Source organism: Dendropsophus ebraccatus, chromosome 11, assembly GCF_027789765.1.
Source record: "Dendropsophus ebraccatus isolate aDenEbr1 chromosome 11, aDenEbr1.pat, whole genome shotgun sequence".
Taxonomy (NCBI): domain Eukaryota; kingdom Metazoa; phylum Chordata; class Amphibia; order Anura; family Hylidae; genus Dendropsophus; species Dendropsophus ebraccatus.
The window spans coordinates 67,412,778-67,701,135 of NC_091464.1; the positions used below are offsets into that span (position 1 = coordinate 67,412,778).

The 288,358-nt window shown below is 41.9% G+C and overlaps 1 protein-coding gene, 1 non-coding gene and 1 pseudogene across 2 annotated transcripts; 1 reads left to right on the top strand and 2 right to left on the bottom strand.

Moving 5' to 3' along the window:
• Positions 1-23,716: 23,716 nt before the first annotated feature.
• Positions 23,717-163,730, top strand: GBE1 (1,4-alpha-glucan branching enzyme 1). The gene is made up of 17 exons (XM_069944615.1): positions 23,717-23,793; positions 26,577-26,699; positions 59,895-60,064; positions 65,811-65,926; positions 86,033-86,158; positions 86,845-86,980; positions 102,659-102,749; positions 104,686-104,895; positions 120,980-121,095; positions 127,261-127,388; positions 132,892-132,990; positions 133,119-133,229; positions 137,913-138,084; positions 147,623-147,807; positions 150,130-150,258; positions 156,959-157,078; positions 162,765-163,730. The coding sequence occupies exons 1-17, from the start codon at positions 23,783-23,785 to the stop codon at positions 162,816-162,818; spliced, it is 2,097 nt and encodes a 698-aa protein (XP_069800716.1). The 5' UTR covers positions 23,717-23,782; the 3' UTR covers positions 162,819-163,730.
• A 67,107-nt stretch (positions 163,731-230,837) lies between these two features.
• On the bottom strand, positions 230,838-231,028 carry LOC138768224 (U2 spliceosomal RNA). The gene has a single exon (XR_011358955.1). It is a non-coding gene; the product is annotated as a U2 spliceosomal RNA (small nuclear RNA).
• Positions 231,029-255,276: 24,248 nt separating this feature from the next.
• Positions 255,277-257,097, bottom strand: LOC138767663 (protein FAM168A pseudogene; annotated as a pseudogene).
• Between the last annotated feature and the right edge of the window lie 31,261 nt (positions 257,098-288,358).

The window sequence follows — 288,358 nt, forward strand, 5'->3', positions numbered from 1 at the left end:
ATTTTTTATTTTAATTTTTTGCAGAAATCAATAGTCCAGGAAATTTTAAGTAACTTTGTAATTTTGTTTATTAGCTAAAAATGCATTTTTATCATGAAAGAGCAGTTTGAAGCTCTCCCCCATCTTCATGATTTTCTATGGAGAGGGAAGGGGTGGAGGGAGATGAGGCACCCAAACAGGACAACAAAGAGTTAATTTACAGCTACATTACCTCCTCTGACACTCAGCACTGACCTCTCTGACCTCTGAATACAGCTGTCACACAGGTCCCACTGTGTAATCCTTTGTTCTCTGCTGGCGACAAATCTCCCTCCTCCCCCTCCCCTTCCCATAGGTTACACAGGGCTCGACTGATGTAAAAGAGTCGAATTTCCTGATAATAAGCAGTGGATGAAAGAGAGGAGGGGGAGGGGGGGGGACCTGGGGAAAGGAATGCAGATAATGGCATATTTGCCTAAGGCATGATGGGAACTGTAGTTTTGCAACAGCTGGAGAGCCAAACATTCCCTGATTTACACAAACTGGACATGTTGTAGTGACATGTCAGAAGTGTGTATCAGTGGGGGATCTGTAGAACTAAGGGGCAGACGCGCTCTGCTCCTGCTTAAAACTGTAGTAGTGAACAGAATTATAATGGAAGCCTATGGAACTTCTGGCAATTCTGTCTACCGGAGATTTCATTGGCTTCTGCTCGCATTAACAGTTTAAAAACAGAAAATGTCAGGACAGAGGATCACAGTGGATTTCGCTGCGGAACTTGCAGCGTGAAATCTGTTGTGAATCCTGTACATGTGAACACAACCTAAATGATAGGTAGACTTTAAAAAAGAATAGACAATAGTTCTGAGTTATTTTAAGATGTCGATAGAGAATAGGACTGAAGACAGCACTAGAAAAGTGTTTTAGAATTCTGGGTCAAATTGTCCCAAAAATCATGTTTTCTACCAGGAACTGTAGCATTGCACCATTAACTTCAATAGAAAAACCCTGCAATACTGTACCACTTCTACTTACAGCACGGTGATGCAGGCTTAAAGGGGTTGTCCAGCAAAAAACTTTTTTTTACAAACCAACTGGTGTGAGAAAGTTATATAGATTTGTAATTTACTTCTATTAAAAAATCTCCAGTTTTCCCATACTTATCACCTGCTGTATGTCCTGCAGGAAATGTTTTATTTTCAGTCTAACATAGTGCTCTCTGCTGACATCTCTGGCCGAGACAGGAACTGACCAGAGCAGGAGAGGTTTTCTTATGGGGATTCATAGAAAACTGAGACAGAGTTCCTGTCTCGGCCAGAGATGTCAGCAAGAAGATTTTCCCTGGACAACTCCTTTAAGCACTGGTCTACATGGCATCCCCTTTAAATGGCTGATCAGCAGGGGTGCTAGGAGCAATGGGTCCTGATCCCAGTCCAGCTGCCCTTGGATTCTTGTCTTACGTCCCCGTCTTGTTTAGGATTTGGCACCGCCCAAAGGTCCCAAGAACATTCGTTTTATTAGGACTTTGGAAAATGTAAAAATTATTTTTCCATTGTATTAGAGCAGGGGTGTCAAACTCAGGCCCTCCAGCTGTTGCAAAGCTATAATTCCCATCTTGCCTGGGCAGCCAAAGCTTTAGCTGTGATGTGTATAAAAAAAAAAAAATCTGCATTCAAGATGTGTTCTTACATCCAAACAATAATTCAGAATCTACAGTAATTGGCTTATATGACACTTACCATAGACAGCCATAAAGGAATATTAATTACTATATGGGAATTACCAACTCGGAGAGTCAATGATCTAGATTGAATAGGATTACTGGCAGGATCACATAGACTATAAGCAATAGCGTTCATTCATATTTACAGACGATCTGGACAATTCAGCAAACATGCAATTGTCTGTGACTGAAAGGGCCGGTAGATTGACTGAATGACAAGTGATGTATAGTAAGAGAGATAAACGCTCCTTTCTATTATATTCCATTATATTAAGGCCCATTGAATGCACTCCAGAGAAATTCACTCTCATCAAATATTTTTGAGAGCCACTTTGTCGAAGTATAACTCATCTTTGATATTAGTTTAGTAAATAAACTTACCACAGCGATCAGTCATAATATTATACGTACATGTCCAATACTGCCCCCCTGCTTACTCTGGTCACCCACGTGCTGCCACAATAGCTCTGTCCACCATTGTATGGATTCCATAAGACCTCTAAAGGTGTCCAGTATTAACTTTTTCAGCAGTGCAGTTTATGCTACATTAGCTAATCTGTGGGCAGAGTCAACTTAACAGCATTATGGGCCCCGGGGCAAAGCCCCCTCCCCCAGCTGACCAGGTGCCACCGTCACAAGACAATGGATCTTTTTGACTTTCAGCAGTTGTACTGTTAAAGGTGACTAAACCATGCATAGTTTTCAAACATATTTTCCCAACCTTAACCCCTTAACAACATGGGGCGTACATTTACGCTCCCGCAGCCTGGGCCTTGGTGCAAACGGTGCGTAAATGTACGCCCCGCCGGGCTATAGAGCGGGCTCAGAAGCTGAGCTTGCCCCATAGCGGGTGAGGACCGGCCACTATCTGTAGCCAGGCCCTCGCCCTCAATGGCGGGCTGCCGCAATTGCGCGGCCGCCCATCATTTCCCCTTAAACGTTGCGACCACAGCGTTTAAGTGTAAGTGACCGAAGCATCTCCAGTCACTTAGCCATCGGGATCTCCGCAGCGTGTCTGCGGGGGTCCGGATCGCATGGCCTGACTGCCGGAGGTCTCTTTCCTTTCTCCGTGCAGTCAGGTCTTCAATCTTCTGATAGAGTCTGCCACAGGCCACAGGCAGGCTCTATCAGAAGATCACAGATTACAGTGATCCCTACTATTCTATAGTATAGCGGTGATCAGTATATAGAATTCAATGTATGTATGTATGTATGTATGTAAAAGTCCCCTAAGGGGACAATAAAAATGTAAAAAAAACAACAATAAAAGTTTTAAAAAATTTCCCAAAGCCCCTCCCCCAATAAAAGTGAACCCCCCCCATTCCAATTTTATACATAAAACACCTAAAAATAATGTAAAGTAATACATCTGATCTAATAAAAACTAGAGATCATGGCGCAAAAAACAATGCCCCATACAACCCCGTAAGTGAAAAAATAAAAGCGCTATAAGTCACAATAGGGCCATTTTAAATATACCTATTTGCAAAAAAAAGTTTTACTGCTAATAAAAATAGTAAAACGTTAGAAAACCTAGAAAACATGCATATTGCTGTGTTTAGACTGACCGTAAAGTGCATTACATAAACATGGAATGCCCCCTAAATTCACCCATAAATGATATTTTGGGGGTTCCGTCATTCATTTTATGGAAGATAAAAAAATGCCATTACAAAGCACACCTGTTCCTAAAAAAAAAAACAAGCCCTCACATGGCCCTGTAGGTGGAAGGTGACAATTGGCCCGGTCCTTAAGGTTATTTCAGGCCCAGTCCTTAAGGGGTTAAAGGGAAACCTTCAGCAAGTTAGGTGAATCTTAGTCTCTTACCTTCATCTTTTGTGCCGCTTCCATGCAGTTTGAAGTTTAATTCTGCATCTAGTAAGGCTGGGGGTGGGGCTAGGGCCCACAGAGCACTGATCTAGATCCCGGCCAGCCCGCTCCACTGATGATTATTAGAAGGGTCAGACCGGAACCAGTGATCTGGGGGCCCTAGCCCCACCACCAGTGCTCCAGATGGCCTTACTAGACTCAGGGCTAAACAACAAACTGCACTGAAACTGCTCTGAGGATGAGGGTAAAGATGTGCCAATTCTTTGACCAATTACTAAAAAAAAAGAGATTACAGAAATAGTTGAGGAGGCAGCACCTGTTTCCCCAATAAGTGAGGGTCCCAGAATTGGTTCTACCATTTTTCATGCAATTATGAATGGATTATGAGTGGATTTCCCATAAATGAGTAAAATGGTAATAGCCCTTTAAGATTTGAGTACAGTTAGGGGAACTTAACATGTGTGGGAAACCGACGACTACATCAGGACACCAGGGGAGCTCAGAGAGGTAAGCATAACATGTTTGTTATGTTTTCTGATATGGCAACAACATGGTAAAAATGTGTGAGGGCCGGATAACTCCTTTTAGTACATGCGAACATGCCAATAAACTATACCTTTCCTACTGCCATATGTTCAAAACTATATGCAAAGGGGCCCACACACCAAAGATGTGAGTTTCCATATGCAGATAACTGAGTCCCCTGAGTAAATAGTGTTGGTGCACCTGCATGACCTTAGCTCTATTCATCGTCTATGGGAACTTTAATAGCAACAATAAATTAAAAAAAAAATAAAAAAAATACTGATAATAAAAGAAAAGTTCAACTGAAAAGGGGTATTAGTTTAGGTGCTGTTTCACGGATCCATACAACATGGCTGTGTGCTTAAAGATAATGTACCATCAGGTACACTCGCTTTAAAGGAGAAGTCTGGCAAAAAAATTTCTTAAAGTATTGTATTGCCCCCAAAAGTTATAAAAATCACCAATATAGACTTATTACGGGAAATGCTTATAAAGTGCTTTTTTCCCTGCACTTACTACTGCATCAAGGCTTCACTTCCTGGATAAGATGGTAATGTCACTTCCTGGATAACATGGTGATGTCACTTCCTGGATAACATGGTGATGTCACTTCCTGGATAACATGGTGATGTCACGCCCCAACTCCCAGAGCTGTGCAGGCTGTGGCTGCTGAAGAGGATGATGGCAGAGAGATGCTCAGTGTCCCTCCAGTGCCCTGTGTCCCTCAGTGTCCCTCTGCCATCATCCTATCCAGCAGCCACAGCCCGCACAGCTCTGGGAGTCGGAGCGTGACATCACCATTTTATCCAGGAAATGACATCACCATGTTATCCAGGAAGTGACATCACCATGTTATCCAGGAAGTGACATCACCATGTTATCCAGGAAGTGAAAGCTTGATACAGTAGTAAGTGCAGGGAAAAAAGCACTTTATAAGCATTTTACCGTAATAAGTGTATATTGTGATTTGTATAACTTTTTGTGGGCAATACAATACTTTAAAAAAAAAATTCCACGGACTTCTCCTTTAAGTGTAGCATATCAAGGCATGAAGGTGGAAGAAAATAATAAACAAGTAAACTCACCTGTAGCCGTATCTCCGTTGTGCCTATTTAGCTGGAAACTGGATACGTCACGTACCCGGCTCTTCCCGCTGCAGCGTCATGGCTTGGCTGAGCGATTGCCTGCCCCAGTCAATGATTTGCTGAGCGGGCAGTCACTCAGCTGGATAGTTGACATTGCTGCTAGGAGATCTGCAGGTCACTGGCAGCTATGAACGGGACCCCGGAGCGGCGCTACGGGGCTCAAGGATAGGGGAGTTAACATTGTTTATTATTTTCCCGCACCCACATTCCTTTAAGGGGGGGTCATCCCAAGAGTAAAAGTTATCTCCTATATACAAGATAGAGAATAATTTGCGTGTTGGTGGGGGGGTCCTACTGCTGGGATCCCCAAAGTGAATACAGCCCCCATGCATGTTCGACAAATGCTTCATTCACTCTTCATGGTTCTTCTGAACATCATCTAGCACTATGAAGTTCTATAGACGGCAAATGGAGCAGTGGCCAAGCATGCATGCAGCTGCTTCCTTCACTTGGGGGACTTACAGATCCTTCTCATGATTGAATTAGCTAGTTATTCCCTATCCTGTTATGTACAACTGACCTTATAAAATAGTCTATACTTCGGGGGAGATTTATCAAAGATGGTGTTAAGTGAAACTGGCCCAGTTGCCCCTAGTAACCAATCAGATTCCACCTTTCATTTTCAAAAGAGTCTGTGAGGAATCTGATTGGTTGCTAGGGGCAACTGGGTAACTTTACACCATGTTCGATAAATCTCCCCCATTGTATGGAATATATACATATATATATATATATATATATATATATATATATATATATATATATATACTCTCATTGGTCTCTAACTTGTGGCTGCCTAGCTGTGACAGATCTCCAGCTCTGAGCATGTGCCTGCACCATTGGCATGCTGAGACTTGTATTTCCACAACAGCTGGAGAGCCATAGGATGGATTCTTATATACCGTTTCACGTGCGCTTATGCGATGAATTCTTTTATTTCAGTAAATGTTTTGGCTCTGCTCTCCTGTCAATCTCACGGAAACAGCTTTGAGTCTTGTGTTGTTTTTTTTTTCCCCCTACGAGCATACGACCTGCTTCGACAACATATTATCTTAGTAACCAACCGCAGGATATGTTTGTCAGCAAGACATACCACACCATCTGTTATCAACTAAAATATTTCAAAGTGAATAGATAGTGGATGGGCACATACAGCTGTGTAATCTGCACAATGGTCTGCGGAGAAGTGGAATATAAATGAGACGCTCTGCAGGCTTTTTTCTCTCTATTTTTTTTTTTTATATCAATGTGTAGTAAATATCATCAATTGATACATATGGTAATAGGGAAAATGTGTGACAAGATGGTATTGTAAGAAAACATCCTACTTGTAATTTTGTATTTACTAAGCTTATCGCCGGTCTAGTGCAGGTAGCAGAGGGAAGATTGGATATTCGTGGATATGGAGATTTCACAGCAAATACGATGTTGCAAGCACTGCAAGATTTTTCACCATGCCAATCCCCTTTACGTGCGAGCAGTGCTAGTGGTGTGTAGACTCAGCGAGGGGGCACAGCGCTCAGCTGCGCTATTCTGTTCCTTCCATTTAGCAAATGTTGGTGGTCTAAGCACGTTACCCCCTTTATCAGAAGTTTTGATATGTCAGAGGTTTGTAAAAAAAATATATTTTTCTTTCAGATCAACTGGTTTTTGAGAGTTCTATAGATTTGTAATTTATTTCTATTTAAAAATGTCATGTCTTCCAGTACTTAGCAGCTGCTGTATGTCCTGCAGGAAGTGGTGTTCTCTTTTCACTCTGAAAATCATTACAAGCAGGGGGTGGGTGGATGTAGCCGACAGGGAGCTCAGAAGACAGCCGGTGTGGTTCAGGAGCGTGACGCGGCTCTGCACAGACACCAGGACAGGTGACTATATCTTGTTTATTCCCCCCCACCCTCTGCTTATAATTTTTTACTTTCCAGCCGGACCTCTCCTTTAACCTCTTAACGACCAAGGGTGTACATGTGCGCCCTGGCGTGGTTAACCCCTAGATAACCCAGGATGTAAATGTACATCCTGGCGTCACCAGGGGAGTTCAGAGCGGGACACCGCTCTGAACCGCCGCAATCCCAGGGGCTATATGCAGCCTGGGACCACAGTGTGGCATTTAGGTGCAGCTGTCAAAGTTGAGTTGAGAGTTGAGAGAAATAGAACGCCTATCTCATTGATCTATGCAATATATCTATACTGCATAGATCTCAATGAGAGGTCAGAGCAGTGATACTAGAAGTCCCCCAGGGGAAATCACCCTAACCCCAGGGGGAATAACCCTAACCCCAAGGGGACTTCTAGTATGTGTGTAAAAAAAGAAGAAAAAAATTATCAATAAAAAAACCCCTCCCCTAATAAAAGTTTGAATCACCTCTCTTTTCCCATTTTATAAATAAAAAAGAAATAAAAAATTTACATATTTGGTATCGTCACATTCGCCTGAACTATTAAATTATCGTGTTCCTGATCTCGCACGGTAAACGGCGTAAGCGGGAAAAAAATTTGCAAAATTGTGCATTTTTGGTCACATCAAATCTAGAAAAATTGTAATAAAAAGCGATCAAAAAGTCACATATATGCAAACAAGGTACCAATAGAAAGTACACATCATGGCGCAAAAAAATGACCCAGCCTGACCCAGCCCCATGGACCAAAGAATAAAAGCGTTATAAGCATGGTAATAGAGCAATTTTAAGGAATATATATATATATATTTTTTAAGGTTTTAATTTTTTAAAAGCCAACAAATAAAATAAAAGTTATGCAAGTTACATATCGTCGTAATCGTACTGACTTGAGGAACATCTATAACAAGTCAGTTTTACCCTAGGTTGAACGGAGTAAAAACAAAACCCCTTAAATAAAAAAAAATGTGTTTTCACCGTACGTATAATTTTTTTCTGGTTTCATGTCATTTTTAAGGCCAAAATTACATCTGCCATTGCAATGTAAAATTAGTGGCGCAAAAAATAAGGGTTCATCTGGCTCTCTAGGTGGAAAAATGCACGTGATATGGCCTTATATACACACGGAGGAAAGAACAAAAGTGCAAAAATGAAAATTGGCCCGGTCTTCTAAGGGTAAGGGCGTTCAGAGTGGGGCCGTGCGGTGACCCTGCTCTGAACCGCCGCGATCCCGGGTGCTATCTGCACCCTGGGACCGCGGCAATTAGCGGGCATGGTCCAATCGCTGTGCCCGCTAACTAGCCATTTAAATGCAGCTGTCAAAGTTGGTGGTGTAGTGGGGGGATAGCCACCCCCGCGACACGATTGCAGAGGAGCAATTTACACATCTGTACTGGCGCTGATCCCAGCTCAGCAATCTATTGCTCTCTGCTGCAGCAGCCGAAAGCAAGAGAGCACAGATCTCATTGATCTATGCAGTATATCTATGCTGCATAGATCTCAATGAGAGATCAGAGCAAAAATACTAGAAGTCCCCCAGGGCTCATCTGGGTCTCTAGGTGAAAAAATGCAAGCGCTATGGCCTTTTAAGTACAAGGAGAAAAAAAACAAAAGTGCAAAAATGGAAATTAGCCCGGTCCTTAAGGGGTTAAGCATTGTCAAGCATTCTTCTTCAGTACAAGACATGTCACTGTCATTGTGCACTCATGTTATGAAATACATCAGGGGTTGAATACATAATGTACAACTCTCTAGAATTTGAAGAAGTTGTCAAGGGTTTAGAAAACATGGTTGGCTTCCTCCAAAAATAGTGCTACATCTGTCCCTGGTTTGTGTCTGCACTGAAGAGAAAAGAGCTGTTATATCATCACACGTAACATTTTATTACTGAGAGTTTTTTTTAAATAGTTGTCACTTGCTTACCCTTCAATAGAGTATAAATAAAGTTTTACTATAAAAAGTCTATTTGGAAACCTCTAGTCTCAGGATCATCAACATATTCTATAAATAGTGTCTCATAAGTCAGCACTCTCGTCTTGCAGCGCTGGGGTCCAATCTAAGTTTGCTCTGTCTGTATTTGCATGTATTGAACTATCTTCCCAGATCACCAGAGGGCGCTGTTGCTGGAGATTTGGAAAGCAATTTCAGTTATGTACTTTTTTCATGTATACTATATGCATTGTACTTGATGGTTTTATGTTCTCTTATATAATACTACACAGAAATTGCATCAGTCCAATGGAGAAATTTAATGTCTTTATTAGAGATGAGCGAACCTCTAGCATGCTCAAGTCGATCCAAACCCGATTGTTTGGCATTTGGTTAGCGGTGGCTGCTGACGTTGGCTAAAGCCCTAAGGCTATGTGGAAATCATGGATATAGTCATTGGCTGTATCCATGTTTTCCAGACAACCGTAGAACTTTATCCACGTTCTGCAGCCCCAGCTATTCAAATGCCGAATGATCGGGTTCGGATCGACTCGAACCCGATTCACTCATCTCTAGTCTTTAATATATGGTGATTGAATGTATAGGCTGAAAGGTTCATTATTTACCTGGAGGCGGATGACGGGTGTCCTTTCTGGTGTCCAGCACTAAACCCTAGTGACTACTCTTTTGAAGAAATCCTTATACAGCGTTAAAATCCTCATTTTGCTTTTACCGCATCTAAAACTGACGCGTTTTCCATTTTGGACAAAAAGGATTCAGCTTCCAGGTGAAAGCATTGCGTTGTACTTTGCTGAACAGTGCAGATTTTTTTTTTTTAGAAAACTGCAATTTTAGCAAGCGCTTGGAGTCCCTAGTATAAGACAGACGTGCGTGGTGTCAGAGATGAAGTACTTAAGAAGTTATTAGCCAAGCAAAACTTAACCTTTGCTACTGCTCAAGAGGAAGCGCTGGCATGCGAGGGCGCATCTTTTCATTCAAGGGAAATACAGACATCTTGTGGTAACGTACAGTACATATTCCAAATGTTAATGTGCTGCAGAATAAAGAGCACAATGTTACACTAAGGGATTAAAGCACAGGGACATTGCTATAGCAGTGATCGACATCACAGGCAAGATCAGTGCCGCTTTAATAATGTAATGCATCAACTGCCTGTCTACAAGGCTTGTCTCCTGTGGGGTAATAGAGTCATAATAACTGGAGATGGTCAGAAGTCAGTGGGGTTTTCCACTTCATGTTACTATTGTACAGGCCTCCTGGTGTGTGAAAAAGACCTCCTCATCCTCTTAGTTAGAGGTGAAGCCCGACAAAAATTTTTAATAAAGTATAGTTATGCCCCCCAAAAGTTATACGAATCACCAATATACACTTATAATGGGAAATGCTTATAAAGTGCTTTTTTTACCCTGCACTTACTACTGCATCAAGGCTTCACTTCCTGGATAACATGGTGATGTCACTTCCTGGATAACATGGTGATGTCACGACCCGACTCCCAGAGCTGTGCGGGCTGTGGCTGCTGGAGAGGATGATAGCAGAGGGATGCTCAGGGTCCCTTCAGTGTCCTGTGTCCCTCAGTGTCCTCCTGCCATCATCCTCTCCATCAGTCACAGCCCGCACAGCTCTGGGAGTCGGGTCGTGACATCCCCATGTTATCCAGGAAGTGACATCACCATGTTATCCAGGAAGTGACATCACCATGTTATCCAGGAAGTGACATCACCATGTTATCCAGGAAGTGACATCACCATGTTATCCAGGAAGTGACATCACCATGTTATCCAGGAAGTGAAGCCTTGATGCAGTAGTAAGTGCAGGGAAAAAAAGCTCTTTATAAGCATTTTCCATAAAACGTGTATATTGGGAATTTGTATAACTTTTAGGGGGCAGTAAAATACTTTAATAAAAATTTCCGACGGACTTCTCCTTTAAATCTTCTGATACTACAAACTTCTTCTAATGATGTTTCATGTGACAGGAACTACTCACTGAGCCGATCTCTGGGCTAGGCATGTCGTTCCTGTCCATAAAAAGTCATTGAAAGAAGATGACAGGATCTGGAAGATGTGACCGTCACACCAGCAGGGGAGAGAGGCAGATGAGTATGCTGTCTTGTAGAGAGATATATACAAAGGTAACATGTTTGCCTAAAAAAACAAACAAAAAAAAACTGTAATTGCCTGAATAAAGCATAATTGATACGGCAAAAAACGTTTGCTATGCCACATAGACATATTAAAAGTTTTTATCGATGATGGTGTGGGACCTAACCAATCATCAGAACCTGCAGGGAGGAGTATATGGCTGATAGCTGTTTTTCACTAGCTTCACATGTTCACTGAAGAAAAAGTGACCCTGGCTTAACAATAGTTCAGAGTAATGGCTAACTTCCCAAGGATCCTCCTGCCAGAGAACTATTTTCTCCACTCTCAAATGTCCCTTAGGAAAACACATGTATAGGACACTTCAGATGAGAGTAAATCTTCACTTCCACCAGAACATGCAAAGCAGGTGACTCAAAGCCTATAAGCAAATATGAATGTAATGACTGTTCAATACTGAATGATTGCCCAGTGTCGCTAGAGGGCGCTGTTGCTGGAGATATGAAGGAATGTCAGGTCCTGGCCTGCTCTCTCCTCATATAGATATACTTGTTGATTTTATGCCCATTCCTCTATTTTGGAAAACAATATAAAGAACAATACACTGCTGTTGCATCTGTGAAGGCTTCAGTTTGGTAACATAGGACGATAATTCAATACATTAACCCTTAGTGGACCAATCCAATTTAAATTTTTGCGTTTTCGTTTTTTCCTCCTTGTGCTTAAAAGGCCATAGCACTTGCATTTTTTTCACCTAGAAACCCACATGAGCCCTTATTTTTTGCGCCACTAATTGTACTTTGCAATAACAGCCTGAATTTTTTCATAAAGTACACTGTGAAACCAGAAAAAAAATTCAATGTGTGGTGAAATTGAAAAACAAAAAAAACAAAAAAAAAAACATTTCTTTTATATATTTTTTTTTTTTCGTTTTTACGCCGTTCACCCTGGGGTTAAACTGACTTGTTACATATGTTCCTCAAGTCGTTACGATTACAACGATATGTAACATGTATAACTTTCATTGTATCTGATCACTCTATTCCCAGGCTTATAACGCTTTTATCCTTTGGTCTATGGGACTATGTGAGGTGTTATTTTTTGCTCCATGATGTGTTCTTTCTATCGGTACCTTGCGCATTGCGCATATGCGACTTTTTGATAGTTTTTGTCACAATTTTTCTGGATTTGATGCGACCAAAAATGCACAATTTTGCACTTTTTTGCACATAGTTTGGGCGATTACGCACGCGGCGATACCAAACATGTTTATTTATTTATAACATGGGAAAAGGGGGGTGATTCTGACCTTTATTAGGGGAGGGGGCTTTTTATTAATAACAACACTTTTCTTTTCTTTTACACTTATACTAGGAGCCCCCCTGGGGGACTTCTAGTACAAGTACAATCATCTCTCTGCATAGATATGCAGCATAGATCGATGAGATAGGCACATTGATTGCTTCCCGCTGCTGCAGCTGGAAGCAACAGAGTGCCGAGCCGGGATCAGCACCATAACGGTGCTGACCCCGGAAGGAGTAAGATGTGTGGATTGCTCCTCCGAGACAATGTCCCGGAGGAGCGATCCGCCCCACTAGACACCAGGGATGGCTGCATCAAGTAATCGGATGCAGCTGTCAACTTTGACAGCTGCATCCGATTACTTTATTAGCAGGAACGGTGATCGAACCGTGCCCGCTAATAGCCGCAGTCCCGGGCTACGAGCGGCACCTGGGACCGCACTCGGGGCCGCGCGGCCCTGTTCTGAACACATGGAGGCGGCCCTGGACGTACGGGTACGTCCAGGGTCGCCTAAGGGCTAAAGGGGAAGTGTGGGCAAAATAAATTTAAGATATGTTATTGCCCAACAAAAGTTAGGAAAATTACTAATAGACACTTATTATGGGAAATGCACCTATAGTGCATTTTCCCTGCACTTACTACAGCATGGCCTGTTCAGGTCTCTGTAAAGTTGGTGATGTCACGTCTCATAAACTGCCGACTCCTGCTGCTCCAGTCTGCCCCAACTCTACAGCAGGTGTCAGCAATTTATGTGACGTGCCATCACCAACTTTACAGAGACCTGAACACGCCATGCTGTAGTAAGTGCAGGGAAAATGTACTATAGGTGCGTTTCCCATAATAAGTGTCTATTAGTAATTTTCAAAATTTTTGTTAGGATGTAACATATTTTAAAATTATTTTGCCCGGACTTCCCTTTTAAGAGGAAATCCATGCAAACATGGACAGAACAAACTCAAATTTATATATATATTCATATATAGTTGGGTGTGCGTTCACATATTCAGGTCTTTAATTTTAGTTTAACTATTGAATACAATGTCAGGCATGGATCTGAATAGAGGAGTAGTCTCAAGTCTTTCTTTATACATCCTCCATTTATGATCTGTTCCTAGATTTTATTCAATAACAATTAAAAATAAAAACTCTAAAACACGTGAACATCCCCTTTGGGTTTCATGGTTTCCTCTCGCACTCCAAAAACAGCTTAAATGCATTTACACCATTCTCTTTAAGTAGTTCAAAGGCCCCAGATTGGAGAGATGCTTGTAGTCATATGATAGGGTTAGGGTAAAAGCATCAAGCACAGTAGAATTTTTTTTTTTGTAAAAACATGCTAGTTAGATCGGTGTACTTGTATGCTAGTCTTGATAAAATCCAAAACAATTCTCAAATAAATTCCCCTTGCCCCACACCCCTCAGTCTTGTGGGTGCTGCTCCGAGTCTGCACACTCCGACAGATACCACCTCGAACTTCTGCCAGTCCAAGTGATGTCACTGTCATAAGGACACGTTTCGAAAACTTATACTGTTTCCTTCATCAGGGAAATCACCTACCGGACGGAAAGACAGGGTTATTATCTGTAAGTTGTGCTGGGATTCTAAATGAGAGCGTCTATTCCCTTTTACGATGATCAATTTTATATGCATTTTGTTTTAACCTTCATTTATGACCGCACTGTTGTGTTTCATGCTTTCTGTTTTACATTTTTACCTGCATTCCTCTTGGTTCTTATCTGTGTGACCACTGTGGAGTTGTGCTCGAGTTTATGTTTACGTATAGTATCCACTATTTGTAATTATATTGGGGGAGATTTATCAAACTTGTGTAAAGCAGAATTGTCTCAGTTGCCCCTAGCAACCAATCAGATTCCACTTTTTATTTTTTCACAAATTCTTTGAAAAATTAAAGGCGGAATCTGATTGGTTGCTAGGGGCAACTGAGACAATTCTACTTTACACCTGTTTGATAAATCTCCCCCAATGTGTTTCCCCTATGTCTCTAGAGTAGACAATGAACAGTGATTAATGCTGCGTTTACACAAAACGATTATCGTGCAAATTTGCACGATAATCGCATTCGAACAATAATCGTACGTGTAAACGCAGCGAACGATCGAACGACGAGTGAGAAATCTTTCATTTTGATCTTTTAACTTCCGGCTTTCCGGCGAAAGTCCGGCTGCCGGCGGGCCGGCCCCCCGCTCATCCGCAGCTCATCCCCCCGCTCATCCGCAGCCCCCTGCGCCGACTCGATCGCCACCCCCGCCGCAAGCATACCTTACCTGCTCCGCGTAGCAAGTGTTTGAAATCCCCGGCTCCCCTCTTCAGTGCATTGATTGGCTGAAGAGGGGAGCCGGGAATTTCAAACGGCTCCTCTTCAGCCAATCAGTGCTGCCGTGCATTGATTGGCTGAAGAGGGGAGCAGGGGATTTCAAACAGCTCCTCTTCAGCCAATCAATGCTGAAGAGGAGCCGTTTGAAATTCCCGACTCCCCTCTTCAGTCAATCAATGCACTGAAGAGGGGAGCCGGGGATTTCGAACAACTGCTACGCGGAGCAGGTAAGGTATGCTCGTGGCCGGGGCGACGGGGGCAATCTGAGCGGCGGCGATTGGAGCGGCGGGGGTGGCGATCGGGGCGGCGCAGGAGGCTGCGGTTGACCGTGGGGCCGGGCTGCGGATGAGCAGGGGGCCGGGCTGGGAGCGGGGCGGTCTGCGGGCGCGCAATCTTAAAATGTAGGCAGCGTTAGGAAATAATTTCAGTGAGAAAATAGGAATCAAGTGGCCGAAAAGCCAAGTCTGTAGTGTCATCTAAAACAGGTAAATAACAAGGCATATAGAAGCTGTACATTATTCTCTAATTAGAGCATGTTTGTGTGGTTTGTGGGGGGTTTGCAAGGACGGTACAAAGTGGTGCGGTGAGCTGAATGAGCTTGGTTCTGCTGTGTCTCCCTCTGGCATTACATATGCATTCAGTGACAATCCAAGCCCTGGAGACCTGTGGGATGTCAGAGGGGGACATAAAAGAAGTAAAACAATACTTACCAGCTCCTGACCACCAGTCCCGTCACTGCCTGGCCACTGACATCATGGCTGATAGTGGTGGTCTGGATCCTACAAAGTTGCTTTCTTTTGCACATCCCACCACCTAAAAAAAAGTTGAGGTGATGGGAATATCCCTGTTGGAGTCTATTTTTCTATGGTACACCCCTTCTAGTGTCCTATGTAAGTCTGCAGGTGTCAGATATCCATATATCTGTGTAGTGGCCATTCCTCTCCATTCATGGCATTAGGGGTTTGACAGGATATCAATACTTTGATCATATGAACATTTCTCGCATCCTCTGATGTATAGTTTTACTTTGCACTCGTAATATCTTAAAATGTCAGTCACCCTGGCTTTTCTTATTACCACATATTGACATTTTAGGTATTTGTTCATTTTTTCCCTCTCCTAAAATTTGTCACCACCGTTGAAGTGAATATATTGAATTTCTGTCATTTAAACAAGAGGAGCGCAAAAGCGACTGTAAACTATTAATGACAGCAAAACTATAGGAAAAAAAAGTTTTCAGTATATATAAAATAAAGAAAAGGAAAAAGTGATAAAAGTTTATTGGTGACATTTATCCTACCGTCACCTGATAATATGGCAAATCTGATAATCCAGCATTTCTTTCCAGCACAGAACGGCATTAGGCTATGTTCACACTACGTAAAAAGTACGGCCGGCCGTACTTTGTGCGGTGTGTAACATAGCCTATGTTCTGTGGGATCCCGGCCGTAGTGTATACACATCGTATACACTCCGGCCGGGATCCTGTACAGGGCCGCAAATAACTGACATGTCAGTTATCTGCGGCTGCAATTCAGTGAATTACGTCTGCAGAAAGACCTGTCAGTTGACGAAGTGGGCGGCTCCGGCCGCTTGCTTCATTGTGTGCTGTGGGAGGTTCTGCGGCCAAAAGATCATCCGACCGGTACTGCAGTCACGGAACGGCCGGTCTCTCACATTGTGTGAACATAGCCTTATAGTGTATGTGAGATTTTACAAAACCAGAAAACAGAGGTGATTGCTTTTATTATATGACAAAGTTCATTTAACCCCTTAAGGACGGGGCCAATTTTCGTTTTTGCTTTTTCTCCTCCTTGTGTTTAAAAGGCCATAGCACTTGTATTTTTCCACCTAGAAACCCACATGAGCCCTTATTTTTTGCGTCACTAATTGTACTTTGCAATGACAGGCTGAATTTTTGCATAAAGTACACTGCGAAACCAGGAAAAAATTCAATGTGTGGTGAAATTGAACAAAAAAAACGCATTTCTTTTATTTGGGGGGTATTTGTTATTACGCCATTCGCCCTGGGGTAAAACTGACTTGTTATGCATGTTCCTCAAGTCGTTACAATTAAAACGATATATAATATGTATAATTTGTTTTATCTGATGGCCTGTAAAAAAATCAAACCATTGTTAAAAAATATATGTTCCTTAGGGTACAAACACACACACCGTATATGCAGCAGATACGCAGCAAATATGCAGCAGATACGCAGCAGATCTGTAGCAGATTTGATGCTGTGTTCAGTTATTTAGATCTAATCTGCTGCGTATCTGCTGCGTATCGCAGCAGCAAATAAGCTGCGTATACGGTGTGTGTGTTTATACCCTAAGGGTATAAACCCACACACCGTATACGCAGCAAAAACGCAGCAAATACGCAGCAGATGTGATGGTGAAGATTTGATGCTGTGTTCAGTTATTTAGATCTAATCTGCTGCGTATTTGCTACGTATTTGCTGCGTATCGCAGTAGTAAATACGCTGTATATACGGTGTGTGGGTTTGTACCCTAAGGGTATAAACCCACACACCGTATATGTAGCGTATTTACTGCGGCAATACGCAGCAAATACGCAGCAGATTAGATCTAAATAACTGAACACAGCATCAAATCTTCACCAACAAATCTGCTGCGTATTTGCTGTGTATACGGTGTGTGGGTTTGTACCCTAATGGTGCGTTCACACCTACAGGATCTGCAGCTGATTTTCTGCAGCAGATTTAATTTAAATATCTGAACACAGCATCAAATCTGCTGCAGATCCTGTAGGTGTGAACGCACCCTAAAGAGACAAATCTTCCATGCCTCTGACTCACATTGTGAGACAGGGGGCAGAGTGTGATGTCACAGGAGGCGGGGCTGGATTCCCCAATCCCCTGAGTGATTCACCATCTCTGACCGAACAGAAGCAGCTGCTGCAACTTCCCTGATTGTTCAAAAGTCTGCAGTGAAATTAGGGCTGCGTTCACACATGTTGTAGTTTCATTGCAGTACTGCAGCATATTCACAAAAATGATGCAGTAACACAATTAAATGATGCTAAACAGTACAGAGGATCAAAGCTGGCACTGCCAATTCTACCTGGACAAACCAGTATATCCCATGTAATATAATATTGGATAAAGGCCTTATTGTGGACTCAATCTCAAAGACAAAAGATGCTTGATCATAATATGTGTGTAGAGGTGAAAAAAAAAATTAAAATTAAAAACTTTAAAATTAAAAGCCATACAGTGTGCTATGTGGTGTTACAGGTAGAGTATACTGCGTGCTGTGTCGTGTTATAGGTAGAGAATACAGCGTGCTGTGTGGTGTTACAGGTAGAGAATACAGCGTGCTGTGTGGTGTTACAGGTAGAGAGTACAGCGTGCTGTGTGGTGTTACAGGTAGAGAGTACAGCGTGCTGTGTGGTGTTACAGGTAGAGAGTACAGCGTGCTGTGTGGTGTTACAGGTAGAGAGTACAGCGTGCTGTGTGGTGTTACAGGTAGAGAATACAGCGTGCTGTGTGGTGTTACAGGTAGAGAATACAGCATGCTGTGTGGTGTTACAGGTAGAGAATACAGTGTGCTGTGTGGTGTTACAGGTAAAGAATACAGTGTGCTGTGTGGTGTTACAGGTAGAGAATACAGTATGCTGTGTGGTGTTACAGGTAGAGAATACAGTGTGCTGTGTGGTGTTACAGGAAGAGAATACAGGGTGCTGTGTGGTGTTACAGGTAGAGAATACAGTGTGCTGTGTGGTGTTACAGGTAGAGAATACAGCGTGCTGTGTGGTGTTACAGGTAGAGAATACAGCGTGCTGTGTGGTGTTACAGGTAGAGAATACAGTGTGCTGTGTGGTGTTACAGGTAGAGAATACAGTGTGCTGTGTGGTGTTACAGGTAGAGAATACAGTGTGCTGTGTGGTGTTACAGGTAGAGAATACAGCGTGCTGTGTGGTGTTACAGGTAGAGAATACAGCATGATGTGGGTCGGGGGAGAGAGACAATGAAATGATACTGAAATGAAGTACTGCAAATAATTCAGTAACACAATGAAACTGCAATGTGTAAACACAGCCTAGATGTTCTACAACAGATTTAAGTGGGGAATGTGCAGGGTGGAGGACAGTGATGAACAGCTGATGGAAAGTATTGCATTCTGGAACCTTTAGTACTGAGTACAACTGCTCAACCAGGAAGTACAGCCACACAATACAGAACAAAACACCCCAAACAAATGGATTTTGGTAGTTTCAAAACTGGGATAGATAGGTATGTAATGCTATATGCTTCTGCAGAAGGTTCTTTTTTTACACCTTTACCTGGAGTTTCCCTTTAATAGAACCCTTTACTTCAACTTCTTAAAGACACAGGGTGTAAATGTACGCCCTGGCGTCGTTAGGGGCGTTCAGAGGGGGACCGTGCCGCGACCTATTAGCGGGCACGGTCTGATTGCCGTGCTCACTAATAAGCTTTTTAAATGCAGCTGTCAAAGTTGACAGCTACACTTAAAAGGCTGTTTTTCCCTTCCCTGGTGGTCCAGTGGGGAGGGGAATCGCAACGACAATCTATTGTTTCTGGATGCGGCAAGCCAGAGCAATAGATTGCTCATTGATCTGTGCAGTATATCTATACTGCATAGATCTCAATGAGAGATCAGAGCAGTAATACTAGAAGTCTCCCAGGGGGACTAGTTAGTGTGTTAAAAAAAAAAAAAAAAAAAAAAAATATATATATATATATATATATATATATATATATATATATATATATATATATAGGAAAAAGAATATAAAAGCAGCACTACCTTGTAAAACGTAGTTTGGTGCCAGCAGATTCCCCAACCAGGGGTATGAATGTCCATATACAACGAATAGTCCGCAGCACTCCAAGTTGTGAAACAAAAAGTGGTATTTATTCCAAATATATCATAATATCAAAAATAGTGACATGCAGCAAATAGATATATATATATATATATTTTAATAGAAAATCTCCTCCCCTAAAAAAAGTTTGAATCACCTCCTTTCCCCATCTTATAAGTATAAATAAATAAATAAATAAACATGTTTGGTATCGTCGCCTGCGTATTTGCCTAAACTGTTAATTTATCACATTCCTGATCTCGCAAGGTAAACAGCGTAAGCGCAAAAACCCAACAAAATGTAAAATTGCGTATTTTTTTTTACATTAAATCCAGATTTTTTTTTTTTATAAAAGGTTATCAAAAAGTTGCATATATGCAATCAAGGTACCGATAGAAAGTACAGATCATGGCACAAAAAATGACACCTCACACTACCCCATAGACCAAAGGATAAAAGTGCTATAAGGATGGGAATAGAGCGATTTTAAAGGGATAGTGCGGTGTAAAACATTGTCTTACTAAATAACACACTAGGGCTGGGCGATTAATCAAATTAATTCGATTAATCGTCCAGAACGTTGAAATCGATTAGATTTTTTGTGAAAATCGTAAATTCGATTTTCACAAAAAATCATTTCGGGCTGCGGTGCCGGGGAGAAGCTGAGAGAAGGGGGGTTGCGGTGCGGGCCGGCGGGAGAGCTGTGGAGGGGCGGTGTGGGTGAGCGGGGAGAAGATGCTGGAGAGGGGCGGTGCAGTGCCGGCGGCCTCCAGCCACTGACAGCGCCGCCGCTGATCTGCCCCCGCCCCTTCCACTGAGCGTCCCACTCCCCTCCCGGCCAGATATGGAGGTCCCGGGTCTGTGGAGGAGGAGGCCGCAGGGACTACAGTAGGTGGTGATCGCGGCGCTGCTCGTCCTGGAGCTATACAGCGGGATCGGGGGGCTCGGTGCAGACCCCCGTTCCCGCTGTATAGCTCCGTGACCCGCAGCTATGCGATCACCACCTACTGTAGTCCCTGCGGCCTCCTCCTCCACAGACCCGGGACCTCCATATCTGGCCGGGAGGGGAGCGTGTGTGTGGAGGTGAGAGGAGGAGGAGATGTATGTGCCCTCCTGCTCCAATCACCTCCAGCTGCACCAGTCACCCCCCAGTCCCCTCAGTGTCCCCCCAATCCCCTCATTGTTCCCTCAGTGTCCCCCCCCCAGTCCCCTTCAGTTTCCCCCCCCAGTCCCCTTCAGTGTCCCCCCCAGTCCCCTTCAGTGTCCCCCCGTCCCCTCATTGTTCCCTCAGTGTCCCCCCCCAGTCCCCTCAGTGTCCCCCCAATCCCCTCATTGTTCCCTCAGTGTCCCCCCCCAGTCCCCTTCAGTGTCCCCCCCCAGTCCCCTTCAGTGTCCCCCCCAGTCCCCTTCAGTGTCCCCCCCAGTCCCCTTCAGTGTCCCCCCCGTCCCCTCAGTGTCCCCCCCCCAGTCCCCTTCAGTGTGTCCCCCCCAGTCCCCTCATTGTTCCCTCAGTGTCCCCCCCAGTCCCCTTTAGTGTCCCCCATTGTCCCTCCAGTCCCCCAGTGTCACCCCAGTCCCCTTTAGTGTCACCCCAGTCCCCTTTAGTGTCACCCCAGGCCCCTTTAGTGTCACCCCAGGCCCCTTTAGTGTCATTCCAGTCCCCTTTAGTGTCCCCCATTGTCCCTCCAGTCCCCCAGTGTCACCCCAGTCCCCTTTAGTGTCACCCCAGTCCCCTTTAGTGTCACCCCAGTCCCCTCAGTGTCCCCCCCAGTCCCCTCAGTGTCCCCCATTGTCCCTCCAGTCCCCCAGTGTCACCCCAGTCCCCTTTAGTGTCACCCCAGTCCCCTTTAGTGTCACCCCAGTCCCCTTTAGTGTCACCCCAGTCCCCTTTAGTTTTACCCCAGTCACCCCTCATCTATACCTGTACTCCTACACCCCCTATCCACTATACCTCCACTCCTACACCCCCTATCCACTATACCTCCACTCCTGCACCCCCTATCTACTATACCTCCACTCCTGCACCCCCTATCTACTATACCTCCACTCCTACACCCCCTATCCACTATACCTCCACTCCTACACCCCCTATCCACTATACCTCCACTCCTACACCCCCTATCTACTATACCTCCACTCCTACACCCCCTATCCACTATACCTCCACTCCTACACCCCCTATCCACTATACCTCCACTCCTACACCCCCTATCCACTATACCTCCACTCCTACACCCCCTATCCACTATACCTCCACTCCTACACCCCCTATCCACTATACCTCCACTCCTACACCCCCTATCTACTATACCTCCACTCCTACACCCCCTATCCACTACTATACCTCCACTCCTACACCCCCTATCCACTATACCTCCACTCCTACACCCCCTATCCACTATACCTCCACTACTACACCCTACGTAGATGGAGGCACAAACATGATTTCCTATACTATATGGGGCCTCTGTTACACTGGAAATCAATACAGTTGTTGTCTAAAATATAAAAATAGTATCTGATGCTGCAGGGAGAAAATGTTCTGTTTATTTAGCAAAAAAGGAAAAAAAAAATCGAGATTTAAATCGAGAATCGTCCCCACCCCCCCCCCCCCGCCCCCACCCCCCCCCCCCCCACTGTGGACCTGGAAGTGTGATACAGTATACTCACGGAATCACTGTTGACCCCGGCCAACGACCATGTTATCTTAAGGAGGCCGGCCTATAAAAATAGTATCTGATGCTGCAGGGAGAAAATGTTCTGTTTATTTAGCAAAAAAGGAAAAAAAATCGAGATTTAAATCGAGAATCGTCAAAAAATTTTAAAAAATCGAGATTTTATTTTTTGCCCATATCGCCCAGCCCTATAACACACATTACAAAGTTATACAACATTGTAATGTGTGTTATATAAGTGAATGGCCCCCTTCCCCATGTTACACCCCCCCCCCCCCCCCCCCACTGTGGACCTGGAAGTGTGATACAGTATACTCACGGAATCACTGTTGACCCCGGCCAACGACCATGTTATCTTAAGGAGGCCGGCCTGACTGCTCCAGCCCGGCCCCCCTCCAGTGCCATTGGCTGAGCATAACAGAAGACATCTGGGTGTAATAGGGCCCGGTTGGTGTAATAGGGCCCTAACTGTATCAGGAGTGCATGCAGATGCAGCACCCAGGGGCACTAGCGCTGGTGCGACCACCGTCCCAAGGTGTCTAGCAACGCATCCGGAAATCCGTCCAGTTTCCAGATGTGAATCCAGAGCTGTCCGAATTCCAGATGCTCCCATAGACTTGTAGTAGGTCATCCGTGCTGGAATTCCAGACAAATATAGGACCTGCTGTATATTTTCAGAAAAAAAATAAAGGCTTTCCGTGCCTAATAGAAAGTCTGGAAATTTAAATGTAAAGATTTTATGGTGATTGGGACTGTAATAGGGAGAATGAAGAATAGAACTGGACCAGAGAAACACCCAGGGGAAGACTTACCAAACCTAGTGCAGAGGGACAGTTGCCCATAGCAACCAATCAAATTTCAGCTTTCAGTTTTGAAAAAGCCTGGATACCAGGTCATGTGATCCCGCCATGTGTCCAAAGGCAGGTAGAGAAGAAATGTGAACAGTGCCCTAGTGCACCTCATCAGCGGTTATATGATGGCACCTGGGACTAGAGCTGAAGGCGTCAGGGACGGCGCAGGAGTCCACAGGAAAGTTACTCTGCAACCTCCCCTGTGTTATATCCTGTAAGAAATAATATGGCGCTAGTCATGACCTGTGTATGAGCGCATCCTGCTCAGTGACTACAGAACCAGTGCACACTCATCCGGTTCCAGTGCGATACTCGCCTGTCACCGGGCAGGAGGAGGACGGAGCTGTGCAGCACGCGGACACTCGCACACACGCCGGGCCTGTCTGTAACTCTGGGCGCTGATTGGATGGAAGTCCTCACGTGACCAGAGAATCAGGAAGTTGAATGATACAAGGAGAGCAGGTGGGAGGGAAGGAGCAGCGTCTGGTGACAGGAGCCGGGTGTTAGCCAGTCAGCGGGGAGCCGGGTGTCAGCCAGTCAGCGGGGAGCCGGGTGTCAGCCAGTCAGCGGGGAGCCGGGTGTCAGCCAGTCAGCGGAGAGCCGGGCGGAGGACGACATGGACACAGGGTGAGGAGGGCGCAGGACTGTGCGGTCACTGTGTACATATGTGTGTCTGTATATACGAAGATATCATAGTCATGCGATATATACTCTGCTGTAATATATAGATATAAGTGTTATCAGTGTGCACACTGTCCTTTATGTATCATACACTGTATACACGGAGGGGGCCTGCAGAGGTGACCCCTCACACCCCATATATGTATATATTGTTGTGTTATCATACACTGTATACATGGAGGGGGCAGCAGAGGTGACCCCTCACACCCCATATATATGTTATTGTGTTATCATACACTGTATACACGGAGGGGGCAGCAGAGGTGACCCCTCACACCCCATATATATGTTATTGTGTTATCATACACTGTATACATCAGGGGGCAGCAGAGGTGACCCCTCACACCCCATATATATGTTATTGTGTTATCATACACTGTATACATGGAGGGGGCAGCAGAGGTGACCCCTCACACCCCATATATATGTTATTGTGTTATCATACACTGTATACACGGAGGGGGCCAGCAGAGGTGACCCCTCACACCCCATATATATATATATATATATATATATATATATAGATCTGCCCCCCTCCGTATATCATACACTGTATACACGGAGGGGGCCAGCAGAGGTGACCCCTCACACCCTATATATATATATATATATATATATATATATACCCCCCCTCCGTATATCATACATTGTATACATGTAATGATCCAGTAGATATGATCTGGGAGAGGTGAGTGAGCACTAGCTGTTCCAGGACAATTATTATAAGTCTTATAATGTGTATGGTCATATTTGTTGTGCTCCAGTGATATCACTTATAACGTGCTGTGGGATCCTGTGATGTATATCTACTTCTGTCATATTGCAAAAAATAGATAGTGACTTTTATGCACATGTTTTTGTGACCTTGTTATGTTTGTCAGTCTATACTCACACCGCGTCTATTCCATATGGCAGAGGTATAGGACAGGGCACTCTTCCCCCCCCCCCCCCCCCCCCCCACACACACACACACACTGACGTATATCTCCAGTGTTATGGCCCTGATGTCAGGTTCGGCAACATTCTCCAAAACCTTACACTCAGCCTTTGACTCGTAGAAGTTGGATGCAGCCCTAAGGTTGCCTGGAAACTTGGATACGACCATAGTCTGTATCCACATTTTCCAGGGCTTCCTAGGGCGGCCTCCAACTTCTGAAGCCATTAGGAGTCAAATGCGTTCAGATCCAGAGAACAATTTGGCAAGTCTGCTTAATTCCACCTCATGAGCTGGAAATACTGTACGTGGTGGTCTAAATGTAGACAGTTGTGTTTAAAGATGTACTAAAGTTATCAAACAATCTGAAACACTTAGGGAATCTGCTGCAGTTTTTAGACTGCCTAGTCCAAGTTTTTAAATACTGTGCATGAAACCAGGCTTACAAGTGCGCCTCAGGAAGGCAAAATGCAAATGCCCAATGTAGTATTATGCCCATTAAGATGAAGAATTGACTGTGTAATAGATGACTAGGCCAATCTTCTAAAGCTCTAGCTTCTTTTACTTCTGTTATACTAATGTGGACAGTTCTGTTAGTTAGAATATGACAGGGTGTGTTCACATGTACAGGATCTGCAGCAGATTTGTGTTCAGTTATTTAGATGAAATCTAGCAGAAAATCTGCTCCGGATCCGGTACGTGTGAACGTACCCTAAGGCTAAGTTCACACAGCGTTTAACAATGTCCATTGCATAGCGACGGATGCTGTTAAACAGCTGGGCGCTGGGCTGCACTGAGCCCGTTCCTGAGACCGATACCTCTGTATCAGCTGCTGGAACACCCTTTTTTTTTTTTTTTTTTTTTTTTTAAACTATTGATTTGCAGGCACTGTCGGGTGTGCCCGCAAATCAATGAACCATTCAATTAGCCATGTAATGTGTGGCCACAGCTGTGTTGCCGGGGCGGCGTTCGGGCGGTGCGGGGGTTTAAGGGGGCCGGGGCTGTAAGCTGTGGGCAGCCGGCGGCGGTGCAGGGGTTAAAGGGGCCCGGTCCCATGCAGGCAGCGGATCCGCTGCGTGTATGGGACCCATTCAGCTTCACGGTACAGGATCCGCAGCTGATTTTGCTGCAAACTCGCAGCATGAAAATCCGCTGCGGATCCTGTAGGTGTGAACGCACCCTTAGGCTGGGTTCACACTATGTATATTTGAGGCTGTATTTGTGAGGCTGTATAGCAACCAAAACCAGGAGTGGATTGAAAACACAGAAAGGCTCTGTTCACATAATGTTGTAATTGAGTGGATGCCCGTCATTTAATGGCAAATATTTGCTGTTATTTTAAAACAACGGCTGTGGTATTGAAATAATGGCCGTTATTTACTGTTATATGGCGGCCATCCACTCAATTTCAACATTGTGTGAACAGATCCTTTCTGTGTTTTCAATCCACTCCTGGTTTTGGTTGCTATGAGGACCTGACATGAGGACCAAATACAGCCTCAAATATACATAGTGTGAACCCAGCCTTAAGGGGTATTTTTGCTATCCCTATCTTAGTGGGACATATTGTCCAGTGTGTTTCCCGTATATAACCCGTTGTATATTAATGTATTATATATAATAAGCATGTAGAATATTCTAGTTCCACCTTCTGCTCTGGAACACGTGTCCTGTCAGTGCACATCACCGGCCGTGACTAGAGGGTGCGAGGTCATTGACATAACGGGACATAGTGCATCTGATCTGCTCAATAATTCTCCTGAAATAACTTTCCTTGTGTCTCTGGTTGTTGCAGCATTAATAGCGTGGACATGGAGGACAATGTGGACGACACAGACGTTATGGTGGTTCCAGAACTGCACAAGTTACTAGACCAGGATCCGTATCTCAGACCATACAAGAAGGACTTTCAGAGGAGGTAAGGCAGATGATATCAGAATGTTCCTGATCCAGGTCTGATACTTCCCTATATTAATCAGAACCTCTCAGAAACTGCCTACAAAAAGGAATTAAAAATTTAAAGCAACAAATGTGTGCTGGAGGGTGACCCGAGGGGGATGTGCTGCAGTGTGTCCTCTGCCCGTTCCTTATCCCGTTCAGACCTGGACTAATCAGAACTTTTGACATAAAAAAAGTTTTACCAAAGGACAGTGACACTTTACCCCTTTACAGCCCCCCCCCCCCCACTCCTGTCACTGGCCGGCCGCCAGCTCACAGCCCCGGCACCGAGCATACATTACCTGCGGCTTTGTATGACGCTCCCAGCTGATGGGGTGCCTGGAGTGTAACACACAGCCGCGGCACCGAGCAGGTAATGAATGCTTGGGGTCGGGGCTGTAAGCTGCGGCGGGGGGGGATTAAAGGGGCCTTGTCCCATACACACAGCAGATCCACTGTGTGTATGGGACCCATTCACCTTTACAGTACAGGATCCGCAGCGGATTTCGCTGCAAACTCGCAGCATGAAATCCGCTGCGGATCCGGTACGTGTGAAGCTACCCTTAAAGGGGTAGTGCGGCGCTAAATATTTATTCACAAAATAACACACATTACAAAGTTATACAACTTTGTAATGTGTGTTATGTATGTAAATGGCCCCCTTCCCCGTGTTTCCCCCCACCCACGCTAGACCCGGAAGTGTTGGTGCATTATACTTACCGCATTCGTGTCGACCCGTGTCTGCCATCTTGGGACAATGACGTCGTCTTAGGGAGGCCGGCCGAACCGCTCCATCTGTCCCTCATGCCGGCCCCCTTCTGCTGCGTCACCAGCTGCTCAGCTGCGATTGGCTGAGCACAGTTATGCTCAGCCAATCGTGCCCTGGCACAATAAGAATTAATAACTTTTTTGGTAAGGGATTGAATCTGTGAATAAGCAGACACACAAGAAGTTGTAAATGAATGGTAAACTGAATATGATAGAAGGCTATCAAATTATGTAACTGTTACCTTACTAACAAGGACTACAATTCTGCTCTGTAATATCCAGATAAAGAGCTGTGAATAGGGAGACTAATGCATAAGCTCTAAAATAAGTTTTTTATCCTGTGCTGAAGTGTCAGGGAGGCGGGGCATAGCTGCTGAAGTGCCACAGCATTGCACTACTTCTGCGTCTTTGGGATGTTCTGTAAAGATGAGTCCGGTCCATGGAGACCGCACCTCACAACTTAGGACTGTTGGGGTCTGCTGCTGAAGGACATCTCCAGAGGTCTTGTACAACCCGCACCTTAATGGGTCAGAACTGTTTTATCAACACAAGGCAATGGACACAACCTTAGACAAGTGGTTTCAGTCTTGTGGCACATTGGTGGGTAAATAACAGGCTCCAGTTACAGGTTTATACAATGCTGTTTTCAGATTTGTGCATAGTCTCTGGGGCCAACTAGAGTAAGGGCCATATTACACAGGACGATTATTGTTTGAAAAATCGTTAGATCATTCGGATTTCACCTAGAATCATTTCGTGTAATAGCAGACAACAATTAAACACCCAACGAGAAATCGTTTATCGTTTGATAGAATTCGGACCTATTTTTATTTGATCATTCGCACATCGTTCGGTGTAATAAGTCATAGCTGTTACGTATGCAATAGTGATGGCAAAACGACTGCAAGAACGATCATAAGTAGCGATCCTCACTCCGTGTGATTGGACGACCGATTTCAGGTCGTTTGAGACAGTTTATCGTTAGTCGCCGAAAAATCGCTTAGTGTAATAGTACCCTAACAGTGATCGGCTAAACAGCTTGTAGCTAGTAATGAAATGTTTGGCAGGAATTGCAGAGACAGTGTATCTGGTTCTGGAACTTTATAAAGTTCATTCATGTGTTCTCTTACTAGTAATGATGCGTAAACAAGAAAGCTTTATTTCACATCCTCAGCTGATACAACGGGGTGCATTCAGGTGCAGTGTAGATGCCAAAACGAATCCTGTTGTATCTGGTGAAGATGTGTAATAAGGGATTGTCTCTTCCACACTGCACTGATGACATCTCCGAGATTTTGTTATTTCATACCGTTGTCCTAATTAAGCCCTCATTTACACGTTTGTATTTTTTGTCTCTAAGGCTGGATTCACACTACGTTTTTGCAATCCTTTTTTTTGCAAAAAACTGATGGAAAAAAAACATATGCCTTTGTGTGCATCCATTTTCATCCGTTTTTCCATCCGTTTTTTTTTTTTTTTTTTTTTTTTTTTGCACTACCTGGGGAGGGGTGGGTGAAATCATTCACTTACCTCCATGGCTCTAGCGCTGCCAGCCACATTCCTCCGCTTCTTTCCCCCGATATCCGTCTGCTTCCTTGTCTTAGGACGGGACTCAAGACATGATGTGCCAGCCATTCAGCACTGAAAGGCTAAGCGGGCGATTAAAGTCCCTTCTCCAGACCAGGAAGCAGATGGATACTAGACGTCTTGAGCCGGGGAGGTAAGTCGATGTTTTCACTCACCTCCTCGGCTCCATCTCTCCCGCCTGGTGTCCGGCTACTTGAGACAGGACGCCACAGGCCCGCTTAGCCATTCATGGCAGAGGCACTTTTTCTGTTGTTGAAAACTGAAATATAGTTTCTCTGGTATATTATCTTGGTTGTGATTATCACTTTTCAACCCCTCGTGTGATTGCTACCAGATCCATATTATCAGTATGAAAGCTGCGTCCAGTTTTTGTCCAGTAATTGTGTCGATTTCAGAGGTCGACAATAGGAGGTAAAAAAGCTACAAAGAAAATGCTGAACCGGATTATACATCTGCAGAAGGAAAAGACCCACCTGCTTGTCTTGACTAAATGCGAAGTGTGGCCCCCTGGGCTACATTTCGGTTCCCCGCATATGCCCTGTTGACCACCCGTAAAGTATTCATCATTTGAGTGTTTAGCAGACCGCAGACAAACACTTCATTACTATCCAGAGCCATTTGCTGTTATAGGCACCATATATTTTTTCCTGTTGTTTTTTCACGATGGGGATTTCCTAAAAAATGCCGCTGTACATCTACTGTCATTTTTCTTTTTTGCTTTTCTACTCTATATGCAAAGAACTTGCTGTTCCGTCCTAGGGTGATCAGGTAATACGTGCTTAGATGTACGGCTAATTCACCTGCAGCAATGTGAGACATTTACAAGGAACCGCACGCAATGCTGCTCAGCAGAAACTCCTGACCGTTATCTATATTTCATGTGTGCCTCTGTAAGCGTTATTGTTTGGGAATGGTAAGTAGAAGTGACAGAACTCCATAACTGTATGTGCAAACTTGTTTTGTCTGGTGAGAATTTTATAGGTAGAAGAGTTGGTTTGTCTACAAATCACAAACCTATATGGTTCAAGGGAAAACCCCTTTAAAAGGAATCTGTCAGCACCTGGGCTGGTCCCGAGGTCCTTAATGTATGTGGTACCTTTTCTTTTAGCATTTGGTGCAGTCGTTTTTTTCTTATTCTTGCCTATAACTTGTAGTGGTGAGATGTTCGTGCTGCACTTAGGCACGCCTCACCACCACTTCCTTCTCCCTGTTTGCTGCCCGGCCTCCTGCTTCTTGATGACGTTGCTGGAAAGGGCCGCGTGCTGACTTGCCAGTATGCGCATGCACCCTGGATCTGTTGGGTATTGCGCGCTCCTGCGTCCTGAATCGCTCATGCGCTGTAACGCGGAGGCACGCCGATGGCCTAAAGCAAGTGCCCACAGTTGCTCTGCTCATCTGCACTATGGCGCATGCGCGATTCGGGAAGCGAAAGCGCAAACTACCTGTGCGTGGCCCTTGCCAGCAACGTCATCAAGAAGCAGGAGGCTGGGCCGGGCAGCTATCAGACACACCTCACCACAACTTCCTCCTCCCTAAATGGGGTACGAACACCTCACCACTGCAAGTTATGGGCAAGAAAAAGAAAAAAACTACTGCACCGAATGCGAAAAGAAAGGTACCACATACATTAAGGGACATACACTGTCAGCACATCGGTACCAGCCCAGGTGCTGACAGATTCGCTTTAAATGATACAATCAATTAAAAGGTTTATCCAGCTTAAATATATTTCTTTTTTGCACATGTAAGGCTGGATTCACACTGCATTTTTGCAATCTGTTCAGTTTTTTTTTACCCTATCCGTTTTATGCAAAAAAAATGAAAAAATTATGCATTTGTGTGCATTTGTTTTGATCTGTTTTACCATTGACTTCCATTATTTAAAGGGGTTGTCCGGCGATAAAAAATTATTCACAGAATAACACACATTACAAAGTTATACAACTTTGTAATGTATGTTATGTCTGTGAATGGCCCCCTTCCCCGTGTCCCACCACCCCCACCCGTGTACCCGGAAGTGTGGTGCGCTATACATTACCTGTCACGTGCCGACCACGGTCTCCGATCGTCAGCAGTGACGTCTTCTTCGGGAGGCCAGCGGATCTTCCCGAGTGCCGGCCGCCCTCTGCAGCGTCATCCGAAGCTCAGCCGCGATTGGCTGAGCATAACTGTGCTCAGCCAATCGCGGCTGAGCAGCTGATGACATGGCCGCGTCATCAGCCGCTCAGCCGCGATTGGCTGAGCTCAGTTATGCTCAGCCAATCGCGGCTGAGCTTCGGATGACGCTGCAGAGGGCGGCCGGCACTCGGGAAGATCCGCTGGCCTCCCGAAGAAGACGTCACTGCTGACGATCGGAGACCGTGGACGACACGAGATGCGGTGAGTATAATGCACCACACTTCCGGGTCTAGCGTGGGTGGGGGGTAACACGGGGAAGGGGGCCATTCACAGACATAACATACATTACAAAGTTGTATAACTTTGTAATGTGTGTTATTCTGTGAATAATTTTTTATCGCCGGACAACCCCTTTAAAAAAAGCAATGTAGTCGACCATGTTTTTCTGTACACACAAAAAAGGATGAGTTTTGATCAGTTTTTAATTTTCTTTTTTTATAATGGAAGCCGATGAAAAAATTAAACAAAAATGCATCAGTTTTTCATCCTTTTTTTTTTTTTTGCATGAAACAGATGGGGAAAAAAAGTATTGCAAAAATGCAGTGTGAACTCAGCCTAATCCGAACACACCACCTAAATCTCTGCAGCATTGTTTGTTTCATGCGACAACTACTCACACCACCAGAAAAATACATGCTTATATATGTATAACAGTAAGTGGTCCGTCATGTTTTACCAACTTAGGCCCCATTCACACGTCCGTGTCAGTTTTTACTGTCAGGAAATCCTGATCAGGAGACCTCAAATGTCATCAGGAAAGTATCAGGATTTCCTGACAGTAATCCGTTTTTACCATCAGGAAAAACCTTCAGGATTTCCTGATGAGATAATATAGTCTAGTATGCCAACATAAATCACAGGTACCCGTGTACCTGGATGGCCACAGGCTGCAGAACTCCCATCATGGCCTGTCAGCAAGGCATGATGGGAGTTGTACGTCTGCAACCTGGATGGCCACAGACTGCAGAACTACAACTCCCATCATGCCCTGCCAGCAGAGCCATGATGGGAGTTGTACTTCTGCAACCTGGATGGCCACAGGCTGCAGAAGTACAAGTCCCATCATGACCTCTCAGCAAGATCTAAAAAATCCGGTCCTATTTTCCGGAACGGACACCCTTCCGGAAAAATCCGGAAGGGTGTCCGTGTCTAATGTTCGCCTATGAGTCCGGAAATCCGGACAGATTTTCCGGACGTGTGAAGGGGGCCTTAGTGTATACAACAGAATAACACTGTCACCTATCGAGTCCCTTTTGGCAGCTCTCTGGCCCCTCAACACCAAACTCAATCAGTTTGTCCCTACATTTTTTAGAAGGTAAGTAGCCTTTTTTTATTGTGTTCTATGATATGAGGGGCCATGATATGATATAAGGGGTGCTGAGGATGAAAGAGGTTTCCATACCTTAATTCTTGGTGCTGTTGTAGTTAAAGGGAATCTGTCCCCCCCCCCCCCCCCCATCCGTGCAATCAGGTAAGTTTAGGGGGCTCTAGTAAGGGGTCGGGAGCCTAGGGTGACAGGCTCCCGACCCCTTACTAGAGCCCCCTATACTTACCTGATTGCGCCGGGTCCCGCTTCTTGATCCGGTCTGGTGACGGACCGGACTCTCATAGACAATGAAAGGAGCGTCGGACTCGCCATTCATTCTCTATGGGCATCGGACTCATCTCAGGAGCGCACGGTCAGGTAAGTATAGGGGGCTCTAGCGTGGGTTGGGAGCCTGTCACCCCTGCACTGGGGGGGGGGGGGGGGAAGGTCCTCTTTAGGTTTGTAGTTGAATCTATATACTAATGAGGTGGTTTGGCACACATGGGGCAGGGATTCCCTGCCCTTTTCGTATCTCCCCTTGTTATGAATATCCATGTGGCGCTCTGCAGTGACGTCACTCCATTGCATATCACTGCAGAGAGGTGACTTAATATTCATTAGGGTGGGTGGGCCAACTGGGGTGAATTGGTGCATTGAGGATAGTAGCCCCGCCTTCTGTGTGCTAAACTGCCTTATTAGCATATAGAGTAAACTACAAACTTAATAAAAACGGCGCCAAGAATCAAGATAAGGAAATTGCCTTCCTCCTTAGTGCCCTGTGCGCTATTGAGTCATAACAGCAGAGTAGGTGCGCCTGTAATGGCCCAGAAAGGTACAGTATTTGTCAGGCGTCTGGAGATGTATTGTTGCTATTGGCAACCTTAGAGAGTCTGTGTTGGGACCTATGTATTTGCTGCTTTTTCCTAACTCTCTTATGGAGATAGTGTTTTCTGTCATATATTTATTCAATATGTTATGTATTAATCGCTAATGATACAAGTGTTGAGCTTGATCAGTGCTCCTCCCCTGCAACCTATCACACTCTAGTGATTGGCCAGGGGAAAGCTAGCTCTGCCCACCTTCTACCCAGAAGGGCTGTGCGGTCTTGTCAGTGACAGCTGGTAGTCTGGCATTGTCAGTCACATCTAACCTCCCTACGTCACCTCAGTAATCCTGTCAGACTCCATCTTCAACCCCCTAACCTGTTTCCAGTCAGCCATAAGGACTAATACGTGTCCTCAAAGTCTCAGCAGGACATCCTCTGTATTTATTAGTGCCTGCTGTCGGATTGGTGAAGTGATAGAGGGTCTCCCATTCACCGTCCACATCTTCCTGGCTTCCGAATCAGTGTGTCCATGCGTCTTTCTCCTACATGATAGTGAGCGTTGACAGCGTCAAGTCTCTTCAGTAACTTCAAGTACCTATTCACACGTACCTTATAAAGGCTGGAAAACCGTAAAGTCTCTGGAACAGGTCTGTCTACTTGAAACCCTATTTATCTACCAAGTCTAAGCTATAATAACCAAGGTAACCCTCCCCCTGAAGCTAAGGACTCTGATCAAGCCAACAGTTTACCGTCATCAGATGCCCCTGTATTGGATTGTACATAGTTATCCTTCAAGTAAAGTCTTAATATATTTTCACCGCTATTGTGTGAAGACTTTTATTAAAAATTATATGTCCCTGTGTGTATGCTGAAGAGGACAAGGGCCCCAGCACCCTCGGACCCCACCGTGACAGGAAGGTTTCAGAAGGTGAGCCCTAACGTTGCACTACACCATCCAGCAACACAATACCCCAAGCATACCACAGCACATAACACCAAAGGGACATTATACGCCTATTTAAAGAGCTAAAGTAACAGGGAGACTTGTTGTATCTTGTACGATATTGTATAGTGTGAGTTGGGAAACAGAAGTTGACCTATCACTTGCTACATGTGCAGGGGTGATATATGTCCGACCCCAGTCAATTAATGACCTTAGATGCCTAGGTTAGTGGTTACTGTGATATCTAAGAAGTTTAACTAAGGCTACATTCACACATCCGTTGTTCTGGCCGCAATTGTGGGCACGTAATTGCGGACAGAACATAGAACCAATGGTATTCAATGACCCCGTTCACACGTCCGTACGTGTGTATAGGGCCGCAATACATGCTGCAAAAAAAAAAAAAAAAAAACATGTCTAATGTGGACTGCATTTTGCTGCACAGATCGCTATGGAGCACGGAGCACTACAGATGCACACTCATTGTGCGGGCTGCGGGTCCGCGATCACGGACTGCACTACGGATGTGTGAATGTAGCCTTAAAGAGGGGAAGCGCAGGGTTCTCTCCCATAGAGAATGAATGGCTGTTTGAGTGCAACTGTGTGTGTGTGTTTGTGTGTGTATGTATATATATATATATATATATATATATATATATATATATATATATATATATATACACACACAAAAAAATTTTTAACACACATTCACATACTGTATATATTTTTCCGGTCCTGAAAGGGTTAAGGCTAGTGGATATGCACAGATAGATTGTAATCTTATGGAGCCGGAACCAGATGGGCATCAAGAACCTGTGCTGTATAGAACAGAAATAGCATATAAGTACAGAGCCATGTAGTTACATTTGCATACAGCTGTTGTAGACATATGTCTGCCCATAAGATGGCTGGCAGCCAGCATCTATCTCACCCAAAACAACGCTTGTCTCCAGTAAAACAAGGGTGCGTGTTGAGAATCAAGACGTCCTAGGCAGTAAGGGCAAGGTGATCACCAAAAAGTCCTTCACATCTGTTGCTGCTAACATTTTCATTGTACCTGAAATTCAAGTTACAGTACTTTATTTAATGAAATCATCAGATTCATGGAGACATCTACAGGAAAGTGCCCCACACCTGCACTTATCTTGATGTGCGAAACAGATAGTAGATTAGTGTACAGTGCAATGATGATCACTCACATTCTGCCTAATAAAATCATAGGATGCGTCAAAAGAGGCCTAGATGCTCATGATAAGAACATAGTATAGCCTCTGTACAAATAATAGGTACTCGTCAGTCCATGTGTGGGATATTGTCTGCACCTGTATAGGCAGGAGATGGCTGAACTAGAACAGGCACTGAGGAGGGGGCAAAGGTCTGCAAAAGCCCAGCAATATTTGGGCACTTCTAACACTTCTTTGCCCACAAGTAAAAGCCAACTCATTGCTGGGCTTTTACAGTCCGGGAGAAGGCACCGTGGGCTTTATTTAATAATGTCCTGCTAAGCTATGTTCACACTACGTAAAAGTATGGCCGTTGTTGCCGATAGCAACAACGGTCGTACTTTTGGCGCGGTGGAACAATGCCTTAGTTTCAATGGGATCCCGGCCGGAGCGTATACACATCATACACGCTCCGGCCGGTATCCCATACGGGGCCGCAAATAACTGACATGTCAGTTTTCTGCGGCCAGAATTCAGTGAATTCCAGCCGTAGAAAGACCTGTCAGTTTACACAGTGAAGCAAGCGGCTCCGGCCGCTTGCTTCACTGCCCTATGGGAAGCTCTGATGCGGGCACACACTGATGCGCCCGCATTAGAGCACTGTGGCCGGTCTCTTACGTGGTGTGAACGTAGCCCTAAAGCGTATAACTCAGCGCTGGAGTGATATATTGATATAAGAGTTATATGTCCTGATTCAGGATAAGAAGACCTATTGTAGACTTCTTTTACTTTAGTCAGCACAATGCTGCTGACATGTTCACTGTAGTGGAATGTGTTGATTGTAGTAACACGGCGGGTTACCAAGATTGGGGTTATTTCTATTGGGGGGGAAAAGACATATTGGGGGCAATCTGTTCACAATGTAGGTCTGTAACCATACCATGGGGCATCTTCTACATTTAGAGAAAAGAAGGTTTCACCATCATAGCTAGGGCTTATTTATTGTAATAGCAGGGAGACTTTGTAACATGATGTGAGGGCAGACTCCTGATAAGTTCTGCCATTTTTGCAGCCAGGAAGACTCCCCCACTCCCGTTATGAGGCAATTGGCAGATCAGGACTCCCGCAGTGTGACTGCAGGGGTCCCGATCGTTTTAACGCACCACCGTAGGTCTCTCACTTGCCTCTGTGCGGTCCGATCGGCACTCTGAGTCTGCAACAGGCAAGCTCAATGAGCAGAGCACTAATATTGAGATAGAAAGTAGTGCGGCACTCGTTTGCAATCCAAAGGTACTTATTTATTCAGCCATATCATACAGAGATGGTGCACAGAAAGGCGACGATCGTTTCACGCACAAACGCGCTTTGTTATAGCCTATACGTCATATCCTTCACCTGGTTTTTAAACAGAACCTCTTAAAGGTACATACACCCATAAACAGAAAAAACCGCATGTGAAGATAAAAACCCATATACAAAGTCATACATATATGATACATATAAAGAGAGCTAGCAAATCTCTAAGGAAGCAATACATAGAATCAAAATTTATGCAGTTAAATTTATGTCAGATCGTTCATTTAAGCCTAATGGACCCAAGGCTTCTGTCTTTATAATCAGTTCCATTTCTTTACGTAACGGTAATTTATGTTGATTACCTCCGTGTCCTGATGGTTCGACTCTATACAGCCCCATGAATTTCATTTGTGATGTGTCGCCTGAGTGTTCTGTTCTCATGTGATTTATAAGTCGTGGGCAACCCTTGCCTGTTCTGACCGATCTTTGATGCTCCACAAACCTCATACACATGGGTCTAATCGTTTTCCCTATGTAGAAGAAACCACAACCACATATTATTGCATAAACTACATAGGGTGTTCTACATGTGATAAAGCCCTTTACTTTGATTTCTGAACCTCCTAAGCGTATCCATTTCACATTATGTACAGATGAACACAGTGATTGCAGTGACCACATCTGTGATTCCCTGACAAGGGTTGTTTATTGAGCCAGTTCACACTTGGCATTTTATCTTTCTCTACTCGTCCCCGGACCAACTGATCTCGTAGATTTGTACACCTTTTGAACGTTACCAAAGGTCGCTCTTGTGTGAACTGGTTCAATATATCATCTTTTTGTAAAATATGCCAGTTTTTATTTAAGGCTGTGCGGTTTATTTGATTCATCGGACTATGCTTGAAACTGAACACACATCTGCGAGATTTTTTATTCCTAGATGGCTTGCACATAAGTTGATGTCTGGTGAGGTTTCTTGCTTTTTCAAGGGCCCTATTCATACAATCTGAGGGGTATCCCCTGGCAATGAGTCTATCACTTAATTCTTTTGCCTGTATTTCAAATTGTGCGTCTGTGTTATTAATTCTTCTAATGCGCACAAATTGCCCGTACGGTACCGCATCCTTGACGTGTCTAGGGTGGTAGCTATCGTATCGCAGCAAAGAATTGGTAGCTGTAGGCTTTCTATAGCTGCTGATACGGAGCGAATTGTCCACCACCTCTAGACTAACGTCAAGGAATTCCAATCTGACCTCCAAATACGTGAGTAAAGTGCATGTTGTAAGAGTTATTATTCATGTACTCTAAGAATTGTAGAAAACACGATTCGTCACCGGACCAGACGATCAAGATATCGTCTATATATCTCAAAAATAGAGATATAGGCTGCAAAGGGACTGTTCACATTGAAAATTTTTTCATCTTCTAATTCGGCCAAAAAAATATTAGAAATGAGCAGAGCGCTTATCACACTGATCAATGCTATGACTATGACATAGCATTGTACAGTGTCCGCAATCTATTAATTGCAGGTAAAAGTCCCCCAGGGGGACTTAAAATGTGTAAAAAAAAAAAAAAATGTTTTTAAAAATACCCTAAAGCCCCCCCCCCCAAATAAAAGTTAAAATCACCACCTTTCCCATTATATAAATAAAAAATTAAAATAAACATACTGTATAATATACCGTAGCATGCGTAACTGTCCCATCTATAAAAATTTAACAAGCGTCATCATGAATGGCGTAAATGAAAAGAGGGAAAAAAGCGTCAAGATTGCCATAGGTGAAAAACTAAAACCATTTTAAGCGTCACAATAGGGCCATTTTATTAATAATTAATAGCAAAAAAAAATATATATATATAAAACATTATATATATAAAACATATAGTGCATTACGTAGGCACAGGAACCCCCCGAAAAGTTACCATATTGCATTCTTTTTTTCAGATTTCACCAATTTATATTTTAATAAGTATTTTTTGGGGGGGTTCCATCATACATGTTATGGTAGAATGAAAGGTGCCATTACAAAGTACAACTACTGTAAAAAAACAACCCTCTACATGGCCCTCTAGAAAAATGAAAGTGCTGGAGCTCTTAGGAGGGGAGGCGGAAAAAACAAAACACAAAAATGAAAATTTGTGCGGTCCACTGGGTCATTCTGGGCTTGGTCCTCAAAGGGTTAAATGTGTTTTCCAGGCAAAATGGATGGCCTGTTCCATTATGCGGTATGCAGTTATGTGCTGCCACTACACAGTGAATGGGGATGACTATTTAGGACCTTATTCTTTGTGTAGTTCAAGTGGAGAACAGCTGATGTGCCAGGTGTTAACACGCTGCCAACCATTGATAATGATAGGCCACGAATCACTTCTATCCAGATAAACCCTTTAAGGGTACTTCACACTTTCCGGATCCGCAGATGATTTTCTGCTGCGGATCCGCAGCAGATTTCTTTGAAATAACTCAACACAGCATCAGATCTGCACAATCAAATCTGCTGCTGATCTGCTGCGGATCCTGTTGGTGTGAACGCACCCTAAAGGTACAGGCTTGTCTCTTGACAACTGTTTTACACATGCCTTAAAGGGGTTATGTAGGCTAAGAAAAATATGGCTTCAATGGCTGCTTTCTTCCAGCACCACTCTTGTCCCCAGTTTGGATCTGCATTTGCAGCTGCATTCCATTTGAGTGAATGGAGCTGAATTGTAATAACAGACAGGGGACAGGGGTGGTGCTATTTTTGCAGGAATACAGCTGTACTTTTTCTAATCCCGATTACCCCATTACCGCATATGAGCATCATACAGTTGTTTTTCAGACATTAAAGTGTCACTGTTGTTTTAAAAAAAATTTCAGAAAAGTACATGCAATTTTAAGAAACTTTGTAATTGAGTTTATTAGCCGAAAAATTTATTTTTATCATGAAAAAGCAGTTTGAAGCTCTCCCCCCTGTGTTAATGATTGTCTATGGAGAGGGGAGGGGTGAAGGGAGATGAGGCACCAAAACAGGATAACAAAGAGTTAATTTACACCTACATTACCGGGCTATCTCCTCTGAGGTCAGCACTGACCTCTGAATACTGACTTTCACACAGGTACCACTGTGTAATCCTTTGTTCTCTGATGGGGGGGGGGGTGAACCTGGGGAAAGTCTTTTTGAATGCAGATAATGGCATATTTGCCTAATAAACCCACATACAAAGTTTCTTAAAATCGCCTGGACTATTGATTTCTGGAAAAAAAAAAAAAGACAGTGACACTTATTTTACACGTGCCTTAAAGGGGTTATTTAGGCTTAGAAAAATATGGCTGCTTTCTTTCAGGGACAGCACCACTCCCCAGTTTGCATCTCTGCATTTGCAGCTGCATTCCATTTAAGTGAATGGAGCTAGATTGTAATAACAGACTGGGGACCGGGGTGGTGCTATTTTTGGCAGGAAAACAGCTGTACTTTTTCTAACCCGGATTACCCCATTGAATAGGGCATATGGGCGTCATACGGTTGTTTTTCAGACATTAAGAGGCTGGCTAACAAGACCTGGACCATTCTTTCCTACATATTGCATAGACAGTTTACATTTGATTACTCAGCCACATGTGATACTGCATTTCACCCATAGAAGATATATCGTCTTTTTAACGGGACGTGTAGCTTGCTTGCTCTAGGTCTCGCTCTCTTTCTTTCAATGCCATGTATATTTTTATTATCTAAGATGCCGACGTAACAGGTTGCAGCCCGGCAGGTCATGATTTTATCTTTCCTGCTTGTAAAAGGCTGAATACTGACACGAGCATTATACTGTGTTATAGTATAGTCCTTCCAGCATATGCCTGATGAGTTATTGGGGAATTATGCAACATTGAGAAATGTTTGAGCGGGATAGAAAGTGTTGTAATATTTTATCTGTATGTACACGTTTCCTCACTCCCTTTCCAGCGTGTGATTACCACATCAATGACACTGACCTCAGGTTACCTTGCACCATTTTCTCTTCAGAATAAAAAGTATAGTCCAGCCATTCCAGTGTCATTTAAATAAGTTAATTTTTTTTTTAAATCAACTGATTCAGAACATGATGCAGATTTGTAAATTACTTCTATTTAAAATGTCAAGTTTTCCAGTACTTATGAGCTGCTGTATGCCCTGCAGGAATTGGTTTATTCTTTCCAGTCTGACACAGTGCTCTATGCTTCCACCTCTGTCTATGACATGAACTATCCAGAGCAGTAGTAAATTGCCATAGAAAACCTCAATATAAAAAATGTATAAAAAACAACCGCGCTCCTGACAGACGCAGCTATTAGTAGGTTACCAGTGTCCGTATAGCTGCAGGCTACCAACAAGTGGTTACTGCTCCCACTCAATAAAACTATAATAAAAGTTAATAATAATAATAATGTTGTGCCGCGCTAAAAAGTTACCATATTATAATGAAATGGTTAACTAATTCACATACTATCATTCATGTACTTGTAAAAACTAAAGTCACTCACCACATAGGTGTACTGGTTGTGCTCTGACTTGTGATCCTCCGTATCAGCCGATACTGCATCTGATAGGTTTTAGTTTTCTTTCAAATTCCTTTAAGGTCCACAGAATAGGTTAGAGTTCTCTACGTCCTTTGTAGTTGTTTGTAACTTCTTTGCAAAGCGGGCGCCCCGGCCGGTGGCGCATAAACTGCTTGCTAGGATAATCCTGAACGGAGTCCTCTGTGACGTCACAGTACGGATCGCTGTAGGAGGCAAAAGTGTCCTCAACGCGTTTCAAAGGTTCCGACCTTCTTTCTCAAGAGGGATTTGCCTCACTTACTGGGTTTCCTTATATAGGTTCATGTCCTCCGCACAGGATTAACCCTTTAGTGCCAACCAAATTCCTTTTTTATAAAAAAGCGAACAGTTCAAAGTCGGCATTCAATCCTACTGGCTGCAAACTATTAAATAGGAAGATATACTCACTTTCTTTTCTAGACATCTTATGAATGAAGTTACCACCTCGTCGGTCTGTATTTACTCTTTCCAATCCCCCAAATGTGGAAACACCTATTTGACCATTATGGTGTTCCTTAAAGTGCCGGGATAATGAGTGGCCTTGAATTGTCTGTTGATATTATATATATGTAGAAAACCATAGAAAACCTCTTGCTCAGATCAGTTCTGACACCAATGGAGACCTGTGTCTTCCCCTAGGGTGTTGTTAGAGTGGTCTCCGGCGGACTGCATCTATGCATGTTGGAGCTGACAATTGTGTGTGACATTTAATATATATATAATTTGCTTGAAAAAGATCTCAAGGAGAGATTGAAACGTCGTTTACTAATGGGTGAATAAATATCACTTTTTTTCACTTATACCGTGACGCCGTCTTGCTTTGGTTTAAGAGCTTCCTGTACTGGGTGGGAGGGGGGAGTGGGGGAGGGGCATGGTCAGCATAGCGGGGTCTACAGCACTGTACTCTGACCCAGGATGTCTCCCCACCTTCCAAATCATAGCAGATCCACTTCAGGCTGGGGCCCACATCAGGGGACAGGACTGTGGAGGTAATCTCTCCATAGCTGTAACCCCCTCTCTCCCTGGACAGAGAGTGCTGCATGTATGTGCCCACATCTGTCCTGCTCCTTCCTTCATGCTCCCTGCAGTCTCTGTCAGCCCTTGTGTTTCCCATCCTCTCCATTACTGTACAGTAACTTATAATATCACATATTCTGTTTCTGAATCTTTGGTTTATTAGTTTTACATGTTCAGAAAAATAAACCATTATTGTTGGGATGTGGAACCAATTGTCTGCATTTTTGTGATTTCTTATGGGAAAATTTGCTTTGGTTTAAGAGTGGCTTTGGATTACAAGCACGGTCCTGGAACAAATTATGCTCGTAATCCAAGGCACCACTGTATATAGTTTTTTTATTTATTTATTTTTTCCTTCCATAACTGAGAAAACATCTTCTTGTGCAGTGTCAAAGAGGCGTTCCCAAGTTGTGTAACGCCTCCTTACTCCCACTCTTGTCCCTATCCTTGCTTGACTGACAGGAAGCCCGACTTATCCCTGCACTGTACATAATTATTGTGTATTCTCCTGAACTAATAGCTATCTAGCAGTGTCAGCAATTCGGAACGTGAATTGCAGCTGTCAGATTCCCTTTTTACTTTTTATATCGATATTACTGTGAAATTGGCAGTGTGCAATCCTCTCTATAATAATGTGTGAATGGACTAAATCTATGAAGTGTTTATACCACAGTAGTTCTGTGTGTATTATGACCATATTCACCTGCAACAAATATACATAGATTCTACTACTAGAAGGATGATGCTACTACTTGCGTAGTAATAATAATAAATCATCTGCACCAGCAGTACTATATGACAGGATAGTGTAATGTATGGTCATCAGAGATGAACGAACTTCAAGTATGTTCAGGTTTGTCCGAATCCGAACTCTCTGCATTTGAATACAAATGGCTGCAGAAGTTGGATGCCGACCTAGCGAGTCCCAGAAAACAGCCTATGGCCTATGGCTGTATCCATATTTTCCAGGCAGCCTTATGACAGCATCCAGCTTCTTCATCCAGTGATAATCAAATGCAGAGAGTTTAGATTCGGTCAAACCTAAACATACTTGAAGTTCGTTCATCTCTAATGGTCATCTGATACTGTATAAGCGTTATATATATATATATATATATATATATATATATATATATATTATACTTTTAGGCACTTATATCTATTAGCGAGGGTATGTATACAGTGGTCCCTCAACATTCGATAGTAATTGGTTCCAGGATAATCATTGTATGTTGAGACTAAAACCCTGGAAAACTGGTACTTTGTACAGCTAACTAATATGGATAAAGCAAGCCCTTACATATAAGTCAGAAAGAGCTACTAGAGACTGTAAATTACTTTCTATGTAGAGGACTGGAGCATTTTCAGGTCCTATATAGGTCACACAGGGTCCCAGAAATATAAAATGAAGTTATCCTCCCCGGGTGCCCAAAGGATAAACTCATTCTGGCATTCAGGTAAAGAGCAGTACAGAACATGTAGTATCACATTATACTGTAGAGAGGAGATACCAGACACACACAGCAGTACAGAACATGTAGTATCACATTATACTGTAGAGAGGAGATACTAGACACACAGCAGTACAGGACATGTAGTATCACATTATACTGTACAGAGGAGATACTAGACACACACAGCAGTACAGAACATGTAGTATCACATTATACTGTAGAGAGGAGATACTAGACACACAGCAGTACAGGACATGTAGTATCACATTATACTGTAGAGAGGAGATACTAGAAACACACAGCAGTACAGGACATGTAGTATCACACTATACTGTAGAGAGGAGATACTAGACACACACAGCAGTACAGAACATGTAGTATCACATTATACTGTAGAGAGAAGATACTAGAAACACACAGCAGTACAGGACATGTAGTATCACACTATAGTGTAGAGAGGAGATACTAGACACAGCAGTACAGGACATGTAGTATCACATTATACTGTAGAGAGGAGATACTAGAAACACACAGCAGTACAGGACATGTATTATCACATTATACTGTAGAGAGGAGATACTAGACACACACAGCAGTACAGAACATGTAGTATCACATTATACTCTACAGAGAAGATACTAGACACACACGGCAGTACAGGACATGTAGTATCACAGTGTACTGTACAGGGGAGATACTAGACACACACAGCAGTGCAGGACATGTAGTATCACAGTGTACTGTACAGGGGAGATACCAGACACACACAGCAGTACAGGACATGTAGGGATCACTGTATATATTTTTGTGGTTATGTTTTGCTGGATAATGCTAATATGGAAAACTATATTTTATTTCATCAGGGTACTACGTTTTCTTGTATTATGAGCCGTATATACCTGTAATTATTATTATTAATATATATATATATATATATATATATATATATATATATATATATATATATAATTTATTTTTAACTATACTGTTTATTTACTTTTATTTTTAGATTTTACTGTCTTAAAAGAAGTTAGGTGCCGTTCACATCGCTGTCAGTTCCTTTCTCAGATTTTAAAAAATACAGTGTTATTTAGTCTCGTATAATACTGGATAATACGATGGAAACTGGCTGACTATCAGGTGCCATTGGTGTCCGTCATGTAAGAGATCTGACTCCTAGAACAACACACAGAACGCAGATGTGAATGGTCTTAGCGGGAGACTGGTGACATTCTCCTTTCACATATCAGTGACAAGTGTAAAGGCTAAGAATTTTTTTTAGATGTCTGACAGAAGACAAGTAAAGGTCATTAGTCGTGTGAATGCTGTTTGTAAGCCCGGCATGTCTGTGTTGTATACTACATGAACTCTTAATGATGAATTATATGGCAGTACAGTAACGCATTCACGCTTGTATTGCATCATTTCGTTATTGATGATAATGGCCATTTATTTATTTATTTTTTTTAAGCTTGCACTCCCAGAGCTCATTCATTTCCAAGTCCATCAGATAGCCTTAAGATTCAGACAAAGGTCACGATCCTGGCTACTACATGGCATTCTCCTTGTAAGACTTTTAGATGACAAAGCTGCTATGTAAGCGTTCTAAAAATATTGTCTTGCCTCCCCCCTGTAATTGTTGTTGACCCTCGTCTGAATGAATGACCGGACACGTTCCATTTATAAGTGACCTTGCTGTCTGCCGGGTAAATAGAATGACGCTCGGAGCTTTTAGAATTGGATTAGAAACAAAATTAAAAAAACATTTGACTCTTCAATTTAAACCAATTGCTACAGTCCATAACTGGACATGACATTATGAGGTCACTGAGGCGGCTCCAATGTATATTTCAGCACGCTGCTGCTTAGTCAAATCCTATTTCCAGTTGACTGCTTTTTACAGCTTTAGACCCGTGGATTTGTTGTGATCCAATAACTACCTGCTTTCATGCAATGTCTTCTCCCTTCATGTTAAAGGGGGTTGTCCAGCGAAAATCTTTTTCTTTCAAATTTACTGGAGTCAGAAACTTATACAGATTTGTAATTTACTTGAATTAAAACATTTCAAGTCTTCCCATACTTATTAGCTGCTGTATGTCCTACTGGACATACAGCAGCTATTTTCAGTCTGACACAGTGCTCTCTGCTGCCATCTCTGGCCGAGACAGGAACTTTGGTCTTGGTTTTCTGTAGGACATACAGCAGCTAAGTATAGGAAGGCTTGAGATTTTTTAATAGAAGTAAATTACAAATCTATATAACTTTCTGATATCAGTTGATTTAAAAAAATCTATATATTTCTCGCTGGACAACTCCTTTAAAGGGATTGTCCAGCGAAAATCTTGTTCTTTCAAATCAACTGGAGTCAGAAAGTTATATAATCAGATCACTCTGCATTTGATTACTGGTGGCTAACGAAGTTAGATGCAGAACAATAGAGTCCTGGAAAACATGGCCTGCAGTTCTCAACATAACCATTGGTGGCAGCAGAGGGGCTGGCCATGTCGATTCTTACTGCTGCCATTTATTGTATAAATGTGACAACTAAAAAGTTTACACTTTCCTTTCATAAAGTTATTTTATTATTTATTTCAAATATAACTTAATGAAAGAAAAATTAAAAAATATACCTTTATATACTCCTTTAACCCCTTGCCGCAAAATGACGTTCCAGGAATGTTATGTAAAGCAGGGAGTTCCTGCAACATGACGTTCCTGGAACGTCATGTTGTCCCTGCCTCCCCCCGATGTCCCTAGCGGCAATCGGGCAGCAGGAGGAGGCTGTGTCACACAGCCTCCTCATGCTGCCCCTGCCCGGAGGGTTAATAAACTTATAACATGTTATTTTGTATACTTTGAGGGGTGCAGTTTTTACAGTGGAGGGATTTATGGGAGTAACTAACATACAGGCTCCACAAATCAACTTCAGAACTTAACTGGTCCCTAATAAAATCATAATTTGAAGTTTTCCTGAAAATTTGAAAAGTCGCTGCCCTCTAACATCCTAACAAGTAAAAAGACGTTCACCAAATGACGTCACCATAAAGTAGACATGTTGTAGATGTTGCATTAATACTTAGTTCATGTGTTATGTGGTTCTTTCTTAGAACAAGAGAATTTTGAATATGAAGAAACGTAAATTTTTCAAGTTTTTGCGCAAATATTTTTTTTTTCAAAAAAATACTGAGTGTATCAACCAAAGTATACCACAAACATAAAGCGGAATATGTCACGAAAAAACAATCTCAGAATAACCGCGATAGGTATAAGCACTGCAGAGTTATCACCACATAAAGAGAGACAGGTCAGATTAGCAAAATAGGCCCTGGGCATTAGAGATAGATAGATAGATAGATAGATAACTATAGAGAAGAAAAGAAGATTGAGGACAGCATCGTCTTCCAAACACATGCTAAATCTTTATTGTGCCAGTTTGCATAATAAAGTGCAAAGTTTAAGCTCGTTATCTTGAGCCTTTTTCAAGTGCTTGAAAAAGGCTCAAGATAACGAGCTGAAACGTTGCACTATATTATGCAAACTGGCACAATAAAGATTTAGCATGTGTTTGGAAGACGATGCTGTCCTCAATCTTCTTTTCTTCTACGTAATTTTGGGGGATAGAGCCGTACCCCAGGAGGAGTGTGCATCTAGTGGTGTGGTTTCTGCGGACCCAGACCAATCTTGTTATATTAGATATATAGAGACTTATCTTTTTTTGTAACATCAGATTTTTTAAAATTTTTTATTTTGTATCAAAAAGTAGAAAAACAAATAAATGGGAAATCCGTGTTTCCCGTCCTCCTTCCCCATGCGGCCCCTTCCCGTTAGTGTGGCGCTTTATTAACTTTCTTTCCAGTCACGTTCCCATCCACGTCTGTGCTACATGCTCTGCTGATTATCTTGGAAAAGGGCAATGCTGTAACTGTGCTACTGACCTTTCAGTTTATTTTCTCTTGTGTAATATGAAACATGGGCTAACAGCCCTCGTTGTCTGATTTTCTCACTTAATATTCCTCTTTTTCCCACTCAAATTAAGATCTGTTTTACAGTATATGTGATAGAAACTATTTGTAATTCCTCGGTGGAGGAGACGCATTTCTGGCTTGAACACTTTATCCGCTTTATTTGATGCTTCGACTTTGCCTATAAGGTCTAAACCTTCTTTATATTAGGTTACTTTTCATTTACTTTTTTCTCTCTTGACCCCCATTAGAATGTCTCTCTTTTTTATGCTTTTATTCTTAAAATATATGTATAGCAAGTCAGAGGTCAAGAGACAATATTGCACAAATGTAAAGGAAGCTTTTATCTAAGGAATATAGAAATGTGGTCTATGCTCTATAATGCTGTGACTGCGTCTCAATGTCGGCTACAGATTGGATTTTTTTAAATCCTATTTTTATTTGCTATCAAATATTAGAAAGCTAGTCTATTAGTAGGTCTTTCTATGGGAAAGAATAAGCTGCAGTCAGGCTGCTCTGGTGGTGGCTTGTCACTCCAAGAACAAAAGGGTCAGGCAGTGAAAAGTCTATCATGCCCAACCATTATCTCCACCAATACCATCTGGTGGTGGAGTCTTGGGAGGCCCCCAAACTCTGTATAATGTTGGTTCAACTGGCCTCGAGTGATGGGATAGCCGACATGCTTGGACTGGGCGATATGGCCAAAAAATAAAATATTGACGTTTTTCTCGATTTAAATCTGTTTTCTTTTTTCTAACTACGATGCGTGTAGTAGTGTAGGTATAGTGGGTGAGAGGTGGAGTAATAATAGAGGTATAGAAGATGAGGGGTGGAGAAGAAGATAAAGGAAGTAGCAGGACTGAGATTAGTAGTATCAGGAGTGGGAGTAGTAGTCGTAGTGGGAATAGTAGTAACAGGAGTAGTACTGTAGTATCAGTATTGGAAGTAGTAGTTATCATAGTAGTTGGAAGTAGTAGTATCGGGTATATGAGTAGCAATAGTAATGGAAGTAGTAGTAGTACCAGGAGTGGGGGTAGTAGTAACCATAGTAATGAGAGTAGTAGTATCAGGAGTGGGGGTAGTATGAACCATAGTAATGAGAGTAGTAGTATCAGGAGTGGGGGTAGTAGTAACCATAGTAATGAGAGTAGTAGTACCAGGAGTGGGGGTAGTAGTAACCATAGTAATGAGAGTAGTAGTATCAGGAGTGGGGGTAGTAGTAACCATAGTAATGAGAGTAGTAGTATCAGGAGTGGGGGTAGTAGTAACCATAGTAATGGGAGTAGTAGTATCAGGAGTGGTGATAGTAGTAACCATAGTAATGGGAGTAGTAGTATCAGGAGTGGTGGTAGTAGTAACATGTTCATTCTTCAGCGCGGACAGGGCAGGAGCGAGCGCCTCCCATAGACTCCCATTATGAGCGGGAGGCTAACGGCATTCCGCGACGGAATTATCCGCCGCGGAATGCCGTTAGCCTCCCGCTCATAATTCCGCTAGCTTTGCTCAGTGGGAACGGGGCCTAATGAGAGTAGTAGTATCAGAAGTGGTGATAGTAGTAACCATAGTAATGGGAGTAGTAGTATCAGGAGTGGGGGTAGTAGTAACCATAGTAATGGGAGTAGTAGTATCAGGAGTGGGGGTAGTAGTAACCATAGTAAGGAGAGTAGTAGTAGTATAAGGAGTGGGGGTAGTTGTAGCCGTAGTAATGCGAGTAGTAGTATGAGGAGGGGGGTGGTAGTAGCCATAGTAATGGGAATAGTAGTATCAGGAGTGGGGGTAGTTGAAGCCATAGTAATAGGAATAGTAATATCAGGAGTGGGGGTAGTAGTAGCCATAGTAATGGGAATAGTAGTAGTATCAGGGGTGTTTGTAGCAATAATAGTGGGAGTACTAGTATTAGTTAGGTAGATGTGGTGGGAGAGAGGTTGGGTGCCAGTCTGAATCCTCATCCAAAATCTCCAGTCCTCTCCAGTAATGCCCCAGGAGCTGCTCAGTGTCCGGCTACTGCTGCTGCTAGTTCTGTTGTAGGCAGGCCGAAAGGACTTGTGGGTGTGAGTGGCTGTGGGCGGGCGGCATGATCACCTGGGTGTGGCCATTTTGTTGCAGAAGGTGGCTGGCATGATCTCCTGGGTGCGGGCATTTTGTTGCAGAAGGTGGCTGGCATGATCTCCTGGGTGTTTGCATTTTGTGGCATCAGGTGGGCAGCATGATCTCCTGGGTGTTTGCATTTTGTGGCTGTTGGTGGGCAGTGTGATCACCTGGGTGCGGGCATTTTGTGGCTGTTGGTGGGCAGTGTGATCACCTGGGTGCGGGCATTTTGTGGCTGTTGGTGGGCAGTGGGATCACCTGGGTGCGGGCATTTTGTGGCTGTTGGTGGGCAGTGGGATCACCTGGGTGCGGGCATTTTGTGTAGCGGCGGGCGGCATGATCAACTGTGTGCAGGCATTTTGTGGTTGTGGGCTGGCAAACAGCTGGCTGCCATCACGTGGGTGCAGGCGTGTGGTCCCACTCTGACCTGCAGGAGGAGCAGCTCGCCCGGAGCACCAATGCTCTTTCTACAGGTCGGAGGGCGCTTTTTTTTTTTTTTTTTTTGAAAATCGAATTCACGATTTTCATAATAACTGAATTTGATTCACAAACTCAAGGCGAATTAATCGAATTAATTTGATTAATAGCCCAGCCCTACGACATACTTATAAAGTGTATTCCAATACCTTTATGTCGGCCGAACCCACCACTGGAGTCAGTTTGTCTATCAGAGAAAGCTCTTGGCTCATACTGCATGTAGAGCATACAGTACATGCAAGTTGTTGAGAGCCATAATATGGAACCAGTGCATGATTATGGGGGACCTTTACACTGTATACTAGCCACTAGGGACATGGTGGTACAGTAAGGTTCCATAGTGAGGGAACGGCTATGATCAATGGATTCAGCTTAGCTGCCTCATCCACACAACCATGAGCAAGACGATAATGCACAGTCCATAATTGCGGATGGCCCATGGATGTTCTACCTAATCACGGACCACACATGAAGGCGATTAAAGTCTATGGAGCCTGGACCACAAAATGGACCGTATATGTGCTAGTCCTACTTTTTTGTGTTCTGAGCTCCAAGTAAATGCAAGGACTGTGACATTCACATTTCTGTGCATTGTCCCATAGACTTTAATGTGTCCTATACAGTCTATACTTGCGGTTGTGCACTTGTGGACCACAAAGTACTTCTGTGTGGATGAGGCTTAGCAGTTGTCTTGATGTAGTCTAAAGTACCTCCTGCCCAAACACCTTACACAGCTCATGGACAAATGTTCTCGACTCAAACATGTTCATGAAAGCTTAGATGTGCCCCCATTTGTTTTCAGTGGGAACTGGGAAGTAAGCTTCTAACATCTTATGTTCCCAGGGGGTAAAAAGGATCAACCATGTTAAAATTCTTTCATCACGGATCCTATTAACCCCCCCCCCTCGAGTATTTTGGCTGGTCTCACTACAGTCAGATGATTTTCTGAATGACATGGAACTTTTTGTTTCGTACTTTAATAGTTGGGTGCTATCTGTCTGAGACATCAAACAAGGTGATTACATGGATCAAGAACATGACTGTGTAAAAAAAAAAATCATTTGTGGTTCTCAATGTGAGTTTTATATATACTGTAAAAAAACAACAACAACAACAACAACTGTACCTTATATTGATCCATCTTCAGTTTAGGCATAATAATTTATAACCGATGAGAAACAACTATACAGGGGTGCCTTGGATTACGAGCATAATTCGTTCTGGGACCGTGCTTGTAATCCAAATCCACTCTTGAACCAAAGCAAATTTTCCCATAAGAAATCATTGAAATTCCAACAATTGGTTTCACACCTCAAAAATAATGATTTTTTTTTTTTTTTATTCTGAACAACATGAAAAACAAATGAAACAAACATTTAGAAACAGCTGAATATGTGATGATATAAGTAACTGTACAGTATAGCATGTGAAATATAATGTATAGTAAGGGCATAAACCTGAAATAACAGCTGCAGTTTGTAGATACAGGATGAAGGTGCAGATCCCCATAATGCAGTAGCGTTGCAAAACAGGCTAAAATAGAGAAGCAGGGCTGCTGTCAGAGGTCTGTGTGGGGAAGGGGGGGGGGTGTTCAGCATAGACCAATTAGGAAGTGAGAATCACAGAGCTGTGCAGGAGGACAGTGACAGAAACTTTATATACAGCAGTGTGAATGGCTGAGTGTAAGTGCAAGAACATTATAGCAGCAGTGTGTATAGCTGAGTGTTGAGTGCAGGCACATTATGGCAAGAATTGAGGGGATGGGAAACACAAAGGCTGTCAGAGACTGCAGGGAGCATGGAGCAATGAATAGGGCAGATGTGGGCACATGAGAGATGGGTTACAGCTAAGAGGAGATTACCTCCACAGTCCTGTCTCCTGATGTAAGCCTTAGCCTGAAAAGGATCTGCTATGATTTGGAAGGTGAGGGAGACTTCCCGGGTCAGAGTACAGTGCTGTAGACCCCGCTATGCAGACAATGCCCCTCCCCCACTCCCCCTCCCACCCAGTACAGGGAGCTCTTAAACCAAGTTACAATTTTGAAAAACTGTGAGCTCTTCTTGCAAAACGCTCTTAATCCAAGTTACTCCTTAACCAAGGTTCCACTGTAGTTATGCCTTTTATCATTTAAGAAATAAATCTGCATTTGTACAGGATGCCATTATTTATGTCTGCAACATAAATACATAAATAATAATAAAATACATAAATAATAATAAAAAAGCTAATGTGTGACAATGTGGCATGACAACAAAGGGACCTAAAGTTCCCTGTGCTAACACTAGTGAAACACTATGGCATGTAATTGCTATGGTTCCATTATACAGGTACATGAGACCTACAAGGGAGGCTTGGTGAGGCAGGCCAGATACAGTTTGTGAATGAGTTTCCATTGTTGGCATCTTGCCAGTTTCGTCCCATAATAGTTTAGTCTAAATTTAAAAGCGGTTTTCTTGAAGGCATGGCATTTAAATAGGACCGTGGGGTAAATTACACCTGACACCAGTTGATTTCAAATTATTTATTTATATATTTTGCTAACGTTTCCCTTTAAAATCTTATTGTCCTTGGGGAAAATAATGAATCTAATTATATATACAGTACCAAATTTTTTATTTTTTTATAAATAACTATACAAGTTGATCCACGTATAGATGCACCTGAACAAATGGAAAACTGTGATTGTGAATGCCATCCTGTTGCTTCACAGGATAGGGCACATCTGCTAGGGTCAGTGCCCAACACAACGGCCATTCTGAGAGCTGCCATTTTGGAACCTAGTTGATATTCTCAGATGGGAAGAGGTGCACACAGGACATACAGTATGTATCCTGAATCTGATGTTACATCTGGATTATTGTATTTGCTAACACTTTGATTATACTTTTTCTTGTATGTATGGCAGCATACGCTCACAGGACCCGTACAGTTGTGTGGGCTGATAAAAACGTATCCACCTGGAGCGCTGTCTCGGTCTCCATTATTTTTGCTGCAGCGAGGCCTCTGGATCAAGTCTTCCCAGACGGGCACCATTATCCATGTCTATTTATGTTCCTCATCGCTGACTTTTGATCTATTAAAACTTAATCCGTCTTTGTAGTTCTAGAAAACACTTTATTATTTTATCAGCATTCCTGTTCACTCTGTAATGTGAATAGGTCTTTTACGTGCAAGAAAGAGAAGGTGATATGTAGGCTTGCTGAAGATGAAGGAGGCAAGGTCGGAAGAAATCATTGCGAAGAGACATGAGAAAAGGTGAAAACATAAAGGGAGCAGGTGCATTAGGAATAAGGAACATGTTTAGGGCATGTTATGAAATGGTAGCGGATAATTTTACATACGGGTTAATAGATAATTCATGATAAGGTCAGGGCTACAATGGGACTTTATGTAGAGCTGCTTTGGTTTTACATCTTCAGTATTCAGCTACAATTAGAGATGAGCGAACCTGGAGCATGCTCGAGTCCATCCGAACCCGAACTTTCGGCATTTGATTAGCGGTGGCTGCTAAAGTTGGATAAAGCCCTAAGGCTATGTGGAAAACATGGATATAGTCATTGACTGTATCCATGTTTTCCAGACAACCTTAGAGCTTTATCCAAGTTCAGCAGGCCCAGCTAATCAAATGCCGATCGTTCGGGTTCGGATGGACTCAAACCCGATCCCCGTTCGCTCATCTCTAGCTACATTGCACAATGGACTTAGAATGGGGTCCACCTTAGTACCGTCAGGCATTGTTTAAAGGGAAAGAATAGTATGGCATGTAGTTTTTCTCTTTCATAACTGCTAACAGAGGTTCTGGTGTTAATGTGAACATAATCTGATTGCCAACCTCATTGTCCAGAGTATGAGTCTTCAAACTGCGTTCCTTTCAGTTTGCAGAATTTTGACCCTTTCAGTTTGCAGAATTCTAGTATTCCAGGATTTTGGCACACTTCCACTAGTGAATCTGCCCTTGTGTATTTTTTTTTTTTATTTAGTCCTGTTCACTGATCACTACGAATTGGTTTACTTTATAACATAGGAAAGGCATTCACATGTCAAGCTTTTATGATGTTCCTATACATGCCAGAGAGCTGAGGATCCAAGATAGGGGACAAGCTTCTTACAGAAAGACCATTGGTTCTGTCATCTCTATTCTCCAATTTAGAGCCAACTAGAAGTGGTTGTTTTTTCCATATTGAGTATCATGTAGAGATACATGACTTTTAGATAGCTGTGATAAAGAGCCACAGAGCTCAAAACTTGTAGCTTATGTTTTATGTTGTGCACACTGCTTTTAATGGATTCCCAATAGTGTTGAGTGGTCAAACTGTTTGGGTTCGGCAAAGTTCTCCAAATTCGAACGTTCAGCATTTGATTTCCCGTGGCTGCAGAAGTAGGATTGCATCCTAGGGAGTCCTGGAAAACATGGATACAGCCATAGGCATCCAACTTCAAATGCCTACCATTTGGGTTTGGAGAATATGTCTGAACCCAAAGTTTGACAGGTCCGCTCAACACTAATTCCCATTACATGTTAAGTTTTTAACAATTTTTTTTTTTTTTTTTTTAAATTGTAAATTTTTATTTGTTTTAAAAAGAAACAAGATAAAATAAAATATACAGGTATTTGCAGTCATACAATCCTCAGGGAATACAACTTTAAATGTAAAGAAAATGAGAGGCCTATTTGGCCAAACAAAACATTTCTGGGTAAATTGTATCAAAGCGTTACAATGGGCCAAACTGGGCAACTTATACAAGGTTCAAACTGAGGTTCACTAAAGAAGTGGAAGAACAAGAAACAACTTGACGACAAAACAAACAAAACAGGTGACCACAACAAGGGAATAAAGACATTGGGGAAAATAGGGGCTAGTTGGGGGGGACGTGCCAGATAAGTAATCTATTAGTTAACAAACTAATCCAGTTCTGGAACAGTAAGCGTCCCAGGGGGCCCATACCGAATCAAATAGAGCAATTTTATTATTAAGCGAAGCCGTAAGAAATTCTCAAGACCCAATTTCCTTAGCTCTAGAAACTAGTTCCAGATATGTTGGGGGAGCATTTTTTTTTTTCAAGCTGCGGGCTATAAGGTTTTAGCCGCAGTTAAAATCTAAAGTAATAGTTTCGTAGCTTTTTTTACTGAGTGTCTTAGGGGTTAAATTAAGCAGATATACCAAGAGGTCTAAACTTATCTGTACATCTAATACATCTTTGATGAGGGTGGCAACCTGTGACCAGTTTTCCCGGCTGCCCTAACATGTCCAGAAAATATGATAGCTTGAACCCACGGCACTCAAATGCCTCCAACAATTGGGAGAAAGCGAATAGTTCAATTTATGAAGCAATTCAGCTGTATGATACCAGTGCATTAGAAACTTATAGTTAGTCTTTTTCTAAGTGGTGCAGATTGAGGAGGTAGCCGCTCTGTCCCAAATTATATTATCCGGGAGACTGATCTAGACAGGGCCGCTTTCCATTTATCTATATATCTACGCCTCACTGGAGAGTCTTCACCTCTCCATCCTAGCATTTGGTATATATCCCAAATGAGCCCCTTGGAAGAAGAACCAACTCTACATAACTGCTCAAATCTTGTGTGCTTTGAGGCTGTAGTGCTCCCCACATCTGAGAGTATATAGTGGTGTAGTCAGGTGTAAGTGTATAGTTCAAATCTGGACACGTTCAATCTATCCAGTAGTCTATCAAAATATAGAAGGGTACGTGAGAGAGGGTCTACAACATCCACAAACTGAAAAAGTCCTTTATTACCCCAGATCTGTACTACTGGGTAACTCATACCCGCTGAAAAAGATGTGTGAAGAAGGAAAGACAACAAAGGGGAGTTCTTGGAAAAGAGCCCAAATCTAGTAGCACAGGCCCACCTCATGTGCTTGGTGAACTGAATAGGCCTTAAGAGAGGAGTTGAAGGCCAAGCAAGAGGCAGGGCACTCCACAGAAAGGAGATATGGTGGTGGGGTGCCAGAGTTTTTCAATACAAGTCCATTTTTTTTTATATGCATGATATGTGGCCCAGCAAAGTATTTTATGTAGGTGTGCTGCCCAGCGATGATGTATAAAATTCGGGTTGCTACTCATCACTGACTTTGGGATTAGGTGTTTTAACAAATTTCTATGAAAACTGGTATTGGAGCCTCTGCTTTTGTCCATGTTTTTCCTGATTCTGAGTCAGTTACCTGTGCACCCTTCCCCATTGGACCAAATGTGCACAAACTGGGCTCGCACCACAAACAATAGTAGAAGGAGTGCTAGTTTTCACAACCTAAACAGCATGCGAAATTACCAACAAACAAAAATGGCTTGAAAAATATATAGTAGATAAAAATATAATAGTAGAAAAATATATACAATCTTTATCTATTTCACATATATGCGAGGGACAAACATTTAAAATCATTTAAGAACATACACATTACTATTCACCGGTTCCAATCCAACACTGTAAAAACTGACCTATCATAGACAAATGCAGGAAGCAGCATAAATAATGAAAAAATAACCAAAATGTGATAAAACTCAAACCATTAATCCTAATACCCCAATATCCAAAAAGAATAAAGTACTAAATACAAATAGTCAAATATTACAAAATCATCGTACAGTGTATACAATAAATGCTGCTACCCCAGATACGGTCAGACCAGAACACCCTATGCGTTCCGTCACCAGGACTTTTTTAAAGGTCAGCACACTGATTGGCTGACAGCCGGGGGATTCTTGGAGGCCCCGAAGCAAGCAAGAGCCTGGAGCAGGTGGTGTATGCTCCAGGGCTGCAGGTTTTAGGGTTTTAAAGGGGCCGGGTTACATATGAAAATTCCACAGCGGATATGTAAGCCGACCTTCACACTACATGAATCCGCAGCGGACTTCACTGCAAACCCGCAGCATGAAATCCGCTGCGGATCCGGTGCGTGAGGCACTCAAAATCTTTACGCTACTGTAGTGCCACAGCCGTGCAACTGTGTCCATACTGTAGCATGGAGTTTTAAGTTGATTCTGGTCAGTAGCACATCTTCCGTGTACGGACCATAATTACGGAACGTGTAAATGACCCCTAAGTGTAAAGCAATAACAACGAATGCTAGAAAAGTCACCGGCACTACTCCAAGTAAGATCTGGACCTTGGATCGTTGATCTAGGACTTGTAACAACTCCTCGCGTCGGGGTGCATTTCAAAAATCAGATATAGCACTAGCAAGCGTAATAGAAAAAAGCTGAAAGCACTCACCGCTCTGATGCAAGATGTCTTTATTTCATGATGGATTAAAACATGGACATTAGTCCTGCAGGACGGCAGATGCTAACTCCTACACAAACAACTTTCTCATGACGGCCATTTTGCGCGCATGCGCGCTTCGTCAGATCGAAGTGTGCCCTAAGTGTGCCAAGCTAGATGCATTCATACGCAACCTACACAATTTCAGAACAAGAGTGAAACAGTGCCAAGGGAAAGAGCTTGTATTTATTTTATTGACCCTAAAACTTTACTCCCATCTTCTTTCTTGCCCAGGGCAGATGGCAGCGGGCACTTGTTCTACGGTAACAGATTTGTTTACAGTGAAATGTCTAAAAGAACGGATTTTTCCCATAAAGACAATTTTCTGGCAGTGCAGATCTGATGCTTATAGAGGATGCAAGTGTATTACCTCATTGTAAGTTGTGCCGCTTGTAAATCGATTGTGCTGATTGCAGAACTCTTATTGCTAAAATTGCAAAGCCAAATTAGAAACCATGAGAACAAGTAATTTTGTGCAGATTGATTTTCACCCACATGAATGTCCTGGTTGATTCTTTGCCAAGTTACCTTAAAGGGATAAATTAAATAGTTGGAATTCTTTGCGGAAGAAGTTCTCGGTTTTGAGCAAGGTAATATTCTGTTTATGATCTCTTAAGGGTTAAAGAGATTTTTTTTTTCCTTTTGGGTAAATTTTATTTTTGGAAAAAAAAAAACCCAAAAAACCTGATTATTGCGCAGGCTAAAATGCAGCAGCTTTACCTGTTGCTGCTGTCTATCCACTTACCTATTCCCTGCTGGTGCTGAACTGAATGGCACTACCTGACAGCTTGCAAAAGGGTCTGTAAGCAGGATTGTCATGCAGTGTATCCCTGGGGGAGGGGGAAGGTGTTGTACGCCACAACCTGAGCTCGACATTGCAGACGATTGGGATATAGTGTCTCGCCGCAGTCACTGATTGGTTGAGCAGTGCATCCGTCAGCCAGGTTGTGACGTAGCCGGATGGAGGGGAGCCCCCCGCCGTAATTCCCCTTTTTAATGAGATTTTTATGCATGAACACAGTTAGTTGCAAAATCATCATATTGGGATGTTGCATTACTCTCTCTTGTTTTAAAGGGGCCAGTTGGCACTAAATAAATGGATGTCCATGTTAAAGGGGAATTCCAGCGGGGGGGAAATTGTTTCAAATCAGCTGGTGTCAGAAAGTGCCAGAGATTTGAACGTCTATTAAAAAATCTCCAGTCTTCAAACACTTATCAGCTGCTGTATCTCCTGCAGGAAGTGGTTTATTCTTTCCAGTCTGGCACAGTGCTCTCTGCTGCCACCTCTGTCTGTGACAGGAACTGTCCAGGGTAATTGCAAATTCCTATAGAAAACCTCTCCTGTTCATCAGATTGAAAAAAATACAACAGCTGATAAGTTAGTTAAAGATGGGAGATTTTAAAAAATAAGTAAATTACAAATCTCTGACACAATTAAATTTGAAAAAAAAAAAAAAAATTGCTGGAGTACCCCTTTAAAAAAATATTGATACTTTTTTTTCCCAGAAACAGCTCACCTCCTAAATTGAAATACCATACAGAACCTTTGAATCTACTCTTTTTGCAAGAAATTAGCTTTGCTTTTTCTAATTCTGGATAACCCATGGCATGCTATAGGTTAGGTGCTGCCTTGTATTAGTGCTTGGATTTAGAATGAGAGCCTAATTAGTTATCTGATCTCTGCAATTGTGTCTGCATTTACCATCTGGGCTTTGCCATGTGATCAGCATTGCAAGGCTTCATCATGGTGGTTTCCTTTTCAAAAACAATCAGATTGAGCCTGACAAAATTGCAGAGGCACATAACCAATTTGGCTCTAATTCTGTAAACAAAGAAATGTAACTAAGCTGCAAATGTGGGAATACGGCTTCACAGGGAGCACTGTTTGCTGTAATTAGTTGATTGGGCACAGACTAGTGTTGGTCATACCCGCCAATTTTAGTGTGACTGGATGGCCATTAAATGTGTATGAATTGTTTGGCCTATGTTGTTCTTTAGATGTCAAGGTAAAAAAAATCAAATGTGTTCTTTCAAGGAAGGATACCCTTGTGAGTATGGCGCCATCTGCCACCGTCCTATTCTCAGTGTAATGTGGCCCAATCGGGGGAATGCCAGTGTTGGCACACCACCAATCAACTGTCATTAGCCTACATGGTGGTAGGCTATCAATTGTTTTATCCTGGAAAATCTTTTTAAAAGTATGGCCGTCTGTGCTGCTGCAAATTTAATACCACCCCATTAGAATAATGGATTTTTTGTCACTGTTTCCTTTGAAGGTATGCCTTGTTTAAAGAGCTTTTGAAGAAACTTGAAGGTTGTGAAGGTGGCCTGGAAAAGTTCTCAAGAAGTTATGAGTCATTTGGTATCCATACCCAGCTCGATGGTGGGATTTATTGCAAAGAATGGGCCCCAGGTGCCGAAGCAGTTTTCCTTACTGGAGATTTCAGTAAGTCTATATAGACCTATATCTTATATATATTTTTGACACTTTTAAAATAATATGCACATTTTTATGCAAAAACTGAAATATTGTAACTGTTTTTTAAAGGAATCTGTTAGCTTTAGGTACTGCTTGTGTCTCGGAGGCTTTGGATTTAGGCCACCTCTTTCCCCCACCACTCCCCGCCTTGATTGGTTGACATACAGGGTTCTAGCTTAGTGCTGGACATTTCAAGTGGAAATCCTCTAAGTCAACATGGCTTCTTAGACCCTTGGGCTCTTAGCATGATATAGAGCTGCAGAGTATTTTTAAAGCCTGCAAGTACTGACCACACTAGCTAATTTTTCAGCTATAATAATTACAGACAAAATGATATTGCGATAGCGCAAATGGTGGTTCTACTATTGGGTTGAATAAAATTAATAGGAAAAACCATAAAACCAGGCTAAGAAAATTTTGTGAGCATGCCTATGGAGTCTGATTATGTGAAACATTGCCCAGGCTGCTGTAATCACTCCAACAGAAGGGAAGAAGTAAAGGACCGCAGTAAATTCTCCTTAATAAATAGAAGCCTTTTTTTTTTTTTTCCTTCTAATTTTAAGATTGGAAACTTACAGCTTATTCCCGCGTCCTGTATTCTACGAACGGGAAAGCCATGTAGCGGACTCTCTCCTTGTCCGGCAACATTAATATCATGCCGGGCAGGGAAAAACTCCACTGCAGGAATTTCTCGTCTGTAGGGGACACTCAAACCTACGGTACTTCTGAGAATATGTATTTTTCAGACCAATCGGTGTCTGAAAGTTATACACTTTTGCAAATCACTTCTATTTAAAAAAAATAATAAAAAAACCTTCTAGTACTTATCAGCTGCTGTATGTCATGCAGTAATTGATGTATTCTTTTCAGTCTGACGCAGTGCTCTCTGCTGCCACCTCTGTCCATAACAGTAGCAAATCCCCATAGGAAATGTTCAAAAGGGAAGAGGTTTTCTGTCACGGACAGAGGTGGCAGCAGAGAGCAGTGTGTCAGACTGGAAAGAGTAAACCACTTCCTGCAGGACATACAGCAGCTGATAAGTGCTGGAAGACTTGAGTTTTTAAGTTGTTTACAAATCCATATTGATTCGAAAACACTTTTTTCCTGGAGTGACCCTTTTAATCTCAATTTATTTTTTTTTTATCTTTTGCGTCTCTTGGTCCTGAAATCTTAAAAAAACAAAAAAACAAACAAAAGCCATGATTTCATAGTTGATGTAGACACATTGCATCTTAATAATATTTTTATAGTAATATATATTTTTTTAATACAAATATTTTGTCAGTGGTTTTAGTTCACTTTGTTCCAGCCTTATGATTATCCGTCTTTTCCCTTTTGTTTCAATGCTGTCTCTCAATAAACTAAACGTCACATGAATAACCATACAAAATGGTGAAAATCCAACGATTCTCTTTAAAGTTGGGTTCATTTTCTGAAAATAATGAAGCCAATGAACCATATTTATTATATTTTTGTCTGTGTTCGCACAGTAGTTTACATTACGGTTCACCTGACACTGAATGTGGCTTATGACAAAAGGAAAAGGTGCAGCACCATTTTTGTTAATGTTTAATGTGTTAGACAATTCAGCCTTGAAAATTATAATAATAAAAAAAAACACCTTATGTATTGCAAATGTGTTTTGTAGACTGGAAAAAATAGGTTCTGTAAAACAATATACAAGTTTTCCTTGCAGTAGGTATGTGAAGCGCCCTCCAGGGTGACATTGTCCTTAATTTGCAGCTTTGGTCTTAGTTAAATTGTAATTCTCATTGAAATTCCCGATGTCTATTACAGACTATCATACCGTAGGGATAAACAATAAAATGACTGACAGAATATCAAATTTAGGTGATCTTTAAGGCCAGAACATATTTTCCTTTTTTAACCCCTTAAGGACCGGGCTAAATGTTAATTTTTGCGTTTTCGTTTTTTCCGTCTTGTGCATATAAGGCCATAGCAGTTGCATTTTTACACCTACGGACCCACATAAGCCCTTGCATCACTAATTGTATTGTGCAATGACAGACTGAATTTTTGCATAAAAAAAGCTGCAAAACCAGAAAAAAATTATATGCGCAGTGAAATTGAAAAAAACAAACAAAACGCAATTCTTTCTCTTTGGGAGGGCTTCGTTTTTACACCGTGTGTCCTATGGAAAACTGTTATTTTCTGTATTTTATATATTATATTATATATGTTCCTCAAGTCGGTATGATGAAAACGATATGCAAGTTGTATAACTTTTATATTGATGGCTCGTAAAAAATTAAAATCTTTTACAGAAAATAAACGTTCCTTAGAATCGCTCTATTCCCATGCTTATAGTGCTTTTATCCTTTGATGTATGGGGTGTCATTTTTTGCGCCATGATGTGTTCTTTCTATCGGTACCTTGATTGCGCATATGCGATTTTTTTTTTTTTTTTTTATCGATTTTTATTACAATTTTTCTGGATTTGATGCGACCTGAAATGCGCAATTTTGCACTTTGGAATTTTTTTGCGCTTACACCGTTTACCGTGAGGGATTTAAATAAATTAATATTTCGGGCGATTACGCACGCAGTGATACCAAACATGTTTTTTATTTATAAAGTAGGAAAAGGGGGTGATTTGGACTTTATTAGGGGAGGGGGTTATTTATTAATAAAAATACTTTATTCTTTTTTCACATACAAAAATATGAAGCCCCCCGGGGGACTTCTATGTACACAGCACTGATTTTCTATTGAGATCAATGCTGTGTATATAACAGAGCACTGATCCATCAGATCGGTGCTCTATTATAATGGTCTGCAGCAGACCATCTACATAGATTGCCGAGCCGGGATCAGCGCCATTCCGATGCTGAGCCCCGGCCGGCTCACTTGAACGGATCTCCCCTCTGCAATCGCATCGCAGGGGGGGGGATCCCCCACTAGACACCAGGGAGAGCGGGCACATACACTATTCAAATGCAGCTGTCATCTTATAGAGAAGCATTCAAAAGAATTCAGCGAACAAGGGGGTCTCTTTTCTTGTGATCCAAGAGTCCAAGGCATCAGATCACATTGATTAGTTAAAGTGATTGGCCACTTTATAGTAAAACTACTCAGTGTACAGTATTAGTATTTGTACTCACTGTATATACTGACAGCAGCTCCCTGTGTATCTCATACAGCTAAAATCATACTCCCCTCCTCCAGGCTGGGCTGCCCCGCTCTGTGGTGACTCCATAAGATGGCTGACATGGAGGAGCATGTGACCATGCCCCGCCTCCCAGTGTTCACCACTGAACCTGTGTATGTCTCTGGAGGACAATGGGGGCGGGGCATGGTCACATGCTCCTCCATGTCGGCCATATTATGGAGTCACCACAGAGCAGAACAGACTGGAGGAGGGGAGTCTGATTTTATCTCTATGAGTATATACAGTGAGTACACTTACTAATAGCGTACACTGACCTATTATACTATAACGTGGCCAACCCCTTTAATGTTTCTTTGTCCTGCAAATAGGAGAACATAGTATACACCCCGGCATTCCAATCGGCTACACAAAAAAGTTAAATGTCAGTTTTGTGTGGCTGCTATTGATTGAATAGCGGCCTTACAGACATGTCCGTTCAGGGCTCCGGCCGCACTCTCCATTGTGTGCTATAGGGAATTGGGATGTGGGCGTACACGGATGCACCCAAATCCCAATTCAGCACAAGTAAAGTGTATCTGACTGGTTCTGAAGATGATAAACTTCACTGACACCGGCCGTTCAGTGACACGGACGGGTCAAAGAACGGCCCGTGTCATACACTGTATGGACTCGACCTAAAACTGTATACTGTTCTTGCTGTAGCAATGAGGTTTTTCCCAAGCATTGAGCCTATGTTTTTATTTTGCCCATTTATTTTATAGAGTTTTATAACCGTTTTAATATGGGTATATTTTATGTGCAAAGTACATTCTCATGAAGAATCCTTTTTTTTTTTTTTTTGGAACTTATTTTCTTCATTTCAATGAAGAAAAAATTGATCTGTCAGCCCTTTATCTCTGCGTTCTAGGGCAGCAGAGATGTTTCCTGCAGGGAACCTATCACATTTACTCTGAAACCTGCTGGTGCAGCAGTAAAATTGATGCTGCTTGTACATTTTCTACCTATTGCATATAGATTATTGTTCCCTGTACCATTCCCATAGTCACCGTGGGTAGCTTTCTATTTGTCTGGAACAGAGGAATTTAAATCTCCGAGTGAACTTTAGTGCCGGCGCGTTTTGTCTCTTTGCCTGGAGCAAAAATATTGACAGATATCTTTTATCGTAAATATGGAAGTAATTTTGTTTTCAGTGCAAAACAGAACACAATGCACAGAGCGTGAATATTCTTAAGCAAACAAAAGTCGGAGCGTTTTATTATACAGAAGATTATTTGTGTGCACATGTATTTCCGAATATACATATACAAAGAGTAAGTGAGAAAATAGACTAGATTATACGGGACCCTGTGTGGGTAATAGCTGTATATTGTGTGGATGTGTATAGTCTCACATAGTCATGGTAAAATGGAAATGACTTATAATGAAAAGCTGCACCAAGAGGTTATTGTGTCTATAAAAAGTGGTTGTATTAAAATGAATGTCATCTGCGATTACCTTTCCAATCAGCTGACACTGTTAGATAGCAAAGAGGCACATGGTACCTTTCAGATATACGTTTGTGTTTCCTTGGCATAGAAAAGTTGTTCTCCAGTGCAAAGTGTCCATGAGGCATTTACATGCCCCCTAATTTCTGCAAATTGTAACAATTATTCACTCCACCTCCCATTCCTGATCCTGCTTGGAATTCCAGTTGTATGTAAATCAAGCATGGATAGGGATGGGAGGGGGTGGGAGGAAGCATTTTAGCTTGAAGCAATTCAAAGGGCTTAGGTTAGCCTATTTGACACCTTTCGCCAATGAATAAAAGCTTATAGATATATATATATATATATATATATATATATATATATATATATATATATATGTTATGGAAACACATTCCATTATGAGGCCTTCCAAGATCCCAGAGGATTACTTATGTTGGGTTTTTATGTCCAGGGAAAACAAAATATCCACACCATTGTAGTCATAGGGGTGTCCTGTCTCCGTCGGTCCTCTCTGCCTGCTTCCTGTGATGTCATGAGCATGCAGGAACTGCCCTGCTTGGTGAGGTAGTTCTTGCATTGTTGCAATGACCTAGAAGGACCAGTCACCCGGAAGCCACTCCGGGGGTGGCAGCAGGACAAGTGAGTATAGTTTATTGTTTTTATTACAGTAACAACCCCCCCAAGTATAATTCCTTTTAGAAAGTGGGATACAGCAGGGAGTAATGAGGCGTTAGCTGCAGAAAGAGAGAGACAGAAAAGCTGCTTAACGCATCAGTAAGTGTCATATCTTTACTGCTCTGGAGAGTTCATTGTGCTCCATGCTGCTGCTGCTTATGAGGACGTGCTGTAGAACTTTGGCGAGCAGGATCTCCTAATGTTTGTTTTACATGTTTTTGCAATTTTAGAAGTAAATAAAACCTTTAAGAACAGTTGTGCAATCTTCCTGTGCTACTCTCCAAAAAGATAGTAGTAGTGCTATTATTATTAGTAGTATTAGAAGTTTTATTAAAAGTTTTATTATTTTTGTTAATGATTTGAATACAATATACTATAGCTTCCAAAATTTTTGCAAACTTTACATATTCCTGCATTTCAGATGATTGGAATTTCTTTTCACATCCATATAAGAAGTTGGATTTTGGAAAATGGGAATTATACATCCCACCAAGAGAAGATAAGTCCCCTGTCATACAACATGGCTCTAAGTTAAAGGTATACTATTATTATTATTATTATTATTATTATTATTATTATTATTATTATTTATTATTATTATTTTTATTTAGGTAGTACAACAGATTATGCAGCCAGGTATTTGTTGATATCTATAGTTATTTTTATATCTGTAGTTTATCAGTTGGTGAAAACATTTTATTTAGTATTATTTATTTATTTTTTATTTTTGCTTATTTTTACAATTGCAAAGCTTTTTTGTAATTTTTTTGGGATCTCTTTTGAAGATTTTATGTTTGGTCTTAACCTGCATCATTTTAAGTGCTAACAAATTACACCTGCTACACAGTACGTTACCTATGTCTGAAAGCCAGAATTGCATTTCAGTATAATGACTTGCTTGCCCTGCAGGAAGAAAATTAGTTATCTCTACTATTTTACATTTCCTTTAGAAATCAAAGTACAAATACAATCCCAGTAAATTGTTGCATTATAACCTGGAGATGTATTCGGCATTGGTGCTCTCCTAATTATGTACACACAGGGTTTTTTTTGTGTGAAAAATAAACAGTCATTCCTAATATTAATCGGGAACACAACATAACACGTCTTCTGCTTTATAGTTTTGCAATTTCGAAGTAGAAATTGTTTTAAAAAAGTTTTGAAATGCTTATTTTTATTATTCAATTTCTGGAAATTACCACTGTGATGACATGCTAAAATTACCCCAAAACCTGTAGGTACAAATACACCTGGTAATATACAATGTGTAGAAGGTACAAATGTACATAGATTGTAAGCCCTTGTAAGCAGGGCCCTGTCCTTATCCACCAGTGTGTCCTGTTCTTTATTTATTTTTTTTTTTTTTACTTTGTTACATTCAATGGACAACAAGGTAAAGTCAAGGCATATAGAACACTGTTAATGGTGTCTCTGGTGTGTGGCAACAAGATTCCCACTATGGCTAATAATGGCAGCACCTCAAGAGTGCCCCCCCCCCACCCTCTTCCCTTTTGGTACATGGTATAATTTGCCCCCACACTGTATTAAGAGCCCCAGTACATACAGTAGTAACCTTTATAACACTATTTCCACCATGCAGTGATTTATATATTACATGAAAACTGCAGTGAACAAAACAAAGATATCACCAATGACACCATTTCATAATACGGCCACATCATGACCCCTTCACTACAGACCCTATAACAGAGTTCAGTTACATCCAGTGACTCACCGGGGACGTCTTCTCTCATCAGAGTCTGTCACCTTTTCTTTTTCTCTCCATCCAGCCTGGGCCACCTTGAAGTTTTCCTCTGGCTGTGAATCCTCTCTCCAGAATCTGCCAAATATTTTAGGCTCCAACACATACAGTAGTTAGGTCCCTTGTACTCCTATATAGTAGTTACACCCCTCCGTACCCCTATATAGTTACACCCCTCTGTGCCTCCATAGTTTTAAGGTGTCCCTGTAGTATATAGACCCTTATGTGGTCCTCCAGTTATATACAGCCATCCTGTGCGCTCCCCCATTAGTATATAGACCCCCATGTGCTCCCCCAGAAGTATATAGCTCCCCTAATAATATATAGCCCCCTTACTGTGCACTCCCCCAATAGTATATAGCCCCCTGTGCTCTCCCCCAATAGTATATAGACCCCCTGTGATCTCCCCAATGGTATATAGCCCCCTGGCTGTGCACTCCCCCAATAATATATAGCCCCCTGTGATCTCCCCAATAGCATATAGACCCCCTGTGCTCTCCCCCAATAGTATATAGACCCCCTGTGCTCTCCCCCAATAGTATATAGACCCCCTGTAATCTCCCCAATGGTATATAGCCCCCTGCTGTGCACTCTCCCAATAGTATATAGCCCCCCCTGTGCTCTCCCCAATAGTATATAGCCCCCTTGCTGTGGTCTCCCCAATAGTATATAGCCCCCTTGCTGTGGTCTCCCCCAATAGTATATAGCCCCCTTGCTGTGGTCTCCCCCAATAGTATATAGACCCCCTGTGATCTTCCCAATAGTATATAGCCCCCTTGCTGTGCTCTCCCCAATAGTATATAGACCTCCTGTGCTCTCCCCAATAGTATATATACCCCCTGTGCTCTCTCCCAATAGTATATAGGCCCCTGTGCTCTCCAACAATAGTATATAGACCCCCTGTGCTCTCCCACAATAGTATATAGACCCCCTGTGTTCTCCCCCCAATAGTATATAGCCCCCTTGCTGTGCACTCCCCCAATAGTATACAGCCCCCCTGTGATGTCCCCAATAGTATGTAGCCCCCTTTCTGTGCACCCCTGCTCCCCCCCTCCCCCGTGCGCTCCCACTACCATATAACATTAAAAAAAAATACAAAAAAACTATTATACTCACCTGGGTCCACGCGTTCCTTTTCTCTTAACTTTTGTGCGGCCACAAGAGGTCACAAGAGGCTGTACTCCCCTTACCCTCGTGCCGACGTTCCAGTCATGTCGGGCGCCAGAGGGAGAGTGCTGCCTCTTGTGACTGCAGGAAGTGCGGCCACATGAGTGACTAACAGGGAGGGAGCCAATGGCGCTCTCTCTCTGTCAGTACCGCTGCTGAAGCGCAGCGGCGGACGGGGGGGGGGGGGGGGCTGCAGGGGGCGCCATGGATGGTTAAGTAGATTACCCATCCATGGCGCTCCCCCCTGACAGGCTGGTCGCACATAGCAACGGCCGGCCTGCTCGGGGGGGCCCTTTAACCCTTTAACCAGTGGGCCCAGTACACGTGCACCATGTGCCCTCTGGTTAAAGCGGCCCTGGACATACCCTAACGAAGAATTTATTCTGTGCTTTTCCTCAACTCTAGACATTTTGTATAATTACTTTTTTAGGACATTACCGTGATCATTAATGTACATAACTGACCCACCAAAAATTGCTTTTTACTAGTCCAGTCTGCATTGTATATAAGGGTAGATGGGGCAGTTAGCTGCCCCCTGGTTCTGCCTATCCTCCCCAGGCTTGCGGGACACCTATGGAATGAGATGCATGTTCTATACCGTGCTATAGAATGCAAACCATAACCGCTAGCTGTCATTGTAAGGCATCAAGGGCAGAAGGGCTTGTTGTGTATTTGTCTTCAAACAGTACATTATTTCTTCATTGTTGGTGTCAGTCATTCATACTACCTTGCTTTATATATATAAAAAAATAAAAAAAAAACTTTTGTTTGGAACGTCATTGTTTTTTCTTTTGTATCAGATTCTTTTCAAATTCAAGGATTTTTGCTTGAATTGCGACTTTTTTTTTGTATTCTGAAATGCTGTATTATTCCCTGAAATTGTTTTTGAGGCTAAGGGCTAAGAGCTATAAATCTCTACTGACCAGTACATTTATCTTGAGTTCTAAAGTGATAGACTGATAAAAGTGGCTGCTCGAGGCAGCAGATAGACTGGCACACTTTAAATCTAAAGCAACTTTTTTACATACTGTATCCTGCAATACTAAAACTGAAATCTGGAGACTTGATTATAGGGAGCTGGAGGCTACAAGTCTCCTTGAACCGTCATGACTTGTCAGTGAATTCTAGAAATATATAGCGACCTTCACTTGCAGACATTACCATCTACATAAGAAAACGGCATGTGCTTTGTAGAGAGAATTCATCACTTTATAGTTTAGAGAAAAAAAAAACATTTATAAACGTGGGAATTGCATTGTAAAGACATTTAGGGTGTGAAATTATATTTTTCCTGTTAAAAGTTTTTATTCTTTGTGATGCTTTTTTACTGGATGCGTTCTTTAAAGTAAATCTGATGTTGCCCTAGTTAAAGTGTGATTTCTAATATGTAAAGTGATGGCATATAGTTGGGGATATTACATCGCTTTATGATCTGTGGAGCCCAATTTCTGTGTCCTGCATGTTGTGTACAGTGACGGGACCACAGGGTGGCCCTATGTTCATGTATAGGGCTATGCTGCAGTTAAGGGTGATGAATGCGGCCTGGGCACTACAGTGCTGGGAAAATTATTGGAGCAGTCTGGGGAAAATTTTTATTAAAGTATTGCTCCCCAAAAGTTTTAAAAACTCCAGTATACACTTATTACAGGAAATGCTTATAAAGTGCTTTCTTCCCTGCATTTACTACTGCATCAAGGCTTCACTTCCTCGATAACGTGGAGATGTCACTTCCTGGATAACATGGTGATGTCACGACCCGACTCCCATAGTTGTGCAGGCTGTGGCTGCTGGAGAGGATGATGGCAGAGGGATGCTCAGTGTCCCTCCAGTGCCCTGTGTTCCTCAGTGGTAGATGAAGTGTCGGATCCTCGGGGTAGGCGGGGACCACAGGAGCCAGAATGACGGCGCTTCACGGCTTCAGGTTTAGTGAAGTAAAACGATGAATTTGAATGGTCTCATAAACAACGCGTTTCGAGGCATAAATTGCCCCTTTGTCAAGTAGGAGGTCTCTCCTACTTGACAAAGGGGCAATTTATGCCTCGAAACGCGTTGTTTATGAGACCATTAAAATTCATCGTTTTACTTCATTAAACCTGAAGCCGTGAAGCGCCGTCATTCTGGCTCCTGTGGTCCCCGCCTACCCCGAGGATCCGACACTTCATCTACCATTTTCCATTCCCTGATCTCCTGGCTTGGGATCTCGGCATCTACCCTTGAAGCCTGGCTGCTACGGCTACTACCTCTCTCTTCACTGATAGTGCATACAGGTGTTGTGTTCTTAGCACAACACCATCAGGTGAGCAGTTTTATTATCAGCTTGTTCGACCTACAATCTGTTGTTTACGTTATCACCCTATGGCGCCCTTTCCACTTTTTTAGCCCTGTGTTCCTCAGTGTCACTCTGCCGTCATCCTCTCCAGCAGCCACAGCCCACACAGCTCTGGAATTCGGGTCGTGACATCACCATTTTATCCAGGAAGTGACATTACCATGTTATCCAGGAAGTGACATCACCATGTTATCCAGGAAGTGAAGCCTTGATGCAGTAGTAAGTGCAGGGAAAAAAAGCACTTTGTGTGCATTTCCTGTAATAAGTGTATATTGGTGATTTGTATAACTTTTGGCGGGCAACACAATACTTTATTAACATTTTTCTACAAACTTCTCCTTTTAATCATTGATGGGGTTCATATATTCCTAATGCCCATACACCAGATACTCACCAGTGGGTTTAGCAGACTCTCTGAGGTGTATGGAGGCCAGAGCTAGAGCTGTCTGGCTGCAAATTACCCTTGGAGACACTTGAATGTTCACAAATGTATGAGATCAAAAGAGACTTTTTTTCACCCGATATTAAATATAAATGGACACCTTTAGGGTTGGGATGCTCAGAGGATTCTATAATGCCATGTACAGGTTTCCATGCATCACATTATTTTGCAGGAGATGCAGATCCATCCCAGCTCTTTATGAAACTTAGAGCAACATGTGTTATTACAAATGCACCAGTTCTGGTTTAATTTACACCAAAAAAACAGGCTTGTATGACTTCTGACACATTTTTTATATGTGTTTTAGACACGCTTGAACCTGTCAAAAGGGGTGTGGCCTAACAGGAAGGACGTGACTAAGTTGAAGAGGGCGGGAACTTAATGTGATCCAAAAATGCAGGGTGGCAATCAGTCGTCATGGCAGCCTCTGTTAACGAGCAGAAAAACAGTAATTTGACAGTTCACTGCAATACGCATGTTTGTTTTTCAGTGAACTGATCATATAGAGAGTTTCCCTAGGGGGACTAAAATAAATGGAATGGAATAAAAATGTGTCCCTTGTACCAATAAAAGCCATAGTTCACTGCACAGCCCCCCTACAGCTCCACTGATGGGGGTAAAAAAGCAAATTAGGTATCCATAGAATCGTACTGAACCACAGACTACAAATGATCAGTTAGCACACTAAATGGCTTAAAAATGAAATATCTCAATCTCAAAACCTCTCCCCAACCAAGAAAAAAGGTTGCAAAGTTTTTGTTTTTTCCCCGCATTACATTTTGTGAATAAATACAGGGTGCTGTTAGAAAGTACAATTGGTCTTTTAAGGGGCTCCTGCTGTTAAGAAGTAAGAGTTATGGCCATACGCTCTGCACCCGATGCCAGTCGCGACCGGAGGGCTACATGAGTTTGGCGTACCTCACCACTGTGAGGGCGCCACTGTTTACAATTCATGTGTAGCATATCTGGCCACTGCCAGCATGCAGTAAAATAATATTGTGCCATTGTTATACCTGCTGTTTTGTTATCCCTACTTCTACCTGTCTGATACTCCCCTGACGAGTAACTTATATGAAACATATATGTTGGGAGCTTAAGAAGGGACAGGGTAGGGTTAGTGGCATAAGGGGTTGTACGGGATAGGAGCCGTCCTTCTTAGGACGATAACTCCGATACACCCTGAGTGAGGAGGGGTAGCTTGGTGCACCACTCAGAGAAGCTATAGGACTAAGTGCTCCCTATACCATATTTTTCTACCTCTCTGTTGATATTTTACCTATCCTCTAAATATAGCTATACGGGTGACCATCAAGTCATATAGATATAGATAAAGGAGGAACATTTTACATATGTGTGTCTGGTTTATATCCTTTTTTTTTTTTTTTTTTTTTTTTATATAATTTTATTCATTCAACAATATACATATATACTAACATTTACATCAGGAATCTGTCACATATAAAAAATCCGGTAACATATTCAAATGTAACAGGCGCAGGAGCCGAAGGTAAAACGCTATTCGTGTCCTTTACAGGGTCGGGTTAGATGCCAAGAGAGAAAGGAAAATATTAGTGTGGCATGTTTCTCGTCTCGGCTGTACTTATATAGCTTAATTAGACCTATAACCTGTCATTGGACAGGTACCTGGAAATCTCACAATCCCGATCAATTGTGACTATACATAAAATAAATCTAACAACAAATAAACATATAAACAAACTTTGTCTCCTGTTTACCGAAAAAAATATATAAAGTTAGGAGTCCTCCCATGACCAGAAGCATGTATGACAATGTACATTGGGATATTACTGACTATTCTTCCCACTACAGTAAATAGCTGATACATTCAATATGAATACCACAATATGTCCCAGTCCGGGGAATCATGTAACCTTAAGAGGGCCTAAGGTGCCCTTCAGGTCCTCTTCCAGGTACCATGTCGCTTGGCGAAAAGGAATCATAATATTTCTTATTTCGGTTGTTGACACAAAGTGACACAAAAATGATCTCCATTTTCGGAACAAAGGCCCAGTTAAATGTTCCTTATCGCGCAACACTAACCGTCGCTCAGTATAAAAAAGAGAATTAAGGGCCGCCAAGACGTCAGCGACCTGTGGAGGAGAGTTGGACAACCATCGTTGTAGTAATTGCAGTTTGGCTACCATTAATATAGTATGTGTCATTGCTGAGAGATGGTTACATGATTCCCCTGGAACATCTGCGTCTAGGGTAATGTGAAAAATAATTTCCACTGGAGTTAGTGGCGTAGTAAAAGTAGAGGTCTTTTTTTAATTAAGTTTAAGAGTATCTGTCCAATACCGCGTTAAACGTGGACAATGCCAAATGCCATGTAATAAGTCTGTCTTAGGCGCACTACATTTAGGGCATTCTGCTTTCCTATGTGGCAATTTTGGGGATGGAGGAAGTTCAAAGGCGTATATAGGATGGTGTAACAATTTAAGTTGGGTCTCTCTCCATTTCTCATTCACGATGTGCTTCCTAAAGTCGCGTATACTAGTAGGGAGATGAGCAAGAATATGTGGAGAATTAAGCGCCAAGGCCTATTTTTTCCCTATTTGGGTTGTATAGGAGTGCCGAAATGCCGAAATATTGGTCCTACGACTTTTTAGAGGTTGGAAATAGAGTTAATAGATGGCATTTGGAAGAGACCATCGAAATCATTTTCCAGTACCTCTAAGGATATATTGGTCAACCTTTTGGAAAAGTATGACACGATTTGTGAATATGGTAGGACATTCGTAGGTGGGATTTTATATAAGGTAGATAATTCGGGTAGGGTCAACCATCTCTTTTCCACTGAGTGCAACATGTCACCCAAAACAGTAATCCCTGCAATTTTCCAAGGTCTAAACATGGGGTTCTCATATCCAGGGGAGAAATCCGGTATACTCCACAATGGAAAGTGTTTAGAACATTTCACAGATAAACCATATTTCAAGCGCATGATTTCCCAGGCCAAAATAGTGTCCCTCAGGGTGAGGGAGTGTTTGATGGCCAGCGGCAGATTGGGTAGGGGACCATGTACGATGGCCATAAGGCTCCACGGGGCCACTAGTTGCCCTTCTAAAGGTGTATTAGTGTGGACACAGGTATCATGTTTCCAGTCCAATATATGTCTGAAAAGGCACGCCACATTATAGCTCCTTATATCTGGAAAATTGATTCCTCCCTTTTCCTTGGGTAAGATAAGTTTGGATAAAGCTATTCTAGCCTTCCCACCGGCCCAAATGAATTTAGTAAATGTAGAGGTAAGGGTGTTTATATCTGACCGCTTAAGGAGTAATGGGATTGTTTGTAAGGGATACAAAAGTTTCGGGAAGCATTTTAATTAAATGACATCTTGCTAGTAGTGATATAGGGAGGGAATTCCACCTATAGAGCTCAGGAGAGATCTAAATGCCCCAGCGACTCCAAAAGCATCTAATACTCTAGTCATCCATGGCCGTCTCAGGCTGTCAAAAGCCTTTTCTGTATCAAGGGTGACTAGGGTAGGATATTCTCCATGGTATGGAGAGAGGCGCACTCTGTCTAGCACTGCAATTACTGTACGTATATTAGTAACAGCTGACCTATGCTTAATAAATCCAACTTGTTCTTTGGCTATAAGGTGTGGCATTATATCTGAGAGTCTATCTGCCATGGTTTTGGATTGTATCTTTAAATCTGCATTGATTAATGATATAGGGCGATAGGATCCCGGATCTAATAAGTCTTTGTTTTGTTTGGGGAGAAGTTTAATATATGAAGTTTCAGATGAGACTGGGAGTTGTGAGCCTTGCATGGCCATATTATATAGATTGGATAGTGTATCACTAATTTGATCATTAAGAATTTTGTAAAACTCCCCTCCAAAACCATCGGGTCCTGGGGCCTTGTTGTTTTTCAGTGCTTTGATAGTGGCTGATACTATTTGGGGGGTGACGGGGGCATTGAGACTCCTCAATTGTTCTGATGTCATCTGGGGTAGGTGAATTTTATCTAACAAAGTTGTGTGAGGTAGTGGGTCAACTGAATCAGTATAAAGGTGCATGAAGTAGGATCCCAAGCGGTCACTGATGTCTTTTGGGTCGGTGAGAAGGCTATTTTTTCCTTCATCATAAAGGGCAGGAATGTGGTGGATTGGGTTGCGCCCTTTGGCTAAGTTTGCGAGAAGCCTACCGGCCTTGTTCCCGTAGCGACGCAATGTGGCGTCCATCTCAGACCTATAGAGTACCTCCCTTTGTGTCGCCTGATCATCAAATTCTTTCTTAGCACTCTCCCAGGCAGTTTTAGAGCCTGGTGATGGGATCTGTAAAAACAAGGTATAAGCATTACGCAATTTAGTACTAGCTGTAACATATGCTTTCATTGCTTCCTTTTTTTTTCCCCGTAACATAAGAAATTATTCGTCCTCTAAGGACCGCTTTTGCGGCATCCCAATACAATGAGGGATTTTGGATATGTTCTGCATTTGCCATACATATTCCAGCCACCAAGCCTTTAGCAACGATACGAAGTCTCCATCTGTGGACAGTGATGTTGGAAAACGCCACAACCAATCTTTGCCCTTAGGATGAATGTCCCTAAGTGTTACGGTGACCGGGGCATGATCTGAAATAACTAGTTGTTCAATCTGGGCATGAAGGAGTTGAGAATATAATTCTCGACTAAGCAGGATATAGTCTATACGAGACCAAGACATTTGTGTGGCTGAATAAAACGTATACGACCTCTCAGCAGGATTAAGAGCCCTCCAAGGGTCTATTAGTCAGGCGTGTTCCAACAACAGGGGGAGCACTTTTTCTCGTGGGGAAAAAGAAGTAGAGGAGTGATGTATCTTACTCCGAGATCTATCTTCTTGGGGATGTAAAGTAGAATAAAAATTTCTATGCAGTAGAATCATGACCCCTGCTTTACGACCTATCAAGGGTGAGCCCAAGACGTCTTTAACCCACAATTTTTTCATCCTGAAGTAATCAGTTGAGTCTAAGTGAGATTCCTGAAGGAGGGCTATGTCAGGCTTATGTTTCTTAAGATGACGCAAAATAAGCATGCGCTTTTGGGGGTAGCGCAGTCCCTTTACGTTCCAGGATATTACGCGCATGGACTAAGAGACCATTGGATTATAATACCCATCATAGGGTTATTAAACCTGTGAATTATTCGCATTGGAAAGTAGTGTGGGAGTTTTGCGAGTATAAATACAACAGAGGTAGGTATGTATTTAAAAGGCGTATGTCTGGTCATAGGAGGACTTACCAGTATCTCGGAGGAGACTGTAATAACAGAAAAAAAAAAAAATAACCGTAAATAAACAAACAAAGCGCCAGTAGATGGCTCGGGGGTCGGTGCAGGATACCATACCCATACATGCCAGCGCTCGTGACTTCACTTATCTCGGAGGGAGAACTAACCCTCACAATACACACCCGACTATATAAGTAGCTGAAACCCGGTTAAAGGAAGGCAGGAGGGGAAGGAGCGGGGGGGGGGGGGGGAGGATTGTTAGGGGATAAGGGAGGGGGGAGGGAAGTAGAAAAAGAAAAAAAAAAGGGGGGGGGGGATAGGTGGGGAAAAGAGGGGAATTAGGGAAGGGGGGGGAAGATGCTTATCGGTCATAAAGGTGCTATCTCGTTCACCGAATGGAGTTCATGTCCCCACAAGTTCATATGTAGGCCTCTGCTGCAATCACTGATAAGGGTTACATCCCAGTGATGGTTATCGCCAGTCTATAGAACCTGTGTCCCCATTACAGTGCCGAGGTATCCAACCTCTGTGCAGGGCGTCGTCTCTTCTCTGGGCTATTTGCATCAGATGATCCCGGGGCCTCCGTAGGCATGTGGTCCATGACCACCTGTTGGTCTCCATGGTGATAGTCATCGATGTAGATCGCTGCATCTCTCGGTGAGGTGAATGACTGGGTTGAACCATCTGTATGTATAATCTTTAGTGTATACTGTAGACAGAATTTTATGCCATCCTTAGGCAGTGTGGAGCATACCATGTGAAACGCACGCCGTTTCTTCGTGGTTTCTGCGGAGTAGTTGGCAAATAGAAGTATTTTGGCTCCATGTAAAGATAAAGGAGTTTTTCTTGCTCTAAATGCTTTAAGGATGTCTTCTCTATCATTAAAATCCAAGAACCGCATTATAACTTGTCGTGGTCTCATATTGAGCTCAGGAGATACATCTGGTGCTCTTAGGTTAGGTCCCAGGCGGTGCGCCCTCTCAACCTTCCGTGCAGATGATAAACCTAAGGCCTCTGGTAGGTCATGTTCACAGATTTGTTTAAGCTGTTGGGACTTCACTGTTTCGGGTAATCCCACAAGACGTAAATTATTGCGCCTCACTCTATTTTCCTGATCCTCCAACTTTTCTTTAAGCATGGCGGTTTCAATTTGCATGTTGCGCAGTTGAATAGTTACCCTGGAGGTAGCTTCTTCTACTTGCACTGTGCGTTGTTCTAGTTCACCTATGCGGGTTGTGTTACGGGCAACTTCTAGTTGCAATGCTTGCATGGAGGCTGACAGCGTGGTGACCATAGTCTCCTTCAAATCAGGAGCTAATCTCTCCGCTACCGCTATGGCTAGCTGTTTGTAGTTTATAGGTATTACCGTGGCTTGCGAGGTCTCCCCCGGGTTAGCCGTCTCTGCACAATCCAACACGGTTGAAAATTGGGAACTTTGGGACAAAAGGATAATGTCCTCTGGCTGTTCACTTGCCAGTGAGCAGTGTTCTGCCCTCAGAGATTCAGACAGTACCTGGGAATGCACCATTGTCTCGGCTCTCCCTGTTGCGCCCGCCATCTTGGATTGTCCTTGTGGCAGCAAGGCCTCGTGTGATGGCGCAGTCCCCGCTGTAGCAGTTGGGATCCGAGTTACAAAGCGATCCATACAAGATTTGCCTCCTCAGTAGCTCCGGAGGCTGCTAATAGTACCGGAGGATCTCGTCCGGGGTCAGCTTGCAGAGGTAAATGCGGGTATGTCGGGGTGGTGTGAGGGAGCTCCGTCCTGCACGTCCTCACATCTCCGTGCTGGAACCGGAAGTTGAAATTTTATGGTTTGAGATCCATCTGTGATTTAATTATGGCTATTAAAGCCTATGGTAGAAGAAAAAAAAACGCTAATGAAAAAAAAAATACTTTTTCCCCATGGTTATAAATGGGTTAACCAAGTAACTAAATAAAGGAAAGAAGCTTAGAAGTTGGGACTACATAGGTTGGTCTTTAAGGGAAATCATGAAATCCTTCAAGTGTTTTTTGTTTTCTTTAATATAAGTGAACTTAAAGTGTCACTGTCGTTATAACTTTCTAAATCAACAGTAGATGTGATATGAAGCAAGTTTGCAATATACATACGTATCATTTTTTTTTTTATTGTTATCATGCTGTAAAACAAAGCTGAACTTACCAGAAATCCAGGTTCAGTCTCTGGAAGGCAGCTCTATAACAGCTATACTTACCTGTATCCAGGTCCAGTCTCCTGAAGGCAGATTTTATGATTTGTGTTGGTTGAAAAAAAAACAAAAAAAAAACAGACTAAACACAGGAATGAGGAAGGAGGGGAATTTGTTAAATGTTCTGGATTGGATTATTATTATTTTTTTTTTTTTTATGTTTTTTTTTTTTTCCCTTCGGTCATGACATTTTCGGATTACCTTTTGAATGTTTATTGAGACTTAAAGGGGTAGTGCAGCGGTAAAAAATTATTCACAGAATAACACACATTACAAAGTTATACAACTTTGTAATACAACTTTGTAATGTATGTTATGTCTGTGAATGGCCCCCTTCCCCGTGTCCCACCACCCCCACCCGTGTACCCGGAAGTGTAGTGCATTATACATACCTGATCCGTGCCGACACGCGTCCGCCATCTTGTGCCAAACGTCATCTTCGGCCGGCCGGCCCGAACACCTTCGATCTTCCCGAGTGACGGCCGCGTCATCAGCTGCTCAGCCGCGATTGGCTGAGCATAACTGTGCTCGGCCAATCGCGGCTCAGCGGCTGATGACGGCTGTATAACTTTGTAATGTGTGTTATTCTGTGAATAATTTTTTACCGCCCCACTACCCCTTTAAGTCAGAAAGAGTGTATTTGGTATAACTGGCAATATGTTTTTCTTTATCTGTTGGATCTGCTATGTATTAGTAGGGACTCCATAATTACGGAGCCCTTCTCTTTTCCTTGTATTTTTGTATGCTCTGTTTTTAATGAAAAATGTTTATATAAATAAAGGAGTATATTAACACACACACAAAAAAGTAGTATATTATTGCTTGCTTAGTAGTATATTGCAAACTTGCTTAACCCCTTAGTGACCGCCGATACGGCTTTCTACGGCGGTCACTAATGGGCCTTATTCTGCTGCCATCAGCTTTTTACGGCGATGGCAGAGAATAAGGCTGCGGGGCCGGGACGGCCCCCACCCCATCCCCCCGGCTACCGGAGGTAGCTGAGGGGTTGGGGCAGTGTGTGGGGTCCGTCCCGGCCCCCCCCCTTACCGACGATCGCCGCTATTAACGTTATAGCGGCGACCGTCGGTAAAGAGGATTACCGGTGCTGCCGCCGCCTTTCATCTCCCCCCGCCGTGAATCTACGGCGGGGGGAGATGAAATAAGTGTCCCCCAGACCTCAGATCAGACCCCCCTAGTGCCCCGATAACTAACCCCCCTCCCCCGGCGGCCATAATTTCCAAGATGGCCGCCGCCATCGCTGTGAACCGACTAACGTCGGTTCACAGCGATGAAAGAGTTAAAATGAATGAAAGTCCCATGCTCTCCGCCACCGGAGGTAGCGGAGAGCATGGGGCAGTCATCGGGGACCCCCCTGTATACTATATACCGCTGATCGCTTGTGCCATGTGCTCCCGGCACTTTTTATCCCCTGTCACCATAAATGATTGGTGACAGGGGATAAAAAGTGATGTCCCCCCACCCCCCCTGTCACCCCCGTCCCCCAGTCACCCCCCCTTCCCCATTTACTCACCGGATCCACGGAGCTCCTTCCTCCTCGACGTCCTGGCTGGTTATGAAGTGCGCATGCGCTTCACAACCAGCCAACTCTGAAAATTTAAAGTGACAGAGACCAATTTGGTCTCTGTCACTGAACTATGATTACTGTGATAGAAAATATCACAGTAATCATAGTAATACAGTGAAAATGAATATGTAAAGTACAAAAAGTGACAAACATACAAAAAAATAAAACACACTTTTTATTATAGTAATAATTGCAGTTTACTCCCAAATTACCCCTTACCCCTCCCCAGATTAACCGTAACCACCGCACGTTGCCCGTAACCACCGCACGTTGCCCGTAACCACCGCACGTTGCCCGTAACCACCGCACGTTGCCCGTAACCACCGCACGTTGCCCGTAACCACCGCACGTTGCCCGTAACCCCCTCCAGATTGCCCGTAACCCCTCCAGATTGCCCGTGACCCCCTCCAGATTGCCTGTAACCACCCCAAATTACATATACCCACCCCAGATTACCTATAAGCACTTCAGTTTATCAGTAACAATCCCAGATTGTCTGTAACCCTTCCAGGTTGCACATAACCCCCCAGGTTCCCCGTAATCATGCCAGATTACATGTAACCCCCCCAGATTGCACGTAACCACCGCGCGTTGCCTCTGACCACGCCACGATGCCTCTGACCACGCCACGATGCCTCTGACCACGCCACGATGCCTCTGACCACGCCACGATGCCTCTGACCACGCCACGATGCCTCTGACCACGCCACGATGCCTCTGACCACGCCACGATGCCTCTGACCACGCCACGATGCCTCTGACCACGCCACGATGCCTCTGACCACGCCACGATGCCTCTGACCACTGCACGTCGCCTCTGACCTCCACACGTCGCCTCTGACCTCCACACGTCGCCTCTGACCACCGCACGTCGCCTCTGACCACCACACGTCGCCTCTGACCACCCCAAATTGCCAATGACCCCCTCCAGATTGCGGTGCCCATGTCAGATTACAGGTACCCACCCCAGATTGCCTATAAGAACTTCAGTTTATCCGTAACCACCCCACATTGCCCGTAACCACCCCACGTTGCCCGTAACCACCCCAGATTGTATGTAAGCACTGCAGGTTGCCCGTAACCAGCCCACGTTGCCCGTATCCACCCCAGATTGTCTGTGAGCACTGCAGGTTGCCCGTAACCAGCCCACGTTGCCTGTAACCACCCCAGATTGTCTGTAAGCATTGCAGGTTGCCCGTAACCACCCCACGTTGCCCGTATCCACCCCAGATTGTCTGTAAGCACCGCAGGTTGCCCGTAACCACCCCACGTTTCCCGTAACCATCCCAGATTGTCTGTAAGCAGAGCAGGTTGCCCGTAACCAGCCCACGTTGCCCGTAACCAGCCCACGTTGCCCGTAACCAGCCCACGTTGCCCGTAACCAGCCCACGTTGCCCGTAACCAGCCCACGTTGCCCGTAACCAGCCCACGTTGCCCGTAACCAGCCCACGTTGCCCGTAACCAGCCCACGTTGCCCGTAACCACCCCACGTTGCCTGTAACCACCCCAGGTTGCCTGTAACCACCCCAGGTTGCCGTAACCACAGCAGGTTGCCCGTGACCACCCCATGTTGTCCGTAACCACCCCAGATTACCTGTAACCACCTCAGGTTGCCCATAACCACCCCTGGTTGCCCGTAACCACCCCACATTACCTGTAATCTCATTTTTTTTATTTTATTTTAGTAACTGCGCTATTCTAATAACCATTACTAGCTGCGGTTTTGCTCCTGTAAATTGGCGCTCCTTCCCTTCTGAGCCCTGCTGTGTGCCCATACAGTGGTTTATACCCACATATGATGTACCGTTTTACTCAGGAGAACCTGCGTTACAGATTTTGGGGTACATTTTCTCTCCTGTTCCTCGTCAAATTGAGAAATTTCAAACTAAACCAACATATTATTGGAAAAATTCGAGTTTTTCATTTTTACTGGCCAATTTTGAATACTTTCCTCTAATACCTGTGGGGTAAAAATGGTCACCACACCCCAAGATGAATTCTTTGAGGGGTGCTCTTTCCAAAATGTGGTGACTTTTGGGGGGAATCTATTCTGCTGACACTACAGGGGCTCAGCAAACGCACCTGGCGCTCAGAAACTTCTTCAGAAAAATCTGCACTGAAAATGCTAATTGGCGCTCCTTCCCTTCTGAGCCCTCCTGTGTGCCCATGCAGTGGTTTATGCCCACATATGGGGTACTGTTCTACTCAGGAGAACCTGCTTTACATATGTTGGGGTGACATTTCTCTCCTGTTCCTCGTGAAATTGAGAAATTTCAAACTAAAGGAACATATTATTGGAAAAATTCGAGTTTTTCATTTTTACTGTCTACTTTTGAATACTTTCCTCAAATACCTGTGGGGTCAAAATGCTCACCACACCCCAAAATAAATTCTATGAGGGGTGCACTTTCCAAAATGGAGTGACTTATTGGGAGATTTTACTCTGCGGACACTACAGGGGCTCTGCAAACGCACCTGGCACTCGGAAACTTCTTCAGCAAAATCTGCATTGAAAAAGCTAATTGGCGCTCCTTCCCTTTTGAGCCCTGCTGTGTGCCCATACAGTGGTTTACGCCCACATATGGGGTACCATTGTACTCAGGAGAACCTGCGTTACAAATTGTGGGGGTACTTTTTTCCTCTTGTTCCTCGTGAAATTGAGAAATTTCAAACTAAAAGAACATAATATTGGAAAAATTTTAGTTTTTCATTTTTACTGTCTACTTTTGAATACTTTCCTCTAATACCTGTGGGGTCAAAATGGTCACCACACACCAAGATGAATACTTTGAGGGGTGCACTTTCCAAAATGGAGTGACTTATGGCGAGATTTTACTCCGCTGGCACTACAGGGGCACTGCAAACGCACCTGGCGCTCGGAAACTTCTGCAGCAAAATCTGCATTGAAAAAGCTAATTGGCGCTCCTTCCCTTCTGAGCCCTCCTGTGTGCCCATGCAGTGGTTTATGCCCACATATGGGGTACCATTGTACTCAGGAGAACCTGCGTTACAAATTTTGGGGTACTTTTTTCCTCTTGTTCCTCGTGAAATTGAGAAATTTCAAACTAAACGAACATATTATTGGAAGAATTCGAGTTTTTCATTTTTACTGTCTTTTTTTGAATAATTTCCTGTAATACCTGTGGGGTCAAAAAAGTCACCACACACCAAGATGAATTCTTTGAGGGGTGCACTTTCCAAAATGGGGTGACTTATGGGGGGTTTTCTCTCTGCTGACACTACAGGGGCTCTGCAAACGCACCTGGCGCTCAGAAACTTCTTCAGCAAAATTTGCATTGGAAAAGCTAATTGGCGCTCCCTTCCTTCTGAGCCCTGCTGTGTGCCCATACAGTGGTTTACGCCCACATATGGGGTACCGTTGTACTCAAGAGAACCTGCATTACAAATTTTGGGGTGCTTTTTGTCTCATATTCCTTTTGAAAATGAGAAACATTAATCTAAACGTATATATTATTGGAAAATTTAAATTTTCAATTTTTTTACTGCCTAATTGTGAATACTTTCCTCCAGCCCCTGTAGGGTTAAAATGCTCATTATACCCCAAGATGAATTCTTTAAGGTGTGTAGTTTCCAAAATGGGGTCACTTATGGGGGTTTTCAGGATACCAGACTTCTAAATCCATTTAAAAAAAGAACTGGTCCCTAAAAAAATCAGTTTCACGAAAATGTGATAATTTGCTGATAAATTTCTAAGCCCCATAACACCCTAAAAAAGTAAAATATGTTTACCAAATTATGCCAGAATAAAGAAGACATATTGGTAATGTGACTTAGTAACTAATTTATGTGCTACGACTTTCTTTTTTTAGAAGCAGAGAATTTCAAAGTTCATAAAATGCAAATTTTTTTAATTTTTCATATTTTGATGTTTTTCACAAAAAACACACAAAGTAGTGACCAAATTTTGCCACTAACATAAAGTGCCATATGTCACGAAAAAACAATCTCAGAATCGCTAGCATACGTTAAAGCATCACTGAGCTATAGGAGCATAAAGTGAGACAGGTCAGATTTTGAAAAATTAGCCTGGTCATTAAGGCCAAAACTAGCTGCAGCACAAAGGGGTTAATATCACATCTACTGTTGATTTATATTTTGAAAGTTATAATGATAGTGACACTTCAACACCTACTCAGTCTAAGCTTGGTTTACATTAGCTTCATGTCTTCTGTTCACATTAGAGCCATAACAGCTTTGCAGATGGCTCCTGGTCGTCTAGTTCAGCGTTTCCCAACCGGGGTGCCGCGGCACACTGGTGTGCCGGGAGAACCCGCCTGGGGTGCCGCGGGATCCCGGTGGGAAATGCACGCTGTCTCTTTAAGCATCCCGAGAAGCTATGACTATGAGCGGGCGGAACATTAAAGTAAGCAGAATATAGGAGCAGGAAGTGTCAGCATCCTGCTCCTATATTCACTCCCATAGGCTGCCGGAGCTTCATGCCAGCAGCCTATTGGAGGCCGGGACGTGACCTCTCCGGCAGGCGTGATGATGTGACGTCATCACGCCTGCCGGAAGTCCCGTCCCCACGGCTCGCAGAGGAGCCCGAAGAGGAGGAGGAGGAGACCTGCAGCCACACAGCGCGGATTAGGTGAGTAGGATGTTTGTTTTTTTTTAAGGGGCAGAGCAGGGGGCATTATTAGTTCATGGGGGGCACCTCTGGGGGCATTATTAGTATATGGGGGCACCTCTGGGGGCATTATTAGTATATGGGGGCACCTCTGGGGGCATTATTAGTATATGGGGGCACCTCTGGGGGCATTATTAGTATATGGGGGCACCTCTGGGGGCATTATTAGTATATGGGGGCACCTCTGGGGGCATTATTAGTATATGGGGGCACCTCTGGGGGCATTATTAGTATATGGGGGCCACCTCTGGGGGCATTATAAGTATATGGGGGCCACCTCTGGGGGCATTATTAGTATATGGGGGCACCTCTAGGGGCATTATTAGTTCATGGGGGCACCTCTGGGGGCATTATTAGTATATGGGGGCACCTCTGGGGGCATTATTAGTATATGGGGGCCACCTTTGGGGGCATTATTAGTTATGGGGGCCACCTTTTGGGGGCATTATTAGCTCATGGGGCCACCTCTGGGGGCATTATTAGTATATAGGGGCACCTCTGGGGGCATTATTAGTTCATGGGGGCACCTCTGGGGGCATTATTAGTATATGGGGGCTACCTCTGGGGGCATTATTAGTTCATGGGGGCACCTCTGGGGGCATTATTAGTTCATGGGGGCACCTCTGGGGGCATTATTAGTTCATCACAGCAGAGGATCCTACATACAGGGGGCACAGCAGCGGATCCTACATACAGGGGGCATCCTACATTCCTAGTCGCTTTACTGCACATAACACCAAACAGCGCAGTTACTTTGGGAGCCGACAGGAGGGAGAAAGGAAGTTGCTAGAAATTGGCGGAGCCTAAATTGTTTGTCTCGCAGGTTCTGAAGAGATGAAAAGTAGCTGGAAGAAATCATCATGGCGGATGGAGAGGAAAAGGGAAAGTGACTCCTCAGATCAAAGAAGACGTCACCTGTGAGTCCCTGTATGACGGTTTTCTTATTTTGTAGAACATTATTTAGTAGGGGTGCCGCGAGGAAATTTTTTTTTCCAAGGTGTGCCCCGAGGTGGAAAAGGTTGGGAAGCACTGGTCTAGTTGACAACCACGTTTCAGTATTTCCACAAATCAGTATAATGGTGTGTTCACACCTACAGGATCTGCAGCTGATTTTCTGCAGCAGATTTCATTTAAATAACTGAACGCCGCATCAAATCTGCTGCAGATCCTGTAGGTGTGAACGCACCCTTATGATATTTACTTTTTTTTTTTTCTCTATTAAATAATTATTTATTAATTTATTTGTTTTACTTAAGGTGGTGATCAAAACCAGATCTGGAGAAGTAATCTACCGCATATCACCGTGGGCAAAGTATGTTGTTCGAGAAGAGAAAAAAGTGGTTTACGACTGGGTTCACTGGCAACCAGCAGAGTCTTATGCAGTAAGTTGTTGTTGTTTTTTTTTTTTTTATGTCTTGGTCACTTCCACTCAAACTACAGTCTGTTAGAAGAATCCTTCTCTAGTAAGAGAGAAACCAGAATAGAATACAGGAAGTGAGGGTGGGGCTTAGATAAGGCTATGTACAAGAAGAGGGAAGAAAGTCTAGACTAAATACTTAAAATCTGTGAGACTGTCTGGGTCTGTGCTGTGCCTCGTAGGTAAATTACAACTTTACTCATCTCACCACCCATAAAGCTGTGAGCAGATCTCCCGTTTGTATATACATTTGTATGTACTGTTTGTACACAGTGCTGACCCTTTATTCTGTAGGCTTCTCATCATCTCTCTAATAAGCAACAGATAATTGCTTAGTGTAACCTTCCCTTGTGGTGCTGCTGTTTTAAGCTCACATACCACTTTGCAAACCTAGGGCATCAATAACCCCCTTCTATCCCCACATGTCATCTATAGTCGTGTACTGAAAATATCCTTTACCTTATCACCACTCTGAAGGGTGTTTTTTTTTTTTTTTTTTTACCTCAATTTAAGTCTGTGATGTTTAAGGTTTTATTTATTTATTTTCTATAAGGTTACTAAGGTTTCCTTTGTATAATATATTAATATTTTTCATAGATAAACTTACAATACTGTGGTTTTTATCACATCTACTATACCATATTCTTTCAGCGTAAATACGAACACCCAAAGAAGCCAAACAGCGTCCGCATTTATGAGTCTCATGTTGGAATTGCATCACCGGAAGGAAAAATAGCCTCCTATAAAAATTTCACATACAATGTGCTACCGAAGATAAAGGATCTTGGTAAGTTGAAAGAAGAATACTTTGTGACTGCCGCTTCCCTACATTGTCTTGTGATCGATAGATGTTCCATTTTCAAAGCAATAAATGTTCACCTTGTGTCATTTCCTCCAGAAAGACGTTTTATGGAAGGTAATACTCCTTATAGGCTCTTGTTGAGTGATACATTCAGTCTTAAGCTGCTATTCTTTTCTAGGTCCCTTCTTAGCCTTTGGTAATTCAGTTCTTTTATTTTTCAGAGGGAAGGTAAATGTTGTTTTGGTCTCGGACCTATATATGATAAACTGCCTTTATGTCTTTATTTTGTTTTTTATAGTTATAAATAGGCTTTGTTCACATCACGTTTGGTTATAACGTTCGGCTACCCTTGAATGTGCCAGACGTGTCCAGGCTTATATCGGGCTCCAATTTCTAATAATACATACTTGGTTATTTGTATAATGTATTTCAACATGCTAGCAAGACCCTTGCAACCCAAGACCCTCACAATCAATGGGTGACCACATATAGCATAGGCTACGTCTAACAAAGTATTGCAAAATTATTTTTTCCAAAGCTAAATGCCTTTTGCTATCCAAGGGGAAAGGTGAGAAAGGACACACCTGAAAGCCATACACCATTTTATGCCTGTACATATGTTCGTGAGTGTATACTGTTTCTTTAAAAATAACATATTTTATATTCTTGTAAGCAATGGAGTAAAGCTTATATTTAAAAAAAAAAAAAATTAAGATATGTTCTTGCCCAACAAATGTTATGAAAATTACTAATAGACACTTATACACACACACATATATATATATATATATTATTTATTTTCTGTAAAAAAAATAAATAAAAAAATAACAGCAAATTCTCCACGCAGGGAGCTCCACAAATCTGCATACAAAACAATCATTTCGTAACAAAATCCAACAGACATATGATACTAGGGCTGGGCGATATTGACCTTAATCAATATCGCGGTTTATCGCACATGTAGCCGCGGTAACAATAATTCAATGATAATTATGACACGCCCCTTTTTGCAAACCACACCCACACCACACCCACACCAAACTGACAACATTTCGATTAAAAAAAGTAAAAAAGAACTCACTGAGCAGCAACCCGTGGTTAGTCTATTATCATTATTATTAGTCATTATTAGGGGACCTGGACATGTATATACAGGTATACAGCCTCTACAGGATGTGTATACACAGGGGGTCACATAGGGGGTGGGAGGGGGGGGTGGCTAGGGGTGTATTACTATACAGGAGGTACATAGGGATGGAGGTACGGGTCTATACATGGGAGTGCATATGGATAGAGATGTATGACTATACAGGGGGGGATAGGGGATGTATGACTATACAGGGGGGATAGGGGATGTATGACTATACAGGGGGGATAGGGGATGTATGACTATACAGGGGGGGGATAGGGGATGTATGACTATACAGGGGGGGATAGGGGATGTATGACTATACAGGGGGGGATAGGGGATGTATGACTATACAGGGGGGGATAGGGGATGTATGACTATACAGGGGGGGATAGGGGATGTATGACTATACAGGGGGGGATAGGGGATGTATGACTATACAGGGGGGGGCACATAGGGATAGGGATGTATGACTATACAGGGGGGATAGGGGATGTATGACTATACAGGGGGGGCATAGGGATAGGGATGTATGACTATACAGGGGGGGCACATAGAGGTAGGATTGTATGACTATACAGGGGGGGCACATAGGGATAGGGATGTATGACTATACAGGGGGGGCACATAGGGATAGGGATGTATGACTATACAGGGGGGGGCACATAGGGATAGGGATGTATGACTATACAGGGGGTGTATTGGGGTGTATTACTATACAGGGGGGACGGATTGGGGTGTATGACTATATAGGGGTGTATTACTGTACAAGGAGCACAGGGAGGTGTATGCTGGGACCTGTAGTCCCCTCAGTACAGGGCTGTAACATAGGAGGAATAATGGGCTGCAGCAGGCAGGATGCCACACACAGCAATGTCTCCTATAACTTATCCTGCCTGCTGTATCCTGTACTGTACTACAGGAAAGCCGCCGCCAAGTGCTGCTGTGACATGGCCGCGTCCCTGCACACACAGGACAACATGTGCAACGCTCGCCGGCCGGGTGGGTGTGTGTGTGTGTGTGTGTGTGTGGGGGGGGGGGGGTGCTCGGACGGGACTGATGCCGGTCCCCCCTCCCGGACCAGTCCCATCCGATCGCCCCCACACCCGGCCGGCGCGGCCATATCACAGCAGCACTTGGCGGCGGCTTTCCTGTAGTCCCCTCAGTGTGCAGGGACGCCGGACCGGACGGGTGGTGGGCGCTTTGGCAGGACAGGTGCGGTGGGACGGAGCTTCGGACCGGACGAGTGGGTAGGGCGGACAGGTGCGCGGACCGGACGGGCGGTCACTTGGGGAGGGGGAAGGGGGGAGCATTCTCACCTGGACCCTGCTGCTGCTCCTCCACCTCCCGCTGATACCAGCGCTAGTGCCGGGCCGCTCGTGTGTGTGCGGGGGGCTCTGACAGGACGGGCGCAGGGACACAGAAATACAAAAATACCGCAAATACCGTCCTGGCCAAGTTGAAGTCGGTTAACCGACGCCAGTGACGGTATCGGTATTTTTGCGGTATACCGCCCAGCCCTATATGATACCCTATAACCCCCCTCCCTCCCCCACAGGCTGGCGAGAGGGGGGAAAAAATTGTTTAATTTAACCCTCAAGCCATTTACCCCATATTTGCAGATATTTTTTCCTGGGTTTATCCCTAGCGCCTGCTAGAATCTTTTCATAATTTTGTATCTTCCTCATTAGGATATACCACCAATCAAACACTGGGGGGGTGAGGTCCAACCAGGCTCTCAAAATTATTATCCTTGCCAAGAACAAAGCCTTAAGGACAAACAACTGATGCACTTCTATACCAATTGAGCAGCCAAGGATGATGTATTTTGCACAATACGGTATCACAACCTCCATTTTCTCCACAATACACTCAATAACCTTCTTCCAGAAACCTTGTATTACATGGCATCTCTATAGCATATGGACATGGTTTGCGCCCTCCTGACCACATTTAGGGCATATGTCATTAGCCCTGGTTCCAACTTTACATAAAAAGGTCAGATGATAGTGCAAGCGATGTAGAATTTTAAACTGTACCAGTTGATGATTTTTATTAACCCATAGCTGCACCAGGACGTTATTGAACGTCCTCGTGCCGCTATGGGAGTTCAGAGGGGGGTCGCGCGGCGACCCCCCTCTGAACTGCCGCGATCCCGGGTGCCGCATGTAGCCCGGGATCGCGGCTATTAGCGGGCACGGTCCGATCGCCGTGCCCGCTAATTAAGTACTTAGAAGCAGCTGTCAAAGTTGACAGCTGCTTCTAAATACTTACTGATATGCATCCCTGGTAGTCTAGTGGGGGGATCGCCCCCCTGCGGCGCGATTGCGGGGGGGCGATCCCCGCATCCATCCCGGGCCGGGGTCTGCTCCGTAATGGCGCTGATCCCGGCTCGGCATTCTATTGCTTTTGGCTGCAGCAGCCAAAAGTAATAGAACACCGATCTTATGGATTCATGCAGTATAACTATACTGCATGGATCTCTATGAGAGATCAGAGTGCATATACTAGAAGTCCCCCAGGGGGAATAACCCTAACCCCAGGGGGGCTTCTAGTATATGTGTAAAGTAAAAGAAAAAAGTATTTTTAATAACACAAAATCCCCTCCCCTAATAAAAGTCTGAATCACCCCCCTTTCCCCATTTTATAAATAAAAATAAATAAATAAATTAATAAACAAACATGTTTGCTATCGCCGTGTGCGTAATCGCCCGAACTATTAATTAATCACATTCCTGATCTCACACGGTAAACGGCGTCAGCACAAAAAAATCCCAAAGTGCAAAATTGCGCATTTTTGGTCGCATCAAATCCAGAATAATTGTAATAAAAAGCGATCAAAAAGTCATATATGCGCAATCAAGGTACCGATAGAAAGATCACATCATGGCGCAAAAAATGACACCTCACACAGACCCATAGACCAAAGGATAAAAGCGCTATAAGCCTGGGAATGGAGCGATTTTAAGGAACATATATTTTCTTTAGGGTATAAACCCACACACCGTATACGCAGCTTATTTACTGCTGCGATACGCAGCAAATACGCAACAAACACGCAACAAACACGCAACAAATACGCAGCAGATTAGATCTAAATAACTGGACACAGCATCAAATCTGCACCACCAAATCTGCTTCAAATCTGCTGCGTTTTTGCTGCGTATCTGCTGTGAATACGGTGTGTGGGTTTGTACCCTTAAAAGGTTTTAATTTTTTACAAGCCATCAAATCAAATAAAAGTTATACATGTTACATATCGTTGTAATCGTAACAACTTAAGGAACATATATAATGAGTCAGTTTTACCCCAGGGCGAACATAGTAAAAACAACCCCCCCCCCCCCCCCCCCCCCAATAAAAAAAAAAAAAAACATTTTTTTTTTCAATTTCACCACACATATAATTTTTTTCCGGTTTCCCGGCACATTTTAGGCAAAAATTACATCTGCCATAGCAAAGTACAATTAGTTGCGCAAAAAATAAGGGCTCATTTGGGTCTCTAGGTGGAAAAATGCAGGCGCTATGGCCTTATATACACGAGGAGGGAAAAACGAAAACGCAAAAATGAAAACTGGCTGTGTCCCCTAAGGGTTAATACAACATTTTCTAACGTTGCCCAGAATGTTGTCCCACTCTACGTCAGTTACGTCCCCCACATCTTCTTCCCATTCTAATTTTTTCTTACAGTTCATAAACCAATCTGTGTATAAATTTTCTGTGAAAATTGTGTATAATTTCCTCAATTCCCCTTTTCTATTACCACTCATCTTATCTACTGTCTCAATGAAACTAAACATTTGAATCCTCACTCTGTTACCACCCTCTAAAGCATTCATTACGTGAAATAACTGTCTATATCTTAACCAGTGAGACTCATGTAGTGCAAATTCTGACCTAATTTCCTCAAAGGATTTTAGGTATCCAGTCCTAAAGAGGTGTTCCACTTTTGTAATTCCATGATTAACCCAGAAGGAGTGATCACTAACCCTATCCAACTGTGTCAATTGTAAATTTCCCCATAAGGGGGAATAAGGAGTGTATCCAGTTATAACCAACAGTTTTTTAATTTTCCACCATACCTTTCCCCACATACGCACCATTTTCCATTCTTTATATAAGGGGAGTGACCACCTGTGGGAGTCCAGAAATTCATACAACGATTGGTAACTCCAATTCTAAATCCCTAAAAACCACCCCCCTCCACTCCCCTTTCGCTTTATCTGAAGCATTCTATACATAAAAACTTAAAGTCGGAAGTCCGGCAGAGACCAACCCCCCATATCAGTAGTAGACACTTAATATGGGAAACGCACCACTATGGACCCATACATTTCAATGGCCCTGTTCACACATCCATATGTGTTACAGAGCCGTAATCTGAGATGCAAAAATAAATAAATAGTAAGGACCTGCTATTAAAGTGCCGATCACTATCTGTCTATGTAGAGTTTCGTGCATTGTGGACATCCGTAGTGTGGTCTTCGTTTTTGACAAGTCATTAGGCATGAGAATTGGAAAGAAATGAAAGAATGCAGAAATGAATGATTTTCCTGTACCAGATGTCATAGATAAAGCTTGGAGTTATTCCTTTCTGCGGATGCTGTTGGAGTCTTTCTATTCCTCAAGTTATTTCTCTGTCCACATTGGTATTGTGGTCTCCTGCCTGCGTCAACCATCACATTTCAAGAGGATTGGTGCTTATGCACCACTCTACAGTTTGTCATCAGGTATGTCAAAAGTTATTGATCACATAATGTCTCACTGCTGAGACCCACTGCAATCAGGAGATATAGCCGGGTAGAAAGTGTGGAAGCAGTGTCATCCACTCCCTGTCTGGCCACTAATTCTGACAATGTACACTGCCGCTGAGCTTTCTTCCCGGCTATATCTCTTGATCACAGAAGATCTCAGGTAGGGCTGGGCGATATAAACGATATGCCAAAATATCGTCATCAATTCGGTTGACGATATGGATTTTTGGCATATCGTCATATCGCGATATACCACGGAGCGGTAGTGAATAAGCTTCTCACTTACCGCTCTGTGGTACCGCGCTGCAGGGCCTTCCGTTCACGCATTGTCAGCGCGCTAGCGCGCTGATGCGTGTGACGTCAGGTCTCCCAGTGCATGCTGGGAAGAAGACGCGGCCCGTCTCGCCTCACGGACTCCATCAGCCAGCCCTGCAGGAAAGGTAAGTAGCAGAGGGGTCGGGGGCGGGCGGCAGATGGCTTGGCATGGGGCTGATGATGGCCCTGGCTGGGGGGACATGATGGCTGGCACATGAAATGCCTGGAAAACAGTGAGGGGTGAGATGGCTGGCACCGGGGGGGCGGGGATTGGGGGTGCTGATGACTGGCGACGGGGGGCTGATGACTGGCGACGGGGGGCTGATGACTGGCGACGGGGGGCTGATGACTGGCACAAGGGGGGCTGATGACTGGCACAAGGGGGGCTGATGACTGGCACAAGGGGGGCTGATGACTGGCACAAGGGGGGCTGATGACTGGCACAAGGGGGGCTGATGACTGGCACAAGGGGGGCTGATGACTGGCACAAGGGGGGCTGATGACTGGCACAAGGGGGGCTGATGACTGGCACAAGGGGGGCTGATGACTGGCACAAGGGGGGCTGATGACTGGCACAAGGGGGGGCTGATGGCACAGGGTGGGCTGATGGCACAGGGTGGGCTGATGACTGGCAAGGGGGGGTGATAACTGGCACAAAGGGGGCTGAATGCATAGGGGAGGGCTGATGACTGGCAAGGGGGCTGATAACTGGCACAAGGGAGAGGGGGCTGATGACTGGCACAGGGGAGGGCTGATGACTGGCACAGGATGGGCTGATGGCACAGGGGAAGGCTGATGACTGGCAAGGGGGGTGATAACTGGCACAAAGGGGGCTGAAGCCTTTGTGCCAGTTATCAGCCCCCCTTGCCAGTCATCAGCCCTCCCCTCCCTTGTGCCAGTTATCACCCCCCCTTGCCAGTCATCAGCCCTCCCCTATATATTTATAATTATATATCGTGATATATTGTTATATCGTGCATGCATCAAATTATATCGTGATATAAATTTTAGGCCATATCGCCCAGCCCTAATCTCAGGTCAATAACTTTTGATCTGTCTGATGATATCTTAAAAGTTTTATTTTTAATAGCAGCGTCTTTTTAAAGGGGTTGTCCGACAAACTCTACTTGGGATTGTTAGCCAATCAGCCAATCACTGGCTCAATCGGGACAGCTCCGTGGCCACTGATTGGCTGAGTGGGCTGTCACTCCAGAGATGAGTTGTGAAGTTGTTGCTCTGCAGTTAGCGGTGGACACTGGGGGAGAGTAAGCGTAACTGCCCAGATTTATCAACGGGTGTAAAATATAGTACCAACAAAAAACAAAGTATTTATACCTGTTCCGCGCATATGATATATAGAATGTGAAATACTGTTGAAAAAGCCCTACACTATGGCCGTGTAACCAGTACTAACCTCCAGGTAGACGTTGTATCCAGATTGAGGTTTGTTAAGTAATCCACTGCCTCTGGGATAGTGTGAAAAGAAGCTAGCAATCCTCACTTCAAAAGGTGGTGTAGTGATTGTTGAAGAGAGTTGCAGTCTGTTTGCTCCAATTGAAAATATCATCTTCACAAGGGACGCACTCCGGCCGGTAGCGCCTGCAAGACTTGCAAAGTAAAAGTCTTTTGCTGGGTAGTGTGACGTCACACTACCCAGCAAAAGATTTTTACATTGCAAGTCTTTGGATTCTTGGATTGTTTTCTCGTGACACATTGTAATTAATGTTATTGTATTCGTTTGCCCAATATATTTAGTGTTTGTTGGGGAAAAAATGCAAAATGTAAAAAAAAAAGTAAAAAATTTGCAAGCAAGCTTACAGGTTTATGAGCAATTTTCAAATTTTCGTGAAAATTTCCAAAATCTATTTTTTTTTAGGGACCAGTTCATTTGTGAAGTGAATTGGAGCAGCCTGTTTGGTATGAACCCTAAAATGTCACCCCATATTAAAAACTGCACCCCTTAAAGATTTTATCGAGAGGTATAGTGAGCATTTTGACCTCACAGGTGTTTGAGAAAAGCGTTTCTTATTAGGACATAAAAATTAAAAGAATTTATCTTTTTCCATTAGTATTTTCTTTTAGTTTAAAATGTCATATTTTCACAAAGAACAAAGGCAAAAATGAACCCCGAAATTTGTAACACAAGTTCTCCTGAGTACAACAACACCCCATATGTGGGCGTAAACCGCTGTTTGGTCACATGGCAGGGCTCGGAAGGGAAGGAACGTCCTTTTGCATTTTCAGTGCAGATTTTCATGGAGCCATTTCTGGGTGCAACATGCGCTTGCTGAGTTCACCCCCACATGTGACCCCATTTTGTAAATTACACCCCTCAACCTAATCATCAAGGGGTGTAGTAAGTATAAGGACTCCACTGTTTGAGGAAAGTATCTAGCAGTGGACAATGAAAATGAACATTTAATTTTTTTTCCCAGTAACATTCATTATTTTTGGCTTGCAATTTAATTTTCACAAGAAAGACAGGGAAATAAGCTATCAAAAAACTTAATACGGTTTTATAGAACAGGTCGCTACGAATGCGGCAATACCAAATATGTATTTTTTTCCCCGTTTTTTTTTTTTTTTTTTTTTTTTTTATAATAATACATGCCTTTATTGGGGAAGGATCAAATGATCACTTTTTATGTTCTAACACTTTATTTATTTTTTTTTTACACTTTATTTTATTTTTTTTCCCTTTATTTTTTTGTTCTTCTAGGGGACTTAACACTGCCATTGTTAGATCGCTAGTATAGCACATAGCAGTACATCAGTACTGCTATGTGCTATACCTGTCAGTTTTACACTGACAGCCTGTGAGAGGGAGCCTGCAGCTCCCTCTCTGAGGAGGGTTCCATACTGGAGGTGCTGGGGGCCAAGTGCACAGCTCAGGCACACATCAGGACCCTGCAATTCCTAGTATGACACATAGCAGTACATCAGTACTGCTATATACTATACCTGCACTGACAGGTATAGCACATAGCAGTGCTGATGTACTGCTATGTGTCATACTAGGGATCGGAGGGTCCTGATGTGTGCATTAGAGTTGACAGGAGGAGGGAGCTTCCCCTGTCACCCATCAGGACCCCCGCAGTGCCATTGCGGGGTCCCGATGTGCTCCTGTTCAATCATGGCCCCCATTCTACTTATGCCAAACATTTACCCTCATACAGTATGTGGCCCCCGTTGTGTGTGAAATCAGGTTAAGAAAAGAAGGGGCTCCCCCTGTCACTCATCGGGACCCCTGCAGTGCGATCGCGGGGTCCCGATGTGTCCCTGAGCCTCCTGATTCATGGCACAAGCAACTGCTGCTACAGAAGCCTGTGAGATTGCGCCGCAGGCTCTGGCAGGCTGTCAGTTTTACACTGACACTTAGCCTGTGAGACAAATCCTGCGGCGCGATCTCACAGGCTTCTGTAGCAGCAGTTGCTTGTGCCATGAATCAGGAGGCTCAGGGACACATCGGGACCCTGCGATCGCACTGCAGGGGTCCTGATGAGTGACAGGGGGAGCCCCTTCTTTTCTTAACCTGATTGCACACACAACGGGGGCCACATACTGTATGGGGGTAAATGTTTGGCATAAGGAGACCGGATGGGGGGGCAAAGGGCGGCATGATTTAGTACATACCAAGCTCAGGAACACATCAGGACCCCGCGATCGCACTGCGAGGGTCCCGATGAGTGACACGGGATCCCTCTCCTCCTGTCAACCTTATAGATTCTGTGGTCAGTACTGACCACGGCATCTATAGGGTTAAACAGACTGGCGGGGCTTGGGTTTGTCTCCTGGCTGTTGCCAGGAGACCCTAGGTCCTGTAGGCGGCCGGGAGCAGTACACAAATCGCATGGTGCATGTTTACATTCATGATGTCCTGGGACGCCATAATGCGTTAAGTACTGGCTTTTCATGACGTCCCAGGACGTCATATTGGGGCAAGGGGTTAAGGTTCGTACAAAGGCGAACCATCGGCTTTTAATCCTGAATCGTGCTCCATGGTGAAGGTGTGTACATCCTGAAGACTGCCTTGAAAACATGGATATTGCAATACACCATAGGTTGTATCTATGTCTCCCAGGCGGTCCTCCAAATGTATCCAAATTCTCTACGGAGAAGGAGAAGAGCGGGATTCTAAGTAGATGGTTCTGCTTTGTATGAACCATAATAAAGCCCACTTAACTAATCTCCAGTGGAATTCATAGTTGCCCCAACCTTCAGTAGCAGGAGAGGAAACATAAGGACAGGTGCGCTTTAAATTGTTTGGTAATTTTTAATTATCAATATGGAAAATGTAAGTTGCATATGTATTATATACACAAATACACCCACACATTACAGGGCCCACTGAAGTCATCCTTTTTTTATTTATAATGAATAATTTTAATTGAAAGAAGCTGAAATAAACACCTTGAGAATAATTACAATCCGTTCACACTTGAGCAAGAACATTATGACAGTGCGTTCAAAATTCAGAAGGGAAAAAAAAAATTGAGTTTTCTTCTTTTTTGCTCTTATTAACCTGAAGGTTATTCTTTTACTGATATTAATCATTTCCCCGTCCGTTTGAAGGAGGATCTCTTTACTGACATTAAAGTTTTACTTAAGAAGGATTTGTTCTAACTTTTGTGGATTTATCACTTAACCGTTTTCCCTTCAGGTTTCCTTTATTTCATATCACAGAATAGCAGTTTAACTAAGTGACAAACGCAATGGGGAAAGAGAAAAAAAAGAGGAAAAACTTTTTTTTTTTTAATATTCGTATTTTCGTTAGGTGTTTCTTGTGCACAGAGTGATGCAAAAAAAAAAAAAAAAAAATTCTGTCTTTTATGTCTGTTCTTTTCAAGAGCTTCCTTCGGGGAATTGAATGTGATAAGGAATGTGTAATGATTAAAGATATAAGTACAGTGTGTTTGAAATGTATTTACAGAAAAAAACACGGTTAAGCGCACGGTATAGTACAAAACAATCAATTACTTCTGCCGCCTTTCATGATCTACCTTGTAAATATCAAAAGTGCACGTGAAGTTCAGGACATGCAGATGGGCATAGTTAATATTCAGAAGTCAAATTGGATTCGTATTTGCATCTTGCGTCTTATTAAAACAGAAAAATGCTCCGGTTTGGGCTTCTTTGGCCTCGCCACGCGACCTTTGAGTCATTTACATGAAGGTCATTAACATTAAAATATTAAGCCGGCTTTAATTTTACACAGCATCCTGCAATGCTATTTAAATTCTAATGAAAAATACCCAGTTTTAAATTAACTTGGATTATACACATAATTTTTTTTTCTACCGAGTATTCTCGGCTTTCTCTACTGTAGGGAGTTATGCCTATTACCTTTCGTTGCGTCTAGAATACTTTTATGTTTTGCATTCTGTTATTTTTTCTTCCCTCTTATTAATTTTATCCTGTTGCAACTTATAAATATTCATCGGTAAATCATAGTTTAAGTGAAAAGATTGCAGCATGGAATATTAAGCTCGATAGGAAAGTATGTGGGCTTCGAGCTTAGAATTGCGGAAAATATCAAAGAGGAGGAGGAGGGCGGCAGCTCCTAGAATCCAAATATATTTTTGGTTAAAGAAAACTTAGTTCACTGTTTTAAAGGGCAATTACAACACACTTGAGAATTTTAGTGGGGTCATTCTGCTATAATGTGCTTTCTGCACGTTACAAACTGAGGTATTCCACTACCGTAATTTCTTTGTTATACCGGATAGATGGCTCAAATAAGTGATGGAGCTCCTGATACCCTGCATTGTTCCAGATTCTTTTAGTCCCCTGCTCTTTGCCACGTGTTTCTGTTTCTGAGATGAGTTGTCCTAGCAGGACCAGGACACCACTGCAGCCAGTGATTGTCTACTTGGACTGGTCTTGGTAGCAGAAACAAATTGGGGAGAGTAGAGGACCGAAAGTTGCTGGAAAAGGACCTGAAGTATGTGAGTATCACTTATTTTTACTGTGTCTCAATTATAGTGTAATTTTTTTTATGATACAGGAGAAGTCTGGTAAAACATCTTATTAAAGTATTGTATTGCTACCCCCCCCCCAAATTATACAAATTACCAACATACAGTTCTTACAGAAAATGCCTATAATGAGCTTTTTTTCCCTGCACTTACTAATACATCAAGCCCTCACTTCCTGAATAACATGGTGATGTCACTTCCTGAATAACATGGTGATGTCACTTCCTGAGTAACATGGTGATGTCACTTCCTGGATGAAATGGTGATGTCACTACCCAACTCCCAGAGCTGTGCAGGCTGTGGCTGCTGGAGAGGATGATGGCAGAGGGATGCTCAGTGTTCCTACAGTGCCCTGTGTCCCTCAGTGTCCCCCTGCCATCATCCTCTCCAGCAGCCACAGCCCGCACAGCTCTGGGAGTCGGGTCGTGATATCACCATGCTATCCAGGAAGTGACATCACCATTTTATCCAGGAAGTGAAGCCTTGATGCAGTAGTAGGTGCAGGGGAGAAAGCACTTTATAAGCATTTCCCGTAATAAGTGTATATTGGGGATTTGTATTACTTTTGGGGGGGGGAAATACAATACTTTAATAACAATTTTGCCGGACTTCTCCTTAAAGAGTACTGTGTTATAAGCCAAGATACCTGACAGGTCAGGAGAAAATCCTCACCAAAAGTCTGGCCTCTCAAGTATCTCAGCTTATAACAAACATGACTCGTGGTCCACCATCCGATTTCTATTTATGATATCTTCGATAACCATGATGTTTTGCTATGTCATTTATACATGTCTGTTTGTATTCATCATTTTGATGGGGAGTTTACCTTTACCCTCATGCATGCCGATTTATCCACCACTCCTTTTCTTATGGATCTCTGCTCCATTTGGTTGTGACTTCCCACGTCCACCACCCCCTAGTCACTGATATGTTTTTATGCAACTAGTCCCATATATACCAGCTTTGTATGTACCATTACCATGTGCTTGATGAAGACCCTATTGGTCAAAATGTTGCTGAGTTATGCTCAGTTAAGGAATTAACTTCTTAAAGAATATTGAATTCTGTCTGACCTCCTTTTTTCTTTGTCTGATGTGTCAAAAGTTATTTTTAGTGATGGGTGCTCTTCAGGCTTACACCTATTTGACTATTAAGCAAATTGTCACACAAATTATAAACCCATATATCTCAGAAGTGGAAGGGCAATGACCTATCCAACTAATGTATTAATGTATTTGGTGTATTGACAGATATTTATAACATCTTTCTTCTGATTCCTTGCTGGCACTCATATTTATATGTTTTATTATTTAATTGGACAAAAGTAGTTTTCAAATCATACTGGTACCATCTCATTGTGTTTTGCTTTATTTTTTTAAAGAAAGCAATTGAGAATAGCAATGTAAGAGGGGGTGGAAACGGAACAGATTTATAAATTACTGATAGTATATGTGTGTCATATATTATACATATGGGATACAGATTGGATTTTTAGCTTTTATATTTTCAAACTAATAACTTAAACTAAAAAAAATAAATATATATACATACATACAGTTAGGGCCAGAAATATTTGGACAGTGACACAAGTTTTGTTATTTTAGCTGTTTACAAAAACATGTTCAGAAATACAATTATATATATAATATGGGCTGAAAGTGCACACTCCCAGCTGCAATATGAGAGTTTCCACATCCAAATCAGAGAAAGGGTTTAGGAATCATAGCTCTGTAATGCATAGCCTCCTCTTTTTCAAGGGACCAAAAGTAATTGGACAATGGACTCTAAGGGCTGCAATTAACTCTGAAGGCGTCTCCCTCGTTAACCTGTAATCAATGAAGTAGTTAAAAGGTCTGGGGTTGATTCCAGGTGTGTGGTTTTGCATTTGGAAGCTGTTGCTGTGACCAGACAACATGCGGTCAAAGGAACTCTCAATTGAGGTGAAGCAGAACATCCTGAGGCTGAAAAAAAAGAAAAAAATCCATCAGAGAGATAGCAGACATGCTTGGAGTAGCAAAATCAACAGTTGGGTACATTCTGAGAAAAAAGGTATTGACTGGTGAGCTTGGGAGCTCAAAAAGGTCTGGGCGTCCACGGAAGACAACAGTGGTGGATGATCGCCGCATACTTTCTTTGGTGAAGAAGAACCCGTCCAGAACACTCTCAGGGAAGTAGGTGGATCTGTCTCTAAGTCAACAGTAAAGAGAAGACTCCATGAAAGTAAATACAAAGGGTTCACATCTAGATGCAAACCATTTATCAATTCCAAAAATAGACAGGCCAGAGTTAAATTTGCCGAAAAACACCTCAAGAAGCCAGCTCAGTTCTGGAAAAGTATTCTATGGACAGATGAGACAAAGATCAACCTGTACCAGAATGATCGGAAGAAAAAAGTTTGAAGAAGAAAGGGAACGGCACATGATCCAAGGCACACCACATCCTCTGTAAAACATGGTGGAGGCAATGTGATGGCATGGGCATGCATGGATTTCAATGGCACTGGGTCACTTGTGTTTATTGATGACATAACAGCAGACAAGAGTAGCCGGATGAATTTTGAAGTGTACCGGGATATACTTTCAGCCCAGATTCAGCCAAATGCTGCAAAGTTGATCGGACGGCGCTTCATAGTACAGATGGACAATGACCCCAAGCATACAGCCAAAGCTACCCAGGAGTTCATGAGTGCAAAAAAGTGGAACATTCTGCAATGGCCAAGTCAATCACCAGATCTTAACCCAATTGAGCATGCATTTCACTTGCTCAAATCCAGACTTAAGACGGAAAGACCCACAAACAAGCAAGATCTGAAGGCTGCGGCTGTAAAGGCCTGGCAAAGCATTAAGAAGGAGGAAACCCAGCGTTTGGTGATGTCCATGGGTTCCAGACTTAAGGCAGTGATTTCCTCCAAAAGGAATTCGCAACAAAATATTTTAAAAAATTTTTTGTGTTTGGGTTATGTTTAATTGTCCAATTACTTTTGAGCTCCTAAAATGTGGAGTGTTTGTAAAGAAATGTGTACAATTCCTATCAGATTTCTATCAGATATTTTTGTTCAACCCTTCAAATTAAACATTACAATCTGCACTCGAATTCTGTTGTAGAGGTTTCATTTTGAATCCAATGCGGTGGCATGCAGAGCCCAACTCGCGAAAAATGTGTCACTGTCCAAATATTTCTGGCCCTAACTGTATATATATATATTATCAGTCATGTACAGTATGTACTGTATGTGTGTGTGCATATGTGTATATAGACGTAGGTGGCAGGAAAAAACCCTGCACATTCTGAACTGCTATTTTTAGGAGGTTTATTTCTTTGGATGTTGCTTGGGTAAAATGTTTTGCAGATATTTGCAGATATGATCTTTTTTTTATGTGTTTTGATACATAAAATGTTTTAGCATATTTGAAATTTCTATTTTTGTGTCCGTTTTTATTCTTTTGGTGCATAACTGCAGTCTTTTTTTTTTTTTTTTTTTTTTCAACAGGTTATAACTGCATACAGATGATGGCGGTAATGGAGCATGCCTACTATGCAAGTTTTGGCTACCAGATCACTAGTTTCTTTGCTGCGTCAAGGTATTTAAAAAAAAAAATGCACATGTGTAATATATTGTTAATTATCCATTAATATGTATAAACGGTCTCATTAGTAAATATACCCTGATACAGATGACATGCACAGAATAAACGGGACAAAAGCTTTGATGGTCTTTTCACACTTTTTCAGTGTTAAGCAGGATTCTACAATGTGTGTATAATCCTAGTCCTTTCTACTGCTGCCCTTTCTCTGCTGTCTTTAGAGAACATTTTTAGTACAGTAAGTCTCCACGAGATTTAGCGTACAGTAATTCTTTGTTCTCAGCCTGATTATCTGGGTATAAAGATGTGTGGATGGATCGTGTGATGGTGCTGCTCCCTTGATGGCTAAAGAACGGATTTAGTTTAGAGCATGTGTAAAAGGCAGTGCATTTTAAGGAGAGTACCACCTCCTTCATCAGGGGTTACACCATGTTAAACCATAAACTTATCACATTCAGATACAAGAAAGATGTCAAGAATGGAAGGCGGCGTAATTTTGAATGTTTTTTTTTTTTTTTTTTCTTTTTAAATAAAGGAGGCGTTTACACTATAATAAAATACATTCAGTGAGCGGCATCACCACAAGTATCTTCATATTGCATTTCAGGCACTGTATTACCCAATCAGAGACCAGGAAGGAGCTGATTTCCATTTGTTTTATTGGGCATTGTGCTCCAGTCAGGTTAACAAATCAGTACATGCTTTTTTAATTTAATTGGCTCTCTGCTCTGGTGAATAGTTAGGGATTCCAGGTAGGTTCTCAAGTATGGCTGTGATCACATATATCAGGTGGTCTGACTACCTGGTTTTACCAGAAACTGATGACAATGGATGGTAACAATTAGGGATGGTCCGAACCCTCCGAGGTTCGGGTTCGTATGAACCCAAATGCTCGGCATCAGATTCCCGCTGTCTGCCCGCTCCGTGAAGCGAATGGATACAGCGGGAGGACCGCCTGGGAAACTGGGATACAGCCTATGGCTATGGCTGTATCCCATTTTACCAGGCGGTCCTCCCACTGGATCCGCCCACTGCACGGAGCGGGCAGACAGCGTGAATCATTACCGAGAGTTCGGGTTCGTACCATCCCTAGTAACAATGCATCAGTTATCATCAGGCTTTCTATTCTTTTTTTTTTTTTCATTAACCATCAGTTGTTGGACACAACGGAAGGAGGAATGCTAGAAGATGTGCTCTTCCCATCCGGCATGTCTGGCATCCAGATTTAAGGTGTCACTGTTTTCTTTTTTTTTTTTTTTCCTTGCAGAAAAAAAAACAGTACAGGTGATTTTAAGAAACTTTGTAATTGGGTTTATTAGGCAAATATGCCATTATCTGCATTCAAAAAGACATTCCCCAGGTCTCCCCCCCCCCCCCCCCCTTTCTCATTCACTGCTCATTATCAGGAAATCTTTACATCAGTCGTGCCCTGTCTAACCTATGGAGAGGGGAAAGGGTTAGGAGGGAGATTAGTCGCCGGCAGAGAACAGAGGATTACACAGCAGGACCTGTGTGAGAGCCGGTATTCAGAGGTCAGTGCTGACTTCAGAGGAGATAGCCGGTGATGTAGCTGTAAATTATCTCTGTTGTCCTGTTTTGGTGCCTCATCTCCCCTAACCCCTCCCCTCTCCATAGAGAACAATGAAGACAGGGGGGAGAGCTTCAAATGCTTTTTCATGATGAAAATGCATTTTTCGGCTAATAAACTCAAATTTTCTTAAAATTGCGTGTCCCAATCAAATGAATGGGATCAGTTCAAACATCAGTAGCAAAGAGCCGTAGAGAAACACAGCTGGACCACCTGATCTATGTGCAGGGGGCCTAACTTGTAAAACCCTGTTATTGTTTAGTAGTCAGCATTTCTAAACAGATTGAAAATATTGTAACATAAATATAATTTTTATTTATTTTATTTTGTTTTCTATCACAATAGCCGATATGGAACCCCAGATGATTTAAAGGAACTAATTGATGTTGCCCATTCTATGGGAATCTCAGTCTTACTTGATGTTGTCCATAGTCATGCATCAAAGAACAGTGAAGATGGTCTCAATCAATTTGACGGAACAAACGCATGCTTTTTCCATGATGGACCTAGAGGAAACCATGATCTCTGGGACAGCAGGCTTTTTGACTATTCAAAGTAAGTGATTTTGACCTAACTAATACAATTTACTTTCATATTTCACTTGCTACTACCACTATCTTGTTCTTCATAATTTTATTTTGACCTTTTTTTATGGAAAGAAAAGCTTGTCTGTATAATGGCATTATGATTTTCTACTACATAAAAGGGAAAAAAAATAGTCTTTTATTGTTTTCTGTTACTACAGTATTGACAGTCCTATTCACTTTAGCCCCTAGCAGTGGTAGTCCTATTCACTTTAATCCCTACCAGTGGTAGTCCTATTCACTTTAGCCCCTAGCAGTGGTAGTCCTATTCACTTTAGCCCCTACCAGTGGTAGTCCTATTCACTTTAGCCACTAGCAGTGGTAGTCCTATTCACTTTACCCCCTACCAGTGGTAGTCCTATTCACTTTAGCTAATAACTCTTAACCTGATCCTGACCCATGATTTATGTACTGATGCTGAACCTGCTCCATACATGGATGGTCCTGGCTGCAATCTGCAGTAGCGACTTTGGCATATATATAGTTTAACGGCATGTCATGTTGGTATAGTTGCCTGATCAGCATCCCTGCAGTGTATATAAAGATTACAGACAAGTCATCTTGACATTCCTAGTCCTCCATTGCTTCCATGACAGATCTACTAATATAGGCTTTATCAGTAGAGCAGGAACCTTAGAAAAATACAGTTCCCATGCTTGGGCAATCACACACAAAAAATAATAAAAAGATTGCCCCCACAAAAATGCAACTGTTTTATATTTATTCATTTTTTTTATTATTTAATTTTTATTTCATCGAGCCATATATTTTTTTTCTGTTTTCTCAATATGTTATATAGTAAAATGAAGACTCATACTTTATAAGAGCAAAAACATTACGTAGCATAGAACATGAGGAGGGGGGAAAAAAACCCTTAAAAAATGGATAGCTTCCCGAGAGTGAAAAGGTTGAACATGCCAACTATTTGACATGCCCATACTTGTTACACAATACTATAAATGTTGATTAAATATTTATTTTGATTTTTTTTTTACCTTTATGCACAGTGAAAAACAAAAAGGGGAGAAAACAGATCTTTTTTTTGTTGTTGTTTTTTTTCTTCCAAAGCAAAATTTAATATGACCCCAAAAAATCTTGCGCTGCTGCATTAACACAAAAATTCTAAATCTTGAAAGCTGAAAGAGAAAATGTTCACAACTTATTTGTTCCTTGAGGGGTAGTACATTTTAATACCAGTTTCTTTGCTATTTTCAGGATCTTGCCGTCTTTTTCACTGGTAAAAGGTTATCACTAGGTGGCCAAATTACACTGTTTACTGCTCTGACTTCAGTAGATTTGGCAGAACCAATGTGACATTGATTACAAATGTTTACTTTGCGATTTCTGGCTTGGAAAACCAATGTACTGTACATACTTTATTTTTTTCCATTGCATACATTTGTAAAAAACTCAGATGTTCTGATTCCCAGTTGGTTTCTATGAACTCGCAGATATAAAGCGAGGCACGATATTGAAATTAGACAACACCCTTACTTGTTGTATTCTATGGATATTATTATATAGTTGTATTTTGTTAGTCTCACCTCTATAGGGATGAGCTGTCCAATTACTGAATGCTTAGGCTCCATCTCTATGATGTGGCATAACATTCTGATTGGTCGGGATGTGACTGCTGGGACCTTTCTGAATCATGAGACTCACCAAAACTCCTGACAGACCAATAAAGAGATCAACTAGAGGAGTGGAATCATACCTAAGCTCTCAGTCCTGCAGCTTTCATGCCCAAGATACTGTAAATGCTGTCCTACGCTCTGGGGGCCACTGCAAGTGGCCGAGAGGTGGGCTCTTCTTCAGTCAAAAGAAAAAGGCAAAAGAAGAAGTGATAGCACTGCCTGGCTCTCCAACTGAGGGCACTCGTGGTGTGAAGTGGACCATACGCAGGTGGTGCTCTTTTCTGAATATACACGTGTGGCAATAAACAGCTTAATGGTGCGTTCACACCTACAGGATCTGCAGCTGATTTTCTGCAGCAGATTTCATTTAAATAGCTGAACACAGCATCAAATCTGCTGCAGATCCTGTAGGTGTGAACGCACCCTAAAAGAAGTAATGAAAGGCACTCGCCATCGCTTGTAAGTCAGAACCATCCGGCTTTATTGCAAAAACGCAGGGGTAGCGGGGGAGTGCTTCATGCACCACTTCAGTACATGGAGCTTTCTGCATTTTTGCCCCTTCCTATCAGCTGTAGTGGCCTTTTCATTGAACGCTTTAACCCTTTGAACCCTTTTGAATGAACGCTTAAGTTTTTATTTATAAATGAGCTGCAGCTATGAAAGCAGGGAGCTCCATGAACAGTAGAGCCTGCCTCTTTGACACTTCATGGAACAGTATTTACTCAAAACCAAGGTATGGGTCCCCCTTCCCTCACCAACATCTTTATACGGATGTCCGATGCTCTTTGGTAATGTTAAACTGACAGATTCAGTCGAAGGGATGTAGCACTGGTTTTTTTTTTGCACTACTTTGAGTTTTCACTTTAAACAGTGCCGTCCTGGCCTTTGCAATTTTTTGCTCATCCGGGTGGTCAATGCCTTCTGAGCAGTAAAAATACAGTCAAGGGCAACACAGCTCTGCTTCTCCTTCATGATTTTTAGGGGTCCAGGAGGTTGGACCCCCACCAATTTTTATAAAATGATGGCAAATCCTAGCCATATGCCTGCCTTTTTGAGATTGGAATGCCCCTTTAAGCGTTAAGCGAGCTACTACAAAGTTCTCTTCAGAAAGTTCAAGTACATACTGTATTTGACAACATCCTTTGAAATTGGGCATGACTGATCGCAATCTTTTAATTCCATTTTTCCATATCTGTCAGAAGTAATGAGCTCATTGTAGAATCTGAGTTGTCAACAGTTTGTTTTCTTTTGTTCAGCTGCACACAGTAATGTATTTTTTAGTAATTGCATCTGAGTCAAGCAGAGCACAGGTAATGAGATTACTTGTTAAGTACGTTAAGGGTAAGGAGATCATCTCTTATGGTGCTTAGGTTCTGTCTGGAGATATTTAAAGCATCTAAATCTTTTAAGGCTTTCATTGTTAAATGACTGTGAGATGATAAATAATCCATGTATGGATACATAGTCTCCTGTGTTTCACATACAGCCGGCACTCTCTTAATTTGGATGCTAATATTAAGACTGAACATTAAGGCAAAGATTTATTTCGCAAAGGCTCTCGAAATGGTGCGTCCATTATTAGAAGTGTTGCAGCCAGATGTGTCAGCTGGATACACACACCATAACAATACACACAGCATAATATAGCTATTAAGTATTAGACAGTCTAAACTTAGTGTTGTACTATGATTATTATATTCACAACCCGTGCACAAGAAGGTGATGACACACGACTACAGTATCGGGGTTTCAATACAAAAAAAAAAAAGTGTGATTGGGTGTGTTACAGTAAAGGACTGTTCACTGCAAGTACTATTGCAGTGTACCAAATGAGCTACCAGGACCTGCTGTATGTAAATTATGTAAAATTTCAATCCCGACTTTATACTGATAACGACCTGATTCATTTTGATTATCATTCAGTAAATTGTCCCCAAACAGTAAAGTTGGTATGTGCCTAAAAATCAGAATCTATAGGTCAGAAACATGTTAGCCACTTCTTTTATATTGGCTTCTTTGTTTGTTTCCAGGACTTTTCACGTTTTTAACATCCTTACGAGGTTAAGTGGTTTAATAAAGGGTTTGTACGTTTTAATTTGATGAGTGCTGAACGATGCATATCATTGTTTCTGAGAATGCCACAGACCCATGTAAGAAAGGATATGCAAAATAGCAAAGCAAGGAGTCTTGATGCCAAACCAAATAATTTCTTCAAAAGGAAAGATTTCCCATCTGCAGACAGCTGTTTCGGAGTTTTTGCCCCTCTTCAGTGCAGAGCAGGGTGTTGGCTGTCTTGTGAGAGGTCTATAGACGTGGGTCAAAGGGGTACTAACTAAGCAATGGTCTGTAAGTCTCTATGCATCTTTATGACAAGTAAGTACCCCTTTGACCCACAGACCCATGTTGTCATAGCTCTTACTTACCTGTAAAGGGGTATTCCCATCTTGTAAAATTGGGCTCCTGGTACCCTCCAGGTTGTTTACATCAACCGAAGGTGGTGAAAAAGCAGAAAATAGCCAACTTGGGACAGTTATGCAATTTGCCTAACTTCAGTTTTATTTATGCAAGTTGTGCAAAAGGCATAGCCCTGCAAGCGACTCAGTTTACACAGCATGGCTGTATACACAGCATACCTAAACAGCATGGCTCGCAGGGTTGCTCCGTTTGTTCAACCCCCTTAAACATCAATGAGGGTTATGCAAACTGAATAACTCCCACCCTTCGGCTTTTTTTGGCTTCCCAATCACCTCCCGCAGCCACAAATAGGCTGGATGGCTTAGAACAACCTCTTCGGCCAGTGACACATTTAGTATCCATTTGTTGACACTTATCGGATCCGCAGCGTATTTTCTGCTGCAAATCCGCAGCAGATTTAAATAACTGAACACAGCATCAAATCTGCTGTGGATTTGCTGTGGATCCTGTAGGTGTGAACGCACCCTAAAGGGGTTATCTAGCAGTAGAAAAACATGTCCGCTTTCTTCCAAAGACAACATGACTCTAGTTGTGGTTTACGGTTAATCTCCATTCATTTCAATGGAACAGAGTTGCGAAACCCTACCCAAACAGGAGACAAGAGTGGTGCTGTCTGTGAAAGAAAGTGGCCATGTTTTTCTAACGCTGGATAACCTCTTTAAATATTACAACCCTTACTATGAAAACCTATGTGTACAGTATGTTGGCAGAGTGATATGTAGAATACATCCACTGTGTACACTCGCACATTGCTACAAGGCAGATTAATAAAGGTATAGTATGCAATGTAGCTGGTACCAGCATGTTTCCAATCTTCCATTCTCTCCACCTTTTTTTTTTCAAACTAATTCTATATTGGCAATTCAGATGAAGCTAGAAATTGCTTATAGATTTTGAGCATAGCCACATCATGTTTTCAGTGGCTTTTTTTTTTTATGCGTTCCAGAGAATCAAAGTTATGTCGCCTTATTAGTGCTGTGATTTACTGTGTATTAATAAGACATAGCTTTATAGCTGATAGCAGGCTGATCTATCATCTAAATTCTATGGCACTGAGATAATTTATAATGTGCTAAAATATTGATTACTTTTTTTTTTCTCTCCTCCCTTTCGCTTTGTTTCTGTGGACTGCTCATTATAATTCCACAAAGCTGTATGTTTTCTGCTGAGCAGAAGTGTCTGGATCCCACCAGGCCTGTATTGTAATTCTTTTCTTGGCACTGAAGCAATAAATGTATATAATCACACAGTGTGAAGTTGCATATATTATATAGTTATATTATATAGTTTAGTTGCAAGTCATATCTACAGTATATTGCTGCCTAAAAGGCTTTTAAAATTGTTGCCCAAGGCCTTCAGCATAACATAGGTGCGGGTCGGATTTTTTGGCTGATTGAAGGGGCCACAGTGCTTGGGCAAAGGCTTCATAGTTTACATGGGGTTTTATACTGGATCATACTCTTAAAGGGGTAGTTGACAAAAAAAAATTCTTTCAAATCAACTGGTACTAGAAAGCGCCAGAGATTTGTAATTTACTTCTATTAAAAAGTCTCAAGTATTCCAGCACGTATAAGCTGCTGTATGTTCTGCAGGAAGTGGTTTATTTTCTCCAGTCTAACACAGTGCTCTCTGCTGCCACCATGCCAGGAACTGTCATGTCAGAGAAAACCTCTCCTGCTCTCCAGGCTGGAAAGAATACACCACTTCCTGCAGGACATACAGCAGGTGATAAGTACTGGAAGACTTGAGATTTTTTTTTTCAAAGAGGTAAATTATAAATCTCTGGCTTTTCTGGCACCAGTTGATTTGAAAGAAACACCGGCTGTGCTTGGTGTTGTAGTTTTATCCTGTTCATTTGAATGGAAAAAAGCTAGCACAGCTGCTATGTTAAAGTATGAACCAGCATTAAACCCTGTGGCTGCAGCGCTTACAATTGACAGGGATGCCAATAGTCTGACCATCAGATATTTAGTATTGATAACCTATCCTGAGGTTAGGCTATCAATCTTAAAAGCCTGAACAACACCTTACTACATATCAAACTTGTAAGAAGAATCTACACCTTTTAAAACACCTTTATTGGAGAATTGAATGTGTACCTGAAATGTATCCCTATAGACTTCCTAATTTATGTAAAAGTGTCCTTTTTTCATACTATATGGAAGTCTCAGCTTTTAGTCCTAGTTATTTATTATTTAAAAATAAAGGGGGTAAAATAAAATTACCAATAATTTAAAAAAAAAAAAATGTTTAACCCCTTCCCTCAAAAGTCAGTAAATGTACTTACCTGCTTCAGATGCTCACTGTTTACACAAACAGTGACCGGGAGCTGCAACTAAACTTTAAGCTGATAGCTGACAGTTTAGTGTAATTGCCACTGGACCCCCAAAGGGGGTGCAGCATCGGCAATTTCCGACATTGGTGGATCAGTACGGATCAGTTGGCGTTGTAAAAAACACATAGGATTACATTTGAATCTCTGGAAAGAAAATGCAAATTTTAACTTTTCACTCTTACTTTGCAGTTATTCCTGTGAAATACCCAAAGGGTTAAATAAGTGTAGGAATGTAAATTTAAATACTTGAAATGGTGAAGATTTCTAAATGTGTTGAATTGTGGGGGTTTTTAGTATAAAGGTCTCTAAAATATACTCCAAAACTGAACTGGTACCTAAAGAATTTCTGAGTTTGAAATTTTCACGAACATTTTGAAAATTGCTACTAAACATTTACGGCCTCTAACATCCTAAGGCTGGGTTCACACTACGTATATTTCAGTCAGTATTGTGGTCCTCATATTGCAACCAAAACCAGGAGTGGATTAAAAACACAGAAAGGCTCTATTCACACAATGTTGAAATTGAGTGGATGGCCGCCATTTAATGGCAAATATTTGCTGTTATTTTAAAACAACGGCTGTTATATTGAAATAATGGCCGTTATTTACTGTTAAATGGCGGCCATCCACTCAATTTCAACATTGTGTGAACAGATCCTTTCTGTGTTTTTAATCCACTCCTGGTTTTGGTTGCAATATGAGGACCACAATACTGACTGAAATATACGTAGTGTGAACCCAGCCTAAATAAGTAAAAGCATGTTCACCAAATGCTTTTAAAATAAAGTAGACATGTTATAGATATGAATTAATAAATAATGAATGTAGTATTACTATTTTCCTTATTGGCAGAGACTTTCAAATGTAGAGAAATGCACTTTTTTTTTTTTACATTTTTAACAACATTTTGGAGTTATTCACAAAAAAATTCTAAAGCTATCAACTCAAATTTACCACTAACATAAAGTAGAATATGTCACAAAAAAACAATCTTGGAATCAGAAGGATTGGTAAAAGCATTCCCAAGTTATTGATGAATAAAGTGACAGGTCATATTCATAAAATTTGCCTTGGTCCTTAATAAACTTGATTAAAACAATATAATATTTCCAGATGACCTATTCCAGCACACTTTCTTTTTATTTCTTGAACTATATTTTATTGACATCAGTGCATCAGTTTTTCATTTAGTTTAGGTTTGCTGTACCTCCCTGATGGCTGAAGAAATAACAAAAAAGATTATGCCAAATAAAAGAATCTTGTCAGAACAGTTAAAGACTGATGAAAACTAATACATTTTGCATCAACTTGAGGCCCATAAAAATGAAAAGGTTTATGAAAGATTGATGGCAGAAAAACATTGCATAGTCCGTCCAGTCTGACGTTTTTTTTATTGTTTCTTTTTTATTCTTATCTTAGGTGGATATATGTTTATATTAGGCTTGCTTACATTTGTTTTTTCATTATTATTTATTTTTTTTTTAATAATCCAGATCTGGCTCTACAATAAATAGGACTGACACTTAAATGGTCCTTATTTGCAACACAAGTGAAAAATACAGACAACATATGGGTTACCGTCCGTATGTTGCTCGTATTTGCAGATCACTAATCTGGGAAGAAGCTGGCGGCATAATCTCCAGCCTTGCTCCATTATAATTTTTTTTTTTATTATTATTATTATTATTATTATTATTATTATTATTTTTACACCTTCCATTTGGATCCACATATACAGATCATATACGGATTAGGGATGGTCCGAACCTGCCGAGGTTCGGGTCCGTACGAACCTGAACTCTCGGCAATGGCTCCTGCTGTCTGCCCGCTCAGTGGAGAGGGTGGATACAGCGGGAGGACCGCCTGGAAAACTGGGATACAGCCATAGCCATAGGCTGTATCCCAGTTTTCTAGGCGGTCCTCCCGCTGTATCCACCTGCTGCACGGAGCTGCCAGACAGCAGGAATCTGATGCCGAGCATTTGGGTTCATACGAACCTGAACCTCGGCAGGTTCAGACCATCCTTAATACGGATGCATAGCAGATTTTAATTTTTTTTTTCCCCCAGAAAGCTTGACGACAATGGATCCCGTGATTTTGTGGGCAGCAAAAAAAGCATGTGTGCGTGACGTCTAAGGATCCTTTTACATTTGCAAATTTCTCAGCCACTGAGGACACAAATAAACAAGAATCAGAGACATCGGCATCAGAGACATCTCGTGCCTTTACTTGGCACGAGAAATTGAGGTGGCCAGACTGCACAAATGATGCTTGTATTGTTCGTGCAGCCCTTGAAACCTTGTTTTCAGATCACAAGCATCAGTGTATACTTACCATTAGTGCTGCTTGTGACATGCCATTAGGATCGCCGATCTTCCAGGTGCTGGCTGTATCTTCAGGCCCCACCTCTTTCAGAAGGATTGAGAGCTGCACTAGATGGGGCCTGAAGATACAGCAGTGGCCGAACTGGAGACCCAAGTACCGAATCAAAAGAAGAGCTGACGGGAAGTATGCACTGCTGCAGTTTATTTTTCAAATAAATTTCAGATCCTACTCAAAAGACCCAATAAGCTGAACACTAAGATCCCAATCAGTCAAAACTTTTTGACATGTCCCTCCAAAATGTCAAACACTTTGCTTTTAGAATGACATGGGCGCTATGTCTAATATGTATTTTCACAAAGGGCCACATTATGATGGCTAGACAACAGGGTCATATAAAGTCTTTTGGGGTCGTTCCTGGAATGCAGTAGTTGGTAACAACTACCAAAAGTGGCCCAAGAAAGGACATGTGGTTAACTAGCAATAAAATTAGTGGTGTCCAAGGCTCATTTTTGCACATTAGGATCGAAGGCTAGCCTATCTGTTGAAAAAGTTAGTACTGGAAATCTTTAGAGGTTTTGTAGAATGTTCCTTGATGGATCAGAGCTGTTTTGGTGGCATTAGGAGATCTACACAATATTAGTCAGTTTTTTTTGTGAGATATTGACTGGCCCGATTGTGTGTGCAAAAGAGAGGTTCTTACACAGTTCTGCAGGAACCCATCAGAAAGTCCTGCAGTGTACAACCAAAGTTCAGTTGTCTACAATATTTTGGCTCACCACAATGGAAAGACCTCAAATTGGTTTCTTTATGAAAATGAATACTTATTAGATTCAGAAGTATATTAATAACAGTGAAGTCTTACAGTCCTTGAATGAATCCATTAGCTGGAAAGGGTCTACTAAGTTAGCTATGACCTGAGTGTGTCATGAGTAATGCCCATAATTTACTTGTCCTTTTGTGGTCTCTTCTTCCTGAAGGACGCATTGCTCCCAAAATCTCAGATGTAATAAAAGAAACAGATTGCTGAACTCAGGGAGAACAGCCAAATGACAACACTGCCGGCTGCTAATGAAAGCGCTCAATGCAGTGAAGTCCTAGGTGCATTGCCCCCTGGGAAACGTGAGTATGCAAAAGAGGAGTCCGTGGAGCCTCATTGAAGAGTCTCAAAACACAGGACTAGCCAGATATCCCTCCGGGAAGGACCCAGCCAAGTGGCAGCTCCTGTTAGGAAACCACCAAATCCACCATATTAAGTGGCCCTATAAGTCAGTGTAATGACAAGGGATAAACCAAGGCTAGGTAACCATCCACAGACAGCTGTTTCGGGGTGTTGCCCCTCATCAGTGTGGAGCAGGATTCTGGCTAGGTGGGAGCAATGCCTAGTAGAGCCATAAAAGAAACAGATTGCTGAACTCAGGGAGAACAGCCAAATGACAACACTGCCGGCTGCTAATGAAAGCGCTCAATGCAGTGAAGTCCTAGGTGCATTGCCCCCTGGGAAACGTGAGTATGCAAAAGAGGAGTCCGTGGAGCCTCATTGAAGAGTCTCAAAACACAGGACTAGCCAGATATCCCTCCGGGAAGGACCCAGCCAAGTGGCAGCTCCTGTTAGGAAACCACCAAATCCACCATATTAAGTGGCCCTATAAGTCAGTGTAATGACAAGGGATAAACCAAGGCTAGGTAACCATCCACAGACAGCTGTTTCGGGGTGTTGCCCCTCATCAGTGTGTAGCAGGATACTGGCTAGGTCCTTGGTCCTTCCCGGAGGGATATCTGGCTAGTCCTGTGTTTTGAGACTCTTCAATGAGGCTCCACGGACTCCTCTTTTGCATACTCACGTTTCCCAGGGGGCAATGCACCTAGGATTTCACTGCATTGAGCGCTTTCATTAGCAGCCGGCAGTGTTGTCATTTGGCTGTTCTCCCTGAGTTCAGCAATCTGTTTCTTTTATGGCTCTACTAGGCATTGCTCCCACCTAGCCAGAATCCTGCTTCACACTGATGAGGGGCAACACCCCGAAACAGCTGTCTGTGGATGGTTACCTAGCCTTGGTTTATCCCTTGTCATTACACTGACTTATAGGGCAACTTAATATGGTGGATTTGGTGGTTTCCTAACAGGAGCTGCCACTTGGCTGGGTCCTTCCCGGAGGGATATCTGGCTAGTCCTGTGTTTTGAGACTCTTCAATGAGGCTCCACGGACTCCTCTTTTGCAAAATCTCAGATGGTCTTCTTTGTAGGCCTTATCCACGTAACAGTTTTTCTTTTGGGAACTCAGAAATTAGGATCAATGATTTCCTGGAGAAACCTTTTGTATGGCATCAGTGATGCATCCGTTTTGCATTACTTTTTGCAGATCCACCAAAACAGATTAAAGGGTAATGAATGGCCACGGGGTGTAATTTGTGTAAGACATGCTAGGCAATGCTGCACCGTGTAAATGCAGGTCCTACTTTTTGCAGAACGGATCTGATAAATTACCTTTTTTATTTGTTTTTGCTGATCTGTACTGACTGACGTGTGCATTAAAGATGCCATACCGATGGTTCTCCAGGACATCACCAATCCTGATTTCTGAGGTCCCAGAAGAAAAACTGAATGGCGGATGATTCCTTAAATGTCTCCATTAGAGACGAGCAAACTTTAAGTACATTCAGGTTCGTCCGGAACGAAACACTCATTTGATTATCAGTGGCTGCCTGGAAAACATGGATACAGCTATAGACAGTATCCATGCTTTCTAGGACCCTCTAGGGCTGCATCCAGTTTCTTCAGCCACCGGTAATCAAAAGCTGAGAGTTTGGGGTCAGACGAAAACCCAAACATACTCGAAGTTTGCTTATCCCTAGTCTCCACGTCTAATCTGTTAACAGGATATGTTGCATTTCGGCTGGGGGTAGACCCAAAGACTTCTTTCCTTACTAAAGGGGGTTGAGAGTAATTTAAAAAAAAAAAAGGGAGAGGCCATCCAATGGTTGAACTTCTGGGGTAGGGCAGGAGTGTAACATCCTTTTATACCTTTAGAACTCCAGACTTCTCAAGATGTGTTGTATTGAGAGTATTACACAAGATAATGTTGTCTTCCTTATTTTTCTCCCACTATATGGAATGTATCAGAGAATTTGAAATGGGACGATTATATTGGAGCTCAATGATTAGAGGAAGCTAAGAAAGCACATTATTAGGCTGGGTTCATACTACGGTTCCGGTGGATTCCATCGCTCGTACCCGCTTACTGCGGGCGCATATCCGCCTGTCCCGTTGTCATGTCTGTTCTTTCGGCGGAATCTGCCCGGCCATAGAATGGTGTCTATGGCATGGGCGGATATGTGCACCGCCGTGAACGGGAACGAGCGACAGAGGATTCACTCCATGAGGATTCTGTAGTGTGAACCTGCCCTAACACACATGCACAGTACAATAAATGGAAGAGTTTGTGGCTCCTACTTGAATTGCTGCCTCTGTAACACGAGATTTATCCCATTCAATCTAGGTTACCATTGTCTGTATTTGTACTTTTCATTCCAAAAAGTCAACTATGCTTTTATTTTCTTGTCATAGTAAACCTTCCCTTTATATATTTAATCAGGACAACACATCATTCTCTTTATATGTGCCCAACTGCAAGCAGACTGACAATGTAATTCACTCAAATGATAATCCCTTTGAATTTAAAAGTAATCTACTCGACAAAGTCGGAGCGTTCTACATGCTGTGTTTCTGTTTATTAAAATACCTGCAATTCACACCATCGGCAGAAGCCTCCTGCAATCTTCCTTTAGCAAATCCATAGGATCTTTATCAATTTAATTTGCAAGTGTGGCGTCAAAGTCATGGAACATAACAAAATGTGGCCATAAAATTAGCAGCGTGATGAAAGATGTATTTTTGTATATAGAGTGCACATATGTCCATTAAAATGTAGCCTCCCACTGAATGATCGCCCAGTTGTGCGCTAGCGTGACATAGCGACTTCATATTCGTACAGGTCCTGGAGTTAAATTATTTGACTTTGTTAATTATATTTTAAAGAAAAAAATGTTAAGTTTGTTAATGTTAATGTTAAGTTTGTTAATGTAAATGTTAATGTTAAGTTACTTTATTGTCACCGTGTTGGGTTATGATGTTGCATGGCTGAAGTTCTTGGTTAGAAATTGGTTTATTGTGTTATCTGAATCCATGTCCATAGGAATTACATAGATGTATGGCTGTAGAATATGTTCTTAAAGGGCATGGGCTGCATTTGTTTGTGTATGTTTTCTGAATGCAGAATTAAGCAATGTTCTAAATAGTCTTTCTACAGCTGGGATTTACGGGGGCCTCTGGGCATAGGTCCTGTCCATAGACAACCCGCAGGGCTGTTCTATGGCCTCCCTTCCCTGGTTGTGCACGCCTTTCTGGGATGGGGGTCGCTGACTGACACGGCGGTGAGTTAGTGTAGGGACCCATGTAAGCCAGGAGACCTGCACGCTGGTATATGGGGCAATATGGTTTAATCAAATTATATACCAACATCCTGGAGTTGGTTTTTAAATGTAGCTGAGAAGAATTAGTATCAGCCATAGGTGTGAGGTGCAGCGCTATTTTCTCTTCTTGTCCGCTTTCTACAGCTTTGCTGCTGTTAAAGGGGTTGTCCAGCGTAAAATCTTTTTCTCTTTTTCTTTCAAAGGAACTGGTGTCAGAAAGTTATATGGATTTGTAATTTACTTACTATATTTATAAGCTGCTGTATATCCTGCAGGAAATGTTGTTTTATTTACATTCAGACACAGTGCTCTCTGCTGACATCTCTGGCCGAGACAGGAACTGTCCAGGGCAGGAGAGGTTTTCTATGGGGATTACCAAATATACCTGATATCCCGCTCCTTCCTCTTACCTTGTAGATTTTAAACCTTCCCGAGAAGGGTCCTGTATCCCACAGTGCAATGATATCCTCTCACTTTGGTGACACAGCCAGGCTTCATTCTAATGGAGGTGCAGGGAGGAAATATCCTTACACTAAGGGTTGCAGGTTGCTCCGCCATGCTCTGGGTGTGTTGGATTGCAGATGCGGCAGGAGACATGCTGCTGCCCGGACCACTCATCTGCCAGCGCCAACTTCAAGTTTCACACTGTGGGGGACACCGCCACCAGCCATCCTAACTTGGGGGACATTACTCCAAGCCGCCGCTACACAGCCTCTGGCCCCCACCACAATCTTTAAACAGCTGCGCAGGGGACACACTGGCCAGCCTCCCGGGAGTCTGAGAGATGCCTCTCCAGGCTGCCGCTGCACATCCTCTGTCCCCAGCGCTGTCTGCTACATCCGCAGCTACAGTACCTTCATACAGGGGGGCACGCTGGTCTGGCTTCCGGGAGTCTGGAGGAGGCCTCTCCAGGCCGCCGCTGCAGAGCCTCTGGCCCTAGCCACACACACTCTGCTGTCAGCTTGCTGGGACTCCGGGGTGTGCTGTGTGTGTGAGTCTGTGACAGTCTCCTCCATGTACACTGTGCTGGTGTACATGTGCACTGTGGTCTCGCTCTATAAGGTGTTTGCACTGTGCACATATGTAAAGAATATACACACACACACACACACACACACACACACACACACACACACACACACTGCACAGTCGGTGCACTCTCTCTCTCTCTCTATACTCATATGTATAGTCCTCCATGTTTGGAGGACACTGTCACAGTATATTCAGACTCTGTTTTATCTCATCCATGTACACTGTGCTTCTGCTGTTTATACAGTCACTCTACTAACACAGTATATACAGCTACTGGCAGCTGGGGGGATAATACAGGGAAGAGTAGGGATAGATTTAAAAAAAAAAAAAAAAAATGGTTCATAATATAAAGAAAAAGAGATTTTATTTTTTTGCCCTATCGCCCAGCCTTACTGTGACCTAAACGATGTTCCATCCTGAAAAATGAATTTATGGAGAGTAAGCATTGTTTATACACTCCTTTCCTTATCTATTGCCCTCATAGTGTGACCATCACATTTATTGAGTTTTTTTTCCCACTGTTTTCTATGTACACGTCCATACTGGAATACCTCTTTAATTGTCACCATTCATAAGCGAGCTTGTTGAAGTCATGATAGGAATCTAAAACCTGCGTAATTTCCATCTATATACTAATAGGATCAGAATAATAATGTAGCAGATTTCTCTTTTATAATAACATTCAATATTTCTGCATTGTAAACAGCGAGGAATATGTCATCTGGTAATTATATATTACTACTAGGAACACAAGCCATTGCATTGTCACATTATGGCATACAACAGTTCTATTATACTCAATGTCACCTTGCCTTTTAGCGTTTTATTAATTAATATTCTGGGAAAGAGAAGCTAATCGCTGGTGGGGAACAGATTTTGCAACCAGATTATCAGTGTATAAAACATCATATTCCTTTCTCGTTTTTTGCAATGCACAGCCTGTTCAAGATTTACCTTTTAACTTCTCCACTTTCAATGGTTATCTCTAGTTTCAAGCCTATGGCAATATAGTGCTGAGCGTTGATTGGCGAAACACTTAAAAAAAAAAAAAGTAATTGTTTTATAAGAAGTATCTTTCAAGCAACCATATGCCCACACGTTTCACAGTACACCTCACAAAGTACAATGACATTTGGGAAATGAAAGCGAAAACTTCAGAGAATCTGTCAAGGTTGGAAATGCCAGAATGAACATTAATTTAACTCAGGTTAATAATAGGAGCAAAGTGGAGAAAGTGAAGTAAGTCGCTGGAGGGAAAGCAAAGATTTGCCGTTTAAAGAAGGGGGGAAAACAAGAAAAAGCCTAAACAGGTAGACAGTGGTTACCGACAGCATTAAGCTGATGAAGGCTGACACTTCTCTCATTGACTACAGGGCTTTTTCCTTCCCACTGTAGAAAAAGAGAATACGACCGTTTCAGACAAGGGTGGGCTTTGTATACTTGAACTGCTTGGGTGACTCTTTCCAAAAAGAAAAAGTAGATTCTGCACAGAACACTTTCTTTCTTAAAAGCTCAACAACAGGCAGGAAGTACTAGTAAGGTTCCTATTGGACGAAGCAATTTGATCACAAACAAGAACGTTTATTGTTAACCTGAAATTGTTCACTATATTACACAGAATGGTCATTACATAGTCATTACTTGCGGTCATTACTACGGTCGTTTATTCCATCTGATCCAGCAAATGAAGAAACAATGTGAAATTATGGTGCGTTTACACAGAGAGATTTATCTGACAGATTTTAAAAGCCATGAATTCACTAATTCATCTTTATTTATACAGCTGGGAGGTTTTAAGATTCTTGCTCTCCAATTTACGGTGGTGGATCGAAGAATATGGTTTTGACGGTTTTCGTTTTGATGGTGTTACATCTATGCTTTACCACCACCATGGAATAGGTAAGTGTGATGGATATCTTCTTTTAATCCTTTCATATTGTGTATTTTGTAAGTGAAGCTATGTTCTGTATTGTCAGATAGTCAGAAAAAAAACGAAAAAAAATAATAGGCCCCTGAAAGACTGACTAAAATCACTTTAAAACAAAATTATATAATAATATTGGCAACATTATTCATTCCACTGTGAGTGTATGCTGTAAGGGTCCTTAAAGGGGTGCTTCAGAAGGGGACAAATGCTTCTAAATTAACTGATGTCAGAAATATTTGTATATTACTTATATTTTAAAGTGATTTTTTTTAGCTGCTGTATGTTCTGCAGGAAGTGGTTTATTCTTTCCTGTGCTCTCTGCTGCCACCTCTGTTCGTGGCAGGAACTTTTCAGAGCTGGAAAGGTTTTCTATAGGGATTTGCTACTGCTCTGGACAGTTCCTGACACAGAGGTGGCAGCCGAGACCCCTGTGTCAGACTGGAATGAATACACAATTTCCTGCAGGACATACATCAGCTCATAAGTACTGGAGGACTTGACATTTTTAAATAGAAGTAATTTAAAAATCTGTATAAATTTTTTTCCTCTCAAGTCCCCTTTAAAGGGGCTGTATTTTATTTATTTAACTAATATATTTATTAAAATCTGATGTTTATTTATTTTTTAATAATAATAATTTAATATAATAATAGAAAATATTGTGCCATTCAATGTTACAAGTTGTCTACATACAGTTGCAGAGCAATTTCCCCGACCTTCTCCCGCCCGTCGCCATTGCTTGATAGCCGCTAGGTATCAGCCTGTACACACAATGGCCGTCACTCATTGGCGAGCGGAGATTGTGATCTGTTATCTCAGAGAACCAGAAGAAACGGAACAAAGATAAGAAATTAGGAGACAGACCTGATTAGAGCATAAATTCATAGTAGAATACTTAATATTGCCAATATAATTATATAATTTTTTTTAATGATTTTAGTCAGTCTTTCAGGAATCCTTTATTTTAATAGTTCCTGATAATTTAGAACTTTTAATGTTCTTGAAAGTTCTCTGGTTTTAATAAACAGATGTTATTATTTCAACTTTGCTTATGCTTTGTATCAGGAGAAGTTCCCCAGTTGTCCAGTATATTTTTTGTATCACTTTCTTGTGGATGTCAAGATCTTTGTTTGCAGTTTGTCGGCCTCCACTTGCCGGTGGTAAGAGTTAGGTATGATGGAAAACCCAGACCCCTTTGTTCTGGGAGAGATAAGCCGCAGTCAGAGTTCTGTCACGGCAGCTTACTCCTCCCCATAGAGATTACAGGAACAATTTGTTGTGCGGAATGTTCCTGTGTGTGAGGACGAAAGAGATGACTGATGGCCAAACAATTGTTATAAATTCAGACTGAAAGCGTAACTGTCATTTAAGGGTCTTTTTTTTTTTTTTTTTTTTTTTTTTAACAATAAATATCTATAGGACAAGCGATTTTAAGAAACTCTGTAATAGGTTTTATTTACCAAAAGAGTTTCCTTCTGTACTCCAAAAAACTGTTTTCCTAGCTCCCCCCTCACTTCAGAAGAAGCAGGATTTCTGTGTTCATTATGCTCTATGGAGCGGGGAGGGGCTGAGAGGAGTGAGTGAGTACGCAGGAATCCTGCACAGCACAACATCCTGCAATCTTCTCTCAGCAAGTTCCTAAATAAGCACTGACCTTTCTGGCCCCTGAATCCAGCGCTTTAGGTGCCCAGACAGTCTGCAAACAGCTGACCTTCATGTCTCTTCTTTCTGCTCACTCATCTCCTTCGGCCCCTCCCGCTCCATAGGATATAATGGACACAGCAGAACCCGTCTTCACTTGCTTCTCTGTAATGAAGACGGATTTGCCTGATAATGCACAGATAAGAATTGAAGAGGGGGGGGGGGATTGCTTTTTGAGTACAGAAAGAGGCTTTTTTGCCTAATAAAACTTATTATAGAGTTTCTTAAAATTGCTTATACTACAAATTTCCGCAAAAAAAAAAAAATGACAAAATGACAGTGACACTTGAAATGTCTATTTAGGAGGTTGTAGTAGTATTATGAAATTTTTGTAGGTCTGGTTTCAACATTTTAAAAGTTTGTAATCCACTTAAAGGGGAAGTCTGAGCAAAATAATTTTAAGATTTGTTATTGCCAAACAAAAGTTATGAAAATTACTAATAGACACTTATTATGGGAAACGCACCTATAGTGCATTTTCCCTGCACGTACTACAGCATGGCGTGTTCAGGTCTCTGTAAAGTTGGTGATGTCACATCACACATAAACTGCTGACTCCTGCTGCTCCAGTCTGTCCACCCGCTGCAGCAGGAGTCGGCAGTTTATGTGATGTGACATCACCAACTTTACAGAGACCTGAACACGTCATGCTGTAGTAAGTGCAGGGAAAATTCACTATAGGTGCATCTACCATAATTAGTGTCTATTAGTAATTTTCATAACTTTTGTTGGACAATAACATATCTTAAAATTATTTTACCCGGACTTCCCCTTTAAGTACTTTAACACCAACATCCATATATAAATTTCACATTCTTTTCGCTATATCGCTGCTCAGTATAGCTGACAGTAACTAGATTGTACTACATTTTTGATGGCTCTGAATTAAATTGCCCTTAGCCACTTACGTCTAACATGCCTGAATTTTACTAAAAATTTTATATTAAATGGTCTTTTAGGAATCACTTTGCTGAAAAAAAAAATTACATATTACTTACATAGAAATTGCTAATATAATAAATTAATGAAAATGCTTATTTCAGCTTTAGTCGTGGTCAGCAAAATTTTGAGCTGTCTGTGAGAAATTCAATTCCTTGAAATCGTACAACAGTCCGCTGGCTGATTCATATGCAGAGCCCTGTGTAGGATTATGTTACGTGGGCAAGGGATAAAGTTCATGCAAAAGTCACACACTTTGGTAAAAAGTTTTGGTTGGCACAGATTATAAGCAAATTCTTACTGGCACTTTTTGTTTGTGTTTCCCAGCCCTCAGTTTTTATGGGGAACTTTGATTTTCTGATATTTAATGTGACACTGTCACCCCCTTTTTCCATTATGACTTCTCTACACAGGTGTAAAGGGTAAATGTAGCAGTTTTCATACCTTATTTTTATCATACATCATGGTGCTTTTTCCAGTAAAAAATGATCTTTTATCATCTGCGGATTGTGCTCCCTTGGCAAAGGCTTCAAGGCCGCAGCTCAACTTAGTCCCGCCCACATTGCCAATATTTGCCGCACCCCTCTGTGATGTCATCAGTGCATAGGCCCCACCCCCTCAGCGGCCATTGGTATGGGCCAACCTAGAGGGGGTGGGGCCTAGAACTTTAGTCTGTGCCTGTGTGACAGTGACGTCACAGAGGGACGGGGCCAACAGTGGAGATGTGGGCCCGGCGAAGTGGCGCTGTGGCCTTGAAGCCTCGCCCAGGTAGCACAATCCGCAGATGATAAAAGATCACTTTTCACTGGAACAAGCACCATGACGTATGATATAAAATAAAGTATGAAAACTGCAAAATTTACCCTTTACTACCTTTAAGTCATAATGTAAAAAGGGTCCTGAAGTGTCATTTTAAAAACATTTTCCCACTGTAAATTAGAGATGGGAGCTATGGGAAAAAAAATATTACACACTCCAGATTTTGCCACCACTCTGATGTCCCAGTTCTACATTGATGTCACTTGAATACACATCACATGCACACAGCACTTCTTCTGGTAGGGGGACATCAAATTGGGGGTGAACAAAGGTGTTTTAATTCTTTGGAGTCAAGTAGGCAGTCCTGATAAGTGCAAACAAACATGCTTTATGGTGCGTTTACACGTAACGATAATTGGCCCGATCGTACGATTAACGATGTCGGAGTAACAATTTTTTTTTCATAACGAGCAGCGTTTAGACGGTACGATATATCGTACGGAAAATTCGTTGTGCGATCGTTTTGCGAACGCTTAAGCCTATCTCACACATTGGTTAAATCGGCGAACGACTGTTCACATGGAACGATTTGCGATTTTTTTTTTTTTTTTGCGAACGACGATTTGATAACATGTTGAAAGATCAAAATGCGCGATGTATCGTTCGTCGTATGATCATTCGCTGCGTTTACACGTACGATTATCGTTCGAATTCGATCGTTATCGCACAAATTTGTACGATAATCGTTACGTGTAAACGCACCATTATGCATACTAATACTGTGAAACCTTGGATTATAAGAATAATTTACAAAAATTTGTAACTCTTTTAACGAGCAAGACTTGATAAAATGAGCCCCCCCTTTATCCCCATTACTATACTGTACTGAGTAGAAAGCCCTCTCATTTTAACCCAGTGCGCATCAGTGTCAGGGACCCAGGAGAACTGTGGAGATCCTCCTGTGGAAGCGCACAGCTCAGCCTTATCTATTCTCCCTGCTGCTGGAGGACTGAGTGTGAGTGAGGCTGCGGCTCCCTACCACTCCGCTGTTCAGGCAGCCTAGATCCTGCGTACACATATGTAACTTTAAAGGGGTTATCCAGCGCTACAAAAACATAGCCCTCTCTTGTCTCCAGTTTAGGTGTGGTTTGCAATTAAGCTCCATTTATTCAATGGAACTGAGTTTCAAACCCCACCCAAACTGGAAACGAAAGGGGGAAAAGTGGCCATGTTTTTGTAGCACTGGGATAACCCCTTTAAGCATTCAGCATTCAACCCCTTTAAGCATTCAACTCCCAAGGGCCTCGTTCAAATGTCTCCTGCCGATGCCGCGTATAATCTCTGATTTCCTTTGACCTCTGAATTAACCCCCTCCAGGCAGCCGACACTAGTAACAGCAGGTGCCAGCACCAGCAGGTATGCAGCCACCTGGGGAGTTGTGTGTCGAGGGAGAGTTAACTGATTAACCCCTTCTTTACTGATAGTGTTCTTTATTGATACAGAACACCTTACTTACCTTATTTTTGGGTTGTGCAGTGAATCACCTGCATTTCAGTTATTTCTATTGTAAAATTTGCTTTGATATACAAGCGATTCGGATTATGAGCACATTCTCAGAACTAGTTATGCTTGTAATCCAAGGTTCCACTGTACAGGGAAGGCTTACTCCACCCCTAAACCCAGAATAAGCAGAGGAGGTCTTTATTCTGAATATTTTCCCACTATATACATTTTGCTCAGCGTGTTAATGAATTAAATTGCATTTTCATGGTGATGGGTAGAAAAAAAAAGTTTTTAAATCAACTGGTGTCACAAAGTTATTTAGTTATTTGTAAATTCCTTCTATTTAAAAATCTCCACTCTTCCAGTACTTATCAGCTGCTGTATGTCCTGCTGGAAGTGGTGTATTTTTTCCTATGTGACACAGTGCTCTCTGCTGCTACCTCACTCCATGACAGGAACTGACCTAAAAGGCAGAAGACGTTTTCTGTGGGCATTTTCTACTTCTCTGGAAACGCCCTTTGAACCTCTTTAATGGGGAACCTCTGTTTTTGGGGGAATGGGCAGTCATTGAGAGAATGGATTAAATCCAGCAGAGCTGTGGTGTAAAGCGTGTGGATCAGATGGAAATTAAACTGCAATCTTTGCTGTAATCAAACCTATAGAGTTAGATTGATTTAAAGGGGTACTCCAGGCTGGGGTCATTTTCAGTGTACGGCCGGGGAGGGGGTGGATATAGAAGCCGCCGGTCACTTACCTCCCTTGGTTCCAGTGCCGGGTTCCGGATCACGCCGCCCCGTTCTCCCTTCCGGCTGCCGCTTCTTGTCTGAGCTGTGGCTTGAGACGTGACATCTCAAGGCAGTTCAGCCATTCAGCGGTCGTAGCAGAGTCCCGCCCCAGTTGCTAGATGGCTGATCTGCCTTGAGACGTCACGTCTCAAGCCGCAGCTCAGACCAGGAAGTGGCAGCTGGACGGGAGAACTGGGCAGCGCGATCCGGGACCCAGCGATGGAACCAAGGGAGGTAAGTGACCGTCTGCTTCTATATCCACCCCCTCCCTGCCGTACACTGAAAATGACCCCAGCCCGGAGTACCTCTTTAAGACTACAGCGGCACTTTCTGTTGATAGAGAAGTAATTTGTTAATTATTTTTTCATCCATCTACAACAAAGACCTAGAAATAGGTGTAATCTGCACAATGCTGAAGAACATAAGATTTACTTTTGTTCTCTTTTTCAGGAAGCGGATTCACCGGTGATTATAATGAATATTTTGGCTTACAAGTGGATGAAGACTCCCTTGTCTACCTCATGCTAGCAAATTATATGATCCATTCTCTGTACCCAGACTGCATTACAATAGCCGAGGTATTTAACAATGCCGTATCCACTTGTTCTTATTTATTGAGAATTTTTGGAAATGAGTGCGGAGGGGAAATATTGATTCAGTGCCAAGTAATGGATGTGTTTGTGTGCTCGTGTAATCCTGTACAGATGCCAACCTTTTTTAAACTAATTCCAATACAGGACTGTGTAATACTGTTTTAATGTTTGGTTTTTGCTGTCGGAAAAAAAAGAAAACATGTTTAATGCCATCACGGGGCTGGCAGATAAGATTCGATTTCCTCACACAGATCTGACATTTTACATTGTTTAACATGTAATTGAATGTGAGCCCAAACGTGACATTCAAGGCCTTGATTTATTATACCTGGAATTGTCAGGGCATTGTATCTGCTAATTGATTTTTAATTAAAACAGAAGCAATTCCCAGCCATACAGGTATATGGTGGAGAAGGCTCTTTGTCTGCAGTTCTGTTGTTACAATCTCGAAATACAGCAGGCATGGCAAAAAGCCATCTGGAGCAGACATGTTTTGGCGAGATCTTCAAGGATCTTCTTTTCTTCTTGTCTTCTAATTGCCATACCGCCCTTAAACTCCTTACAGACTCTATTTGCTTACTCATTTTGAAGGACAGCTCTTTCTTTTCTTATTTTTTTTTTCATTGCTGCCTGGAGGTCTTCACAAAGCTGTGGACCACAGGTGTTTGGACTGACCCTGCGGAATGTGTCCACTGGAGAATATCCTGTGCACTATAAAGATGTCTTCAGTGCCCGGGTGGTAGAAGATAATTGCATACTCATCAGACTGATACAGCGAGAGGTTACAGTCTCCAGCACTGAAATTACGCAGCCTGCACGGGACTTTTGCTTTCAACAACTAGTGGGGCACTGCAGGAGCCCTAAAGGAAGTTACCTCCATACTTTTCATTTTCAACCTAACCAGGGCCACACCAACCTCCCCAACAGTCAGTCTGCTTTAGCACTTCTTCTTTTTGCCAGCTCAGAATGTAGTCTGTGCCAGGCACATCACTAGGGTGCCAAGCAGCTCCACATAAGCAGCATCCATTCAGGATGTTTTTGTCTTAACCCTTTCAGGACTAGTCTAATTTTGGCCTTAAAGAGAATGTATCACTTTGCTTAGTGATTTTTTTTTTCTTTTATCCTGGTGGCCCATTTTTCAAACCGCCACCTGGTTCTCTGGTTCCCGTCACTTTTACTTCTTTCTGATATGCAGTTCAGCCTGCTGTATACACTGGAGGCGGGTACAGTGCCAAAAATGGACTCCGCCAGTGCCAATCACATAGTGTGTGTGTCTCTCTCTCTCTCTCTCTCTCTCTCTCTCTCTCTCTCTCAAGCATAACCTGTTGATAGTTCCCCTTTAAGGACCAGGGCCTATTTTTTTTAAGTCTGACTTCTCACTTTACTCTGGGATGCTTTAACTTATCTAAAAATATTTGGTTAAAAACACTCTCATTTTAAAGAAAAATTAGCATTTTTTTAGCTTTAAAATTATCTGTGTTATCATGTAGTGATTTTATTGCTAACATCATTATGGATGTGGTGATACCAAATATGTGTACTTTTTAAAAAATTTTTCGAAGTGAATCCATTTTAATGTGGGGGATTTTGTGTAATATGGGGGGGGGGGTATTTGCTGTAGTAGTTTTTTTGTTTTCATTTTTTTTTTAATAAATATTATTATTACTGTGCCATCAGCTGATGGCAGGTATAAGTACACTGCCGATCTGATCAGTACTGCAGTGTATAATGCCTGTCAATGTTTCACTGACAGGCATAGCTGATCAGACTCCGTAGCCAGGACATTGAAGGCCTCAGTGTGGCTCTGGTGCTGACGGCCGAGACCCACTGCAGATAGCTCGAGCACTGCTTCTGTGCCTGTGCCATTCACTGCACTTAATTAACATGGCACAGGCACAGACTGTATTAACGTAATTCAACAGTGCAGCTTCGGAAGAGGGTTGATTGGTCTTTGGCTCTTATAGGGCCAATTCAAAGGGCTGCTCTGTGTTCTCTATTTTCTCTCTAACATGCCACTTACTCTTGGCAAATACCAGATAACCTGCAAAGAACATTTCTTATCACCCCCTGTACAAGTCCTTTAGTCTCTGACGCGCATGTTTGTATGGTGAGTATATCTTATGAGAGCCAATGCCTGACCACGGAGATTCCTAGCTAAGATTTTTAATCTAAAATGGTCAGACATGTAAGGGTGCATCTTGCTTCATTGACTTCTGTGATAAACAGAAGTGACCCTATTTAAGTGACCCTATCCCGATCTTCTGCTAAGAAATTAAGTTAAATTAAATTCAGTTAAAACATTAAGAAAATGTTGTAACTGAAGCACGCTCACCTGCTTTAAAGCAACTAGCAGACGTCAAAGCTTATGTAAAACCATGTATAACCACATGTATTTAACCATAGCGTCAATGCGATAGAGAAGGTTGCCTTTAAGTAACATATGATCTGTGCTAAATGTATTTGGCCGTAGAAGATACAAGAAACAACAGAACAATGACATCTCAGTCCCATTCATAGTAAGCACCTCTGAACTTGAACAATTCTCCTATTTGCTTTAATATCAGCAAATGTAAAACCTGCTATTTCTTTCCTGTTCCCACCTAGTTATTGTTCACATTAATTTCATGACCACTATTCATAACAACTTCTAAAAGGATTTTGACAGACCCGTTTATCTTGTAATGGCGACCATCAGATTCCTGTCCATGTTTGACACCAAGAATAGAGTTGTCAGCAAAGATACCAGAAACCTGGATAAAAAAAAATGATTGTGAATTGAGCAGAGCCTTATCAGTTTTTTTTGCCGTAGTCTCCTCCTCCACCACCTCGGATTAAAAAGTGGGCAGGATTTATTCCAGAAAGAGTGCATTGCAACTAATTTCTATTCAAGTGAATTAAACATAATTGCAATACAGCCTATGGACATGGTGCTGTGTCTTACCAAAAAGACCATAATTTTTCCTAGTTATGGACAGGTGGAGCATTACTGCAAAATCTCAGGTTTACTCCTGCACATACAACAAAAGACAAATAGTCATGGTTGGCATATACTTGAAAGATTGAAGTTGATACTGTATGTTGAATGCCCCCGTCATACTGTCAAATTTGTAAAACATAAAAGGGGTATGTATTCCTGATCCAAATCTTTTTTTATATGTTACTGGGGAGCTGATGAAAATAAAGAAAATACATGATACTCACCAGCTTCCTTTCCAGCGCAGTGCAGTCCAGCCTGCTCAGCCAATCACTGGTTGGGAGGAGACACTGCAACATCCAGTGATTGGATGAGCCCTGCTGAGATATCTTATCTCAGAGGTAGTGGTGAGCAGTGGGGGACTGGGATGGGTGTGTAATTTTTTTTATTTTATTTATTTATTTATTTTTTTATTTCTACCGCAGCAATATATAAAAAAAATATATATGAATATCCCTTTAATATATGACCATTTAAATAGATTATGAGAAGCAAGGAGACCTTGAATAGCCTAGCACAGATATTGTTTTTTAATTACTGTTCTTTTCCCATTTATTCCCTTTTTAGAAGATAAATATTCAGACATTTTGCATTGTATTTTTTTGAATTGTTTGTTCCAGTAGTTACTCTGGAAACTTTTTTTTCCCCCTCTGGATTTGCCCTTGATAAATAGCTGACATAAAAAGACAATAAGCACAGATTTGAAAATATTGCTCGGCCCGCTTACTTGTGACCATAATATTTTAATTTTAGCATGCTGCGTAAGATACAATGTAATGTCTGAAATCAATGGTCATTGAAATAACCTTGTTTCCCACTGCTACAGCTTTGCAAAAGAGAAAAAAAAAATTGGAAAGCGTTTCGATGTTCTTGCTGTGCAAGCAGGCAATATTAATTTTCTGAAAACTAGTCTTTTGGGGGAAATTATGTATCCGTACATGCTTCCTATTGAATTCTTATGCCAAGTTACAAGCTGAATGCAATCAAAGAATTGATGAATGATGAGTACATTATGGGATTATTGTAAAGCACACAGAGCTGAGTAATTTGTTTTTAATGTTTATGTTAAGTATGCGACTGGTATCATGCATCACTATAGAATGTAAGCACACTGGTAGATGCTACTGCGGGGTAACCCCACTGGGCTTCTCATTATGCCCTATACTGCTGCTTCTATTGTTTCTAGGTTGTTCACCCTATGACATTGCACAGCAGCCCTGAGAAGGATAGCCATTATGGTTTTCCTTACAGCTCCCAGGGGTTTTGCTACCCAGACTACCGAGGAGAAACCTATTTATTGATACAGCCTCATCTCCCATATCAGTGCTTAAGCAAAGTATTCAGAACTTTTTGCTGTCCTGCTTTCCTACACCTAGGGCTATAAAAATGTTGGTTAAGAATGGCCACTTTGGCCACTGTAATGGCAGTGACATTGGTTTTATGTTAACTGGTGGCAGAAAGTGCCAGAGATTTTGCCCCAAAATAATCTCCCGTCTTCCAGTACTTATCAGCTGCTGTGTGTTCTGCAGGAAGTGGCGTTTTCTTTTCAGCCTGACACAGTGCTCTCTGCTGCCACCTCTGTCTGTGACAGGAACTGTCCAGAGCAGTAGCAAATCTCCATAGAAAACCTCTCCTGCTTTCCAGACTGGAAACTGGAAAAAATACACCACTTCCTGTAGTACATACAGCAGTTGATAAGTACTGGAAGACTTGACATTTTTTAATAGATGTAAATTACAAATTTCTGGCACCAGTTGATTTGAAATATTTTTATTTATTTTATTTATTTATTTATTTTATGGAGCTATCCCTTTAACAATGTGACAAAAATATGCATGTAAATATTTACTCCCTAGTATTCCAGATTATGGGAATTGGTCTTTTTTTTATCAGCATGTAGATATGGTACTTTATGCCACGTATGCCACATGACTGTCAGATGACTGTAACTCCATCAAACCAACCAACCAACATCAAGGCAAATATTCTCCATGTGATGATATATTCTAACAGAGTACATATAAGCAGCAATATTTTCAATTTATGGTTACAGTAATAAACTGGCTTTCTCAATGTAAACATCCAAGCCTTGTCCCTTTTGCCTTGCCCTCTTTGAGTGTCTCCCTCTACCTAAAACGTATGTGAAATAGTCTCCTGATTTACCTTCATTGTAGTCACTAAGATTATTTTGCATGTTTTAGATGTACAGTACTAATAAAATAAAGAAAGGAGGAGAAATTCTCTCTGAATCATAGAAAATTTTCAAAATTTTCCTGGATAAAAATAAAACAGAATTTTTTTCTCTTTGTAAAATACAATATTAAAATAAAGTACCATTTTTATAGCAACACGTATGTGAATCAATCTGCGGATGGTTTTTGTGAATAAACACCAAAGTAAATGCAGAAACTCTTCTATTTATCATGCAAAAACTTTGTTTCCTTGTTTCTTGTGTCCTTATTTGAACTTTTTTCCAATTTCTTTGAATAATTCTGTTTGCTTACCTCCCTGCAGGATGTTTCTGGGATGCCAGCTCTCTGCTGCCCTGTAGTTCAGGGTGGTGGTGGATTTGATTACCGACTAGCCATGGCTGTGCCCGATAAGTGGATTCAGGTACATGGACATGCTATTTTATTACCAGGTCCAAAAACATTTAGTGTTTATAAGACGGACATTGGACACTAATATAGAAGAACGATTTCTGCTATGTAAGCCATATGTTCACTTTATTTTTAATGTAGATCCTGAAAGAGTTAAAGGATGAGGACTGGGACATGGGGAACATTGTCCATACGCTGACAAACAGAAGATATAATGAAAAGTGCATTGCGTACACTGAAAGCCACGACCAGGTAGTGTATTTATAATTCAGCATAGCAAAGATTCCTCACATGCAGCATTAAAACTAGAAACAAATATATAACTTTTTTTCAGTCGGTTAAATAAAGACTACGTAAACAAGGGTAAGTAGGGTCACTTTTCCCAGATTTTTTTTTTTGCCTTCCATCACTATTTTCTCAAAGACTGTTCATATTTTAATGAAAAAAAATTCCATGAGAGAAGACGACCTGCTGCTTTCAAAATTTCGAGAAACTTACATATCCATAATTCTAAAAACATAGCTGCTTTCTTCCAGAAACAGCACCACTTTTGTTTTTAGTTTGCGTGCGGCAGAGTAGCTCAGTTCCATTAATGTGAATAGAGTAAAGTTGTAATACAACATATATCTTGAGGACAGGTGTCACACTGTTTTTTTGCAGGAAAGCAACAATGTTTTTCAAATCCTTTCGAGAAGTTGTTTTCAGATGGTCAAGTTGTTTACTTGATCCCGACCAATCAGCTGTAGTCTGTTCAGCGTCCTAAAAGGAAGTGTTATGTTTTCCAGCAGTGCCACCACAGGCAAAATTAAGTATTACACTTCATGAAGTACATATATACTCATGCTAAGTCATATAATGTAAGACATACTCTTGTTTTGTAGGTCTCTTCTCGAGCTGATGACCTTGAATGTGACGCAATTCCCTAATAAGGGGCTTGTGGCATCACAGACAACCCCTTAAAACATGTTTTCTTGTAGATCTGATGATCTGCTAATGGGTCCAGCATCAGAAATCGGCAGCAAAACTGCTGCAGTGGCCAACCACAGGGCAATCATTCGGATGACTGATCATCCTTGTGTATGTTGTTTTGGCTCATGAGTGGAGGACCCCCTTAATAGGACATGCAAACTAGTTGTCTTTTGTGAAGAATTCTGTAATGGCAATCCCTGGTCATTGTACATATTTTCCCTATTATATAAAAGTATTATTCTTTTGCTCAACTTATTCAAGTTACGGCAAGCTGAGAGGCACTGGGGACAAATGGAGGCAGAATATTTAGGATACGTAGAGGATGATATATCATTGTGTGAGCAGGCAAGCATGGCAGGCTAGGTAATACTCAGTAATAGTGACATGTGACCACCCCTCTTATGTCAAATTAATTAGTTTTTGGAATTAACAACTATTACTGTATTATGAATGGAACAAGAGGGTAATGGATCTCCTGAACAGCTAATAAAACATTTGAAAGTTTGGGGTATCTCAAAAATAAACTTACAATGTAATGAGGAAATTAATATTAGACATGGATTTAATTCAATATCCTTGTATGGATTTAAAAAAAAAGCGAAAAACAAAAAGCGCAACCCAATGACCAATTTGTAAAACCGCCAGAGATTGTGACCATTAATTTCCAGCAGTAATTTCACACAAAACCTTATTTATCCTTCTCGTATTTGGCAGAATACCAAATCCTTTCACAAAAGATTCAGTTGAATACCTATCTTATTATGTACACTAATTTGCATCTTAAAGTTAGCCAGAGGAGCCCTAGACGAGAGACGCTATAACATCTGATATTTAGAGCAGTTACTCTGGTAAAGGGAGATCACGATTCAGATCCATTCGTGCACATCGTATTGTTTAGGCCATAAATGGCTATTCTCTACAATTATGTAAATACAATCTGAGCCCATAGACTCTGCTGCTCCGGCTAACAGGGGCCGAGTAGACACCAGCACTTTGCTTTTCTTTTCTCATTTATATTTTTTAGCTTTCTGTTAAAGAAACACTCCCAGATGTTGGAACTAAAAGCCGCATGGCTGTAGAGTGCCATTGTATACGCTGCCCTCTTGTTAATATTCTATAGGTTAAATACTTTGCTATACTATAAAAGTTTGCAATTCATGGGTGGAGTTACTATACATGCATTACAGGGCAGAGCTACAATATATAAACAGTAGATGCTGGTCTGCCCTAATTTACTCATTTAGCGGGACATTTATGAAGTCATTACAGTGCTGCCGCGATTCATACTGTTTCTTAAGTCCGATACATCATGTCATATAAGGGAAACAGCCCATGATAGGCTTTCACTGTCCGTGTTGTCCGTGTTTTATGGGCAGAACACGGAATGTGAAAATGCAGCTTAACTGTCACTACTGGATCAGCTGTGAATTTTTCTTGCCATTCGGAACTTAGGGTATCCATGATAATGAACTGCCCACTAACGAGACTGTGTGTGACCTCCATTAAATCAGAAAAGAAGCCGCACACTTTTGCATCACAACGCAGTTCATTGTCATGGATACCCAGGATTACAAGACTAATTCACCGCTGATCCATCAGGCACCGCCTGTGGTGAGAGGTACCCTTTTAAGATTTATGCATAATACAGTAATATCAATTCACCGGAATATGTAAGCGGGTCCCACAATGTTTTCTGATGTCCTTGATGATGTAATTGCTCAGGTGGCTTAGGTAAGTGGGACATAGTTCTACATGTATGCTCTAGGCCATATCCATATTTAATCTGTCCTTGGCTGTGCTCTAGGTATCTAGGGCCAAAATGAAATACATTTTCTATCTGGTCTGGAAGTTGTTGGCTATTGTCCAAAAATTAATACTGTACATTGTTCCTGTTCTATCCGCCAGCTAATAATTGGTGCTGTGCTAATTACAGGAGCCTGTGGCTTCAGACAATGACAATGTGCACCGTGTAGAAGGGAAACTTTTATAATTATCAAACTGCATAATGAGCCATTTAAGCTCCATACTCGCCCCCCCCCCCCCCCCCCCCCCACCGAATGAACAATTAATTACAGAAAGTTGGGGACAACTTTGTTTCTTACGATACCACATGCATATTTAACAAGGGATGAGCTGACGTACAGGCTAAGAGGAGTTCAAAGGGAGAGTAAACTTCTCTATTATTACAATGTGATGCAGTACGCTGTTTGATTTCTTATCCCGACTGTCATAAGGTTGTCTGGATTAAAACGTTTTGCCAAAAGCATTGTTCTCACTTGAGAACAAAGATTCAAGCATGATGACATTTAACATGCCCAATCCTCCTTCCCTCCCAACATCTGGTGAATGATCCTCAGACAGAAACCTAATATACATTGGATAGTCATATGGTCTTTTGCGTTTGGCCACCTTTAGTTTTTGAGCATGTTAAGACTCCTGTTTCATGTCGAAGTCATATTCATTTCCAGAAATTAAATAGGTTTTCTCTGGACTTTCTGTAAACCCCTACACCACTTGCACCACTCTCTAAATGACTGTTTTTTTTAGGATTAGCACCCAAACCCCCACATATTAAAAAAAAAGTCATTATGACATCAACAGTGGTTTTGTAAAAGGATTGGTACCTTTAAGTTATCATCCACACTAGATTTGAGCAAATCTTGAGAAGGCTCTGGCCCATCTGAGCCCACAAGTGGCTAGGGCTGTATCCATATCATTCAGGACTCACTAGGGCTGTATCCAACTTCTGCAGCCACAGGTGCATCAAATGCATCATTCTTGGGTTCAGATGGACCGGAGCGTGCTCGAGATTCGCTCATCTATAATTCGCTCCCCTTATGCTATAATTAGTGGGAGCAATGTATCAATGGAGACTCTTGAATGAGTACTTCATTAGAATTCTTTTCACTGATCTCCCTGAGCTCAGGGATTGCTGTGTTTTGTTGGACTACATTTTATTGCCAGAATCTTGCTCCACACTGAGGGCCAATACCCCGAAACCGCTGTCTGTGGTTGGATGTTTGGCTTTGGTATTTCCCTTATGTCGCAAAACTTGCAACTGAGTTAGGCTTTGACGCAAAAGGGGCCTACCTGGTATTTCCCTATTTGTGTCCCAGTACTCGCATCCGAGTGGGACTTAAGTGGCAGGGTGGTTTGGTGATCTCCCCACTGGGAGTCACCCCTTGGCACCAGGTTTTCCTTCCTTGGAGGTATATATGGCCATTAATGTGTTTTGAGACTTGCAACTGAGGCTCCATGGTTGAAAAGATAAGTATCAGGAACCCTGAACTTTAACACAGCAATCCTTTGTTCTAATTGGAGGTAAAGGGATAAACTGTATTTAGAAAGTACATATAAATTGAATACATGTGCATATTCACCTGCTGTGAGGTGGAGGGGGGAAAAAATCTATAGATTTTAGCTATGAGAAGTCACACAGCACCATAGTAGAGAAGGTAAAAGAACATTGCTAGAATCCTATCTTTAAGTAATTGAAAAGGCATTCGATTTGGAGATTCTACAGTCACCGCCTCTCTTCTAGTATAAGAGTGTATGCGAGTGTAACATGTGACACATAGTTTTTTTTTTTGTTTTTGTTTTTGTGGTAGACCCCCCCCCCCCCCCAAAAAAAAAAAAAAAAAAAAGAGGGGAAAAAAAAAATCATCTGTCCATCTCTATATACTGCCTTCTCATTGACTGTACATAGTGAAGATCTGCCAGGTTTGATCTGCTTTTTGCATAACTAATAAGAAATTTAGATAAATATTTTCATACTTGAGGTATACCTAGACATTAAGCAATGCCACTATAATAAGATGCAAAACCCAATATATAAATAGATAACTTTTTATTATACTCGGGTGCCTTTTAATTTTTTTTGTACCTTGATTAATTTCTTGTTTTGTTTTTCTATGTTGAGCTGTATATAAATATTTATAATTGTTTGTTTCAAATTTATTTTCCCAGGCATTAGTTGGAGATAAGACTTTGGCTTTCTGGTTGATGGATGCTGAGATGTACTCAAACATGAGTGTGATGAGTCCATTAACCCCGGTGATTGATCGTGGAATTCAACTTCATAAAATGATCCGACTGTTAACACATGCTCTTGGAGGGGAAGGATACCTTAATTTTATTGGTAGGTACAGGTATGTGGTGGGGTTTGCTAAAGCTTCTGAACGGTATACATATTGCTCTTTTTTTCTGTGTATTACTCAGCTGCTTAGCCTTGGTTATCGGTAGAATGTATAGTTGAAGCAAGGAAGTCCTAGGGAATTGAGTAACTTGAATATATACAGCATTAGACAGATATATGATCCATCAAGTTTTAAACTTGGTGTTGAATATGTCCATCTCAGGTATTTTGGGATGAGCACTACTTCTGCCTTCTAGCTGAATTGGCTAGGTAGACTACACATTTAGATGAAGTTTCTGACTGTCTTCAATCTTGAAGAAAAGCAACTCCTGGATTTACTAAGGGCATGTAGAAACAGGATTAGATACCCTCATAATGTCCTGTCCCTGTACCTAAAATCTGGTAACAAAAAAATAAGACACATGTACTTCTTGCTAACTTAACTCCTTAGACCTAGAATATGCTGGATTTTCTTAATCTCCAATGGCATAGGCAGATGCCAACATTCGTGTGCCATCATGATTACTCTCAGAACAGGAAGGTGCAATCCAGAGAAGTATGTAAGTGACCATGCATACACTGTACTGTGAGTGTATCTCTGATCATTGCAGCAAATGTGTATGGCATCTATGAAGTGAGTGATGTATACACCACCACTCACAAAGTATAGTGTATGTTCGTTGGCCCAAGTGCCTTTGCAATAAAATTGTATTTTTACTTTTTTATACCTTTTATAAAGCTGAACTTCTTAAAAGACGTTTCCATCTGGTGGTAAATTTCTTGCCCCATTTGTCTTAAAAAAAAATAAAAATAAGAAATACTCTAAAAAGTAAATAGTATGTGCAGAAAGTTAGAAGACCCAAAATGCTTCCGGGGGAAGGAGTTGAAAAGAATACATAATCAGAAAATGACCTACTGTTTAAATCAACTTTTTATGTTTAACATATTTAAAAATAAAATGGTGGTACTTTTTCTTTTACTATACTGTAGTATAAGATAATCCTGAAATCTTGTTTCCATTCTAACCACTAAGACTAAATCTAAGCTGATACTTCCTATCCTGTTTGTGAAGATGAGGAAGAGACTACTGGAAAGTGGGGAGTGGCTAAGCTGCTCTAGTCTTAAAGTGTACCTGTCATTTGGGAAAACTTTTCGCGTGTCGTAGGGACATGTCAAAAGTCTTGATCGGTCCAGGTCTGAGTGTTCATATCCGCTCCAAGAATGAGCAGGAGCGAATGCGCTACAGAATTTCTTCTCCCCACTCCTTCACCCGATCAGTAAGGGTCTCAACACTCCGAGCCGGACCGATCAAAACTTTTGACATGTCTATATAAAGTGTCAAAAGTTTTCCCAAATGACAGTGACACTTTACGTAAGATCAGAGCAACTCAGCTGCTCCCCTGTAGAATGACAGTTGTACAAGTTACGGGGCATGTCTACAAACCTGTCCCATAGAAAGAATGAGATCTGGAGATGTTCATTGTGCCTATGTCCATCAGGCTTGCTGTAAAGCGTAGCACTGAATGCTGTTAAAAACAACTCAGGCAGGATAGCTGTGTCCATAATAATGTAATGTAATAAAATAAACAGATGAGAAAAAAAAATCATGTTTCAGTATGGGGCTTTAATCAGTAATAAAATCAAGTCACCGGGGACCCCTAAACTAAACACAGTAAATAAGGTTTCTTCTTCTTTTTTGCTGGGAATCGTATTTATATATACACACTATTAGATGCTGCTGGTATTTTGCCAATACAAGAGCCATGTCGAATCCATTTTAAGACTAGAACACCAAGGCATAGCTGGAAAATACAAAGCATGCTGTATTTAAAATAGTGGAACAACGCATTTCACATTCTGTAAGATGAAACCGTACAGTATTTCCATTTTGTCATTATTTTTATGGAAAGACTGACCTTGAAATGTAAGACACATGTACCTAACATTATTGAAGTTGTTTTATTGCTGATGCTGAGCCCATAGCCACGGGCATTTATTTCAAGGCTGCCTCGACTGCTAATTTCTCAGCTTTTTTTCCCCCTGTAATTTGCATTGTCTCGTGTTGTCGCTAAGCGGTCTGAATCTTAACTATTTATTTTGAAAATAAATGATACATTGTACACAGCGAGCGGAAATTCTTATTAACTTGCGCCTGCATTAAGCAAGGGAACTTGTAGCTGATGGGAAGCAGCAGGCAAAACAAATGTGTGCTACTTTACTGGCTTAATATTTGCTTATGGGTAAAAGCGTATGAAATGTTTTGCCTTCTTGGTAAAAGTCAATTTTCTTACATGTAACAAAGATGAATCACTTTTTTAATCCAGTTTCCTGTTTAAAGAACTTTAAGCTTCACAAAATATGATTAGTGATCTAGCCGGCTGCTACTTCCCGAAGTGCAGATTATAGATCCCTAGAGGCAAATACATATCCGGTTGGGTGTTCTTAAGAAAACATTAGAAATAAAATAATAAAAAAAAAAAAGACATAAAAATTGGTGGGCAAAAGTCAGAAGCAAGTAGATAGTTTTATGGTATTTTTAATAAATGGACAAAACAAATTGTATGAATATAGAACCTAATATTGAGGGCACTTAGGGGATTAGGAAATACCTTGTGTTGTATAGCTTTCAGCAATTTTCTATGTAGTGCATATGCAGTATAATATATAAAATAAAAAATAAAGCAGGGGCGCTCGCATGTGCGGTTAGATCCTTTTAAAGTAGTATTAAGAATCAAAACAGCTCTGTATTGCTCACCTGGATCAGTCGTGATGTTTGCTACGACTCAAAATACAGCGTGAAAGTAGATGGGAAGTTACGTTACAAGTGGATGGCTTCCAGAGGCTCACATTCCCTTCAGGATCCAAGAAAAGAAAAGAGTCCAACAGAAAGTGAACAGTAACTCTTTTATTGGTGAAATTGACAACACGTTTCAAGGGACTTATTGCTGCCCTTTTAATCAGGACCTGACTGGTATGAGCGTCTCTGGAAGCCATCCATTTGTCTACTTCCGTCCTGTTGATATGCAGTATAATATCTGCATACATATACACACTAGTTCAATACTTTTTAGTTTGTAATACATTTAGACATCAAGAGTTTTGTAGATACCATTTTGCACAAAAACATTTGTTTGATTTTGCAGGTCGATCTGTTGATTTAAAGGGGAACTTTCAGCAGGTTAGAGAAAGAGGAAAGTTAGGGAAGGAGGAAGTTATGTCTCTTGCATTCCTTCTCGACACCATTCCCATGCTGTTTGCAATGTAATCCATGGTCCAGAGCACCGTAAGGAGCACTGCCGTGCCCACAGAGTGCTGATCCGGCCCCCTCCATTGATTATCACTAGAAGGAACAGGCCAGATAGTGCCATGGAGCTGGGGTGGTGCTCCTAACGAGGATTACACTGACAGCACAGGTTATATTGCCGAGGAGGAAGGTAAGAGACATTTATCGATCTATCTGTCTATCTATGGGATCAATCAGCAGGAAAGATACGTCTAACCTGCTGATAGTTCCTCTTTAACAGAGAACACAGCTTTTATTGCACTTTTCATAAGTTAGTTACCAATTTTTATGCTGATCTTTGCTGAACCAGGGAAGTGAAGTGTCCTGGCTTGTCAGCAGAACACCGCCTACAATCTCCCATTTGCTTTTGATTGACAGCTGCAATGCACTTTTGCTGGGTAGGACATAGTTTGATGCTTTTTGTAGTATAGGCTGAAGTTAAAATTGCAAGCATATGCAGCCCCAACTGTAAGCGTAACTGTCATTTCAATGTCATTTTTCAGAAAACATTAAATATCAACAGTACATGCGATTTTAAGAAACTAAAACTTTGTAGAAGGTAGGGGTCGAGAGAAGTGAGTGAGTATGGCGGAGAGAAATATCAGTTTTGTACAGCATATCACCCTGCAATCTTCTATCACCAAGTTTCCTACATAATCGTTGACCTTTCTGACCTCTGAATTCAGCCTTTTCGGTGCCCAGACAGTCTGCAAACAGATGAGCTTTTTCTCTCTTATTCCTGCTCACTCATCTCCCTTGGCCCCTCCCCCCTCCATAGGTTATAATGGACACAGCAGAACCTGGCTTCACTTGCTTGTCTGTAATGAAGACAAATTTGCCTGATAATTCACAGAAAAGAAGTCTGATCTACAGTAGCTTGGGTCAGATCATGTTTAGAGGCACAGTACTGGTCTTGGTTAGAGCTGAAATGTAGTTTTGTTGATGCAAGACATTACTGGACCAGGGTAATGTCCTAGCTTCTCACTTACAGACACACCCCGACACCTTCCTTCTGCTCTTCATTCACAGCTCCAAAGGTTCCTGTTGGTAAGGATGTAGTATTGTGGAGGAGACCACTAGAGCTGTCAATCAAGAGTATAGGGGTGTGGTTGGGAAAAGTTCACATCTGAGAAGGAAATCTCTAGTTCAGGAACTCATTAGGATATGGCATCTTGTCTTAGTATTAGCAAAAATGTAAATAAATGTGATTCTTCAGGGCCCGTTTAACCCCTTCAAGACCATGCCTATTGATGCACGGCTATCCGGGCCAAATTATTGCAGTGATTTGTTTTACAACCTCTTTTTTAGTTTTCCGAGATCTGTGTTGACAGGAGGAGTGCTGTTTCATTACATTTTTATGATGAAACATTCTGGATAGCCTTGCTTAAAAAAAACAAAACAAACTTTCTGAAAGCCCCGTTTTTTTAACCATGTTGTCTCCTGACACTGTGCATCTTGTTTTCCCATCCTTCTGCTTCCCTTCAATGCACTTTTCTACTCTCTGTATCCCGTCTTGAACCTGCGCCACTATAAGACTACATCTCCCTGACGCTGTGCATGGTCTTGGCGTCTTCTTTCAATGCCAGGTAACCCACTTGATCCCTGGCAATTCTCTACCCCCAGTGAGATGTGCATTCTCAATCTGTGCTTAGCAAACATAGCTTTGTGTACTAAGCACGGAAGTTCCAGGGACTCAAAATGGTCCTAAAAACGCATACAACTCGCATTGGTGCTGGAAATACTGCCCCACTATTGTTTTCTGATCGGCAAAGACATACTAGTAAGGCAAAGGGGTTAAGTGAACCAGAAAGCCAGTCACTAATAGGGGCATGTGCTAATAGATGCACAAACACCCCTAGAGAACTAGTACAAAGTTTACTGATCTCATTTCCTCTCCTTTTATCATGCTCAGAACACTAGACATGCAAGGATCTAAAGTATCCCACAAAGTAACGCTAAATTTCAGAGTTACAGGAGACTGATCACCTCCACAGAGATGATGGGCCATTTTCTTTGCAGAGAGGGTCCAGAACTCATAAACCTAGTGTCTGTATACATTTACTAAAATAAAGTTTCACTTTAAGGAAATCAGGGCTTACAGTTTAACCTGTAGTTTGTGTTAGCAGAGTATGTTTCGAGCTGTATTATCAGTGCTTTTTAATTCTGATATGTAACTTCATATTTATTTATTTTTTCAATAAAAAGTTATTATTGCAATAACTCCACGGTAATTGCTACGGTCTGCTAAAGATCATCCCTTAAAACAATAAATAAAATGTTCATTTTCAGATATTTTTGTTATTCATTAGCACCCTATTGTTTTAAATCCCATTAATTGTTCTCCCTGTCTCTTTGTCATTTTATAGTTTTAGAAGAAACAACTTAAAATTAATTACAGGAACACAAATCTCAGTGGTATGTCCTCATACTTACCTCCACATTATCCATGCTTCACATGTTGCTGTTACAGAGGAAATGTGAGGATAAAAGCTTTGCTATTTCTCTGTGGAGTTACTTAATTATCTTTTGCATTGTTTTAATCTATTGTTACGTCGCTTATGTGCCTGGAGTATGATTAAAGTTGAAATTTTTAAATCAGGATAACTGTGATATTGCAAAAAGTTTTCATTTTCTTTTGAGAAACTGCTGTTTTATTTTCGGAGAGAGAGCAAAGTGGTGTGGAGTTTGGCATCTTTTTCTTGTTACAGTTGAATGTTCAGTACAAAGGAGAGAGGGATCTTAGTAATGCTCGGGCACAGGATGAGACATTTGTCCTTTCACTCCTGTTAATGTGGTGTTAGAGGCCGATGTCAAAGTTTAAACTACAGACACAGTAGCTGAATGGGAATGTGTCACTAGACAGATTATCTGTTATTAGAGATGAGCGAACCTGGAGCATGCTCGAGTCCATCCGAACCCGAACTTTCGGCATTTGATTAGCGGTGGCTGCTGAACTTGGATAAAGCCCTAAGGCTATATGGAAAACATGGATATAGTCATTGGCTGTATCCATGTTTTCCAGACAACCTTAGTGCTTTATTCAACTTCAGCAGCCACCGCTAATCAAATACCGAACGTTCGGGTTGGACTTGAGCATGCTCAAGGTTCGCTCATCTCTATCTGTTATTTAACCCTGTAAAGGAGAACTCCAGCCTCTGTTTTTTTTTTTTTTTTTTTTTTTTTTTTTTTTAAACAAAGGGTATTAACTTACCTCTCCCTGTGCCTCTTCAGTGCTCCAGAATCTCCGTAGCTGCAGAATGCACAACCCGGCTCATGGACTGACCGCTTAGCCAATCAGTGAATGGAGAGGGCGGCCACTTCAGTCACTGATTGGCTGAGCGGGCTCTCCATCAGCCAGGTTGAGCATTTTCCCAAGTCGTGACGTCATCACAACTCGGGGGGAAATGTCTTCCAGTGGGGGTTCTGGGGCCAGTCACAGGGCGCATCCCGGGCTCAAGGGAATAGTAAGGATTTCTCCTTTAGGATAGCTTCAGACGTAAAAGATCTGCAGTGGATTTTACTCTGCAAATTCACAGCGAAATTCACTGTGGATCCCTTGCCATTTATTTTGTATGAGAATACATACTCGCAGCAGGATTGACATCCTTGCTGGGAACCCCCGAAGCAAGCCTAGAGCGTGGAGCCGGTACAGTATGCTTCGGGTTGGGGGGTTAATGGGTGGCATTTCTCATTCAAGTATGCAGCGTACAATCCACTTTAGATCTGTTACCTTTGAAGCTAACCTAAAGAACACAATGGATTATGGTCTTAAGGACGAGGCCAATAACGCTTATATTGTTAAATCTATGTGGCTGTTTGTGGCCTCAATTTTAGCGCCACAATCTCTAGTTTTCATCGGTACAATATTTGTATAGATTGTATAGTTATCATTGCTTTTTATTAATATATATATATATATATCTTAGATATATAATGAACTGGCTGGATAATGAATATAAAAATAGTAGGGCTGATTCTGTTAAACATATACAGTGACTGTACAGTTTTATCCGAATGCATGCACTTGAACCTTTAACAAATCAAATCCCATTTATTTGAGTGGGACACGCTGTAATAAAATAATTGGCTCATTGGCTTGTATAGATAGATGGTATGTGCAGTAACGTGAATACGCATATATCCCTTCCATAGAAACTTTTATCCAAACCAAATCATTTTATTCAGTTTATCAAATGACTTGAGTTATAAAAATGAATTATACGCCATTCTTGACAGTCCTGGGTTCTTGCCTATGTCTAGCTTTCATTTTGCCATGTACAGCAGTTTAATCATCTTCAGATCCTTGCACATATAAAAAGTAGATGTTCTCTGGGACTGTCCAGAGAGCAAGTCTTAAATTTTGATGTATCTATGAAATATATATAACTTCCATCCATCAAAGGTGTATATAAAATAAGGAGACACCGAATCTATAAATAAAATCTCCAATTATATAGATGTCCTTGTCTTTTTGCCCTATTTTAATTGAGATATCCACAGGAATTTTAGGTTTCAGATAAAGGAGAGTGCCAGGCTTATGGGAGTTTTTATTTAGGTTTTAGGCAATCACTGATAGCATGTCTGTATGGTCAGGTATAGTATAGTAGGTCTGTACATCATTGTATTACTAGTTTTAGGGGTTTCATTCCTGTGGCTATAAAATTTGAGTCCAATCAGAACATGGTCTATTCCCAATGCCATTGCCGTTACAGGAAAACATTAAGAGGCATGACTTTGGAGAACAACAAATTTAAACGCTCTCAGATCCAGGTAGATGGCTGCTATTTGGAGTGCACAACAAATACAGTAATTTTATATTTTCAGACTATTGTTCCCTACTGGTGTTGGAGTAGCCAGTCAGTGACCTCCAGAGCGGATTTCAGGTTCTCCTCTATAATCCTCTGATCATGGGCGTCAATCACATTATTCCAGTCCCAATGTACGTGATGTCCCTGTTGTCTTGCCTGCTAGCCCGCCCACTGCCTTCTTCAGCCCTCACGCTATGAAACTGTGATGTGACAGTGTTACTAAACTTATTAACTTTTGTTAATAAATGGGATTCAAAACATGACAGTAGCGTGAAGGTACCACAACAGTATGTGCTGCTGTTCAGAGGGCAGGTATTCAGCGTGGCACATGCGTCAATGTTTCAGAACAGTCTATGCACTGTTACAGAGAGGCATGTGGATGGGAGAAAATGAACAGTGTGAACACAGTCTGAACCCTGAAGGATGCAGAATGCTATTTCTAGTGATAGATCCAACTTGTCAATGGGGGATAAGCAGGGAGGGGATGTAGACATCCAGGAGAAGTAGTGGTGTGGGAGTAAGCAGGGCCGGGCCTTCAGGGAACTGCTGCCACTCTTTCTCAACAAAATGCTTGGGCACAGTGAGTAGCTTGGGGAGATGCAAGAAAGATTCCCTTTCTCTTATTCGCTACGTTCCTGATCAGGTAGGGCAGGCACCAAGTAGAGGGAGGTCTAGGGTATGGATGGCTCATTGACACTGCTCCTATGTATTAAAAAATAGTTTTTTTTTTGTTTTTTTTTCTTTTTGAAAGAATGGCACCAGGAGCTATCTGGACCCTCGAACCACTGAATGACCGCAGCAATGCAGCAAATTTGGGGGGTCGGGTGCCTTTAGGTTTGCTTTAATGTCCTGGATCACCCATTCATAGCTTTGTCACGAGATATTTTTTTTTTTTTTTTTTTTAATGATTATGGATGATAGTAAAAATAAAAGAAACCATACTTAACTTCCCTGATCCCCTGCAGTTACAGTTCTAACATCTCCCAACTCCCAACACACACCACTTTATTGTGGTTCCTCTCACACATTGTCCCCACAGAAATTGCCCAGTGTTTGGCTGAGCAGATTTGTTTGTTTTTCCCCTTGGCCTGGAATACCTTTAAAATATGTGAGAGTGGATATTTCTGTCTGCAATTCTTCTTCACATCAGTGATCCTGGCCACACAACATCAGATGTATTGATCAGTAGGTGTATGGTAGTCATATACCATATCTCTCTTTAGTGGTAAAGCTCCTTTTAACACATGGGTGTCAAACTCTGGCCCTCCAGCTGTTACAAAACTACAACTCCCATCATTGCTTTGGCTGTCCAGGCATGATGGGAATTGTAGTTTTGCAACAGCTGGAGGGCCTGAGTTTGACACCTTTGTTTTAACCGTAAGAAGTAAGTTTTTGTGATGCTGATTTAATGTATTTTTAACACTTGTGCACGTTGTTATTCTAAATGTAGGTAATGAATTTGGCCATCCAGAATGGTTGGATTTCCCAAGAAAAGGAAATAATGAAAGTTTTCATTACGCCAGGAGACAGTTTCATCTGGTTGATGATCAAATTCTGCGCTACCGATTTCTTTACGCTTTTGATCGAGACATGAATAGATTAGAGGAAAAGTTTCCCTGGCTGTCATCTCCTCCGGTAAGTGCTGCACAAAAATGTAATTTAATATTTTTTAATTTTCTTGTCATGTACCTTTTATATCTCATTTTATAGATGTACATTTGTCATTCTGTATATTGATTTACTGGATGGCGTGGATTATAGAGACTGTAGGTTTTAGTAATTAAACCCTGGTACATATACGTATTCTTTGTTTCTAATCTCTGTATATATTTTTTTCCAGTTTATTTGTACATGGTTATAGGGCAGCCAGCTAGCTTTAGCTGATATTAGAGAATTTCATTACAGCAACCACAGGGACCATAGTAGGAACCTGAAATGTTAAACATCTTCAACTGTCAGTATAAAGTGTATTAGGGCTTCCCGAGTTTCCGCCAACAATTATATTAGAGGCGACAGGTTGGGCATGATGGAATTTCACTGCCCAACCCCTTTGCTCTCTAAGAGATAGGCCACCACCAGGCCAGTCTGGCTGTGGTCTTCCCCTCCCCATACACAGGCCCTACAGTTATCAAAGGTATATGGCCACCTTTAGGGTGGGTTCACATTGAGGAATTCTCGCGGATAAACTCGGAACTCGCGGAATTTCTATGGCTGTACGTGCTCACCGACGCGCGCCTTTCCGCTGGCTCCATAGACACCATTCTATGGGCCGGCTGATTCCGCATCTTGCCGAAAGAATTGACATGTCACTTCTTTCGACGGAATGTGGAATCAGCCGACACGTGGACAGCCGACGGAATTCCGCGGCGTTTATCCACGAGAATTCCGTAGTGTGAACCCACCCTCAGAGAGGACAACTTTTAGAGATATTTAGACATTCTCTTTGACCTGTGGCATTCTCTGGCGAGGTCATTCTGATGTGAATGTAAGAAGTACATCATCTTTTGTGAGTGGTGGATCCTGTGTAGTTTGCCTCCAGCTTTATAATAGAGATGTTACATTTTATTTTAATCCTCTGATACTCTGCGATGACTACTAAATATTGAGCAACCTATCGGGATGCTCAGTGGCCATGGTGAAAACTGCAAGATTGTTTTAAAGTAATGTTCCCACCCCTATTAGGATACGTGCACCCTACGGGCGGCGTAATAGGATAGAGTCTATGGAACGGGTGGAAATGTGCGCGAGCGCCAGAGTCCGCGAACGGGTGCGAGCTGCGGAATTCCGCAACAGGTTTTCCATCACTATTCCGTAGTGTGCGTGTACCCTAAAAATGTATATAGACATAATGGGGGAGCTTTATCAACCATGAAGAAAGAAGAATGTCTGGCTCCAGATATCCAGTCCCATATCAAGTATCTTGGTATCAAGTTTAAGGGCATGTGGCCCCAAACATTTCGATCCTTTGGACTAGCAGTTTCTGTTTCATCTTAAAATAAAGTTTGCTTTTATAGGACTGGATATCTGGAGCCGGACATTCTTCTTTCCTCGTCTCTGCATTTGCTGTGTTCCATACAGCTGCCCCGTGCACTATCCAGGTTTCCCAGCGGAGGTTCAGTGAGCTGCTTTACTTTTACTCCATTTATCAAACGTAGTAAAGTGAAACTGGCTCAGTTGCCCCTAGCAACCAATCTAGATTCCACTTTTCATTCCTCACAGACTCTTTACACCGTGTTTGATAAATCTCCCCCAATGTTCCTGGGTAGAGTGAATAGGGGAAAAAAGGGTTCTCAGGAGCAAGACACACCATCTGAGCCATTCACTTGCCATTATGGGACACCACTGGTTGGCTGAGGCAACAGGTCCTGCTTCAGATCATGTGTATTCCTATTTCAGCATGTTATCCCCTATACATAACATTGGAGATAACAAGCTAACCCTGCGCTCCCTAAACTCGCAGAACTTTTGATGGCCCCATAGTCCATTAACGGAGATCAAGCAGAGGTGGCTTTGCAGGCCCGGTGAACTGCATTGTAGGGCAGTTGCATCCCTATTCTCAGCAATAGTGGGCGTCTAGATGGTCAGACCTCTAGCAAGCTGAGATGGGATACCCCTTTAAGTGTATGCTCCAAGACTCTATGGGGGAGATTTATCAAACATGGTGTAAAGTGAAGCTGGCTCAGTTGCCCCTAGCAACCAATCAGATTCCACCTTTCATTTTCCAAAGAGTCTGTGAGAAATGAAAGGTGGAATCTGATTGGTTGCTAGGGGCAACTGAGCCAGTTTCACTTAACACCATGTCTGATAAATCCCCCCGTGTGAGAATGCTTATTATGACAAGCTATACGTATAAGGCTTTAGTCGTATAATAAGGAATTGGCAGCGCTGTAACATTTGCAGGATCCAGGGTTTATTTTATTTTTGTTGCTGTAATGATTCATTCTGTTTTCTTCTTAGGCCTATGTCAGTGCTAAGCATGAAGGTGACAAGATTATTGTATTCGAGCGGGCAAATCTTCTTTTCATCTTTAATTTCCACCCTTACAAGAGCTTCACTGGATACAGAGTAGCAGTAAATACACCTGGAAAATATCCTTTATAAATTCTAGTATTTTTTTATTTTGTGAACATCACAGGATATAAAGCATTTTAACAAGGATGAGTTCACAGTACAATAATAAGGAAAATACAGGTTATTTTGGTAATAATAATGTTATATAAAGATTTCCACGACCCTACCGAGGGAAGAAGAAGAATATGTGGCAAATGGTCTAATAATTTACAAATAATAGAAATTCAAAGAAACTTCAATAAGCAAAAATGTACATTCACAGTAGTAAAAACTAGTTAGAGAAGGTCAAACATGCAGATGGGTCTTTTTTCAGTTTTTGTCTTGTTTTTAAGTGATCCCTAGGTGAGTGGCACAACTCTGACAACAGAAATGACTGTGTAGAGTCGGTGCTATTCAGTCTGAGTTCAGATATGTCAAAAGTTACTGAAAATGACCCCCACTGATCACTAGAAACAAGGGGCAGAAGCGATCAGCTGCACATGCTGTGCCCCTTTATTTCTTTTCTAAACAGCTATAGGGAGTGCTTATAATGTAAGTCTGTGGCCCATAGAGTTCCATTATAATTATCTATACAGCTCGTTATAGCCGTTTAGAGTGGAGATGAAGGGGCTCAATGCGTGAAGCTGTGCACTTCTGCCTGTTCATTAAAGGGGTGATCCCATCATCTTAACACTAGAAAAAATTTGTTTTATAGCGTATTTTCACAGTACATGGAGCCTGTTATATTGTCCCTGGTTACTAACATTCACTGCAGAGCTGATCTGGGACAGCTAAGACATGTCCTACAGCTTCCCAGTATCCAATGATCACGTGATTTACTGTATGGGAAGGGAATTAGGAAGCTTTTCGGCTCTTTACATAGGTACATAGTACAGTTGAAAAAAGACACATCCAGTCTTAGCTGTTTGTTTATTTAGCCCCTTATAGCCATGGAAATACTTTGATGTACTTTGGCGTTCATGTTACTAGAATTAGAAGCATTGAGAGTCACTGATTTAATCAATGCTATATTCGACCATTAAAAGGTTTTTGGGCTTCTGGTTTGTTTTTCTTGTTTTATTTAGCCTCCTTATTGAAAATCATAGCCTTGGAAATGCTTTCTTGTACTTTTGAGTTCAGGTTACTAGCATTGAGAAACCTTTAGTTGCACTGATCTAAACCCACATCAACGTTGTATTAATAGAGTTTGATATATAACAGTGAAGGATACAAGAGTTTGTGTTACAAAGTGAACTCTAGGTCGTAGAGCCAATAACTCCATATGACAAGAGTTTTGATCTTAAAACGCTCCATTGCACTGAATTAGAAACAAAAATCGCTATCCTACCTAATTACCTTCATATCTCAGTAAAATTGACTTACGATTCAGAATTTTAAGTTGTGGAATTTAGGTTATTCTCTCTCTACCCCCAAGGCCATTTTTATTCTAATTTATTTTCAATTTGTAAAAGTACGCACTGGTTCAAATACAGTCAATTAGCCAGGAGACGTAAAATTATCCAGTACTTTCATGCAAATGAAAGCTATTTGCGTGAATTAAATGAGTGCTAACATACAGTATATGAAAGATTAAGTATCCAAACTTATTACCTGCAACTTTAGGTATGTTACTTAGATGGCTCTGGCGGGTGTGCATTAAAATGTAAATGCGGTCCTCCTTGACATTTGTCAACCTAAGACCTAGATCTTCTAATGAGCGTATAAGGTCATTGTGAGCGAGTCATTGGTATGCGATTGTGGAGGATATAGACATTATGTTATAGTTGGTCAACCATAGACTGCAGTGAAGCATATTGATATAGCTGTTAATGACTGTAATGGCTTGGTGAGCTATAGTATAAAATCTGTGACGCCTCTTTTGTTTCTAGTAACATCTGCCTTTTATCCCCTCAAAATTATTGCTATTATAATGTATGTGCAGTACGCAGGGATGTTGCCAACACATTGAATTCTGCTGAAAACCTGTGCAAACATAATGCAATATGTTTACATTATTGATATATATCTCTTTCATTTAAATCTATTTTTTTTTCTCATTTTGGGATGACATTTTAGGACATAACTTGCCCAGAAGGGAATATCACCTATATCTCTATATTCCTAGATAGATAGATAGATAGATAGATAGATAGATAGATAGATAGAAAGAGCAAGTCGTTATATACAGCAGTCAGATAGAGCTACTGGAGACTGTACATTTCTTCCTATGTAGAAGATGGGAGCATCTTCAGGGTTCTGTGCAGATCACACACAATCTCAGAAATATAAAATGAAGCCGCCCTCACCTGTTGTCCAAAGGGGCAACTCATCCTGGCCCAGGTAAAGACCAGCACAGGACATGTAGTATCACACTATACTGTAGAGAATCACTACTAGACAGCCAACCAGTGCATGCACTTCACTAATACTGGGCTTTAACCAGTAAAATGGCCAGTTTCATTGGCTGATCATCTGCCGCAGATCCTGACTATCTTTAGCATTGTTTGTCGTGTCTGGTGTCCAGTTATGATGATCCAGAAAGGACCATTGTATGTTGAAAATATTGTATCTTGAGGCTATTGTGAGTTGAGGGATCACCGTATACTGTTGATAGAGCCAAATGCAGCCGGAAGCGCTGTAGAGCATGAATGGATTGACTACATATTTGTGTGGCCATCGGCTTCCTTTAGTCTGGGTTCACATGTACCGGATCGCAGTGGATTTCTCAGTACGAGTTAGCAGCGATATCCGCTGTGATTTCCGGTACTGTCATTTTGTAGGTGTTTACATACTCACAGCGGAATTTCCATTTTGTATGTACAGCTTCATCCCCCATAACCAGCCATGGCCCAGTGAATACTTTACCCGTCTGCTTTCTGGCCTGCTTCTGTGGCTTCTGGATCCAAAACGTTCTGCTCAGCCAATCAGTGGATGAGAAATACGATGCGATCTGGCGTGTGTGAACCCACCCTTAGCTGTGATTTTAGTTTTTCCCGTACTCGAGATCTGGGGGGCTCCAGCATTCCGAACCGCACGCACGCACACACACACACACTCACTCTTTTAGTTATACCCTATGCTGTGGACAGGGTTTAACTTTCTTTTCAGGATGGGAATACCCCTTTAAGGCTCACACTGTTCATACTGTGCATGTCTGTTTTCAGCATGTGTTTTCTGTTTTTATTGAGGATCTTCCAATAAGGTCATCAGTCAGAGCAAAAATAAAAACTTGAGCTCTTAACCCCTTCGGGACCAGGCTAATTTTCGTTTTTGCGTTTTCGTTTTTTCCTCCTTGTGCTTAAAAGGCCATAGCACTTGCATTTTTACACCTACAGACCCACATGAGCCCTTATTTTTTGCGTCACTAATTGTACTTTGCAATGACAGGCTCAACTTTTGCATAAAATATGCAGCGAAACCAGAAAAAAATTATATGCGCAGTTAAATTGAAAAAAAAAAACCCACAATTCTTTTTCTTTGGGGGGAATGTGTTTTCACGCCGTGTGTCCTATGGAAAAACTGACATGTTTTGTATGTTCCTCAAGTTGTTACGATTAAAACGATATGTAACATGTATTACTTTTATATTATCGGATGGCCTGTAAAAAATTCAAACCATTGTTAACAAATATATGTCCCTTAAAACCGCTCCATTCCCAGGCTTATAACGCTTTTATCCTTTGGTCTATGGGGCTGTGTCAGGTGTCATTTTTTGCGCCATGATGTTTTCTTTCTATCGGAACCTTGATTGCGCATATATGACTTTTTGATCGCTTTTTATTACAATTTTTCTGGATTCTGGATTTTATATACACTTTAATCTCTCATTGAGATCTTTGCTGTATAGTTCGGCACTCGTTTGTTTTCGGCTGCTGCAGCTGAAAACAATCGAGTGCCGAGCCGGGGACGGCGCCATCTTGGAGTGGTCCCCGGCCGGCTACAGTAACGGAGATCGCTCCTCCGGGACAACGTCCCGGAGGAGCGATCTCCCCCACTAGACACCAGGGAACGGCTGAATCCGGTAATCGGAGGCAGCTCTCATCTTTGACAGCTGCCTCCAATTATGTAATTAGCGGGCACGGCGATCGGACCATGCCCGCTAATAGCCGCGATCCCGGGCTATATGAGGCACCCGGGATTGCGGCGGTTCAGAGCGGGGTCGCCGCGCGACCCCACTTTGAACGCCCGCACCCGCACGAGGACGTACAGTCATTGATGACCTATCCTTTAGAATGGGCCGTCATTGTGTAGTTAGTGGGTACTTGATTCCCCGAAGCCCCACTATCACCGAATATATGAAGTAAAGCAACACATTGCTTGGACCATCTACTCATGCATTGGTACTTTGTACCATTTCTTCCACCTTGAGATGATATGGAAATGCTTTGCTTCATTGTAATGGATACTATGGGTAGGCTCTGTGAACAGTATGCTCAAGACTGTAGCAGGGAGCATAGTCATGTCTGATAAAGCGAAACAAAGATGGTCCACCTTTATGACTGACAAATTAGGGAACCCATGTGCAGAGCATTCTCTCTCAGGTCTGTGTTATGTGTCCCGGACAGCTGCATGATGCAGGTCTATGAAGCCATCAAGGAAGGATTGCCACAGAACTGGGGAAAGAGAGCTTGCTGTGCGCTGACTTTTCGTTCTCCTAATCGATTGTGGTGTGAATACTTAGACCCTGACCGTCAAAATTTTGTCTGTGGCATATCAATAGTTTTTTTTATGTAAGGACAAGTACTTTTTAACTAGGAGGAGATACTGTTCCCATGGTGTCTTGTAAAAGGCACATTTTTTTAATAAGGAACATTTTGTATTGCTTTTCAGTAAAGCTGGTTATTAAAGGTATCAGGGAATCTGTAAAACCCACAGCACAAATGGCGAGACAACCGAGTAGAAACTTTATTTGAGTTCACAAAGTCAATTCATAATTTCACTTCCTAAACATAGAATATAGTGTGTACAATAAATTTGGTACAAGGTGATAGAGGTGTAATGTTTTCTAGACTTTTATAGAATCTACTTTTGCTACTGTCTGCTATGGCGTTAACTGAGCGAAGGTCCTCCTATGACTGGAGAGGAGAGCATTGATGCATCTCTCTGCATATATTGCAAACTTTTTTTCCAAAGAAGCAAATTGCATTTTAACTAGGCTGGTTAATAACCTACATAAACTTTAAACTATTCCGGATATTCTACGGCCCTCATTTAATTGAGTTAAAAAGTAAATTGATCTGTTTAGTATCATTTGCATTCCTTTATTGTGCAGTTTTATGTTTCATTACGCATTCATGGCGTATTGTACATCACGTTGTTTGGGTATTTATATTTTAAATCTCTGTATAGGCAAAGTAATTTAATAAGTAATTAACCTTATAGATAAAGCCAGACTTTACTGCTGTCGTTTAATTTTGGCCGTACAGTACAATGGACAGACATTGAAGATGTAATAAACCTAACTGTAAGTCTAATGAAACTATAGAATGAGCTCTTTCCCTTTTTATGATGGTCTGAGCCGTTTCCAAAGCCTTCAGCAAATATTTGTTGTCTAATTAAGACTCATTTTAGATGATCGTCTTTACTTCAGAATAGAGCTGCAGAACCAATTAATCCACCAAATGATCCAATGACCCACTAAAAAAAAATACAGCACAACTTCTTGTCTGTGTGCATATAGGCAAGCTATTGGATCAGCTGGCAATTTTCAAGGTTTTGAGACAGATCTCTTTTTAGGAAATGCTTTTTGATGTTACCAAATAAGGCAAAGGGGAAGCCGATGCCGCAGTCCCTTTTTTTTTTGCACCACGGTCCTGTTCCCATGTACAAGGCCGTTCTACTCCTGGGCACCGGACGGGGGTGAAGCACTGGAGGCTGGCCCACCACCAGTGGGAGGAAACCCCCACCCCTCTATAACGGGGCTCCATTAGAATCAATGGCGCTACATGATAGAGGGGTCGGGGTTTCCTCCCACTGGGGCGGCCCGGCCCGCCTCCAGTGCTTCACTCCCTGCCCAAATAGCCCAGTTGTTGTTTTGTTTTTTTTTATAATGGAAATAAAAAAACAGACATGGGCAACAAAACCATGTTCTAAATGCTTTCATTGACATTTATCCAGCAGTTCCACCAACTCAGTAGCCAGTTATAGGGTCACAAGGTCATTTTGCAGCATGAAACCTTAAAGAGACTCTGTAAGGTTTATGGTGTCCTATCTCAGGGTAGCATAACCTAGAGACAGAGAAGCTGAACAGAACGATGTATAACTTACAGTGTTCTGTGCAGCTGATCCAGATATATCCTCCAGAATTACATGGACAATAACTAGTCCTCTCCATTATGTGTAGTATCAGTAGTCCTGGATATTCGTGAGAAGCAGAAAATTTAGCTCACCAGCTGCTGATTGGCAGTTATCTATCCATGCTGTGTGTAGTCAGTCACCTGTCAATCAGCAGCTGGAGAGCAGGGGGAGGGGTGTTGCAAGAATCTTATTCTCCTGCATATTAGGAGAACAGAGTGATGTAAGTAATACACCGATCTGTTCAGCATTTCTCTCACTAGTTTATGCTGCCCTCATTTAAGGCAGAATAAACCTAGTGACAGATTCCCTTTAAACCAGATAAATGTTTGTGGGAAATCCCCTTTCTGTGTCTGTGCACTTGGAATAGTTTGAGGGTGCTTTTATAGGTCCATTGTGATTATTTGTTTTGAGTAAATATTTTCCTTAATACCTTTATTCTAAGTATATGATAGCACTGGACACTGATTCTGAACAGTATGGAGGACATCAACGAATTAACCACAGGACAGAATTCTTCACTGAAAATGTTCCTCACAATAACCGACAATATTCCCTTTTGGTGAGTATCCTTTGAAAAACGAGTTCCACATACACCGATGAGCCATGATGTTAGAACAGTTCACAGGTTAAGTCGGCCACTTCTGATTATCTTGTGACGATGCTACCTGTCAAGGAGTGACATATATTAGGTAGCAAGGGACAAGGCTTGTACACACTAGAGCCACGCTCCCTCTTGACAGGTCCGGATGAATAAAAATGCTTGAACGCACAAGTGTTTCCTGTATTCCACTTCCATAGAGCAGCTTGTTATGGTGACAGAGCTGATTTAGTAAAGTTATGATCCATAAGCAGTGATGGCTTTTACATACAATTTATAATGGTCACTGTCGTTTAATTTACTTTATTTTTTTTTTTTTGCAGAAATCAATAGTATACGCGATTTTAAGAAACTTTGCATTTTTATCACGAAAAAGCAGTTTGAAGCTCTCCTCCCCCCCCCCCCCCCCCCCCCCGTCTTTATTGTTCTCTATTGAGAGGGCAGGGGTGAAGGCAGATGAGGTACCAAAACAGGACAACAAAGAGTTAATTTACAGCTGCATCACCGGCTATCTCCTCTGACAGTCAGCTCTGAGCTCTGCATACAGGCTTTCACACAGCTCCCACCGTGTAATCCTTTGTTGTCTGCTCTCTGCTGGTGACTAATCTCCCTCCTCCCCTTTTCATAGAACAGACCGTTTCTTAAAATCGCCTGGACTATTGATTTTTGCAAAAAATAAAAAAAACGACCGTGACACTTTGAGTTCATAATGGATAAAGCCCAACAGATAATGTGTCAAGAACCACATTACAGTCTATAAAAGTGCGTTTTTCTAAATCCTAATTCACTGCTACCTACCTACAGTCTGGAAATTGTCAAGCTGGCGGTGACCAGGCAGCATTCATATAGTAGATGCCTGTTGAGATTTATTGGGGTGCTAAACGTGGGTAGTTAACCTCATAGAAATCCAGTAAGATAAAAATACGGTTTTCCATGGAAGACCAGTTTCAGCAACATGATGTATTAAAATGTAACTATCATTTAAAGAATAAAACTTCTGACATGTCGTAACGACTTTTCAGAAGTTTGCATTCGTGGAAGTCCAGGAGCTGAGACCCCTGCTGAACGCTAGAACGAAGGGGAAGACGCGCTAAGCGACTATAAACTTCTAGAATGAGCATTCTGCGTTAAAATGGAAGCCTGTGGAACTTCTAGTAGACAGAATTGCCGGAAATTATATAGGCTCCCATTATAACTCTGTAGACTGCTCATATTAGAAGTTACAGGAGAGATGAAGGGGCAGAACGCACGCTGCTTATCGTGTCTGCCCCTTCATTCTAGTGATCGGCTGGGGTCTCAGCATCTGGACCCTGACCAATGCAAACTTCTGACTTGTCCCTATGACATGTCAGAAGTTTTTTTATAAAGACAATTAAATTTTAAGGGGGTGTCATAATTGCTATGTAACAATATCATCTAGTTGTAGGGGATGGCTAAACGTAAGTGTGAACAAAAGTGTATGCAGAGTGGTTACATATGCTGTGTGATGTTTGGTTTAAAGGGGTACTCCAGCGAAAAGCTTTTTTCCAGTAATTAAAACACATAACAAAGTTATATAACTTTGTAATATGCTTCAATAACCTATCTGCCCCCCCCCCCCCCAAAACCGCCACCAGGAAGTAAAGTAAACTCATTCTTACCTAATGATTGTTGACCCCAGGCTGTTCTTTAGCAGCCATTTTGTGACAATGACATCATCAAGAGGGAAGCTAAAAGAGATATGCAGGCGCCATAGGGTGAAATCCAGGAGAAAGGTGGTGAAAACAAAGGCAATTGGATTTGCTTACCTTATGATGTTGTACTCAAGCACAACATCTAAAAACACTCTCAGTGAAGAGAATGATGGAGGTCGAAGCAGCCACAGATTTCTCGGTTGCTGGGATCCTAAGCCACTAGGTCCCAACAGGAGAAGCAGAGTGGTGGGGTGTCGAGTCCCCGCAGTTGTCAGCGGTGGATGTAGATGAAACCTTGACAAGCGCTGGCCGACAGTAGATATGGGACAAAGTCCAAAGCAGGTACTACTAAAAGCACATTTATTTGTCTAAAGGGACAACACATTTCGCGGTACAGGGGACCCCTTTCTCAAGTCAGGGAGACATGCAGTAAACAGTAGTGAGCAGGCTGTTTAAATGCCAGAGGCTGGCAGGAAATTAGAACTTAGCCCCGCCCCCAGCCCATGATACAAATAACAGGATAAAAACATATTAAAAGGACCTTATTGATTAGGTATAAACAATAAGAGGGAGGAAAGCATTAAAATACATACAATTGTACAATAGTAAAAATGTAAACATAAAAATAGCAAATAGCTCTAGGTGATTTCAGGTGACCTGTTTGAGTCATGTGATGCCTCTTTTTTTTATTTTTTTTATTTATTTTTTTTTACTTGAGAGCGGTGGTAACTTATTAGGATGAACATTAGATGACCTGGTTGGAGATGTCAGGTTACCTTTTTTTTTTTTTGAGCGATGATAACTTTATTCAGATGAACAATGGAAATTGTATTAAAAAGAACAGGAATGAGATTGAGAGAGTTATTACTCTAACAACATTATCAACACTAAGACCCATTTTTAAAAAAGTGGATCGCAACAGCTATCTCAACTACACAAGTGCACATGCTAAAAAATGGAAGGACAACATACCATACAGCCAATCCAAGAGCATCCGGAAGAATTGTCCAAAGGATTCAGACTAGGGATGGTCCGAACCTGCCGAGGTTTGGGTTCGGCATCAGATTCCCGCTGTCTGCCCGCTCCGTGGAGAGGGTGGATAAAGCGGGAGGACCGCCAGGAAAACTGGGATACAACCTATGGCTATGGCTGTATCCCAGTTTTCCTGGCGGTCCTCCCGCTGTATCCACCCTCTCCACGGAGAGGGCAGACAGCGGGAATTATTGAACCCGAACTCTGTTCGGACCATCCCTAATTCAGACTTTTACTCCCAGTGCCAAATCTTAAGCAAGAGATATCCGAGAAAAGTTGTTAATGAAGCATTCTGGAGGGCCAACACACTCACCCAGAAGGATTGTCTGGAACCGAAGAAAGAAATGGGAAGAAGAAACAACATTGGAGAAGAAATGGGTTTCATCATGTCTTATAATTCAAATTTCAAAATAATGGAAAATATGGTAAGAAAACACTGGAGTATCCTTCGAAATGACCCTGTCCTTAGTAAAAATCATCCCCAGAGCCCCCAAATTCATTTATAGTAGGGCTAATACTCTAAAAAGCACTCTGGCACCAAGTAAGTTACTGCAAACTACGACCAGCCCTATCAGCACTCAAAATTCAAAGAGCACTAAAAAATGCTCCTCCGCTTGCTGTAAATGCTGCGAAAACATTCTCATCACCGGAACATTTCAAAGTAATCCTACAAAAGAAACCTTCAAAATAAAAACGGAAACGACCTGCTCCACCAACCATGTCGTTTATCTACTCACCTGTCCATGTGGTTTGCAGTATGTCGGCAGAACAACCATGTCCCTGAGAACCAGAATTAACAAACACCGCCGTAACGTCACCACCGTTTTTATGAAACATAGTGTTTCTCGTCATGATACTATGTGTCATTACAACGTTTTCTCCAGCTTCACAGGATGTCCGATCGACTGTATACCATCCAGTGCACAAAACCGATTGTTCTGGAGATGTTCTGGATATACAAATTAAATAAAATCTATCCTGGAGGACTAAATGAAGCATCTGAAATTAATCTATGAATTGTTCCATGAAGATCTCTTTTGTGTTTGATATGTGTTTTTACCCTGTTATGTGTATCATGGGCTGGGGGCGGGGCTAAGTCCCAATTTTCTGCCAGCCTCTGGCATTTAAACAGCCTGCTCCCTACCGTTTACTGCATGTCTCCCTGACTTGAGAAAGGGGTCCCCTGTACCCTGAAATGCGTTGTCCCTTGAGACAAATAAATGTGCTTTTAGTAGTACCTGCTATGGACTTTGTCCCATATCTACTGTCGGCCAGCACCTGTCAAGGTTTCATCTACATCCACCGCTGCCAACTGCGGGGACTCGACACCCCACCACTCTACTCATCATTAAGAGAGAGGCGGGTCTAAGCCCTGTTAAGACAGCCTCTCTTTGTCAGATTACTCTTTGTCAGGTTGCTCTGCTCTGATTGGCTGAGAAAGCTGTAAGTCATCTAACAGTTTTACAGAGTCAGTTAGACATCACAGGAAACAAAGTGCATCATGGGAAACCCCAAACCAGGAAACAAAGAAAAAAATAAGACACCAAATGGAGCTTTCAGGGACCTGCAAACAGCGGGAAATTAAAACGGGGACAGACTCAGGACAGATGGTAAGTGGGAAAACTATGTTTATGATTGTTTTTTTAATCAGCGCCGGAGTACCCCTTTAAAGGGGTTGGCCACTTTATAGTAAAATTGCTCAGTGTACAGTATTAGTAACTGTACTCACTGTATATACTGACAGCAGCTTCTTGTGTACCTCATAGAGATAAAATCAGACTCCCCTCCTCCAGGCTGTACTGCCCTCCTCTGTGGTGTTTTGACCCATAAGATTGCTTACATGGAGGAGCATGTGACCATGTCCCGCCCCCAGTGTCCACCACTGAGCCTGTATAGGTCTATAAAGGACACAGGGGACAGGGCATGGTCACATGCTCCTCCATGTCAGCCATTTTATGGACTGAAAAAAAAACAGAGCAGGGCAGCCCAGCCTGGAGGAGGGGAGCCTGATTTTAGCTCTTTGAGGTACACAGGGACCTGCTGTCAGTATATACATTGAGCACACTTACTAATACTTTGTACTGACCTATTGTACTGTAAAGTGGACAACCCCTTTAAGTGTAACTGAACATATACATGCAGCATCATTGCACCACCTACAGAAATACAGAATACCCTAAAGTATGTGTAAGTTGGTGGAATTAGAAATACACAAGAAAAGTGATTAGTATACCTCTCCCATTTCCACTTACCTTGAGACAATAAGGCAGGATTCTGGGCGGAGTCTGCAGCACGAGTTCAGCTCGGAATCTCCACCTGTTTTGCTCAGTGTGATCGGGTCCTAAGTGAATGACTGACTGTTACATATTGACGGTTATTGGTTTACATTGTTTTTATATTATCATGTCCAGCATGGATTAGTATAACTTGCATTACAACTCGCTCCCGATTTCACACCTTCTTGCTGAACAAGTGTCCAAATGCAGGACAATGCTGATTTTTCTTTTTCCTTTAAGGATCTGCTACTGTATACCACAGATATATGGGAATAACATGCAGTACATTTTGTACGTTTGAGAAGATTTTTTTTTATTTTCACGAACGGGAAGACATTTCAGACACCGTGTTATTGTACTCGACTCATTTGTTGCTCTGAAACTGTTTTCAGCTGCTAAAGAATTCTAATAGACGTGAATGTACTGCACCTTCAAGTGTTATTGATGAAAACACGCTTTATGAGATGTTGCTGGTTGCAAATGACTTGCTGCACTCTAGTGGCTAACATTTACCACTTCACTTAACATTCTGCCGGCTGCACCGTGCTTGTTATGCCATCGTAGTTACACAAAGAAGGTTTCTTAGTATTTGTAAAAGCTGTCTTCTGCCAACACATTTAATTTTCCTTTCTTTCTTTCTTTTTTTTCTCCCTTGAATTGTTTCAGGTTTACATTCCATGCAGAGTGGCGCTTGTTCTCCGCAATGTTGACAACTATTAAGACCTGAAGATGCATCTTTATCTCTTCTATGTGAGCTCAGGTCGTCATGAAGTAGAACAATTCACACAATGCGTAGTGTCATCGAATGTGCTCAAGGTTATTCACAATAGTCTAATGGATAAATAACTTGAACACAGCATCCTCTCACCTCATGTACTCAAAGATGATGCCAGACGCCAGCAAATGCTCGGCGTGTAGTACTGTCTGCCATTGCTAATTCACATTATTATGACGTGCTTTAGGCCCTATTCACATTATAGTTTTTGTTTAGCATAGACAGTGTAAATGCTGTGTACGTATGTACTAACCATAGACTTCTATTGACAGAGGCAAGAAGAAGGCTTTGGAACTTGCAAATACAAAATGCATCCTTTTTTTTAATGGACACAAAAATAAGGTTGACTAGGTTTTTGTGTATGTTAAAAGAAAACAAAAAAAAAAAACAGATTCATTTTGATCTGTTTTTTTTATAATGGAAGTCAATGGAAAAACGGATGCACACAAAGGCATCTGTTTTTTGCAAAAAAAACGGATGGAAAAAATGGATTGCAAAAACGTAGTGTGAACCCAACCCAATTGGTTAAGTTTCTATTGAGTTGCACTTCAATCTACATCTAATTTGTTGTGATCCATTATAGCTCTCTGTTAATCTTATACTAGCTGGCTTCTGTAGTACTTGAGGCTGCATCTCCATTCTCACCTTTGAATTACCTAATATGTTAGCCCCTTTGATTATGCCAATCAGTATTGTCATAGGAGACACTGAAGGAGAGTTTGTAAAACTGGTGCATAGAAAACAAAGTGGAGATGTCCTATATTGAAATGGTCTCTTGTATATTAGAACTGAATATGATTGGGTTATTGCTCAACTTTTCCTTTTCACCGGTTTTGATAATTCTCCTCCACTGATTAAAAAAAAACTTTATTGTGTTATGCAGAGGCAAGTCATATAATGTAGCTTATTCATAGTGTGCAGGTAAAGCTTATATCTGTATTGCACGGCTTTGTCAGTACAGTACTGCAAAGATTTAAAATGTTTCAGAGCTCCCTACATCAGAATTAGGGATGGTCCGAACCTGCCGAGGTTCGGGTTCGTATGAATCCGAACGCTCGGCAGCAGATTCCCGCTGTCTGCCCGCTCCGTGGAGCGGGCGGACACAGCGGGAGGAACGCCTAGAAAAACTGGGATACAGCCTATGGCTATGGCTGTATCCCAGTTTTCCAGGCGGTCCCCCCGCTGGATCCGCCCGCTCCACGGAGCGGGCAGACAGTGGGAATCATTACCGAGGGTTCGGGTTCATACAAACCCGAACCGAACTCCCAACTTGGCCAATCAACACTGTATTGAGTGATCTGCCCCTAATGAAATTACTGGTGTCACATGAGATCACATGATGCTACTGCGTGGTAGTGGTACCACTTCATCCAATAGAACTTTCCTCGCCTTCACAACAGATTTCCACTAAATCGTATATAACCTAATGCACTAAATCATAATGGTTAAATTAATCTTACTAAATAGTATTATTTTATGTTGTGTTGCAAAACAATGCTGCAAATCCTGTCTTGCCTTTTCTAGCAATGCGCATTTCATACTACTGTATAATCCACATTAGCTGCTAATTCAAACAAGACAATTGCACTTAAACTGTGTTAGTGTAAGTTCTTAGTTTGCACCTTACTAGCTTCTCCGACCTAAAGGGGTTCCTGGTAATTGAGGGGGGAAAATAGTCTAATAGTAGAAAAAAAAAATCCCTGTTACATCCCACTAAGCTTCAGCACTGATGCCTGGTTTAGCCACATGTTGCGTTTTTTTTGCTATAGCAATTACATCACATGCATCTATGTGACTGCCGACATCCACTGTCCTCAGCAGTCTTGTGCCGTATTTGCAGGCACCATCATGTGGATTGTACATAATGACATCGCTGCAGCAAACCAAACAAATTTGTACCAAAGATCACTGGAGTAGTGTGGGATTTTAGTAATTTTTTGTTTTCCACTGTTAAAAAAAAAAAAAAAAAAAAAAAAAAAGATTCTAATTCCTGGACAACCCTTTCTTAGCACTATCATGTAATTTAGACTGATACTGGACCACCATGTTAAGACTTGTTTCACTTGTCGAGTTTCTTGACTAACTGCTTTTTTCCCCCTTTCCTTTCTTAGGGCCCTTGCACACTGAGCAAAAGGCGAGAAATTGAAGAGGAATCTGCTTTTAATTTCTGCTTGAAATTCCTCCTATAAAATATGAACAGAGCAGTGTCCTATTATGTTTAATGTAATTTCCACTCTTCTGTTTACACTGCAGAATTTCCGAACAGATTTTTCTTATGCAGATCCGCTCTCCGCCAAAAGAAGTGACGTGTCGGCTAGAGGAATCCTGTAGAAGTCAATTAGGCTTGAATTCTGCTCCTATTCTGCCAGAGCAGAGTAGGGGTAAGTGCACACTGAGCAATTCTCGAGGAATTGAAGCAGAAATTTTTCAGGCAGAATTCAAGCAGAATTTAAGCCCCCCATTGACTTCTATAGGATTCCTCTGGCAGATCTGCGGCAGAAAATTCTGCAGTGTGAACAACAGAACAGAAAACCCATTGAACACAATGGGACTTTGCTCTGTACATATTTTACGGGAGGAATTTCAAGCTGAATTTCAAGCTGAATTCCTCGCCTTTTCCTCAGTGTGCACATACCCTCGAAGAGGAATTTCAAGCAGAAATCTTTCCTCTTCAATTCCTCGTCTATTGCTCAGCGTGCATGAGCCCTTAGTGATGCTCTAATTGAGCTTTAAATGGAATCTCCCAGCTCTTTGTCATGCTCAAAGCTCAAGTGTTGAAGAGGTTTGGCTGAGCCTCAGCCTGCCTGTCTTCCCCCCCCCCCCTTTCCTGCCTTGACTGATTGACTCAAAGATTTTGGCTTTGACACTGAGCCCTGTATGTCAGTCAGCCTTATTAAGGGAGGAAGTACGCATGCTATGGCCTGCCACTACTTTCTTGATACTTGACCTCTAAACAGAGATGACTGATTCCCTCTAAATTAAGACGGACCATTTCTAGGAATAAACTAGGGGCCTTTTCAATGTATTTATTTACAGATATTTTCGTGAAAAATATGATCTAGGGCTATTAAAATGGGAAAACGTCTGACACTGTGGATGACTCTGGTACAGGTTTTACTTTGAGAGAGGCTGGCACACCACTTCCACAGTCAACAGTGTTTTACATTGAAGTATAACTGTCAACATGCCTGCTGCCGGATCAGCGGTAATTTCCTCTCTTCGTCTGGAAGTTCGGGTCTCCATGGATATGAACATCCAGTAAGATTGCAATGCACACAACCCCTATTCTGTTCTAATTGGGGTCATGTGCATTATGGTCTCATTGCGTGTACGGACATAATTTTGAACGGCCGCTATTTTGAGACTAGAATACATCCGCAAAACCATGTTATGTGAACATAGCGTTAACTTTAATTTTTTATTTTCATTTTACCTTTATAATGTTTCTGTTTGGGTGGTTTACTTCTAACGCTTTTCTTTAAGACATTGATACTCCTCATATATATATAATTTTAATTTTTATCTTTTAAGGTACCAAAAACAATGTTAAAACATAGTCCATGGTGCTACTTTTGATGACAATGGTCCAGAATATATCAGTTATGTAACATGTATTGTCTATCCTTTGTAAAAGCAATATGAGTATTCTTTTGGAAATACGTGTGGTTCCCGTGGGCCATATTTTTTGACTCAAGTTACAACAAGACATTGACAAGTGGAATAGATTGTTGTTTATCCACACACATCACCATGGTATTCAGTAGAATATAGAAAACTGTATTTTGACATAATTACCAGCTGTTTCCAATAAAAAGTATACAAATGGATACTCTATCACATGCAATAGAAGGAGTTATCCAGGATTGCAAAAAACACAGCTACTTTCTTCCAACAACAGCACCACTCTTATCCTCAGTTTGTGGGAGTTATTGCATTTTTCCCCTAAGGAAAGCAGCAGTGTTTTATTTAATCCTAAATAACCTCTCTAATTGTTTTAATCCTTTATCTAGCACAGTAAATCCCTAAGCCTGAGAATACAAAGTAACTTCACAGCACGTTCAAAGCCACATCATGGCAGCCTGTGGTTCTTATACATCATTGTTCTGTAAATGCGGTCATAACGTAGCCACAGCTGCCCCCACAAACAAAAAATAAAATCTTTGTTAAATGCATGTTGGTGCTTATCTCATGCAAGGTCCCATCTAAAAATAAATCATAAAATAAATACTCAACCATCTGTAGAAAACTGTTTTGGGTTTGTTTCCCCATGTGAGTACAGACCACTACGTCATTATGTCTGTGGTCGGGCAGTAAAATTTCACTGCACCAGACCCCTATTTCCACCTACATTATCTGTCTTTAGAGATTTGGGAGGCCCCCATACATTTTATACTGATGACCAAACCCCCCACCAGTATTAAAGGGGTTATCCAGCTCTACAAAAACATGGCCACTTTCTTCCAAAGACAGCACCAATCTTGTCTCCAGTTCAGGTGCGGTTTGCAATTAAGCTCCATTCACTTCAATGAAACTAAGTTGCAAAACCTGCACCCAAACTGGAGACAAGAGTGGGGCTGCCTCTGGAAGAAAGTTGCCATGTTTCTTCCAGAGGCAGCCCTTTAAGTGTATTGGGACCTTAAAGCAAATATGTACCACCCAATGCCCCCCCCCCCCCCCCCCCAAATTGACGGTACTGTTATGTTACCTTACTCAATGCATGTCTGGGTCCCAGGGCCTGTTTGTGTCCTGGTGCCAGTACTTTTGCTAAAAACATCTTGTATTCCAGTGGCGCAGTATTAATGAGGCAGGGTCTAGGGCATTGTTGCTCTAGGCCTGCAGCGCCTCGCACTTCCCTGCCTCTCTTCTTTGTCCAAAAACCCCTGGGCTTCATCTTAGTCTCCAGCAGGCCGAAGTCAACAATGCTCTAGGCCCTGCCTCAATGCAACAATGGGATAAAAAAAAATGTCATTAGCCTGAATACTGGCACCAGGAGACAAACAAACCCCAAGACCAGTCATTCATTGACGAAGACATAGATTTCTTCCATCTGAAGAACTAATTTGCATACCCCCCTCCCCCATGGAACATTTGCTGAAATGATTATTATACTTCACCGCATTTATTTACCGTTTGCACATCCCCTAAGCTTAACTTTCATACTCATGCCTTTTAGTAGCTTCGCTCCCCAACCACAGGATCCTCTCTACTTCTGCTGGTCATGTTGTGATGCATGGACGTGTTGTCCATGATGATGCCCTGTAACATGGCCTTGTGATGTTTTAGATTTAGTAAGCAATGTTCTGCTATGGTAACTGTCCTCAAACCTTAAATAAAATGTTATTATGGACTACATGTCATCACAACACATAGCTTCCTCCTTAATTGTGACTATAAATTATGGCTCCATACTATGCAGCAAACATTCACTGTGCAAGTGTGTAATTTATTAAATTTCAGGACCGAAGATAGCAGAAATCTATATTTTCTTTGACACACAAGGTTTGCCTTTGGAGTGTGCATCTATTTTTACAGTATACTGTAGTGGTTTATTTTTCGCTAAACAAGTTTTGTAGTAGTTTTAATGTTGTTTATGGTCCTCACTAAGGTAATGATTGTCACTAGTCAGACATTGTGAAATTCCTCATTTAGTAACACTGTATTCTTAGTCTATGGAGGTCTGCAATCTGCAATGTCATGTTTATCCAATGCAATAAAACGTGAGAAATGCTTAGAGAATTTTCACCTAAATATAAAATTAAAATACTTAGAAATATCAATTCTTGTGTTGTATTCTGTGTGATTGATTTAAATTTGTTTAAATTACATTAATTTATATGACGTATACATGGAACAGAGTGGGATAACCCAAAAATTCTAACTTTATAGTACTTGTTTCCTGAACAGAACATTGTGATGATTAAGAATTGTTGGAAGAACAGGCAATGCCACAGATCAAAAGGTGACTTCTGAAAAAATAAAATTTGTAAATTACTTCTGTTTTAAAATCTCAAGCCTTCCAATACTTACCAGCTGCTGTATGTCCTGCAGGTAGTGGTGTATTCTTTCCAGTGTGACACGGTGCTGTCTGCTGCTGCCTTTCTCCTTGTCAGGAACTGTCCAGAGCAGTAGCAAATCCTCTCCTACTTTTAACAGCTCCTTACATCGACAGAGGTGTCCGCAGAGAGCCACTTCCTGCAGGCTACACAGCAGCTGATAAGTACTGGAAGACTTATAGATTTGTAAATGAGTTCCATTTAAAAAACATGTATGTAAGTGGCATGTTTCTCAATGCCAGTGAGCTAGCCAGACTATCTACTGGGAAGCAATAACCAAGCAAATGAAGGTCCCAAGTCAAGGAAACCACCCAAGCAAGGTATCCATCCACAGCCAGCTGTTTTGGGTTGTTGTTGTTTTTTTTTTTTTATTCAACCTTAAAGAGGTTATCCAGCATGGGGGCACTTTTTGGGGGGGACCAGGGAGGAGGTGGCTGAAATAAGACGCCCACTCACCTCCCAGGTTCCAGCGGCGGGTCACTCATCCCGGCGCTCCGGTTCCCGGCAGCTTCCTGGTGTCTGACGCCGCCCGAGACGCTACGTCTCAGGGCCGCTCAGCCACTCCGTAAAGGAGGCGGGATCCGGGCGGACTTCAAACGGATCCCGCCTCCTTCACTAAGTGGCTTTTTTTTCCCTAGTTGATTCATTTTTTTTTTCCCCCTCTGGTATACTGTACCTCTTTAAAAACAAAATACATCATAGTACCATATAAATTTTTTGCTAGCATTTCATCTTCTTCAAGACTGGTAAATTGTATATACATTTCTTTGACCAACAAATAGAGCAGAACGTTTGATAAGCCTGCACCCATAGGTCCTGATTTGTAGAATTTGCATTTTGTGGATTATAAAAACATAAGTTATTATCTAAGATTATTGGCATTAATATTAACTTGTACATTGACAAATTTGATAAACCTCATCCTGTTTGTTCAGATTTGCATTGCCAGTCCTATAAATAGTAGAAGTGTATGGACATTTATAGCTGCATTACAAAAAATAAAAACATATTTCCATTTACATGATCGCAGAGCAACTTACATGATGGTTTACAACTCTTCTCCAGCTGTGATATCAAAAGCTACACGAGATATTGTAGAATATATTAATATAATTAACATGCCGTTTGTTGTCAACAAATTAAGATTCCAGTCAACAGTCGCAGAATACTCAACAAAAACTGGAAATGGTAAAAAAAGAAAAAAAAAAAGAAAGGAAACATATGTTCATAGATTTTATCCTCTTGATTATTTATGTTGCAGCCAATGAATTATAAGTTCAACTTTAGACCCTGTTCACATCAAAATTGAGCTGTCAAGAATTTTTAGACATATGCCACTGGATATGCGTATGATGACGTGTCGCCTATAGGCTTGCATCCAAAATAAATTGTATACTCTGAGGAATGCCTATATATAGTCTAGCATTGTCAATAGGCAGTTTTATGCAGAAAAAAAGCATACTGTATCAGGATTATGGAAAACTAAGGGTAACTGGAGTGTACACTTGGGTAGTGCTTTGTTGGTATTGTTTTTGAATCCCTGCCCACACTGAGATTAAGAGCCTTGTGGGCGGTCTTATGAATGACTGACAGCCTTCCTTTTAAATAGTTAAAATGCAGATTGCTGAACTGCTGTCTGATTTCTTAAAGGACAACTCAGGCGGTCCCAAAAAAAAAAAGACTTAACAAACATAGATTATACGTATTCACCTTCCCTCCGGAGTTGATCTCAGTTTGAATTTCCCGCCAGCCGCGGTCTCCAGCAGCTTCGGTCAGCATCTTCACTTGTCCTTCACTTTTTGGTTCTTCTTTCCCATCATCCTTTGCTGCTCCTGTGACCTTGGAAGCAGGCCCCTGATGCAAGCTCTGCCCCCTCCCATTCATTCAACTCCTCTCCCACACTACTATGCCCATGCCAGAGGCTGGGAAACATTGCTCTATATGCTGCTGATGGGGATTTGTGTGTAGCTGACATTGTGGCCATAACTTTGCCTGCACACAAGTCCCGACAGCAGCATATAGTGTGGCTGTTGAGCGGAGCAGAGCAGGTTGAAACATGGGAGAAGGACATCACAGAGGAGCAAGGTGGCACACAGGAGCGGGACATTATAGAGGAGCAGGGCGGGGCAGCAAACCCTCGACAATGAAAACACAATGGGATTTGCTGTTCCTGCGCTATACATTCAAGCGCAGAACAGCAAATAAAGTGAATGGAAATGAAAAGACTGCTAGCGCACAGGCGCTTTGGCGTCCTATTCATTGGCTGTAGCCCATCAGTTGGTTTCTGTCTTGCTCAGCCAATTGCGGCTGAGCAAGTGAGTGATGGGATATCGTGACGGAGGGTTGGAACAGCTAGGCCGGCCCCCTGAAGAGTGACATCATTGACACCAGATGGTGGCCAAGGCTCATAGCTAGAGATGTGCGAACCGGGTTAGAGTCCATCCGAACCCGAACGATCGGCATTTGATTAGTGGCAGCTGCTGAACTTAGATATTATTATTATTTATTTAAAGAGCGCACTTAATTCCAGAGCACTACAGGGGTAACAAACAAAAACATTAGAAGAAACTCTTAAGGTTGTCTGGAAAACATGAATATAGCCAATGACAATATCCATGTTTTCCACATAGCCTTAGGGCTTTATCCAAGTTCAGCAGCCACCGCTAATCAAATGCCAAAAGTTCGGGTTCGGATGGACTCGAGCATGCTCCAGGTTCGCTTATCTCTACTCACAGCATGGTTGACAGTTATTATGTTAGTATACACTATTACACTTCTGAAGCAAGGGGGAGGAGGAGTGGAAACATGGGGAAGATGGACATACAGATAAATAGCACAAATTACAATGTTATATAACTTTGTGATGTGTGTTATTTAGTGGCGGGGGAATTCCCCGGGGTTGTCCTTTTAAGCCTAGAATGAGTAGGAATGAAAAATCAAGCTATACTGAATCTTTGTCCACTATATGTCAGCTCCACCTGCTGTGAGACCTGTCTTTGCCTGCATATTTATTGTTACCCGTGCCCTTAACTCCTATCATTAACTAGCAGTTATAACTTAATACACTGCAATACAGAATTATTGCAGTGCATTGTACTAGTGATCATTTCCTCTAATGGTCAATTCCAATGGTGGGGCTATAAATTAACCCAAAAAGTATTTTAAAATATACATTAGGTAACAACTTTCTTACTTAAGAAATAAATAAAGACAAAGAGGGGCATTTATTAAGTCTGGTGTTTGTTTGTTTTTTGCATGGCTTAAAGGGGTTATCCAGTGCTACAAAAACATGGCCACTTTCTTTCAGAGACAACACGATTCTTGTCTCCAGTTCAGGTGCGGTTTGCAATTAAGCTCCATTCACATTAATGGAACTGAGCAGCAAAACCCCGCCCAAGCTGGAGACAAAAGTGGGGCTGTTTCTGGAAGAAAGTGGGCATGTTTTTGTAGCTTTGGATAACCCATTTAAATATGTCCCCACAGCACAGAGGTTTGCCAGATTTATATAGAGGTGGAATGCCTCTGGCTGCACGCACCAGAGTGCGAACCAGAAAAATGTTAGCTGCGGTGTACACAAGAGGCCTCACCCCCTTGCTGCCGCACCCCACATTACGCCCCTACCTCGCCCCTCATACACTTTCCACAAAACAAGCATTTGCGCATAGATTTGTGAATAAGTGGGCCCTCTGCACCAGAAAGTGGCCGGTGTGCCATTTAATAAATGCCCCCCCCCCCCCCCCCCCCATAGTTGCTTCAATTTAGACCTTATAGGGAATTGTAGGATAAAATGTGTGTACATAGTGCCAGGATTGCCAAGGTGAGGCCGGCTCCCAAGGCATTTCGCTTCATCATTATTTTTTATTATTCAGGCAGGTAAGCTCCAACGCTTGGTGGTAATAAAAATAAAATGTGTATAAAAGATACAAATGCCATAGAGTAATATACTCTATATATAGATTGTCTACAGCAAATAGCACTCTGATTCTCTTCCTTTACCATTGATTTATATTGATTTTCATTTTTTTTTATTATATACAAGTTTCCATCTATAGAAACCTAGAGTATCCTCATTATAATATATACAGTGGGTCCTTGGATTACGAGCATAATTCGTTCCGGGACTGTGCTTGTAATCCAAATCCACTCATAAACCAATGCAAATTTTCCCATAAGAAATCACTGATATGCAGACAATTTGTTCCATACCCCCAAAATAATTATTTTGTTTTAATTCTAAATAACATGTAAAATTAATGAAACAAACAATGAGAAACAGCTGATGTCATATAATAAGTTACTGTACAGTATAGCAATCAGCATGTGGTGTATAATGTATAGTAAGTGCATAAACCTGAACAGCAGCAGTTTGTAGATACAGAATGGAGATGCAGATCCCCATAATGCAGTAGCGTAGTACAGGCTACAATAGAGAAGCAGGGCTGCTGTCAGAGGTCTGTGTGGGGAAGGGGGGGGGGGTGTTCAGCATGGAACAATCAGGAAGTGGGAATCAGAGCTATGCAGGAGGACAGTGACAGAAACCTCTCAATACAGCAGTGTTAATGACTGAGTGTAAGTGCAGGCACATTATAGCAGCAGTGTGTATAGCTGAGTGTAAGTGTAGGCACATTATAGCAGGAATGGAGAGGATGGGAAACACAAGGGCTGACAGACTTCAGGGAGCATGAAGGTAGGAGCAAAACATATGTGGCCACATAGAGACAGCACTCTCTGGGGAGAGAGGGGTTACAGCTATGAAGAGATCACCTCCACAGTCCTGTCCCCTGATGCAAGCCCCAGCCTAAAGTGGATCTGCTTTGGAAGGTGAGGGAGACTTCCTGGGTCAGAGTTCAGGGCTGTAGACCACACTATGCAGACCATGCCCCTCCTCCACTCCCCCTCCCACCCAGTACAGGGAGCTCTTAAACCGAGTCACAATTTTGAAAAACTGTGAGCTCTTCTTGCAAAATGCTCTCAATCCAAGTTATTCTTAAACCAAGGTACCACTGTATATATTTTTTTAACTTTTTATATTGATTTTCTTACTGAAACATGTTCACTTTTTAGGGCTGAAATATAAATACAAAAAAATATTGATACTGAAATAAGATGTTGAGAGTCCAAAGATTTGTGGCAATTTACTGAATATGTATTATCTGCATCCACTGGGCAAAAAGATTTCAACGGAGTGCACTGGATACCTGAACCTGGTCGTATTTGAAGGTCATGCGGAATGTACCTTTTTATTGTCACAATTAGAGATGAGTGAACCTGACGAAAGTTTGGGTTTGCACAAACCCAAAGGCACAAATCCCTGGAGCAGAATGATGCAGCCCGAGAACTGCCTAGAGAATGTGGATAGAACCTATGGCTGCATCCATGTTTTCCAGGGAGCAAATAAGTAAAGTATAACAAAAATATCATTAAATATAGCAGTGTTCATATTATTTATACCATAGAGCAGTGCTTCTCAAAGTTTTTCTACTGGAGCCTCACCCAACAGACCAAGGCAATGCCTGGGCCTCACCAAAGTATTTGAAAGCTGAAAGTAATGCTAGAGCTACCTTTCACCATCTTCCAAGCTCTATATACTAATAAAGCAGGTACTAAATTAATTAATAATGTTGCTAAAATAGAGATTTTTGCAAACTGCAAAAGGACTGTGGAGATTATAGTCAATTTTTTTGAAAACTGGCTCCCCAGCTGAGCCTCACCAACAACTAGGGGGCGCCTTACAGTTTGAGAAGCACTGCCATAGAGTGAACTTCATCAAAGGAAATCCAAAAAATGGGGGGAAATTGTGGTGTTCTTTATTCCACTGCACTGAAAAGAAAAAAAAAGGATTCAAAAGGAATGGAAAACACAAAGTGAAGTCTTATATTTCTCCTCCAGGCTGGATGCATTTCTTGGTTTGGCTATTCTAAAAACTGCAGTGGCATATTTTATTTAAATGAATGCTATGAGTTAAAGGGGTGTTCACAGCCGCCAAAATGACCTCTCTTTATGCTCCTTGTCTGTTTTCACTTGTTGCCTTGGGTGGAGGGGCGGGCACTTTCATGTTCATTGGCTGTTCTGGCAAGTAGCCATGTGATTCACTCATTCTATTTTCCAACAATTTATTGCAAAATGGCTTAAGGGTACAAACCCACTTGACGTATTTGCTGCGTGAATCAGTCTCAGTGAATCAGGCAAAACGCAGGTTGGCTTTATACAATTGTTCTGCATTAAAATACGCAATTGCGTTTTTTTGAAGCGTGAAGCTTGTTGTTAGCAAAGCATCAGTTGTTAACAACCTGTGCGAAAAACGCATGTAGCTTCATGCTTCAAAAATACGCAATTGCGTATTTTAACACAGAACAATTGTATAAAGCCAACCTGCGTTTTGCCTGCTTATTTTTAAGACTGATTCACGCAGCAATACGTCAAGTGGGTTTGTACCCTAAAGGAGAATTGTGGGCAAGGTTGGGTTTTTTTGTCAGAGTGCTAGGGGATGAAAGAAATAACATACAATTAACTCCCCGGCTCCAGCACTGATGCCGGTATCCTGCAGCTCCGATCCCCTGCCGCTCCCTGGTTAGAGAGGGGACCTGGAACGTGATGTAGCAGGACCACGCTAAGGCTGCTGACTGGCTGAACAGACCTGACACGTCACATCGCAGGTCCCCTCTCTCATCAGGAAGCGGCAGGGGAGGATACTGGCATCAGTGCTGGAGCCAGGGCAGTAAGTGCATGTTATTTCTTTCATCCTCCCTGGCACTCTGACAAAAAATCCTGCCCAGAATTCTCCTTTAAAGAAGTGACATGAAAAAGAAAAAAAAATTCTTTCAATAGAATAGGTAGCTTATGAGTGAATATCTTGATTCCTATGTTGTATTTGGTCTGTTATGTATTCTAGCAAAATAGTGCCGCGTACAGTGCAATGTTTTTCTCTACAAAGACACCTCAGTAGAGCTAGACAAATCCTATTATCATTCAATGGGGTCCGTCGGGCACAGTTGGTGACAATCATGTTATGGATCTGGCAGCACATTCGGGTTTCTAAACAGACGCCACAGCGCTGAACAGTCTTACAATGATTGGGGGGGGGGGGTAAAGACTATTGTGTATTTTGGTAATGTCTGCCTGTTTTGTTCTATTTTCACAATGTGTGTAGTAGACTATGTGTACATGTAAAGAATAAAACACTAATGGTCTACAGTGGTTTATCAAGCTATAAAACACAACTATTAGATATTAATAGTTATGAAGGACATTTTTCTCAAACTTTTTTTAATATGCTGGATATTGGGGCTTTGGGAAAGGCTTTTTAGATTTTTTTTTTTGTTCTTTATACTATATTGCTTCTTCTGTTCAACAGGTAGTCAGTTGCTCTTGGCAAATACTGAAGGTGAAAAAGACTAGAACATCTTATATTGAATTTTAGGAAGTTATGTGTCACAGGGAAGACAAACAAGAACAGACCTCAGAGTTAGGTCCCCTGTGTCTACGAAAGTGATCTTTATTTTCTAGCTTTATATTTCATTAATCCCTGTCTGACAAAACATCATCTTTTAACACTTTAAGGGCAGGAATAGCTATATCATAGACTCCTTTTAATGCCCCATCCCTAGTTGTTTTCCTAGGGTAGTATTATATTATATTTCAATTTCAAAACCCACTGTTCGTAGGCACTTTCTGAAGAACTTTGTTTCTTTCATGTCAACCTGAGTTGCCTTTTTTTAAGAACTCTGTTGATAACAGCACTGTAACAGTTTTGAAATAAAACTTTTAACTAGATTTAAGCTTGTTGAACAAAAAGTCAACCTTACATTGTCCTTTCACTCTCATCCAACTTTTTGACCAACTACAATCTGGTTTCTGACCACAACTTAACTAAAATTACCTATAATCCACCACCTGCAAGAGCATTACTTTTGTGTTTCTCCTACATCTTTCCAACCTACATCTAGTCAACCTACTCCTTGTTACAAGCTCTTACCTTCATGCATGACAAACCCGGCCCCTTCTGTATTTCCTCTTGCCTCACCAGCTAAACATGTAGGGGGAGATTTATCAAACTGGGGTAAAGTAGGATTGTCTCAGTTGCCCCTAGCAACCAATCAGATTCCACCTTTCATTTTTTAAACAGTCTGTGAGGAATAAAAAGTGGAATCTGATTGGTTGCTAGGGGCAACTAAGACAATTCTACTTTACACCAGTTTGATAAATCTCCCCCTTAGTGTCTTCTTACCTTGTCCTCTGTTGTGTCCCCCAAGGCTCTGTCTTGTTTCTAAGCTCTTCGCCTGGAACTACTAGAATACAAAGACTTCAAGTACTACTTTTAAATAGATAACACTGAAATTCAACTTCCTGTCTTTCTGGTACAGTTTTTTTTCTTTAATCTCCCGAGTGTCCATTATGTCCTTGTGCATTTTAAAACTCAACACAAGAAAGCTGAATTGAGTGTGGAATTGATACCAAAAATTCTACTTTGGCTTCATCTGACCTCATGCCCTTCTCCCATGTCTCTGGATCATCAAGATTGGCAAACTTCAAATAGGCCTGGCCATGTGTTGGTGTGAGCAAGGGGACCTTGTATGCCTTGCAGGCTTTTAATCTATGACAATGTAGTGTGTTACTAATGGTGATCTTTCAGACTGTGGCCCCAGCTTTCATCAGGTCATGAACCAGGTCTTTCAAACGTAGCTATGAGCTGGAGCCCCAGACCTGAAGAAGTCATTGTGGGATTCTTCCAGATCAAGGACAATCTAGTGTTTATTCAGTTTTCTAATAATAGTTGTTGCCTTCTCACCAAGCTGTTTGCCTTTTGTCCTGTAGCTCATCCCAGCCTTGTGCAGGTTTACAGTTTTGTCCCTGGTGTCCTTAGACAGCTCTTTAGTTTTGGCCATGGTGGAGAGGTAGGATTGTTATTGATCGTGATTTCTTTTTTACTTGGTCTCATTTAAAGTCTGTTCCTGGCTTTGTATTGAATAATAGCAAATTAAAATGTGAACACACAAACATAAGCATTTTAATATATTCAATTGGTTATCCACAGCTAAAAAAAAATAAATAATAACAGCATACCTACATTCTGGCAAGCACAGCACCACACCAGTCCTCAGTTTACATGTGGTATTACAGTTCAGAGTACAAGAGTGGAGTTGTCCAAGAAGAAAAGCGGACATGTTTTTTTCTAAGCCTGCATAACCCCTTTAACAGAACTGATATTAACCACCAAATGACAATTGGCAGCTAAGCAAGAAGGAAAAGTTATGCAAAAAGGTACTATAAAGTTTTAAGAAATCTCTTGCAAATGTTATTGTTCAAATAACTATAATCATATCAAAATGCTTTTGTTTATTCCTACAACTTATTCTTATCAAGCGTGTTAACATAGTCTTATTTATATGCAATGCTGTTATTTAAAGCACGGTTGAAAAATCAAATGCATGTATGTCAGCAAATCTGTTGTAAGCCTGTCTTCATATGTATATATGCAGATATGTTCAATAATGTCTTTTCTTTAGTTAAAGAAGTCAAGGTCGGACTTTTGTTTTTCAAAAAAGCTGTGGAGGAGGTAGCTGAACTTACATGCACCTGTCAAAGAACCACCCCCACCCCCCTCCAGCGCTGGGGTCTGTTGTTTTCCGCTCTGGTTTCTGGTCCCCCGGCCACTCTCTAGTCTGAGCGGAGACCCGGGTCTCTTTTGAAAAAAAAAAAAAGGATTTAAGGATTCAAATTTCTCAAGAAACTCATGCAAGACAATATCACAACATGTTAATGCTGAATGTATCCATAGACTTCTGTAAGACCAAGTAATGTCTGTGTCCTTTTGGCATACGTTTGCACAGTATGTGTTAGTATATCTTAGTACCTTATTTTAAATGTACAGAGAAACAAAAATATTAAACAATCTGCAGACTGCATAGATTTGACATATATGTGGGAAGTAAATGCAGCCTTACAAGCTCACGGAGGAGTGAATCCTGTACACTTGAAGAACGCTAAATCTAAACAGCCTTGTAAATTATTTTTATTCTTTCATTTTCAGACAGCTAAAGCGGCAGGTTAGAGTGTTCCTTGGTTCCCTTTCTTATCATAGAGTCAAATACAGTTTTGTAAAAAGAACTGAGGAAGCCTGATTTTTAATTTTTATTTATTTTTTTTATTTTTTTTTGGGGGGGGGATAACTATATGACCACTACAAGAGGCATATTAAGCACTAATAAAAGAGGTAGTTTTGTGTTTCATTTAACTGTAAGGTTAAGAGATAAAGCAGGAGGTGGGGGAAACTCCAACAAGAATATATAAACAAAATGTGACCTGTTGGTGACCATGAGGACTAGAATCGGGAAGCAAGATTACTGTTAATAATGCACTAGATTGTTATGGATTAAAATCCTGCAGGGCATATATCCAGGCCCGTGTGAATTTTGCCAATGACGATTTGGTTGGGAGAAAGTCATGTGGTCAGATGAGGCCAAAATAGGACTATTTGGTATCAACTCCACTTGCCATGTTTGGAGGAAGAAGTGCAACCCCGAGAACATAGTTCCAACTGTGACGCATATGGAGGGAAACATCATACTTTGGGGGTCGTGGCTGGGTCTTCTAGCATGAAAATGATCCAAAACACAGCCAGGGCAACTAAGGAGTGGCTCCAGAGAAGTATTTCAAAGGTCCTGGAGGGGGCTAGCCAGTCTCCACACCTGAACTCAATAGAAAACCTTTGGCTATGCAGCATGTTTATTTTTTAACCCAATGTCCGAGTACCCCTTTCAATGGATTGGCAAAATTCTTTGTCACAAAAAGCCTATGATGGACAATTTGAGATGTAGGATTACATTGCACCCACAATGGGTTTTCCATGTACACAGAAGGGCCAGGGCACCCAGAGTAGGAGTTTTTGTTGTGAAAGTTCATAAAAGATCTACAGCACAATACCCCTAATGACATCCTTATGCCTTAAAACTTATATTGAGAGAATAACAGTATGGAGAAAAAGAGTCTCGCACTCACCAACTTCAAAGATGCAGGTGGTTTAATTCAGACACATCGGAGCATATGCAGCAGGGAGAGGGAAGGTGGAATGGCAGGTGCGTTCACGGAGGAGCAACAATGTTTCACGCCCACTGAGGCGCTTCGTCGGGCTAGGAACAGCGTGTACGTGAAGGGGAGGTGCATATATACAAGTGAACAATAAAGTTACAAAAGTATCAATAAAGTTACAAACAAGTTACGGTACAAATAAACATGTGGCAAAACATCAAAGGAGGGTATTAAGGTCGTTCCTCTCATTGAGGCCACAAGGTCCCGTGGCGTCTAAACGTAAAATCCACAACGTCTCGCGTTTGAGAAGGAGCTTAAGCCTATCCATGCCTGTGGTCGGGGGGTTAACCCTTTCAAGGCCGATAAAGCGGAGTAGCTTTGTGTCACCAGAGTGTGCGGATCGTACGTGTTCTATTAGCCGAGGCACTCCCTTACCCGTGCGCACAGAGTACATATGCTCTTTAAACCTAGTCCAGAGGGGACGTTTGGTTTTACCTACATAGTACCTGTGGCACGGGCAGAGGATGGCATAGATAACGTGAGTGGTCCTGCACGTAATAAAATCCCGGATGAAGCAGTCTTTACCCCCTAAGTTGATGAAGGTGAGACACAACATCTGGGGGCAATATTGGCAAGTGCCACACCGCTTATTGCCTTCCGGCAAACAGCGGTCGAGCCAGTTCCCTGGTCTAGTGGCCTGACCTTCTTTGAGGGCATCTGCTATGGTTCTGTTTTTCCTAAAGGTGATAAGTGGCTTGCGATCCGCCACCGTTTTCAGGTCGCTGTCCTGCTGCAGTAGGAACCAGTGATTTTTTATAATCTTCATCACAGTGTCATTAATGTTACTATTTTGTAAAGCAAATGTAAATCTTTTTGTATCTGCACTGAAGGTTTTTTTGGAGTGACCGCTGGATCTAGAACGGATGAGGGAAGATCTATGGCGGGCATTAGCCTTAGTGAGGGCCTCATCCACTAAAGGTCTGGGGTATCCCCTATCTAGTAGACGAGATTTCAAAACTGTAGCCTGTTGCTGGAAGCCCTTCTCGGTATTGTTAATACGTTTAAGGCGCAGCATCTGACTGAACGGTATGGAACTTTTCACTTGAAGAGGATGAGAGCTACTAAAATGGAGGAGTGAATTAGCGGCCGTTTTTTTACGAAATACTGATGTGTGGAGACCCTGAGTCGTGGCCTTAACCAAAACATCTAAAAACTCAAGGGAAACACCACCGAAACATGAAGTAAAAATCATATTACATGTGTTTTTCTCATTCAAAAAGGTGACAAATTCATTAAATTTAGCAGCTGTATCCTTCCATATCACAAAAATATCATCAACATAACGATGGAATGAAACGATATCTGTGATAAAGGGATTACAAGGTGCAAAAATGAAATCCAACTCAAATTGTGCCAGGAAGAGATTGGCATACGTGCAGGAGACCGGCGTGCCCATCGCAGTGCCGGTCTCCTGCCGATACCAATCTCCCCTGTATGTGAAACAATTATTGCCAAGTACAAATAATAAAGAGTCCCGAACAAAACGTCTAAAGACAGGTGACTTATCCAGGCGACCGAGGATACGATCGACAGCCTCCACACCCGCATCATGGGGGATGCGGGTGTAGAGGCTCTCGACGTCCACGGAGGCCAGGGAATAGCCAGGGAGCCAGTGCGTGTTCTCCAGGACTTGCAAAAAATCATTAGTGTCCTTAAGATATGACACAAAGCAAGACAAAATGGGGCGTAAAGCCCAATCAAGATATTGGGACAGACCCTCTGTTACTGAACCGACCGCCGAGACGATGGGACGGCCCGGCGGCCGGCTCAGGGATTTGTGGATTTTGGGGAGCAGGTACCATTTAGGTATCCGGGGGGACTCAGGGATGAGCCGCTCAGCCGTCTTAGAGTCAATGGCACCGGTACGCACATGAGTGTGCAAAAGTACCCGGAGTTGCTCTTTAATCCTAGAGGTTGGATCTCTCTCCAGTCTCGTATATGTGGTGGTGTCCTGCAACTGGCGCATGGCTTCAGAGTGGTAGCTATCTTGTGTCAGGATTACTGCAGCGCCACCCTTGTCTGCTCTGCGTATCAATAGGTCGGGTCTGGATTTGAGCCAGGAAAGAGCCCGTCGTTCCTGGTCCGTTAGATTGGGCGCAGGAGATGGGTAGACAAGAGCTTTCACGTCGCGTAAGACTGCCTTGTGGAATAAGTCCAAGGGGCTGCCTGGAGTCACCTGAGGGGTAAACGTGGAAGGATTTCCACCTGTAAAGGGACCTTCAGTGGATACTGTGGCTTGGAGTGTCGGGTCTAAGGTAGCGTCAGTCAGAGTGACTAAGTCAAGCAGGCAATTCTGTTCCTCAGTATTGAAGGACGAAGGAGGAAAGAAGCCCAAAGGCCCGATATGGTACTGAACTTCCAATGGAGTATTTGGATTAGTCACATGCTTCTGAGTGGAGAAAAATTTGTGGAGATTCATCTTCCGTACAGCCTTATAGAGGTCACTCTCAAAACAGGTCAGTGAAAATTTTTCATTTAAGCCAAAATTCAGTCCTTTGTTTAGGAGGGATTCGCAACCTTCAGGAAGGGGTATATTAGTGATGTTGACCACCGCTGGGGGGTCTAATGCTTGCGCCACGATACCTGCTTCCGTTTGAACGGACCCCTGTATTGGCCGTTTCCTCTTCTTACCCCCCCTGCGGGTTGGGCGCCTAAAGGGGGTGCCGACTGACTATGACTGGGGCCACTATCTGACTGACTGGACTCAGAGTCGGTTGTCCAGAAATCTGGTATTTTGCGTATAGATCTTGATCTCTTCTTACCCTTCAGATTCCAGTCAAAAATTAGCCCTTGGTCGTAGTCAGTTTTATCACGGACAAACTTCTCCCTCTTACGCTCCTTGATGTCAGCTTGGAGGGTGATGAGGCGTTTGTCTAATTTGCTGAGGAACAGTGCAGACTGTGCATCAGGGAGCCGAGTGCGATATTCAAGTTTGCTCTTCAGCAACTCAGTGGTGATGCGTTCGTATTCCATCTGACTTTTACTTAGTACAATTTTGGTCAGGTTTAATGCATGTTGGTGGTGCGCTTCTAGACCTTGTGGCCTCAATGAGAGGAACGACCTTAATACCCTCCTTTGATGTTTTGCCACATGTTTATTTGTACCGTAACTTGTTTGTAACTTTATTGATACTTTTGTAACTTTATTGTTCACTTGTATATATGCACCTCCCCTTCACGTACACGCTGTTCCTAGCCCGACGAAGCGCCTCAGTGGGCGTGAAACATTGTTGCTCCTCCGTGAACGCACCTGCCATTCCACCTTCCCTCTCCCTGCTGCATATGCTCCGATGTGTCTGAATTAAACCACCTGCATCTTTGAAGTTGGTGAGTGCGAGACTCTTTTTCTCCATACTGTTATTTGCCCGTCTTTGTTTTGCCTCTGCACCGCAACTCAGTGGTAAGGACACCATCGCTGACAGCTGCGCACCTCCTGTCCTATCTATCCTGATTTAGTGTGCCCCATATCAGCGAGTGCCGGACACCGTTTCTCCCCTCACTATATTATATTGAGAGAAGCTGGGACAACCCATCCAGATGTACCATGTTTATATAACAATAATATTTGATTTTGCTTTTTTTTTTTAATCAGATTAAAATAGCCTTTCTTAATATTTAAACCAAGTATTCAACAAATTTAAGATCTAAAATAAAAATAAATTTAACAAAAAAATTAACATTTATATAAAAACATAAAACTTCGATTTTACAGTGTGTTTTGCAGAAATGTAATCCTTGTAATCCTTGTATATTAATTCCATACAGTTTTAGCACTAGCTGAGAGGAGAAATCCTCTACAATGACACATACCTTCTTTGAATTTATTGATTGAGACAAGTGCAGCATCCATCTAAATCCCAGACAAAATCATTAATTTCTCCTAAAGGTCAGTGAGCACTTTCATAAAGCGTACTAGCCTGATATCTGTTATCTCTAAACTGGTGGTTAAATATATGTCCTATCACAATATCGCAGAAATATTGTTTAAAGGTTGAAAGACACCAAATTTAGAATAGAAAAATTGTCTTTAAAGTTCTACTCTTTACTTTAGAGAACAATTTCACACTTTATGAGTGACTTATGCCTTTAATTCACCATATGGTTACAATAAGGGATTGCTAAGCTACTAACGCCTATGGTCAATACTCTTGTTTTCAGAAAATGTAACAGATTAGTTTTTACTAGTTGGAGTAACAGTCTTCAATAAAAATGTATTACAGCCACTAGACTACACTGCCCCATTTGGTAGTAATATGTTAAATGGGTTATCTAAGATTAGAAAAACATGGCTGCTTTCATTCTCAAAATAAAAAAAAACATCACCACCCAGTCCTCAGGTTATATCTAGTAATACAGTTTGAATTCATTTACTTTAATGAATCTAAGCTGCAATACCACACACAAACTGAGGACAAGAGCATTTTTTTTTATCCTGTTTAACCACTTTAATCAAGGTAGTTGCATTAAAGGGGTAGTGCGGCGCTCAGCAATTATTCACAAAATAACACACATTACAAAGTTATACAACTTTGTAATGTATGTTATGTCTGTGAATCGCCCCCTTCCCATGTCCCCCCACCCGGAAGTGTGGTGCGATATACATACAGTACCTGACGCGTGTCGACCCCTGCCTTCTGTCGATGCAATCTTCGGGAGGCCGGCCGACTCGCTGCAGTCGTCCCGCATGCCGGCCCCCCTCTGCAACGTCATCAGCTGCTCAGCCGCGATTGGCTGAGCATAACTGTGCGGGGGTGGGGGGACACGGGAAGGGGGCGATTCAGACATAACATACATAAAGTTGTATAACTTTGTAATGTGTGTTATTCTGTGAATAATTGCTGAGCACCGCACTAACCCTTTAAGTTACACAATAAAGATCTATAGAGTCAATTTGGCTTTGAAATATATCTGTACTCACCTGCCTCAGTCACCTTCTGTTTGCTGGTTTGACAGTGTTCTGTCCTTATTTTTTTTTACCACTTTCTGGTTTACCTCTTGACACAAAGTGCTTTTCAGCCAATTACTGCCTGCGGTGGTTCCTTGCCAGGCCTAGTCTGACAATCTGCTTGATCGGGCAGATTCCCAGTGGACCACCTTGTGTCTGCTAACTTTCAGGATGTATTCCCTGCACTTTCTGGGTGCTTCTGTGTATGTCTGTCCAGTGTGTTATGATTTCCTTCCCTATATTATACAGTTAACCGATCCCCTTTAGCAAGGGGTTGAGAGCACAAGGACCCTTCTTTATTTGGATTGATACAGAAGATGCAGCTACCAGCCAAGCCTGGTATGGCAGGTGGCAGATAGCCACCCTTTGTGCAGAGCTCAGTAGCAGCTCCTTGCTGCATGCTCGGCACATGACAGGATACGGGGGTGGGGGCAGGAAATCCTATTATCTTGCTGGAGATCAACCACCAGACTCAACATGCCTCATAGAGGGTTTAGTGCATAAAGATGGGGAAAGGTGATCCCGTAGACTCCAATATTTGCCCTGCTTAACTGCCCTACATATGCCCTAGTTTTCCCACGTGTGCCCTTCTACCTCCTCCATGTGCCCTGCTGTTTCCCCTATACATGCCCTTCTCTACTCGTATGGTTTTAAATATTTCTTGAGTTCAGAAATACCTAAAATGGCAGAACACCCAATTACCAAGGGCAAAATCTGCAGGTATTTCCCTTTTCTTATTTTCATTTTAGAGGATATCTATTCAAGTAAATCTCATCGACTATGCATAGTACTCTGCAGTATTGCACTTGTATTTTTCATTGAAGTCGTGAAATATTCAGGTTTTAGAAATCATTAAAGTATTTCTTCAAGTTTTGAACCTTCCAGCTTGTATAATGATAATGTTGTCTTAACCTCTCTTCAGACTCCATCACTAATGTATCAAGTTTCTGCAGTAATTGATTGCAGTTTTGTCAAATGGCTTAGAAGTGACCGGCCAGTTTCCACCTTTAGTCGAGTAATGAAAATAAGTTTTTGAAGCCGGGCTCCCCTAATTGTCTTTGGTGCTAATGTATGTTTGTCATATTGTGACTGAGAGAACATTAATGTGTGATCCTCAGAGAGAGGTTTCTAGTAAGGTTATAATTTAGTAATTTAAAGTCAGGACTGGGCTAATTCACCTGTTGTCTGCTCTACCATTTGCATATGTGTATCATTTTGTAGTGTTATTTCAGTTTATTATGTACAATAGCATAAAGGATAAAAAACATAAATAAAATAATACTGACCCAGAACAATTGATAAATGGCATATCATCAGACGAGGAGCATATATGCGATAAGAGCAGTTATATAATATACAAGTTTAAGTGCAATGGTTACTGTATATAACTCCAAAAATATGAAAAAGCAAAAACTTACAGGACTCCCATGCCTCTGTTCACACTGTAGGTTGCACGCTTAAGTACAGACAAAAAAACAAAGTCCAACAGCAACCTACAGGTGCAAGTGCTTACCGTATATACTGGTGTACACACTATAAAAACCTGCTCTATAGATATTAAAAAATTAGGATCTTGGCAAACTATTTGATCAAACAGAGTGTACCATGTCACCACATTAAGGTGTCCTCAGAGACATGGTCCTACTCTAGCATTCTCACACTAGCAATGGCCTCTTCTGGGCTAACAATAAGCCTACAACTAGGCAAATAGGAACCAAATCTCTTTAAATAGCACCCTTGGGACATGGGTGGAGTGCTATTCAATGGGAGGTAGTCTACACCCTCTAGTGTGAGAATGCAAGAGTAGGACCATGTCTCTGAGGACACATTAATGTTGTGACATGGTACACTCTGTTTGATCAAATAGTTTGCTAAGATCCTCATTTTTTAACATCTATAGAGCAGGTTTTTATCGTGTGTATGCAACCGGCGATAATGGTGGTGGTGGTGGGGTTGGGGGGATGGATTTCAAATGATGCATTTAGAACATTTTATGGAACTTTTTGTATATGGTAAAATTAAAAAAAAAAGTGGGTAAAAATGCTTAGAGGTGCATTGCAAATAAGTAGACAGGATTCCTAAGAAATACAACATAGCCTTAAACTAGTAAGCAGGCTGAATGACCAAAAATGTCTGCCGAGTAATTACTTATGCTACAAAAAGTAAATAAATATTATAATAATGACAAGCAAAGGAGGCACAAAGAAGTACACAGAATTCCCAAGAAACAAAGCCCACTACAGTACATACAGTAAACTGGATTACAACTGATGGTAGCTAAACCCCCATTCCAGAGATGATGCCAGCTACTATGACCATTTTAGAAGTAAGCCTTTTGATGAGGGGAACTGGCTAAATGGGATAATGAGGCAATCCTCACCTCTAGTACTTGACACATTTGTATGAGCTTAGCCTTATGTTGCCTTGTAGTACCCCTATTTACTGAATATCACATTTCAAGCATTTGGTCACATGCATTGAATTGCATTTACCAATATTTTATCATGTAACTCAATATTCTTATTTACACAATTCCAGTTGAAGCATAAATTACCTATATGTCTCCATAAATCTTTATGATGCTCTCCTTAAGAACACATACAGTATTTCCCTTTTGATCTTACCACAACGGGTCTCTCTGTAGCCCCATCCTAACCACCTTTTCAACAAACGATGATTATTGTAATGGGCTGGTATGGTGTTTTTTTTTTTTTTGTTTGTTTTTTCCCTTGTTCTTTTGTATGAACAATTAATTATGTCTAATCTTCACTTTAGCTGTTGCCCTGGTCCTAATTAAAATATTGATAGCATACTGCTCTAACTTTAATATTATTATAAATTTATTGATTCAGTTGCAAAGACAACAATGGCTGCTCACAGGTGCATTCTCTATTCTCTCAGAGATTCAAAGTCATAGAGGGTCTCAACCTATCTCCACCTTTTTATTGAAATATCCATACAATCTGCATGGTACAGGCAAAATGTACAGCAAGTATCACGTGTATCAAAGAAAAATTAATGACTCGTTTCATAGTCATAGCCTCTATGTATAAAAACTGCAAGATCAGTCAATTTCCAGTTTTCCTTTGGGCCATGTGATGCAGGCGCCACACTTTTCTTATACTCTGAAACTTTTACGCACATTGATTCAGTTGCATGGTTTTCTGTTGCTTGTACTATTGGAATATTGGAATCAAATCCAACCAAGTATAACATTTGCATAGCGTTTGCTTGCTCTCCCTATGTTTCTGTAATTTTTTTTCAATTACTAGAGCTTTTATTTCCACACTGAAAGGTTAAATGGCATATGGCATCCTAGGTACGTGACCCTAACATGAAGGGGGGGGGGGTGAAATTACATTGTGAGCACCACTGATGACAACCCGCAATGGTAAATGATTAGAAATCATCATAGTAATGTTATTTAATTGTTTCCTTTGTACAAAAGTTCAGTCTCTGTGGGTTGATTGTCCATGGTATATTGCCTAGCTCCCAAAGCTTGTTCTTACATGTGTCCTAGAAGCTGTCATTGAACAGAGTAAGCCACATACCCCATTACATACTACTCTTACATCTCATACATTGTATAACTATTGGAATATAACAATTAGCCTAATTTTATTTCCCCATAGGAAGCAAGTTCATGTTTGTATCACGCCTCTTGTTAATAAAGATATGCTTATTTATTTAGTTAGTTTGTTTGGCATACTCATGAGATGTCTTTATTGGATGGATGTTTCTATCTAGAACTGATGCTCAGTATTGAAAATAATTGTAATTCTCCTGGACTGAACTAATGTGTTAATATCTCTAAATCCTTAAAAGGGATTATTGGGATTTGGATGTTGATAGCTTCACCTGAGTAAAAAGCCGTCAATATGAACACCGTGATGAAGGTCTGAATCCCATAACACTGATGATGGGCTACAGAAGTCTGCTGAGCACCATGACTCTTTTATAGTTTATAAGATAAATCTCAGTGCATTTAGTAGTGGCAGTGCTCGGTAACTCAGCTTGTTGCTGCTCAGTTCCATTCAAGTGAATGTGCCTCAAAATGTATGGCGCTGTGCGGGATGAGCAGTAAAACTGCCCCTTTAGTAATGACCCCTCCATTAAGCTGTCAATTAAATGGTCAATTCTCTGGAAAAAGGGCTTGTTTTCAGGGTAGGTCTTATTTTTGGAGAAACCCGGTATGGCCCTACACTGTACACTATAGTAAGCCATCATACTGTATGTCCGACTGTTGTTAGACTCCTAAACTGTCATTTAACCTGCAGTTAGGCCTCCATACGAGGGATGAGCGAACTTTTGAAAAGTTCGGCTCGGTTTGATCCGGCGAACTTTTGTGAAGTTCGGATTTGTACGAACCGTACCTAAAATGAACCTTGCTAATAGTGATGAGCGAATAGTGAAATATTTGAAAATTCGATATTCGTACCCATATCTCCTGATATTCGAATATTTGATCCCATTAAAGTCTATGGGAACAAGTATTCGATTATTAAAAAACATCTATTCGACCACTTGGAGGTCACTAAGTCCACAATGACACCTCAGGAAATGATGCCAACACCACTGGAATGCAACTGGGACAGCAGGGGAAGCATCTGACACCCCAAAATCACAGGTAATAAAGTCACAAGTCGATGTTATACAGGTAAATTACCTGGTTATTAGAGATATAGAGTGAATAGTGAAATATTCGATTTGATTGGTTTAAATTCAAATTGCAAACAGCAATAGAAAGTGCCCCCGCACCACGCTTCAACTTGCCTCTCCGACTGGGTCAGTTGGTCACTCCACAGTAGATCCGGGCTGCGAGAAGGTGCGCTAGGCCAATAGCAGCAAACACAAATCTTGCACATAGGTACTCATAAGAGCAGAAAGTCACGGCACCCTTCTTCTTTAGCAGCAATGTTGTTTATTCAGCCAACTGGTGATACAGCGCTGTCTCACCAGTTGGCTGAATAAACAACATTGCTGCTAAAGGAGAAGGGTGCCGTGACTTTCTGCTCTTATGAGTACCTATGTGCAAGATTAAATTCATAGCTCCCGATATCGGATTATTTGAACGAATATCGAATCCCATTATAGTCTATGGGAGAAAAATCCTTGGGACCTGGAAATCAATATTCGACGAATTGGAGGTCACCAAGTGCACAATGAAACCTCAGGAAATTATGCCAACACCTCTGGATGCATATGGGACAGCAGGGGAAGCATTCATGGATGCCTCTGAGGCTGCTTAATCGCACCATTACGCCAAATTCTGGGCAACAGCATGGCAGTGATCACGCAGTGAACCATTAAAACAGAGGTAGCATATAAACCATCCCAAAATTGGTGACTGCAAGCAAGGTTACTGTGTATTTCCATTCAGTGACAGCAAAAAAGGACACTGGGTGTTTTCATTCATTGACAGTAAACAAGGCTACTGGGTGTTTCCATTCATTGACAGAAAAAACAAGTTTACTGCGTGTTTCCATTCAAATATGTAGTAGCAAATCTACAAAGGGAAGTGCAAGCACTCTGCTCACCAAGTGCTTTGTGCTGCTGATACACGCTAGACTGCTCGATCTAAAAAAAAAAAAGAGTAGTACTTGTGTTCATCTAGTGCTACGTGCTGCTACATCATACAGAAATACACCGGGTGGTACAAGCAGGCCGCTATGCTACTATAAGGCACTCTGTTTACCAAGTGCTACATGCTACATAATACAGCCGTCCAGCTGTCCTATAAAATATTTATACACCCTTTAATAACCAGGTAATTCACCTGTATAACATCGACTTGTGACTTTGTTACGGGTGATTTTGGGGTGTCAGATGCTTCCTCTGCTGTCCCAGTTGCATTCCAGTGCTGTTGGCATCATTTCCTGAGGTGTCATTGTGAACTTGGAGACCTCCAAGTGGTCGAATAGATGTTTTTCAATAATCGAATACTTTTTCCCATAGACTTTAATGGGATTGAATATTCAATCAAATATTCAAATATCAGGAGATATGCGTACGGATATCGAATATTCCATATTTGTTATGAACTTTCTCAAAGTTCGGTTTGGTGACGAACCAAACTTTTTGCGAAGTTCGTAACAAATCTGATTCGTTACGGTTCGGTTCGCTCATCCCTACTCCATATTATGTACTTCGTCCTTTGTAGTTTTTCCGCCATACAGTGTACATCCCCCTCTGCAGGTAGTCCTCATACTTTATACCTTCGCTCGCTGTAGCTTTCCCACGTACCCTCTGTCCTATGCCCCCATATTCAATGTTCCTTACTGTGCATCTTCTGACCACTCCTGCCTCCCCTGCAGCTTGTGTTCAGCTGATGGAGGGGGCAGAGCATAATAAGGCTGACACTGATTGGCTGATGCTTAGCCACCCAGTATCAGATGTTATCTGGTCAGCTGACTTTAACTGGGGCTTATATTTTAAGTTTGCTTCAAAAATAAAATGTAGGTATATCTTATTTTTGGAAAAACACTGTAGTACTTGTGATCTTAAAATCCATTAGGAAAAACTCTTGAAGTAAATTATTTTCTATATTTTATGTAAAGGAAATTCACCAACAATCAAAACTTATTTCCAAAATGGTTTGTACATGTAATTTCTGTTGATACAGATACAAAAAAAATACATGGATCCAAGATTTATTTTCATAATTAAGGACGATATTCATGCTAGAAACATTATGTGCAGCATCATTTTTGTAGATATCATCTTTACTGACCATCTTCTATAATTCCTTTTGTTTGCTTTTTTTTTTTTTTTTAAGAACAGAATCAATAATATCTTTTCCACCAAGTACAGTAATTGTCATTCACAATACACAATAGGATGCTGTGTTTCGCTGGGTTCAATAAAACTTGCAGCTTTATAATATCTAAAACAAGCCATTGTATTATTTGACAGCAGGTACAATAACAATATAGCATTAAGAGATCAAAAATTATGAGAACTAATATACTTCATGTTCCCAAAAGGGAAAAAAAACCTCCTACAATTGCTACTTTTGTGCAGAGAAATATAGATACAACAGAGGGGTTTCATTGCTACTAGCAAATTAATAAGGCGGATTTGAAATGTGAAATTATAGCATGCTACAGTGTGGGTTTAGTATTGTTCATTTTTCAGGTGCCAAAAGTTTCATTTTCTTTAACTTATTTAAATTCACTCGCATATCAGTGTTTTCTAGCAACAGTTATAAAAGTTTACTGACGGATGTCTGCGGAGACTTTGAAAGACAAACTGGGTCGCAGCTACTAAAGCTTTCCTGGTAGAAAACATGTTTATTGTTGCAACTAGAGATGAGCGAACAAGGTTCGGGTTCTAGTCCATCCGAACCCGAATGTTCGGCATTTGATTAGCGGGGGCTGCTGAACTTGGATAAAGCTCTAAGGTTGTCTGGAAAACATGGATACAGCCAATGACTATATCCATGATTTCCACATAGCCTTAGGGCTTTATCCAAGTTCAGCAGCCACCGCTAATCAAATGCCGAAAGTTCGGGTTCGGATGGACTCGAGCATGCTCCAGGTTCGCTCATCTCTAGTTGCAACCCTTTATACTGTTTGTGCTAAGAACTTACCTCTCCATGCTGTGATGCCATGGGCGTTTGGCTAGTCTGATCAGGCCAGTTCACACAGAGTAAAACAGGTGAAATTCTGCAGTAGAACCCCGCCAGCCTCCATATCATACAGGATATCTATGGGAGGGTTCGTGCGCCTCCTCTCTCTGCATGGAAGAATTGACATGTCAATTCTTCTGAGCAGAGAGGCACGGAGAGAGGAGGCGTGCAAGCCCTCCCATAGACAGCCAGTATGACACACCAGTTTTACTCCATGTGAACTTGCCCTTATTGTGTCTTGTATATTTGTCTGTTTCTACCCTGAACTTTATCCCCTGCACATAATTTGGTGTAGAGACCGCTGCCCAGTTGGGGGCTGCCTGTTATGGCGGACCATCCAAGTAGGTAGAGCAGGGCCACACTATCCCTACCTACCCTGACCTTTCTTTTATAACCTCATGCCCATGTTCCCCACCTATAGGTTTCATAGTAGCAAGTATGACTTCAGACTACACCACAAAATAAAAAGCACTTATCATACTCTCACAGATCAAAAGTACCTTATTACCTTGAAGTAAACTGTGTTTCAATGTATCTTTAGGTATTAAGTACAAAAAGCAAATAGTATGGTTGAGTCTTTATTCTGGGAGATCTCTATGCCCTATTGACTTTTGTTTTGTTATAGGACCTATCAGATTTTAGCACCTAAGATCATCTACACAAGGTATAGGAAAATGTTCCAGGGCACACAACTGGTGATGGTATCCTGGCTGATGGCTTTTCTGTGTACTTTCATGTTGGTGTGATGAGGACAGCAGGACTTAAGGAGTTCATTGCAAATGTATAACTTTGATGTACAAACTACTGTAACTTCATCCACAAAATGGAGGTAGGGAAGCTTTAACAGCTTTTAACTACAGGATGACCACAGTACATCTTGTCAGAATGGCAAAAGTAGGTGAATCACCTGTCTAAATAAAGGGTCAAAAAAGGAGAAGTCCAGCAAAAAAATTTAATATAAGTATGTTATTGCCCCTCAAAAGTTATACAAATCATCAATATACACTTAATACAGGAAATGCATTTAAAGGGCTTTTTTCCCTGCACTTACTACTGCATCAAAGCTTCACTTCCTGGATTACATGGTGATGTCACTTCCTGGATAAAATGGTGATGTCACTTCCGATATAACATGGTGATGTCACTTCCTGGATAAAATGGTGATGTCACGACCCGACTCCCAGAGCTGTGCAGGCTGTGGCTGCTAGAGAGGATGATGGCAGAGGGATGCTCAGTGTCTCTTCAGTGCCCTGTGTCCCCCTGCCATCATCCTCTCCAGCAGTCCCAGCCCGCACAGCTCTGGGAGTCGGGTCGTGACATCACCATTTTATGCAAGAAGTGAAGCCTTGATGCAGTAGTAAGTGCAGGGAAAAAAGCACTTTATAAGCATTTCCCGTAATAAGTGTATATTGGTGATCTGTATATCTTTTGGCGGGCAATACAATGCCTTAATAAAACATTTCGCCGGACTTCTCCTTTAAGGGGTTAAGATACAAATTCCTTACAACATTGCAATATGCTAGTAAAACCCTCAATAGGCCACAGTACACGTCACAACTCTGGGTGACAACGTCACAACCACTGGGTGACAACACAAACACATATAGCATACACATCACTGGACAGAGTGACAGAGTATCACAAAATCATGCTTTTCTGATAAGCTAGTCATCTCATGTCTCTTTTTTTTTATTGTGCTGAAACAGGAGTCAAAGTAAGGAAGAGGATGGATCTGCAAATGTCTGTCCTGTCCTAATGAAAGGTTATCAATGTTATTTCTCCGCAAATCCCTTTAATAATTTACAGACCTCTTTTCACATGATAGACATAATGCAACATGGGCGTCACAAAATGTTCTACACAATACATTATAGTTGTGACTGTTGATGCTTTGATCCAATTTTGTAATCATACAGAAAACAGAAGTAAAAGGGGATACGTAATTAATGTGCTTTTTTTTTTTTTAAACATCCACTTTAACGCCGCCAGAGGAAATGAGATGAAAGAGCCAGAAAATTCCCAGAGCTAATGTTAGTATGCAGTCATTTTTCTTAATGTATTCCCACCAGTGTACATCTTGATGGCCCACTCCGTGCATTCTTGATTCTTTTTTTAAACTATGCCCTCAAAGCTTTTTATCTGTTTTTTTTTTTTTTTTAAAGTATTCAATTCTAACACATATAAAAGCCTGACCGTTTCATTATATGTATATAAAAACATATGCAATGAGAAGTGGCTCAGATATTCCTAGAAACAGATGAGATTGGGTGAAGCATGTATTTGATCACAGATAATGTTCCCCTGCTCCATGGGCCCGGCTCACACTGAGCAGTTTTGCTGCAGTTATTGCTTGCATTTTAGAAACACATGAAGCGATTGCACAAATTTGCACCACATGATTCTAACGTAACGATTTTTCTTGTAATCGCTCCTAATTGTTTTAAATTGATTGTTCCAACTAGAAAGAAAAAATATTGGATTGTTATAGGAAAAGGAGAGCAACCTTTTACTGTGGATAGATTAAGATGCATGAGGCAAGCCTCACGAGTAAGCCAGATTTATCTTCTGTAAAAGGTGTAAAGTAAAAAAAAAAAACTTCCAGATTTTTTTATGACTTCCATAATATACATAGTTAGGGTTAATGATATTGCTTTTAAGAAGAAAGTAGAAGTTTGGCTGTTTAAATTTTTTTTCCATCCGGAAGGGATGGGGTGGAATATAACAAACTATTAAAACTCACCTCTACCTGTACCTCTCCAGCGCTGGATCGCAGCTCTGGAATCTTCTGCAGAGTTAATGTCACAACCAGGTTGATGGACTGCCTGCTCGGCCAATCAATGACGTGGCTGGGATGCTGCTGCAGTAACTGATTGGCTGAACGCGCTATACAGTGGTGCCTTGGATTACGAGCATAATTCGTTCCGGGACCGTGCTTGTAATCCAAATCTACTCCTAAACCAAAGCAAATTTTCCCATAAGAAATCATAGAAATGTAGACAATTAGTTCCACATCTCAAAAATAATGATTTATTATTCTGAATAGCAAGTAAAATAAATCAAACATTTAGAAACAGCAGAATATGGGATATTATAAGTTACTGTACAGTAATGGAGAGGATGGGAAACACAAGAACTGACAGAGACTGCAGGGAGCATGAAGGAATGAGCAGGACATATGTGGGTACATACATGCAGCACTCTCTGTCCGGGGAGAGAGGGGTTACAGCCTCCACAGTCCTGTCCCCTGATGTAAGCCCCAGCCTGAAGTGGATCTGCTATGATTTGGAAGGTGAGGGAGACTTCCTTGGTCAGAGTACAGGGCTGTAGACCCCGCTATGCAGACCATGCCCCTCTTCCACTAGCTCTCCCAGCCAGTACAGAGAGCTCTTAAACCAAAGCAAAGCTCTTACACCAAGTTACAATTTAAAAAAAACTGTGAGCTCTTAAACTAAATTGCTCTTAATCCAAGTTACTCTTAAACCAAGGTACCACTGTACATAATTGTGACATCAGAACTCAGGGGGAAAATGCCTTCCAGATGGGGTTCTGAAACCTGTGGACTGGCGCTTTGTGGGCACTGGGAGTGGTAAGTGATGATTGTTAGGTTCTTGCCTGCTCCTGCCAGCTGTGAAATTTTTTAAAACTACTGGAATTCTCCTTTAATATAGGCTGAGGATTGCAAAATATTGTGCGCCAATCCCATGGATTGATGCTTGTGGAGCCTTTACAATCTGGGCCCCTTGAACGATCCCTCAAATATTTGTGTGGCCCTATAAATGATTGGGTAAAGAAACAGAGTCACCATAACAATTCGGAGCAATGGTGTGGGACTGGGGGTGGGGAAGTTAATAATGTTACACAGGCAGCAATCCATATATTTTTAGTTAGTTTAGAATACCCCTTTAAGGTGGTTGGGTCTCTGGAGAGGGCACCATATTTACCCTTCCTACAGGCACTGCATGTATTAGTGACTGCACTATGATGTTATATATGATCTCCATAGAAATGTTGGCATGTAATAGCACTTTTCTTTTGGCTCAGCAGAACATGCACATTATTTATAGAAACCATAAGGCTATAAGCAAGTACCAGACACCTATTAATTTTAGTTACCTGTGGGGAAAAAGACTTTGGGATCAAAGAAAATCAATCATAAAGCTGATTAGATTTGCGGCTCCTGCAGCGCCACCACAGGGGAAATGAAGGATTACACAGTGGCCATACTTGTTCCTCTAGAGTAACGCACATTATATAGCCATTTCCTCTTGAGGTTAAGGATGAGAGTTTTACAGCAGGGGCCTCTCATATACACTGCAAAGGCTATTGGCCATGACATCATTTAAGTCTTATCTGGGCTCAAACTGCTACCAGAGACTTGAAATGGAAACTGTCATGAAAAACTTTTGACACGTTTGAGGGGCATGCCAAAAGTTCTAACGGGCGTGGAAAATTCTTTCATATCAACTGATCCCAGCAAGTGCTAGAGATTTGTAATTTATTTTTATTAAAAAAATCTCCAGTCTTCTGGCAGCTGTATGTCCCGCAGGAAGTGGTGTATTCTCTCCAGTCTGACACAGTGATCTCTACTGCCACCTCTGTCCATGTCATGAACTGTCCAGAGCAGTAGCAAATCATCGTCATAGAAAACCAGTCCTGCTCTCTAGACATGAAATAATACCACTTCCTGTAGGACATGTAGCAGCTTATAAGCACTGCAAGATTTTTTTTTAATAAAAAGAAAATTACAAAATCAGTTGATTTTTTTAATTTTGTTTTTGTGATCTACCCCTTTAAGTATCTGTTTTAGCCACTGGGCGATCATTGTTATCATTGTGCCCTATTGTGAAGGTAGGTAACACATTTGTTAATATAATATATATTGCACAGTATATAAACATAATTTTCACTTTTATAACATTAACTTTATCCTGTTTCTTTAACCTAACGTTGAATCTAAATCTAATCCATATTTCAGCTATGTTTTTTTCTTTTCTATTTTTTCGGCGCCACCAGATGCAGAACCAGCCTGAATATGATTATCCCATTGAATAAATTGCCTGATAAAGCTCACTCCTAGTTAAAGAACATGCTGACTCTCCCTTACCTTTTCCTGGAACTTTACCTCTTCGCAGGCAGGAATCAAGCACTCGATACAAACATCCAAAACTACAGGAAACTCGCTAATAATGTCACATACAGTTTTATCGTCCCTTTTCTGAAGCCAATGCATGACGGGAGGAGCCGTTTCCTGCTATTAAACCCATTGCTGTCATATCCCAAAAGACTATTTTCTTCATGAGCATCGCAATTTGCCGGAAAATTGGTATTCAGATGTAGAGAAGTGTCTGAAAAGTATTTATGGGATCGCGTTTGTAAGGCAAAATAGTTTACTTGCAGATGTTATTTAAAGATGGAATCCGCCTTTAATTGCAAATAATTTAAATAGGACATTAGAAAGACAAAGAGTCTCCCGCCAAATGATGGTTCTAATTATTAGCGGGATCCAATTATATTTACTAAAATAGATGCAATCTTAGCGGCGGTATCAAAATATGCTAATACTTTACAAAATGCATTTTAGCAATGGAAGTGCTCGCGTATGAGCAGCAGTCATTTTTATCCCAAAAAGATTTTGCTCCGGTAGCTGCAGCCATATATTTATGCCCTCCATTTACCTTAGGGAATATACGGCAAAATTTATATTTTTTATGCAATTATCTGGAGGCGGTAAACATGATTCACTTGTATAATTTTCAAATGTGCTTAATAAAACAAGAGACATTACAAGCAGGTTTGGAAATGTTCTATTTTGTTATTAGTAAAGCTCTTGTTACACAAACCATTAGTGATCCTGGGAGCAGTCATGAATAATGGAATCTATATCCAGAGGCTTTTTGCATGATGCTGCTTAATTATGTAAAGTTTCTTTATTTCTTAGCTTGGCAAATGTTTTCTGTGATTATTTTTTTTCTGTGCAGGTTTGCTAGTCTCTAAAGCTCTGAGTGCAGGTCTGGTGAGACTGGGTTAAGATGAAGATCATCTGAGACCAGTCTATGTGTTAACGTAATACAGGTGTATTTTTTATTTTTTAATTATTATGGTGCATTTATACAGAAAGATTTATCTTTCCTTTATGACCTGTTCCCTGACTTTGGCTTTAAAAATCTTTCAGTTAAACATAGGATCATAGAAGATGGTTGTCAGGAAAAAAACATTGGCTCCTTCTAGTCAGGCAATTTTAAGAAACTTTGTAATTGGGTTTATTAGGAAAAAAAATGCATTTTTATTATGAAAAAGCAGTTTGAAGCTTTCCCTCCTGTCTTCATGGTACTCTTATGGAGAGGGGAGGGAGATTAGGTACCAAAACAGGACAAAAAAGAGTTAATTTACAGTTACATCACTGGCTATCTCCTCTGACAGTCAGCCCTGACCTCTCTGACCTCTAAATACCGGCTTTCACACAGCTCCCAATGTGTAATCCTTTGTTTTCTGCTCTCTGCTGGCGACTAATCTCCCTCCTCCCCTCTCCATAGGTTAGACAGGGCTCGGCTGATGTAAAAGTGTCGAGATTTCCTGATGATGAGCAGTGAATGGGAGAGTGGAGTGGGGGGGGGGACCTGGGGAAAGTTTTTGAATGCAGATAATGGCATATTTGCCTAATGAACCCAATTACAAAGTTTCTAAAAATCGCCTGTACTATTGATTTCTGGATTGATTTATATCCTTTTTTAGGTGAGGTCTCCAGAACTGGACACAGTATTCCAGATGTGGTTTTACCAGAGCTCTATACAGCGGGATCACAACCTCCCTCTTCCTATTGGTTATACCTCTAATTCTCTCTGTGTAAACACATCATTAACACATCATGTGAGTCCTGACCCCTGAGTGATGAGCCAAATTAAAAGCACAATAGATTCCAGGCATACCTTAAGGTCATGTTCACAGGATGCACAAACAATGGCCATTCCGCCGCGAACAGCCATTGTTTAACAATACCTACTGCCAGAATTAATGCTCATGATGATTAATTGAATTAAACAGTGGCCGTTCACTGTTGAACGGCTGTTTGTAAAGTGTGTTAACATAGCCTAAAGCAGGGGTGTCAAATTTGGGGCACTACAGCAGTTGCGAAAACTACAAAATCCCATGAAGCCTGGATGCCAAAGCTTTAGCATGATGGAAATTGTGGTTTTGCAACAGCTGCAGGGCTGCAAGCTTGACGTCTGTGCCTTAAAGGGGTTATCTATGCTTGAAAACCATGGCAGCTTTCTTCCAGAAATGGCAGCACTCTTGTCCTCAGTTTGGGTGTGGGGTATTGCCAGCTCAGTTCTACTCAAGTAAATGGAGAGAAATTGGAATACCACACACAACCTGAGGATGGGTGATGCTGTTTTTGCAAAAATGTAACTGGGTTTAGTCTTATTTAGTCTGGAGTCCTTTCCAGTGCCAACATATAAGTCTCTTTGTTAATTATGTGAATAAGGGTCAAGTGACCTGGAGATGTTTGAGATTGTTGATCATCAAAAAATCGCTTTGTGTAATAGTACCCTAAGGTTATGGCTCTCTGGCTATAGCAACTAGAGATGAGCGAACCTCGAGCATGCTTGAGTCGATCCGAACCCGAACTTTCGGCATTTGATTAGCGGGGGCGGGCTGCTGAAGTTGGATAAAGCCCTAAGGCTATGTGGAAAACATGGATATAGTCATTGGCTGTATCCATGTTTTCCAGACAACCTTAGAGCTTTATCCAACTTCAGCAGCCCCGGCTAATCAAATGCTGATCGTTCGGGTTCGGATGGACTCGAACCCGAACCGGGTTCGCTCATCTCTAATAGCAACACAAGAACAAATGATACTTCAAAGGGTTTTTTTTTGTTTTTTTTTGTGAGCAAAGTAGTTAGAAAGCAATAATCTGAATTTGGTACCACCATAATTGTACCAGTCCTTAGAATCAAATGAGTATTTAAATGATACAGTGAATGCCTTAATGCAGAATCCAAAAAATTGCAGGATGTAAACCAAGTGGCTGATAACTGTTAATTTAATAGTTATACCAAGACAATTTCTCTGATAGAATAGTGCCCACACTCTAGTAGTGTCCAGTCATTGCCATTTCATCCAAGATGTTCCTGTTCTCCAGTCTTAAAGGAGTTGTCTGATCTAGTTTTTTTTTTTTTTTTAAATATATTTTTATTCCATTTTTCATTTTTAAAACATGACATTCCAAGTAACACACACAACTTAGGAGACAAACATAACTAAAGCACTTACATCTTTAAGTATTTCCTTACCCCCCCCCCCCCCCCCCCCCTTCCTGCGAGAGAAACCCTCCCGGCACCTCAAAGTCTCAAAGGCAAAATAGAAAGTACAAAAAAAAGAAAAATGAGAAATGAGAACATACGGACAGCAGAGCTCCCAAGGATAAGGTACCACCCTGCTCCTGGTCGTTTATCTGCTCCCACCTCCTATCGCATCACACTTGCAGTCTCCCCAAGGAGCCCGCCAGAGCCGCGTTCAGATACCACCCAGTCTGTGTGAAAGGGGACACCACCTGTTTAATCTCCTGGGGGGTCAGGAAGGCAGTAATAAAGGTTTTCCATTTGGAGAAGAAAGATTTAGTCATCTTCTCTTTGTGTTGCTCCGTTTCCAATTGGTCCATCCTAAGATAATATTTAACCTGGGTAAGCAATTCAGGCATGGTAGGCATATCGGACGTAAGCCATTTAGCCAGGAGACATCTCTTGGCTACTAGGATAATTATATGTAATAATCGAGACATGGGCCTATCCTCGGGGGAGACATGCAAAATGATAGTTTGTGCATCTATAGTTAGTCTCTGATTCAACTTATGTTGCAATAGGGTAACTAAAGATGCCCAATATTGGGCCACCTTGGGACAGGTCAACAAACCATGCATCAGATCTGTTCCTGGAGAGGAGCAATTAGGGCATGCCGTAATTCTGTCAGGATGGGAGGGTGTTTTTGCAGCGTAAAACCATAAGTAGCGTGATGTAGGATCTTGAAGTGAGTTTCACGCCAACGTTCATTCACCACTGCGCTTCGAACAGCCTCTCATCCCTGCAAAATAGGCTTTAGTAAATTAGAGGAGCCTAACTTCCTCTCCCAATATGCAAACACTGATCGGGCAGTACTAGATGTGTCCGTGTTTTTAAGGTCCTGGTATAGGAAAGATAATGAATGTCCTGCCATCTCAGACCCCACATAGCCATCTAGAATTCCTATCTCACATTCCTTAGACCAGTCTCGGAGTCTGGAGGACAAGAATGAAACTACCTGATTGTATGCTATGAAGTGGCCTTGTGGCAACCTATGATGAGCTAGGACCTCAGGCCAAGTCAGTAGACGGGATTCTGAATCATGCAGAACATCTCTCACTCACTCTATTCCCCTCGTCTTCCACAGCCTAAACATGCCATTCTCTCTTCCCGCCGGGAACTCCACATGGTCCCATAACATCATTAATTTGCTGACCTTATGGGGTAATGCTATCTTGGTTCTTATGGTCTTCCACGCTGCAATAGTGTCGGTGAAGAGGACACTCTGCTTAAGAGAGCGGGGAAGAGCAGAGAAAGATGTGTGCAGCAAAGAATTTAGCGACCATGGGGAGGCCAGCCTGCTCTCTATAGCAATATTGGAGAGCCCCTCCGAGCCCCTGAGCCAGTCTATCCCGTGCCACATTAAACAGGCCAGATTGTATAAACGTATATCCGGTATGTTTGATCCACCTTTTTCCTTGGCTAATACCAGCTTTCTATATGCTATTCTTGGCCGTCTACCCGCCCATATGAAACTTACAAACGCTTTTTGAAGTTTCAGAACATCCAGGTGTTTTAACAATAGAGGGACAGTTTGGAGGGGATACAACAATTTGGCAAAGGACATTATTTTGAGGAGGTGGCATCTAGCCAATAGAGGTAGAGGGAGATGAGACCAGTGATTGAGCTCAGTAATGACTTTCTGAATAATAGGAGGGAAATTCAATGCATACATGCAGTGGCGCCGCAATGATGAGGCGACCTGAGTCGTCTGCCTCAGGCGGCGCCACCAGCTGTTATCATGGGGGCAGCCAGTGGCTTAGCTACCACGGTCGCAGCGGTCGCTACCGCGACCGGGCCGCTACCGAGGGGGGGCCCGCGAGGCCCCCCCCTGCCACTGTTCTGCCCGCCTCCCACTCCCTCTTGTGACCGCAAGCAATGTTTTGCCTGCAATCACAAGAGGCAGGCTGGGACGGCCCGGCTGACTTGCGGGGCTGGGAGCATCTTGAGGGCAAAAAAACAGGTCCCACGAAGCTCCGCCCCCTCCGCTGGAAGCCCCGCCCCCAGCCGCGGTAAGCCCGCCAGCGCGCGTGATTTTTTAGTTTTAAAGGGCATGATGGGGGTGTAGTGGTATGATGATGGAACAAGAGGATGATGGGGGTGTAGTGGTATGATGATGGAACAAGAGGATGATGAGGGGTGTAGTGGTATGATGATGGAACAAGAGGATGATGGGGGGTGTAGTGGTATGGTGATGATGATGGAACAAGAGGATGATGGGGGTGTAGTGGTATGATGATGGAACAAGAGGATGATGAGGGGTGTAGTGGTATGATGATGGAACAAGAGGATGATGGGGGGTGTAGTGGTATGGTGATGATGATGGAACAAGAGGATGATGGGGGTGTAGTGGTATGATGATGATGGAACAAGAGGATGATGGGGGTGTAGTGGTATGATGATGGAACAAGAGGATGATGGGGGGTGTAGTGGTATGGTGATGATGATGGAACAAGAGGATGATGGGGGGTGTAGTGGTATGATGATGGAACAAGAGGATGATGGGGGTGTAGTGGTATGATGATGGAACAAGAGGATGATGGGGGGTGTAGTGGTATGGTGATGATGATGGAACAAGAGGATGATGGGGGGGTGTAGTGGTATGATGATGGAACAAGAGGATGATGGGGGGTGTAGTGGTATGGTGATGGAACAAGAGGATGATGGGGGGTGTAGTGGTATGATGATGGAACAAGAGGATGATGAGGGGTGTAGTGGTATGATGATGGAACAAGAGGATGATGGGGGGTGTAGTGGTATGGTGATGATGATGGAACAAGAGGATGATGGGGGGTGTAGTGGTATGATGATGATGGAACAAGAGGATGATGGGGGTGTAGTGGTATGATGATGGAACAAGAGGATGATGGGGGTGTAGTGGTATGATGATGATGATGGAACAAGAGGATGATGGGGGGTGTAGTGGTATGATGATGGAACAAGAGGATGATGGGGGGTGTAGTGGTATGATGATGGAACAAGAGGATGATGGGGGTGTAGTGGTATGGTGGTGATGATGGAACAAGAGGATGATGGGGATGTAGTGGTATGATGATGAAACAAGAGGATGATGGAGGTGTAGTGGTATGATAATGGAAGAAGAGGATGATGGGGGTGTAGTGGTATGATGATGATGATGGAACAAGAGGATGATGGGGGGTGTAGTGGTATGATGATGGAACAAGAGGATGATGGGGGGTGTAGTGGTATGGTGATGATGATGGAACAAGAGGATGATGGGGGGTGTATTGGTATGATGATGGAACAAGAGGATGATGGGGGGTGTAGTGGTATGGTGATGATGATGGAACAAGAGGATGATGGGGATGTAGTGGTATGATGATGGAACAAGAGGATGATGGGGTGTAGTGGTATGATAATGGAAGAAGAGGATGATGGGGGTGTAGTGGTATGATGATGATGATGATGGAACAAGAGGATGATGGGGGGTGTAGTGGTATGATGATGGAACAAGAGGATGATGGGGGGTGTAGTGGTATGATGATGGGGGTGTAGTGGTATGATGATGATGGAACAAGAGGATGATGAGGGTGTAGTGGTATGATGATTAAGGAACAAGAGGATGATGAAGGGTGTAGTGGTATGATGATGAAAGGGCAGGAGGATGAAGGGGGTGGTAGTATTATGATGGAGGTGTTTGTAGTATGATTATGAAAGGGCAGGAGGATGAAGGGGTAGTAGTATGATGATGGAGGGGCAGGAGGATGAAAGGGGTAGTAGTATGATGATGGAGGGGCAGGAGGATGAAAGGGGTAGTAGTATGGTGATGAAGGGGCAGGAGGAGGGGACAACATGGGGGGCATCTGTAAGGGGGATAAAATGGGGGGCCATCTATATGGGGGATAACATGGGGGGCATCTATAAGAGGGACAACACAGGGGGCCATCTATAAGGGGGAAACATTGGGGGCCATCTATAAGGTGGACTACATGGGGGGTGTATACAATAGGGCATGCACAGAGGGGGGCATGTACTGTAAGGGGGGTCACATAGTGTCAGGGCTACCTACTAAATGAGGATGTAAAGGGGACAGTACAGATGTGCAGTTTTTAGAGAGATGAGGATGGTGTCAGTGTGAGGAGCCTAATATGTCTGTCTGGCAGATTCTGTGGATTCATGGCCCAGAGAAGTTCTCATAATGGCCCAGGGCAGATGGAGAAGATGAAAAGGGAAGAACTCCGATCAGAGAAGATGTCCCCTGTGAGTCACTTGATATAACTGCACTGTAATGTATATGGTGTATAGATCCTGTGTACAGTGCATCCACCTCTATATGACTGTATGAAGTGGTATTGGTCAGATATGTACAGAGGATTATATTCAGTAGCAGCGGTGGTGTTAGTCAGTATGTGGTGGTGTTAGTCAGTATGTGGTGGTATTAGTCAGTAGCAGCGGTGGTGTTAGTTACTATGTGGTGGTATTATTTGTTACTTGTTATCTGGTACTGTGTTTTATTGGATTTAGTATACTGGATTTGGTCAGTAACAATATGGTGGTGATGGTTGTGGTGTGGCGGTAATATTTCCCCTTGTGTACTGGTAATATTGGCAATATTGGTCTCAGTAAACAGGATTTGTTTAGTAACAGTATGGCGGTGATAATATTTCCTGTATACTGGTATTATTGGTAATATCAGTCTTGAGATATATATATACCAATAGCATCGAGATAGGGGGGGCCCAAGTTGACCTCTTGCACCAGGGCCCAAGAGACATTAGCTACGCCCCTGGGGGCGGCATTCAGTGGCAGATAATAATATGGGCAGCCGCCCACATTATAATCCGCCACTGATTGTACCATGTACCGGAGACCCCCGCACCCGGAGAGCATCTGTAATTAGATGCTGGGAGCGGGGGAGACTGTATTCATAAGCGCCACGCTGTAATGAATCAGCCCCGCGGTGCTGTTACTACAGCGCGGCGCTTATGAATACAGTCTCCCCCGCTCCCAGCATCTAATTACAGATGCTGTCCGGGTGCGGGGGTCTCCGATATCGGCATTCCCTGTCCGTGATCCGTCAGGATCACGGAACGTGGGAATGCAGCCTTAGTCCCCCGGCTGATGTGCGGCTGCCGGAGGTGTCCCATCCTGTCCCCGGCAGCGCGCGCATCAGAGAGCTCCCTGTGCGCCGGAAGTCACAGCCACAGGCGCACAGGGAGCTCTTTGATGCACGCGCTGCTGGGGACAGGACGGGACACCCCGGGCAGCCGCACATCAGCTGGGACCAGACCAGAGAGGCTCGACGGGGGAACGGATGGCAGGTGAGTTGTGTGCTGTTTTTGTTTTATCTGCTGTCCATCTATAAGGGGAAAGAGGGGGACCATCTATAAGGGAAAAGAGGGGGACCATCTATAAGGGGGGAAGAGGGGGACCATCTATAAGGGGGGAAGAGGGGGACCATCTATAAGGGAGAGGGGGACCATCTATAAGGGGGGGGGGAAGAGGGGGACCATCTATAAGGGGGGGAGAGGGGGACCATCTATAAGGGGGGGGGAAGAGGGGGACCATCTATAAGGGGGGGAGAGGGGGACCATCTATAAGGGGGGGCAGAGGGGGACCATCTATAGGGGAGGAGAGGGAAGAGGGGGACCATCTATAAGGGGGTGGGGAAAGGGGGGACCATCTATAAGGGAGGGGAGAGGGGGACCATCTATAAGGGAGGGGGGAAAGAGGGGGACCATCTATAAGGGAGGGGGAGAGGGGGACCACCTATAAGGGGGGGGGGGAGAGGGGGACCATCTATAAGGGGGGGGGAGAGGGGGACCATCTATAAGGGAGGGGAGAAGAGGGGGACCATCTATAAGGAAGGGAAAAGAGGGGGACCATCTATAAGGGAGGGGGAGAGGGGGACCATCTATAAGGGAGGGGGAGAGGGGGACCATCTATAAGGGAGGGGGGAGAGGGGGGGAACATTTATAAGGGGGGGCAGAGGGGGACCATCTATAAGGGGGGGGGAGAGGGGGACCATCTCCTAAAAGATCAGCACCCTCCTCTCCTGACATCCTCTGTGCTGCTGGCACTTCTCCTATAGGATTAGCACCCTCCTCTCCTGACATCCTCTGTGCTGCTGGGACCTCTCCTATAGGATTAGCACCCTCCTCTCCTGACCTCCTCTGTGCTGCTGGGACCTCTCCTATAGGATTAGCACCCTCCTCTCCTGACCTCCTCTGTGCTGCTGGGACCTCTCCTATAGGATTAGCACCCTCCTCTCCTGACCTCCTCGGTGCTGCTGTGACCTCCCCTATAAGATCAGCCCCCTCCTCTCCTGACATCCTCTGTGCAGCAAGGGACCAAACATTATGTTTATTGGGGACAGCAGTGGGGGGGGCAGTAGTGGATTATAATGTGGGCGGATTGACGGGGGGGGGGGCGTCATCCTATAGTTCGCCTCGGGCAGCAGAGAGGCTAGAATCACCCCTGCGTACATGGAGTGGGGTGACTTGCCTATGGTTATCCCTAAATACTAAATATTTAAGGTGAGACTGCGATATCTGCACATGGACAGGTAACTGATATCTGTCTAGGACTTCCTTAGGGGAGAGGTCCAAGAGGGTGCTCTTTGAGACATTGACTCTATAGCCAGAATATTTGCCAAAGGTTTCCAGTAACTGAAACACTAATGATAAACCTCACACTGGGTGTTCTAGGAACAGCAGAAGGTCATCTGCAAACAATCCCATTTTGACCTCTCCCCCTCCCACCGTAATACCCCCTATCCCATTAGCAGAGACCAGATATCTAGACAAGGGCTCAATAGCCAAATTAAATAGGAGGGGGGACAAAGGGCATCCCTGTCGGGTGCCCTTCCCCAGCCCAAAAGGGGCCGATAGAAACCCCGCAGCTGCAAAAATATCTGCATAGTCAGACAAATAGCTATGTCTCTTTTTCCGGGCAGACCGTCTGCCCCCTGGCGTGGAAGTGGTAAAAGAGGTAGTAACCAACACATTTTGAACTAGATAACCGGTCTCTAAACTATAGAACAGTGACCCTGACAAGTGGGCATATGAACACCCCACACAGGGCCTCAATGATTAGCCATATTGTCCCATTCCAGCGTTTCAGATGGAGGACAAGGAGGATCGCCGTCTCCGCTTTTCTTTCGGAGGGCATCGGCCCATAGAGGAACGCTGTGTGATCTCCGTTTCCCATTCTGACTCCCTAGGTCTCCTCGGGCTTGCACTTTCGGGATGACGTCTGGTAGATGGAGTTGGGTCTTGACGTCTGGGGGGATGCGAGGAGAATAGATGCTCTAGGCCTTTCGCCGCCTCCTCAGGAGAATGGTATGTGGAGTAGGACCCGTCGTCATGGAATACTCTCAAGGTGGCCGGATAAATAAGTGCGAATTTCACTTGGCGATTGTAGAAATCAGAGCATATCGCTGAAAACGCCCTCCTCTTGCGGGTAGTTTCCACCGAAAAGTCGCTGAAGATAAGTAATTTTTGTCCCTGTAGGACCAGGTCATCTTTATGGCGCCGAAACGCCTGCAGCACCGCCATTTTGTCAGTGTAATTCAAATAGCGCACGATGACTTGGCGTGGTCTATTTCTTTGGGACAGGCCTGGAGCGATGCCCCTGGTGGGTGCCGGCTGCACTTCTGGGCACAGGCGATGTGCCCTTTCTGCTCTGCAATCATGAGCAATATGCAGTAGTTTAGGAATGTCCACCTCGCATGAGCCGCAACAGATCCCTTGCCGCCACGTTTTCGGGCACCCCCAATATCCTCAAATTATTTCTTCGGGAGCGGTCCTCTAAATCTTGCAGTTTCTCCCAAAGTCTCTTATTATCACTTACCAGGGCCGCAATTTGAGAGTCTGTATTTTCAGTAGAGTCCTCCACTATCTGCAGCCTGGTCTCAGCCTCCTCCAGCCTTTCCCCCTGCTTCATCACATCAGCTTGCAGCTGCTGCAGTGTACTGGCCACCGTTTTAGCCAGCGTCTTCTGTATATCAGGAGCAATGTGGTGAGCAACTTCCCTGGCGATTCTTTTATAGTCCATCTGGGACATAGGCTGCTCCTCATCTTGCTCCGACATCTCCTCCTCAGATAGACCCGCTTCCTGAGAGCTGCCCGACTCCGCCATCTTGAGCCTCCGGGACGCCATCTTGTTCTGCTTGCCAGGCGTCTTTTGCTTAGATTTGACCCCCATCTTCTGCACAAAAGAGTCCATGCACCTCTGTGCCGTTATCGGTGTGGTATCGGGTCACTGCCGGGACCGTGGTGCGGGTAAGTTATGCCGGTTAATGCCAGAGGGACACAGAGCTGCTCCTCCTCACGTCCTCACAGCATGGCGCCAGAACCGGAAGCCCGTCTGATCTAGTTTTAATGGGTGGCCTGTAGAGATGAGCGAACCTCGAGCATGCTCGAGCCCATCCGAACCCGAACTTTCGGCATTTGATTAGCGGTGGCTGCTGTAGTTGGATAAAGCCCTAAGGCTATGTGGAAAACATGGATATAGTCATTGGCTGTGTCCATGTTTTCCAGACCAGTTTCATCCAAGTTCAACAGCCCCCGCTAAGCAAATGCCGAACGTTCGGGTTCGAGTCCATCCGAACCCGAACGTTCGGCATTTGCTTATCTCATCTTATGCTCATCTCTAGTGGCCTAGCCACTAGACTATAGATAGATTGACTGGAAGTAAACAATGGCCAATGGAGTAGCCCCAAGCTACACTGCTTATTCAACTCCTGAAGTTATGTAAATAGCAGAGCTCACAGGGCTATACCATTTGCACAACTCCTATTATAGTCAAGGGGAATTACGCAAACAGGCTTAGGCCATGTTCACACTCTGTATGACACACTGTATACCGCCTGGGTAATCTTTACCGCCCCTGAATTCAGATGTGCCTGCATCCAAATTCCCTGCTGCTCACAACGAGACGTGCGGCCGATGCCGCACGCTCCAGTGTGTGAACTAACAGGGTTTTCTGCGGCCGGTACTTATTGAATAGCGGCCTCAGAAAACTTACATGTCAGTTTCTTGCGGCGCCACTAGGGATCCCGGCCGGAGTGTATACTATGTGTATACTCTCCAGCCAGGATTTCATAGAAGGCAGCACTACATAAGCTAAGTAGTAATCACGGCCATTGTAACAACATCCGTGATTACTACGTAGCTTACGTAGTGTGAACATAGCCTTAATGGGGTTTAGGGTTTATCTTTGAGATGCAGATACCCCTTTAATGGTGCAATAAACATTGACGACTTTCACAGCCCATACATTTGCCGTCAGATTTCCTTTAAGACATTTCTTACATTACATATTTTATCAATTTTTTAAAAATAAATTTACAAACACCATTTAAAGTAATTTTTCTCCCGTCCGTGCACATTTCCATTACGTTTTTCCTTCCATTGGTTCACACAATCTCATAAAGTCTTCGGCATTATATTTGGAAACATGAAGCAATCGGGAAGAAAATGATTTTTCTGATTGCCTGGGATACCGTAATTAAGATGTCTCATACAAACGACCCTCACTCAAGTTATGATGTAGAAGACGTGGCAAAGGTCAGCGCCGTTCAGTGTGTATATGTATGAAGTTTTAATACGGACAATCACATCTTAACACTTGCATTATTCATCATGTCTGTCAGTGCGTTAGAGCTATAGTGCAACAAAAGAAATGCATTTTAAATAACCTGCTGAATGATTATCATTGATTTCCAAGTTCGCGCTAACATCGATCCACTACCATATGGAGATAAATGTATTAACAAAGAGGTTCATTGCCTGTGACTTAAGAAAATGAAGCAATTTTAGGAAACAGGATTCAGATATGACTTTAATTTATCAAGGTCTGGGATGTAATTTCTGAAATGCTATGTCGGCATGCCTATAGTTGTAATCGAAAATTATTATTCATAACGGAAATAACTATTCTAAAAATATTGTCGCGCCGAACATGTATTCTCATTTAGTTGTTTTTTTCCCCCTTCTTTTAAATGGCAATATCATTCCGTCTGCTACAGGAATACAAGTCATGGAGGTCAACTGGAAAATATAGCTAAGCCACGCACGTACAGTCACGTCCTTCTTTACCTTTCCTTATGGCTAAATGCATCGGTACATGTGTTTCCTGTAGTTACTAGGGGAAAAAAAACATTATTTCCGACACTGTCAGGTGATGTACTGTATATGCTGTATGCGCCTATGTGTGGCCGCCCGGTGGTTATGATGAAAATGACAGCCTCTTACAGATTTTGGCAGCAAGTTGCAATAAGGTTTTGAATTTGAAAAACAAGAAATTGGACACAAGATAAGGTAAGGGAGAACATTGTACATGTAGGTGACTTTTTTTTTTTTTTTTAAAGAACTTTATGGTTTCATAAGATTAACTCTTTAGAGTGGTCTCAAGCCCCCCATGGTAAACAACTATTGCGCATGTTATCCATAACAGTGGTTGGCACCAGAGCAGACTGTTTGTCAGTAGTAGCCCCCCACTTGGCCTGGAGCGGTCCCCCAGTACTCCTTCATTCTCCCAACTTCCCGGCACACAAGTGATGTCACTCATTTGCAGGGCTCTGGGGAACTGAGCTGGGCCTTTCTGCAAGGGCACTGTAGCAGTGGCGTGGTCTCCCTTTTATTGTTTATTAATTGTTTATTAATGCACTGTTTTGTTTTGTTTTTCAAAGTGCTATGTGAGCATAAAGGAAAATAACAGCAACATCACAGCAATAAAGGGATTACCTAGATACTGAGCTGCTGCTGAGATAAGAGGGAAGACTTGATTTACTTTTTATGGACAGTGTAGTGAAGAAAGCAGTTAGGCTCAGAATTCAGAGTTGCTGTCTTCCCTGCTCATAGCAGTAGTTAGGCCCTGTATCAGTGTTCTGTCTGTTTTTCAATTTGCTTTGATGACTTGTAATTTTATTTAAATTCTTTATCATTTGTGAAGCACTGTGGCTTAATATATAGCAAATATATTGTTGTCATGATACATATTTGACATCTACTCTTTGGTACTCATGATTGGTTTGACTATTGATGAGCAAATTGAGTTTGAATTAACCAGATAAAATCTCAAAATATATGATCAAGGCAATAAGTTAAACATTTTCCAAATTCCACAATAATACAAATATTTCTTAGTAGATTTATTCTGAATTTTGACTTTAGTGGGACTTAGTACAGAAGAAAAAATCTGCAACATACTGTAAATGACCTGCTGAAAGGTTAAGGTGTATAATGAAGGTCAATTTCCGTGAGAATTCTGCCTAATTTTGAGATTTAGTAAAATGTCACCCACTTAAAAAAAAAACATGTTCACATAGGGCAGATATGCTGCAGATTCTCCTCTGCAGGTCTATGAGTAGAAAACCCACACTGTCCTATTTGCTCCATCAAAATTAATGGTCTGAGCATAGTACCTGTTAAATGATCTGGCAATTGTTTAAAGGGTCTTTCCAGGTTTCGAAAAATACAGCTACTTTCTTGGAAAAGCAACATCGCTCCCTGTCCTCAGGTTGTGTGTGGAATTGCAATTCAGCTCCTTTCACTTAAAAAAAAAAAATGAGTTACAAAACCACGTCCAATTGGAAGACAAGAGTGGTGCTTTTACTGGAAGAAAGCAGACATGTTTTTCTAAGCCTGGAAACCCCCTTTTAGACTCCAGTTCCATCTAACGGAATTGATCTGATTATAACTAGGGATGAGCATAGATTAGCATAAGAAAAGAGCCAGCCTCCTAAATTAACCTAATTAAGATTTACCTGTATATAAGGAGGCTACAAACTCTGTGGAATTTACTCTGGAGAGTTGACTACTGGTAGAAGCATCGTGGCATAAGTGCAACGGGGCAAAAGTGAGTAGTTAAAAAACTGCAGTAGTTTGAAAACAGCAGGAGTTTGGTAACTGCAGGAGATTCTTTTGTTTTTTTCAGTACTTGCTTTCACCTGTTCTTAAATGATATCTGGTTTGGTGCAGTGTAGTTCTTGTTTGGCTGTAGTTTTCCATAGAACCCTTTGGGACTTGGGGTGCTGTCCAGTTTGCATGCAGATTTCTGGTTTACGTTGTGAAATTTCTAGGCTTCAGTCCTTAGTCTGTACATTTCAATCTGATGTGAGGAGACTATCCCAGCCAGGAGTTGCTGTGCAGCCCTGTTACCAGCCACCTCTTCCTCAAAGACCTCAGAGGAAAAGAGCGGTTTGGAAAACAGTTGGTTCAGGTAGGTTGCGAGCTGAAGCATAGCACGTTTGGCCTCTCTGTGCAGAATAGTTTTAGTGTTCTTGCTGATATAGATAGAGATGCTGTTGCTGTTGGAGACATGGCTGCTCAGGTGATTTCCAATGGGGATGTTGTTTTGGATGGGCCACTGAGGGCAGAAGTAAAGGTTAGTAAGAAGAGAAGGCATCTTCTAGTTGGTGACTCGCTTGTTAGAGGTGTTGTGGTAGGACAGGAGGAGGATGTGATTAGAGAGGTGAGATGTCTCCCAGGTGCTACTGTCAGGAGGGATAGGAGACGGATTGTGAACATTGTGAAGGCTGCTAGTATAGACAGCAAGGTTGATCTGGTGGTTCATCTTGGAACCAATGACTTGTCCCAAGGAGATGTGGATTTGGTTAAAAAGGTATTTCAAACTTTTAGTCTGGAGCTGGCCAAGATAACGGATTCTGTGACATTTTCAGAGGTTTTGCCGGTCTGTAATCAGAACAACAAGGCATGTCGTATCTCAGAGTTTAGTGCATGGTTAAGGCAGTGGTGTAAGGCAGAAGGTTTTGGGTTTGTTAGTCATAGCTTTTGCAAGTGGTGCAAAAAGGAGATGTTCAAGAGGGATGGTTTGCACCCATCACACATAGGTACACAGGTACTTGGTGAGGAATTCAGATTGTTTTTGGACAGACATTTAAACTAGATGAAGGGGACAGAAGTATAATAGAGGAGGAGGATTTCTGTCCCCGACCAGTAAAGACAAATAAGTGTATCCGGATTGGTGAAAGCGCAGTGGTTGGTGCTGTAGACACAGTGGTTGGTGCTGTTAATGTAGTTGTTGGTGCTGTTGACGCAGTTGTTGGTGCGGATATTGGTGCTGTAGATGCAATGGTTGGTGCGGTTATTGTTGGTAAGGAAGATGCTGTTGGTGCGGTAGATGAAGTTGGAAATAAAGGTATTATGAAGTTTAGTAATCTTCGGGCAATGTGTACGAATGCTCGCAGCTTAGGAAACAAGATCTGTGAGCTGATGGCCATTATGTCTAGAGATGATTTGGACCTTGTTGCTGTAACAGAGACCTGGTTCAAAGAGTCTAATGATTGGGACATAGTTATACTGGGAAATATTTTGTACAGGAAAGACAGAGAAGAGAGAAGGGGAGGCGGGGTAGCCATTTATGTTAGGGATAGTCTTAAATCGACAGTCATCCAAAATACATATAAAGAGCTGGAGACTCTCTGGGTTTGCATGCAGTCCAAAGAGGGATCTGTTATTAGGATAGGTGTTATCTATAGGCCTCCGGGGCAAAGTGAGGACTATGATAATATGCTGATGGATGAAATTACTAAAATGCCATTAAAGGGGGACATTGTAGTTATGGATGACTTCAACATGCCGGATGTGGATTGGAATATCCCTTCTGCACTTACATGTAAAAGCAAGTATGTAATGGAGGCTCTTACAGGGGCATCTCTAAAACAGCTAGTGAAGTCACCAACCAGAGGAGAGAACATTCTAGATTTAGTATTTACTAATGTGGATCGGGTGTCTGAAGTTAGAGTGGAAGAAAATCTAGGTTCCAGTGACCACCAGTGTCTATGGTTTGACGTACAAACTGACTACGTCCAATCCCATACTACAACAAGAGTATTGGATTTTAGGAAGACAGATTTTAATAAAATGGGGGAGTATTTAGATAAAGAATTAAGAGGGTGGGATAAAACATCGGGAGCGAGCACTGAGTGGGCAGAATTAAAAAATGCCATATTAAAGGCAACTAGACTATATGTACGAGAAGTTAGCAAAAGTAAAAGGAAGAAGAATCCATTATGGTTTACTAGAGAGGTTAAGGCCATTGTAAAAGGAAAAAAGGCAGCGTATAGGAAGTATAGAAAGACTGGAAATGAGGCTGACATATAAAAGTATACAGAAGGAGGCAAAGCAGATTATAAATGCTGCTAAAGCCTCAAAAGAAGAAGAAATGGCAAAATCTGTTACTGCGGGGAATAAAACCTTCTTCAGATTTATAAGTGACAGGAAGAAGAAGAAGAATGGCTGCAGCATTACTAAAATAAGTAATGGGGAGAATACATTTATCGATGGAGATAAGGCGGTCGCTGACTATTTGAATACTTACTTCTGCTCAGTGTTTTCAGAAGGCGGCCTTCACAATCACAGGATGGTTGGATACAGCATTGCCTCCAGCTATATGTGTTCAGCTCCAGTATTTTCAGAGGCTGAAGTTGCAGAGGAACTGAACTTGCCCGTTTAAAGCTGAATAAGGCGATGGGTCCAGATGGGATCCATCCCAGGGTTCTTAAAGAACTCAGATCTGTGATTGCTGCCCCCCTGACAGATCTGTATAACCAATCCCTGCTAACAGGAGATGTCCCGGATGATTGGAGAACAGCCAATGTTATACCAATCCACAAGAAGGGGAATAGAGAAGAGCCCAGTAACTACAGGCTAGTGAGCCTGACATCTGTAGTAGTGTAAATGATGGAAACTCTTCTAAAAAAGAAGATAATGGATCACCTAAGAATCAACAATTTGATGGATCCAAACCAGCATGGCTTTACTGAGGGCCGATCATGTCAGACTAATCTCATTGATTTCTTTGATTATGCCACAAAAGTGCTGGATGAAGGTGGTGCTGTGGATATCGCCTATCTGGACTTCAGCAAAGCTTTTGATACAGTTCCCCATAAAGAGCTGATAGAGAAGTTGGAGAAAATTGGTCTAAATCCCTGGATAGTTCAGTGGATTTTTGGTTGGCTGAAATATAGATATCAGAGGGTTGTTGTTAATGGTGTATATTCCGAACAGAGACTGGTTACAAGTGGTGTGCCACAAGGGTCTGTTCTGGGTCCTATTCTTTTTAATATGTTTGTAAGTGACATAGGAGAAGGGTTGGTAGGTAAGGTTAGACTGTTTGCTGACGACACAAAAGTGTGCAATAGGGTTGATATTCCTGGAGGTGTCAGTAATATGGAAAATGATTTAGCTTTACTAGATAAGTGGTCCAAACAGTGGAAATTGAAGTTCAACGTTTCCAAATGTAAAATAATGCACTTGGGGAGGAGGAATCCTCTTTCCGAGTATCACATCGGCAGTACTGTGTTGGAAAAGACTTCAGAAGAGAAGGATTTAGGGGTAATGATTTCTGACAGCCTTACAATGAGTCACCAGTGCAACCAGGCGGTGGGGAAAGCAAATCGTATGCTGGGGTGTATAGCTAGAGGTATAACCAGTAGGAAGAGAGAGATTGTGATCCCGCTGTATAGAGCTCTGGTGAGGCCACATCTGGAATACTGTGTCCAGTTCTGGAGACCTCACCTAAAAAAGGACATTGATAAAATAGAACGGGTCCAAAGACGGGCTACAAAAATGGTGGAGGGTGTAAGGCATAAACCATATCAGGAAAGACTTAAAGATTTGAATCTGTATAGTCTGGAGGAAAGACGGGAAAGGGGGGACATGATTGAAACCTTTAAGTATGTTAAGGGACTAAATAAGGTTCAAGAGGGAAATGTTTTTAGTAAAAAACTGAGCTCAAGAACAAGAGGACACAGTGAGAGGTTAGTTGGGGGAAAGATCAAGCAATGTAAGAAAATATTTTTTTACTGAAAGAGTAGTAGATACCTGGAACAAACTTCCAGCAGAGGTGGTTGGTAAATCTACAATAACAGAATTTAAACACGCCTGGGATAGACATATATCTATCCTAAGATAATAAGAAAGAAAATACTAAAAGGGCAGACTAGATGGACCCAGTGGTCTTTTTCTGCCAACAATCTTCTATGTTTCTATGTTTCTATGAGCGAACCGGCCGAGGTTCGGGTTCGTATGAACCTGAACTATCAGCTTCTGATTCCGGCTGTCCCCCCGCTCCGTGGAGAGGGTGGATACAACCTCGGCCGGTTAGCTCATCCCTAACTATAACCCATGTTCTTTATGGTTTAAGCCATGTTTACACAATGTAAGTAAAGTATTAATCACGGCCGTTGTTGCCGATTTGCATCTGAATTCAGCAGCAGTGAAGATCATCCAGCCGACACTGCAGTATCGGCCGGGATGATCTTCCGTAACACCAGCCTTTCTGTGACCCGACCGGGTCATAAAACGGCCAGTGTTATACGTTGTGTGAACATGGCCTTACATTGTAACTTTCTAGCTAAGGAAATTTTTGGAATGTAAATTATGACAATTGCCTTGGAATATGAATATATGCATAGAGAATACATTGTTAAATAGTCATAAATTGTATAAATTGGATGACTTGATACCTATGCAGCCTCAGTAAGCTTGTTTTCCATCTATTTACAGCAAATGATTGAAACACCTCATTTGTCTTATAAAAGTGACATTTTCGCTGAAAGGCCTCATATCACTTTTACGTTTATGTGTTGATTACTACTTGGTTTTATCACCTTTCAGAACTTTGGAAACAATAACTTTCTTTTCAAATTTATTTCCATAAATCCTGAGTAAATTGCAAATGGTTTATTTAGTTTAAAAAGAAATATCATATTCAATGCATTGGACTCATTGACGTTCTATATAATGCATTCCATTCATTGACAAGATATATATTACATTCCACTCACTTTCTCTGTATTCCTATTTCATTATTTAATGGCCTTCACAATGTGTTCTTACTGCATATACAATGTTATCAAGAGATAATTGACACATAGATACCTGGCAAGATGCATATGAATAGGTGTCTAGTATTATTGGTCTTTATATTCAGATCAAAAGGATTTTTAAACTTTGTAATTAATGCATGTAAAAACATTGTGATTACTGCCACTTTTTTATACACTTCTATCTTCCTAGTCACAGAGGTTCGCTGAGTAAAGAAAAAAAAAGTGAGTGAGACATTTTTGTAAAATTTGTTGATCCAGAAGAAAATAAAATTTAAATGAAATTATCCAATTAAAAATTCCATACGTTTTAATAGTTATTTTCAAATATACAGTAATTGTACTTACACTTTTATGTAATGTGGTGTCAAGAAAATCATTTTATATATGTCCAATTCAATTTTTAAACCAAAAAAAGCTTAGAAGGGGACCTGTCACCACTCTAGACCTCTCCTTTTTAGCAAATACATCTAATATCCATGAAATAACAATTCTGGAACATCTTCTCTTACAGCTCTGTGATGTGCTGTTCCTCCGTTATTCTTGATAGAAATGTATCACTAAGTAGCCAACTGGGTGTTACCAATTGGGGGCGTGTCCCTGAACTGTATGGTATTATCCAATCAGAACTGACAGTACCAGACAATTTAGTGTCTTGCCCCCTAAATACCCAGGTGGTTACTGGATTGACACATCTGTATTATGGCCCTAATTCTATAGAAGCACTGTATGATGGACATGTGTACACCATAATACAAAACTGTAGAGGCTCCATGAGTTTCCATAGAAGAGCCTAACACAAAGCTTAATAACATTACTGTGACTAATGTCATACAGATGTAGCCAGGGTTAACATGATCCCTGACTCAACAATTGTGTCAGGGAGCTATGCTAAGTCAATTAGAGTGTTGAGTTAAATGTGTCATTGTGATCAAGTTAACCCAGGCTACATCTGTACATGCTGTATGCCACCAGCTAAATAGATCAAACACTTACTTTCTAAAACCCACGGCTTAACACTAAGGCTGGGTTCACACTATGGAACCCGAGCACAGAATTTCCGATGGATTCCGTAGCTCGTACCAGTTCACGGTCGTGCTCCTCTCCACCCATGCCATAGACACCATTCTATGCACGGGCGGATTCCGCATTTCGCCGAAAGAATTGACATGTCAATTATTTCGGTAGATAGCGGAATCGGGCCGCCCATAGAATGGTGTCTATGGCATAGGCGGAGAGGCGCACGGCCGTGAACTGGTACGAGCTACGGAATCCATCGGAAATTCTTTGCTCTGGTTCCGTTGAGCAAATAGAACATACATGGTGTATGTAATTGACATATTAGTAGGTTAAGGAGGACGCGTAGTCAACCAGAAAATAAGATGTAACTGTCATTAAATATCCTATAGTGCCCTGTTTACATATCCTGTTTACAGTTTCTTGATAAGCCCTTCTGTACCAGAGATATGTGGGCTTGTAGTTCATCTGACAATTCAGTTAATAGTCAGATGGGCGTGAACTTAATTTTTATAAGCAAGGGAATATCAGTTGATAGGTGCGACTATACAGTTAAGGGGTAGGTATTAGGCATACACATCCCTCAAAGTAAAATATCCCCCACCCACCCATCACCTGATATTCAAACCCTTTATTAAAATTAAGTTCACGTCCATCTGACTATTAAAGTGTCATAGCGACATGTAAGAGGTTTGTATTGCAGGGGTCCGGGTGCTGATACCCCTGCCAATTGCTAGAACAAAAGGGCAGGTGCATTTACCAGTGCATGCCTGCCCCTTTATCTCCACTCTCACTGCTAAAGTAGCGGTTGACGGAATTGTGTTGCCTATGGAACTTCCAGCAATTGCATCTACTGGAAGTTAGACTCCATTATAATTCTGTCCATAGCTACTTTACCAGTGAGAGTGGGGATGACGGGGCAGAGCTTGCACTGCAAAGCACTTCTGTCCCTACGTTCTAGCAGTCGGCAGGGGTCTCACCACCCGGACCCCCACCGATACAAACCTCTGATATCTCGCTATGACATGTCAGACGTTTGTTGTAATGATAGGTATGCTTTTACTAAATCGTCACATTTTGGGAATTGAAGGGCTTATGAACTGTAATGAGGTGTATAATCTGGGCAGCTACTTCCTGATAGTTACATCACATTTTTTGGTGCTTGCTAACATGTCCTCTTTAACCCCTTTTCTCCTCAGCCACTTCTCATTTTTACGCTTTTTTACTTTTCTCCTCCTTGTGTAGAAAAGGCCATATTTTTCTTGCATTTTTAACCTACAGTACAGACCTTTTTACCATGTGAGATCTTATTTTTTGTGATACGAATAGTAGTTTACATTGACACACTTTACTTTTCCAGAGAATATGCTGCAAACCGCCCTCCAAAAAAAATCTTTGTGTGGTGAAATTCGGGGGTGTCATCTTTACCCCTTTTAACCTGTGGTAAAACCAACATGTTATCTATGTTCCTTAAAGGGGTAGTGCGGCATTGAACATTTATTCACTAAATAACACACATTACAAAGTTATACAACTATGTAATGTGTGTTATTTAAGTGAATGGCCCCCCCCACCCTGGAAGTGTGGTGCATTATACTTACGTATTCGGTGTCGACCCCGGCCGCCATCTTGGGTTGACGACGTCATCTTCAGGAGGACAGCCGGACCGCTCCAGCCGTCCCTCATGTCGGCCCCCCTTTGCCGCGTCGTCAGCTGCTCAGCCGCGATTGGCTGAGTATAACTATGTCGCCAGCGAATACGTTAGTATACTGCACCACACTTCTGGGGTGGGGGAAACACGGGGAAGGGGGCCATTCACTTAAATAACACACATTACAAAGTTGTATAACTTTGTAATGTGTGTTATTTAGTGAATAAATGTTCAACGCCGCACTACCCCTTTAATTCAGTATTATTACAACAAAACGCAATATTTATACCTTACACAACTAAAATTTTATCTTACTGTTTTAAAAAAAATTTAAAACGTAATGGGGGAAATGTATCAAGGGCTTTGCACCTATTTTTAGGTGAACAATTGGATTTTTCGACCATTTTTGCTCCAAGTTCTATCTATGAACTAGCATTCAATGGGCAAATATTTTTTAGATGCAACTATTTCTTAATCTGCCTGTTTTGAGTATTCACCCAAAAATTTGCATAATCCAGGATTTATGCCTAATTTATCATTTGTGAAAAAAGTTGCAAAAACTGGTGCACTCCTACAATACATTTGGTCAGTACCAGATAAATTTGTTTGCATCTTTTTTTGCGACCTTTTCACTTAGACGCATTTACTATGTGCGACTTTTCCATAAATCACACAAGATATTCGAACAAAATAAACCCCAACCCACATTAGAAAAGTCAAACACACTAGACTCAGTAAATGTCCCCAATGTGTTTATTATTTGGTCCATGGTAACTATTTTAGGCATAAGTTTTTGCACCATGGTCTGTACTTTCTATCGGTCTTTCTTGCTTATATTTGACTTTTGATCACTTTTTATTCACATTTTTCTGGGTGTGATGTTAACAAAAATTTGCAATTACTATTATCATAACCACCAACAGTATGTGATTGATATCAAGTGGCTACAAAGAGCCTACAGTCTGGATTATGATTAGGACTATAAAAAGTCTCCATGTGAATCATTGCTCAAAAATTTTTGAACACATGGGCACATTTTTCCACAATAACTGGATACAAATTCAGAAATAATACAAGAAAATAACCTACAAAAATGTATTCTAGGGGAATATAGCAGTTTAAATGTTTACCTAACATGACCATGTTCAAGGTTAGTTCTATTGTGAACCTTTATAAAGGGTAAATCTAGAAATACTAAAAAAAAAAAACAAAAAAAAACACAACAGGTGGTAAAGACGCTGCCATTTTCTTGTACAAATCATCATGTTATATTTGTTTTAATCTTTTGGGCAAATATTTAAACATTGGTTAACACGAAAGGTTCCTACGGCTGCGATTCCTCCAATAAACCATTGTTTGTTCCTTTCTGCTGTATAACATAATCTCAGTCTGCATTAGGCTTTATCCCCAACTATGTAAAAAGCTTCAGAGTTTCTGCTGCAGATTCCATTAGTACATTGATATCTCCTCCCATTGCTTTTTATTGCATGAATAGTAATGAGGTGTGGCAGCAGCTATGGGAGGAGATGTTGGTGGGCTGGGCCGCCTTCTGTGCACCGGACCGGCTTATCAGCATAGAACCAAAAACAGCCATATCTCAGGAACGTGTCAGTGGTTCAATGGTAGACTGGTGCTGTTGGAATCAACATTTTAAAGGGAGGATAGATGGAGACTACGGATGGTCCGAACCTGCCGAGGTTCGGGTTTGTACGAACCCGGACTCTCGGCAATGATTCCCGCTGTCTTAAACCTCCATGGAGAGGGTGGATAAAGCGGGAACACCGCCTGGAAAACTGGGATACAGCCTATGGACGGAGGTTTAAGACAGCGGGAATCATTGCCGAGAGTCCGGGTTTGTACAAACCCGAACCTCTGCAGGTTCGGACCATCCCTAATGGAGACATATATTACAAGATTTTGGCCAAAAACGTCCCTTCCTCAGTAAGGGTATGTCCACACTGTGGAATCCCGACAGATCATCCATAGCTCGTCCTTGCTCGCGGACGCGCACATCTCCATTGGACCCTTAGGCTTCATTCTATGGTTTGCCAGATTCTGCTGTCCTCCTGAAGAATGAACCTGCTCATACTTCGGGCGGAACGGCGGAATCTGCCAAATCATAGAGTGAATTCTCTGGGGCCAGAGGAGATGCGCACGTCAAAATTTTGGCATCAAAATTTTTCTCTTACACCAATATGATATCAATAAAAACTAGAGATCATGGCACAAAAAAATGGAAAAAAAAAGCACCATGGCTCTTAGAAGACAAGGAGGAATATTGCTTCAATTTGACCCGAGCATCCAGGCACCAATGACCTTGGTCATGAAGAGGTCAATAGATTCTGTGTCTTACAGTTAAAGGATACCTACCATTACAGACCTCTCTGTGGGAGAGTGGGAAAACTTGCAAAATTGGTATCAAATACTTATTTTCCCCATTATATATCAGCACCCTTACTGATAGATCTGCTTTAATAATATATCTAGTAATGGTTCTCTTTTGTGTCCTATGTTGGTTTATACTTTTATATTGATAGAATATTCTATAGATTTGCAGCTCTTGCAATAAAGAATCCTTTTTGCAGGTTGGAGATTGAACCTTTTTACTTCAGCCACAGATGATGATAAAAATGAACATTATTTTCACAGTATTTTTTCATATGAGCAATTTAACAGCTTGTTCATGTCCCATAAAAATGTAGATTGCTTCACATCTGGTACAAATAAACTACTTCAGTTCTAATGGATTAGCAATATTGTTCTGGAGTTCTTGGTACTGGTGTATTTCAGACCTTATATAACACTTATTGTTGACTTTACATGACTTTAAATATTGCATTTCATAATGTTTTGTTCCTGGTTCTTGTGCTATAACTATGTGCAGTAATTCTAATTTATAAAGGGCAGATTTCCTTTTAATATTACCCCCTTAACCCCTTAGTGACCGGCCTATTTTGGTCCTTAATGACATTGTCATACTTTTTTTCATTGCAAGAGTCGCACCGTTGTTTTATTTTTTGTCCACATAGTCATATAAGGGCTTGTTTTTTGCGAGACAACTTATACTTTTTATAGCCACCATTATAGGATTCATGAAACCTATTGATTAATTTTTATTAACCCTTTTTTGGAGGGATAATAGAAAAAATGGCTTTTATTTTTATAAACTTAAGCTATTCAGCGCTTAAAAATAACATAATAAGTGTATTCTATTTTTTTTAAACTGTTACCACTTTGGTCAGATAGAAACTATCTTCCGGAAAAAAAAAAAAAACTGTCACCACATTGCAAGATCCACATACTACTGATATCTGCAAAAATATTTTAAATGAAAGTTACACTTTAGGGCCAGGTTCAGACTATGTAACTGTGCGGCTGTATTTGCGGCTATAATTGTGCGGCGGTATTTTTGGTGGTTCATGCGTACGCTAGAAAGTATAGGATATACGGCTGCACAGTGCACACTATGTATGAATCTACGGCCCAATCGTAAACGGACCCGTAAAAAATGAACAAGACCATTGTTTGCGGCTGGACATGCGGCCGTGGATTGACAGGCGGTCCATACGGAGTACTTCAAAAATAGCCGGCAATGATGCCGAATGCCGATGCCTCTAATAGTTAATATATTAAATTAATAAAACACATTTTCTTTGTAATAAAGTCCCTTTCGTTGGTCAATAATTTAATTCTAATGAATCCATCATTTTGCAATTAAATATACTGTTAAAATAAATAGATATATAAATAAATGTATATTTATATATATATTTATTTTTTGACAGTATATTTAATTGCACAATGATGGATTCGTTTTAATTAAATTATTGAACAACGAAACTGAATTTATTTCATCGAAAATGTGTTTTATTAATTAAATATTAATTAGTACAGGAAGCTCCATAAGCCGTTAATTCATATTGCCGGCAAAAGAGCTTTCTGTACTAATCATCACTTTACTTTAATGAAAACATCAAATGTTTCTTCTAATTATGTTATCACAATAGCATTATTAGAAGAAACATTTAGAATTATATGTGCGCTCAGCTGATTGGCTGATCGGCTCAGCGCACATATAATGAGTCGGTCCGCAGTACAGTGACTTCATTGTGCTGCGGACCAGCGAAGAGACAACATCGGGGTGAGTATAGAGCTCTCCCCACCCCCTCCCCAGCATCCCCCTTAACCCCTTGGAGGCCAGACTGATGTCAGACTGCACCCATCCCAGCAAGGAAGGGGTTAAGTGACCCCCCTTCCTTACTGGTATGGGTGCAGTGCAGGGGAGGGGGTGGGGAGAGCTCTATACTCACCCCGATGTGTCCTCTTCGCTGGTCCGCAGCACAATGAAGTCACTGTGCTGCGGACCAGCGAAGAGGACACATCGGGGTGAGTATAGAGCTCTCCCCACCCCCTCCCCTGCACTGCACCCATACCAGTAAGGAAGGGAAGTCACTTAACCCCTTCCTTGCTGGGATGGGTGCAGTCTGACATCAGTCTGGCCCCCAAGGGATTAAGGGGGATGCTGGGGAGGGGGTGGGGAGAGCTCTATACTCACCCCGATGTTGTCTCTTCGCTGGTCCGCAGCACAATGAAGTCACTGTACTGCGGACCGGCTCATTATATGTGCGCTCAGCCAATCAGCTGAGCGCACATATAATTCTAAATGTTTCTTCTAATAATGCTATTGTGATAACATAATTAGAAGAAAAATTTGATGTTTTAATTAAAGTAAAGTGATGATTAGTACAGAATACTCTTTTGCCGGCAATATGAATTAACGGCAATATGAATTATTATTTATTTAAAAAAAAATGCATAGGGTTCCCCCTATTTTTATAACCAGCCGGGTTAAAAACCAAACAACAGCAGCCTGGTAACACCAGGGTGGGAAGAGCCATTGTTTTAGGCCCTCCCCAGCCTAAATCTTACCAGCCTGCTGCCGCCCGGTCCAGGAGCGCCAATTTTGACGCTCCGGGACCACTGGCACCCGACTCTTCCCAGTACCCCTGGTGGCATTGGGTACTGTGGTAATAATGGGGGGGTTAGTGTTAGCCATTTTATACCGGCTAACACTAGGCCCCGACTTAGTAATGGATTCCGTCTATTAGACGGCTTCCACTACTAAGTCTATAAAGTAAAGAAATAAAGACAAGACACAAGTTAAAAAAATTTTTTATTCAAATAAACACACCCCCACACCCCTCATTGACCATTTTATTAAAAAAACAAAACAAACAACCGCTGGTCATCGACGTAGTCCACGGAATCCGACGTAATCCACAGGATACCGATATCTGAAAAACAAAAAGGGAGAAACACACAAAAAACACACAAACAGGAGCACAACACCCATCATTGTGAGCGGTGTTGTGCACCTTACAGTATGCAGCATCTTTACAGATCGCTGCTTACAGTCTGGCCCCCAAGGGATTAACCCTTAGGGGACACAGCTACTTTTGGTGTTTATGACACGGCCAAATTTTTCAAATATGACATGTGTCACTTTATATATTAATAACTCTGGAATGCTTTTACCGATCCTTGTGGTTCCAAGATTGTTTTTTCGTGACATGTTCCACTTTATGTTAGTGGTACATTTGGGCCGATACCTTTAACTTTTTTTGAGAAAAACTTCAAAATGATGTGAAAAATTGAAAAAAAATAGCATTTCTCTACATTTGAAAGTCTCTGCCAATAAGGAAGATAGTTCTACCACATAAATTATTGATTAATTCATATCTATAACATGTCTACTTTATGTTGGTAGCATTTGGTGAACATGCTTTAACTTTTTTAGGATTTTAGAGGCCGTGATTGTTTAGTAGCAATTTTCTAAATTTTGGTGAAAATTTAAACTGGGAATTCTTTAGGGACCAGTTCAGTTTTGAAGCATATTCTAGAGGCCTGGATCCTAGAAACCCCCATAATTCACCCCATTTTGAACTCCTCACCCTTTGAAGTATTCAAATTGACATTTAAAACAGTTTTTAACTCTTTAGGCATTTCAGAGGAATAACTGCAAAGTAAGTGTGAAAAGTAAAAATTATTATTTTCTTGGCAGACATTCCAATTCAATCCTATTTCTTTCATACCGCACAGCTATAAAAAGTAAAATGCAATAAAACATTTATTCCTCTGAATCTGCAGTTTTTACAAATACCCCATTTGTGGGTGTAAACCGTTGTGCAGGCGCACAACACGGCTCAGAAGAGAAGGAGCACCCTTTAAATTTTGGAGTGGGGATTTGGCTGGAATAAATGTAGGAGACCATGTTACAGTTACAGAGCCCCACTAGTGCCGAGACAGTGGGAACCCCCCATAAGTGACCCCATTTTGAAAACTACACCCCTTAAAGAATGTAACAAGGGGTACAGTGGGCATGTGGACCCTACAGGTTTTTCACAGTTTTTTGCAAAAGTGGGCCGTGAAAATGAAAAATCACATTTTTCACACTTATACATTGGTGAAACCTCAAATTTTTCAAATTTCAAAAAGCTTAGAGGAGAAAAAGCCCCCCAATATTTGTAAAGCAATCTCTCCTGAGTACATAAATACCCCATTTATGAACGTAGAGTATTGTGTGGGCGTACAACAGGGCTCAGAAGAGAAGGAGCACCTATGTCTGTGTGTGCACGGACGTTTACTGACACTTACTAATGGACACTGACTGACGCTTACTGACACTCACTAATGGACACTGACTGACGGTTACTGACACTTACTAATGGACGCCAACTGACACTGACGCTTACTAACGGACGCTGACTGATGCTTACTAACGGACACTGATTGACACTGACGCTTACTAATGGATGCTGACTGACACTGACGCTTACTAACGGACACAGACTGACACTGACGCTTACTAACGAACGCTGACTGACGCTTACTAATGGACGCTGACTGACGCTTACTAACGGACGATGACTGACACTAACGGACGCTGACTGACGGACACTAAGATCTCCCTTATTACTGGGAGATCACAGGGGAGGGGGTACTTTTTATTATATGTATGTGTGTGTGTGTGTGTGTGTGTTTTCTACAGTATATGGATGCAGGCTCTGATCTCCTCACAAAGTGAGTGATCAGAGCCTGCATCCATGCTCTGCCAAGATCAAATACTGTGATTGGCAGCTCTGATCACAAAGTTGCCAATCACAGTATATAGCAGCATGTACCAGCGTCATCACACAGACGCTGGTACATGCTGCTGCTGCAGCACTGGCTCCCCGTTCCCAGAACTCACTCTAAGCTTGGGGATCCGGGGAGCCAGTGCTGCCAGGAGGAGGTGGAAGGAGACACCTGCTATGACCCCCTCCGGTGGCAGCGGCTGCTGTAGCGGCGATCCGGGGGGGGATCATGCTGCAGCAGGAGGGGGACCCTCCAGCACAGCGGCAGCGGCGGGAGGCAGGGGTATGGCCCGGGGGGCTGACACGGCAGGGGGGCGGGACATCGGCAGACTCGGCAGGGGGGCGGGACGGATCGGCAGCAGCTTCCCCCGGATCCCGGAACTCAACAGAGACCGGGACCCGGGGGTTTACCTTTCGCTTCACCGGTATCAGTGGATCGTTACCGATCCACTGATGCCGGTGATTGGCTGTGCTGGACACCTTCAAAGGGTCCAGCAGCAGCTACACTAAACTGTCAGCTATCAGCTGACAGTTTAGTTTCGGCTCCCGGTCATTGTTTGTGTAAACAGTGAGCACCGGGAGTCGGTCAGTTATAGTACGTCCTGGTGCGGAAAGTGACCTCCTGCCAGGACGTACTATAACTGCCTGGTGCGGCTAGGGGTTAAGGGAGGATGTATTGCATCCCCCTTAACCCCTTGGGGGCCAGACTGATGTAAGACTGCACCTATCCCAGCAAGAAAGGGGTTAAGTGACCCCCCTTCCTTGCTGGGAGGGGTGCAGTGCAGGGGAGGGGGTGGGGAGATCTGTATACTCACCCCAATGTGTCCTCTTCGCTGGTCCGCAGCACAATGAAGTCACTGTGCTGCGGACCCGCTAATTATATGTACACTCAGCCGATAAGCCAATCAGCTGAGCGCACATATAATTCTAAATGTTTCTTCTAATAATGCTATTGTGATAACATAATTAGAAGAAACATTTGATGTTTTAATTAAAGTAAAGTGATGATTAGTACAGAATGCTCTATTGCCGGCAATATGAATTAACGGCTTACTGGAGCTTCCTGTACTAATTAATATTTAATTAATAAAACACATTTTCATTGAAATAAAAACAGTTTCGTTGTTAAATAATTTAATTTAAACGAATCCATCATTGTGCAATAAAATATACTGTCAAAAAATAAATATATATATAAATATACATTTATTTATATATATATTTATTTTAACAGTATATTTAATTGCACAATGATGGATTTGTTAGAATTAAATTATTGAACAACGAAAAGGGACTTTATTACAAAGAAAATGTGTTTTATTAATTTAATATATTAACTATTAGAGGCATCGGCATTCGGCATCATTGCCGGCTATTTTTGAAGTACTCCGTACGGACTGCCTGTCAATCCACGGCCGCATTTCCAGCCGCAAACAATGGTCTTGTTCATTTTTTACGGGTCCGTTTACGATCGGGCCGTAGATTCATACATAGTGTGCACTGTGCAGCCGTACATCGTATACTTTCCAGCTTACGCATGAACCGGAAAAATCCGGCCGATGATTTACCGCCCGCAATACAGCCGCACAGATACAGAGTGTGAACCTAGCCTTTGGAACTAATACTCTTTGCCCTAAATGATCACCTGTAAATCTCTCCATAGTGCTGCACCTCCATACATCTCCTCCCTCATCTCTGTCTACCGCCCTACCCGTGCCTTACGCTCCTCTAACGACTTAAGACTAACATCCACCTTAATCCGCACCTCTCACTCCCGTCTCCAGGATTTTACCCGAGCTGCACCAGTTCTATGGAATGCATTACCCAAGACTGTCAGACTCACCTCCAGTACCCAAAGCTTCAAATGTGCCATCAAAACACACCTGTTCAACCAAGCTTATCAGGGTCCCTAATTTGACTGCTACCCAACCCTTCCCCCCCACACACACATGCACACATACACATGCCAACATTTAAAGGGGTTATCCAGCACTACAAAAACATGGCCACTTTCCCCCTACTGTTGTCTCCAGTTTGGGTGGGGTTTTGAAACTCAGTTCCATTGAAGTAAATGGAGCTTAATTGCAAACCGCACCTGAACTGGAGACAACAGTAGGGGGAAAAGTGGCCATGTTTTTGTAGCGCTGGATAACCCCTTTAAGCACTTAGACCTGCACATTGGTGCACCCACCCTTACCTACAGTGCCTTATTTATAAAGATGGCCAGACCATAGTAACAATGAAGCACTTTGACCCTCTGCCATTTTGTTTCGCACCCCCTCCTAATAGTCTGTAAGCTCATGCATGCGAGCAGGGCCCTCACTCCTCATGTATGAATAATTATATGTATATCTCTGTGATGTCTGACTTTTGTCTATTTTTATACCCCCAGAATTGTAAAGTGCTGTGGAATCTGTTGGCGCTATATAAATAAAAATTATTATTATTATTATTATTATTATTATTATTATTATCAGATTTAGCAGTGATCACTGGAATAACACAATAAGTCATATTTCTTAAAATTCAGAGTATGTGCTCAGATTTCTCTATTTGATGTGGTTTGTATCTGTGTCTTACCCTAACAGTATGGCTTCCTTTGTACGAACATTTTTTTTTTTTTGCTGTTGGAGCACAGACCATTTATTCTCATTAGTTTTAGAGTGTGGGCCCCCCTGTTGGCTGCTACACTTCCAGATAGAAGACCACTACAAGATCCTTGTACGTCATAGTAATCTATCTGATCCACATTAAAGCTTAAAAACTAACTTCTACTAATTTATCCTAAAGATAGGGATCATTCATCATAGGGACTATAAGTGATAAACCCCATCCATGACATGCCCTATTGCATAGTGACAGATTCCTTACACCACAGAGCCGAATTTCAACATATCTAGCTGAGCTGATTTCTATTCTTTCCTTTTTTTCTTAAATCAGCTGTACATGTAAATATATGACATTTAGTAATATATCTTTGTCATACTCATGCTGTGAAGCAGAAGAGAGAACAGGGAGGTTGAATGACCAGAGCTCGCAGCTGTGACTTACTGGGAATAGGCTTCCCACGCAGCAGGCATAGAGAGAGAAAATGTAGATATATCGAAACAAACAGAGGGGAGTTAAATGACTAAACTGCGCTGGTAAGACAATATATCCGGTATTACTGCACTATTGTACACCAGCAACTATCGAAGGAGTGGTAAGATGGGATATTGCTGAAATCAATATTGTAGTTAGGCAGTTTTCTACCTGGTACAAGGATTCAGTGTGATGCTCCCCCCCCCCTTTTTTTGTTTTGTTTATGCACTGAACCTTGAAGCACTGCAATACCAGGTCAATGCCTGGAGAGGACAGAGCAAGCTCTTTTTCCATCTCCCTGTTTTAAAAATCCATTTAATATATGGTCCCCAGATAGGGGACGTATCAGATAATAAACTGATAAGAACAGATACTACACTTGATCTTAGCCAAAAGGCTAAGAAGCAATTGACACTCCCCTTTTCTCCACCCCCTGTACACATTTCAAGAGCATCATGTCCATAAAATATAAGATAGATAGATACACCTACTATACCATACATATAGTAATGATATACACTACAGACATATATACAGTACAAACACGTGACACAAGCATACATATTCACATTACAAACACATACCTGTTTATACGCAATACTCACTTACTTTTTCACTTTTCCTGCCAATGTCTCTTTTGGTGTGGACGTCTTGTAAAGGGAAACTGACTGCAGTGCATACTTACCTTCAGTGCTGCTGTGTGATCCAACATATTTATTTGTGTCTGTGACACTGTCAGCTCCCTCCCCGCTTTCCTGCCACAGCTGTATCTTCAGGCCGCTGCCCCGCCTCTGCCGGCTATCAATCATTCTGAAGGAGGAGGGTGGTGGTCTCACTACACAGCATTACCATGCTCTCAGTTTCCCTTTAAATATATATTTTTTATGTTTTTAACATGCTATGATAAAATTGGTATTTTAATACTTCCTATAGATTTCTCCCTTTTTCTCAGTATCAATTCTCCTGAAGGTGAGTGTCATAAATGCATGTGGTGAGTCAAAGGTAATTCCTGCACCACTGGGAATTATGGGAAAAAAGGGATATGCAAAATAGCTCACACCAACTTGGGAAGCCTTCAAGCCAGTGTTTCATTCCATCTAGGAGTCTTAGAACATTGACTGGGGAGGTTTGCCAGGCTGAAAATCTCCCCAAAAGGAAAGACTGCCTATCCACAAACAGCTGTTTGGGGGTTAATGCAGGGGTATTGGCTGGCCGTCGTGCTTACTGCTGTATGTACACAGTGCTACTTTGTAATTTCTACCTTCCTTTAATTTGTCAAAAACATCAGTAGAGCTTGGTATAACCCTTTCTATGCCATAGTACTGCTATTTCTTTCCTTTATGCTTACATAGCACTTTACAAACCCAGTGCATCATAAACCCTTCTTCCCTCACATGCCATCTACTACAGCACTGTGTAAACCATTGCTTAACCCAGCACTATGTCATGCAATACCAGAGAGGAGTATGTGCTTTACTTTGGGCAGAGAAGTAAGAGAAAAGAGTCCTGTATGTGTACTACTGGCAAACCACTCAGCTCTGGTGCCACCCCTAGAAATGGAGAGAATAACAGATAGTTGTGTACTATGGAAAAGACTTTCAGAGACACTGAAATCCCATTGTCATTACTCTTAAAAGCTATGTCCACACTTGGTTTAACAGCGTCCGTGGCATAGCATTGGACGCTGTTTAACTGCCAGCTGCTGTATCTGTATCGGCTGCAGGAGCGTTCTTTTTTTTAACATTGACTTGCAGGCACCGTTGGGTGTGCCGGCAAATCAATTAACCATTCACTTCAATGTAATGTGCGGCCGCCGCTCCACATTAAATTGTGTGAGCACCTATAAATATCAGATGCTGCTCACTGAACAGCGTCTGGAAATAAAAGACTGGTGCATTATTCCCACGCTTGTTTTAAAGAACGGTCGTTAACATAATGCTGTGTGAACACATCGGGTGGCATTGCATTGACTGCAATGCAATGCCGCCTCCGCAGTAAAGAACGGATGCTAATACCATTGCAATCAGCGTCCGTTCTTTACTAAAAAATTAAGTTGTGTGAACATACAAAATCCTTTGTAACTAGACATTCCAAAATTATCTGTATAATGATGTTCTGCAGCAGCGCAACAAAAAAACAAAACAACAACAAAAAACTTATTAAAAAAAACAGTCAATCAATTAATAACAAAGGGAAAAAAATGTTTTCGAACGAGCAGCTGTTGACAGGCATCAAAGCAACGCCTTTGTGGTCAGGTTATTTAGTATCCAGACAATAGAAAATGTTATATAGATGTCTATTACATGTCTAACAATACAATGCCGTTTATATTCTATACACTTATTCAGTATCAATAGAGTTTTCTGTTTAGGAGCAGAGCCATCAGCTAAAGAAATGTTACATCCCATATGTCACGTTTTATCATTCCACTTTCTAAGCGTTCACTACAGCATCAAAACCAAATGAACCTCTCATCATATAACCCATAACTGAAAAGTCCTTCCCATTCCACATAAATTTCCAGCTGAAATTTCCTCATTTTCTAAAAAGCATTATAGCACCATAGCAATGAGCTCCTGTAACTTCCCTTATTCATGCGAGCGTTATGACAAATGGCACTATTCTCTATTAATGTAGCATACTACTGAAGGCTATAGAAACTTAAGGCAAGTGACAATGACTTAAAAAACAGTCTTGAATATCCATAGGGAGATCTAGTTACCGAGTCTTACGTAAAAGACTAGGCAGAGAACTTTATTCCCATTATTCACTTGCAGATAGACATTTTCCACTTTTCAAGTAAAGTGCATCTAACATTATAGACTATAAAATATACCATAAAATAAATTGAATGCCAGCAAACTCTTAGCCGAATCCAATCCTGATCTTTGGGCGCGATTGCTAGACAACATAAATAATGTGATATATGCAGGTTATAGGAAGTATTAAAACCAACCCGCAGTAAAACTTCTTAAGACTCCGAACCTCCTGTCTCCAGAATTAACTTTCTTTAGAGAACGATTGTTATTTAAATTAAAGCCGCCTTCGGTAGAAATTGACACCACAGTTTTGTTCTCTAATAAAATTTAGGATGTCGTTACCTTACGGAGGAAACAGCTCCAATAGCTTTATGTCGGTTGTAGACATCGGATACCTAAGTATCATCTAAAAACTCTGAGATTGAAACACTCAACATGGCACAGAAAAAATTGCATTTGAGACATCAGGTCCGGAATAGTGCAGCCCGACACTCACCCCAACCACTGTCACCACCTACTTGGATGGTCCACCTTACGCGGTGGCTCCCAAATGGGTGACAGTAAGAGCATAAGGCTTACACTATATATATGGCAAGTCAAACAGACCAGCTCAGAACTAGACTAGCCAAAGTCAGAATTCAAAAGAAAACCCCAAAACAAGCAAGAGGATCAGAAACAAATCAGAATCTAAAACAGTAACAGTGATCAAGCCGTGGAAGAGCAGGGCGTCAAGTCCAAAACAGAATCCAAAAGCAGAGGTAGCAAACAGTGATAACCGGAACAAATGGCATAGCTATCATAAGGGCAAACCACACAACTTGTATGGGGCCTGTGCCCACAAGGGGCCCACAAGCCCCGGCCCTTTAACTGTGAGTGTTGGTGATGAACACTCATAGTTAAATTCTGCTGTGCTCTGATTGACAGAGCAAGAGGCTGTTGGCTTCCTGCCCTGTCAGTATCTCTTGTGGCCAGAGACAGCATTTCACCTCTAGCCACAAGAGCCTCACTCCTCATACACATACTTACCTGTCCAGACGCAGTCCATAAGTGTTTGTTATTCCAGCTCTGCTGCGTATGAGTGAAATCACTTTTGTGCTGAGTTGCTGGGCAGGCCAGGCCAGAAGAGTGTGTTGGAGGGCATAAAGGATCCATGGGGCTTCATTAATCCTAGCTACATTCCTGGTAGAAACTCCAATCACAGGTAGCTATTGCCAGCAGCTATTTAAGTAAATCTGGCATGGTTAATCAGTGTGGGCACCTCACCTGACTGGCCCACCATACCCTCACACTGATAAGCTGACCAGCCATGCCATGATCAGAGCTGGTCGCCAAGATAAAGGAACAAAAACAATGGTTCTGACACATAGGAAGTGCCTCCTCAGCCAATCACTAGTCAGTGGTGACCCACAGGAAGCTCTGAACAGCAGAAGTGGCACCAGTGAAGTAGCACCTGCAGTAAATCGTCAGAGTTCATTTTTTTTACGTTTTACCACCAGTTGTTACTTTTACAGATATGATGATTTGATGCCCGAAGTCAAGTGCTTTATCACAGAAGGCAATTCCAAAGGAAGTGAGAAGCACTAGGAAAGACCTAAAGGCTAAGCAACAGGAGATTATGTACTGTATATATCTCATGTCTCATTCAGGCCCCCAGTACCATGCTCCTCCACCAACTTTGTTTGTAACCTGTGGTATCCTGGGGCATACATGCCATGTCTTTAGAGAGTAATCACATTCTTCTCATGCAGTATATTTAATAGACAGTGTATGTTCATGGCCTTTGGGCTACTCTGATGTACAATATAGAAATGTATAATTTCCTCAAAATGTCATAAAATAACATAAAATGCAGGCATACCAAAGGCATTATAAAGCAATAAGGCCAAAATAACTCTGATTTATGGAGCACCACAAATATATTATGTTCATGTGGGAAAAAATAAAAAGTATCAAATAAATTATTGGTGATTTTTTCCTATTCTATATTCTTCACAATAAAGATATAAAACAATAACGGAGAGACTGATATAAAGTTAAAACTGGTCTAATTGTCTAAAATTAACTTTTGTATGATAAAACACCTTTGCTCCAGGTTACTACTAATGGGTCTTCAGTCTGAAAAGGGGAAGTCCGGTAAGGTACTTTTTTTTTTTAAGGAAGGCAGGTAGGAACTTAAAAAAAAAAAAAAAGCTCAACTAACCTCTCCCTGTGCCTCTCCAGCGTCAGATTGTAGCTCTGGGACCCCCTCTGGGCTCTTTGATCTTCTCCCAGCAGATGTCATGACCCAGTTGATTGACTGCCTGCTAAGCCAATCAGTGACTGGGATGGGATGCCTCTGCAGTCACTGATTGGCTGAGCCAGAAATTCAAACTCCCCCAGAGTCCTTATGTTGTCACGATGAGGGGAAAAATGCCTTCCAGCGGGAGTCCCGGAGCTGGTGTAGTGATATGGCATGGGCACGTAGAGAGGTAAGTTAAAGTTCTGTATTAACTTCCCCCTTCCCCTGCCAGGTGCCAAAAGATAAAAATGGCCGGACTTCTCCTTTAAAGGGAAACTATCAGCAGATTAAACGAATCTAACCTGCCCCCTACTGCGCATTGGGTGCCGAGGAGGAAGGTATATCTCTTACCTTCCTCCTCAGTGTCGTTACCATGCTGTTAGAAGTGTAATCCTTGGTCCGGAGCAACCTTAGGAGAACTGCCCTGGCCCCAGAGCACCGATCTGGCCCGTCCACTCCTTTGATTATCATTAGAAGAAGCGGGCTGGCTCAAGCGATTGTCTAACCTGCTTATAGTTCCCATTTAAGAGTACTACAGAGCTTGATTTTTTTTCTGTTGCTACTTAGGCTGTGTTCATACATGGCATTTATTTTACATTAATGTGATTTTACCAATGTTTATCAAATCCATCTTTCCATTTTGTGCCGAAAATAGAAGAAATACTAAGAATACTAAAAGGGCAGACTAAATGGACCAAGTGGTATTTTTCTTCCGACAGTTTTCTGTGTTTTACACTGTACATTGGGAATGAGCAAGTCTAATTTGGGGTCACCATAGTAGATGTATTAGATGACTATGGCCCAGATTTATCGAAGGGTGTAAAAAATAGACTGGTGTAAACTGCCCACAGTAACCAATCATAGCTCAGCATTCAGGTTGCTGATTGGTTGCTGTGGGCAGTTTACACCAGTCTATATTTCACACCCTTTGATAAATCACCTCCTATATGTTATATACCCTTCCAGCCAGAAGACATTTAGTGACATTAAATACCAGGCTACCTCTGGCCATAAGATTATGATTTGCTATTAGAAAACCAGCCTAGTGTGACCTGGTACAGCACAATATCCACATAATAATAAACACGATACTTACAATGAAAGTTCTCACTGTATAGTCACATTTAGAGGCATAACGGAAGTGGCCATTTACAGAGTAAAATAATGAACATGAACCTGAGCGGCATGATGAGTAACATACAGCTTGTCATAGAAATTACTGTTTAAGCTACTTATGTTCTATTGTCTGTGGTAAATTACATGTCATCAGCCAACTCTATAGTGTTCATGCTAATGGCACTTTGTTCTTCTGTCATGATTATAGAGTCTGACATTTCTCTATTCAATAGTAGTAGTTAAGCAGAGGTATAGATCAGGGGGTGGGGGTGGGGGACCAGATTGCAGATAGGTAGTTTAAGTGTACCTGTCATTAAGGAAAACTTTTGACATGGTAAGAGTTTCGATCAATCAGGTTCTTGCTGGCCAATGTAATGGAATAAATATACTGATGTATTCATCTTAAGAAAAGTTCTCCTGGCATCTAAATAAAATCTTTGTTGCCCCAACCCTCTATGAGTCCATCAAAAAAACTTTTTAAAAAGATTTTGTAGAATTTTCCTCTACTCAAGATAAGGGAATAGCAGAGATCTTTTTTGGAGACTGACCCTGTCCTTGAAAGGTGAAGTCAAAGCTTTATCTAAAGATGTTCATAAACCTTTAGTAGCCGTCATCTGACCACATATTTGTTTTGCTTGCACTAGGATCCGTACCTGAGGACAGTGACGTCACTCAGAATCCCGTGTTGCCACACCGGCCAGAGCATCTGCCCAGTTCAGAAGATTTCTCCCCGTTGATCAACTTCTCTACACTGCACAGAAGCTGGACATGGATTCTGGTTGAATTACGTTGATATCGACAGTCATGTAAGTTAACACCTACTTTCCTATTTGTACGTACTGTATACAGCATGGGTCTCCAAACTGCGGCCCTCCAGCTGTTGCCAAACAACAACTCCCATCATGCCTGGAAAGCTAAAGCTTTGGATTTGGCTGTCCAGGCATGATGGGAAATGTAGTTTAGCAACAGCTGGAGGGCCGCAGTTTGGAGACCCATGGTATACAGAGACCAACAGTGACTGGGTTTATATCTACAGAGTGCATCTGAGATGCTGGGCTTTGGCATCGGCCCTGACACTGAAACTAATTCAGCACTGACATTCATATAATTTTATACATATTAGCCCAGCTGGACACATTGTTAATCTAAGACATTAGGGATTCTCACCTTAAGAGATTCTGTATCCATTAGATGTTACAATTCTGACACAGCGCTTGACACGCCCTAGGATAGCGCCAGGAGCGCACCCCTGCAGACCATACCCCAGCGACGTTGAGAAAGATCCTGGATAGGATCGAAACGTCCACAGTCGCTATAAAACCAAAAAAATTGTCTTTCTAAAGAAAGTATTGTTATTTTCCTGGCCTTACCTTTTTGCACGCTGTAAATAAACTTATGAACACTTTTTGCATATGAAAAACGAGTGCTTTGGATTCTTCTTTGGACAATTCTGAGCAGTGATGCCGAATTGTAAACAGTGGCACCCGCACAGTGGTGAGGTACGCCAAACTCACGTACCCTCCGGTCGCGACTGGCATTGGATATGGCCATAACTCTTTTACTTCTTAAAGGGGAACTCCGGATAAGGAAAACTTGTTTTCTAATAAAAGTACATTAAAAGTTATATAGATGTGTCTATACAATGTATTACTGTATCTGTACAGTTCTGCCACACTGGTAGCTGATAGAAATCCAGGAAGTGAAAAAAAGTGGCCCCTTTGCCAATTCACATTGTCTCCTGCTCCTGCTGCTACCCCCCCCTTCTCAGGAGACAAATCTTCCATGCCTTTGTCTCACCTTGTGTGTGTTTGCTGATGATGCAGACAGGGGGCAGGGTGTGATGTCACAGGAGGCTTGGCTGGATAACCCAATCCCATGACTGATTCACCATCTCTGAATGGCCAGAAGCAGCTGCTGCGCTAATTTTACTTATTGTGATGGGGGGGCTGTGATGATCACATGAGGGAAAGCATTGCATTCTGGGAAATGCTAAACCAGAAAGAAGAGAAACACAAAACAGAGGACCCCCCACAAACAAATGGATTTTTGGTAATTTCAAAACTGGGATAGATAGGTAAGTAATGCGTAATGCTTCTGCAGAAGTTTCATTTTTTTTAACCTCTACCTGCAGTTCCCCTTTAATATGGGGACAGCATAGGGGGGATTTTTACTATGGGGCAAAGCACAGGGGGGATTATTACTATGGGGGCAGCACAGGGGTACAGCAGGAGGCATTATTACTGTATGGGGGAACAGCAGGGGGCATTATTACTATATGGGGGCACAGCAGGGGGCTGTGGGGGGCAACCCACATACTTACTGACTTTACTGCACATGACACAAAAAAGTGGAAGTTGTAAAAGTGCGGAGCCTAAGATGTTTGTCTGGCAGGTTCAGACGAGACAAATTGTTGCTGCAAGAAATCATCATGGTGGTCCGGGCCAGAAGGAGAGGAAAAGGAAAGTGACACCTCAGAAGACAACGTCACCTGTGAGTCAATGAATTACTTTTTTTTTGCCCTAAGTTGAAAAGGGTTGAATAACACTGCTCTATGACATTATACGCACACTGCTTCTCCCTAGCAACATAAGCACAGGTGCTTTTAGCAAGATTCGCCCTGCAGTTTTAATTACCTAGAAACGGCCCTTGGCACTATACTGCCCTGTTTGGGAAATTGTTTAATTTTATAGAAGTATGGATTCTGTTTAAATCTATACATTACACTGGATCAGCACTTGCAACTGCATATCGGCCGACAGTTATACAACTATACTGTATATAAGCATTATTTGCCCATGCGGTACCGACCATCTATATTTGATTGATCCACTAACATATATATGTATTTTATATTGCCCTATAGCCTAAATAACCCATTTAAAGCAGATGCACCAGCTTTAAGATCTCTACATCAATAGACTTAAGCCGGCACAGGGATGCCTCTGTCCTTTTTTTGAATTATGGCCCAGTTCCCGTGCACCCGATCTCGATCTATTGTTGGTCAATGGCCCGGCCTGAAGCACTGGAGTTGCCCCCCACCTGCCTCCAGTGTGATGTTCTGCCCTCCCCTCTGTGACATGCTCCAATAAAATCAATGAAGCCATGTCATGGAGGGTTTCGTCACACTGGGGGCGAGTTTGCTCGCCTCCAGTGCTTCAGGCTGGGACAGTGATGGGGAATAGATTGGCGCTGGCGACGTTCTATTGATTTAAAAATCTTAAAGCGAATGTACCAGCAGGTACATCGCTTTACCTGAGATATAAGGCACCCAGTTCAGACTGTTATTGGATTAATCAAATATAGATGGTCAGTACCATATACTACTACACTACTATAAAATACTGTAGTTTACTGCGTATAAGACTATTTTTTGTCGCAGGAAAATCTTCTCAAAAGTCAGGGGTCGTCTTATATGACACGTGACGTCTTATAGGGCTGGTGCTGAAAAACTTTGGAACTGGACTGGAGAATCTGGGGTCACCGCATACGGTGGGGGGAGCTGAAAAACGGCTGCATCCCCAAAGTATGTGGTGACCTAATGAAGGGCAGAGCAAGCTGCAGGCGTCCGGGGTATAGAAAAAAGAGATACGCACCTGAAAAACACACCTCATTCAGCCGTCTGGCCCGTCCTTGTATCCTGCCGGTATTACTTTACCTCCTTCTCGGTCTCACAGATCTCGCCACTGTCTGATGTTTTTTATTAATTTTTATTTAGTGCGCGTTGGAAGAGCAGTAGTCTTATACGGCGAGTATATCCCAAAATCTCTATTTTAACTGGAAAAGTTGGGGATTGTCTGGATAATACGGTAGAGCAATTTTCCAAATAGAGCAGTGAACAATTGCTAAAACAATCCATTGCCATGTACCATAGTGAATATCAGAGTAACTATAATAGTGCTGGTACTTTCTAGAGTGCATTTAGTATATCCAAGCAGTTAAACAAGCCACGAAAAAAACATATCCGTGCAACCTACAGTATCTAATAAAATGTGGATGTTCTGCAAGTTTTTGAAGCCATAAGATTAATACATAAAGTCGGCTGAACACTTTCTAAAGTGATATCTGGGTCATTAAGGCCATGTCCTGCCCGTTATCCCTATTTGTAATGCTTCCATATTATTGTCATGTAAGTATACATTTTCTCATTTCTCACTTGTTATGTTATTTTGCGATGCAATTTGAAGGTTATTCTACACAAGCAAGCATCCATAAACAATTTCATGCCTTTGTGGAAAACTATTTATTTTCATTATTCTTGGGAACTAAAGTGGACACATTTACATAGATAATTTGCATTTTAATCCTTGAATCTTTCCCTTCTCTTCAATAGGTTCTGAGTTTTTGATAGCCTGTTAGAAACATCATCACATTCATTTAAGTAGATGATTTTCATGCTGAATGTGACCTCTCTCGGTGTGTGGAGTTAAATACTTATACTTTAATTATGGACTAATAAAGATAAAGAAATCAATAAAACTAATAATATATAAATAAATGAGATCTGCCACTCAAATATAAAAAGGTTCATCAAATGTACTCTAGATTTTCCTTGAATATAAATTAATCTCATCCTAGGGGTTCACCAAACAAGGAATGCATACTTCAATTAGGTGGCTGTCAGGATATGGGATCAGGAAGACAAAAGACAGGTGCAGCCCTTAAGCTTGCGCCTGCTCCGCTGTCCATACCTAATTGCCTCAACAGCTCTAATTGCAGCGGACAACTGGTCAACGGCCCCTAATGCTTTCTAAGTGTACACACGGAACAAAGACAAGACAAACGGAACACAATACAACAGGGTCAGGGGTCCAAGTCAGCAACAAGAGGGCGGCGCAGTACAAAACCTGATCCAAAAGAATAGTCAAAGCCCAAAAGCCAGAAGTCAGAATACCAAATACACAATGCAGGAATGAACGCTAGGTAAAGACACACTAGCAAACTAGGCTCTGTTGCAGGCAAAGCATGGCAAACAGGGGAGGATACTTATGGGGCCTGAAGTCCCAGCCCTTGCGGCCCAGCAGTCCCAGAGCGTGTGTCCCAGCCCGTGCGGCCTGAAGTCCAAGAGCATGTGGCCCGGCTCCTGACAGCGGCACAACATACATGGGGGGGGACATTTATCAAGACTGGCGTACGGGTACACCAGTCTTAAAGTCCTGCCCCCTTTTCCCCAGCTCCTCCCCACTGTTTCGTGCCCTCCCTGCCCACCCTTCAGGTTTATGGGGTATACAACTGGCACACACCATGGAAAAGGGGTAAATCTTCCCCTTATTCATGGGATACGCCAGGGGTGCATGATGATATATTTTCCCTATGGTGTTCATACCAATCACTATTTGCAAGAATTGGTCACAATTGATGAATTGTTACTGCAATGCTACTTGTAAAGTATCCTTGGAGCACTTCTGTACAATAAAGCACACCAAGGGGCACACCATGGCAAGCAGGGTGGGTTGCTAAAGTGTATTTGTTTGAAACTGACAAACAAAAGAAGACTTTCCACAGTATCACAGGAAGGTGATCACAACCATGGCCTGATGGATATTGATGGGAATGATGGGAAATGGGGATGGGCATAGTGGGAATTAAAGTTTTTCAAAACTGGATAACCCAAGGTTCCCCATCCCCTGTTCTAAGCAATTATCAATTACAAAATATAGGGAGGTAGGGATGGAGTCTCATTCAGGAGGCAGCACTGTGCAGACAGTATGAACACATGCATTTACACAATCTGTAGCTGTCTGTCACTTTATAATAAGGAAGGCTTGATTTTAGCTTTGAGCCACAATGTTGGACACTGTGGAGTAGACACATGAATTGGATTCACACACAGTACATACTCTGTCCCAAAAAATCATAACTATTTCCCACATGGTTACAATTAGTGATAAGTGAACTCTCTAAATGTTCGGTGTTTGACTGCACCCAAATGCTCGCCATTTGACTACTGACGCCTGGAGAAGTTGTATGTAGCCCTCCCAGGAAAACATGGTTACAGCCATAGGCCTGTCCTGTTTTCATGGACTCCATAGGGCTGCATCCAACTTCTCCAGGCAGCAGGAGTCAAATGCTGAGCATTTGGTGGGTTCATGTATCACTAGTTAAAATAGAACCACTAATTTAAAATTTAGAGGTGAAGTCCATTGTCTGAGTTTTTTCCAACAGAGCTGCTATCCCACATTCAGGTTTCCGGTCCCCCAGCCGCTTCCTAGCATAAGCTAAGCCCCATCCCACTTCCTGGGGTTCCATCTTGATCCACTGCTGCTAGAGATGAAGACCCAAATCTAAGAATTTGACAAAAATTGGACACTTTTTTGTCCCCCCAATCACAGCTCAACTTTCATTTCTCAAAATGGGTCTGTGATCAGTTACCATCTAGCAGTCTTTTTTGCCCAAATGATAAATCTGGGTCAAAATTCCCCTAACAGCAGTTGGATAGCAGCTTTCAGTAGACATCTAGGGGCCATGAATATGTGGCTTTTTTGTGGGGTAAAGAGTCATTTTTGGTAAATATAGGTAAGAGATAAAAATAAAAACGCAGGGGTATATATTACCAGCGCTGCCAAAATTATCCAAAGATAGCCGGATGTAGTAAGACAATAGGTTTATTCTTAAAAGCACAACTATGACGCGTTTCGGAGACTATTAGGTCTCCTTTCTCAAAAAATAAAGTGCATAACAGTAAAGGTACAGGAATCGTTTTAAATGCACAAAAAAGGGCGCCAATCCCGCCCCTAATTAGCATTTTTTTTTTCTCCCCATCTTTATGGACACAACAATGCAAACAATAGAATAAATATAAATAGCATAAGCTTTATAGGTATAGTAGTACATATGAATTGGAATAATGTAAATATATATATATTTCTCAAAGAGTCCATGAACATGACAGATGATCGCCGCGGTAGTGGTACGGGATAGCCGGCAGGACGCAATGCAGTTCGCTGAAATGTTAGGTCATGTGTTACTCGTTGGCCAATGACGGGCCGGGGGTATGTAAGGTGGCATCCAATCAGAATAGCCGAATAACGGAAAGGGTAACACTGGAGAGCGTCGCCCGTAGAGAGAGCGTCGCCCGTAGAGAGAGCGAACTGGTGGATAAGTTTGCTGGAGGTAGATACCTTCTAGAGTAGTTTCAGAGAACTCGTGGTGGCTTCAGATGTCACATAGAGCCGAGCGCTGTCAAGTCGGGTTCTCCGGTCACGTGATTGGCCTGGACCAATGAAACGTGGAGGTGTGTTAGCCGTAGTCCAATCAGCTTAATGTAAACAAAGGGCCGGCATCTCTTCTGGAGGAGGTCTCTCGGTGCGTGTAAGGATGGTAACAATGTTACAATCAAGTTGGATGACCATTTGAATAAATGCATACTGCTAGTGAATAAACAGATGAATAAATAATGTTGGTTTGTTAAAAGAGGGAGCATGGTGTAGTGGTCAAGAGCTGAATGGATATATAAAAAATTTAAATAATATATGAAAAATATAAATAATATATAACATGTGATATAAAAATATATGACAGTATAAAAAATTGTATAAAAAATTGTATAAAAAATTGATATGGTGTCAGTTATATATGTATATAAAAAAGGGGAATAAGTTAGAAATAAAAATAGATGATTAGTAGATGAGAGGAATACAGTGTGGCTAGACCCGCACACATACATACACACATATACATATATGTGTGTGTATGTATATATGCACGCACACACACCACACATGTGGAACGATTTTGTAGATGAATAAAATTAATTGTGTACGTTCTCGATGTATTCATTCAATCCTTGTGGGACCAACGTTTTTAGTTTATAAATCCAAAAATTTTCTCTTTTGCGCAAGCTTTGAAATCTTTGACCGCCTGTTGGAATCTGTTCTATAGGGAGAACGGTAAATGAAGAAAAATTACTATGGTTGCAGATAAGGGCATGCCTAGAGACACTGTGCAATTCGAAACCTTTTTCTACGTTGCAACGGTGATTGTTGATTCTGCAACGTAACGGCTGTGTGGTGCGGCCTATGTACTGGATGCCGCATGAACACTGTAGAAGGTAGATAATGAAGGAAGAGCTGCCGTTGAGATAGGATTTAATTTGGAACTCTTCACCCGTTATCGTTGATTTGAAAGAGCGAGTTTTGTTGAGAATATTAATACAACATTTACATCTGTTTTTACCACATTTGAAGCTTCCGAGGATTTCGAGGATTTTTGGTAGGGGGGTGATATAGCTGGAATGGGTGACCGGTTTTAGTTTACTGGGGGCTAAAATGTTCTTTAGAGCACGAGCCCTTCTGAAGGTTATCTGTGGTTTCTTGGGGATGATATCTTTGAGAAACGGGTCATGGCCAAGGATGTCCCAATGCTTGTTTAGGATGGATCTGATGGTCTTGTGGTCTGCTGTATACGTAGTGATGAAATTACAAGCGAAGTCAGGGTTCTCCTTCAACTTTTTATGATGGGTCTTGGGAAGTAGGTATTGCTCCTGACTGAATGATCCAGCTTTTTTGTATGAATTTTTTATAAGAGAAGCGGGGTAGCCTTTGGAAGTGAATCTTTTAGCTATTACACTGCTTTGGGATTTAAAGTCACTATTTTTTGTGCAGTTCCTACGGATCCGGCGGAATTGGCCGTAAGGAATGTTGGTTAACCATTTTTTATAGTGGGCACTGTCAAAGTGAAGGTAGCTGTTGCTGTCTACAGATTTAAAGTATGTTTTGGTCATAATTTTACCTTCTTCATGAAAAACTAGGATATCTAGAAATTCAGCATTGTTCTTATAGATGTTGTAAGTAAACTCGAGCCCCCAGTGGTTCATATTGAGGTCTGTGATGAAATTTTTGAGCTGCTCCTCTGTATCATCCCATATGATGAAGATGTCATCGATATACCGACAGTATAGGGTGCAGTGTGAAAAGAGTGGGTGTCTATAGATCACCTCATCTTCAAAGTTACCAACGAAGAGATTAGCAAAGCTCGGTGCGAAAGTACTGCCCATCGCAGTACCCCGTTCTTGACGGTAAATTTTCCCATCAAAATGGAAGATGTTGTGTTTTAATATGAACGTTATGGCATCAAGGATGAATGTGGCCTGTTCGGGAGGCATAGTGTTGTCCTGAGTGATGAAGGTGGATACTGCTTTCGTTCCTAGATCATGATCAATGACTGTATATAAGGATGAGATGTCCATGGTAAGGAATAAACAGTTTTCATTCCAACTGGCCTTAGTGATACGGTCAATAAAATGGGTGGAATCTCGTGTGTAAGATGGTAAATTGGTGACATGTTTTTGTAAAAAGGAGTCCACATATTTGGATAATTTGGATGTTAGGGAGTTAATACCTGATATAATTGGTCTACCTGGTGGATGAAGAGGGTCCTTATGAACTTTTGGGAGATAGTAAAAAAGAGATAGAGTAGGTTCAGAGATGGAGAGATAATCTGCTTCTCGTTTAAGTAAAACTCCCTCTTGCAGTCCCTTCTGAATGAACGCATTGTATTTGGTAGTGTAAGAGGTGAGGGGGTTAGATGTTAGGGGGCTATAAAATTCTGTGTCCGACAGTAGACGTAGGGATTCCTGAATATAGTCTTCTCTGTTTAACAGAACTATTCCCCCTCCTTTATCTGCATTTTTAATAATGATGGAGGTATCCTGTGCTAGGTTTTTAATAGCTAATCTCTCTGTTTTGGCGAGGTTGTTAGCGTATCTGGTAGGTCTAGAAGAGAGGACTTCGAAGTCATTTAGAACCATGGTAGAAAATGTTTCAAGGAAATTACCCCTACTGTGGGTGGGGTAAAAGATGGATTTTGGTTTAAGACCACTATCTAGTGGGGGAGGGTGGAGTGAAGATTCTATGGTTTTGTCTGGAATGGGAGGACCATTCAGATATTTTAAATTAAAATGTCTTTTTAGGGTCAACTTTCTGATATAGGCATTCAGATCTAAAAACAGTTGAAAGTCATTGCTCCTTGTGGTGGGACAGAAATTGAGTCCTTTTTCTAAGACATTGATTTCAGTTGGATTGAGGGTGTATCTGGATAAGTTGAAGATTTTGATATTGTCAGTGGAGGAGGGATGATGGAAGTCTATAGTGGTTGGCTTCTTTTGTTTTTTCTTTCTAGCCTTCTTGTGGTTGGAGATACCTCCTCTGGATCCTCTCTTTCTTTTCTTTTTCCACCTATTGTTGGGGCAATGTGTACTACCTCCTGAATTTGTTGCAGAGGTGCAACTGGTAGTGGAGCTAACGGAGGTGTGAGGTTGACTTGAGTGGGAAGGCCTAAAAAAGACGTATGATCAGGAGATGTGGTAGTGTTAATGTCCGGATCAGTAGATTCGGGAGCAAGAGTAATGATAGTGGAAACTAATGGAGTAAAAAATTCCGATCTGGGAGATGTATTGGTGGGTGTTTGTGTGTCTGGATGTAGTGTAATGAGAGAGTCATCGAAGATGGGATCTTCTTCGAAACGTCCGGATGGTAATGGTGGTGGTAAGAGGGTGCCTCCTGGTAAAGCTTCCAGTAGTTCAGTGGGAATAGTGGAAACCGAAACTACTGGAGCGGAGAGGGGAACTGAAGGTCGGGGGGGTGTGATGTGTGAAACAGTGGAAGAATGAACCTGTGTGGGTGGATTGGGAGTGGTGACCGTAAAATTAACAGATAAGGATTTGTTGGATATGGACCATTTGGTACGGGGCTGGGGAACAGGTGGTCTGGGATGGAATGAGCGAGGAGTGTGGGTTCTGTTGGTGTGACGAGGTATGGAGCCCACAGGGGGGTTATTGGGTGTCCTGGAGGGGGGAGGAAAGTGTCTAGGTGGGTCGCCATTGGAGGGCCTGGAATGTGATGCAGGTCTGCGTCGAGCAATTTTGGTGGATTTGAGCCAGAATTTTACATTGTTAGATGTATAATCTGTACGGTCCCTAGAGAGTTTAGATAATTTTTTATGGGATATTTCTTTTTCAAAGGTTTTGATTCTATTGTGGATATAGGTGTTATATTTGGAATACTCAGGTAGATGTGTATACTTGGAGAGATTTGTGATACAGTGGTCAATTTTATCAGCAACTGTGCATAGTAGATTGTTCCTTTTGTTTATAAGAATGTTCATCAAAATAGTGGAACATTTGGCTAGAGCCAAGTCCCATTCATTGCATAGTGACGTGTCATCGGGGAAAGTAGGAGACACCCTTAGTCTTAGACCCCTAGGTATGATATTTTCAGAAATATATGCATTCAAAAAAGTACTGTCCAATTGGTGTAAAATTTCTGCTTTACTTAGCTTTTCGAGTTCATAGAAGGAGTCCTTCATTATCCTGAGTTGGTGTTCTAGGTCCGATGCTGAGATGGCGTTGGTCGATGGCGAATTTTGAAGTGTTGGGGAGTCTTTTTTGGAAATCAAATTCTGGAATAGTCGATTTCTTTGTCCCAAACGTTCTTCTTTTAGATCCATATTTGAAGTAGCACGTGTCGCCAGAGAGCCGGTGGGTTAAGTGGGAAACCCAGCTGGATGCTCCAATGATCCAGAAATATATGGAATAAAAGAAAAGGAAAAAAGGCCCGGCGCCTCGTGTAATACTGACAAATATATAGGATGATTGAGAGATAGAAGGTTGCTCACCTTGTTGCCCCTTGGGCTTTGTGCGTATCACCCCTCACTGTCCGTGGGGGTACTGGGGGTCCTGTGAAAGGTCCGAGGTATGTGGTGGATAGGATAATGGCTGCTGAAGCTGATGATACCCAAAAACGGGTTACTCCCAAATGGAGGGGCCCGTGAGGACAAGTATAGGTAAGAGATAAAAATAAAAACGCAGGGGTATATATTACCAGCGCTGCCAAAATTATCCAAAGATAGCCGGATGTAGTAAGACAATAGGTTTATTCTTAAAAGCACAACTATGACGCGTTTCGGAGACTATTAGGTCTCCTTTCTCAAAAAATAAAGTGCATAACAGTAAAGGTACAGGAATCGTTTTAAATGCACGAAAAAGGGCGCCAATCCCGCCCCTAATCAGCATATTTTTTTTTTATTTTTTTTTTTCTCCCCATCTTTATGGACACAACAATGCAAACAATAGAATAAATATAAATAGCATAAGCTTTATAGGTATAGTAGTACATATGAATTGGAATAATGTAAATATATATATATTTCTCAAAGAGTCCATGAACATGACAGATGATCGCCGCGGTAGTGGTACGGGATAGCCGGCAGGACGCAATGCAGTTCGCTGAAATGTTAGGTCATGTGTTACTCGTTGGCCAATGACGGGCCGGGGGTATGTAAGGTGGCATCCAATCAGAATAGCCGAATAACGGAAAGGGTAACACTGGAGAGCGTCGCCCGTAGAGAGAGCGTCGCCCGTCCTGCCGGCTATCCCGTCCTGCCGGCTATCCCGTACCACTACCGCGGCGATCATCTGTCATGTTCATGGACTCTTTGAGAAATATATATATATTTACATTATTCCAATTCATATGTACTACTATACCTATAAAGCTTATGCTATTTATATTTATTCTATTGTTTGCATTGTTGTGTCCATAAAGATGGGGAGAAAAAAAAAATAAAAAAAAAATATGCTGATTAGGGGCGGGATTGGCGCCCTTTTTCGTGCATTTAAAACGATTCCTGTACCTTTACTGTTATGCAATTTATTTTTTGAGAAAGGAGACCTAATAGTCTCCGAAACGCGTCATAGTTGTGCTTTTAAGAATAAACCTATTGTCTTACTACATCCGGCTATCTTTGGATAATTTTGGCAGCGCTGGTAATATATACCCCTGCGTTTTTATTTTTATCTCTTACCTATACTTGTCCTCACGGGCCCCTCCATTTGGGAGTAACCCGTTTTTGGGTATCATCAGCTTCAGCAGCCATTATCCTATCCACCACATACCTCGGACCTTTCACAGGACCCCCAGTACCCCCACGGACAGTGAGGGGTGATACGCACAAAGCCCAAGGGGCAACAAGGTGAGCAACCTTCTATCTCTCAATCATCCTATATATTTGTCAGTATTACACGAGGCGCCGGGCCTTTTTTCCTTTTCTTTTATTCCATTTTTGGTAAATGAAATGATCTATAAATATGTTATAAATCACACAGAGGCAAGTTACATGAACTGACAATAGCAATTTAATGCAACCACCAGGGTACTTTGTTGGATTTTTTTCACTGATGTCTGAGCTCAGTGATTGCTGTGTTTTAAAGGTTTCAACATCTGCTTAGAAACTGGCCCACTTATAGTACCTCCCCTACAACACCTCCTTTTTATGAGGCAGACCCAACTTTCTTTTAGATGAGGTGATGTACATCCATATCTTCAGAATTGTGTCGTTTTTCTTTTTCTTTGAACAAACTTAAAAGTGCAGGTAACACCAACAGTTTCGTTTTTTTCCCCCGCCAATAAAGGGCATATTTTAGGCACAACAAGTATTTTTATTGGCTTCTTATGTGGGTATAAATAACATATCATAAATGTTTGTTAATTGAAAAAATAAAATAAAATCCACATTTTTTTTTTTTTACTTTTATGTCATTCAATGTGTATATGAATGATACATTAACTTTATTATGGGGGTCAGCAAAATTATGGCCATGCCAAATTTATATATTTTTCCAATATGTAACAGTGTAGTAGGCTCTCAAGAAATGGGTGAAATAATATTATAAATGTAGCTGTAATGATTTCAACAAATATTTAATACTGCAATTCATAAACGGCAATAATCTAGAAGCATAGAAAAATAAAAATACAATGAAATAAAGATACACGTATATATCTGATAAAACGTCCACATGGACAATAAAAATATCCAATAAATGGTGGAAATGTATATATATAAATATACTAAAAAGAGAGCCAAGTGGTGAGCACCGCGCCGGGCCCAGCGCGGTCACCCCACTTTAATAATGGCAGTCCCGAGTCACGGTTTTTAACCTAGGCTCGTATTGTTGTTGAGCCGGTGTACTTGTACTTTAGATAAATAATACTCCTTTTAGAATGAGATCATGCAAGGCAGAATTAAAAGACAAGTAAATGGTGGTGGAATATCCACCTCTCACCCTGCTGGTGATATCATCTGCAGTCAAATGCGGTATTGTGATGGTAATCCGTGAACCAGTCTCTGCAGTCAGCTTGGGAGCCGTGTGATCGTGGTCTAGTGCAACTATGCGTTGACTTGAGTTGTTTGTGGCGTCCGCGTGGATGGAAGCGCGCGCTCCTTCCGGCTGATGTTGTGTAGGGTGCCAGGAAAATGTGGCTCCGGTTCGGGATCTGCGTTTGTAAACTTAGGTATAGTTTCTAGAAGGCTCTGTTATCCTGAATTCCCAGGACGCGTTTCAGGAGATCTACTTGCTCCTTTCCTCAGCAAAAGGAATCTGGAGAGTTATCCAGATTCCTTTTGCTGAGGAAAGGAGCGAGTAGATCTCCTGAAACGCGTCCTGGGAATTCAGGATAACAGAGCCTTCTAGAAACTATACCTAAGTTTACAAACGCAGATCCCGAACCGGAGCCACATTTTCCTGGCACCCTACACAACATCAGCCGGAAGGAGCGCGCGCTTCCATCCACGCGGACGCCACAAACAACTCAAGTCAACGCATAGTTGCACTAGACCACGATCACACGGCTCCCAAGCTGACTGCAGAGACTGGTTCACGGATTACCATCACAATACCGCATTTGACTGCAGATGATATCACCAGCAGGGTGAGAGGTGGATATTCCACCACCATTTACTTGTCTTTTAATTCTGCCTTGCATGATCTCATTCTAAAAGGAGTATTATTTATCTAAAGTACAAGTACACCGGCTCAACAACAATACGAGCCTAGGTTAAAAACCGTGACTCGGGACTGCCATTATTAAAGTGGGGTGACCGCGCTGGGCCCGGCGCGGTGCTCACCACTTGGCTCTCTTTTTAGTATATTTATATATATACATTTCCACCATTTATTGGATATTTTTATTGTCCATGTGGACGTTTTATCAGATATATACGTGTATCTTTATTTCATTGTATTTTTATTTTTCTATGCTTCTAGATTATTGCCGTTTATGAATTGCAGTATTAAATATTTGTTGAAATCATTACAGCTACATTTATAATATTATTTCACCCATTTCTTGAGAGCCTACTACACTGTTACATATTTGATTTCTATTTTTATCCCGTTAGCGCCGGGACAGTAGTGCACTCGATAAGGGTGGTTTCCATTTCTATGGAACAGGTGTAGCAGACCTCCTTCTTTTTCTTTTATATATTTTTCCCATTTTCTTTTTTTTTAAGTTTTTGTTTTCTCATATTCCATTCCATTATTCTATAATTTAATTGTGGGTTAAATTATCAATTTTGATTTACTTGTCTTTGATACAACATGCTGTGACCTGTAGTGTTTCAGTTATAGCTATATGGCTATATCCTTTTTTTTGTAGAGACTAATCTTCATTTCTGTAACACTGCAAGATGCCGATGACAAGTTTAGTTCTGCAGTTGTAGCAGGAACCTACCTGGGGATCATACAGACCGTAGACTGCTGAACATATCCATGCCTTGCATATAGAAAAGCTGCAGAATTAGGATAGATGCGTTTGGAGCTGAAAAGATAAACCCATATAAAAATGTACTGCCCCGGAAAAGCAGGATGCTTAAATGTAATGAAGCTGAAGTCTTGGGGGATTGTGTTTCTTTCATTGCCATGTCTTCCCTAATGAACTCATTTAGATTAGAAAATGGATTTAATATTTTATTGAAATTAACCTAAGCCAGAAAAGAGGATTACAATGTCTATCCATAAATACGGCCATATTATGGAGTATGGTAACGTCTTACATGAATATTAAGCAAAGGGAGAACATTGTTACTGTGCCAAGGAGAGCAAACTCATTACACTTTCATTTAGCGATTCCAGGTTTGGTGTAATTAAATTCCAGCATGGCGGAGGTAACACAACAGTTTTTGAACTTTCAAAGTTAAACAGGAAAATATTTGCTAATTATTTTTCTTACCTTTGTTATCAGAGGATACAAGAAAGCAAACTTGTTTACTATTTAAATGGAGCAAAATGTTTGCCGTTAAAGGTGAAGTCCAGCGGATTATAAAGTCTGGCAGCAGACAGGGGGGAAATCGATAACAAGTAATAAATTACCTCTGTCCGTCCACATGGTGAGCGGCAGGACTGGCCCCAGGACCCCCGCTAGCCTCTGGGATCTCCGGGAGGGGGGGTACATGTCAGTACCCGGCTGAGGGACTCAACCAGCCAGTGACTGGGGTGGGATGCCCCTCCAGTCACTGATTGGCTGAGCAGCTAGTCTACCAGTCGGGACAGGCCTTTTCCCCTAAGTTGTGGTGATGTCTGGCCTCCGGTGGGGGACCCAAGGCCAGTCCCACCACTCACTGCGGGCATGGGGAGAGGTGAATTAGTAATTGTAATCAGTTTCCCACCTGCCTCTGCTGGCTGCCAGATTTTATAATCCGCCGGACTTCTCCTTTAAGTTGGCCATGCACCATCAATAACTAATGGTCGAATGATTGTTTGGCCATCAGTTATCTCTCCCATCCTCTCCGTACACAGGAATGTGAAGCTCTCTGGTTGTGGATTATCAAAAAAATTTGTTGCAGATTTTCTACATTGCCTTCCATAAAATAAATACCATAAACCAAAAGAAAAAGACTTAGAGAGAACCGTATTTTTTGCCACTTTACATCCCAAAAAACATGGAATAAAATGCAAAGTGTGACGCCTACCCTAAAATACTACCAATAATAAGTACAACTCCTTATGCAAAAACAAGCCCCCACATAGCTCTGTAGACAAGAAAAACCTATATATATATTTTCCTGACTTTATTCCATAACTCTGGGTCTTGTTTTTTTTTTTTTTTTGTTCTGGGTTTTTCTGTTACTAGAGACAGAAATTCCCTGACAACAAAAATGCGAAAAACAGACTGCAAAGAAGGTAAACACCTAGTGGCCAATACTTTAGAACATATTTAAAGGGGGACTATCAGCAGGTTAGATGAATGTAACCTGCTGATAGCCCCTTATAGAAGGTATGTGTGTTACCTTCCTCCTCAGCGCTGGTAGGCGGAATAATCTTTACTCCGGTGTTAGGAGCACTGCAGCGTCATTAATTATCATTAAAATGAGCAGGCCAGTGATGCTGCGGTGCTCCTAATGGTGCATCGGAGCAAAGATTACACCTACTAACAGCGAGGGACTTCCTCAGTTTCCCAGGCACTATAAGGTGCTATATTGCTAGATTTGTCTAACCTGCTGATAGTTACCCTTTAAGGAGTCATTTTTGGAAAATGAAATGATTTAAAAATCACTATGGTTATAAATGGAGTGACCATTTAGGTAAGTGTACGCAAAAAATATTTTCCATTCTCATGAAAAGCAGCACAAAAACCTAAGACTTCATTTTATACTATTGTTGCATATGTTTCTAATCATTTATTATTTCAAGAGCGCTCATTCAAGGTTTGCTGTTTAAATGGTTTCTGCCCTATAGTGAAAGATTAGCGCGCTATTGTACGAGTCTTGTAGCATACAGTAATTTTTATTTGATTGTGAGATGTGAAAAGCAAGGACATTAGTAATCTCTCATTAGCTGCAGCTTTTGTTGACAAATGTGAATTTTGCCAACAAATTCTCAAGGTACAAAGCGATAACAAATCTCCTTGTGCTTCGTGGCTCACATTATTAGAAACATTACGCAAACAGTTTTAATTCAACATAATGTCACCGACTCGATATTACCCTCTTGTTGGCAAATGATGTGATTAAGAAACAGAATCTAGTTTGATCCATCGTACCTGTTCTACATATCCCCTATTTTAGAAGTTTTATTTAGTTTTGCATTATTGATGTTTTGTTTTTTAATTTTAATTTTTTTTTAACTTTATTTTGAGATTTGGAAACTGAGCAATAATTTACTTTTTTAAAGGGCAATGATCAGCCCTCCATTAGATTTTTTTTTTTTTGACAGTTAATGGAATTTCATTTTCCTTCATTGACCAATAGTTTTCCCAAAAATATCTACCAAAAAAAAAACAAAACCAAAAATTTTGTCTATTTCGATGTCTACGTATTCTGTCAAAATCCAGTGCAAAGCTGAGGTAACAATGTGACAGTGCACGGAAAGGAAGGGGGTTCGGAGTCATGTAGAACTAACACGTAGCTAAATAAATATTGGGGGTGTTTGTTAGCAAACTGCTAAGAATACGGCATAGACTAAGGCTTTGTATATTTGCATATCTGCTGCGGAAGCAAATATCAAAACAAGTGATGGACTATGAGAAGCGGTGGGCGTTATAGAAGAAAACGCTTATTACCCCTATGCGTTGCCGTGGGTTGGCCGAGCTCCAACGCTTTATGACTAAATCTTCGTTGCCTAAACACACATGCAAACGTTGTATTGTTCTATCTACAGAACACTCAGGCTTTCTACTGTAACACTGTCTCACAAATACAACATGTCATAACTAGAGTAAAACCAGCCCCCTGGCGCCGACTGCAAATCTCCAGATGTCGGGCATATAGTGGTGGTGTATTTGTGATTGTCTGGTTGCCCAGTACATGTGGTAGCGTAGAGATCTCCCTACAGCGATTATAGATATATATATATTTATGTAACGCCCTCCCAAAAAATTTTTAACTAAAAAAAACAAACAATGAAATAACAGACACAAAAGGTGTTTTGTGCTTTTACAGAAACCGGTGGCTATTATACAACTAATTATAATACCAATAGTTTTCCCACATGAAAAACTAATATAGCAGCCTTGAAATTCTTTGCAAGTTTAGAACCACGTAACAAAAAAACAAAAAACACAAAAAAAATGCAGTTGTCCTATGACAGTAAAAAAAAAAAAAAAAGTGAAAATTGTTCTAAAAGCCGTTTGTAGACACAATTCTAAGCTTTTGGAAGACACCATTTTTTTAAACTTAATTTTATGAACAGGATTCTGGGAGGAAAAAAAAAAACTAAATAAAAAAAATTAGACTGAAATAAAATAGTAAAAATGAATGTCTAGTGTGCCAAGGATGTGAAGGAAACTGGATGAAAACGATGATGGTTAAAGCAGAGGAACCTGTGACGGCAGATACATGGCGGCCCCAGAAGGGACGCGAGTGTCTGCGCGCGGCAGTGGTGGTGACTTATGGGAAACTGAAGAGGTTACAGAAAAAGCAGCTTTTTACAAAAACACTAAAGAATATTTAAAGTGACCGTTGCACTTTCGTGTTTCATTTTGTTCTTGTAGACAAACTTGGTGCCGACGGCCGGTTGTTCAAGCACCGATGTAAGACTTGAGCAGTTTGCATACAACGTTTTACTCCAGACATGGACAAGACAGCCACTTTACCAGTGGGGGGGTACGTAGCTGTCAGCTGGGGTCCCTTGGGCTCTGTATGTTGGCACAGAGACGGGGTGTGCTCCTATGGCAGTGTGCTGAGGTGTGGTCAGCAACGTACCTGCTGACATGGCCATGGTGGTCCCAGCAACCATACCCATTGTGACTCCATTGCTTCGTGGTGCAGCTATGGGAGCCGGGTAGATTGCTGAAGGAATGCTGTTTGGTTGGACCACAGTGGTGTGGTGGATGACGTGGGGCTGTGCCGCATACACAGGCTGAGTGTAGTATGCACCCTGGGCATATAAGTTCTGCTGTGGGTAGGCACTTCTGATGGGGTACATCGCTGTTTGGTAAGGGTTTGGTGATGGAGAGTACGGTGGTGGGGCACTGTTACTCTGGGCAGGTGGGACTTTGTATGGGGTGCCAGCGGTGTACCTGAATGCGGCAGAGGAGGCTTGGTAAGTCCTGTTCTCAGTCCCGGAATCGACCGGAAAATGGAAGGTGCCCTCAGTGGTGCAGGATGAGGAGGGGGTCTGTGGCCACGCTTGTTTCATCAGGAGTGTAGCTGGGGCATAGCCTGGGCTGCTGGTGGCGTACATGTTGGGATTATAGGAAGGAGCGGCTGTGGGGTATCCAGCGGGGTAACCTGCGTAGGTCATGTTTTTTGCATTTCCATAGGGAGCCCCGGGCAGACAGGGCTGTAAACCGGATTCATGGTGGAAGACTGAGATCTCTCTTCTACACAGATGAATAATCCCGGATCCTGCTCAGATCTGAAGGCAGCGGATTCACACAGAACCAACAATAAAATGAGAGGATAATAAAAGTGGATCAAATCGCTGTCATCTTAGTAAGTAGTTCAAGAATTAGTCCAAGAGTACAATTCCGCCGTGCGGCCCCGTTCAGATCCTCCGCCGATCCCAGTAGTGATGGTGTCGGCTCCGTCCTCTGCTGTGTGTGAGGGATGAAGGAGGAGACGCCGGAGAGAAGGAGGACCAGCCCTCCATTAGATTATTCTTAATAACTTATCCACTTAAAGAACAAGCCAATTTTCATTTTTGCACTTTTGTTTTTCCCTCCTTTTTTTTTTAGCGCTTTTTTTGCTTTTTTTTATTCTTTCGGTGATGTTGGTGTAAAGGCTATAGGTAGTCACAGAAATGCACAAAGCACTTCAATTACTCTATACTGTATGTATTATTGTGTGTAGCCAGGAGATGGTGACAGAGTACTATGTAATCTAATACTTTTCTATGTTATCATGCCACATACTAGTGTGTAACTATTGTGGCCTGGGTTTTTCACCAGTACCCTGTGTAATCCCCTGGTTGTTGTTTCTTTGTATAGTTACCAGTGATGTGTGATTTTACATAAAAAAAAAAAAAATTACATTTGTGCAATAAACATAAGTTGCTTCTCCATTTGATTGTGGTGTTGATCAATTTGTAGGATATATATATATATATATATATATATATATATATATATATATACACATATACATGATTGTTGGGGGATAGAGCCATACCCCAGGAGGACTGTGCATTCAGTGGTGTGTTTTCCGCGGACCCAGCCCTCTTTTTGTTTTATATATATATATATATATATATATATATATATATATATATGCAAAAAAAGGGGTCCGTGGAGCCTCAGTTACGAGTCTCAAAACACGGGAATAGCCAGATATCCCTTTCTCCAGAGAAGGAAGCCCATTGCCAAGGGGTGCCTCCTAGTGGGGAGAGCACCAAACCACCCTGATACGTAGTCCCTCAGGTCCTCACTCTGTTGCGAGCTTTGGGACCTAAATAGGGAAACACCAGGGTGGCCCCTGTATAGAGTTTTTGGATCTAACACCCTAAATGGTGATACATTCTGAGGGCTATTTTTTGGGTGTGCAAACAGTATAACAATATGCAATCAGGGCACCCTACGCTACTCAATGATAATAATATCTAATTTATTGTGTGTGTATGTGGGGGGGTTGGCTACAAGTCCTCTTTAGACCTATTATATAAGGGTGCGCTTCACCCTTACATTTTACAAAGAGCTACAGGGACTTCAAGGTTGACGTTTCCCTAAAATATCCTTAAAAATTGACATCTAGAATATCTGTCCATACATGTTGCACACGTACACTAAATATTAGAGATAAGGGAACCTCAAGGACCTGAGTGTGCGGTATTTGATTACCCGTGGCTGAAGAGGTTGGGTGCAGCCCTAGGGAGTCCGGTAAAACATTGATATAGCCTTTGGCTTTTTCAGCCACTGGTAGTCAGATGCCACATGCTCGGGTTTGCTCATCTTTACTAAATATTCTTATTGTACCTTAAAAGAATGCAATGGCACAACTTTTATTTTTGGCAGGATTTTATGTAAACTATCACACAAACTGTCAACAAAAACGTTACAAGTGGTAACTTGCGGAAGAATTTGATTCCTCACTCACCAATGTGGAGAAAGACCAAATGGGTATAGTCTTCAAGGAGATGTAATTTAAATGGTCCTCCATACAGTTCAGCATGGAGATCCAGCTGACCCTAGAGATTGCATCGGTGAGGAAATGTCCAATGCCCAACAAGTTCTGTACACAAGCCCTATTCTAAGTAACATTGCCTATTTTCAATGGGGCTGTCCATGCCAGGCAATTCTTCAAAGTGAGGACCATCCTCTAGTTGCATTTTTTTTTTGTCAAATATGAATAATTTGCTAATCAAAACATTGTAATTTTGTGTTATATTGTAATTCTACAGGGCATTACATTTGTCTTACTAAAAATATAATAAAGAAATGAAAACACATAATGCAAATGTATATATGCTACTGAGCAATCGAGACACTTGTTGGCAAACATCTAATTTGCTTTAGAACTTTTTTCACTGTTTTGCATAAATATGAGATAAATCAAACATTTGTTAATTCTGTCATTTACCTAAATGCCAGTCCGGCGTACACTGCAATTATCTAAATCAACAAACAAACATGAGCTGACGGCTCACCGTGGCAGACGAATATTCCAAGAAAACTTTGTAGATAACCCCATGACTGGTAAGAAACAGAGAAATCACTATGTACAATTACACATTAACGCATTCAACTCTATGTATAGTTTTGCTTTACAGAGGTTGATTGGTATTTGAGAGATGTTTAGTCGTTCTTTGCATTGAGGACCTCTTGCAGCAATTTGAGAGAACTCTGAAAACACAGTAGAAGCCACCTAATCATCATTTACATATTTACCATAAATGCCTATAGTAAAAGTAATTACATATTTTCTACCTCATCATCATTCAAGAGGCTAATCCTATCTTTATATTCCCAAGGGAAAAAAAATGTCTGTCTGCATACCTCAATGTTGCTTTAGCTACATGAGTAGCTGTCGTGCTAAAAAGGGATCAGGACGATATTTTGAAAATAGCCAGAATCCTGTAAATCCATATGCCTAGACTGAGTTACCTCTGGGAGAAACCTGGAGTAAATATATAGTCCAAGACAAGACCAATGTGATGTCCTCTGCAACTCTATTACAATAGCCTTGAGTCTGTCTCACACTCATTTGCTCACTTTCAATTGTTTTCCCTCCACCTCACAGTCTACGCCATAGCCTTCCACCTCTGTAAACATGACCCATAAGTGAATGAATCTATCGTGATCCCTTAGAACCCATCACATCTTCATAGAAACTTTGACAGTATAAACAAAACTCTAACAATTTAAATATTATTACTACTGCACCAACATTTTTCAAAAGTTGCTTGTTTATATTTTTTTAGCCATGCGTCTACATGCAGACGCACCGCAAACAACATACCTCTCACAGGTGACCCCATAACCCTATAATACATTTATGTGCTAAGCCTTCTTATAGTTTGTGGCTAGCAGTGGGGTCATTAATCACAAACATCCAGACGAGGTGAGCTAGGTTGACCTATGGCTGACCTATAAATCATGTTTACATCTACGAATGCAAACCGTATAACTATTAATATTCTGCATCAATATGCCATTTGCCTCAGGATAGTAAAAGCAAATGATATAGGGGTGGGCATCTACGACATTAAGTCTATTGTATTAACTATCATTATGTACTATGGATCATTTAGCATTGTAAGGCTAGCTGCCAATAATAAAGCGTCAATATGGTTTATTTATAAACTTCATGACATCTGTAAATCTAAATAAACAATTTTCCCAATATATATCCACCCTGGCATTGGGCTCAGGTACTGTAATTGATTTCCTCCCGGAGTCTTAGCAAGCATAAAAGGCAAACAGTAAATTTTTCATTTGTTCATCTCTGTGGAGCAACTGTTTAGAGTAGATATGTTTGATTAATGGATTTAATTTGTCCTTTTATCCTTTAGACAGTTTTAGTAATATATTGGTTATCACAGGATGGGAAGTAGCCATTTGGTGGGACTACTTATTGTAGTGTATTTCATCAGTGTCAAACATGTATTCCAACTTTCACTTTGCATCTTTAACCTTTGTGGTCTAAGAGGATCTTTAATCAATCAGTGTTAAAATTCCCTTAAAAAGAAAATGAAAACTCCCAGTCAGCATTTACAGAACCACAATGTTACTGCACAATTAGTTGTAACTTTTTTTTTTCCTTATATGAAAAGGATGAGGAAAAAAAAAAAAGGGGCAAATACTGGGATGACCAAATTCCCTTTTATTGTGAAAATAGGTTTTTATTAATTTCTACCTACTGATTTTTTTTTTAATTAAAGAAAAACAACTTAAAATGTTAAACTTAAAATGTAAGCGTAGAATAGTTATTATATGAATAGTACAGGTATAATAAACAAAGTGATGTCATAGCACAACAATAAACACAGTGAGGTCATAGTACAGGGATAATAAACAGTGATGTCACAGTACAGGGATAATAAACACAGTGAGGTCATAGTACAGGGATAATAAAGTGATGTCATAGCACAACAATAATAAACACAGTGAGGTCATAGTACAGGGATAATAAACACAGTGATGTCACAGTACAGGGATAATAAACACAGTGAGGTCATAGTACAAGGATAATAAACAGAGATGTCATAGCACAACAATAATAAACACAGTGAGGTCATAGTACAGGGATAATAAATGGTAAAGTCATAGTACAGGAATAATGCACACAGTGATGTCAGAGAACAAAAGTAATATGAACTGTGATGTCACAGTGCAATGATCATAAATAAATTGATATAGTACAGAGATAATCAACACAGTAATGTCTCTGGGAAAGGATAAGACATATGATAATGTCACACTACAACGATAAATAACATAGTTAAAAACACAATAATAATAATAATAATACACAGAATAATAAATGTTAATTCAAAGCAAAGGAATATTATATGCTAAGAGGTAACAACACAAAAAGGATTAATCTTGATGTCACAAAACAATAATAATAAGCAGTGATGTCACAGCATAGGGAAAATAATCCATCATATCTCTTATAGGTGATAATGTATAAGGAATGTCATTGTACATAAATAAACTGCCTGATGGTGTAAAAGGCTTTAGCGGTCTTCTGCTCCCTAGACAACACATTTAAAGGGGAACTATCAACAGGTCAGACAAATCTAACCTGCTGATAGCCCCCTATTACGCACAGGGAACGGGGAGGAAGGTATGTCTCTTACCTTCCTCCTCTGTGCCATTTTTGTGCTGATAAAAGTAATCCCCGGTCCGGAGCACCATTAGGAGCACTGCCCCATCCCCAGAGTGAGAGCGACTTGCGCCTTCTAATGAATGGAGTGGGTGGGCTGGCTTGCACTCTGTGGGCAGGGCAGTGCTCCTAACAGTGCTCTGGGCCGATGATTACTCTGCTAACAGCACAGGAACGGTTTCAAGGAGGAGGATAAGACACATACCTTCCTCCGTAGCACACCGTGCGCAATATGCAGCTATCAGCAGGTTAGATTTGTCTAACCTGCTTATAGTTCCTCAATAAATTAATTTACAAGGTACTGTAAAACTCAGAAGTACCCCTGTCTTTAATAAGTTATCACAGTATAGCCTGTGTCCAGAGCAGGGTCAGCAGGTGAAAGAGAAGAGGAATGGCTTAAAAATCTTTACCGAGCCTTATTTGTAACTCTGTGGACCGTACCATATGACAGTACTATTTTGGAAATATATTTATATTCTGTCATTCCCATTTATTCTTATTTTTGTAGGCTTGCGAATACAAAGCTCCAGCTGTGTTTTGTGACAACCTTCCTGTAAAGCAAATGAGGTTTGAAGATCACAGTTTCTTGCAATCTATGTATATATTGCAATGTGCTCTGCATTGTTCTATAGCTTGGTGTAAGCAAGGACAGGCTTTGGACTTTTTTTTTTTGCTTTTCCTCTCAGAATTTAAATTTAGATTGCATCAGCCTGAAATGTATACCTAAATTACCTGTATACCTAAACTAGGTCCACAGGGACATGAATTTTAGGCTTTAAGCATGGCATATAGAGACCTGTATAAACAATACAAAATTATACCAATGTCCACTAGAAATGGATTGACATCCCACTAGTGATGAGCAAGCATGCTCGTCCGAGCTTGGTACTCGATCGAGTATTAGGGTACTCGATGGTACTCGTTACTCGGACGAGCATCTTGCGATACCCAAGAAAATCTCAGGTAGCTACTACAAGGCACAGCGACTGGCACTACGGGTGAACGGGTAAGTAGTAAATGCGGTCCTGGAGGTAATTTGGATGGCAAGAAAGATTGTCAACTAGGGGTGCACCTCACTCTTAGAAACCAAGTACATATGCAAATAGTTTACAAGCAAAGATATGAGGAGGGCACTCACCGTTTTGGTTCACGTAAACTTTATTTTCTTTCTATCAGAACAGATAAAAGTCCAATATTCGTAAATGGTTACATCGGACAGCTTCCCACACCAACACCCTCTAGCTGATTGCTACAGCTGTTTCGTGCTTCCGCACTTCTACAGGCACCGCCCCCGCTAGCCAGACAATCAACTACAAATACTTGCAGCTAAACATGTGACCGGAGTAAAGCAGTATCAGATTAAAATAAAAACATAAAATTGCAAACATAGTTACTCATCCAATGTATTGCAGGAACATACTCAAGTTGATTCTATCATTGAGGCCACCTTCTCCTTGTGCATTTGTGGAAATTATCTATTTTGCTTCTCTTTGCAGGAGAATTTTTTCATTATCACAACCACATTTAATGTGAACACGCTCTAACCCTATAAACTTCATTTCTTTTGCATTGTTATTATGAACATCTCTAAAGTGCTGTAATAATCTAGGGGCGCCTTTACCCGTTCGTAGCGAACGCACATAATCGAGAAAATCTCATCATCCGTTTCCTGTACGTTTGGGCGCTATTTCTCAGCCAATAAACATGCAGGAGACTCTTTGGTACATCCAGCGATCACAGGGGACCCATACATGTCTAAAGCAGCGATTGGTTGGCGAGATCAGATGACCCTGCCATATAAAATGCGCAGCCGGCAGTACTCGCTTTAGATGCATGCTGTGAGACATTAGGGAGAGTGCTGCTGCTTCTCAGGGAGACCGTCAGTGTAGGATTTAGCGTTCCAGTAGGCAGGGAATACTAGCAATACAAAAATACAAACAAACAGGGGACATTAGGTGTTGCATACAGACCCCTAAGAAGTGCTTAGTGTACTCTTTTTTTTATTTTGGGGCTGTTGGTCCTGCTGTACTACATTGGATTGCTGGGATTTGTAGTACACCTGCATAGAACTTCACTGGTTATTGGACGGGGGTATCACAGCGTGTATCTAGGTCCAGCCATTACCAGATAGTACCGTACAGCCCCCCCTAAACTAGTGGGTACTACACTGTATTGCTGGGATTTGTAGTACACCTTTTTATAACTTCACTGCTCATTGTAAGGGGGTATCCCAGCGTGTATCTAGGTCCAACCACTACCAGATTGTACCGTACAGCTCCCAAAAACTTGTGGGAGCACAAGTATTTTTCCTGATTTCTGTATTTCATATGCAAGGCCTATCTAATTTCAATCACATCACAACTGCTTTCACAGAGTAAAGGGTGTGTCAGAGAGTGTGTCTAGGTCCAGCCACAACCACATTGTACCGTACAGCCCCCCTAAACTTGTGGGAGCACAAGTATTTTTCCTGATTTCTGTATTTCATACGCAAGGCCTATCTAATTTCTGTGGGCCAAAGAGCGGGGGAGAGGATGGGGTGGAGCAGGCAGCTTGTCAAGGGGCAGGGGAACACTCTCCAAGGCCTTTGACAGTTCGTTGGCACCCCAGCAAGACTGTGGGGGAGATTTATCAAAGGGTATAAAATTTAGACTGGTGCAAACAGGCCACAGCAACCAATCACAGCTCAGCTTCTAGCTCTGGTCAAAGGAAAGAGGAGCTGTGATTGGTTGATGTGACCAGTTTGCACCAGTCTAAATTTTACACCCTTTGATAAATCTCCCCCTATGTCAACCGTCCCCAGTCTAGACAGTGTAGGGGGGAAGCCTTCAGGAAGATGGTGAGGGAGTACCTTGCTGACCATACCAATGTCCTTACCGATTACTCTGCTTCCTACAACTACTGGGTTTCAAAGCTGGATATGTGGCCCGAACTGGCGCTTTATGCTTTGGAGGTGCTGGCTGCCCTGCCGCTAGCGTGTTGTCAGAGCAGGTCTTCAGTGCAGCTGGTGCCATCATCACTGATAAGCGCAACTGACATCAAATGACAGCGCTGACATTTATAAAAACGAACAAAGCCTGGATTTCACCTGAATTCAACTGTCCACCCGGGGAAAGCAGCTCAACATGAAGATTCTTGGTATCTCCTCTCCTCCTCCTCTTCCTTCAATTCTCAGCCAACAGCCAGGTCTTCTTCCACCATGCTGGGTCTGGCCTAATTATTGGGAGGCTCAATTGCTTCCTCACTCACTTTTAATGGTTCTCTGTGTCCTCACTGCTATGCTCTGACGTTACACTACATCTGCGGAGGAGCTGGACTGGTTGCTGGGGGCCCGCAGATCGCGCCCCCGCCAACCAGCCAGCTGTTTTATTTTATTTTTTTTTGGTCTAGGCGTGGCCGGGGCCTCACCACCCCCGGTCGAGAGGCATCAGGTGTACCCTTGATTGTGACTGACAGCTGACCTAGCCAGTTAGCTGTCAGCACCCGGGTTTATGTCCACTAAATATCCCAGCACCTGGACTCACTCCAATTTTTGGGAGGCTCACTAGCTTCCTTACTCACTTTTAATGGTTCTATGTGTGCTCAATGCCATGCTGTGTCTGGCCTAAATTTTGGGAGGCTCACTTACTTCCTTACTCACTTTTAATTGTTCTCTGTGTTCTCACTGCCATGCTCTGACATCACACTGTCTGCGGAGGAGCGGGACTGGTTGCCAGGGGCCCGCTGATCGCGCCCCCGCCAACCAGCCAGCTGTTTGATTTTTTTTTTTCGTCTAGCCGTGGCTGGGGCCTCACCATCCCCGGTCGAGAGGCATCAGGTGTACCCTTGATGGTGACTGACAGCTGGCCTAGCCAGTTAGCTGTCAGCACCCGGGTTCATGTGTAATTAGCAGTGAGCTTGGTTGCGTGTGACAAGGGGCGGAACCTGGTGGCGGCTCTGCAACTCGGCAGAGTCACACATGTACCATGCCTGGCCCACGTCTTCAACCTAGTGTCGCTGCGCTTCCTTAAAACTTACCCCAAGGTGCACTGCATCTGTGCGCATTTCCGCAAGTCAACCAGTTAAACTCACCCCAAATGCTACAGTCAAATTTATAGTCAAATTCAATTCCTTCCTTGTCTTCTCCATTTCGAACCATAGTATCTGTGGATGTCATCTTATCTTACAGGTGTCCTCTGCCATTTTTTCACCAGTACCTTCATCCTTTTTCCGATGTTGTAGCCGTTTTTAAGGCAGAATTGACCAGAGCAGTAATGGACATCCATGTTGACTACTGCTGGGCCTTTACTGGCATCCATGTTGACTACTGCTGGGCCTTTACTGCCATCCATGTTGACTACTGCTGACTACTGCTGTGCCTGCCCTTGCCCCCATGTTGGCTACTGCTGGGCCTTAACTGGCATCCATGTTGACTACTGCTGGGCCTTAACTGGCATCCATGTTGACTACTGCTGAGCCTTTACTGGCATCCATGTTGACTACTGCTGTGCCTGCCCTTGCCTCCATGTTGGCTACTGCTGGGCCTTAACTGGCATCCATGTTGACAGATGGTGTGCCTGCCCTTGCCTCCATGTTGGCTACTGCTGGGCCTTAACTGACATCCATGTTGGCTACTGCTGGGCCTTAACTGGCATCCATGTTGGCTACTGCTGGGCCTTCACTGGCATCCATGTTGACTACTGGTGTGCCTGCCCTTGTCTCCATGTTGGCTACTGCTGGGCCTTAACTGGCATCCAAGTTGGCTACTGCTGGGCCTTAACTGGCATCCATGTTGGCTACTGCTGGGCCTTCACTGGCATCCATGTTGGCTACTGCTACTCCCGGGAGTTCTCTGTGTGCTCAATGCCATGCTGTGTCTGGCCTAATTTTTGGAAGGCTCACTGGCTAGCGCTTTTACCTTGTTCACTTTGTCCTTACCTCCATGCTGTGTCAGGCTAAATTTTTGGGTGGTTCATGATAAGCTACCTCTGTTTTAATGGTTCCCTGTGTTTTCAATGCCATGCTGTATCAGGCTGAGTTTTTGGGTGGTCCCTATGCCTACCTCTGTTTAACCAGGCTGTTGCACAGAATTAGGCATAATGGTGCCATTAGGCAGCCTCAGCGGCATGCATACATGCTGCTCCTGCTTTTTCCTTTCCATTTCCGTTGCATTTCCATCAACTTCTGAGGTTGAGAGGTTTTCACACGACCTTCCCTCTACCGAACTTGAGTCTCCTGCAAAAATACTCGAGTCCCCTATAGACTTCAATGGGGTTCGTTACTCGAAACGAGCACTTGAGTATCGGGAAATATTCATCTCGAGTAACGAGCACCAGAGCATTTTAGTACTCACTCATCACTACATCCCACCCTTTAGGATCTGTATACCACATTACACTGTGGAAGAACTCTAAAAGATAAAAACTTATAATGTTAAAAGGCTGTGACAAATATAGGTATGATATACATAGATAATGGAATCAAGGTTGTATGGACAGCAATGCAACTGTCTCCTAATGTATCATTCTGTACCAAGCAATGAGTGGGGAACTGCTTTGCTATCAAACCAGCTTGTGTTTGGACCACAGAAGCAGACTCTAAGGGCTGTATTACACAGGGTGATTATCGTTCATAAAATCATTAGATCGTTCGGATTAAAACGATAATCATTTCATGTGTTAGCAGGCAAGGATTAAATGACCAACAAGAAATCAGTGATCGTTTGATAGAAGTTCGACCTGTTTTCATTGTTGATCGTCCACAAATCGTTTGAACACCGTTTTGTGTACTAACACGTTGCTCGGTCATTCCCTGGCCAGGAAAGGACAAGCGCAAGAACTACCGTAAGTAACGATCAACATACTTTGTAATAGGGTGAAAGATTTAAGATAATTCCTCATAGTGGTTGTTTCAGATTGTTTATCGTTAATCGCCGAGAAATCGTCCACTGTAATACCACCCTAAGTGCCTTCTAGGTTTTCACTCTTTATCCTGCTACAGATGAAGAAACTGGACTTTTACTGCTTGAGGGTACCAGGCCACTTCACAAGCATGGTACTGGTATAATTTAATGACTGGCCCAGTGAAACAGATAGTACCAATGACACCAGACACCAGGGTTCAGACAGGTAAATGTGGTCAGCAAACTGGGTCTTACACTGGAAGGTCAGCACAGAACTGGGAATAGGATAAAGGCATAGTCAACATAGGCAGATGGTCAATCTATGCTGCACAGGTTTAGGTCAGCAATACGGGTTGGCAGAAGAGTCAGAACAGTACCAAAAAGGTCAAGATAGGGTCCAAGTTAATACACCTTCATAATGACCAAGCATTGTTAGTTCTTTATGTCCAGAGTATGTTGAATGGAAAATACCTATAGTGTACTTGTCTAAACACTTTTGACGTGTCAGGGACATGTTGAAAGTTTTGATCGGTCCAGGTCTGAGTGTTCAAACCTGTACCAATCATGAGAATGTGTGGAAAGAGGAAAGAGCTGCAGCGTGATCCACTACCCACTTTGTGTCAGTAAAGAGAGTCGGGCTGCGTAGACTTGCATTAGAAGCCTTACTCATCACATGACACAGAGCTTAATTTTTTTTTTTTTTTATGATGACATGTACACTTTAAATACCAATTTTTGAGATGGGATGAGGGTGAGGAAGAATAATGGATGTGCAAAAAGTGTAAGCATCTGCACGCTATTTCTTTAGTACAGCAGCATTGCAGTAGCTGGCGGAGTGGGACAGCAGAAAATGGAAAGAAAGCAGTGTGCTGCTGGAAGACACCAGAGGGCCAGGCTTGGCAGTAAGTAAGGAGAGGACCAGAGACCAGTGCAGGCATAAGAGGTACATTAAGGCCCTATTCCACGGAAACGATTATTTGCCGTACTCGGCAGATATCGGCTGTTACTGACGATAATCATCCCGTGGAATAGAAGGCAACGATCAGACCTCGTTCATGTCGGCTGATCATTGCAGTCGTTTGTTTTTCAACATGTTGAAAAACAAACGACTGATACAGCAATATGCTGCCGTCGCTCCGTGGAATAGGAGCGGTGGCGGCAGACACTTCTGTATGCTATAGGCTGCCCGGAAGATCTAGCGATCACCCGGGCAGCCCCCATGCAGCTCCCCCCAGCCCTTTCTTGACTCACCCGCTCGCTGCTTCCGCGTGGAATAATGGTGGCAGTGAGCGGGGAACGAGGAGCAAACGAGCGCTGAGAGCGCTCGTTTGCTCCTCAAGTCGGCCCGTGGAATAGGGCCTTTAGTCCTAGGAGAGCGCCCTTTGTCCAGCCCCTGAATGGAATAAAGGCTGTGGTTATGGGTTAGCTACAAGATAAAATGTCCTAAATGAGCAAGCCTTTCTAATGAGCAAGGTGGGCAATAGTAGGCAACGGTAGTCAATATATAGTAGTCAGTGGTCCAATTTCTTAAAAATGTTAACGTGTAATTTATTCCAATGTGTATCGCCACATTTTCAGATTTAATTTGAAAAAAAAAAAGTAACAAACTTTTGATTTCTTAATATTAAATAAAAAATGTTTCCTCAGTGATAATAATAATTTGTTCGATATATATTTGCTTTCCATACGTGTGATCTTGAATTATGTTATTTACACTAAGAAATACCTCTGAATTTTTTGACTAACATTGTCAATAGATTCCGATTTTGTTGGGTTAGTCATATCAAAGGGACCCTACTTAATATGCGAAATGCAGAACTAAAACTAATCTTGTATCTCGGCATGACGTCTTCTGTTGCTGAAAATTCAAAGTATCTTAGTTTTTTCTTAATTAAGTTAATCTGTGTGGCTGTTTCCCCAAACATATGGTGCCACAGCTAATATTTTAAAAGTATGCGAATGCCAATACATATGGTATATAGTTATAGAGTAGACAAAATTTTCTGTCACCATGCATATTAAAATATAGTAAAAATAATGGAATTTTAAAAGCTGTTAAAAAAATGTAATTAAAAGGGGTGAAGATATTGGTGACCACTCTTAACGGAAAGTCGTGAATCTTTGACTGCAAGGAGATTTCAACTTGAGCCGGCTGTCAATCTTTCTGAAAGAGGCGGGGTGGCATAAAGACAAGGCGGTGATTGCAGAGGAGAGTAGGCGGGGTCAGCCAAAAATAAAGATCCTTTTCCCCAAAAAACTCCAGATCACACAGTAAAGAGGAAGGTACCTGTGGGATGCCGCTCAGTAAATAACTGGAAACTGGCAGCAAAGATATAAACATCCTAATAAATAAATGCTATACGTGCACTTAAGTAATGAAAATATGCAGAAGTGCATAACATACTTATAACAGCATATTTCTTTCTTTGAATTATAGAGTGATGTTAAGAAGTCAATGTTAGGACTAAGTATTATTTTATGCTTTTCCAAGTTTCTCTGCTTTATAGTCTGTGTACTTCTTGCAGGTCCACAGAGTCTCTACAGGAATCCAGTACAGATGCTCTCTTGATGCTTTATCTCTTGCTCTGTTCACTTAATACGTCTACTTCAGACTTCTAGCTCTAGAATACACAGAGCTAATTAGTGACAAAACAGCAAGACATTGTCTTGGAGGACTGCGAAGAGTGACAAGCCACTGAGGCTGAAGTAGACAGACTAGCGAAATGGACCACTACTTAATTGTACGTTATTAGAATATTTATCATATGACTAAACTATTACACTTCTACAGAAATGTTACATAAAAAAGTTACATAAAATGAATTAATATATTGTGAATATATCTATACTGAATAGTCAAAGTTAGGAGTATGGGGTGAAAAGGAAAAAAGTATACTGTATATGCTGTGATGTGAAGGTATGTAAAAAGAAAAAAAAAGTAATTTGAGTGTTCTGATGTCATGGTGTTGAATTTACGTCACTGGTAATTTAATTTACGTCATAAGATTTTGACTTAAAGCGACTCCGTACCCACAATCAGACCCCCCAAACCACTTGTACCTTCAGATAGCTGCTTTTAATCCAAGATCTGTCCAGGGGTCCGTTTGGCAGGGGATACAGTTATTGTCATAAAAATAACTTTTAATCCTAAAGCGCTGTGTATAATGGCCGGGGCTTATATTTGTACAGTGATGCCTTGGATTACGAGCATAATTCGTTCCGGGACTGTGTTTGTAATCCAAATCTACTCTTAAACCAAAGCAAATTTTCCCATAAGAAATCATTGAAATGCAGATAATTGGTTCCACACCCCAAAAATAATGATTTTTTTAAAATTTTGAATAACATGCAAAACAAATGAAACAAACATTTAGAAACAGCTGAATAGGTTATAAGTTACTGTACAGTGTAACAATCAGCATGTGGAGTATAATGTATAGTAAGTGTATAAACCTGAAAAACAGCAGCAGTTTGTAGATACAGAATGGAGCTGCAGATCCCCATATTGCAGTAGCGTAGTACATCAGGCTAGAATTACCTCCACAGTGGATCTGCTATAATTTGGAAGGTGAGGGAGACTTCCTGGGTTAGAGTATATTGCTGTAGACCCCACTATGCAGACCATGCCCCTCCCCCACTAGCCCTCCCACACAGTACAGGGAGCTCTTAAACCAAAGCAATGCTCTTAAACCAAGTCACAATTTCGAAAAATTGTGAACTCTTAAACCAAAACACTCTTAAACCAAGTTACTCTTAAACCAAGGTACCATTGTATATGCATTAGGCTGGCACACCCTCTCCGTCCTTCCTCCCCACCCTCCTCATTATTAGGAATGATCCAGGAACATTTACTGCTGTTTGAGCTTTGCACAGGTGTATTAACGATCCAGCCCATGTGCCGGGCTGCCACAGGTGGGGAATAGGAAGCAATCTGCCTGGAGTATTCCTAATAATGAGGAGGGTGGGGAGGAAGGACAGAGAGGTGGTGCCAGCCTAATGCATATACAAATGTAAGCCCGGTCATTAGACATAGCGCTGCAAGATTAAAAGTTGTTTTTATGACAATAACTGCATCCCCTGCCGAACGGACCCCAGGACAGATCTTGGATTAAAAGCAGCTATCTGAAGGTACAAGTGGTTTGGGGGGGTCAGATTGTGGGTACGGAGTCGCTTTAACTTAGGCCCCATATGCACATTTACATGTCCGGCTTCTTCCTGTCCCATCCTGCACTGAGAGTGCACAAGTGACATCACTTGTATGCTGAAGCCCTGAAGAGGAGAGAGCAGCAGTGTTTAAGGGGTTAATAGCGGGCGGCTGCACGATTTCGGCAGCCCATCATTGACAGTGAGGACTCGGCTACTGCTAATTGATAGGGTAAAGGTCAGAACTTTACCATTCCAAAACACAAATCTTCTTGTCTCCTAGATGGGCTCTGTCATTAAGAATCATTTTGATTCATCGGGGTCTGAGTTTTCAGACCATCACGAGGACGAGAGTCTGTGTGCAGCGCATTCACTCTTGGTCACGTGACCTAGACAGGACTTTTAATGCAAGTCTATGGGGTCTGTCTTCTGATTGATCAGGGTCTGAACACTCAGATTCTGACATGTCAAAGTTTTTTTTTTTTTTTAGTTTTTTTAATGACAGGTACACTTTAAGCAATCTTTAGTTGGTTTATTGTCTTGTTGCATCACCAAACATCTCTTCTTCAGCCTGAGGTCATGGATTGCTGCTCTTTCATTTACCTTGTAAAGTGTTTCGATACATCTTTCAATTCATTGTTTCCTCTATGATCTCAAGGTGTCCAAACCCTAAGGCAGCAAAGTCTTCCCGAACCACAAGGCTCCCATCACCATGCTTTTCAATTGGAAATTATGTTCAAATCTAGGATTATGTATTTCTGCCAAAAAATTTTGCCAATTTGCCAATTCTGCCAATTTTTTTTTTCCTATAGCATATTTTGTAGATAGGTGATCTTGGGCAACCTTGAGATAACATGAAATGTTTTTTCTTGAGAACAAGAAAATCACTGACACATCACCTTTTGAAGAACTTAAAATATAGGTTTGGTCATGGTATTGTTTTGTTTTTTTTTGGCACGATGTCCAATGTAGAAACCATCAAAAACAGTTGGTTTTACAGTATTTCCCTATTATTTTAGTTTTATTTGTTTAGATTTATTCAATAAAATTTAAATCCAAGACAGACAGCCACTTCAATAACTGATACCTCAGCGTCCACTTTCTGTAAACCTAGCAAACATGTTAGTAAAAAGATCATGAAATACAAAGTAAAAGTGTTATTAGTTGTCAAAGTCTAAGAAAGAAAACAAAGAAAGGAAAAAACACACTTGAGCTTCCTCCATGCTCCTTCAAGCCTCTTAAGAGCTCTTGAGCCGAGTTTTGAGGAGCTTTTCTGTACATTCGCCTGAGGAATGTCCCTTATCGGTGACTTAATCAAAGCCTCGCGTCTCGTTCAAAGTTCTTGGAAGTCTTGAGAATGTAATATATATCAAAAATGTTTTTGGCAAAAAAACAAAAACAAAAATATCTTGCGTTTTCCATTTTTAGTGTCACTTTAAATAACTTTGAACATTTTGCAATCCAACCGTGATGCTCAGAAGGAATAATTACTGTCCTTTTAACCACCACATATCAAAGGCAGCCAGGACCTATGATAACTCCGCCATTGATGAGCATTTCATATCATAGAATGTTTTGTTTTGTGCATTGCCAGTCTCATCTAATTGTTAAACACTTTATTTTATTAACAATGCTCCTATTCTTTTCTTTGGTTTTGATGCGAGAATTTTATTTATTTTTTCTCAGCCTTCATCACGGAAGCAATGATCCTTTCTGACCTGGATAGTGTAATTTCCCCTTAGGCAAGCTTTACTACAGATATCCTGTATCTCTTTTTTATCTGATCTTGCCACTGATTCTTGCAACAAAGACTTTTATTAATATTTATGGCAAGTCCTAAGGGACAACTTGTTTTTTAGGGAGGATTGTTGTACTGAATAATTATTAACCATCTGTGCAATAATTCAGATCCCTCTTCCCTGAATTTCAGCAGAGAGATCCATAGTTGAGCATCAGATGTGAGGATAGCCTAAGGGAGTTTGTTAGCTTTAAAGAAAGGCTCATCTTTGTATAATCTAAAGGATATATAAGGGGTTTTGTTTAATACTGTAAGTAAAGCTTGCAGTATATAGTTAGGAAGATTTGTTGGTACAAAGACATTGACTTTGTACCCCTGTTGTCTGCACATCAATAATTTTTTATAAGTAAAACCTGTTTGTTTTTATTGATGCCAAAAATCAATCAAAGTATATTAAATCAGTAAGACCTATAGCAGTTCCTTGTTGGCTAGGTGGAATGGGTCAGTAGGATAAGACCCAAAATCCAGTCTTAAAAAAGTTACTTGAAGGTGGTTACGAAACGGCATACCAGCCACATGTTGCTCACTAGCCTCTCTCTTTTGGCTCCCAGTTACCCACCACCATTAAGTCCTGGACCTAGTATAGGGTAGAAGAGGTAGCAGTCATACCAGGGCCATGGTGCCTGATGGAGTCCCAAGGTACTTTTGCCCAGTAGCAGATTATAATAGAACAGTTTCAAGTGGTAGCCCGGGGCCCTGAGCTCCTGAGCCCCCCAAACAGACTTATACTTTCAGTGGGTTATTATCTACAGGCTACAGTTTTGCCATGATTTGCATAAAAATTGCAGCTTTTTACCGCAATCTTGCACAAATCAGGGCAAAACTGCATTCAGGAGACAATGCAGTAACATTAGAGAACATACTGAAGGACCTTATCATGTCACAATGACGTCACCACAGTTCATTTACAGGCTGCATTATGGAAGAAAATGACTAAAGCTAGTGCCGCCATAGTAACAGTGGGTTGGGGGCGGGGGTCAAGCTTGGTGAACAGCCCAGGCCCATAATAAAGATAATCCACCCCTGTTTATGCCCCATAAGACGTCAGTAATTTGAAATGAGTGCACATAGTAGACATGGGCCATGTTACACATTTGCATTGAAAGCTACTGTACAAGTTATCCTTGTATTGTTCTGGAATGCAGAACATCTATAATTACTTGTCTTCTTTAGAAGTTTGAAGGAGATCCACATTATGGTGGCGATGGTAGTAGAGTAAAGAGTACTAATAGAGTATTACTATCTTGTACTGTAAAAGAGTTTGGCTGTTCCTCTTCCAGTTTTAAACCTCCCGCACAGCTGTTTCTATTTTACTTAATAACTATGTTTCAGCTTATATATGACAGCAGTGATCATTACCACCTCTTTGGTTTATTTGGTTAGTCATAGAACTAATTATATTCCTAAAAAAACCTGACTTTCTGACTTTATGCAAGTGTATCTACAAGAGCTGATACTGTCCTGAAGGCAAAGGGCTGTCACAGCATTTTAATAACTATTATCATTTTTAAAAGACTTTTGTTACTGCTTTTGCACAGTGCCGTGTCTGCACTATATTTTTATAGGGGCACTGTGGCCAGCAGATTTTCATGTGTGTTGCTATGGTGTCACATCTGATATTGGTTAGGATCATTTTGTAGAAACCGTGACATGACTAGCAAAATATTATGTATTATTAGTATATTGCCTACACCACTCCACGGGCAAACAATGGGAGATAATGGCAGAGCAATACAGCTGTGCAGGTATTACGTAGCCCTATAACTTGGAACAGTTCAAGCTCTGACTCAAAATTCATTGTTGAATTTTGGAGGAATGAAGTCAAGAGTGGTAGGAAGAAGAGTCGGACAGGTGGCATACGTCTGAAAACTTAGCGTCTGTCACTGGTTCAAGTAGAGTTCAGGCTGGGATGGGACGGGGTGGACACAGATAGAGAACCCCTTAGCTCGCCCCCCCTGATGTCGCTGCTTCTTGCCTTAAACAGTCCTAAACGACTGTAGGCAACTACAGAGACTGTCTCTCACCTGCAACAAATTGAAACACGGAAAAGAGACAAGACAAACAAACACAAGGAAGGTGAAACAGGCAGGGGTCAAAACCAGACGAGCAACGGTGCAAAATCAGAATCCATGTAGCGAGGTCAAAGATACAATAAGACAAAACCAAAAAACCTGGAATAGCAGAACAGAATGAAGACCCTGGCACGCTTCCAAGGAAGACTAATAGCAAGCAAAGAGTTGACATACTGAGGAAGTATATATAGGAGGTCAGGGGTCCGGTCAGAACGTGATTGGAACAGAGTTCCACAATCCAGCAAGAGTGAGCGGAGAAAACAGATGTCAATCACCTAACCAAGACAGAGGTTAGCCATGAAGTGACCAGAAGGAGCTCAGCAGACACGGTGTGGCGGGTTAAATTAATAAGCAAGGTAGAAGGAGTAGGACAGTGTTCAGACAAATGCAAATAACACATGGCCAAAAGTGCAGTACCACTCCGCACCAGGTCCGTGGAAAAGTTTCACAGGACTGGATCAAGCTTTTACAGGCTTCTGGAGTAGAGTGGCACAGCGTTCAACAAAGGCAGCAGGCTGACAGGTGACGCCCAAGCCTAATGAGGCGCTTTGCTAGTACTGTAAATTCGCTCATCGCTAATTGTGATTTTTCCTGCTTTATTCCCTAACAGCCCTATATGATTCTAGCAAATTAGCTTGTACAGGAAATTTACCTTGTTACTAAGTCCTGCAGCCAGCAGAATACAAACTTTTCTCAACTTTTTTTTTTTGCTTTTAAAGTGGTATTCCACTCAAACATAACTTTTTATATGTTGCTGCCCATGATGAGACTAACAATTTCTTCCATACTTGTTATTATCTATTCAGTCTCCTTCCTTCAGTTCTCAGCTGCTGATTTCTGCGGAAGAAACAAAAATCTGTGAGTGAGCTTTTCTCTCTGTTTCTCCCTTCTCCCCCCTCCCTTCTGTGATAGCTGAAGTAAACAAGTCCCTGGCAGGCTTTATCTGCAACATTGTAGCTTCTTAGTAATGTTGCAAGGGTTAATCACTGCGAGTTAAAAGGGTTATCCAGTGCTACAAAAACATGAGACATTTCCCCCTCTCTTGTCTCCAGATTGGGTGGGGTTTTAAACTCAGTTCCATTGAAGTAAATTGAGCTTAATGGCAAACCACACCTGAAGTGGAAACAAGAGAGGGGGAAAAGTAGCCATGTTTTTGTAGTGCTGAATAACCCCTTTAACCCCTTAAGGTCAAAGCCAATTTTTGTTTTTGCTCTTTTGCTTTTTCCATTTTATGTTTAAAAGTCCATAGCACTTGGATTTTTTCACCTAGAGACGTATATGAGCGCTTATTTTTTGTGAAACCAATTGTACTTTGCAATGACAGGCATTATTTTTCCATAAAATATGCTGCGAAACCGGAAAAAAAATCATTTGCGCTGTCAAATTGAAAAAAAAACAAAAACAAATTTGTTTTGATTTCGGGGAGTTTTGCATTTACGCTGTTCGCCCTTTGGTAAAACTGACTTGTTATGCATATTCCTCAAGTTGTTACGATTACAATGATATGTAACATGTATAAAAAATACTTGTAAAAAATTCAAACCATTGTTAACAAATATATGTTCCTTAAAATTACTCTATTCCCAGGCTTATAGCGCTTTTATCCTTTGGTCTATGGAGCTGTGTGAGGTGTAATTTTTTGCGCCATGATGCGTTCTTTCCATCTGTACCTTGATTGCGCTAATACGACTTTTTGATCACTTTTTATTACATTTTTTCTGGATTTGATGCGACCAAAAATGCACAATTTTGCACTTTGGAATTTTTTTGCGCTGACGCCGTTTACCGTGCAAGATCAGTAATGTGATAATTTAATAGTTCGGGCGATTACATGCGCGGCGATACCAAATATGTTTATTTGTTTATTTATTAATTTATATTTGTAAAATAGGAAAAGGGGGGTGATTTGGACTTTTATTAGGGGAGGGGATTTTTTATTAATAAAAACACTTTTTTTTTTTTAACTTCAACTAGAAGTCCCCCTGGGGGACTTGTATATACACAGCACTGATCTCTCATAGAGATCAATGCTGTGTATATACACAGCAAAGATCGATTAGATCATTGCGACGCTGAGGCCCGGCACGGGCAGAAGAACGGATCCCGTTCCGTCCCATCTGAGATCCGTCCCACTAGACACCAGGGATATGAAGTGTAAAGCACTTCAGTGCAGCTGTCAGGTTTGAGAGCTGCATTGAAGTGCTTAATTAGCCGGCATGGCAACGGGACCCGCGCCGGCTAATAGAGGCACTGCCCGGCTGCAGATTGCAGCCGGGAGCGGTGCCGTTCAGAGCGTACCAGGTACGTCATGGGTCGCTAAGGGGTTATTCAGCAACTTTACCTCAGAATACCCCCCCCCCCAGCATTACAAAGAAGCTACAATGTTGCAGATAAAGCCAGTCAGGGACTTTTTTGTTACATAACCTGTCTCAGAAGGGAGGGGGGGGGGGTGGAGGAGTAGGCAGTGAGAAAAGCTCCCACACAGATTTTTGTGTTTACAACAGAAAGCAGCAGCTAATAACTGGGGGAAGGAGATTGAATAGATATAAACAACTATGGAAGGAATTGTTAGTCTCACCATGGGCAGCTACATATCAAAAGTTATGTTTGAGCAGAATACCCCTTTAATTTTTCCAGGTGCAGGCAGGGCTTTAGAATGTGTTCTTTATTTTCAGTTGACATACAGTACTCTGCAGTCTCTGGTGGTCAGTGTGGCTTTGGGTTTGCACAGATTTATTTGCTTTGCAAAAGTTATTAATTTATTTGTTTGCCCTTTGTTTATTTCTTAGTATATATTTTGAAAATAATATGTTCATAAAATGTCATAATAGACTTTGCGGAACATTCACATCATTACTTATTTATTTTATTATGCTGACTATGATCGGTTGATTTTGGCTGGTTTTAATAGAGACAGTATCATTGTGGAATATGGAAACATGTGAAAAATAAACCTTAATGATAGATACACTAAATATTGTATGCTCCCTATTTCACGACTACATAAAGAAGAAAAATACACGTGCATTCCATATTTATATGCAGAAGACATTACCTTTCCTTTCTTGGCATTTTCATGTTCTTTTTGCTCAATAAAAAGTTGTACTGAATACGTAATGCAATAGGTTTCACCAATTTACTTGCAGGGACACCAGAAGACTAGGTAATTTACGGTTGCTCCATCAGGAATATATACTGTATTGATTTCCATAATTGTCCTGGAGAAATGAAAGTTGATTGTAGTTAAATGTACAAGGCCACTGTGGTTTTCCGCTCAGCTGATTATCTGTTCATTGGTAGTACAAGGGTTTGTGATGGGACCATAGCTGCCTCAAAAGACGCTAATTTTCTCATCCAATATTCATTTCTAGTTTCATTCCCCATAAGAGAACCTTATTTTGAAATCTTTTGCAAGTATTTGCAGTGAGGAGATAGTTTTTTAGTAAGTAAGATGCTTTTTAAAAGTAAGATAGTTGTTAGATACAGTACCGAAAATAAAACTATTAAAGTAATCAAAAAACCATCACCAACAGTTTGTTAGCCCCTTAGGACTTGTAATTCTCCATGCATATAGGAATATTGCTAGTTTTTTTTTTTCATAACTGCTATTGCAATTATAGACCCAGGAGTATATATGATTCTCTGTAGCAGTTATCTTAATTACAGGGAATTTATTATTATTATATAATTATTGTTTAAATCTAAAATTATGTTTAAAGGGGTATTCAGAGATAGAACATATCCCATTGGGAAAAGTGTTAGATTAAAGGGGGTCAAATTGCTGGGACCCCTCGTAGCATGGCGTTGTACTTGGTAACTTCAGAGACAATCAGGGGTGTAACTATCACAGTAGCAGCCATAGCAACTGCTATGGGGCCCACCACATCAGGGGGCCCCATTGCCGCTCCTACAATACACAGGCCCCCCTAAGTTGTCATCATTTGCAGCACTAGGTGGGATCCCTAGCTTCTCAGGTTCACCTAATGTCCCTTTAACTGCAAGCACTGCGGGCACTTGCAGTTATAATTAGACTTGACGGTTGTCATGAATGTGCCTGGGATGAACTCCGTGCGCCCCTCAGCTCATGCTGCGCGGCTGAGATGGCGCTGATATTCAGTGTTTTGTATGTCTTGAGCAGTAACCTGAACCTTGTCTGAACACTGCTCTATTTCCTTCTGTGTGTTCAGCCACACCCGCTTTGCCTGAGATACTCCTGGCCACTCCGGAGTTAACTCTGATGCTGGTTAGCTAGTCTGACAGACTGTTCTCCCTGCCAGTCAGGTTGCTCTTGCCCCAGGTGTTCTGAGGAGATTAGGGGTCTGGTCCAATCAGCTCCTGCACTGGACCTCTGGTCTCCTATATAGTGTCTGCCAGCCTGCCTCTGACTGCGGATATTGAGCTTGTCTCTGCCTGGTTCTGTGTTTGCTATTCTTGCTCTGTTTATTCTGACTCTGCTTTGTATTTCTGACCTTTCCTGCTTGCTGCCTGCCCCTGACCATATTGCCTGTTTATTGACCTCGCCTTTGGAGTGTGATTTTGTACTTTTGCTGCCCGATTGTTGTGACCCGGACTGTCGACCATTCTTTATTGTGTTTTGTCTGTCTGTCTTGTCTTTGTGTCCCACCTAGCCAGTGCAGGGACTGACGCCCAGTTGCTCGCCGCCATCTTAGGGCGGATTGTGGCAAATAGGTAGAGGACAGTGGGCGGGGCTGAGCTTAGGGCTCACTGTCTTGTCTTGTCTTGCTGTCCGGTTCCTGACAACGGTTCAGTGGTCAGTGAAGAAGGGGGGGGGGGGGCAGTCAAAAGTTTGCTATGGTGCCCAGCCATTTCTAGCTCCGCCCCTGGAGACAATGAATGTACAACTCTCTTCTCTATTTAAAGCAACAATTCAGGGCATTGCTCTTAAAGCGATTCTGTACCCACAATCTGCCCCCCCCGAACCGCTTGTACCTTCGGATAGCTGCTTTTAATCCAAGATCTGTCCTGGTGTCCATTCGGCAGGTGATGCAGTCATTGTACTAAAAAAAAAGAAAATGACAACTTTCAACCCTTAGACGACCCAGGGTGTATAGTTACGCCATGGAATACTGTCCCCAGACGACCTAGGGCGTAACTATACGTCCTGGGTGTTTCTCCGGCTATGAAGCGCACTCCGGAGCGGAGCGCGCTTCACAGCAGGTGGGGGCTGGCTGCAATCAGCAGCCGGGACCTCAACGGTAATGACACGCTGCAGCGATCATGCTGCCGCGTACCATTAACTCCTTAAACGCTGCGATCGTGGCGCGACCGCGGCATTTAAGTGTAAGTGACAGGGGGAGCCCCCTGTCACTTACCGATCGGGACCCCCGCAGTGTGACTGCGGGGGTCCCGATCGTTAAAACGGACCGCCTGAGCTCTCTCACCTTTCTCCGTGCGGTCCGATCGGCGCTCTGGTCACTGAGCCTGCACAGACAGGCTCAATGAGCATAGCGCCGATAACACTGATCAATGCTGTGCCTATGGCATAGCAATCATCAGTGAAGAAATCAAACAAATGTATGTAAAAGTCCCCCAAAGGGACTTCAAATGTGTAAAAAAAAAAAAATAATTAAAAACACCAACACACTACCCCAAAACCCCTCCCCCAATAAAAGTCTAAATCACCCCCATTTCCCATTATATAAATAAAACATATAAAAATAAATAAACAAATTAACATATAATATACTGTAGCGTGCGTAATTAAAATTAAAATATTACAAGCGTCATTGCGAACGGTAAACGGCGTACACGAAAAGAGGAAAAAAAGTGCGCGGATTACCAATTTGGTGTTACATTATATAAAAAAAAATGTACTAAAAAGTGATCAAAATGTCCGATCTTCACAAATATGGTATTAATAAAAACTAGAGATCATTCCGGAAAAAATGACACCCCATACAGCCTCATAGGTGAAAAAATAAAACTATTATAAGCGTCACAATAGGCCCATTTTATTTATAATTAATTGCCAAAAAAAAGGATTTCATTTAAAAAAAATATATAACATTAGAGAATCTGTGTAAACCTGCCTATGGTTGTGTTCAGACTGACCTATAGAATAATTGTATCATGTTGCTTTTACCATATAGTGCATTTCGTAGACACAGGAACCCCCCAAACGTTACCATATTGCATTCTTTTTTACGATTTCACCAATTTATATCTTCATAAATAATATATTTGGAATTCCATCATACATGTTATGGTAAAATGAATGACGCCATTACACAGTACAACTATTCCTGTAAAAAATAAGCACTTACATGGCTTGTAGATAGAAAATTGAAAGTGCTAGAGCTCTTACAAGGGGAGGAGGGAAAAACGAAAATACTAAGATCAAAATTTGCGCAGTCCACTGGGTCATTTTGGGCCTGGTCCTCAAAGGGTTAAACTGGCAGCCCCGTGCCCAACGGTCGGGGCTTACATTGTGTATGCATTAGGCTAGTACAACCTCTCTGTCCCTCCTCCCCACCCTCCTCATCATTAGGAATGCTCGAGGCAGATTGTCTCCTATTCATCAGCTGTGTCAGCCTGGCACATGGGCCGGATCGTAAAGTGCATGTTCAGCATGGAGAAAATGTTCTAGAGGCATTCCTAATGATGAAAAGGGGCAGGAGGAGGGGAGGAGGGGTGGTGCAAAGTTAGGGCACAGATACTCCCGTTTGGCACGGGCTGCAAGTTGAAAAGTTGTTTTTAGGGCAATGACTGCATCACCTGCCGATCAGACCGCAGGACAGATCTTGGATTAGAAGCAGCTATCTGAAGTTACAAGCGTCTTGGGGGGGGGGGGGGGGGTCAGATTGTGGGTACAGAGTCGGTTTAAAGGTGTTATCAGGGATTATAAAGCTAAGTATTCAAACACAAAATAGCCCTTTAAGTTTCAAGTTTTTCCATTTTTCAGTTTTTGCTTCATATTGCTGTCTTATATATTTTTCTTTAGTATTGCACCCAATGAACCCTCACTATAGGCTAACACTTCCTGCCACATTTCACTCTTTGCAGTGTACACTGTGGGCAGGGTCAGCAGTTATAACATTATCACCATGGGGCAGGATTGCAATGAAAGGGTAAGATTACATTGTTGATAATAAGTAACTGAAACAGAATAGATCCTTCTTGGTGTAGTGACCTCTGCACATCTCACAAAGCATGCCGAAAACACTCTTCCATACAAGTCAACAAGGAGTTTTAGTTTTTTGTGTCTATGTGCCTAGTAAAATAGCTGCAGCTGCTTTTGCATCAGCTTGGGAAACTTTTTTGTAATTTTAGATTTTTCTCAAAATTCTCCATTTTTCTACCTATATTTTAAAACAATGCTGGAATATTGCAGATTTTATTCTCAGCACTAGGTCTAAAATTAAGCTGAGACTTCCTGTTGGGGGCTGGGTTCACACTATGTATATTTCAGGCAGTATTTGGTCCTCATGTCAGGTCCTCATAGCAACCAAAACCAGGAGTGGATTAAAAACACAGAAAGGCTCTGTTTACACAATGTTGAAATTGAGTGGATGGCCGCCATATAACAGTAAATAACAGCCATTATTTCAATACCACAGCCGTTGTTTTAAAATAACAGCAAATATTTGCCATTAAATGATGGCCATCCACTCAATTACAACATTATGTGAACAGAGCCTTTCTGTGTTTTCAATCCACTCCTGGTTTTGGTTGCTATACAGCCTCACAAATACAGCCTCAAATATACATAGTGTGAACCCAGCCAATATTGGGGTTGGGGGGTGGGTTTTTTTTTTTCGCCGTTCGCCCTAGGGTAAAACTGATGTTATATATGTTCCTCAAGTCAGTACGATTACAACTATATGTAACTTGCATAAGTTTTATTTTATTTGATGGCTTTTAAAAAATTAGAACCTTTTTAAAAAAATAAATGTTCCTTAAAATTGCTCTATTACAATGCTTATGATGGTTTTATCTCTTGGTCTATGGGGCTGTGAGAGGTGTTATTTTTTGCACCATGATCTGCACTTTCTGTTGGTACCTTGTTTGCGTATATGCGACTTTTTGATTCCAAAGTAATTTTGCGCTTCCTCTGTTTACTGTGCGAGATCAGGAATATGATCATTTAATAATTCAGGTGAATACGCATGCGATGATGCCAAACATGTTTATTTATTTATTTATTTTTATTTATTTAGAAAATGGGAAAAGGTGGGTGATTCAGATTTTTATTAGGAAAGGGGATTATTAATTATTATTAATAAAAAACAGACCCCCAGCCAGACAGTGAGCAGGAACCACTCCTCTGTGATTGGCTATCGGACCGTGCCAGCTAATAGCTGCTACAGATAGCTTACGGGATCGCTGCGGTTCAGAGAGGGGTCGCGTGGCCCCTCTCTGTAATCTTACCCTTACTTTTCCTCTATTTTGTATCCACTCTAGGGTTTGGCTATAATAAAATGCACATGTGATTGAAGCCTGATCTGTAAAGTTACATACATTCCATATAACTCTTACCATGAACCAATACAAAACCCAAATACTCCACACAACCACACAACATTTCAAGCCAAACACAATAATGGAAAGAGTCACGGCCTAATGCCTACAATTCTATAACAGTAGCTGGACCCCAGGCAATGTGGGTCAAGGACCCCTAACCATACAGGGCACAAACATAAAATTAAAACAATGGGGCTGTTGATGTAACCCCATGGGTTGTTGTCCTGATCAGAGTATAGAAAAGTGCAAGGCATTCTGTCACTATATTACAAACTTTTGTTCTAATTTACACTGGTTATCTGAGTTTTGTGATTCTAGAAATTGCACAATATATCTTATAGGGGGTCAGGGCTCTGTTTGTCAACAACAAAGCTTTAAATCCTATGTTGTACACAGTCATAAAGTAAAATTATCAAATTCCGTCCGCTTCTAAGGGGAACGGACTGCATATGGTTTTATATGGCTCCCACTGAACTATATATTTGTTAGATGGCCATCTTTTCTTGTTACGGTAATCCAGGAGAACAGCTCAACTTAGTAAAGATAAATAACAATCTGTCACATTGCAACAAGTCTGAAAGTGCATTTAGAAAAACCATAAAGTGCTACAATGAAAGCGGCTCTCATGAGGATCACCCAGCTGCCGGCCAACTATGTGTGTCTAAACATTTGATTTGTTCTGTAAATAATATTAGCCTTCAAAAATATTATTCACCTCGGGGAAACTGACAAGGCAGGTAGTTAACCCTTTATGGCTTTAGTGCCGGTGTAAAAATTCACATTTTGGAATACTGAGTTCCAAGGCCATGTTCGCTCACTGTAAAAAACAAAGCCTGCTGGTTGACGCATTCAACTGACCGATACAGCGGTATCGTCCGGATGAAGATAATTTTCTTTATTTGGATTGTGGGCACATTAGGGTGTGTCTGCAATTAAAATTCCTATTGAAATAAGTACAATGTATGGCCGTGACAACGGCCATACATTGTGTGAACAGACTGTGAACAATGGCTGTTTTCATCACTGCAACTAAATAAATGGAGACAAACCACTCACAGAGTGGTGTAGGCACCAAACAACTGATCAACATGGATGCCAGGCATTGACAGCCGCCAATTTGTATCGGACGAGCTTTCCTGTATATGAACTATTCTGTAAAAACTACCAGTCCTTTTTCCCTGGAAACCCTTTAACAACCCTTAGCCTCTGTGCTGCCTCCTATACACTATGGGGGACATTTATCAAACATGGTGTAAAGTGAAACTGGCTCAGTTGCCCCTAGCAACCAATCAGATTCCACCTTTCATTTTCAAAAGAGTCTGTGAGGAATGAAAGAAGGACTCTGATTGGTTGCTAGGGGCAACTGAGCCAGTTTCACTTTTCACCATGTTTAGTTAATCTTCCACTATATGCTCACTAAAACCAGTATCCTGCTATCTTATTTAACTGCAGCAAACCTTCAGAAGTTCCCACACCAGCAATGAGCAGTTTAACCTGTGATTTCAACCATTTCTCTGGCCAGAAAGCCTGCATTTTTTTCCATCATTTCCTGCTCACTCACCCCGCTCCTTCCTCCATAGGCTTGTATGGGCAAAGTAATCCAGTCTTCATTCTACAATCAATTGCTTTTCCAGATAATTAGATGGCAGCATGGAAAATAGCCTTGTGAGTACAGAAGAAAGCTCTTTTGCCTAATAAGATCTGTAAAAAAAAAAAAAAAATCTTATATTTCTTATAGCTTCAAAATAAATTTTGGGAAATACTCTGCAAATCTATTGTGTGGGTACAAATGTTTATACAATGTTTTTTAGGCAAGAATGCAGCCTTATTTTCATAATTACGGCCACAAATAATTACTACTTATCGTATTTATCATAACATGGCCGTACTTTCTTCGTTGTGTGAACAGAACTTGAAAATCATTGTGGATTTGATGACTGGCCTTACACTCGGCGGTCCAACTGCCGAGCCCCCAGCTTGGATAGTTTAAAGGGGTTATCCAGCGCTACAAGAACATGGCCACTTTCCCCCCTACTGTTGTCTCCAGTTCAGGTGCGATTTGCAAATAAGCTTATTTACTTCAATGGAACGAAGTTTCAAAACCCCACCCAAACTGGAGACAACAGTAGGGGGGAAGTGGCCATGTTTTTGTAGTGCTGGATAACCCCTTTAAGCATATCACAAAAAAAACTTGGGTTTGTAAGAATCTGATTATTTAATTTTGGAACAAATTCAGTTCCTTCCAAGTGACATTTGCATGTCTCTGCTTTTTTTTTTTACTATTAGAAAGTTGATCCTTCATGGGACGGAGGCAGAAAGGAAGAGCCTGTTGCCTGCAGTTCTAAGTATTGGCTGCATGCACATTTTCAGAAGATGGCCAGTGACAATATGCCAGCATAGAGGAGTGCCAAATTATATTAAGGACCTGGGGGTGGGGGGGGGAGGGGGTCAGAAACAAACTTTTAGGAGCATGTGTCTTATTATTGTTGCCTGACTTTATTGAACTGCTTTGCAAAAAAGAATGGACTTATAACTGGACCACTGGATAGCTTGGTATTGTCAGGGGAATAATCAGTAGTGTTTAAGGAAACTGGTTGTGGCTTGTGGATTGCACTTATATGGGGGTACCTTCTTAGGCAGACAAGGAGGTACATGTTTTCTTGTTTTAAAAGGGGTTGTCTGGGGATAATTTTTTAAATCTATGGATTGGAGTGGAATAAAAAATAAAAACAACAAAAGGGGACACTAGCCTCTCAACAGCTGCCTGCTCAACCAATCACTGCCCAAAGTACCACCACCAGCTATATGTTTTTTTAAAAATAATTATTATTCCTAGAAAACACTCTAATGGCACTAAGAAGTCCATGTGACAGTGTCAGCTATCAGCTGAAAAGCGTGAAACTGCCTGCTGGTTGTCCGATGGCATCTTTTTAGTCGCTATTGGCTGCCAGTGTGAACAGGGGATGTGCAGCTGATGGCCATGAACTTTAAGATGTCTGATGAAAATGTTTATTAAAGTATTGTATTCCCCCCAAAAAGTTATACAAATTACCAATATACACTTATTACGGGAAATGCTTATAAAGTGCTTTTTACCCTTCACTTTCTACTGCATCAAGGCTTCACTTCCTGGATAACATGGTGATGTCACTTCCTGGATAACATGGTGATGTCACTTCCTGGATAACATGGTGATGTCACAACCCGACTCCCAGAGCTGTGCGGGCTGTGGCTGCTGGAGAGGATAATGGCAGGGGCATGCTCAGTGTCCCCTGTCATCATCCTCTCCAACAGCCACAGTCCGCACAGCTCTGGGAGTCGGGTTGTGACATCACCATGTTATCCAGGAAGTGAAGCCTTGATGCAGTAGTAAGTGCAGGGAAAAAAAAGCGCTTTATAAGCATTTCCTGTAATAAGTGTATATTGGTGATTTGTATAACTTTTGGGGGGGGGGCAACACAATACTTTTCGCCAGAATGGCATCATGAAAAATAGGTTAAAAGGCACTACAAACTCAAAAGGCGCTTGCTTGTATCCTTGCATGGCCCCGTATCAGGTTATGTAAAAGGATCCTAAAGTGGACGCAATGGTTGTCAAAATTACAACCATGCTTTCAATTACACTTAGAGGTATCCTTTTTTTCCCCTCTGAAATAAGTTACTATAACTAAAATAGTGTGATGAACAAAAACACTTAGTCTTATTTAATCAATATGAAATCCATGGAAGACTACAGGACAACATTACTTATGCATTTCTGACCATTAAAAAATAGTTTATCCTTCAATAAAACAAAGTGTTATTATTAGTCTTTGGAGTATCTACAAGTTGCCACTGGGCACACCAGTCCATGGCCCGATGCTATCCTGTTTTCCTGATATTAAGACATCCCCTGAAAATAAGACCTAGTATAAGTTTTGCTGAATTGCTAACTAAAAGGCCTCCCCCAAAAGTAAGGCCTAGCAAAGTTTTTGATTGAAAGCATGAACGCCGAACAGAAAACCAGGATATGCAACTGCCGCCATTATCCCCTACCTTCAGAGCAGCTGCATGCATGACATGAAGACTCCGCCTGCTGCAAACTCCGATCTCCCCTTCTGCAGCTGTCACATGTAAATGTGCAGGCAAGGCATCAAAAGGCCTGTTGCCTGCCACCATCCCTGTTGTTCCCTACCACCAGATG

Coding starts and splice junctions, on each gene's coding strand:
- GBE1 (XM_069944615.1), top strand. Junction 26,700..59,894: donor AAGAAGGACTTTCAGAGGAG/GTAAGGCAGATG, acceptor TTTCCTTTGAAG/GTATGCCTTGTTTAAAGAGC. Junction 86,981..102,658: donor ACCGAAGATAAAGGATCTTG/GTAAGTTGAAAG, acceptor TTTTTTCAACAG/GTTATAACTGCATACAGATG.